The 221,216-nt window shown below is 37.9% G+C and overlaps 2 protein-coding genes and 3 long non-coding RNA genes across 20 annotated transcripts; 2 read left to right on the plus strand and 3 right to left on the minus strand.

The window, feature by feature from the left end:
- Window positions 1-39,899: 39,899 nt before the first annotated feature.
- LOC146440186 (uncharacterized) lies at window positions 39,900-42,387 on the minus strand. The gene is made up of 2 exons (XR_014851071.1): window positions 42,107-42,387; window positions 39,900-41,340 (listed from the first exon to the last, which is right to left on the minus strand). It is a non-coding gene; the product is annotated as an uncharacterized LOC146440186 (long non-coding RNA).
- Window positions 42,388-65,805: 23,418 nt separating this feature from the next.
- Window positions 65,806-105,285, minus strand: TINAG (tubulointerstitial nephritis antigen). The gene is made up of 11 exons (XM_085056628.1): window positions 104,797-105,285; window positions 100,494-100,557; window positions 99,356-99,445; window positions 98,336-98,450; window positions 91,289-91,412; window positions 88,930-89,080; window positions 83,323-83,503; window positions 82,815-82,860; window positions 79,217-79,322; window positions 69,211-69,256; window positions 65,806-68,104 (listed from the first exon to the last, which is right to left on the minus strand). The coding sequence occupies exons 1-11, from the start codon at window positions 105,164-105,166 to the stop codon at window positions 67,988-67,990; spliced, it is 1,410 nt and encodes a 469-aa protein (XP_084912754.1). The 5' UTR covers window positions 105,167-105,285; the 3' UTR covers window positions 65,806-67,987.
- Window positions 68,911-70,702, plus strand: LOC146440188 (uncharacterized). The gene is made up of 3 exons (XR_014851072.1): window positions 68,911-69,013; window positions 69,495-69,639; window positions 69,904-70,702. It is a non-coding gene; the product is annotated as an uncharacterized LOC146440188 (long non-coding RNA).
- Window positions 105,286-112,849: 7,564 nt separating the features above from the next.
- MLIP (muscular LMNA interacting protein) lies at window positions 112,850-214,688 on the minus strand. Of its 16 annotated transcripts, XM_085056635.1 has the most exons (14): window positions 214,513-214,685; window positions 173,158-173,316; window positions 170,783-171,151; window positions 163,256-164,884; window positions 157,845-157,916; window positions 149,239-149,304; window positions 149,073-149,156; window positions 148,876-148,977; window positions 147,167-147,211; window positions 144,323-144,367; window positions 138,450-138,575; window positions 123,087-123,140; window positions 115,286-115,320; window positions 112,850-113,173 (listed from the first exon to the last, which is right to left on the minus strand). In XM_085056635.1, exons 1-13 carry the CDS (start codon window positions 214,573-214,575, stop codon window positions 115,294-115,296), a joined length of 2,841 nt encoding a protein of 946 aa, XP_084912761.1. In that variant the 5' UTR covers window positions 214,576-214,685; the 3' UTR covers window positions 112,850-113,173; window positions 115,286-115,293. The 16 variants fall into 16 exon arrangements, with proteins under 16 accessions (XP_084912761.1, XP_084912767.1, XP_084912768.1 ...); XM_085056641.1 differs by lacking the exon at window positions 138,450-138,575 and having other exon boundaries at window positions 214,513-214,687; XM_085056642.1 differs by lacking the exon at window positions 138,450-138,575 and having other exon boundaries at window positions 148,918-148,977; window positions 214,513-214,686.
- Window positions 115,816-126,006, plus strand: LOC146440190 (uncharacterized). The gene is made up of 6 exons (XR_014851074.1): window positions 115,816-115,941; window positions 119,066-119,154; window positions 121,334-121,393; window positions 122,827-122,853; window positions 125,130-125,191; window positions 125,936-126,006. It is a non-coding gene; the product is annotated as an uncharacterized LOC146440190 (long non-coding RNA).
- Window positions 214,689-221,216: the final 6,528 nt, after the last annotated feature.

The following is a 221,216-nucleotide window of genomic DNA, read 5'->3' on the forward strand; positions in this document are numbered from 1 at the left end:
GTGACATGTTCCCTCTATTACTTAAAATAGTTAGGTCACACATTATCACAGTTTAATATTCAAAAAAATGCCAAGAGACTGCATCTGAAAATGCTCTACCAAATAAAAGATCCTGGCCATGAGTCCAACTGTGCAGAGACAGTGAGCTGACAAGTTCCCACTGAGGATGCTGATATACAAGTATTCACTTGTATCTTGAGCCAATAAATCTTTAGCCAATAATTTTTTTAATAACCTGGTGAAACATAATGAAGTTTTCCCTTAAAACTACAATTTGAACAAGCAAGATATCTAATCAACACATATCCTCTCAGCTTCAAGTGGTTTTACCTATTCATTAAAAGGCCATGCAATGAAATGAAGGTGGTTTTATGTATGCCCAAGTGAACTAAGCCAGCACTCCTGCACTAACATTTAGTTCTTTGAGACAGCATGCTTTCAATACAGAGATGCTTAGTATTAGATGATTTGTATTAACTGTATTTTCATCCTCTAGTTTTCTATTGATACAGATTCAGATCCAATTATTTTGTTATTTTATTCACCATTAATAACTAATTTTCATGCCTGATGTTCTCTGGTGACATAAGTCAGTCTTTCAAATACTGTAGGCATTATTTTTTATTTTATTTTTACAGTCCCTTGATCAATATCTAAAGGTTTATTTTGATTTAAAAGAGCTTGCTGCCATGCTATATCACCTCCAATTGAAGGTTGTGACTCAAAATAAACTCATCATCTCAATAACTATTCAATAAATATTTATTTTCACTTGTATGATTACCAAAACCTTTCCACAGAAATGAAATTCAGTAATTGTGATAAAATGTACCGTTTTCACTGTCAAGCCTGCAATGATCAATATCAGTGGAGATTTTCTAATGACAACTTCTTGATTTCTCTTTCTCATTCTCTTAACAAAATATAAGAGGTTAGCTGCAAATCAGAGTTCCTTTGTTCAGAGTTAATTTTTTGCAGGAAAAATATGTTAACAAGAGCTGAACATATACGCAGGTTTCTGACTTAGGTGGGGCTTCATTCCACAAGCTCTGATTAAAATTCAAGCTGCAGAAATATATGTATGTTACACAGCAGGAGTCTGAATATGATCTGCTTAAATATCAGGAGATCACCTCGTAAGGGGGCAGTGGCAAATTAAATTTGAAATTTTGGTCGGCTGGTTGGTTGGTTTTCTGGAGGAGGGGTTTGTTGTGGTTTTTTGGTTGGTTTTTGGTATTTGGGGTTTTTTGTTTGTTTTTTTTTTTTTGTTTGGTTTGGGTTTTTTGTTCTGCTTGGTTTGGTTTTTATCTTTTAATTTATAGCCACTGTTTTCAATATTTCCATGTGGCCAGAACTATGTGAAGTCGTTCCAGAGAGCCATGCTCTGAAGGTTATGGTGAATCCAAGCTGCTTGGTATTTTTTTGTCTTTTCTGCAACTAGGCTGCTGCTCTCAAGGGTGCTAGATGCTGGATCAATCTGTTTCTGAAGATGAGAGTATGGTATTTCTGACTTATTATCTCCTTTCGTGATAGAAAAAAACGTAATGCTTTACTCATCTGGAAGAGCTAGAGGATTTAGTTCTCTCTCACAGACAATATCCCAGCCCATCGAAGGAAACAGGAATTATGCTCTATTTTACTGAAGCTAGAAATTTATTCTAACCTGAAAGAACACATCAAAGTGAGAAAAAAGCTCAAGCCCTTATGCTTAGCTACTTATTTCCAAATGACAAAGTAATTAAATTTCTTATAGAAAGATTTTTTATTTAATTATTTTAATAGAAAATATACAGTTTAAATAGAATATGAAATATTTTATATTTATACTTAGTCTGGGGTTTTTGCTTACAACTCATTAGTTTCCATTCATCTCAGCATATCTTGCAGAACTGCAAACATGCTTTTCTGCTACTATTGCAAAAAGTCAGATATAAAATCCATCCATGATTTCAGATTGCTTTACATTTGGAGCTTGATTTTGAGTGCTCAGTGACCTGAAATTTGCAAAGGACTCAGAACTGTCAGGTAGGACACTGACATTAGAAAGAGGACTTGTAGGCCAGTTGATTCCTGAATGTTTTCACAACTGTGTTACAGAATAGGCTGTGTGATTGCAGTTTGCAAAGACATCTGCTGTTAAAAAGTAATATTTTTATTCATCGATAGACATTCAAGACAAAATAGATTATAACTAAACAGCACTATATGCAAAAAACCTGCAAGATGTCTAAATGCAATTAGCTGAGCCTGGCCATTTACATGAGTGGACCAGAATCATCCACTTCTCCTTTACAAGCTAAGCTAATAAAGCTGCCCAAATAGATTAAAATAATTTGACTAACAGCACTGCTAGTCATTATTAGTGTTAAAAGTCATCAAGTTTTTGGTCTGGAAAAATGTACCAAATATAATATAATTCATACTATCAGCCCAACTGGTTTTTGGTTTTTTTTTTTAAGGAAGTTTCAGAGAATGGTTATTTTCCATTTCCATAGAAACTGTTGCCTCACTTAACAATTGCCTTTCTCCACTCCTGGGGCTCCTTCAGGGACACACAGTTAATTAGAGTGGGCTCCATGGGGATTTTTCTCACATTTTGTGATTTCCCCTGTTCATTTTGCATCTCACAAGGCAGAATTCCATAGGTAACTTGAAAAGTCAGTAGGTTCTGAGTCCTGGAGGAAAAATATGCCTGTTTTAAAAAATGTCAAAGGCAAGGAAAAGAGATGAAAGAAAAAAAAATAGTTACATCCCTCTGATGCATGTTATTATTTCATTGACAACTACGTCAGATAGGAGATTCGATTATAATTAGTTAAACTGAATTTAAGTTTCACTCTTGGTTCAACACAAAAATAATATAACACTAACTACAGTTTTTCAGCTGTAAGAGTGTTTCTTTGCATGTATCTCTCAATTTATATCCAAATTTTTTCCTCTTTTTAGTCCCTTTACATTTTTATGAGGCTTTTTCTGAATGGAGTACAAAAATAATGTCTATGACAGTATTTACAAAACAAAACAAAAATGTAAATATTGTTTAAAATTTATTTGTAAATAGTATGAAGGATGGTTATAGTTAAATGCTGCATGTATATCCTACAATGTAATTTCCTAGTATGAAAATGGCTCAATCTCCAATTGTTACTAATTTGTATAGAGAAGGTAGCAGAACTGGAGGAAGGAGGGACACTGAAAGGACCACACTCGTATGTGAGTGGTCAAAGAGAGGGCTGGGAGAGAGAAGACTTGAGCAGTTTTGGGTGACGAGAGGGAGAACTGGCACAGCAGATCACTCTTAAAAGCAGGATAGCAGAGGAGATTCCGCATGGGATGCTGAGCAAGAGACAAGAGTTGGAAAGGTCCAGGCACCTCCAAACATCTGGGTAGAAGAGAAGAGCCTGTACAGTTTCAGAGAGAGATTTCTGTGAAAGCTATGGTTATGTGTGGGGGAGAGGCAAAGGCTGTGAATGCCTTCTTCCCTCTTTTACTCATCAGCTTTCTCCTTTTGGGCTCTTCTAGGCAGCAGTGCTGTTCCTTTCTGTCTTCCTAGTAGCTCCCATTAAGAACAGACCCAAGCCATATTCTTGGGCCTCTGGGACCTCTTGGCAAGGTCAGGGCTGTTTCCTTTGAGACCTAAAACGCAGTAGGATACTCCGAGAGCATTGGGAAGAGTGGCACCAGAGGATCTGGTCTGGTCCAAGGAAGACAGGAGGATGTTTCAGACAGGGCCACCAGAGCCATACTTCCCTGGACCCCAAAGCCACTGCTGCTCACCTTTCCTCAGGTGCCTGCCAAGCCTGCGCTCCAGCAAAAGTTCTCAAATGCAAATACCCTATATATAATCAGCCTACAGTCTGATTCCCTGGCTTCCAAATTCTTTCTGCATTTCTAGCCCTTCCCCTCAGAGCCTCTCCCTACAGGGAGAAGTGGCAGGGCTTCAGTGGGAAGCCTTGTCCAGTGCAACTGACAGTTCACAGCAACAGTTGTAACTGGGGAGTGGAAAATGTGGGTGTGGATAGTTTTGGACCAAGAAGAGAATTCTCATTTCTGAATGATAATTTTAAGGGCATTTATGCATTACTAGGGCAGAGGGTAAGTCGTGCTGATATACGTTTTGGAAAAAAACCCATTAACAATATGGTTTAGATTTTTATGGAAGAAAAGTTATTTATAGCACTAAAAATCCAGACTGCAGTAGGTACCTTCTATCAGCAGGTGACTGGCCAGAAATATTGTAGACCAACTGTCATTGAAATTTCCTGTCTTGGCTACTTCCAGACTTCTCCACATACCAGCTTCTGAACACTGCTGCAGCACTAGGCTGGAGGCACAAACAGGTGGCTTTTGATCCTGCTACAACAATCACATAAATAAGTCCCTTTGGGGAACTTGGAATGAGGAAGACTGGAAATTGGTACTCATGCATACAGTGTTCATATATATATATATATGCAAAATCTTTCTGTTGGGGCTTATCTAAAGTTTTTTTCAAAAGTGATTCCTGCAGTTTATAAATTCTAACAAGATTGCAGGTATCGCATACAAAGATTCTGAACAGGACCAGAAGCAAGCAAGATAATTTTATCTACATAGTTTCATTGTTGATGACAATAAAATTTTATTAAAGGACATAGAGCATGCTGGTCTCAGCACCACTTAGATACTGAGAAAACAATTTCTTGTTGTGAACTTCATCCAGTGGAAGCTGTTACCAGTAAAGACAGCATTTAGCCAGAAAGAGAAAGAGACATAGGTGCCCAGTCTTGCAAAGCCTCAGAATTAATCCCAAGTTATTTCAGACTCAGAGTCACAAATGCTTACAAGCAAGCTAGGTCCAATTTCCAGCAGACAGCTATTGTTGAGGAACACTTAGGAACATTAAATTGTAACACTCTTTGATTTGAAGAGGTAATCTAGCAGAAAGGGCTCCACTTAGCCATCCCTCTCAGAGCTACTGCTGTTCACAGGTCCCCATTTTCTCTGTGTTCCTCTTCTTTCTTTAAGAGCATGGTCGGGACAACAGTGCTTTTCTCATTATCCCTCCTTGCAGCAGGACCTTCCTGTACTGGGAAAGGTTAAGTGATTTCAATTCATTCACAATTCAAACGAATGATTACTTGATCTGAGTTTGGAAGTGATGGGCATTAGGAAGGCTTTCACATCCCTCAAGGGGGTCAATTATGTGAGCAGAGAAGACCTAAGGTAGACCCTTCAAAAGCTCCTCACCCTCTTGGTTTAGAGCATGAATTGATGACTTACACTTGGAATCAGCAAATCTTCGTCTTTCTTATGATATGGACACAAATTTTGTTTCTTACCACTTTGACATCACCGAGACTATATCCAAAACAATCCACCTCCTTATCTTTCCAGCCATACAGGATGTAAGTCTTGGAAATTAAAACCAAAGTTTTAATATAGGCAGATCAGGTGTAAATATAGGCAGATCAGGTTTGAGCATCAGCATGTTTGGGTTGACCTGGGACATCTATCTTCACAATTTAGTTCCTGCCATCCTGCTCTCATCTGAACCATTGCTGTGGCAAACCAAGCTATCCTGGTGTGCTGCACCTGCTGGAGGTTATGAATACAGCATTCAGCTCTTGCAGTGCTCAAAAGTAAAAAACTGAACCACAAACATCCAAATTCATCACAAATTCATAATTATCAATTGTGACATATATCATATACACATCAACAGAGTTTATAAAAATGAAGAAAATATACAGCTAGATTTAAGAATAATTGTTAACAAAATATGTCTGGTAAACATAATGCACAGGGACATTGGACATTGAATAGTTCTTTGCAAATTTGTGGGAGGCAAAAGCAAGCCACCCAAAAGATTTGCTTCAGGCATTTCTTTCTTCTGTATCCATAGTTGCAGCTCTTGGCAAGAAGTCAGATATTTGCATACCTAGTGAAAGAAAAAGAGTTACAATTTAATACATTCAAATAAGAAAGGGAGAGATGAGAGCTGCTAAAAAAAATTTAAAAAGGAAAATTAGTGCATGTTAGGTTTCAGTCTTTAATATGGTAGATTGATGCTACAAGAAAATAGATGCAGCTCTCTTTGAAAATCATTTCATTGGTCCACTTGAGGATTTAAAGAGATAGTAAAGTCACATAACTAAACCATGTCAAATAATGTTCAAATATTTTTTTTCCCAGAATTGTTGTATCTAGGCAGTGAAATCTGAATTCTGTTCTTTACTGAACAGAGTCCCTCAGGACATGCTGTGACTATTTCTCCAAGTACTACAATAAACACAGCCTCTCTAGAAACACCAAATACTATCAGCTGCAAGAAGCATCCGAGGAAGTGATGACTAAAGATCCCAATAGAGATTAAAAAAAAAAAATCAAAGTAGAACATAATTTCATAACTCCCATGTAAAAAAAATACAGAATATAAATAAATAGAAAGTGATTGTATGCTGCAGGTCAAGTGGAAGAAGGTCAAGTCCTCAATAAATATCAAAACCAGTTAAGCTGATTTTCAGCTTAACTGAGAGCAAAACAGAAATGTCATTATTTTCAGTCAGTTTTTGAAGGTTCCCACACATTTTAAAGATTCAGTACAATCCTGACCATCTATATTAACAATATAAATCAAAAGGGTAACAATAATATCTGAAGATGTGATAGACCTTGAAGAGTTACTAAAAACATTGAAATTCAATGGCAGAAGGCAACAAGAATATTGTGATAAAGATCCAGAAAATCACAAACAGCAGAGATTTGGAGGAAGTGAGTATGGATGAATAGCTCACTATTTGTCACAATGTCTTGTGATCAGCAAATGAATCTTAGTTTGTGAGAAACAACAGGACTAAACTAAACAGCTTAGAAGATAAATAGGAAGAAGAAAAAAAGAACATTAGAGTTTTAAAATAATACAATCACAGATACATCTCCTCTGCACATATCCTTTCACTAAGACATTGAAGCACCTGATACTATGGGCCAGTCTGGAGGCAAAAGACAGCAAAGGACATGCAGGAGATTCAAAGGCATGTGAAAACTGCTAAAAATAACAGATGTCTGGGACATCTCAGCACTATTCCTATCATCCATATCAATTCATTTCCAGCAGTCCTCCAGACAAGGCAGGGCTGGTTTTCAGGCTATAGCAACTATCAGACAATGCCCAGGAACAGAATGAACCAAATATTTCCATTATAAAATCTGGACCGATCTGTGCTGTTTGGATCAGAGAAGTGAGTTTAGCTGTGGCAAGCTGTGCTGCACTGCTTTCCCTAAGGACCACATCAGACCCTATGTTTTTGTATGGATCTGTGGGGTTTCCATTGAGCTTTTTGGTAGAGCAGAAGGTCTGCTTGCTTTTTACCAAATTGTAGGAAGATGGACAAGGGATTCCCAAGACTACAAAATCATTAAGGATATCAGATGAAAAGCAGAGAAGAATGTAGTCAGGACCTCAGCAGTTATAATGGCCTGAAAGACAGGTTGCCCTTTTACTTCCCCTTGAAGCTGTGTGCAAATGTCTTGTCACTGCAGCAAAGAGAACTAGAGGATAGAGGAATTTTATTTTCACTCAAAGAGACCATCAGTACTCTTTGAGTGGAAATAAAACTCACACTGCTGCTCTTAAGGCAGATGTAAGTAGGATGGGTATGAATTGAAAAATCCCACATTGTCATGGCTGATGGCATCTAGCAAGTGGGTTATTCTGTCCCTCCAAAAAAAAGGTTGTGGGTGTTTTTCTGTCTTAGGCTGCACTTGGTCCTGCAAGTGTCTTAACCATCCCCCTGGAGGAGGAAGTCAAAAGCCTTGGCTGCTTCCACACTTTCTCTCCTCCTATTTAAGACAATGCAAAGACATAATTGTTACTGGAGTTGTACAGAATATGTGACGTTTTGCCTCATTTATCAACATAGCCTTAACACTGTCAGCATATCAGCCAGTTACACCCCCTTCAGCCATTATATCTCTAAGTATTTCATAAATCCAAGGTGCAACCAAGATGATGGGTATTTTTTACAATATATATGTTCCTATAGGAATGAAAAAAATAATATAAATAATCATTTCTGTATCAGTATTCTGGTCCTATTTAAAATTCACAGCAAAAAGAAAGGAAAATGTAAGCTTTTCTTGGACCCTCCACACACAGATTGATGATCAGCAGAAGAAAAACCTGTTTATAATGAATACATAACAAAAATTTAGTAACTTAGACATTCATCTTAGTGTAAAGAATGAAATATTTCTATATAGCCTGACAGCCACCCAGACTGGTACTATCCTTTTTATCTTTATAGCTTGGATCAAAACTACACACATGACAATCAGATCACTGATAATCAGACCACTGAGAATAGACATTGGGCCTGTGCTTTTCATAAAATTTCTTTTTGAGGAAGAATAGTAACAGTACCACCTCTATTCCATTTCTTATATCAGAATAAGGTCACTAAGTCAATTATGACATGACTTCTCCTTCCTTGTTCAAAGAGCAAAGATGTTTAATGGCTGTCAAATTTTAAATGGTCAACACTACTCACCATTGGGAATGGGTTGAAGTGAAGCACTCAGAGCTGTTTCACTATGCAGCCCCATGACCAATTAAGAAGAAAGTTCTCATCAGAATGGTTACAACTGAATAAAGCAGAATTACAGCTGAGGTTGTGGAAATTCAAGGAACAGCATCAGAGTTATATATAAGCCAGCAGGTATCAACCAGCCATTTCCAGAGAAATAGGAAGAGATGCCATTTATGCATGTAACTGACCTGATTTTTTAAACTAAGATATCGTTTGCCCTCGTGGGTATGATGGTAGAAGTGGACAATAGCAATTTAAATGGCTAATCCTTGCAGTATTGTTAAAGAGAGTGATCTAAACTTATGAAGAGATCCTTTGACCCATTCATTCACCTTTCATAGTTCCAAAACATGTATAAAGCGGGCAAGAAAGTTGCATTTGCAATTACCTATACTTGAAATGGATAAATATTGTTGGATTTTATTGAATTTATTAAGGATATTAAGAGACATGAAGAGTGTTATAAATGGAGATTGTGTATCCCAAAACTGAAGGATCTTTCTCATGTGTCCACCAATTTCAGTAGGTTGTCTCTATGAAAAACAAAGACCTAACCTGAGAAGTAACTGCTTAAACTAGCTCAAATTGCATAATTTTAACTACTTTGGACAGCTAAAAAAATAAAGGAAGCTACTTTGCAGTATGTTTAATGGTCATTTCTACCAATAAGTGTGGAAGAAGTAATGCTCTGAGTACTTTTTATTCTGTGGTGACACAAAATAACAAGTGCCAAGTAACAAGCATACAAACCTTTTGATGAAAGAAGTCAGCAGAGTCCCATGCTACTGAAGGAGAGGAGGTGTTAATTACAGAATTCATGGTTAATGACCTGCCAAGATATTTCTTGGTATAATGAGTATAAGTATAATATTCAAATTCAGATGCATTATTTCCTGATCCTTACACATTTAGATATTTAGGATAAGGTCAACACTTCATGTTAAATTCTGTTTTATCTGCAAATACAGGGGAGAATGTAAGGCATAAAAAAATTCAATTCAGTCTTATCAGAATTAGAACTTATTTAGTTCTTATTAGAACCTGTTTATTATTAGAATAGCCACAGATCTAAAGACATAGATCTAAAAGCAAGCTTGAAGCAAGTGTAGCATGTGCAGCAGCAAGTCCAGCCCTGGTTCAGGTGGAAAGTGCTGGTCCCAGTGGCCAGCTGTTGCCCCAGGGATCTAAGGCCCAGGTTAGCATTCTGCTCTGCACTGGCGGGATTTAAGTACATTCTTTCACTATTTTAGACAAATGCCACTTCATTACCACAGCAGTTGAATGATGTGTTTGAGTCCCTGGGCACTGCTAGTGAGTCCCTTCAGTAGTGTTTCCTTGTTGGATGCACTTTGCACAGGTGAAGGGTTACTCTACCCAGACCTGTTTGGCATTCAGGTGAGGCTCCTGTGTGCTCAAGTCTCTTTGAGACATCAGTCCTGACTTTGAACATCTCTTACACTAATTATTACAGCCATGTGAAATTTTGTCTGTATTTGAGTAGGCTGAGACCGAGTCTTGTCACTGAAATTCCAGGCTGTGTAGCCTGTTTAGTAGTGTAGGATTAATTTGAACTCATTGCAGCCATCTAATAGTAAAACTTCCATTCTAAGGAACATTACTGCAAAGGCACTTCCAGAAGATGATTAATTTCACATACTATGTGCACCTCTCAGATCCTCTTTTCTCTTTCCTGATCATGGAAGGAGCATAGGTGCCTCACATAGCCTATAGTCAAGGAAAAAAAGAATTTAATGTTAACTTTACGCTTTGGTTTCTTGTAATTTGTTATGTTTTGTGTATTAATCAGATTCTTTATTGGAAGTGTTTGTTGTTTTGTTACCCATGGTTATTAATATTCTTGGCCAAGCTGTCATAATGTCAACAGTAAGAATGCCTTTGCATTTGGAAACAAACCTGTAGTGTCTTACTGTCCTGGTTTCAAATGTTGCATCTGGCTAGAAGTACACTATTTTACAGCACAGGTTTTACAAAGAGCAGAGGAAAGCAGCAGGTCAAACCACATGAGGGAATACAGTGAGTAGCAAGGACACAGCTTTATGTTGATAATTTTATTCCTGCAGTTTTGAGTGACTGGCATTATTCTTTCTGCAGCTAAACTTCCATTGTGTTTATGTTAGTTAATCAAACAATACAAGGCAGTTATTTTCCCCAGAGTCAAAGGACTTTTTGTGAAAGCCTTAAAGCTGCGTACTAAAATCAAGATGCATTCAGTTAGCTGTTGATTTTTCTTATATATCTAAGCACACATGCAAATTAGCTCAGAAGCTTTTCTATCAGAAAATGGTCACATAAAGTAATTAAAAATTAGTTATCAGAGATTCTTTTTGCCAGTAATTTATTCTGTATTCATTAATAATAATATAGTGGGAGAATTTCATTAGTACATTAGTACATTAATTTTATTAAATAAATATTGCATATTTCATGTAATTGAAGTTTGAGCTTAGTTCAGATTTGAAGAGGTACTTCAATTCTATTTTTCTACCATTTCTTGTGTCCTTATGCTGTTCTTCAGTGTAAAGTTTTAACATACTCTTATGTATACACCAAAAAAAAGGGAAGATTCAAAATATTTAGATAGGAAGAAGGAGAATTATTGCCATTGATTTTTAATAAATATAAATAAATAATTGTTATTTATGTCTATAAAGTAATTTCTGAAGTAATTTAAATCAAACAAAAGCTAGAATGTTCAAACCCTAGTGAATACAAGCATATTTGGTGCCTGCAGGTCAGGATTTTAAACCTGCATGCTATTATGGTATTTTTATAGTCTGCTTGTATATCATATCCAAGCTTTTAATGGTAGATATGCCCTTCTGTCCTCACAAAAGAAAAAAACCTTAGGTTAGTAATTTTTGGTTTTCCTGCTCCAACTCCAAAGTGCATGGGAAAACACATGCTGAATTTTTGGTTATCCTTATTTCACAGTGAGTACCTAGCACCAGAGAGGGCTGTGCTCCACTGCCTTGTAAAACTACTGTTCAAGACCTCCCGGCTAAGTGAGGGCTGGGTGATAACCAGCAGTGGAGATTCACAGGCAACTGGGGCCAGTTTCTATAGCAAGTTTGACACTGGAATGAATTGAGGAGAAATACAATTTTTGCTAAAAGACACATCTTACCCAGTCAGTAAGGCAAGGTCAGTGAACTGCTGCTTTTATCTAACAACTGGAGCAGAGACTCTGTTGCTCTGTCACAATATCAGAAGCACTGCTGTAGTCCAGTTTGACCTCACACATACATGAATCTCTGGCTAGATTTCTGTTGTCAGATGGGAGGTCTGGGGTTGCATGGATATAATATATTAGCAAGGAGAGCTTGAGGAATTAGGGCTACAGACTAACAAAATACAGTTAGGTGCCATTGTTGGGAAATACGAGAGCAAAACTTGCTCTCGTCTTACATCTTGTTATTTTTTGCTGCTAGTATCTCCTTCAATCTGACTACATGTAGCTGCTAGACCCTGGCTGGACACCAGGCCTCTCTATCACTTCCCTCTGCAGCTGGACAAGGGTGTGAAAATATAATGAAGGATTCCTGGGTTCATAAAAAGGAAAGATCACTCTCCAAATACTGTCATGGGCAAAAGAGACTTGAAATAGAGACATTAATTGAATTTATTACTAACAAAATCAGAGCAGGATAATGAGAAGTAAAATAAGACCTCAAAAACACTTTTCCCCACCCTTCCTTTCTTCCCAGCTGTACCTCCTCCCCAGCAGCACAGGGAGACAAGGCATGGGGGTTACAATCAGTTCATCACATTTTTCCTGCTGCTTCTCAGGGAGAAAAGTCCTTCCGCCGTTCTAGAGCGGGGTCCCTCCCATGGGAATTAGCTCTCCGTGAACTTCTCCAATGTGAATCCCTCCCATGGGCTACACTTCTCCATGTACTGCTCCAACATGGGTCACTCCTCCACAGGGTGGAGTCATTCAGGCACAGCCAGCTCCAGTGTGGTTCCTCTATGGGGTCACAAATACTGCCAGGAAGTCCTGCTCCAGCATGGACTCCTCTCTCCACAGGTCTGCAGGTCCCTGCCAGAAGACTCCTTCAGCACAGGTTTCCCACAGGTTTCCCAGCCTCCTCTCAGGCATCCACCTGCTCTGGTGTGAGTCTCCTCCCAGGGCTGCCGTTGGATCTCTGCATCCCTGTGGATCTCCATGGGCTGCAGGGGCACAGCTGCCTCACCATGGGCTGCAGGGGAATCTCAGCTCTGGTGCCTGCAGCACCTCCTGCCCCTCCTTCAGCTCTGACCTTGGTGTCTGCAGATCTGTTCCTCTCATATGCTCTCACCTCACTCTTCTCTGGCCACAATTGCAACTGCACAATTGTTTTTTTTTTCTCTTCTTAACTATGTTATCACAGAGGCATTACCACAATTTCTGATTGGCCCAACCTTGGCCAGCAGCACATCTGTCTTGGAGCTGGCTGGGATTGGCTCTGCTGGATGTGGAGGAAGCTCCTGGCAGTGTCTCACAGAAGCCACCCCTGTAGCCCACTCACTACCCAAACCTGGCTGCACAAGCCCCCTACACTACCATATGGATTGAGGTATTTTTTTCTTTCTCCAGATGTCATCCCATGCTGAAGTGTCATGAGAGTTTGGCTGTTATGATTTCAGTGCACTTACTTGAGGTCCTGCTAAAACTAGATAAATCATACCCAAACTGCCAAAGATCTTCTGAAAGGGCTCAAGTAATATGAGAGATAAAATATACTTTTATAGTTCTTTGTGGAAGAGGTTTTGGAAACCAGTGCAACATCAGCCCCTAACAGCCTCGATTTTGCTTGAAAGTACTTGAGAGAGCTCCCATGTGCCTCAGCACTCAGAAAGATTCCTGGTTATTAGCAGTTCATAGTCAACAGGATATGCCATGGTGTCTCCCCTAGTCTATTCTGGGGTGCTAAGTTTCAGACAGAAGAGTTTAGGATGTTAGCAGCTGGCAGAGGCAAAATAATTTTTGATGACTTACATATATTCTAATACATTGATTATTTTCATTCTTTAGGATTCATTGTGGAATTTGCCATCCAAATTAAAGCTGATAGATCTGAACCAGCAACATCTCTTTTTTCAGGTACCTTATATTTCACTAACTACTAAAACCTAGTAAAATCTAGTTGGTGTCAATCTATTGGTAATTTTAAGTGTAAAGCCAACCCACTCTGGGGTCAAGACATCTGAAATGGTAAGAGAAAAAGAAGGGAAAGATGAAGAAAAATGGGTTTCTACAGTCCTCAGTAACAAAGAGATTTGTAACAAAAGTTCACAGCGTATGTTTCAGGAGAGAATGTAAAACATCATACCACATTTCAAAGAAAGCCAGAGATGTACAAAATGCATTATCAGAAGAAACATGATAAAGGTTAATCAATTGATCATTTTTCTTTCTGATGTTTTTTATATCAGACATTTCTAACAGAAAGTCAGATATTTTATTCTGTATAGCCACATTTCCATTCCCAAAAACCCACCCATGCCCAAGTGGGCATTCAGAGCACTCCTCTCCTCTAGACCTGAGTCATTGTTGAAATTCCTCGTGTGGTATGTAACAAATTCCTTATTTCTTGCAGACACTGCTTTGTCATATCTATTTATCATGAATTAATTTCCTGATTTATGTGACTCACTTTATGAAAATTTCTTATTAAATAATTTCTACCAAAAATGAAGTCAATCATCATACAATTAATTTTCTCCCAAGTCTGTGGTTTTGATTACACAATGTTTAATCAAATAAGGACTGATATTTCACAGGTAGCATTATTTGAAGCCGAGCAGATGAGCAGAGCAACTGGAGGAATCAGAAAATACAGAAATAATAGGAAAGATTTTTGTGATAAGTAATGCAATGAAGTAAAGGCTGTGATTAAAACTGAGGCAGCTACCTAAAAATTTAAATCTGCAAGTTAACACTGAGTAGGTATAAACTAGTCACACAAGAGCTACCACCTGACATGTCTTCAATTTCCATGTGGTCTGAAAAGTAGGGATAGACCTGGAGAAAAATGGGTATTTGAAGGAAAAGCAGATAAAAGACAAAGTTTCAGGTGCAACTGAGCCTTTGCAGATACTCACTGAAAACAATGCCTGGAAAACAGATTTGTGCTCAAGAACAAATGATTTATGAGCAAAGGCAAGGACTGCGGTGGCTGGTGGAGAAAAGAGTTGTTGACTGTCAGATTGGATAAAAAGATTAATCCATGTTTTTTCTGCTTTGATTCAAAAACAAATATTCTGAAACACAACAAATTTTATTGCCTATTGTTCTACCATATCTGAGAGGATGGACAGAGAAGAAAACACTCAATGAATAAGCATGAAACTGCCCCTTAAGGATACTCTTATTATCTGTGGTATTAGACTCCTCTGTGTATCTCCCAAATACATTTGAGGCATTTTATTTTTCTGGATAAACTTCCTCCATTGTCTTTAAATCTGCTGTATTTTTGATACAACAGTAAGAGTTTTGTGTTCCTTATTAAAAGACTTCACAAAGTATCCTGTCAAAATACATGACATCAAGATATCCCAGTCTCATATGTATTTTGTAAGAATCCTAGAACTAGCTCTTAAACAGCTTTTAATTTAAGAAACCAAACACACCAAGTTAAATTTGTTGACACAATATAGATATCTTGCATCAAACCAGGTAATTTATTTTTATTTCCATTAACTAGCCACTGAGATTCCCAGTTACATCTGTCGAGAGATCAGTTTCTTTCTTTTTTTTACTTCCCTAGTAATTAACAACACAAAAGAGAAAATAACAGAGAAAGTTAGAAGATAGCAAAGGTTTCAGATCAGAAGTGAAGGTGCTTCTCTTTAAGATCTGCAGGGGAAAAGCAAACTTTAAGGGAGAAAATAAGTTATACACAATAGTACGGCCTTTGAAACCGATTTGTGCCAAGAGAATTCAACAGAAGCTTCAAAGGGTGATTTCAATGATGACCCACTGTTCTGTGAAATAGTAATATTGTTACCTGGTTGGTGTTGCAGAAGTTATTAATGGAATGTGACTTGAAAGAATCTAGGATTTTTCAGATAAAATATATTTGCTGGTTACAGATTCACTGACTGATAGCAAAGAAGTGAAGCACACACCAAAGACATCAACAGACAATTTAGTTTCCTTATGAAACAGAAACATATAACAGAGAAATAATGGAAGAATAAAATAGGTTCCTTTTTTTCTAATATAATGAAAGAAAGGAAGGAAATGTTGTTTCTGAATAAAATCATGCTGGCTGTGGTGTTCAAGAAATCTGGTTTTCACATGCTTTGTTGAACTTCATTGCCCAAAAGCCTTGGAGGACAGCTAAGAGTGTTGGTGGAGTACAGGCTTTTTACACAAACACTTGTGTTTTAACTTGCAATAAAGCTGCAGATAATTAAATTACTTTAAAAGCTTAATAGCTCATTTTTTTTGGCTATGAGCATGGATCTGCAAGGAATTTATTTCACTGGACCCTTTTTGCATAATACATTTGGGTTGAATATGACCTTGTTATTGTTAACTGGCATCCCTTACCTGCTTAGAACATCACCAAGGACTTTGCAGGAGCTTCTCAATTCCCTCCTTGTACAAGCTTCTTGCCATCTCCTGCATATCCTTAGATGTTTTCTTTGTTTATATGTGGATTCTCATTCATTTTCTGTCAAAAAACATCATGGATTTCTCTGTCCTAAACAGTCTATTCTGCTATCAGGTACTTTGTCAGTGTTTTTAAAGTAGCACCTTACTTCTATTTGAAGCAATGCCAATAGCACTGAATATTGGCAAATTCCCAGAGATCTTATCTCCCAGAGATATTATTCCCAGTTTTCAAGTGACAGCAAAAGTCTCAATTTTAGGAATACGCAGCAAGAGAAAAAATTATCAAACTAAGTTGATCTCAAAGGTGCAGCAGCATTGACAGCTTGTTTTCTTCAAAAGAAGTAAAATATTTGTTTTTCCATTGCTGTTCTTTTGAAAACATCATTGTTCTAAAAATGGTTGTTACAATTTGGAAGGAGTTATGACACAACGTATGGAGTTTTTACATGTTAATATTAAAACTTGGTGCAGACACTTTGTGCTACAATGCAGACTTTGGCTTCTGTGGGAATTTTGCCTGACTGAGTGTTAGAGTTCCATTTCTTTCACCCAAGTTTCCTAATGATTTCCTCTATTTCCAGTTTTCAAACTTCTTCTGCATCTGTCCCTGACCAATACTAATTAGGGTACTCTCTTTGAACTCTCATCTGCTCCACCAAGTGTTTTAAAGGATGCCAAGCACACAATCCAAATTTTGTGTGCTGCTTCTGCCATCTCCTGTATATCTGTTTAATCTCTGGCAGGTTTGCAAAAAGAAGGAGAGGAGGAATAAATTACTGTTTATCCGCAAAACCAGTTAGAAAATAGTAATGTTACAATCTATTGATTCATTCTTTAGGAAAAAAATCAAATCAAACTAAAACAGAAAACTCCTGTTCATTAGAAACTAATTGTATAGATTAGATATTTAGATGAAGAAGAAGCATTTGTTTTTACACTGTCTTATTTTTTGCAAATGGCAGGTATTTAACAAAAAATGCAAGTTGAGAAATGTTTGAAGAATATTCTGTTTTGGGAGATGACTATTTCATTTGCTTTGTGCAGGGCATTATGGTAGAGAGATTTCATAAAATTAGGTCAACAATGACAAATTTCTTGGTTGCACACCCTTTGAAATGAGTATTTACAGTTACTGCGGAGATCTTTGCAGAATATAGTTATGATTGGCTTTATGAGATCTTTCCAAACCTATTAAATGACCTAAATACAGACTAGGGACTAAGCCAAACCCCATTTATCTACTCAGACAAGAAATCCAATCTCTCTTTCCCGCACAGATTTCAGGTCACCTATAAATGAGCTTTCTATTTCTTGTTTAGAGGAGTTCTCCTGAGCTTACTTAGCAAAAGGTTTCACTCTCAGAGAAGACAACCTTCCCTTCCATAAATCATCTTCTCTCTGTGTTGGCCAAAAGCTCAAGTGCAGCTTCCTTCTAAGATCCCCAAAGAGCCAAGAAAAATTACATGAAAAGGAAAAAAGGAAGGAGGAATTTGCAGATGCATGAAAGGCATAGTAAACAAATGTTGGCTGCGGTCTCCTTTTCTGCTGCTGCTTTCTGCAGACAGGCCATGTTGATTGGCATTGGACCACAGACTGTCCTGCTGCTCAGAGAAAAAGTATCTAAGCAGTAATTCTAGAAAAAAAAATACCACTATTTTTAGGTAATAAGAAAAGACAGTTTCAAATGGTTCAGGAGGGCTATATGAATACTTACATTGTACGTTTCAAAGATACCAGAGGAAACAAAATTTTCATACGTGAGACCCACAATCTGCAGTAAATTAATCTTTTAAAAACCAGCTTTTTCAAAAAAGCTATATCTAGAACTGTGACTCACCACCCCCTAAGTAGTTTGAGAGAAGGTGAAAGTAAAAAGCAAAGAAACAAAGCCAAGCCCAGTGTCTAGCCTCTCCCTCACATTTCTGCCTAGCTTCCCATCTTCCCAGGAAAGATTCAGAAGGGTTTTTAATGGTGTAGAATCACATCCCTATTAAACTTCAAAGAGGAAAATAGAAAAAGCTACTCTGAATGTCTCCATAGCCCCCTTAAGGTCTTAATTACTAGTTAAAAGTTCACCAAGCAGACTAATTGAAAATGAAGTGTAGGAGAATTGAAATCTAGTCTTATTGAATTTAGTGGGAGTCTCCTTATCAATACTGACAGCAGCACAATGCCACACAGCATGTTTACTCTTGCCATCCTGGTAAATAGCTCAGCACCTTTTTTTAACACTGACTGGGAGACTTTGCAGCAGCCCAGCACACCAAATCTCACAGCCTGATCTTTGCTGTGTCCTGTAGTCACAGTAAATGTGAGCACATCTGTATAGACAGAGGGGACAGTAGCCACATGTTTGTAAGACTGTTTAGACTTTTGCAAATGGGAAGTATTAAGAGACTTAATAGCATCACACATTATTACTTATGCCTTGCATATAGGTAACCCATAAATTCTATGCAGATTCAGTCCTATGAGAATTTAAAATTATATTATGAGCTGTTCCTTTTTTACAGCCATTATCCTTTTGACTGCACAAACATCCCTTTAAAGCAAGAAATGCAGTGCAGAAAATTTTGTTTCTTGCTTATATCTACTTACTTTAATTTTCATTCAAATAATATTGAAAGAAAATTAACAATCCATCTTGATTTGTCAGTTTGATGTTTACAGCTTTCAAAAGAGAAAAAAAGCTGGAAAGGATTAAGATTCAAGAGCACAAAGAAACTGTGACAAAACATTTTGATTAGGAAGTAGATACTGTCAGGTATCAAAATTTGACACCTCTTTATTAAATAGAAAATGTGCTATCTGAATGAAAATTAACTATTTTCCTTTCTTATACAGCTATGCATGAACGTGCTTAAAATCTTCCCCCCTAAACTTGACTAAGGACCAGTAACACTATCAGAACCAGTGTTTCTGATAAAGAAAACACAGAAATACTGGAGATCAGAAGCAACAACTTCCTTCCAAAGGAAGGAGGAGGGGCAGGCACTGATCTCTTCTCTGTGGTGAACAGTGACAGGACCTGAGGGAATGGCTTGAAGTTGTGCCTGGGGAGGTTTAGGTTGGATATAAGAAAAATGTTCCTCACCCAGAGGGTGGTTGGGCACTGGAACAACTCCCCGGGGAAGTGGTCACATCACCAAGCCTGAGAGAATTCAAGAAGCGTTTGGAAAACACTCTCAGGCACATGGGGTGCCTGGATTCTTGGGGTGTCTGGAGGAGGGCCAGGAGTCAGACTTGATGACTGTTGTGAGTCCCTTCAACTCAGGATATTCTAAGTACACAAGGGCATTATTCATACATATCTTTGTGTCACTTAAAATTGACAAAAGCTGGGACACAGCCATCAATGTCATGGTTTTGATTAAGATTATTTTTGTTATTGCCATAACCAACCTATACTTTTTATTTGCTAAAGTGAAATTCTGTCAATACTTATATTTTTGTAAGTTTTTCTAAATAAACATTTCTAGTGACTCCAGAAGAGCATTCTTGCAACAGGAATGTACTCTGTAATTGATACAGAAAAACAAAGAACAAGCCAGGCATAAGAGAATTCTGTGTTTATAGGTTCTGCAGATTGCATTTTCCTCTATATTTCTTTCTCTCTCTCTCTGTCTCTCTCTCTCTCTCTCTTTTCCTACTCTGTTTTTCCATTTAATTTCTTCACCCACCTTTCCAGACAAATTCTTTATTGAAAAGAAGCTGAACTATGCTGTTTAGATTCTCACCATATGGCAACAGCAGACACATCCTTGCCCCTCTGAGGTTAGTAACTAAAAGGCATCTGTTCATTTCAGAATGAGTCATGATTCGAGATATTAATTCAATCTATTAAAAAAGGCAGGATATTTTGTTAAGGGAATGTCCCTGTGCAGCCCTCCAGGAGCCACTCAGTCAGTCACACTCACACACCTGAGCTGGGACTGAGGCCCCAAAACAGCTACACCCCACACTCACACAGTCACTCCAGGTTTCCAAGCTGGCTTAGCCCCAGATTTCCCACAGCAGAGTCACAGATGAACCCATCTTTAAAGTAATTTAACATTGATGCAATAACTAAGTAACAGAAAACCAGCTCCAGCTGGTGACTCTGAGGAGAGACCCCAAAAAAAGGAAATCCTGGGCATTTATTCCCTCACAGTCCCCATGGACATGGGAAAGTCCTTGGCTCCTGCCATGTATCTGAGTGTCTCTGAGTGTCCCCTGGCCAGGCCACAGGTCCCCAGGCCCTTTGCTGTGCAAAGGGTCAGCAATTCTCAGGTTCCCAGAGCTCAACCTGCAGTTCCCACTGCAGGTGCTCAATGAGACACCAGCACTGAAGGGATTCCTCAGCAATTTTGCTAGGGGTTTTATTGCTTTGTTTTTCCTTTTTTGCAATGATAAATATTTTAATTTTTTGCAGCATTGTTGTATTTAATGAGATTTATTTAAAGATGTAAATCTAAGTGATATTTTCTTCAAAACCTAATTAGTTTCTCACTAATGACCATATCAAGTTTTAGGAAAAAAGAACTTTTAATCTCAGTTTCTCAAAAGCCTTGAAAGCAAGTATTACTGATATACTTAAAGGTATTCTGTTTTCTGTCAAAACAGACCCCAACATTTTCAGAAAAACAAATGACAGATGGATTAATCAATTTTTATTTATTAAATGAGAAGTCTATCAGATTTAAGAAACAAGGGAATCTGTACACTATGTGTGTATGGATGACACTAAATTGTGTTTTATCATGCTTAACACTGTTTGAACAACACCATAGTGTTCAGCTAGGGTGAATTCATTTAGTCTACTGGGTTCTGCATTTTAAATCCTGTATAAAAGAAAGCTTCAAGGAAAATGGTATTTTCACTTAAATGAATCTTCTCCCTGTGCAGACAGTGAAATATATTTACTGTATAGAACATAGCACTTATGTGTTGCAAGGCTTCTGAAAATGAGAATAAAATAAACAACAGTTTCCTGAGAGGCAATTTACAAATAAATATAATATTTCTTAATGGGCATTATATTAATATATCTTAATATCTAAAACCCACGGTTATATGTTACCCCTTTATTTATTGTTCTATGGTAACAACTATTATAAACCAGAATCGACACCTGAGAAAATGAATATTTAGCCAGTTGTTTATCTTGTAGCAAAATCCAAAACATGTTTCAGGGTACAGTGAGGGTATCCTGAAAGGAGCCATCACTAAGATGGACAAGCAGTGGACAAGGAGACTCTAGAGGAGTCATTGTCTTTGAAAGATCAGGGCTTGTGGCAACTTTTACAATGGATCACCAAGATGAGAAAATTCTGCAAGTAATTTTTGTGTTGTATAATTATATAGGCTCAGCTTGTCCCATCGTATTTTTGTTCCATAATGCACTACAAAACCAGATGCTCTTTGAAATCTTCTACATTAATGTGAGAATTTAGACAAAGTAGTCCTTCTTCAATTCAATTTCTAAATTTTATGGGACAATAGAAAGGTGAATACAGATATTGTCTTCCAATGAGTCTTCCCATGATGAGGTTAAAGCAATAAAGAAAGCAACTTTAGATACTATCCCACTCCCTTAATGACAAACAATTAAAACACAAAACACCCCTGACTGAGTTGTCCTGCTGTGTTAAAATTAACACATAGGTAAGAAAGTTGAGAGAGCACTTTAGTTAAATAAAACAGAACCACAGAAATCTAGGAATTTTATCATAGTGCTAGGAAACAAAGCTAATAATATGCAAATGATAATCTTTCTAGATACATATGAAGGTGTTAGACTGCTGAAATGTGAAAATTCTCCCTCAATTTTAAAACCCAGCATTGTTTTGGAACCTCCCCCTTCCGCTGTAGCATTCCCTTCCAGGGTCTTCCATCAAAATTATTTTGACAAGGCAGGTCTCATTAACATCAATGGTATGAATCATTATATGACAGCTTACAGACAGAATGCATGCAAACAGATAATTGCTTTTATGTGAATGAAAGACCACAACAGGCTTCCAGTTAACACTGTCGGCAGTTACTTATGAGATGATTGCTATGACTACAAGAACTGACATAGACATTGGTTCTGTTATGATGTTCACTAAAATTCCATTTAGTTTAGCACTTATGTTCCACCTGGAACATAAATCAGACATCAGATGCTTCAGAAGTAAAGATGATAATGAGGCAGATGTGACAGAAATATTTCTGTTGAGTCTCTTTGAATGCATGTTCTATTCTACCCTCTCACCTACGTCACTCCAAGGATTATCTATCAGCAGCAGCTAAAAGCAAATAAAAAGTAATAAAGCAAATTCTAAAGTTTGTGAAGTACCTGGGAAAACCTGGCTGCATTATTTTTGAATCATAACCTCCATCAAATCTTTGCCCCAGTAATTTCCTAAGGTAATGCAGTGACAATTAGTGAGTCACTAAAAGTTCCTGCTTAGTGTGTTTCTCAGAAAGCTCTTAAATCTTGAGTACAAATGACAACACTTTTCAGCTTACAATCATTGCTCTGCACAGAGATACAAATTTTAATACTCATTGCTACTTTTAAAAACATAAATATCTCTCAAATTAGATGAAAAAATAGAATAGAATAGAATAGATTAGAATAGAATAGAATAGAATAGAATGGAATGGAATGGAATAGAATAGAATAGAATACAATGCTTCCTCTTATCTTTTATGAAGGCCTTTGCTTTCATTCCCCAAATCCCTTTTAAAAGGCTAATTAATCAGCTATCAGTTCAGTTTTCAGCTAAAGGACGTTGCAAGCCTGCCTCTGAATCCTCTTTCCATTTCACAGGCAGTGCTATGAGGTGAGGAGACAGGGTGTCAGTGGTTCTATTTATTTGCTGTACTGCAGTTTGTGAATGGCTGAGGAAACTGAAGAAAGTTATGATGCAAACAGTACTGTATAGAGAAAAGCATGTCTCTCTTCATTTCATGTGTTTGTACTGCATTGCTTCCAACTGGTCTCAATTCACAAGTCTTTTCTGTAAGTTGTATTTGTCAAGGTCAGCTTCTACTGCATTTTGGAGAGAGAAAACAGAATGCCACTTTTTGTTTTCAAAAAATCTTCCAAATGATATGAGGTGGATTTTAGCTTTTGGTTTAATGTTCTTGTAAGGCCACCTTTAAGGGCATTTTGTGCAAGGCAGTATGTTTACTGACCAGTGCTGAGAGGAATGAGAAAGGTGAAAAAGCTAGAGAAAGGGTTTTTTCTGTATTGTAAAATCATGAAAATCTATGACATTTCATGTTAATTGGCACAGCTTGTTTAGTATGTAAATAACTCAATGTTCAGTGTGGGCTATTAATGACCTGTTGGCACAATTCTTGTACAAAATGTAGTTTTGCTTGGTGTTGCTCTTTGTTTGCTTGTTTGTTTAACCTGACCCATTTCTAATGTGATTTAATGGTGGGGACTTGGCATTGAGTCAGAAGCTTCTCAAGGTCTGTCATACATTAGGATGTGCTGTTCTTACTAAGTGGGTCTGTCCTTTCCAGCTGAGTTTAAAACCACTCTGTTTTGTTAAATCCTACAAAATGAAATGTTACAGCAGCTACAGGACTAACAACAACAACAACAACAATAATGATAATAATAATAATAATAATAATAATATTAAAAGCATTGTGCTGGGAGGGAAGGAGACATTCTGTGAGTGTGCTGGAGGAATTTGGTCCCTTGAGAATTTAGGTGAATGAAGTTTATAGAGTCTAATGAGACTATATCCTTAAGCTGGACTTGGTCTGAGCATGTATACATCTATGAACACAGGACAATTTCATTCCCTTTGGTGTAAAAAAACTTAGATTCTAAATTAAGTAGATCATGAGTTATACAGCAACACAGTTTTAAACATGGATTCCTATATAATTTTTAAATTTTTCTTTAATTACTGAAAGTCTTTCTTTGGATCTGGCCTCTCATTTCCTTAAAATTTCCATCAAGAATTGTGGCATATTAAATTAACATTTTCTCAGTAGGAAATAAACCTTGTAAAAAATTTTAATCAATACTCTGATCATCAGTATTCAAGACTCCTGTGCTTATTGCATATTCAAATATTGACTGAAATTCTTCCTTACAAGGAAGGCTCTGCTTTCAGTGTAACACTATACATGCGTTTTGATAAAAGATTCTAATCTGTATTCTGATCACCATATTTAATATGTATCAATTATTTGTAGTGAAGTCTGGTGGTTAATTGATTGTTTTGAAGACAAGGGGCAGATAATGTTCTGATTAATTTGAGATTGAGAAAGCTTGCACATGTATTGTTTTGTATTTTCCGATGAAAATTATCTCAGTATTTCCCCAAAGAAGGTGAAATTTTAACGTTATGAGCTTTTATATTCTAAGATTATTTATATATTAAGTTTATTGTTAAAACTAAACTATAAACATAACCTTTTTTTTTCTAATACATTTCAGTGAAACTAGAATCATTAGAATTACAGAAGAAATTGGCATACCTCACAAATTCATGAAGTGGGATGGTGTAATTTAATGTTTTATGCTGCCCCAAAATAAAATCTATTGTGCATTTTTAAGTATAGCTCTTCAGTTTTTTGGATGTGGTAGTTGATACAAGAGATTATGCTTTCATCTTAATACATTGCTGTCAAGTAATGATACAGAAATTAAATACAGGGCAAAGACAAACTAGCAGTTGTCTGGCGTTTTTGTTGAAAATGAGGCAGCAAACTCTATCTTGCAGAAAAACAGAGCAATATTCAACTGGTCTTTTATCCTTTAGGCAGACTTGTGCCTTTGGAAGGGTGTTAAAAATGATTGCATGGGTAATATATACAACCAAATTGGATAAGTTTTCAGTTAAATTTGAACTGTCTCTATGGTATTTGCATGTACATTGTCTACATGAAGAATGAAGGAAATTATCTATTGTGCTTGATACCAGTCTGGTCTCTTTTCAAACGGGCATTTTACAATCTGAGCATTTTCCAGCTACATGACATAGCAGGCAGTAGGTGAAATAAAATGTGTTGTCCTTCTCCACAAGGTGTAAAACCATCCCCTATAAACTTAATCAACTCCCATATAGACTTTGCTCTCCTGGATTTATTTTTTGCAATACACCCTACTGCTAGAGCAATGCTAGTGTTCAGTACAACTTTTTCCACACTGCTGACAACACTGAGCAGAAAAATTGGGAGAAAAATTGAGCTATTATATTTACATCATATACATGCATTTTATATATATATATGTGTATATGTATATATGTGTATATATATATACACACACATACATATATACAGACATATATATGTATGTGTATATATATGTAAGTATGTGTATATGTCTACATGTATGTATGTGTGTGTGTGTATACGTCGGTCCTGCCAAAAATTTGTATTACCACTGATTGGTGCCTCATATCATCTTCCAGATCTTTTCTGGACCCCTGTCTGTCTCAAAGTCTAAGAGCTCTTTTCCTGAAGGTTTTTCATTGCAGTCTCTGCAAGAAGATTTGCAGAGTCCTGGCAAGCTCAGCTGCTCCCACTCAGGAAAGCAAAACTGGACAGCAGTGAAGGGAAAAAAAATACAAAACAAAATGAAATTAGTTACTACGCCCCTCTGCTTTGTGCAGCTTTAACAAAAGGAGCATTTGTAGGCATAAAAGCAGTAGAGAACTATTGATAGTTAAAAAGAGAACCTCTTGAGCTTAACAAGTTCTGTGGAGACATGTAATCTTGAGCACAGAAAAAGGAAGAGGGACTTGAAAATTAAAAATGTAATCAATTATTTTTGAACCAGAAGCACTAAAGACTAGACAGAATACTTAATTACTAATCTTTCAGTAGTGCTTAGAGACTCCCATCACTCTTAAGTGCTTGTTGAGGCATTCCTTATGTGGTCTGGCACTAAAAAATATTTCCTTTTTCACTCCCAAAGACTGTGCAGAGTATCTAAGAAGGGATCTGGCAGGCATCTGAAACAAGCAAAGTAGTGGGACAGAGCAGTGGGGAAGAAGATGTGCTGCAAACTCTATTTGCAAGTATCTTGGAGAATGTGATGTTAGATACTGAATTATTAAGCTTGCACCCACACTACTCATTTTCTTTTGAAGACTGCTTTTGTGCAATTGCCTTTCTTCTTCAAAATAGCATGTAGTTGTTCTGGGTTTAATTTTGTAGTGTTTCTCTATATAGCTTATAGCTTGGAGAAACAATTCTAATATAGTTTCCAGATCAGGAGATTAATTTTCTTTTCTGCTCCAGAAAAATAACCTTAAATTAAACTTAGCAGGAGGGCCTTTCTATACCCAAACTCAATGCTCTTGTCGTTGATCTTGTTGTTAAATCAGGAGGGGCCTGTTGTGTTTTGGGCTGCCTTGCAGGTACACTGAGCTCAGGGGCTGCCTCCTGGGTTGGTACCTGCCATGTGCTGAGGGCATCAGGAGTCAGCCCAGCTGCTCTCTGCTGTCCCTCCTGGCCCTGCAGTGCTCCATTCATCACAGGAGTCACTGCAGCTGTTTCTTTCAAGGCTTCCTTCACACTTTTAAAGTTGATAAACAGCTGAGTAATATCAGCAAAATAACCTCAACAAGTAATACTTTGTGACATCTGTGCAGAGTAGGATGAAGGTGTGGCTTGAGCCACTCTGGTCTAAGTATATACAGTGAGAAGTAACATCTCCCACTCTCCCACTGCTGGACTTTTCTGTGAGGATTTATTCAATTTTTTTTTTTTTTTTTTTTTTTTTTTTTTTTTTTTTTTTTTTATCTATGCTATCAGTATCCATGTTCTTCTCATTCAACCACTTTGGAAAATTCACTCATCTCCTGTCTTGGGGCTGTCGAGAAACAGTCTGGTGTATCTAAAACTTGAGCCTTTCAAAGGTACAGTGACTATTGCTGTGTTACAAGTACATAACTGGTTCCTATATTTGAAAATTATCTCTAGCACTTTTGGAATGCTTATCAATTATTGAATACTAACAATGAGGTTTTATCTAGGAAGCTTTCTGCATGATCAGCTACAGCAGAGCAAATCACTGCCCTGTAAACAAACCACAAAATGGAGGTGGAATGCAGCTTCCACTGAACTAGACAGACAATACCAAGCAAGATTTGAAAATTAAGAATTGTAACTGCTTTGTGTGACTCTCTGAAGAAAATATTGAAGATGGAAATCTCAAAAGATTTTTTTTAAAATATTCCCATAATTTTAGTTGCCTCTGCTGTGCAATCACTGGCACCACTATGCTGTGAAGTTTAATTTCTACAGGACACATACCTATCCGAACAAGAAAACAATCAAATCTTGCAAAAGTATTTAGGACAGTATTTAGGATTGGATTGTGCCTTTAGGTATGGCAATGCTACACAGTTAGATACTAGTTTATTTATATTGCATCCTTTAACCCTGTGAATTTTTATAGGAGTAATTTCCAGTCAAAATTATGGAAACCTAACCTGAATTATAATAAAATTAACTACTTTTAAACAGCTAGATTTCTAGGCAGTTACTGGAAAATCCTGGAATCTTTCCCTCCAAGGATGGGGCATTATCTGCTTTGTGGTTTAAAGGAGTGAACTGCAGTGTAAGAGAGCTGCACCTAAGTAATCTCAGACATTGCTAACAACTAGCAAAGGAAATAAGGAAAGAGAGATGAGATAAAGGAAGGAGAGATGGGGATATTCGAACCTCATCCAAATTCCTTTTTCATTTTAAGCAACGGTATCATTTGTCACTTTTTAAAAGAAATATATTGGCTAGGGAAGTTCATCTATATGTTCATACTTGTCAGACTTTATCCTGAACATGTTTCTTGATCAGCCAGACTGAGCCCAAATTTGGTGGTTCATGAGAGATTGCTCCCAATCTGAGCAGGTGGTGCTGTTTCACAGGAGAGGTGGTAGGAGGTAAAATCAGGAAATGCAAAGCAAGTAAATTACTACGAATAGTCAAAACACCAAAAAAAAAAAGAGCTCTTGACAGCTGTCAGACTGCAGAATAGAGGAGGTTGAATACAAGGTGACATGAGCCAATTCAGAACTAAATATAGAGTGACAAGTTTGTTCTTGTAATGATACAGAGGCAAAAAAAGCCCTAAAACAAAACTCAATTAATGTATCAGAATTCTGGAGAAAGATTTATGAAGAATGCAAAATTATAACATTTAAATAAATTGAGAAAAGTCTGCTAAAAAGGGGACGTTTTTTGTTTGTGCTTCAAATTCAGAGTACTGAAGATTACTGAGAAATCATGGCAGGAATCACAACAGGGTGTTAGTGCTGAACAGAGGGAAAGGATCATCCTGTGGACCTGCTGGTGTAGCCCCCAGTGCTGTTGGGCATATCTGCTGCCAAGGCTCACTGCTGGCTCAGGCTTTCCTTGCAAACCACCAGGGCCTCCAGCCCTTTCCCAGAGCTGCTTCCCAGCCTTCTGTGCTGGAGAGGATTATCCCTATCTGGCCACAGGACATGGGCTCCTGTCTGCCCATGTCTCCAGCCTCCACTTATTGGCTATTCCCTCCAACTTGGTGTTGGCCACAATCCTGCCAAGAGGGCAACCCTTCCATTCACCTAGGCTGTTAATTAAGACATTATGCAAGGACTGATACCAGTATTGTGTTTGTTTCTGAACTAGAATAAATCATCTTATCCTCTTTTCCCTTTCTTTTGCAATCTAACAGCCATGTTAGTCTTTTTCCAGTGCCTTGACTGTATATAGTAAATATTTCCTTTTTTATTTCCTGATTTCATCTCACACCTCTCCCAGAAACTACCACCATCTGCTCAAATTGGGATTCAGAGATATTATTCACAGCCTGACTTTAACTGTCAATTTTGCTGTTCAGAAAAGACATAACTATGATTGCAAATATACATGGCCAGGCATCACTGCAGAAAGTGTACATTAGCCAGCAACCACTGTGTCCTCAATAGGATGTCAGATGTGGAAGAAAATATTAGTGAATATGACTCCTAAGAAATATTTATGCCAATGGACATGCCAGTGTACCCTTAAAAGCACTAAGAATTTTTGTGGCAATCATTTTCAGAGTTATTAAGGTTTACAAAATACAATGCTTTACAAATGGATGTGTTGAGTATACAGAAGAATTAAAAGATACCATCAAGATTATTCTGTGAAGCTATGATGGGATGAAACACATTTGAAAGCATTTAATTCCAATAGGTATTGGTCAAAACACTTTTCTACACAATAGCAACCATTTAATGTAATAATACTATATTGTGTGGTTTCTATTTTTTAAACATGTTAAAAAGAGATGCCTTTTCATATTACACTTTACAAGGCACATATTTCAGGTGCTTGACAAGGAGTAAATCTTTTCCTACATTAAAAATCAATACATATCAGTCTTGTGATATAAAGAACAGCATGTTATAAAGGTAATTAAATTATTTTCTTTATTCTTAAGCATGAAAAGCACACACCTCTTGAATCATTGTTAGCTCCATTAAATAATTAGAAAGACTTTATTATTTCCTGACAAAACATTAACGGAGCCTGTCAAAAATTCTTCCAAACATTGTGCTACATTAAGAAGAAATAAATACTTCCACATATTTTTAAAAGTGCTCCCATCTTTTCATATAAAAGACCATGATTCAAGAACACATCTACTGAGTAACAGCTAGCAGGGAAATCCAGTGGGTACAGGTGAAAATTATAATGTTGTGAAAAGATTGTGTTCATGACACTCGAGCATAACTAGGGTGTGAGCTGGTTTGACATCCTCTCTCTGACAACTCACACTGTTTACATTGGCACATCAAACTGGAAGAGCAGAACCACTCACTCAAAAGTATATAAAAATTTTAAACATTAAATCAGTTCTCTTTGAAACAGATACATTGGTGGCTACTTCTACTCTGAAAGAGCATGTGTTGCCTTTGCCTGGCAAAGCACTGTCAGTGGTCTACTGTGTCTGGCAGTGCATTTGGATCTGTATTGTGACTGTGAAACATTAAGGCCACAATACAGTTTAAAAGCAGATATTTGTGCAGCTGAAGGTGTTTAAAAAAGCTGCACCAGCTGATTTGAATTTTTGATTTTATTGATATTTTCTGATCAGCAGTACCAATTGTTTAATTGTGATGTTTCTAAACAGCAACATGAAATTAGTCTACCCCAGGACTCCACTGCACTGTCCCTATATAAAACACCTCCTTGCATGTAATGGATGTTATGGAAAAGAATTCTGAATCCTGCTTGGGCTGTCTGTGGTTGAGTGACAAAGTGTCACATGAGTGACAAAGTGTCCTTTTTAATATCATTGTTCTGAGCAATATAGCCCAATTTATCTTTATATCTCAAAAATATACCGTGGCATATTAAAATTATTCTTTTTCTTTTATGATTTTTAAAGTATTTTGTTTAAGTATAATTTAAGTGTTTTGTTTGGATGAAGAGGGTATTTACTCTCCCTACATTCAGCGTTTCCATTTAGATCTCTAAATTGTCAGCCTGTTTATCCTAAATTCTCTTTTCAGTGAGTAGTGAGCTAGGAGCATTTTAGAGAATTTCAAGCTTCTCTCCTTACTGACTGAAGTTAAGCATGGCTGTCTATAAACTATATTGACAGAAAGAGAGATTAGACTTACAACTCAGGGGCTTAATGGCACATGGCATGAGTACTCCACTTACCTCAAAGGAAGTGAAATAAATGCTAACTGATTTCACTCTAAAAAAAGTCCTCCCCCCAAAAAAGGCTTTGAAAATTGCTGGTCATGTAATTAGTATATATTGAGTTTATCTTCTTTTGTGTTTGAAAAGCTTAAGTGTTTTATTACAAGAACACAAGACACATTAACTTCTAGAAAATCAGCAGTTTCAACAAGTTGTAAGTAGCAGCTTCCCATTAAAATTTGAGATGTGATAAAGTCCAACAATATTTTTATATTATTGTGAATTACTACGGATTGATGCACTATTCCATACTGTGATGAGGAAACAGAAAGATAAAATAACAGAACAGGAATAAATAAAGTGATTTTGAAAGATTAGTCCCACTTAAAAATGTCATTTTTTAAAATAAAACAATAAATATTTTTATCTCAATGCATCTCTCTAAAAACAATTTCATTTACAGAAGAAGAATTAAATCAATATAGCTTTCTGAAGAATGATTGAATTGATAATAAAAGGTTTAATGAAAATTTTGCTACAAGGTTTTGTGCAGATCATCAGTCAGGTTGACAACCCAAATAAATAATCCAGTTATTTTTAAGAATGTGAAATCCAAGTCTTTGGAATGACTTACAGTTTTTACCCAGTATCATGACATTTTAAAAGCATGACATGTTTTTTATGCTTCCATATAATTTATTTATTGATAAAATAAATTTGCTAAATGTCAATTCTGTGCAAATTTGTCCTTTGAATGCTCTTAAAAAACACACACAAAAAAACTCCCAAACAAACAAACAACAACAAAAAAACCCCAAAAAACGAACCCACAAACCAAACCAAACCAAACCAAAACCCAACCTGTTTATCTTTCCATGTTTGTCAGGTTTTATAAATAAACAATTGAAAAAAATCAACTCACACACCTGCTTTGGTTTGACACATTATGGAACAACCAGATATACTTAAGAATCTGGAGTTTCTTTTATACATTACTGTAAAATGCAGTGGCTCATTGCAGAGCTAGGAGCACAAAGGGGAGCAATACAGAGAAGTTCCATTAGGACACAGATATTGGCTTTCCACTACTGTGTGTCTGAACCAATGGAGCTAAAATAGGCTATGGGATTTCCAGGTTACTAGTCATCAAAGAATATTTGACAGGTCCTGGTCTATTTAAGAATCTGATATAACTGGTTTTTTCTGCTTGCAACATTTTTTAATTGGTTTTATTGTTATTAATCTCCAACAAAATGTGCTTATTGTATGAAACCTTTTTATAATCCTTCCTGGGTTTTATTATCTTTTTCTAATAATTTTCTCTTTTCACCTCCAAGTTGTTTCTTAATTTTTAAAAAGTGTGATATGTGGAACTGATCATTAAAATAATAATATTCTCACTTTCCTTATAGGATTTACTATTATTTGACTGCTCCATAAACTACAGCATCTGTTTTTATTCTTGGTTTTTCTTTTCTTTTCTTCTTTTACTTTTGTCCTCTTCTCATTCTGTCCAGTACTGATATATAAAAGAAAATAGAAATCCAAAACATGTGTAGCCAAATGATTAGTAAATCATGTTTAGATCATAAACCATGTTCATTGATCTTGAACACCAACTGCAACTTTTACAGCCACAGACTATTATTCTTCTTTGTAAGTAATGCGTACAGTGGGAAATCAAACTTACAAGGTAGCAGCTGTTTCCCTAAAAAATTGAATTATCTTGGTTTCCCATCTTTTCATTATTAGCTTATTTTTTCGAGGCTTACCTTTTCTCTTCTCTAGGGTTGCCAAAGAGGGTACAAAGCAGTGGTTACAATACTGAGATACGTGATGGCAGACACATGCTTGATGGAAAACAAAGGGACTAGATGTTTGTCACTGTAATATAATCCTTGAAGTGTGTTCTATAGTCATAAAGTGCAAAAATGTAAATGAAATATCTTTAATTTTAATCAGTTTTAGTCAAATGGAAAATCTTGATTTATAAAAAATATTTGAAGCAAAAACATAGAAAGGGATACTATTGAGAAGAGTGAAGAAACTTTGAAAAGTGATCATAGCATTCCTAGTTGCACATTAACACTAAAACATTTAAATTGAAAGTCTTAATGAGACATCAGTCTTGACTGAGGAGCAGAATGCAGGTAAGGATGACTTTCAAGCATATGGTGGTTCTTCATTTTGTCCAGAAATCGTAGGAAAGTTTTCCATAAACGAGTACGGTATTTCAGAGAAAACCATACAAATTTCCCTGTTGTATATGATTTTGTTAGCCTGTGCTGTTAAGCATAAGAACACAAAGACATTTCAATCTTTAATACTCTCAATAAGTAGAAAATGTGCCCTGTTTGCAAAGCACAGGCATTTGTCTCTGAAGCATGTTCAGGGAGTGTGACCGGCAGCCAGTGCCTAGTGTGCTATTCGAGAGTGTTATTCATGCCCCCGTTTGTGCCTTTCCATCTCTCCTTCATGTGCTGTGCTCACAGATGCTCTGGCAGACAGGAATAATTCCCACCAGGTGCCTGGCCATGCCCAGCTCAGTTCCAAATGGAAGGCTGGCACTCACAGCCCTTTTTTTACTGCTCAAGCCCCTGTTTAGTGTTTTGATATTTCATTATGTTTACCTGTCTGCCAGGGGAATTTCAGAAAATATCTCATCTTGAACTTCAAATCTGAATTTAAAAGCATAGATTATTTTGACCTCCCTTCTGCTTCTGCCACTGGAAGTGGATTTTAGTGCTGGTGTATATTCTTTTTTCAGGGGAGGTTGCCTCTGCTTCACATGGTTCTATGCCCTTTGGCAGAGACAGACAGTCAGCACTGCTGCTTTTCAGCTGAATGCTCTCTGATGGGTGACCAAATGCCAGTGGCAAATTGTCTGCACATTGTAAGGTTTGGGGGTTTTTTAACACAAGATTTCACCTTAAAATAGTGACTCTTCGTCATCATTCTTTAGCGAGTGAGGCAAACAGTTGTAAATGTGTCATAATGTACTATCTCACAGGTCAGGGCTGTACAAGCTGTGTGTCAAGGCACAATTTGGCCTTTAAATGTATAAACATCTGAAATGCAATGCACATGAGGAAAAGGGCAACTGTAAGGGAAAGAGATAAAATATTCATTTTGTTAAGGCAGCGATAACTGGCGGATCCTTAGAAAACAGCAATTTGCCCATGCTCATTGCCTTGCTTAAATCTCTACAAGATTACATAACAATGTACTCACTGACAAGGATAGGGAGCCTTGGAAGTCCAGTTCCAGGAAGAAAGATATTTTTACAGAACTGGACTTGCTTTCAACATATGCCTAATAAAAGAGATGCACTAAAACAGTCTTGAAAAGAAGGAAAAGGGAAAAAGAATATAGAGAATTTGGATTATCAGTAGCCAAGCCAAAAAATTCAGGGTTCTGATCATGAAAATATTTACATTTTGAATCACTATTCAAATTCTGAACACTGTGTGAAGGTGTTCACATATACCTGTGAAGGTTGCAGAACTTTATGCTCAGATTTCACATGTAATATATTTACACAGTTTACAGATATCTGACATGGGTCGTTTACAGACCAGGCTTCAATTCTTGCATTAACAGTATTCAATTCTTGCCTTAACCCATTCCTATGGGTTAAAAGATCAAACCTCTAAGACATAATATATTCTGCCTCAAAATCCTAGGTGTCAGAAAGATACAGGAAAGTAAGAGTCTGGATGAAGCTTCCAGCTAATTCCAGAGCCTGAATTAGTATTTGATTCAGTTCTACTGTTCAACATGGACAAAAGTTGAAGATGGCATTTATCATTTTAGGTGGATTCAGACCTTTCACAAAGGCTTTGATATAGGCAACTTTTCACCTCAAATGTAAAAACAGTAACTTGCATGAAAAATTCATCCAATTATTATAACAGAGGAAAAAATTAAACTGACACTGTTACATATTTAGTAGCATCAGTTTACAGTGTGGTTGCCAGCATGTCATAAACATTAGAAGAGGACTGTGCAGAAATTTTAATCTAGAAAATTCAAAAGGTACTAAACACTCTGCCCAAGCTTCAAGGGTATTTGGACTCTCTCAGTGAGTGATAATTGCACCTGCATTTATATATTACATATGAAAACATACAAAGCCACTAATATTTGCCCAAAATTTGGGTCACTTTTTTCTGTGAAAATGTCTAAAATAACAAACAAACAAAAACCCCACCAGAACATCAAAGAGGCCTGATGCTAGTTCTGAGGCTATAGTTACTTAGAGGGCAAAGTTTCATTTTTTACAGAGAAAGATAAAATAATTCATTAAAAAAATATTAAATTATTAGTTTTCTATTCATTTTAGTCCTCGTGGCAATACAATCTTACATAAATTTTATCTTTATAATTGCTTTCTCAATTAATAAGTTTTATGTTTTTTAAAGAATATACCAAATGCATGCAGTTATATCAGAAATGTGTTCAATAGCTGTAGTTTTAGTTGATGTAAGTATCTGACCTTGTTTAGTGCTGCAAAACTGAAAGGCAATTCATAAAGAGCTATAAAAAGTCATTAAAGCAAGATAGAAGTGACCAGGTTTCAGTGGAAATAATACATAGAAAAAGGATTTAAAGAAAAAAAATTAAATAATAAAAAGCAGGTTACAACTACCAACACACTAAGATTCTTGGTTTTTTGCTGTGTCTGGGACCATTCAGTTTCCTATTAGAAAGCATGAGTAGACAAAATGTGGTTACACTGGAAGGAAATAAATGTTAATAGGAATACTGATGGAAAGATGTGTTTTTTTCATTTCATACCATATTTAACGAAGCATCCAAATAGAAATTTAGATATGCTAATGTACACGTAGCTTCTTTCAGAGACAAATAATGTAAATGGTAATATAAATGGTAAATTTCTTGCTTTTGCAAACCTACTGCTGCGTGAATGTCAAAGAACTTTTAATATCTTGATTCAACACTGCTGAGTATATTTTGGTAATGCTATTAGTATCTTTAGTTAATTTCATGATAAATGATCTAAAAGATGTCAGATGCAAAAATAATTTCAAGGTGTCCTTTCTCTCCTAAAAGAAATGTGCCTTTTTAGAAACAAAAAGAAAGAAACAAAAGAGACCACTGGCATTTGTGTGTCTGTTGAATACATCCATAGCTTGTGAATGCTACAGAAATTTTGCAGAAAGCAAACATAAAGGCCTAGGTAAAATGGTGAAGAGAAAGCTTGGCTTTGTTCTGTCTTTGCTTGCAGTTTGTATTGGTTTAAAACTTGCATATACTGAGCTTTACACATTTCAACCACAGTAGAATAATATTTAAAAAGTGGGAAATAGCACAGTAAGTTTTGTTTCAGTCAGTTCAGGCATGGTCTAAGACTGCATGAAGAGAGAAAAGGGAGCATCGTCCTTGCTACATCAGGCAGGGGGGGTATGAGTGTCTGATCCTTAACTCCCAAAAAGCCATTTCCACCTTTTGTTTATCAGAGGAGAGATCCAACATCGTTTGCATCTGAATTGGATAGCTGCAACCAGCAAGGGAATTATAAATAGTTATTTTTTTCAATGTTAATATTTAATCTGATAAAATTAGGTTATTATAATTAGCATGTTCCTATACTGAACTTCAGATGTTTGTATTTTTGATGCTAATAAGTATTCTGGGAGAGACTAGATGGCAATGATATTACTTGTATTTTATTTATTCATTTTATGAGATTAAATGGAACAATTATATTGTCTGGCTTATGAAATGTCTTATTCCAACTTAAAGTTTTAAAGGAGTTAATACTCTTGGCCATAAATACTTGCAAATACATTTATAAAAACTTAAGAAATAACATTTTGTTGTTCTCATTTTGCCCTACTTTTTCCTCTACTCTTTGAGAGTATTTAGCAGGTTATTCAAATTACTATGTCTTGCGGTGCATTGCAAATGGTTACTTGTACAGTTTGGTCTATGGGGTTACTTAGATTATTTGGTCAGTCATGAACTGTCAGCAAGGATATCTCCCTAGAGAGAAAGAGGATGCCACAGTGGACATATGTGAGATCTCTAGCTCAAGACATGGTGAGGAGATAAGGTTGTAATGCTGCGCAAAATGATGAAATGAACTTTTTTTTTCTTTACAGAGAGATGTTAATGAATTATTCAGGAGTTTTAAGGTTAGGGTTTGGGTTTCTTCTTTTGTGAGGGCATGAGATGTCAAAATGATAAATTTGAGTCATATATTAAGTGATAACAAGTAAAATTTGTAAAAAACGTGGCCCATCTGACATTATTTTACAGCTGCAAAATATTCTGGAATAAAAATATTCTTATCAATTTTAGCTTAAGGTGCTAAATCAAGTTTCCTTTCAATGGTTTACTTTAGGAAAGCATACAAAACCTGCTTTTTGGTTCTGTGAAAGAGAAGAAATTTATCAGATTTTAATTTATTGATATAGATGTCTTACCTATTACTGAACAGTCTCAATAATGGAGTTTTTTTAAATAATGTCTCTTTAACACTTATTTTTATGTCTTAGGCTCAGGCCATATCACTATACTTCTTCCTTTTACAAATTCTTTTAAGTCATCTATAGACATTCCAAGCAAAATTTACCAATCCTTGCATGAAACTATTTCCCTATCCATAACAGAGTAAGAGAACGGTCACCATTAACTTAAGAAATAAAAACTATTTCAATCATACTGCAGGAGGAAGCCATCTAAAGGGAATATTCTCCATCAATGTTCTTAGAGCAGAAATACCAAAATGAGACTGAACCCAAATGAGCTTTTTTTTCTATGTACTCTTTTGGGTTGGCTCTTCATTTGGATTTTCTTTCTTACGCAGTAAAGTAACCATGGTTGTTAGCTTCAATTACTGAATTTATCTGCAGAGGAGACATTGTCTGTAACTTGATAAGGTTGTCCCAGGTTAAATGAGCGGGACTTACTTTGGCAAGAGGATTATATCAATCCACATTTGCAAATGTTAATTTCATGGGGAAAAGACCTACAAAAATTATTTCTATCTAAGCCTTTAGATGAGTTACAATGATTCTTTTCCCTTCCCTCCTGGCTTATGGATTTTTTTGCAATTAGAAGCCAGACTCTCTGAACTAAATCAAAGCTGAATCAGTTCTATAATAAGTCTATAATAATCCCAGAGGCTCTGCACTCTGGGATCTGGTCTCAAGTCTTTAGGTAAAATCCTAGTGCTGGTACTTTTTATGTAGAATGTTACACAGTAGGAATAAACATTAGAGTGTCCAATATGGAAAAAATCAGTTTCTAAGTGCAGGCAAAACAGAGGTTAAATCTTCATCTCTTCTTCCTCCTCTGGCGGAATGAAACAAATCCAGCAGGAATGGAAAAAGAAGATTGTGAGCTGCTACTCAGTAGAAGCAATCACTGATTAGGGTAACTGACACCTTAATGTGGCCTCACCTTACTGTAACACACACCTCATCACGTAGACTCATCAATAATTTTTGAAAAATGATGTAATTTACAAGGTTTTTTTAAGTGGGAAATTTTTAATGAAAATGTTTTTATATTGTTGTTGTTGGGATTTTTCTTTTGTCTGTTTGTTTGTTTTGTCCAAACACCAAATATCTGGCTTTTAACAGCCTGAATTTATTACCCTATTACTGATCTGGAGACCAATAATATATTGACAAGGTGCCTTTGAAGAACATATGCATTCACTTGCCATTAATGGTCTCTGTAAAAGCCAGCAGACAGGAAGATCTCTATGAAGAACACACCTCTCAGATACATAATTTTTAAAATATTGCAACTGCAGATTTGTAGCTTCAACTCAGTTGATTTCCTAGGATAAAAAGGTTTATATGGATAGAGGAATTAGCATTAAGAAAAGGGGAATCTCAGTGATTTTCAGATAACCTGAAGAGCAGCCATTAAATGTTTCCCAAGTGCCAGGTAACTGAACAAAAGCAACAGTACCAGCTAGCAGATGAATAAGGATGCTCTGCAGATAGGATGTAAGGAGCAGGATGATCAAATTGGGTACTTGCAGCCAGTAAATGCATCAGAGAAATTGCTTCCTGCAATGAAAACAGGTTGACATCTTGTGCATTTGTAGATTCTTGTGTTTTCATAGGATCAAAAGATAATTCAGGCCAGAAGGGACCTCTGATCACCTACTCCACCCCCTACTCCTGTCTAGCTCATTCTTTTAAAGATTCTTTCTAAGTTATCAGATAAGGACTTGGCTTTTTGTTTGCCTCAGGTAAATTTGGTTTTTTCTCTAAGCTCCTGCCACTCTGAAAAGATGGCAGAGTATGTGGGAGGGCACAGAGTGCAGTTCCTGTCCACGCTGGGAGACATGAAGTTACTCAGTGTTAAACCCTTATATCTATTGCTGGGGCATATAATGCACAGACTAATTTCACAGAATCATCTCTTCTCTCAACGTCAGTTATTTTCAACAGAACTTATGGAATCTCTTCTGTATGGTGTATCCTTCAGTTAAGATGGCAAATAGGAATATTTTATGAGAAAGTATTGCAATAACTGTCACTTCCCTGGCTTTCAGGAGTGGGTGATTGCAACTAAATGTTTGCCAAAGCTCATCTGTTGTTGTTTTTATCTTCTTTTATTTACCAGACATTTCTAATGCTTATTTTTTACTACATAGTCCCTTTTAATTTAAGCCAAATTTTATTCAGTGGCTAATGTTGACTCTAAGCACCTCACTCAGAAATGAGAAAGTTGTGTCACGGTGTTCCAAAAGTGACCATGCATGTGACAAAAATACTTTGCTTCTATCAGCTTTAGATTTCCAACTCTTATTTTCCTAGGATGACCTATTTCTTGTGTTATAAAGGCTTAGCTCTTACAGTGCATGATTCATACTGTGTGATTTGTGACGGTTTCATATACCCATATCCCACGTCCTCTTACTCATCAGCTTTACAAAACCAAGCAGTGAAATCCTGACCTCGTTGAACTCAGTGGGAGTTTTGACATTGTCTTCAATAAGACTGGGATTTCACCTAGGATCTTTGTGGCCTTTAAATGAAAGAGCATTTGGTCTTTTCTTTTTGGAGGAGGAGGAAGAGCACTGAGACACAGAGTGATAGTATTTATTATTTAATTAGATGTATCTCTTCCATTTGTGAGACAAAGCAGTCAACAGGATCAGACAGGACATAAAGGTGAAGTAATCAGAATTTACTAGGTTGGGAATATGTTGGCTGGAATCTGCATAAACATTTCTTTTCCAGTATATGTAAAGATCTGGACTTAAGAAACCATATTGACTCATTTGGCTTGCCAGCTTATTTATAAGCATAAATTAGTTACAAAGAAAATATAATTTTAGTCTCTAATAAAAAAAAGCCAGGCCTGGTTAATCAAAGTTTTAAATTAATCAGAGGTGAAACAATGTTATCCAGAGCTTTAATTTAAGCTTGAAATTATTATAGTTTCCATTCCCCATTCATTCCTTTATGTCCCATGACTGATGCATCACTTTCTTTCCTCCTCGGGAGTGTGAACACAAGGAGTGAGAGCCCCTTTCCTGCTGGGTTGCTGCTGGAGAGCTTTCAAAAACTCCTCACAGTATTTTGTATACTGGACTGCAATGCAGAGGCAGTGAAATGTATATAGGGTTTCAAAGATGGGGAAAAAAAAAGTACAGGTTCATACTTCAAAAGTAGGAAGTACAAATCTAAGAAGAGCCAACAGTGCTGGCTGCATGCTCAGCACACAAGAGTTGGCCAGTGCAGCCATATTTCTAAAACTGATGTCATCACCAGGACCACACTCTAAAACACCCTGCTGGAGCATGCTAGCAGGAGGACTGCTCCACTGTCTGCATGCTGATGGCAAATTGCTGCTTGGCCAGTCCTATGACTGATTCCATATTTTCAGTCCCTTTTCTGTTTGTAAGTCTGTTCTTCAGAAACTGAACCTGAATAGCAGTGCTCTGTTGTTGAGCTAACACATAGAAGTCACATCTGACAGTAGTAAAGAAGTGTCAAAATTGAGCCTTAGAATTAATACAGCAAAATATGCTTTCAATATTTCCCTCAATTCCCCAAACACAGTCAGAGGAGTTTTATCTTGCATGATTAAACAATGAGCAGCATTCAGCATGAGGTAAGCAAGCTGCCAGCAGCTCCCTGAGCTGAGTAGGTTGGTTTCTATTCCTTCATCTGTTTTGCAAAATTACATTGCTCTGTGACTCTATCACTCTTCCCATGCTCTCACCCTTCTCTATTCCATTCCATTCACACAAATTTTGACAATTATCTTCCCTCAACCACACACATATGCATAGTATGTATATAAGTACCTCTAGGGCTTTATTAAGTTTAGTTACGTACTAAGCCTCTGAAATGCTAAGGTTTATCTTATGTTACAGATAGAAATGGAATTTCACAGATAACAGATTTTGTTTGCCTCCCTTGAGAGCCAGGACAATAATGTGCTGTACAAAGCCTCCTCTCATTGTGCCTTACAGAACCCAGGAAACCCTGGAGTGGTAGCAAGATTGGTCTTCCTCTCTCACAAAAGCTGAATGAAAAAAGAGAAAGTAAAAGTCCAAAAGAAGTACTGAAAAAGCCCAAAAGAAATGTTAAAGAAAATAAAAAACTTATTTAAGACCAATAAGGAAGATATTTTCCTGTACTTTAGTGAAGAATTCTTATGTTAACATAAATGCTGCACTTAAAAAAAGAAAGAGACCTGCTCTTATAACATACTTACTTAGACTCAATATACTCGGAATTTATGCAGGAAGGTTATAATCTACATAATAAAGGGGAAACCTGCCACTATTTTACATCTCTTTTGTCATGAGGCTTTAGCAAAAGATGGATGCTATATTCCTCTTCTCCTCTGGAAACTATCCCACTGGCCAGTGACTGAAAATGTCACCAGATAACATATGTTGATTTGATGGAATGGTGTTTGGATTTTGGGGCTGCTTCTTCTTAAATGACTGTTCAAACTGTTCTGGCCTTTCTCTTACAGTCAGGTCAACTTTCCCTGCTCCAGTGCAGATACTACTCAGTTGATTCTGAGTGCCAATCCTACAAATGTGTGTGACGTGTAGTGCTCTGCCAGCAGCTGGGACTGGTGACCTGGTGGGCCATGGTGAAGAGCCCCTTCTCACACTGCAGAGCACGATGAGGGGTGGGATCCAGGCACCCAATCCCTCACTCCTGTTACCAAAGGCAATACCCAAGGGACCAGAAACAGACCTTTGGTGTTTGTAGGTTAAAAAGCTCAGCAGTTTGATTTGACCAAAGAAGTCAGAGTGTTTGTCTTATCTAGGTACCTTCAGTGTCAAGCAGCAGCTGAATAAGAGAGACAGGATCAGGTTTGGAGCTTAACTCCAAATTCAGCTGAAATTCTATACTCATCTTGATTGCTGGCTCCACTGATTCTCCATGATGTGGAGAAAAGTCTTCACTCTGTCTTTACAGTTTGGGGAGAAAAAGATATTGCCATATCTTGTAACCATTGTAAGGGCTTGTGTCAAAGCCCTAGAGTCAGTTAGAAGTCTTTTTATTGATTTGACTAAACTAAATTCAATTACATATGCTTCAGTGACTTTTAATAAAAATTCAGCTCTTTCCCCTAACAGTTTCCTGATTAATATTGCTTGTAAGATTGAGATCTTGCCTTTTAAGGTTATAACAAACCAAAGCTTTTCAACTCTCTGCAGTGCTTTGACAGCTTCTATTCCCAGATTGTCCTGTTAGACTCAGGATTCAGACACTAACACTCCACAATATCTTGTTACCTGACTTTCCTGGACTGGAAGCATGCAGTGTTTTTATAGGAAGATGTGCATATTTCATCCTTCTTTTTGGGGCCCTGGATAAAGAAGAAAAGAACATTCAGTGGCCTACAGCAAGCCTCAAGAAGTTTCTGGAGTCAGACATCCTTGCTCCCAACTGCAGATACTCTCTGGAGAGTGTGTGGCAATGATAACAGGGAGAGGAAGCAGGAAACAAGCCCAGATCCTCTCCTAGGGATACATTTCACATTAGCAGTGGATGAGAAAAAAGGAGTAATGACTTTGGGAGCTTGACCTGTATGCAAGACTCAGCCTTATCATCTAAGAGATTTAACCACTAATTCACTGATTCATATTCCTCGCTTGTTTATCCTCTAAGTCCTAAGTGTGCTTTTGATTCTGGCACTTAGACATATAAGACATACTTAGTAACATAACAGCTATCTGAGGGGCTCAAAATGATAATTGTTTTGACCTATCCCACAGTGATGGTGGTAGTTATTCAGAAATCACTCCAGTAATTTGTACTTTTGATGTATGCCTGCTGAGCATAGCCCTTATCTTTGACCTTGGCACCAATGAAAGCATGGCAGATCCCACAGGTTTTAAGACATAGATTAGTTTACTTGAAATTATTACACCAGTGACCTCTATTTCCAATAATGGAGCATATTTTCTCTATGCTATAACATCAATGGATGTTTGTATTCATCAGTTGCAAGCAGCTCTTGTAAATTCTACTATGCATTTTCCTTGGTTGCAATCAATTGCTGTCTTATTTTATGTCTTTGTTCTTATTTTGCAACGAGGGGTTGTATATGATCAGACCACAGGTTTTGTTCCATTTTGTTTACATCATTTTGCTCTCAAAACCAAAATTTACTGCACTTACATTAAAGCAGTAATTCCTACTACTGTAATGAAGAAATACTAATCATCCCTCCAACATCAGATTTTATTATTTGTACAATTTAAAATTACAGAGAAGTCCTACAGGTATTTTCCATAAGTTTAGAGACTAAAACATCCCTCAGAAAACAATATAAATTGTATTTGTTATAGGTACTTTCCTTGGGGAGTTTATCTCAATCAGATGTTTTACTGTCAGAAAAGCAGAGTAATTATATTCTTTGTAAAGAGGTGGTGTCTCTTATGCCATGAGTTACCTCTGATACAACTGATATGAAAGCGCAGTTTTCTAGCTGATAGTAAGTCATGTTAATGGCTATCCATTTCAGGTATAAAACATTTGTTGGTTGTTCTTGTAATTTGATTTTCTATGTTTTCAGAAATTAAATCTTTTGTATAGGGATTTGAACTGTTGCCTAGATTGTTGTTTCTAACATTATTTGGTTTAAAAAGTAATTTAATACTGTCTGAGCATCTGGATTCATAGATTCCCAAGAAAAAGTTATTCTCCCCCTCCAGTCCCACATACAATACAGACTTTCACTAAAACACTTCAGTGTGGTTCATGTTACACATTAGTTCTTACTAGGCTGCCCTCAATTCCTTTACCATACTTTTGAGGACATGCATTTAATTTTTTCTATGTATTGAGCCTGAAACAATAATGTGTGAAGCAAACATTCAAGTTTGAAAAGACTCCAGGAGGAAGAAGGATATTGGCTGAGAGCTGCTGTATTGTCAAAATGCCTTCTGTCTGACAAAGGAGAATCCTCAGACTGTGTCCTGGCCCACATTTCACACAATTTGTCTTCCTTTTTCCTTCCAGGAAAAAATGTTGGGAAGACCATCTGGTGTGATAGATGCCTCCTATTAGACTGATTGAGTGAGAGAATTTGAATGATTGAATTAGGTTAATGAGTTTCAAGGAAGACCAGGAGATTATCAACATAATGAACATACAAATCTTTAGTGAAGTGGGAACTGGTTACATAGGAAAAGATGCAATCATCAAGATTTTACCTGCACCTACACTGAAAAGAGAACTATAGCAAAATAACAACAAAAATGCGTCTTTGTAACACACTTAAGAATGTAAGTAACATTATTTCAGCACCAAAACTATCACTCAGTGGATCATATCCATAAATGAATGCTGATAAATAATGCCACCTATTAAGGAACAGAAAGAAGAGATGGAATTTTGTATATCAAGGTTATATGCACTTTCCCTGAATCCAAAGTATAATGACAATTAGATTTGTTAGATCCCTACACAATAATACAAAGAAAAAAACCGAAGAATATTGTTGTCAGGTATGGTCTATTGCTGGTTTCTAAATTAACAAGATCAATCAGAAGAAGCCTTTAGAAAAGAACAAAAAGTATAAAGTTTTAACACAATCATCTGAGAGATAGTCTTTGATGTTAATGGCAGGTTTCTAACTCTTGATTCACTGAAGAGAGAGAATAATTCTAAAGAAGTGGCAGGCAAGACATATTATCTTTAGATCCAAGAAGTTAAAACTGCACTCAAGGAATAAAGTCTTCAGTTCTGAAGAATTTTGGAAAACTGGCAATATGGCAGACATTAATCATAACATCATGCAGTGTTTTGTTCCTAGAGGAAAAGGGAGACCAAACAACAGGAGAGGCATAAAAGCTTCTGAAATAATTGTAACTTCAATTTTCAAAGAAATGTGAGAAACAAACAACTTGAAAAAGTTATCATCTAGAAGACACGAAACTGTTAATAATAATCAATATGGGTTTGTCAATAAGAAATCCTGATGAATCAATTAAATTTTTATGACATGGCAACAAACCTGAGAGTTGGGTGAAAGCAGTTTTTTTTGTAATTGAATAGGACTTTTGACCCTGTCCAACAGGATATTCACTTGGCTTCCTCCAAAAGTAGACTCCTGATTAGCTTCCCACAAAATTGATCAGTAACAGGCTAAAAAAAAATCAATAGGTTAAAGTTAAATGATATAAGTACTGTGGGGGGTTTTATGGGTTCCATAATCTCAAATATTTTCATTAGGAACCTGAACAAAATACTATGTATTAAATGTACAAGCCATGTGTGGTTGTGAGCTTACTGGCTTACTGTAAGTGGAATATTATTATGAAAGATCTTGACAAAAGAAATAAAAGCAAACAACAACAATCAAAACAAAACCAAAACAAACCAACCAAACAAAGAAAAATACTGAGACAAACTAACAATAGAAAAGAAAACCTACAAACCCCCCAAAGTCTCAGACAGGAAATAGTGACAATCAAAATCAAGTACACATAGCAGTGAATGGCATGTAGTATCAGTGCAAATTAGAATTTAAATATTTATTTTTTACAAAAAAAATCAATCATAATTAAATAATGTTACTGAAATACTTGAAGATAGAAGAGAACTGTTTAAAACAAAACACAGGAAGTAATCATTCTGCTCTTTTCAGCAATGATATGACCTCCCTGGGACTACCATTTCCAATTTAGATGTTACATAATCAAAAAGATGAGCCCATAAGAATTCTTAGACAGTAAATGTGGAAACATAAAAATATGACTTGATTTCTCAGGAGGTATCTGTAGGGAACGATGATGGCAAGCTTAAAAAGCTGCTGAGAGAAAAGGAAGGGAAAAACTTTTTTCATGTGTGCTGAGAATGAAACAATTATTATGGACTAGAATTGCAGCAGTGGAAGTGTACATCAGGCAGATGGAAAAATATCTAATGGGAAAGACAGGTAAGTACTGGAGTAAATTGCTTAGCAGTAATGTGCTACATCTTCTTCTGCAGGCTTTAAGAATTTATCAGGCATCTGTCAGGAACAGTTTAGATACAGCCAGTCTTGCCTCAAACTGAGGAGTAAAAGTGAGATGGACTTTCTGATTCCCAGCTTATTTCCTGTGATTCTAAGAAAAAATTTAAAAAAACCAAAAAAACCCAGAGGTTAAAACCAGTAGACTACACCTGATAACTTGTGTCAGTGTCAATAGAGGAAATACTTGTTTCCTGCATTACTTTTCCACTAAAATGTGTCTGCTTTACTGACATCTTATATATATTTTAAAATTCAGAATTTATTTCTTGGTCTACAGCATATATTCCAAACTGCTCAGTTCTGTCCTTTTAGCACAACCCAGTATGTGGTCCTGAAAGCTTGATAACATTTCTCATGTGGTAAAGTATAGGACTTGCACTGTCCTCCCAAATGTTCTCAAAAAGACTTTTTAGTGAATTAAATATCCCTGAGGTCTAAAGCGATATTCTCTATTACTGTCAATCCCATTTGGGATTCTTCCTGTGCTGGGTTAAGGCCATCTGTGACTTCCTGGGTTTGACATCATATTTTGCTTTTTTCACTGGAAGTGCATGTAGGCCAGAATGAGCTGCAAATTCTGCTTGCCTAATGGATCTATATTCTACAAAGTATGGTCACTCAGCTGGAAACATTGTTTTGTTATCTTAATAGCATGCAGGCAGCTACTGCTTTTTGACTGTGAATTCTGTTTCTGTACCTCTAATGTGTTTGTCCTCATGGCAATTTCATTACAGAAACAAAGAGCTTCACATTGTTGGTTTTTGGGGTTTTTTTAATTAGGAAGAATAGTGTACCATGTTTGTTCAAAACCTTTAGACTATTATTCATTAACATAATTTGACTCATGTTTCATGCTGCAGAAAATGGCATAATCCAAGCCAATGAAATTTTCCCTCTCACATTTTATTCAAAAGAATAATCCATCTTTCATAGGTAGAAAAAGAAAACCATGCTCAGGATGAATATATGTGCTTCTCTTAGCCACAGGAAATGCATAATGGAAGATCACTTATCAATCCCATATGCTGTTTTTTAATGTTCTTAATGGACCCAGCAGATTGCCTAATGCAGTATGTTGTCCTGCAAGATTTGGCACAGGTGCATTAGGAAAAAGAATAAGAAACAGTGTATACCCAGTGATTCTTCTTAGCATACTTTCTTCTCTTATTAATTTTATTAGTTACAGTCATATTCAGAAATACTCTTTTTTATATAATTGATTGTCAAATACATTCTTTCTAAAGAAATAATATAATTTTTACTAAGCTGCAGCATGTGGGGGAGGGGATGCCACATGAAAAGACTTATCTTTTGTATTACTCATTTTTGGAAAAGAGAGGAATATTATCTGCATTAAAGCAAAATTTCCCAGCATAGGAAGAGAGAGAAAAAGTTTCCTCTTTTGTGGTTTTAATACACTTAGTGGTGTTCAGCCCCCAGCCCTATGGTCAAAATCCAATGCGGAAGCATTTGATAATGTTTCTGGCTGGCTGGGCACCTCTCCCAGGGCAGCCCTTGGCTCTTTGTGGAGGTGGGCAGGGGCATACAGAGCCTTCTGAGCATGCAGCAGCTCACCTCCTCCCTGCCCCATGAACAGGAGAGAACAGCTGAACAAAGGAAGTGCTGCCATCTCCCACCCAGACAGATGCCCATATTTAGTTTTTCAACTACATCCTTTATACTTACCATAAACTGACTTGCAGGACACTGACATTGAGATAACCGAAAGGGAAAGGTTCTGGCATTACCCAGTAGTACTTTTCAGAGCAGCCAAGGTGTGCCAGGATACTCAGGCAAGCTTAGGAGCTCTTTAGATGGGTGCTGTGTAAAAGAGGAGTCTTCTGCTTACTGTCACTACCCTGGGGAGTTCCTTGGGATAGAACAGATAGAATTTGGATATTTGGGATCCTTAGGGAACTTTCAACAGATGCAACAGGACAAGTCAGACAACAATGAATAGGAAAGAAGGAAATGTAGTGACTACTAATGTCACTTGGTCATGTCTGTGAGAAAAAACAAACATTTCTGAAACACCCTTAAATCTCCTTCTAGGTACAGTCTGGAAGAGAGACATCTGTACTTTCACACTTGTGTGATTCAGATCTAACTAATGTTCAGATGCCAGAAAAACTACAAAGAGCTAAATCCAAACTATTTTCAGACCTGAGGCAACTGTTTAGGGAGAAGCAGCAGCATTGTTGATGCACACTAGCAAGTGCACCAGCTACACTGACCTGTGCCCACGCAGAAACACAGATCAGCCTTACACAATTGGGAAACCTCACACCTACACATCTGAACAGGCGTTAAGAACCCCTTCTCTTAGGAAGGAAGGTGGGAAAAACAGCTCAGAACAGTGCCTGGTGTTAGTCTTCTAGAAACTGCCTTACCAGATTAATGGTTTTAACACAGGAATGAACCCTAATAAGTAGTGTTGCTCACAAGTGCAATCAGCGGTTCAATTCACAGATGCACTTTTTTCCTGCACAACTGGACTTTCTGAGCAGAGAGTGATCAACAGGTATGAGTGAATTTGGAAGTAAGGAAGGCTGGGGGTAAAATGCAGTAAGAAGGGTAACTATATGGAAATGGATTAACAGAGCTTGCAAAAGGGACACTGCAACTGAAGCTGTGCATGGCTGGAAAAAGAAAATTACATTTGAGAGAACTCTACTGAACATAACTTTGCCCAGATATCTAAAACAATTCTGGAATTTTTCTGCAAATGCCTGACTGGTAGTTTGGGAAGTGATTGAAACAGTACAAGAGGGAGGAAGGCAGCTGATTGGGCTTCACCCAGCAATAGGCTTCTCTCCATAGAATTACTCTGCCATAATTTATTATTTACATGCAAATTCTAACATTCCAGGTAGCACCTCAGTGAGCTGTGTCTTGGCGACATGGTCTTTCATCAGAAACTCACAAAAATATATGTGCAGGTGGACTCAGTGTGAGCATTGGAATAAGTAAATTTAATTTTTTCTTTGCATTGCTTTTTTTGGGGGGGGGGGTGGGTCTTAAATAGTTACTAAAGTATGTGTGAGGTCTGGCAAATACTCAATGAGTATGTTTAATACTTTCCCTCCAGTGTGACTTATCACTGTGCAATAATGGGTGCTTCAACCCCAACAGGAAAAAAAATAAGGTCTGCCTCTGCTTGTATCATTAGATTAAGTTACTACATATTTAAGGAATATCTCGGTGGGTCTTCTACCATTGAAATAGGTTACAGCTGGCAATAAGTTATTAAGGAAGTATTCAAACTCCTTCCTTAGGAAACCAAAGTAAAATCTGCAACAGGAGAATGGTATTTTAGAGAAGTAAGGACTATCTAAGAAAACACTACCCTAATAAAAGCAAGCATTAAAGATTCATGATAAGAACTGACTATTTTTCTTGTAATTGCCAGATGAATTACAGGAGTGTGCTTCTGACAGAGTACTTGCCCATTTTGATACCACAGAATCATCTGTTCTCTACCAAACTTCTGTGTGACAGTACATGAGTTACTTTTCTACACTTTTTCATCCATTTTGAAATAACATTCATGTTGCTGCACCCTATGAAGGCTTACTTATCAAAACTTTTAATATCTTCAAGACATTCTGAAGATCATATATGTGGCACTTGGCAATTTGATACATTGAATTAATCAGAATTAAGAAATTCTCTAGAGATTATTGAATATTTAGACAGCCAGATCTACATTGAAAAATATCAATAAATTCGCAATAAATCCTCAAGAATATATACCTAAAATATATATATATAGTTATATATCCCTCCAAAGTGCATAGTATTGCCTTTATGAGACACAAAATCCATTTAAACCAATACAGATGTTCTCATGAAACATGTTCTCATGTTTCAGGACTTTCTATTTAGGTTTCCAACTAAGAATTTTGACTGGTAAAGGAAATAGATCTTAATGAGTCACTTAGTGTCTTTTGGAAATCCCATTTCATTCATTCTGACAAATATTTCATAATTGTAAGACCTTGATGTAAGATGAAACAGAAGTGTCAAATGTTTAATGTTAAAATACATATTAAACAAGAAACACTTCTCTTTCCTATCTGTCAGAGCTCTTGGATTTATGTTATAACATTTTCTTCTATTTAGTCAAAGTGAGAATAATGATAAAAATTATAATCAGTTGGACAATAGTGGAATCATTCAGACTTATATGACCTCTCTCAAATAAACCAGGACTACTACGAGCAAGGATAATAACCTGGGACATATCTGTACACTATGAGGTAGAAGAAAGTATAGGTATATAGGTATATATATATACACATATATACACATATACACATATACACATATACACATATACACATATACACATATACACATATACACATATACACATATACACATATACACATATACACATATACACATATACACATATACACATATACATATATATATATATACATGAAGTAGTAGAAAGAACAGGTAATTCTTTCTATACATTGGAAACCAAAGTGCAGAAAAATGCAGAACTTTCTGCAGGATGACACAAAAAGCACTGGCAGAAGTGAATTCCAAGGTTTTCAGGGTGATAACAGGACTATATATTTAGATTCTAAATTGTAATATAACTCATCTTGCTGCCTAAAACCGGCTGTCACAGGATCATTTTATTAAAGTGAGTTGGAAATGAAGCTCCCAACTCTAATTGATTATTATGTTATTATAGGAAAGTTTTATAATATTTTTATAGGGAAGACATATTCATGATGATTAAAAAAGATCATTTCTATTCCAATAAGAAGACTTTCTCTAGGTGCAAGCATATAAGAATTCCTAATAGCAGTGCCTTGCCTTTAATTAATCTTGAAGAAAGAGTGATGTGATACCACTCAAAATAGGCAAAAACATAAAAAATAAATTCCTATTTATTCAACCTTTTAATAGTAGAAAGACTGGAAATGCCAGTAACTATTGACAGAAGTCGATTTAAAATTGCCACTGCCTACTACAATATTTCCTAATGAGCATACCAAATTCACTAACGCTCAGAATACTATCTTTATTGAACCTAAGGAATAAATAGGTATGTAGTAAATACCCATGTCATTATTAGATATGGAGTGATACATGGTTTTACATTTTATATTTCACATCCTGGAGACTTAACAAGAGTTTTATACTACTGAAGTCAAGTGTCTATAGGAGAATTTCAGATAATTTTTTCCATTTTTAAAGGTATTTCAAAGCTCACATATCTAGAGAGAAAGTGTTTGAAGTACATGGTCTGTATGTGAACCAAAAGTCTTTGAAACTGAAAAAAAACCTCCAACTTTTTAAATTAATGAATTATTTACATTAATCTCATGGTTCTTTGAGATCTGACTTAAAAATATTTAGCTGTAGGATTTTGCAAGACACATCTGTTAAAGAATGCAATGGGTGAATGTTGCTTTTACTTTGAAACGTTGCATTCATTCTTGTCTTTCCATTGCAGCTATATTGAGTCTAAGCTGCAGTCAAGCTAAATAAAACCCAACAAACCAGCACCATCTTAAATTACAAACATGCCGAGAAACTGATGAGTGGGACGACTTCATTGATTCAAGTCCATTCAGTTCGGACAGAATGACAGCCAGCCTGAAGAAATTGCTAATGAAAAGTACTGCCATTCTAAAAATAGAAACCCCAGCTTGAAATGTAATGTCTGTGCTTCTGTGGAGCCTAAAGGAAATGGATTGTAGCTACAAGTGCTTTTTGGAAAGACAATATTGTATTACAATGTTTGCTGGTATTCAAAAAGTTCTATATTAGCCATTTTGAAGGACTGTCTATACCTCTTTGAGGTAAGGAGCTTTATCTATTGGAAAAAAAATAAAAGGAAGTTAAATGCCTGTGGGATTTGCACATGTGGAATTTAACGTGAGAAATTGCAAAGGGAATGAAGTGCTACTCTAGGCTCAGAAAATAGTTCTCTTTTTTTTATAACTTATTCCATACAATTCATTTTGTGTAGTCTCATTTCTCCTGGAAACCTAAATCCTGTATGAGATTTTTTTTTTCTGAATGGTTATAATCTTTAATAATTTATTTTTGTCAGGCTCATATAATAAACAATTCCAACTTCTTAGACCACACTCAGGACCCTGCAAATCACTATGGATTCTGCATGCTTGTCCATCTTCTCTCTCAGCCTCACAAAGCTTAGGTGAATGTGCACTGCATGTGTGTTGAAATCAACCTCACTCCTCAGGAAAATAATTTCTAAAATACAGAATCATGATTTCCAGAAGTATGCACCTGGCAAGTGAAGACCACAAGTAAAGAGGTGAAAGAATCTAAGACATACAGATTTACTTTGCCTAGAAAAGTCAAAGAAGGAACAAAGAAAAAGTGTGCGCCCCATGTACACCTGGTAAACAAGGGTGATACACAATCCACAAGGAGTTATATATGCACAATAATGTTCACATTCCTTAGTCAAATTTCCACCACTAATACAAGAATGTGTATGTAAATTCATGCACAAAATTGTGTACCTCTAAGTTTAATTCAGATGCTTAATTATGAGCTGAAAATTGTTTATCAATTTACTGATATCAAAAGGAAGCAGAGTGTAAAATGCAAAGTAAAGAAAATGAGTGGTATCATGGGATAATTCTAGTGGAGGAAAGATTGCATGATCTTATCAGGCAGGACCTCTTGCTTCCTTATTCTAGACACTATTTTTTGTGCCTTTTGGAAAGCAAAGGCTCTCTTTAAGATAAATGAAATATTGATTTTGGGTTCTAGCTAGACTCCATTATGATGCTCTTTTAAGTTACATTATGTCTGCAAAGAGTGGAGTTTTATGAACATAAATCAGTTTTCTAATACCCACAAGTGAGCTTTTCATAAGCAGCCATAAATAATTCACCCAACTTTCCTGTGCATCAACAGAACTTGACTTGAAGCTTTCTTAAGCACTTTCAAAAAGCCTCAGCTGCATGTCTGGTATTGAATATATCAATGATGACTGAATTATACAATAGACAGACTGTTTCTGATTACAGGAGCAAGAAACAGTATTTTGGGAGGGTAAAAACGAGACAATCAATGACTCTCAAAGCCTTTCTCTGTGTGTTGAAAGCAAATGATTTGAAAGTGTATTTGAATAAAGAAAGAATATCTTACCAGCGTGATGCCTCTGGGTCTGTTAGCTCTGTCTATACTGCCAGAAGCACCACTCCCCAACTTACAGAAGGTATTTTAACAGACCTGGAGCCTAGGTCAGTGCAAAACACAGGAAATGGGTGGTCAGTCCTTACAACTCAAAGGGGTACTACACCCAGGGTCAAGTCGTCCTGGCTCAGGCTCTGAGCAAAGGCAATGCTTCATCCTATTTGGAATCAATATCAGCCCTGGAAATCAAATTAACAGAAAGAGATGGTGCTTCCTTCCTTACCTCACTCTTGGAATGGTCCAAAGTTTTACTGCATGTCTAAAAATTCTGTTCAATTACCTAACCCTGAGAGGGGTGGAGTGCATTACAGGAGAGCAGGACAGCCCAAGGAAGGCATACTGACATCCAGAGAAGCCTACTTGCTCAGTGAAGGGTCAGGAACAGTTTCATTTTTCAGCAATTACAATGTGACATGACTTGTGCCATACAGTTCTAGCATGTCCTGGTTTCAGCTGGGACATTTTCTTCCTGGTAGCTGGTGTAGTACTGTGTTTTGGATTTATCATGAGAATAATGTTGGTAAGACACAAATGCTTTAATTGTTGCTGAGCAGAGATGGTAAAAAGTCAAGGACTTTTCAGTGTGTCATGCTATGCCAGTGAGGAACTGCATGAAAAGCTGACAGCCACAATATCTGATCCAAACTGGTCAAAGGTTTATTTCACACCATGGAATATCACATTCAGTTTATAAGCTGAGGAGAGTTGTCCAGGAGGTGCCAATCACTGTGTGGGGACTGAATAGGCATCAGTCAGTGGGTAGAAAATAGTTGCAATGTGAATCATTTCTCTTTATTGGATTTTATTCCTCTCTCTCCCTTTTTGTCATCTACCCTATCATTACTTTTATTATTGTTATTATTGTTGTTGTTATTATTAGTTCAGTAATTAAACTGTTCTTATCTCAACACACAGGTTTTACCTTTTTCCTATTCTCCTCTCCACCCCATTGAGGTGGTGGAGTGGGAGGGGCAGGGTGAGCAAATGGCTACATGGTACTATATTTCTGTCTGGGATTAAACCATGACACAATGGAGCTGTTTTCTTAGGAGTTGCACCATATTTCAAAGATGCTATATACATATGGAAAGTCGGTAAATTCTGCTCTAATGGATGTAAAATGAAGTGATTAAGAATTTTTTTTCAATAGACGAAGATATTAACTTCATTGATTAGATAATCACACAAATATTTAAATAATTCCCCCCGAGATAGCTTTCACATTTGTAGATGTACACTAATTTTAGAGGTTGTTACAGCTTTTTCTGATACAGAGCTTGACCCCTCTGAATAAAGGCAAATACTATTGCCCAAACTGCTCTAAGGTCATATCTTGACAGCATCCTGAATGCTTCCACAAGCAATATAATATCATTCTTTCAGGACAACGTGAGTACTGAGCAGCACTAACAAAAGTTTCAAGGGCCTGAAGAAAAAGAAGTTAAAAGGAAAAAGAAAAAGCAATATTTTTTTCCCAGTTCAGCTAGGTCTGCAGTCCCACCATCAGTTTCACTGAAATCTAATCAGAGAATAATTTTCGTGCATGCTCAGTATGCTGACACTGTTTCTTTAGGTTTGTGCATCCTTTCTGGAGAGCAAAGGAAGCTGGTGAATAAATGATGACACCACAAGAGTTCAGTACTTTGCATTTAAGAAGGCATATGAAAAAAAGAGTGCTTCTTGCCCTGTTTTTTTATATAAATTCACAAGTTGCACATTCATACCAAGCACTCTGCTCTGTTTTAGAAATAAACAATCTCAAGGCATTTCTTACTCCTCAGCAGACTTTGCAGGTCGGGGTGGGGGTTATCCTCCCCCTCTGCTTAGTGCCCATGTGGCCACACTTGGAGTACTCTGGCCAGTGCTGGGCTCCCCAACACAAGGAGAGATGGACATACTGGAGAGTGTCCAGCAAAGGTCCACAAAGACAATGAAGGGACTAGAGCAGCTCATCTAGTCTGCCTCCAGGCTGCTCAGCCTGGAAAAGACTCCATAGGGGATCTTTTCGAATATGTATCAATAGCTAAAGTGAAGGTGCAGAGACTAAGTAAGCCAGCCTCTTTTTACGGGTGCCCAGTGACAATGGGCACAAACTGAAACGTGGGAACTTCCTTCTGAAGATCAGGACATGCTTTTTTAGTGTGACCAGGCACTGACAGAGATTGTCCAGAGCACTTGTGGAGTCTCTGTCCTTGGAAAGAATACTCAGAAGTGTGTGGCTGTGGTCCTGGGCCACCACCTCACAGTGGCCTTGCTTGAGCAGGGGAAGTTGGACCAGATGACCTCTGGAGGTACTTTCCCACCTTGCTTGTTTTGTGGTTCTATGACACAAAATACACACATGCAAGCGAAGAAAACACCTCCAGGTTGCCTGATATGGAAAAGCTTGAATGTTTCTACATACTCATAAAGAGTCGAGTTTGCCTCATGGAAGTTGATCATCCATGAGGTCTCCACATCCTAATTTTTTTCCCCTTCAGAGGATTTGTCAATGACTGCACATAAAACCTACATGCTAAACGAAAGCATGAGGACTGCAATAACTGAAAAATCTCTCTAAAATCATTGGCTCTGTTATCATAGAATGATGACCATAGTTGTCCCAGTTGGTTGGCAGGTCACAATTTATAATTAAAGCAACTCACTGCATATCAGTGCTGTGAGCTAGCAAGTTGGCAGCTTGATCTTCATCTGAATTCCTTCCCAGCAGTGTCTTAAAACTTCTGTTGTGTGGTGGTCATAGCCATGTACTGACAGGAGGACTCTACACAGTACAGGCCAACTGTTAAATACAAAAATGGAATAGATGGGGTTTTTTTTCCAGTAATTAATATATTGTAACACCTCTGTCTTTTGAGAAGACTCCTCTCTTTGAGCCAGTCTTACTTGAAAGTAACAGTTCTACGTACACAATTGTTTTTTGATCACTTTGGTAGTCTTTGGCCATGGTCTGAAGAGCCTGTAGCCTCTACTGCCACTCTGGGCATTAAACCTGAGGTTTTGTACAGGGAATACCACGGGGCAAATTTCTCTGTGAAGGCTTTGGGGGTTATTTTTAAAGTCTCTAAACAAGAAGAAGGAAAAGCTTTTCAGACGCTTACTACCAGGCATTAGATTTAGATTGGCACTATATGTAGCGGCTTTGAGAGAAAGTACTTTTAAATTGACTTCACTTTTCACTGCCACCTTGTTAGATGAATGGTAAATAACAGGAAAAATTATCCTGGGTGATATTTGGAGTAAAGAGAAAACAGATGTGGAAGGACAAGAGGTTTTTCTAATAAGCCACTGGTGTTGTTGATGCCAGGGCAGAAGGGAGAAAAAGTGGTAACATCTTCAGTTGATCACACCGTGGAAGTGCAATATAGGGAACAAAGGCATCTCTATACAATACGTTCAGTACCACATTTTATAGGAGTGTAAAATAGAACATGATGACAAAACCAGCACTCAGGTTTCATGCTTGTTATCTTCGTAACTTAAAAAGGCCTTGCAAGGGTGTCTTTAGATTTTCAGATGCATTTTGTAGTGAAGAATAGATCCTTGGCCCCAAGCCTGAGGATTGGATTTGACTTTATTTTGCAATTGTTGCTAGGAACTGGTTTTGTCTATAGTATAATTCCTGACACTGGTAACAGGGCATACAGTAGTTCCCTTGTTGGAAGGGTGAGCTAACAGGCTTGTGCCCAGCAGGGTGTGGGACCTCCATGAGGATCATTTGCTTGCCGCCTGTGGTTCAGAGAAAGAAATCCGGCGTCCCCGGTGATGGCGCTCGTTCCACCCTGAGGAGCTTGGGATGTCCCGGTCGAGTCTTAGAGCTCGTCCCTCTTCACGTTCCATCCTCCTTAGCTTTTCCCGAAGTTCTTCATGCCAGGGGCTGCTGGGTCTCCGTGGAGATCGGCTCCTTGACGTCTGCGGTTCAGTGAAAGAAACCCGACGTCCTTGCTGACGGCGTTCTCTCCTCCCTGAGGCTGTGACATCCTGTTCAGACCTTAGAGCTTCAACCACATTGTGATCCATCCTCTTTAGCTTCTCCTGTAGTATTTGGTGCCAGGTGCTGTGGCACCTCCCCCAGGTTCAGCTCCTTGTCCCTTGCAGTTCGATGAAACAAATGCAGCGGTCCTGCTGATGATGTTCACTCCTCCCCAAAGAGGCACAGACATGCCCCAGGCTCTGCCAGTGTCTTTGCCCAGCAAATCCTCTCCGTGCCCTCAGAAAGCACCCAATGGGAGGTCTGTCCCTGATGGAGGAGGCAAGGCACTGTGCCCCTTCAGGTCTTCCCCAAGCATCCAAAGACCTTGTTGTCACTGGTGTCACAATGACTCCCTGGTGACATCAGGGGAGTTTCAGGGACCACACCCAGAAGGCATAAGCTCTAGCCTCAGGAACAAAACCTTCCCAGATAGCTCATCTCACATGATGCCCTGCTGTTGAGCAGAACTCGGTTACCATGTTTTTAATATAAATTCACGGTCTTCAACTTTCACACCCAATGCTCTGTTCTGTTTTAGAAATAGAGAATTCAAGGCCTGTCTTACTCCTCAGCTGACTTTTCTAGGAGCAGTTTTGGTGTGAAGTAGTACCAATTCTGACACTAATACTCTTTTTGGTAGGGTGTATTACCAGGCTATGGGACCTGCACCAGCACTGCCTCCTTGTTGTCTATCCTGGTTTTTGTCCTGATACTGAAGGATTTGATGTTTCTGCAGAGATTTCTGTGTGATAAAGAAGTTAAAGATCTTGCCCTTTGATTACAAATTAATTGTTTTATAAAGAGTAAAAAGAAAAATTACAGGAAAAAGTGATTATACAGACCTATCTTGTCAATTGGTGTCGTCAGCAAAGCATCTACCCTGTACAGACACCTTCATGATCTTCAGACTAAGTGAGCAACCTGCCTTTAGAAAGAAAACTTTGTTCTCTTCCCTGAGATTTGTGCAGTTCTGAACACCTTGAGTACCTGAATTACCTGTCATTGTGATTTGAAGTTCTCCTTCAGAAGAGCTCTAGGCCCAAAACAGTGCTGTGGAGAAAAAAAATGTCTCTGCATGTGGAGGTTTTACCTCCGAGTTGCCAGCTAGAGGGCCGGCCGTGGGGGCAGGGACAGCCTGTGCTGTCTCAGTCATGGTGACAGTGAGATCAGCCCATGAGCCCCTGTGGCAATGTATGCACCAGCTAAGAAGATCATTGGCCCAGACGCCTCCCCCGCCCCTTTCCCATATATGGCTTAGTTTCCAAACTGTTCTTCTTTGTTCCCCTCCTAAGTTGTACCCCATTGGTTGGTTTGGATTATGTATCCTCCCCTCCCTTGTAATGATTGGTTGTTACCCCTGTCCCTCTTCCCTATGGCTTTCCCGGTTGGCCTGCGTGCCAAACCACTCCCTCTCTCCTTCCCCTTAAGACCCTATTCCACTGTGTGCTCAACGGCCATTTTGTCCTGCTCACCGGGACACCTTGCTGCCCGACACCAACTGCCGCTGACAGCTTGCAGCCTCCGGAGCTCCAGACCCCACGCCCGTCCCTGCTTCTCCGCCCCGTCTCTCCTTCCCCGGACCTTCCCTACTGCACCGCATAATAAACCACTGGAGAACCGCAGACTGCCTGCTGTGCGTCCTTCTGCCGCGCGCCCCCAGCCTACCCGCCTGCTTTCTTTTTATTTTCTACAACATCTGCATTTATCCAAACACACAGATCCATGCCTCCAGAGATACATGCATGTGCTGCAGCTATTGTCATGCCCATTAGTGTGATTCCAGTTTGTTTTCTGCAGTGCTCACTTCTCTAACATCCTTTAGCTCTCCCTGGAGTTGTATTTACCCATATCAAAATTCAGAGTAACTCACACAGAAGTTGTAAGTAAAAAGCCACACATGCATGATAATGTTCTTGACCAGCAACTTCAACTCTTCACCAACATCAGCATGTACTTTCAGGCTTAAACCAAAGGCTTTTCTTATCATCCTTTCCTGCATACTCAGTTTCTCAAATTTTATCTTCCAATTTTATCTACCTCATTTTAGGGTGAGACTGTGGCAGAAATGCCTCTGCTGTTGGAGCTATGCACTGAGTGAGCAGAGTACCCCAGGGAGGATTGAACATCACTGCCATGCATAGAAGGGAAGATGGCACACACATTCAGGCTGAAAGTCTATGGTCCCTGACAGGATCCCTCTCAGAGTAATGAGTAAACTGGTGAAAGAACTTGCCAAACCCCTCTCAATAGTCTACCAACAGTCATGGTTAACTGGATAAGTTCCAGTTTTCTGGAAATTAGCAAATGTAATGCCCATCCACAAGAAGAGTTGGAAGGATAATCAGGAGAACTACAGACCTGTAAGATTGACCTCTGTTCTGGGCAAAGTTATGGAAGAGATCATCCTGAGTGCCATCACAGAGGGGATCAAGCAGAGAGGATCAAGCCCAGCCAACACAGATTTACAAAAGGCAGGTCCTGTTTGACCACCCTGATCTCCTTCTATGAAAAAGTGGCCCATTTAGTAAATGAGGGAAAAGTCTAGAAAACATGTCTTATGAGGAGTGACTGAGGGAGCTGGGTTTTTTGGTCTTGAGAAGAGGAGGCTAATGGGGGACCTCATTGCTCTCTACAACTACCTGAAAGGAGTTTGTGGTAATGTGGGGGATGGTCCCTTCTACTGTGCCTGCAGTGAGAGGACGAGGGGAAATGGCTTTAAGCTGAGACAGGGGAGATTCAGGTTAGATATTTGAAAAAATTTTTGCTCTTATGTTGCCCAGGGAAGCAGTAGAGTCACCATCCCTGGAGGTGTTTAAGTGGTATCTGGATCTTGCTCTGGGTGATGTGGTTTAGTCATTTAGGGGTTAAAGTGGTGGTGCTGAGTTGACAGTTGGACTAGATGATCTTAAAGGTCTCTTCCAACCTTGGTAATTCTATGATCCTATGATTCTATAAAAGAAGAGTGGAACAGAATCAGACTGAAATCAAAGTTGCCATTTTGCCCATTTATATTCTTTCCCTTTCTGCTATTACCACTTGGGTGGTCTGTCCATTAAGAAAATTCAGTACACAGAAATTACATTAAATTTCTTGTTCTTCTGCTTTCCTGAAGTAAATTCCAGCAGCCTTTCCAAAATACCATGGAAACTTATGGGAACCCAAGTTCTCAAGTGTACACAGATGGCTTGCCTGCAACCTTATTTAAATATCACCTTCAATGTCCCAAACATTAGTATGTCAGTAATGACAAAGGTAACACAAGAAATGCAAACACATTAAAAGGCAGAACACCATGAGGGACAGAGAGGCATCAGAATAGTGAATGAAAATCCACATTAAAAATAGCCAATTAGTGAAATGCCATCTGTTCATCCAAACTTTACTCAAAGCAGAAAGCTTTCCTGTTTAATGGAACAATAAATTCTTCAGGGTTTGGAAAAAATAAGTAGTTGGCTGTATTTTTTCCCCTCTATCTGTCTTTTTTTATTGGAAAGTCATTATGGAAGTATTTACCTTGAAAATGTAACGAGGGCAGCCACCACTGTGGTGCTCTAGTATTTTTTGTTTGTAGCAGTGTTGTAGGAATTTTTTCAGGATCTATATTTGCTAGACATCAAAGATAGCTTTTGGGTTTTTTTAATTCTGGTGCATGCCTTCAGTGCAGCTGAGATAATGTCCTGTTACAGTCTGTTCTGATTTTGGATAGTTTTCCAAGAAGGAAATCAGAGTGAAACAGTGGTAAGTTTCATGCCACATGGGGTGGAATGGAATTATTACAAGATGATAATTCTAGTTGAAACATATTCTTGCTTTAGACTTTGTCAAAGCTTGGCCCAGACTTGCTGAAAAATCTGTAAGTATGGCCTTATTTTTTGCTTTAAACTGAGCTGAAGCCCAGAAAATCTTGCTGAATTTTGTTTTCAAGACAAAAGCACAATTAGTTTTTGCGTCCACACCTGGTGGAAACCAAAAAGAATTATTAAACCACTTCTCCTCTTCCCTCTTTTTCTACCCTTTTTGCCTTTCTTCTAATGTCAAGACTTTTACAAACTTCTGCAATTTGGGTTCTATTGATGTCACACATTTAATACAGTTTTTCACATGTTGTGGATCCTGCTAGCTAGTAGTACACAGTGCTCTTAAAAAACTTCTTGAGTAGAATGAATAAGAAGATGTGCAGCTTCTAAAACCTTGACTGTCAAGTTTGGCTGCTTCCAAGTATGTTGGTGAAGGGAAGCCCTTTGGGTGAAGCGCAAGTCTTACAAGGCTGAGGAAACTGGAGTTATTTAGCCTGAAGGAAAAGAGGCTCAAGGGGCACCTTATTGCAAAGTGAGAGAATTAGTCTGTTCTGCCAAGTGACAGGACAAGAGAAAATGACCTCAAGTTGTGCCAGGAGAGGTTTAGATTGGCTATTAGGAATAATTTCTTCACAGAAGGGGTTTTCAAGAATTTGAACAGGCTGCCCAAGGAAACGGTTGAGTCACTATCCCTGGAAGAATTTCAATGACCTGTAGATGTGCCACTTATGTGTGCATGTTAGGAATTTGGCAGTGTTAGGTTAATGACTGGACTTGATGAGCTTAAAGGTCTTTTCCAATTCTATGATTCTGAGTGAGAACAGTATTACTATTACATGCATTAGCAATATTGCTGATAATTTGGACCAAGAGCTCAGTCCTTCACAGTATGACAGTACAGCACACTTGGGCTAAATATTTGTCTTCTACACTTAAGTTTTCTAGAAATTTTTCTTCAATAAAACCTTGTGCTGTGTATCATGATTCAATAGATGTAATGAACTATATTTGTGCTTTCACACCGGTTTTGCTGCAGTGAGAAATAAAATACTATAGTCTTCAGAGTTTTGCAAGGAAATTGCAATTGCACTTACATTAAGGAAGTAGTTTAATGAGTTCCTATCTATGTGTTTGTGTGGCTGTCACTGTTGGTACAGATGAGTGAAACATCCAGATAAGCCTATAATATTTCACACAGAGCCTGAGGCAGTCCACGGCTTCAAGAATACCAAAAACTTTAAAGCACAGAGGATTTCAGTGGTGAGAAGAGTCTGACCTTCTGCCTCAGGCTTTTCCCTCAGCTGCCTCCTCCAGGAACATCTTTGTGCAGTGCTGCTCCATGATGAAGATTTCCAGACACAACAATAAATTGTTACAGATGAAGTAATAAACATTCACTGTATTATGGGGTGTGTATTTGACAGCTAGACTTGCAAAGAAAAGAGAAAATTTATTCCTTTCATTACATTCATTCTGTCTCTAATATGCCCTAACTAAAATTATTTGAAACAGAGGTGCTTGCTCTGCAGCCCTCACTCAATGACCTCTGCCATCCTCCTTGGCTTGCGCTGACTGCTGAACAGCACATGGCACCAAGAAAATTTCAGGAGCTGGTAGTCTCTTCGATGTCTGGAAATAAACACAATAACTGGATAGGGGTATATCTTGACTTCAGGGATGTAGGAGAACTTTAGAATAAAGCAATATTACAATTTGCTGCTAACTCAGGCAAAGACACAGCCTCCATCCTGATAAAGACTTGGTCCTTGCAGTGAGTAATGGGTGCAAAGATGTAAGTTCACACAAGAAACAGTTTCCAAATGGTAGATACACCATTAAGTGCCCAGGTGCAAACTCCTGTCATATTTCTAGTAAAACATTAAATTGAAAATACTTAAAAGCATCTATTTCTCTAACTCAGATTCCTAGAAGTGTAGCTCCTTTCTTCAGGCTTGCTCTTAGTCTGGTTACTTTCCATGATCTCCAGAACTACAGGAAAACAGCACCCTTGTTGTTCTCAGGGCTTGTCTCATCCCTGCTCTAGTTCCTTATGTCCCTGGGAGTTCTCTTTCCTCTTGTTTCAGGTTGCATTCCTATAAAACATGTTGTACTTAACTACACAAAATGCTTTGCAGCTTTGAGTTCCAGGGCTGGTTTCCAGCTTGAAGCCATGAAGCCCCCCTAACTTCAACATGCCCAGGGGAAGCTCTCATTGAGGAATCTCACCCTGGGCATCCAGGACAAAGCAACCATCCTAAATAAAATCATTTTTTCTAATCACAGGCTCCTCATGACAGGCACAGGCAATAAAAAGCAGACAGGCAAAATCCAAGCCACATATTACATCCCCCAGCTAAAGGTAGGTAGAAACAGCACTGTGCCGGTGACAACTAGTCCTTCAAGATTTAAACCAAACTTAGTGATTGTTTTTGCTGTTAATTAGTAGCTATAGCTAAGTTATCATAAAGGAAATGTATTGTAAAACTTGTGGGCTTAAATAAGTCTTTGTTTCAAGAAAAGGGGAGCACAATCCCAAAATGAACGTGCTGTCTGCACAATAGCCACCAGGAGTGAAGTCAGCAGGACCGAGAAAAAACTGGGGGAATGGTAAGTTGAGCAGGACAGATCATGGCAACCAACCCACTGACCACCTACTCAAATGGAGGGAAGAGCTGCACATGAGGACTAATAACCATGAGAAGCAAGGAACATAGCGAGCAAATAAGGGATTGAGTACTAATTAACAAAAAAGATATGTAATTTGAAAGCAGTGAAAGGGGATACCTTTTTTGTTAAAATGTATAAATAGTATAAAGTTTTGATGATTGGGGAGCTAGACTTCTGTACGTTACCAGCTAGCTCCCTACCTTGGCAAACTAGAATAGACAGAAATACCTTGCCTTCATGCACTTGTGATGGATGTGTAAAATAATTGTCAACTTGCATAGTTCTGAAATAGTAAAATTAAATGAAAATCCCTATTTGGCAGGTGTCACCAATTTTTCAGACTCTAATGATGATGAGAAAACTTGAATAGTTGGGAAAAGCTAGTCTTGCTAAGTTGTGTGCAGTGATTTTTACTAAGATGGAAAGGAGTCTTCTGTGCCTTTCAGCACTCTCAAAATCTCTGACTGGGGCCAGGTGAAGAGGCAGCTGCCCATGACTCAGTCCCCTCAAAAGGGCAATTGCCTTCAGTAATTTAATACTTACCAGGCACTCCAATATAAACAAATATCACTGAATATTACCAGGTATTGATAGTGCTTTCCATGGAAATCTTTGGGGTGTGATTTGTTATCATTTAGCAAATAGATGAAGTTTCCATAATAATAGGATGGCACAAATGTAAAAATAGTGTGAAAATAACTGGGTTCCTTTATTGTCTGGTAACTCATTTTAATTTTAAATTAATTTCACTTAAAACCATCTTAACTGTCTTCATCTATTAGATACAATTGATTATATTTAGGATATGATTGTGGGAAAGCCTTGAAGGATGATCAGTATAAATGGCAAATGGAGCCTGCTCTGCTCAGTTAATATTAAGAAGATTCAAACTCTCCCAAGTTCATAGCTATTTCTATTTAGAATTCTATCTGAAACAGTTTCTAAATATTTGGGTACTTAACTTTGTATACTCTCATGTCCCAGGTACCAAGACATACATTCCTCCAGCTACACCCAGATTTAACATTTCTCCATTAGAGTAACAACTGTTCAAAATTTCATATAGCATGTTGTTAAGAGGATATATTGTAAGATGTAATCTAAGTGGAGACTTATGTTTTTTTGCTTGCTATAAAAATGTCATGTTCCTATTTTATGGAGAAGGAAATTTCCCCCATGTCACAAACATAAATGCTGTTCCTGCATTGCTTTCCTTTCCTGGTATAATCGCTTTCTACATTTCCCACAGGCCATCAGTAATATGAGTGTTTTGAAACTGGTGAGCTCTCTATTGAACTAACCTGAGCCACATATTGTTCCTTTATCTTCATTCAGGAAAAAGCTCCAGGCTAGATGACACGTTTAGTCCAAGCTAGCAGGCGTAGCTGGGTATTAGTGATGGAGATATCAAAGCAAGACAAGAGAAATGAGAGAGGTAGGATCTTAATGAAGAATAAGTTTCCTCACACTTCAACCAAATAGTGAACTAGAGGAAATCAAAGCCCTGATATTTAAAAGTCTGTGTTCAGGTAGGCTGCATGAGGAAGAGCCATTGGTGGCTCCCAGGCCCCACTGTCTCTTCACACTGTGAGAAGACCTGCACTAGTAGAAGATCCTTTACTTGTGCTCTGAACAGCATCAGAATAGCTGCCAAAACATCGAGGTTGTTTTCAAAGAGCAAATTTGATTCCAGATGCAAATACATTTGTCTGCCTGTTAAATTCCAAGTACTGTTACATATGCACAGATAGCAGCTTTATGATACTGAAGGAGTATGAAGAGGGTGCTGACCATATACATCACTCAGATTATTGTCCCAAACATGGACTCTTTCAACCTGTGTGGAAGAAGCTGATCTGCACACAGAGTCAAGATTCTTGTTTACTTCATATCTTCACAGAGATGGGTGCTTGGTGGTGGGTGAACCCACAAAGCCGGCTCACCTTCAGTATGCCAGACACTAATTTTTATATACTGGGAACAATAAAAAAATAGCATTTCCCATATGCATTACAACCAAAAGATATAGTCACAAAAGGTAAATTCTGGAAGGTGGGTAAAGCAGTACCACTTTTCAAACCATTCAATTGCTTTAATACGGTTGGATTTCTTTCACTTGCTTTGTTCAAGCCATGACCACCATTTGATCAGGTAAAGATCCAGGAAAGTAATTTTAAGTTTTCTCATCGCTGAAGAAGCTTAACATTACAGCCCATATATTAGGAAGATCTCGCAAACAAGTCAGGAGCAGCAGCAACCACTGACCAAAGTAAAAACCACAGCAGTGCAAACCATTTGAAGTGAATTAAATAATCCCCCTCCAGAGTTCACTGGACATGTTTTTACAGTGTCACTCTCTCCAAAGTTAAATCCTACTCTTTTGAAATCTTGACATTTATGGAATCAATACAAACCAAGAGGTTGGGAAATAGCTGTACAGATGATTCAGTACACTTTCCTCTCAAATACTGGCTTAGCTCACTAAAACTAGAAGAGTTATTTATCTCAGAGCATTTAGAGCTTCTAAAATTGCCTGTGCTGCAATTTGCTACAAATTTCAAGCAATAAATGGTTTTAGTGTCTAAGTTCAGTTTACTGCATGACACTAGATGCCGCAGAAGTCTTCTTGTGCTGCCGTAAGGTACTGACATTTTAACAGTTCCATTAGTAGTGATGCAACACAAACTGTCACCCAACTTTAGTTTAAGAGATGTTATTTCAGAGGCAAGGGCATCTGTTGTAATACCACCACCATGAAAGGTTCTTGAAGGAATTTGCTGATGACATTAGAAATCAGGTTCTAATTCTATGAAAAATGAACATATTCTATTAAATACTCTGAAGGTGACCCTGGAAATTCTTTGTTTACTGAAATTTCATGGCAGATTTTCCCCCTCACACTTATTTAAAATGCCATGTTTTCTTTCATGTATAATTTTATTCCTGTTGGCATTTGGCCTTTGGATTAATTGAAACTGAAAGGAGTAGAAAGTATTTATTTATCCTTATGTCAATAATTGCAATATCTATATTTTAATTAACAAATAAGCAAAACAGTCCTCAAACCTGTCAAGATCTGCAGCAATTATAGGAGGATATGTAGGTAAAAAAGCAGCTTCTTCAGACAGAAATAGCTAGGCAAGCATTAGGAGTTCTGGGTGTCTCATTTGTACTAATGATTCTGATGATCAGCACCAAGAACTGTGCCTGGATTACAGATCTGTCAGTGGAGACAAACAACAGAATGTCTTTTCCATATGTTTCTATTTGAAACAGGCTTTTGGGAATGTTGACACATGCCTGTTCTCAGGTTAAACAGAGAGTGGAAGACAAGCAGTTCAGGAATTGGTCTCATCTAGACTGAATTGAGGAGAAATTACATTTTCTTCTCCATTTTATTTTAAAAGAAATTATTAAAATAGCACAGTTTTGGTTGTGGTTGCAGGAATAAGAATTCACTGTTTCACTGCAAGTTATTTCTGTATTATACTGAATGCATCAACTTTGTGGGATCTACTAGAAAAAAATTAATTTCCTGGATATTGATACATAGATACAACTAAGCTATTTAGTTGTAAGTAAGGTGGATAGGAAATAATTCTTCAGCTACAGAGTCAGAGCTCTGCCTAGATTTCTTTGGGATTTATTATCCAGTATTACCATGAGCAGTCTGAGCCAATTTTGTTTGGAAGAGCACGTAATATCTTTGAAGTAATTTCTGATTGGAGCATGTATTGCAAAGAGGTTAGTGCTAACAGTATAATCCCATTTATTTCAGGCATTGTTCAATCAGGAGGGAACTTCCTGCTCAGTAAGACATCAAGGCTTCCAGTAGTCCTGGATACAACATGCTTTTATTCTAAAGGGGTGTTTGTACCAGAGATCCAAGAGTGTTGTGATACCTGCAGTATGTTCAAGTCAGAGAGACCTGAGGAGAGCTAATAGAAAGGTAACTTAAAGAGGAGATATTATTATTTCCCTATAGAGGCTCAATATGCAACAAGGGAAAGAAAAGATACATCAAGCAGAGTATGGTACAGATAAGCTATGGCTGTCCCAAAGTAGCTAAAATCAGCTTCTCAATATCACATTCATTTTGTCCACGTAGAATCCTAAAATAACCATTTTCTCCCCAGTATTTTCCCCAGGAATTTGCAGCAATCTAAAAGTAAACAAAGCAGAAAGAAAACATCAGTTTTAATTTTGAAATATTATTAAAAAATGTAAGGTGTAAAATGCCAAATGAATCTTTTGTGTTAGTTTCCTTTTTAAGAACAGTTTCTCAGATTGGGTGCACTGAGAATTAGTATGCACCTTTTTCTGATTTCTAATAATTAGTTCCTTTTTTGGTTTGATCAAAATTTCAATTCCAAAATCAGAAGTAATAAAAATGGAATAGTGTTTCTACAAGAGAGTTTGATAAATTGAAGCAGAAATCATTAAACGAAAATTTAACTCTTGGCTGGTGAAAGTGGTCATTGAAAAAACAATTATCAAAATTCCAATTACAGCTAACCTGTTAAAGACATACCAAAGATATATTTTTTTAAAAAACCTTGACTTTTAAAAAGTGATTATTCATTCAGGTAGCTATTGACATATTGAGCAATTAATTTTCTGATGAAGTCTCAGTAGGCTCAGTAGTTTTTTATCTTCTATATCAGTGAAAGTACAAACAATAAGCTGCCTTCAGCTATGTAAACACCAGATTACCTTCTGATGAATGTAGGAATAATGACATGAGCTGTTACTCATAATCAAAGTCATAAAGTTTGACTTACTCTAAATGGCTTAAAGGAAATGTTCTTTGATTGATTTTAGTTTTTTGGGAGATTTTTTGATGGCTGGCTAACAATTGCCAACACAGCTTAAATAGAAAATCTGTCTTTTCCAAATATCTTAACAAATACTATTGACTAATTTTATTGAGTTTCATTTGCAGGCATCAAAAAGAACTCACTCCTCATACAAAGTTTTAATAACATTTGAAAATATGAAAAATATTTGGGATAGAAAAGAGTGTAGGAAAAAACACAGATATAGGTGGGATAAAACAGGCTTTGAAATTGAGGTAAGTGATGCTGTAGTTCAAGGGTCAGCATGATAAAAGTTGCTAGAGAGGGTATAGAATTATGCAGGACATTTAAAGGTGAAGAAAAAAAATAGATGCAGACAGAGTGAATGAAAGTAAAAAAGTAGCTTTTAGATGATCTGTGTTGTAGAAATTTTTTCTTCTGCTTCAAAACACTGCCCTAAGGATTCACTTACCCAGAACTTCTGTTTCTGTCCATTCTTGTCACGTATTGCTCCCCACCTATTAGAAAAGAATGGTACTTTGATGAAACAAGCAAACATAAAATAAAAGCTTGTTTTAGTTAGGTGTCCTAATTGCCAGAATCAGAACAAAGTATGAACAACAAACTCTGATGATGATTCAAATGAGATGTCCTGCTGACCTGCTAACCACAAGTCAAATCGCCATTAGTGATTACAAAAACTTGACACAGCTGTAGTTTTTGTTTTTCATTGGAAAAATCTGTTTTCATTGACAGAATCTCTCCTCTGGAGAGCTTCCCAGCCGAACTGAACCATGTAGGAGTACTGAAATTAATTTGAACACATTTCTTCAACTCAGCTGAAGATCCCTGGGAACATTTTTGTTAAATGCCTCATCCACCACCTTTACAGAAGGAGCTGGTGAGCTGGGACTGAAAATATCCCCAGGTTTTCTCAGATCGAATTGAACTGCTGACAGCCTGATCTGTTTTATTGCATGGTGTGGGGGGTGACCTCTAATCTTACTTGCTGATTTTTGCCATCTTTGAGGAAATGCTAACTTTTGCGGAAATATCTCTGAAATCATGCAAGAAATTTTCCCCACCCACCATCCCCACCTGCCAAATGATAGGATTTTCATAGTTGTGAAGTTGTAGCTGAACTGCATAGTATTCTGATTTTTAGGATTCATTTTATACACAAGGCAGAAGAAGTTCCAACCCAATCACCTGGATGTACTTCAGTGAGCAAGAGTTGCACTGCACACCTTGGGTAGTTAAGTATACATGGCATGTCTGCTGGAGATTAAAGAGCTCTGTCTTGTTTTGAATTTATACAATGGATGCTTGTCTAGTTAGTATTCATAGCTCATGATGCTTGGGTGCCTGGAAAAGGGCACAAATAAACAGAAAACCTAAGATGTGAACTTTTACATGGTTTTCCCCAGAGTAAAGTTAATCCTAGGATAAATCAAATGTCATTGACAGGGTATTTACTGGTGTATATTCCACCAACACCACATGTTTGAGCTGTATTTGCAGTGCCCCATTCATTTTCAAAGGCAACCAACAAAAATATGATGAGAAATCCCACACTGTGAATGGGAAAATTGGGATTTTTCTGTCACCCTTGTGTTTGAACAGCAACAGTGGCATCAACTCTCCTTGGTTAACAGTGAACCATCATTTACATGGAATACCTGGGCTTTCAGACAAATGGAAAAAGGAAGACATTGGTGACTAGCAGAGAAGTGAAGTGTGGATTGCAGTTGCAAGTACAGATTGTAGCTACTGATCATTAAATTCAAGGAATCATAAAAAACATGTTTGCCATAATGACCATGGAATGTAATTATTGTTTTTTTAAAGAGCCTTCATGACATTTTTTCTTTTAATTACCACATGAAATTTCAGGGATTACCAATAATTGCTATTTCTTTGCCAAATATATTTCAGATATAATCTGTCATGGTCCTAATTTTCTTTTAAAAAGATATATCACAGGCTTTTGAATTTTGCTAATGACAATTTTACTAAAAAAAATACAGCACCTGTAATGTGAAAGTCCAATATTTAAATCAGTCTCAAAGGCAGAGAAAAATTGCCTTGAATTCATATTCATGTATTCCTGCATTTTACACTACATATAATTTCTCCTGCTTGCTGGAGCACAAGGATGACCAGTTCCCACAGGCTCACATTTCTGTGATTAAATTTTTTTTCTAACATTTGTTATTTTCTAAAAGAGTCAACTTCTAGTTTCATACATTGATAGGAATTTATTGATTCTCAGAAATGTTTCTAAATGGAATAAAACTTAGAAGCCAAGACAGAAAAATAACCTTTTTTATCCTTCACTATAACATATACATACATCTAATTTCCTAGGGTTTGTGTCATCATAGTGAGATACACAGGCACTCAACATATGCATTTGTTTTACAGTTTAGAAAGGAGACCTGTTTTCTCAGTAATCAATGCCTATGGGCATTCATTAAATACTCTAAATTAAAGTATATTAAAATATACAGGAGTGCAGACAACAGGTCAAGAGAAGTGACTGATCTCTGTTTCTGAGGCTGCTGTTCTGTGTCCATTGCCCAGTCTTGGGCTACCCCACACAGGAAAGGCATTAACAGGCTGGAACATGACCAACAGGAGTCCACCAAGGTGTTTGGGATTTGGAGCACATGGTGAATGAAGAGAGGCTGAGGGAGCTGGCTTTGTTCAGCCCTCAGGAGAGAAGGCTCTGGGCATGTATATTTGTTGTCTCGTTCTTTGCAAAGCATGGGTAAATATAAGATAGAACTCTATCCTGATACACCGTGGTGGTCTCCCCACTGCTCTCCTTCCACATCCCCTACTTGAACCTTAACCACCAGTGGTGGTAGTGATGGCTGCACCCAGCTTACTCTAGATAGCATTCCAGATCATTTTCCCTGAAAAGCAGCAGCTCAGAGAAAGTGTTGACTGGTCCATTAAAATTTTCAAAACCAAAATTACTGAAAAATAAAAAAATGTGTAATAATGAAGGAGTTAAATGATGTAACTAAACTCCCAGTGGAATTAGTTCCCAAGTGGAATTGACAGAGACTTATAAGTGAGTTGACACATTCTTGGAAAACATCCATTAGAGAACAATATTGCACTTTCTGGAAGATGACCAAAATAATCTAATTACACTCTTTTGTTTGCTTTTATGATTATTCCAGCTTGATATTTTGTTCAAATGAATGCCATGTTAAAAGCAAAGAGATGCTGGATCTCATTACTAGGAGAGACAGGGAATTTATTAGGGTTATTTTGCAAAGATTTAGATCACTAATATCCCTACCTTTGGTATTCTTAGGAAAAACTTTCAATCATATGTCCTGGTTTCAGTTAGGATAGAGTTAATATCTTCTCAATAGGTCTTACAGTGCTGTGATTTGGGTTTGGAATTAGAGTGATGTTGATAACACACTGATGTCTCGGGTTTTGCTAAGTAAGGACGTTTTTTCTTTTGTCTCATGCTCTGCCTGTGAAGAGGAATGCAAAATAAACTAGGAGAGATCCTAACTGGGACAGGTGATTGGAACTGACCAAAAGGATACACCACAGAACTCATGCTCAGTACATGAACTCAGGGGAGTTACCCAGAAGTGTGGTGGATCTGGGTTCGGGAAGGGGGTTCTTACATTGGTCAGCTGGTGGTGAGCAATTGCATTGTACAGTGCTTCTTTTTCCCTTTTTATTATCACTTGTCATTATTATTGTATTTTACATTATTTTTCATTATTAAACTATTCATATCTCAATCTACAAATTTTACTTTGATTTTTCCCCCAGTTCCACTGGGGTGCATGGCAGGAGATTCAGAGGTGACAGACTGACTGCCTAATTTTCAGCTGGGCTTAAACCATAACACCATTTCATATGCAGACTCTCCCTTTTTATTAAGAAGAAAAAGAAGAGATTTTAAGAAATCATTAAGAAGACCTGTATATAAATTACTGAAAATTACTTTTAAAAGTGAGTTTTCTTCTCTCTGACAAAAACATTTCATTAGAAATACTCCACTTAGTTTTTCCCAAAAAAACTATCACGACCTTCAACCAAAAATAACCTTGAATAAAAAAAGGTAATTTAATCCCTTTCAGGAGAAAAACTAAGCAATGTATTTCCATTTGCTCAAAGGAAACCTGCTCCAAATGACTCTGTAAAAAGAATTCTGTTGCTCTTTTAGATAAAAGGACAAGTACTTGTGGTCCTATATAAAATAATTTTCATAATTTTGTGTCCAATTTTTTATAGTAGAGGCACCTTAGCTGTCCTTTTCAGTAATAACTTCCCCTTGATATTAGCTCTGTAGGAGCAGTAACTGAACACACGACTCTGCTCTACAGTTAAAAAACTGGAATACAGAGACTGTTTCAGTACTGTTACATAGAATAGAAATTGGTTTTATTTGAACATTTCTTGTTTTTTTTGTTAATAAACTGTACCACGAAAATGAAGGTGGACTTCACAAAAAAGCATAAAGAAAATTATCAGGAAAACAGTAAGCTGATAATTAATCCTTGAATAAAATAATAAAAAACTATAAATATAACCTAACATGATAAAAAAGGTTATCATCTGTGGCTTCAAAACTAAGGTGTTTTGGCAGATAACAGAATCTAGACTCGAATGTGCTTACTTTTGTAGGTAAAATGCTCTTAACAGAAAATACAGAAAGACTTCTGAAGAGTGTGGTAAATAATATTAAACAAACTGGCTCCTTAAGACTGAAGACATGAACTGAAAACAAATAAGGCCTTAAAAATAAAGAGGAATAACAGGTCTTAGATCTCGAGCTAATTTTTGCAGATTAGTTGATATTAGTAGAAGTCAATGCTTTGCATTAACCAAGGATTTAAACTGCTTAATGGACAGAAATATATGCAGCCTAAAACTTCTCATATCAGTTTCTTCCCTGGCCTTGTTTGTATAACTGTCATAGTGCCACCAGACAAAAAAAACTAGTGTGGGTCATGTCCTATTCTTAGTTCTGTATCACAAAAACCTAGTACCTTTCGAAAACTAGGAATTTTATCTACTTAATTAGACAAAAGTTTAGTTCCTAATCTTGTATTAATAAGAAAGTTAGGGGTCACTAATGTTCACCAAAAGATAAAGCTTCTTAGAAAATGGTTGCAGTAATTTGAAATTATAGTTTTGCTTATATTTTTCAACATGAGAGGTGACTCAAACTGTCAGGGAGCCAATCGTTCAATCACTCCCACAGATCCCACAGTACTGTAATGAATTGTATGGAGGACAGTCTCATGGATTTAATACCATGGATCACCAGACACTGTATCTTTTCCCCACAATCTCCTCATGTATTTTGCTTTGCTGTAAAATATGTTTGAGTGTTGCTGTTTAACTTTGAACTACAATGCCTGATGTTGATTGTCTGACAATGATAAAGTAGTTTATTTTTTCCCCATGAAAGAAAAATGGAACTCAAGCCAAGGTTTGCTTATTCAGGAACAAAACAGTTTGGGTTATGACTTTTGGTGGTTTAAGATGTTACTTGTTTATAGTTATTCTGAGTATAAGCTCAAGTGATGGCAAGTAAAGGGAAAAATATAGGGAAAAACAGAGTCTTCAAAGTCAAAACCCCAGATATCACTAACAGTTGTCAAGGCTTTAGATGTTGCACAGGTGAATAATTTAATTGTGTGTTAAAACTTAGAATGCTGTTGCTCTGTCTGGTTGTCCCCCCAACACTAAACCACAAGCGTTTTGCCTCACATATCAATTTTATGTCCATTAGTATGGCTTTTTGTGTTAAACATTTAACCAATCTTTTTTTCAGGGCATAGACGTTTCAGTTTAGTAGTTGGTTAAGCCATTTAATCTGCTGCATTATTCCATTCAAATCTTTCAGTGAACTGTTGATCAAAATAGAGGGGAAATGTGTTTTTAACATCTCAGTGTCCTGTTATTAAAGCATTTTCTCATTTTGAGCACCTTCCAAGCATCTGAAAATCTATCTTGTTCATGAAAGGTTATCAAGGCTTTTAATATTCTTCTTGTTCCCTCCAAGCCTTAAGGTGATAGTCCATAGATTTAATAGTAGCCAAAGGCATGGGGTTTTGAGACCCTCCTGGATTTTTCAATGTCAGGGCTTCAGCAGATGCAGATTTTTAGTGAAGTATAGATCATATATTGTAGCTTGGAAGTGATACTAAAGTGACGCAGAAATAAAAGTTGGATTTGTCTGAACAAGCTGCAAACATTCATGATGGATACTTTACTTCACTAACTTTGAAAAGAGATTTGTTTAAACAAGAACCACAGCTACTTCATCCAAGGTATGTCCTTGACTGAACTGTACTTTCCTTACTAAACAGACTATGGCATCTTTATACCGTCAACAAATCTGCCCCAGGTTTCCTTTTCCTATGAACATCACATTTCTTTTCCCAGTTGGAACTAAGAATGCCAGAAAACTAGAAGGAAGAGAAAATAAAATTTAAAAAACTCAACCAACCAATCAACAAATAACAAAAAAAAAAGAAAACCACCAAATTTGCAGAGAATTTGGTATAGAATAGATATGACAGGTTTGTTTAGAAATTCTAGCTTAAATGTACAGATCTGAAAGAAATCTACCACCAAGTTTATTTTTGATGTGAATTTAGTCTATTTTTATTAAGAGACCTTGAGATAAAAATGACAGTTTCATATGTCATTTTCAGCCACCAGTCTTCTTAAAATAACAGAGTGCAGATGAAAAAAATAAAAATTACCAAACTAATAGTTTGTCCTCCCTAGTCCCATTGCCATTTGCAGTTTCATTGTGCCTCTTTAACTTGTTTTCATTCTGGTCTCATTAAGAGTTGTAATTCTATGTGTATGGAGCCATGAGTGTATGCACATAAACACAAACATGCATGTGTACATGCAAGACATTCTGAAAATACTGTCTTACTATGTATATTATGCACCAGGTATTTCAGTTTTAAGCAAATTTAAGATGCCATTGCATGCAGTATTTCTCCAATCTAATCTAGAATTTTGCATTTTAGCTATTTAAGTGTGATGTTATCCCATAGATTCTTTTATAGTCAACAAGGAGAAATCAGATCCAATAAAGCAATTCAGCTCACCTTTAGACACTTAAGCTACAGCAGATGAATAGCTATAAAAGATAAAGGGAAACATGCAGAGGCACAGGAATTTAAGTTTTGTACATCAAAACTTAGTTCCTATGTCTCCCAATCTCCATTACTCACTTTATCTGCTTACCTCCCTGTCTCTGGAATACTGACACAGAAACTACCTGAGAGATTCTGCTCTCTCTAAGTATCAGTGGGTCAGTCCATCTTGCCCATATTTCACTGTCTAGAGAGACTGTGACCAAACCCAAACAGTCTGCTACCCACAACAGTCTCAGCCAAGCTGTTCCATATTTACCTCTCCTCCTTCCATGATGTTCTGTCTTTTCATGTTCTCTTCCTCAGCCTGAGGTCACACAGTACCTTATTGGAGATAGACTCCCAGTCCTGTCATAGCTGATTTTATAAATAGGTCTTTAAATGATAGAAAATAACTTGCAATTTCAAGTTGCAGAACAAGAGAAGCCAATCTAAACATTTAGAATCCTTGTGGTCCAATGATCAGTTAGGCAGTTTATACGCGCAGTTCTGGATTTGTACAAATGGCTTTTGAAAGCTTCACTAAAATGTATTTTCCTTTTATCACTCCATCACCTTCTATGTTGTAAAATTCATGAGCAGTTTAAGGCGTTTTCAAAAATATTTCTGAGATATTACAAATATCAACTTAATAGGGTCATTCATTATTATGGCTGCCTTTTACAAATATTGAATCTCTTTTATGGAAGGGGTCATAAATGAAAAATGAGCCTACAATAAGCATTAACCCACACAACACTGCATTTTTTACCCTATCTATCAGCATGTCTCTGCTCTTTTTTGTCTCCCCAGGAGCCATCTCAGCTAAGTAAAATGCAAATATTTTTATTTGAAATACAACTATGATAAGATTCCCATGAGTTTTTTATTTAGGTCAAGGAGTCAAAATTATCCTTTACTCCCTAACTATATGTGAGTGACAAAGAACTTACACTCACAATATGTATTTTGCAATCAAATTGGTTGAAACTAATGAAAGATATTAAAAAGTGACGGCTTAATCCTGAAGACATTAAAATCTATTTTAAAAAGTGGTTTAGAGTTCATGATACAGAATTACATTTTATGGCTGGATTTATCATTGTTAGAAACACCTAGCCTAGGGCTCCAACAGCCTCCCACTTGTCAAGATCTAATTCAATTTTTACAGTTAAACAGCTCTGCAAATATTTTTATATGGCACAATTTTGGAGGCCAGTGCATTTATGCATTAGACAATTCAAGGATTGGTAATTTTTTATATTGTTAGATCCACTAGATACTTCAGCAATATTCAAATTAAGTAAATGTGTTAGTAAGTAAATGCATTCCCCACATATTTGCTCTGAACAAGTCTGAGGTTTCCTATATAACATCATCTTCAGTTTTCTTCTTTTTCCTTCACTTTTCATGTCCTTCTTCAGTACATCAGACCACTTGTCTTCCCTCCTACTCTGTGTTTAGCAGTGACCATTCAACACAGTCCTCTGCAGGAAGTGCCTGTCTCAGTCGAGGAGCTCAGATTTTGCTCAGAGTGCCTCCTTGCCTAAGGGCTGGTATCTTTTCTTTGCACAGCCTGTCAGTTCCCATTTAAATCAGCATCCACTTCATCATGGAAACACAGAATCACAGAACATGCTGATTTGCAAGGGACCCACAAGGATCACTGAGTCCAAATCCTAGCCCTCCTCTGGACATCCCAAGAGTCACATCATGTGCCCAAGAGTTCAAATGCTTGTCGAACTCTGTCAGGCTTGGTGCTGTGACCACTTCCCTGGGGAGCCTGTTCCAGTGACTGACCACTTTCTGGGTGAAAAACCTTTTCCTGATATCCAACCTAAACCTCCCTGGGACAACTTCAGGCCATTCCCTCGGGTCCTGCCATTGTTCACCACAGAGAAGAGATCAGTGTCTGCCCCTCCTCTTCCCCTCATGAGGAAGCTGTAACTGCAATGAGTTCTCTCCTCAGTCTCCTCTTCTCCAGGCTGAACAGACCAAGTGACCTCAGCTGCTCCTCATACGGCTTCTTCTCTTTCCCTTCCTTCACCATCTTTGTTGCACTCCTTTGGATGCTCTCTAATGGTTTATAACTTTCTTATATTGCAGAGCCCAAAACTGCCCACAGGACTCAAGATGAGGCTTCCTCAGTGCAGAGCAGAGCGGGATAATCCCTTCCCTTGCCGGGCCATTGATGCTGTGCCTGATGCCCCCAGGACACAGGTGGCCCTTCTGGCAGCCAGGGCACTGCTGACTCATATTCAACCTTCCATCAGCCAGGATCTCCAGGTCCCTTTCCATGGCACTGCTTTCCAGCATCTCATTCCCCAGTCTGACTGTACATTCAGGGTTGCCCCATCTCAGGCGTAGAATCTGGCACTTTTCCTTGTTGAACTTCCTATGGCTGGTTCATATGGTTGGTACATATGCTTGGCACACTATTTACCTCCTCCTCTCTCCTTCCTCAGCCATCACTTTTCCCCCTAGTGCTATTCTTGCATAATCACTCATATGGGTAGGTTATTCTGCACAAATTTGGAGCAGCTTGTCTTAGAGGATAGTTGTCATCACCCTGTGCTTGCACCAAGTATGTTTCACAGCTCTCCCAACACCGGAACTCACAGCCTCACAGCAGCTCATCCCTGAGCTAAAGTATTCAAATTTCACTGCAAATTTTACTGTCTAATGTTATTGGTTTCTCATGGCTGTTCAAATATACCTTAAATACACACATAGAAACAAACACATACCGTCTGTCCTCCATAAACACCTTTTCCTAATTCTGCCCTCCATTTTTCTACACTACATTTGGTTTCCCAAATACAAGCAGCAGCATCTCAGCAGCATCTCAGCAGCTCTCTGTGTCCTGAATGGATATCATCTCAGCATAATGATATCCATTCAGGACACAGAGAGCCCAGACTTCTGTGCCAGTAAACTATGCCATTTAATTGGAAGGCCACCATCAATTTTTATGTTTCTTTTTGCATTCTTCTTGGCGGCGTGTTTGAAGAAAATTATATCAGCTTTGTTCACAACTTAATATGTACTTGGAATACTTGTTAATACCCAACAAAGTATTTATGACTTATTCTATAAACATTGTATTTGAAGTTTTAGAGCAAATACTAGAGTAGATCAAAAGATGATGGGTCTACACCTCTTCCCAATACTCTCTAATATTCTCAGACAAGGCAAAAACAAAACAGTCTTATGCTGGGAGCTAGCAGTGCTCCATCTGTGACAGCCAAATCTTTGGGTTCCAAACCAGTTGCTGACATTTTATTGCACTCATGACTGGCAGAGAAAATGGGTAAAAGAATCTGTTCTACTCACCCAAGGAGTTTGACTGAATGAGTTTTCCATTTAGATCCTGCTGTATGGGAGTGTCGATATACTCCCTCTTTGTAAAGGAAAAAATCTTCATACACTTTCATTATTGCTGAAAAACAATTGGGAAAATCATCATCACAGTCAGCCAACATTACTTCTGTTCTTTGCTGCTTGCATTTCATCAATGAAATTCTTGTTGTGTGTTTGACTGCATTAAGTGTATTTTGTAATTACACTAAGAGCATCAATTTCTCTGGAGTGCCCCGCTGTGAATGAACCAACAGAAATACTTTTTCAGACTTTTCTCAAGGGTTTCTTATCAAGTCTGTTGGTTTTCCCTCTCATCAAAACTCCCTCTTATGGACTTCTTCCAATACCGTAAGAAGAAACATTGCCTCGTGAAGGTTTTATTTCATGTATTTTCATGAAGGTTTTTTACATAAATTTTGAAATCAAATTCAACAAAATTAATCTTTGCAAGGTTCATGTATTAATTACTCAGTTCTGAGTAGCATCTGCATATTCAAGAAAAGTATTTAAAAGACAATGGATATCCTGTGAAATATGGTGGAGTGACATGGCTTTTTCTGAAACTCAAAGTTCGTTGAGTAGACAATAATGTCTTTAAGGAAAACTAGATTGTCTGTGTATGTATAAATCCTTAATTTTAGTTAAAAGTGTGGGGAAAAATAAACCCTTTTTTCATAAAAATATAAGGTGAAAGAGCTGATAAACTGGAAATTTTTTGCAAGAGAATGAAGATTACAATTTGCATTTTATGCCTATTTATTATTTCTTAGGAGTCTCATTCATCTGCTTTTTAAGAAAATAGTTCTGGGTTTCTTTCCACATATGTTCTGACACCTTAGTACCATTTGATTTATGGTGGGCTATGTATACGTATATACCTTGCAATCAGGAGCTAAATAATGGTACAGTCTTTGGAGTCAGAGTGGCCTGGAAGCATGAAGCACAGGATGGGCAAAGATGGTGATAATTCTAGATCTAGCACCGAGATATTTTTATTTATTCAGTGACTTTGTCCTGATATGGACTGTGACTTGGACAGGATGAGATGATCACAGTCCACCACCTAATTTTGCTCCCTCTTGCAAAGGAGAGACTTTGCAAATCCCAAAATGTATGGATTAATTATTAGTGAACCAGAAAAGGCAGTGATTTTCATAAGGTTGACTAGTTCATGAATGTGCTACTTCAGTCATGCTGAGCTTGTCAGATCTATGCGTATAGATGCAGCAGATTATAATATTGATTCCACTATGGATTCCCCTGCATAAAATTCTTAAATAGGAATTTTTGTGTCTTTTTAATCATAAAAAGATAGAAGAAATTAAAACTAGTTGGTACAAAAGAAAACCAAGTTTAACACTGTACATTAATATAGTCAAGTGCTTTCTACTGATCATTTTCTTGTGTTAGCAAATACAAAATTTTTTCCCAAGGTCACGATGGCTGAAATTGTAAGTATTGTGGGGTCAAAACTCTGATGTATTGCCAACAGTGTATGAGCCTTTCCTTTAACTGAGACAGACTAATGTGTCAGAGAGGATAATTTTCCTACATCAGTATTATATTATCATTATTTTCTAAAGTCCACTAAAAATAAATAATGGGCAGTATTAGATTGTCCTTTTGAATGGTTTTCAAAGGATTGGTGAAATTTCACTATGTTTACTCAAAAATGGATTTCTTTAAAAAGTGGTATTTCATCATTTGAATCCGAAAATGCTAATGTCTCGGTTCCTGTAGTATGTAAGACAATTATGTAGGTCAGAGAGAAATTGGCATCCAAACTTGAAAACTGTATAACATAAAATTTTCCGTTACATTCCTACACCTCCTGATTCACAGTTGTTAAAAAAGCATACTTTTTTTATTAACCTTGAATACATCCAAAAATCAAAGTCCTTTCATCATCATGATCTTGAAAGAATCTTGAATGTTTTCCAGCTATTAAACATTACTTAGTACATTAGATAAAATTGTCCCTAAGCACTTTGTAAGTTCTTCAGGAATGACAAGTGAATGAATAATGGAAAATCTCCTTCAGTATTTGAAGATCATTTGCAGAAAAAAGAATGATAAGGTTTTAAAACTAGACTTTTGCCCTGGTTGCATTTGTAATATGGGAAGATGGAAGAGAGAATCGATGACAAATTATAGGGTCATAGCTGTGACTCATTTAAAATTCACTTTGTAGCCTAAAGAAAAACAGAAAGTGATTTCACTCAGTGACGCACACTCCCAATTAAATGACCTTACGTAGATCTTGATTTTTCTATATACAGCATTGCCTTAACTTGATACACAAAAAGCATTAAATTTTTTTTAAAATATATTCATTTTTGAGTGGCTAAATCTTCACAAATGGCTGAATATTTATTACTTTATGTGTAAAATTTAGTACTAACAGATTAATCCAGCAAAATATGTGTATACACAGATTATGAATGCAATATTTGAGGTCTGAAACTCTATCTAGATTCTAATTTTTATCATTTTCTAAAACTAGCAGAAATTACTGTCTTTGCATCTAGATCAAATGCAGTCTGGAAAATAATATTTCCCTTGAGCAAACAAACTTGGACAGAACAAAAAAAGAGACTGATGATTGTTGATCTTGTTAAGTCTGAGTTTCAGATTAATTGCAGCTGCCCGCATAAGCAGCTTTAAGAAGTAATTTCAACTCCACCCAAATGAATTCTATCTAATAATCAAAACCATTTGAATAATAAATTGGAGATTGTGATAATTCCTTACATAATTAAAGGCAGTAGAAAGGCAGACGTACAATTCTTTGGTTTTGCATCAGCTAGCCATCCAAGAAAGGCTGACATCCTGCACTATGACCTTTCTCCATCACTCCAAGCCCTGCATCCATCAACGTCTCTAGTTACACTGGCCTGGGCTGTGAGCAGGAGCCTTCATTTTCAGCTGTTGCCAGCACCATTCCTGGCCACAAGTGGACAGTATCCAGGGTAAAAACTTTCTTTTGCAGTCCTTCACTCAATGCTGAAGTCTCTTTATTTTTGACCTCCAAGAGGTCAGGGATCTTTATTGCAGAGTTCAGCAGAAAAATTTCAAAACAGATAGGCTTGATTTGGGCTGTGAAATGAGAAAATCTGGGGGGGTATTTCAGCACTGAATGATTTGCTGAAAGGCCCATCTAGTTCAGCATTACCTTCAGAGGAGAGCAGGCTTGGTAGACTGGCCCTGGGCAGTGGGGGAATCAACCCCAGCCCTAGAGATCAGAGCTTGGCTAACATTTAATTCCATCTGCACAGCCACAGATTGCTATTTCACCAATGACCTAAGAACTGTCATGAAAAAGGTACACAGATTTCCTGCACACAAATTTGCACATATTTTCAATGTATCCAGCTCAAGGTCATTTTACTCTTTACAGACTGATGCAGTCATGCTGCCTTTAGGGCCTCTACTTGCCCACCAAATGTCCCTGGATGAACCACAGCGCATATGACCAGTTTCTTCACTGTGGCATATAATTTGCATTTTCTAATGTTTTGATACAAGGTCATTGCACAGTCAATAATGTTATTATCTTTCAAACTTACCGTACCTTGCACTGGTCCTTTGTCCATGATTTCTTTCATTATGTCAGTTTCCTGAGAGAAGGTGAGAGCAGCAACAGAGAGGGCAAAGGAAGATAACATATTCTATTAAATAAGATTAAAACTCACTCTAATTTATCATTGTGTACACATATATATAGTATAAATAAATATAGTATACCATTGTACTTGTATTTCTGCAGGAGAATACTTGGTTTATGAAATTAACAAAACCTTCAGAGACATGTTTAGAAAGCACAAATGCACTGTTATGACTGCATACTTTCTCTTCTATCTCTAATTTCTATGGGACCACAAAGTATCAGCTCTAAAGAGATGATGTACAACTGAGAAAATACAAAGAATTTCAACTCTTAGGAAAATTCAAAGGCAATATAAAGGAAAATTGACAGCTCTAGTCTTGAAGTTAAGTGAACATATTTTAATATTCCAGATAACATTAAAGCCCTAAAGGAGCAGAACTGATGAGACAACAGGTGAATGTCATGTACTTACTTTTGAAGACACCCTGTAGTGAGAGGCACAGCGGTATAACCGATTGGATTCTTCAAGAGCATTGGGACATGGCCCATTTGTATAGTTTTTTCCAGGTTCTGTTGACACATAACAGTGATTTTCAGCTGATGGCCCCAGGTGTTTGTTCCAAAATGATGGATAACAAGCATAGGATACAACCCTGTTCAGATATTTTTCAAAAAAGAGTTGATAAGAAGCCTGTTTAAACATTTTTCCCATTTTATTTCAAGTTTTTAACTATTTTGCAACTGTCATGTTTCAAGTAATAATCTTCAAAAGTGTGAATGACTCATATCTTCAACTGGATGGCATTTGCTTCAATTGATATACATGATATTTATTATTAAGTTTCCATTACAGTAGTCCTCTCTCCACCCTTCTCCAAAGAGAGAGAGGGTAAAAAGTGAATTTAGCACTTGTCACCTGTCACATTCATCTCATTAACAATGCATGAAAATTCACGCTGAAAAAGACCAATAAATTACCAATGTTGTCAATGGGCTTCATTTAGCAAAAATGGCTTGTGAAATGGAATGGAACTCTGCTTGACATTTCCAAAACAATAAACACATTTCTGTGTTAATGCCATGGAGGTTAATGAGAGGGTTTCTTTTGAAGAGTATAATTAAATGTTTTGTGGAAGCAGAATACTTTAAAATAGACAGTGCTATAAAAAGCATTTGTACAGCATTTGTTCAGGTAGCTCGTCAATAATACTGAGCTTTCTGAATAGGAAGAACTGAAAACTAGTTCTACACAATGTGGAGTATAACTATGTTTGCCTGTATATACTTAGGTGTCAGGAGTTTTACAAGATGAACCCATATATGCTTCATGCTTCAGCTATTCCTCAGGTGTACTTAGGAACACCTCAGAGGGAGACAATAGAGAAAAAATTCACTTCTAGGATTGGGATTTATTTTCCTCTTCTCTCAACTGGACTGTCTCAATGGAGTTGTCACAGGTTCTGCATGGATGGGTCTTATTTATATGTCAACAGAAGTGAAGCACTAAAAGTTGCAGTAGCAGATTGGAGCTGTGTGGTAATCCAGATATGATCACTCACTACAAACTAAGAGTCACATTTGAATCTTTTCTCCAACCACAGTTTCTGCAGCCATGTTTAACATTATTGAACAGCTTTTTGCTGAAGCACGACTTTGTAGGTGCTGAAGCACCAGCACAACAGTAAACAGTCAAAACACTTCAAGGAGACCACATTGCCAAAAGCGGTGTAAAAGAAAAACAGATGTGAATAGAAGAAATAGATGTGAATATGTTTATATGCACCAATATAGATACACATACACAAAAATAATATTAGAAACAAACAGGATCCAGCAAGAAACAGGAAAACTCTGTAGTGTGTTCATACATTCTTGACAGAGTTTACTTCAAATCATGTTTATGTGTTCAATCTTATGAAAATTTTAGTGGGTTTATTGCATTTATATGTTTGATTTGTAAGATAAGAAAATAATCCTAAATGTTAGGCTATGTTATTAGCAAGTTGGCCAGTAATAATAACATCTTTCTCATACCCTGCAACTGCTAAGAGCCCAAGGTATAAATCAGATTAAGCTCTTTTGTGGCTAGAAGCACAATTTGCATTCAAGTGTATAATTTTTATTCTACCTGGAAATTAAATGTTTCTTCCTCATTCTTGATGAATATAACCTTTTCATTTTCCTTAGTACTTAAAAGAGATGCTTTCAAAGAATATTTATTTCTCCCAAATTATGGCTTGTAACTGAAATGCCTAAAGTTAATAATAATTAGTAATAGAATACATATTTATTATTTAATTAATGGAGGAAGACAAAGAAAAAGAGTGAGATTTAAACTGTGTTTCAGCTCCACTTATAGCAGATTTCATTGTTAATTGTGTGTTCAGTGATTCTGAAAAGTCAGGTCTCAGCACTGGCCTAGCTTCATTGAGCTTTATGGAAATTTTTTCTGGCTTCACTGGGGATAGTTTAGGTAAGCACTTGATTTTTCTGAACATCTGTCAAAAACCTGAGCTAAGCACACTTCAGAAATCAATACACCAGAAATTTTTAACAGCATTGAACACCTGCTGTGATAATTTACAAGGCCCCACAGAAAATCAATGTGTTTTCTCCCTATTGCAGGGTATGGAGATAATGAAAAAATGATTGCAATATAATGATTCCTAAAAATAAGTCACCTGAAAGTGTGAGGAAGCAAGCACTACTTGACAGGGCTCATTCAAAAGACACGTCTGACTTGTCTGCCATAAATTTCCAATTTTTTTTCATTGTCACAGATAAAAGGTTATGAATTATGGGGTTTAGCTACAAAAATGATTAAATTATCAGTCCAGTGAATCAAAAAAGGGGTTTTTTTTTAATTGTTGTTGATATTACTTGCTATTGGCTACTGTGAGGGACATAACTTTGGGCTGGATGGACCCTTGCTCAGACCCAGAATAACTGTTCTTGTGTTCTTCCAGTATCTGTTCTAAATATATTTGGATATTTCCCTTAATGTGTTTATTTGTGTCTGGGAATGTTGGAATAGTCTTTGAAATACCATTTGAACTTGAGAAAAGAAAATAAGAATGTAGAAATGTTTATAAAACGAGGTAAGTAGAGATACTTTCATGTGTGGTACTTTGAAAGCAAATCAATGATCAGGGATGAAAATGGGTATCAGGCAAAGGTCTGTCATAGCACAGTGATGCTGTACATGTTGGAGCTAGCTCCATGGGAACAAAAAAGCTTAATAAATGGCTAAGAAAATAATCTTGGATTGATGAGATTTGTCGGAGATCTAGATAGCTTCCAAAGATTCATGATGGTTTTCACAACTGCTCTTCAAATTCTTTACTCAGATAATCATCTGCAGGAGGCTGGTTGAACACCATGAGGATGAGCAACAAGCAGGTACTTGGGAGTGTGGAGGTGAAAAGACACTTCACAGGTGTGCTATGTGAGCTGAGATGCTGTGGCTCTATGTTTCCAGGTTTACGTCACTCAGAAAGGCTGCTCAGCACACCACTGTCACACTGCTAGTCAGTCAGGTCAAACAATGTTATTGCATTCACACCAGAACAAGCTCCTGTGAGGGTACTGCAAGGTTGATAATGAAGTGCCTTGTAGAGCTTCAAGCCTGTCTTGCTTCTCTTTTAAAAATAAGCTAACACTTTCATACTTAAACTGCTTCTGCATAACAGGCTATGTCACTTACCACACTCCTACGGTCAAAATACTACTTCATTTTGACATAGGAAGAATCTTATTATTATGCCTGTACAGGGATAACAGTCAGAGGGAATAGAAGACTAGGAGATTGTCCTATTGCTGCATTCTTTACAGCTTTTCCTCTAAAAATAACTTGCTCCAGCTGTTGTGAACATAATGCTCATAAAAATTTATTCTCACTTCTTCTCTTATCTACACTAGCAATTCTTGTGCTACTGTTCTTAACAGGCAAGAAAACAGGCCAGAGAGAAAGAGTTACAATTACTCTCCCAAAACCACGAGCTACTAAGTAAAATGAGATGGTTCTTTTAGTTACAGAAAATATTGCAGTTAAAAAGTGCTTGCAATTAAAATGTCAAGTTACAACTTTCATTTCTCCCTGAATGAAGCCTTTTCCCTTGCCCCCTGAGGTGCTCACAAGTAGAATCACTCAGCTAAAGCATCTCCTGCTCAAAACCTAAATGAAAGCTGGTTTACTGTTGAAACCCTGAGAGAGTTTAAACCCTGAGAGGGTGTAAACTCTCCCCGTAAAGTTATAAAATCCTTGTCAGATCAGAAATAGTTTGATACACTTGCAGGAAGCAGAATGATCACTTGTACAGTGTGACAGGTCTTCTCCTGGATCCCCAGGCTGCCATGTCAACTATGACACATCATGTCTGACATTCTTTTGCTCTTGCCATGGTTTTTTTGTTTGTTTGTTTTATAAATAAAAATAAAAGTTTACAGAGAGAACACCTGAGATCTCTCTCTCTGTCAGTTTCAGCTATATCAGAGTAAGGGATGAGACTGTATGAAAGTAAGACAAGAAATAGATTTTGGTATGGAACAAAAAGGACCAAAAAATTCTGGTAATATGAAAAACAGCAGACTTTAATTATACGGTATCTGAAATGTGGCTATTGAAATTATCCTAGAAGCCATTTCCTCGTATACAAACTTCAAGGAGCTGACTGAAAACAGGCAGTGCAGATTTACCACAGTGGATGATGAGGATACGATGAGACAGTCTGACCATGATGAAATGACTTGCTCCATAGAGAATAAGAAAAGCAGTAGATATCATTTACCTTGTCTTTAGTGACATTTTCAGCACAGTGAAAATGTGGTGTTCCTCTAGTTTATTGGATTAGGTAAATTGTTTACAAACTCAGTTGTGGACTGGCATGCTGAAAGGTTGACAGGTCCAAGCGACTGGTGTCTGTTTATTAATGGCATTCCCCAGGAGACAAAACAAAAGCAGTACTTCTGCATCTTTATTAACAATCTGGACAGCTAGATGTAACGCACACTTAGTAAGTTTGTTCAGAATGCAAAACGGATGGGGAGTGATTAGCATGCATGGCTATCATTCAGAGCAGTGTTAATAGGCTGAAGAAACGAGCTGACAGAAATACCCCGAAGTTCAACAAAGACAGATGGTAAATCCTGCCTCTGAACCAGAACTGCCCAGGTACTGGCAGGGCACTGCCTGTGTAGAAAGTCATTTCACAAAGACATTAGGTCCTGAGAAATAGGAAGCTGAACATAGGTGAGACCTCTTGACAAATGTGGACAGTCAATACTGGGCTGTATTATCAAGAACATTGCCAAGACATTGTGAAAAATTGCGCACTTAGGGGACTAGATCGGAGGCAGCTGGAGTTGTTCAGTCTGGAGAAGAGAAAGCCTAAAGAGTATATAAATCCTGTGTTCAACTACATAAGGAGAAGTATAGAGGAGACAGAACAAAGCTCTTGGAAATGCACAGTAAAAAGCTGGAAGGTGTCAGTCACAAGTCCTACCAAGGAAAATGTTTATATAAGAAAAAAGTGTTTGACCATAAAAGAGGTCAAACAAACTGACCTGCTGCAAATAATGTTGTGGAACATCCATCCTTGAAGATACTCAAAATGTGTCCAGGGACATGGCCTAAACAGCCTGATCTAATTTCAGAGTAAGTCATGCTCTGAGCTGAATGTTGGATGAGATGACCTCCAAAGTTCCAATCAAAATAATTTTGTGATTCCATAAATGATTATATCCCATTTAAAAAAGTTTCTAGCTGTTCATGTGGAATTTAACAGCTGTTAACTCTGCTTAGTCTGAGTTGGAGGGAGGAGGATCTAAGTACATTCCTCAATAGAGTGATTGCACTCTGTAACAACCTTGGGATGAGATTACAATTTGGTTTATAGAGAAAAGATGTTTGATTCTTTTGAATATTCACAATGCTGTCTCATGCAACTGGCTGCTTACTCAGCTTGAAGAGCCTGTATCCCAAGAAACACAAAATTTTGAGTCAATTTGCACTATTGTCTTACTGTAACTTAAGCAACTGTTTCCAGTTTAAATAATCTAAACAGATAGATAAAATATTTACCCATGTGTTTTCAGATATCTCCAAGCACCATCAATACTTCCACCATTACACCCATGTTGATTCCTGGTATCACAAGAGATCAAGTTCTGAGCGGAAAGGTTGTCTGTGATCTGACCCTTTGACTGAATTGCTATTCTATCGGCTGCAACACCTGTTTGGAAATAAATTTTCTGTTACCAAAACCAAATAATTACTCACAACTTTGCATTTGTTATTGTGAAAGAGGGACTGAAATACAAGCTCAATATTTTATGCCTGTGCAGATATCTTCACTAAACAATACTGATATAACCTGTCCAGACTTTTGTGAGAGAGGATTGTGAAACTGCAAAGCATCATGAGCAACTTCGCTGTGATATGACAAAACCATTGATTTACTGGCTATTCTAAACTCCCACATATCTAAATATCAGATGAGACATTTGCATAATTGTGTCTACCATGTTTGTAAATGCATATTCATAGCTGGTTGTCTTCAGCAGAAGATGCAAATACTTGCACTCTTTCTGCAGCTGAATCTCCAAATCTCTTTGCTTTCTTTTCTACCTTTCTTTCCTACATGGGAGGGAAAAAAGAAAAAGAAAAAAGAATAGCCCTACAAAGAAGATAATTCAAGACAAAATATGCTTTGGTTTTATTGCATAGAATATTTGGAGATGTTCATATTAAAGTGTAAATATAGGACTCTTTGTACCTCCTTCCCTTATTACAAAAAATGTTCTTCTGAGATAGATAACTTATCTGAATTCAATCAGATAATCATGATTCTTAGTACTTATATATTTATGAATTGATGTAAAGGCAGACTAGGTTAACTAAATTTTGGGTGAAACTAAGGTACTTCTAATTTATTTATTGAAAGACAATTAAACAATCATTAATCCTCACTTCCAGTCATTACTGTGATTAAATTTTATTTGTATTACTTTCAGACCCACATTTTTGAATTTGAAAATAAATTTTAAAACAATCTCTTGAAATCTAAATCTCCATCAAAATCAACATTAACTTTGGTGTGCTTTGGGGAAAATTTCTGTGTTGGTTTTGCTTGATCCAGTTTTTGTCATTAGTGCCTGCAAATTCAGAAAAGAAAGTTTTCTGATGGCCAATGACAACTGTATTTTGTGCTTTTGTGAGGTGTCCCATGATAATGAATTAATTTTCATAAGTATAAAAGCCTTTTACGGTAAAGTTTTGGAATATGCATAGAAATTACTCATAAGAAAAAAAAATATAGCAGTACTCGTCTGTTCATCCAGCAAAAATTAATATTGAAAATTCAGATTTAAAATGTTGATGCATGTAAAACAACATGAGAAGGCATCTCATACTATATAGCTTTGAAGAGAATTATGTGGATTAGAATAAAAAGATTTGCTTATGAAAAGGAAAATTTAGACATAATATCTGAAAAGTCTTTCCTTCAGTGATGTCTGTTCATTTCTGCAGTAATCTGTCATGAGTGCTGTTAAAAGCCTTCTTGGTTTTCTCTTCTTAAAACTACAGTGGATAAGACATGCTGAAAAAAGATCATGTTCAGTCTGGCTTTTTCAGGGAGCTGGGTTTACCTGGACTAAATGCTCCTTTCCTTTTCTTACTGCTGTGATTTAAAGAAGCAGTCACAGAAATCTGCACCAGTGAGGACACACTGGCCAAATTAAGTCATAAAGCTTGATTGCATGGGATTTTTTCGCTATATTTATATATCCAAATATGCACTGAAATTCATTGCAAGAAAGATGAACATAACTGATTTTTACAGTTCCTTTGGAGAAAGTGACCATTGTGCCCATTTTTCATAAAACAAGGACTTGTAGCACATAAGATAGAATTGCATTATTGACATTGCTTACAGAGTTTGAAAGATTGTTTCTTTCACAAGTATCTGAGCAGTTTTAGGTTTTTCTTTTCATGCAATTTGAAAGGCTTTTACCCAATTTACTTGAGTAGCAAGGGTTGGACACTGTAAAATGCAGAAATATATAAATACACACAAAGAAATTAAAATCTACTTGTTTTAAGCTTTTAAGTCAAGCATGTAGTTGCACAGAAGGGAGGGGCATTTTTAAAAGTTACTATACTAGTTATGAGAAAATGCATGAGTCAATCGATTTTCTGCCTTCTTCACAAAAAATCTCCTTATGTTACACAATTTTATGAAAAACAAAGTGCTGCAGCTTAGATTGACATTTTAGGACTTTGGGGCAACATAGAGGGAAAGTTATAGCAATTATAAATGTTCCTATTTGCTAATAAACAGTGAAAAGCAAGCTGAAATTATTTTGCTACTAACCACTAGAAATTTTCATTACACATCTAACATCACTGATACTTTTAATGGGAGAAAAAAAAATATTACTTGCAGTTGAAAAAGCCCAGGATGCTCCACAGTTTCGTTGATCCAAAGGATCATGAATCCACTCAGGCCACTCATAAGTGGCTGAAAAAATTGCAGGAAACTTTTCTTCTGGAAGTGACTTTCCCTAAAACAAAATATAGAAGATCTGTATATGCATAATTTCCTATTTTTATTGTAAATTTTACCACTATTTTCTTTGTAAAATTTTTAATTTTTAAACTGAGGAAACCTAAATTAGTGGCCCCTGTGACCTCCCAAGCAACTCTGCGGTGGTTTCCCCACGGCTGGATGCTATAGACCCATGAGAGCAGGAGGGCTCTGGCACTCCATTAGCTGAGCTGAGCTACATGACTGCCCAGCTGAATAACCTGTCCAGTTTCTCTCTGATTTTTATCTCAAACAACAGTTCCCTAAGAAATCTGCTAAGTATGACCAAGCTGGCATTTTTGGTAAGAAAAGTCCTCTGGCACAAATAGCAGAAAAGTTAGATACCTGTTACCCTGTTCTCCTAGATACATGGCTGTAGGTAGGAATTTTAGTCATTGTGGGAGAGGAATCAGACATTGATTTGTCTTTCACATAGAGGTTTTTCTATCTCAAGCACTTATTCTCGTTCCAGAATAAAAATCAGTGATTTTTATTCTGCTTTTCAATCTGATAGCGAATTGATGAAAATTCAAGGTCTGCTTACTAAAGCACTTTGGCCAGCCACTTCTGGCACCTTCATCTTTCAGCTTTAATTTTTGTCCTCCTCCAAAGTCCTCCAAGCTTTGAACAAATGTTTGCATATGCAAGAGCCATCTGGTACAACTGCTAATAATCTGCTCTGTGTTCAACATATCAAAACCATTGACCCATTTTTTTACTGCTGAACTTCATGGAATGATGTATTATGCTGCGCAAGGAAATAGGTATGGCCCCAGAGAATTGCAATATTAGTCCATCCAAACAGTTTGTTTCAAAAAATTGTTGATAACTTCGATTCCACAAAGAAATGCAACATACAAAATAAGATCAGCTGTTCCTAAGCAAAACACTCACTGATGCTTCTTTCTCATAAGCGGGTTGAAACCCTGAAGCACAGTGGCTTCTATTCTGTTTAAATTCCTTTATTTTACTTCAATTTATTTACCTTCGATTTCTGGGTAGCCTTGCTAAAACATCTTTCTAGGTTGTGTATTTGATTTTTAATCATAAAACGTAACTTTTGGTAAGATGATTTAAACATTTGAGGCCAGTTCTTTCAAACTATTTCAGGACTCTTTAGGGAACCAAATTTTACCCCTTTGCTGTATCAAGATTTCTTTGCTGTGTACAGCGTGAAACAGCAGTACCTCCATCCAGCTTGTACACCTGGATTTGCCACAGAAAATTCCCAGCTGAGAAAAAGTGGGTAAGGAAAATGAAGCTTGTACCTCAAGTCTATATCTGACATTAGATTGTCATTATCTGACATTAGACAAGAGGCAAATTGATAGAGTCTGTGTGTATTCCCAGACCCAGCAGTTCTTGTTTCACAAGAATGCTGTGAGTCCTGAATCTATTAAAGAATACTGCAAGCCTTTAGGTCACTGCAGCGACTTTGAAAGTCTCACCTCCACCAATAAAAGGCCAGTAATTTTTTAAACCTTGCTAAAATGTTAATCTCATAATATTTTGATTAATCAGTTTCAAATGTCTGCTTTATCAAAGAGATTTATTTACATGGGACTTGCAACCTTAAGTGACACTCAGGAAGCAGCAAATAATTTAAAGAATAACTTGACAAATTGTCGTTATGTTCATGATTAGCGAGTAAGCACAAGCTCAAGATTTACTTTGAAGACAAAACGTACTGGAGAAATCCCAGACAAATAGAATTTCTTTCTTATAATGAGACTGTTCACTACTAACCAGTAAAAAAGCAAAATTTGGCAAATGTTTAGCACAATTATGTGGGTAATGTATGCTTGCAATGCTCATTACAATGTCTCTTTACAAATGTGGCAGTTCAGAAGAGCAAAATCCTAAATAGATCTCCAGTCTGTGACAGTGTATTACTTTATGTATTCATAACCTACTGCCAATGTATTTATTAGCCTCATGTTGTAAATCCCAGAGCAAATACCTCATTAAACCTCAGCATTGTCAGTTAGAAATGCAAGACTGACCTGCAGCCAGACATATTGACTTTTCTTCTGAAAAAGTTACTACCCTAATATTGAGAAGTGCTGCTGCTCTGCGACAAATATTAAGTCTAGACAGCTGTTTCTCAATGTATGCTCCATGGACCAGCAGCAGACAGCACAAGGCAATCAGCAAAATGACTGGTGACCTATTTTTAAACCTTTATATGTACTCAATGCAGTGAAGTTAGCAGTCTGGCCAAAGCAGGAAAGTAAGAGGATATAAAAGAGCACTCAAATTTCAACTATGACTTCTTCAGAAAAGTTAGATGGCCAGTAACAGAAAAAAAGGCCAAAGATAACTGAATTTGAAAATGTGGAAATAGCTTTCCTGAGGGAAAGCCATTTTTTTTCTTTTTTAATGTAGGAAAAATGTCCTAGACATCACTTGCTTTGTGAGGACAAAATGGCATGAACAACATTCAATTTGTAAGAACTACAACTGCCGAGGGTTTTTACTGTAAAAAGCCATATATCAGGGGAACAGCTGGTGTACTTTGTCTGCTTTCACATTGTCTTTACGAGTTCCTTGATACTTAGCAGAAAATGGTGCCTTATTACTGAATTACGTATTTCAATTTCTTGTAGGATGGCACTCAGGTGTGCACCTTGTTGCTGGGGGGTGCAGACACTAACATTGCAGAGTACCTCTTGACAGCACTTGTGCTGACAGAATACCACCAAAAGTGCATCATAATGGTTTTAAAGCTGTGGCGGTTGTTCTTGTGCTACATGTAACTTCAAGAATGATTACAGTGTCTCCTGCCCTGAAAATGCTTTCTCAGATTGAGGAGCTTCAGCTTTGTCAGGAGTCAGTTTTAGCAGTGCATTTAGCTGTTGGTCTAAGCTCAGGTCTAGACATACTGTGCAACAGAGGATCCTCCGTTCAGATTTAGCTCTTGCTCTGTATCTTTGTCTTTTAGGTATTCTAATGTACCATCATGTTAAACTTCCCTTCCAGAAAAAAGCATCACCTTATTAAGCCAGTATAGTGTTTTATTAATACCAGAACTTTTAAAAGCTGTATCAGCAACTTCAGGAAGTGTGTGAACTTTTACAAGATCTATAAGCAACTTCAGGAAGTTTGTGATTTCCCCACAATGAAATGTAGCTCTGTCACACTGTTGAATTTGAATTAATCGTATGAAGTTTTATGTGTAGTTGAACAAAGAAACAACTAAAAAAATCTCTGTTCCAGAAGTAAACTTTTTGACACTGCTGACAACTGACTGTGTTGTTCATGCAAAATTACTGGCACAGAAAAGCTTAACGCTTTCAAATATTTTTTCCCATGCCTTTGAGAGGGGAGCCCCTTCCACCCAAAAATTTTTTTCCCAAGTATCCACAAAAGAAAATAGAAAATAATTGGAACATCAGGCTCTTACATAGCAGAAGCTATAATTATTTTTTTCTTGATAATAGATCAGAAGCATAGTGAAAAAAATGTTTTTATTTGAGAAAAAAAAAATAGTTGTATTTAATGAATGGTAGGTGTAGAAATAGCATATCTACCAGGTTTTAACCAGGTCAGTACAAGCCCAAAACTCCTGAACCCTAATTGTAGCATTTTTATCCATTAAATATGTGATTTTCGGCAAATGACTTGCAGTTTTTTCACTTGCAAATGGGAAAGCCAGTAATAATCCCATAGAATGCATGACTATTTAATTAGTACCAGTTTATCCACAATAGGTAATTAGTTCATTGGCCTGCAAAAGAATTAGTACTCAACAAAGTCACTTAAAGGTTAAGCCATTAAGGTTTTGAGAGCGTCTCTGAAAAATATTAAAAAGTCATTATTTCTGAATTTCGTTGTTCATCTCTCTTTTGCTCTATTCTGAGTTGTCACCTAGTTATAGGTGAAGCTTAATGAAAACACTGTAGTGAAAACTCACTAGTTTTTAACCACTTGGGACTTTGTAAATGAGTTAGGATGCTTTGCTGTATGTCAGTGACAGAAAATTATTCACAGAAGGTGAAACAGGGGCAAGAGTCTCTGAAAGCCTGGTGAGATATTTCTCTTAAGAAAGTTCTGGGTGCATAGAAGTTAACTCCATGGCTACTGGTGTTTTGCCAATTGGAAGAATCAATTGGTGTACCCCATGATGAGCCCCATACATGCTGGGAAATTGCTGGACGGTGCAATGATAGTACATATGGATCTATGAGTGAAGAAAACTGCAATTTTTAAATGTTGTGAAGTATTAAAATGTGGCAAATGGCAGTTAATTTCCTGAAGCAGCACGAGGACACTAAAGAGATTATATCCTTCTAGAAAACTACAGAAGGGGACAAAATCAGGGAAATTTGGAACTTCATAGGAAACTTCAGAGCAAGACTATCTAAGGCAGAAACTATGGGGCTCAGAGCAAGGAAGTTCTAATAATTCTGAGGAGAAGCCATAGGTAGGAGATGGGTTCAGGTACAACTGAGAGCCATTTTTTGCAAGCTTGAAAGAATTTTCCAGAAGCTAAGAAACTCATAGAGAAATTATTATTTTATATTTTTAGCTTTTGTAAGTGGAAAGATTTATTAGAATCCTGTGGAAGGTATGGGGTTCCATCAGCATGTAAGACTTCCTGATGGCTAAATGCATGAATGTGCAAAGCTGGATTTATGGAGAAAAATGCATTGAATCTCCTTGGGTATCTGGCAGTGCCAAAGGCAGTCGAGTTGTGGCTCACAGATTTCATAAAACAGCAGATAGAGAAAATATGACTGAGAAATGTATCAATGTAACAAAAGTTGTAAGAAGCGTAGCAGTGAAAGTAACTGCAGGAAGCTTAGTAACAACGATTCAACAGGCTTGACATAACACAGGACTGCTGAGTAAACAGCTACTCCAAACTGAATGGAAGAAAGGAAGCATTGTAAAGAATTTCTTAAAACCTTCCCTTTCCCATTTTCCTAAGTGGGATTAGTCTCACCTAGCTAAATACCTGTTAATGTAGATGTCAATCTCTGGGCTGGGTACATGACATCCTTTTTTTGCCTGTGCCCTATGAGCACCAAATTGTATTCTTCTAGGAAAAAAAGCCAACAACAACAAATCAATCAGACTCTTTTGAGCCTCAGTGCAGTTCACTGGTAACTTAAGGCAGACACCTACTAAATATTGGATTAAATTCTTTTATGCTATTGTCTTATTTTGACCTGCAATCTTCAGGTGAAATGATCCTTCTTTGGCTGCAAAGAGTAGTCCGGAAAATCCTACCAGGCAAAACTCCAAAGCCTAATTCCTGTCCATTTCTTGCTCTGGCAGAAATGTAATTTTCACAGTGTAATTTTGATTGAACTGGCCAATCTGGGCCCCAGCCTAATGCCTCACCATGTTGCTGCAGGGAGCTGACATTGTGTGCAACAAAGAATGAGTCTGAATCAAGCAAAAGGGTTGGGACAGCTAAAGTTATTGCAGAGGCCATCCCCTTCTTTTCCCAAAAGCCATTCAAGTGGCAGCTCTGCACCACTGTTACCACCAGGGCCTCCCATCATGTGAAAACCCTCCTGCCACTGATGCTTAAAGATTTTTAGCTTTTTATATATTTTTTTTTATATTTGCAGCTTTGTAGATTTTTAATATATAGCTGTATCATTTTTAACACTTTCTCACACTTTAGTAGATTACTCTTCCTCACACATTTATGCCACCTTCTTAAAACTCTGCTTAGTCTTATTTTCAAGAAAAGAATTTCTAGCACGAACACACTGTTTTGCACCAGCACTCAGAAGACATAACAAAATATAGGGTGAAGAACCCTTTGGAGGGACTCTGTGGGGCAGGCCCAAGGGTGGGTTACCAGGGCAACCAGTCTCCTATTGGATGTACTTGCTAGATACACTAATTAATTAAATTTATAAAATTTGCAGAAATCTCATATCGGGCATGTACATAGATATGTTGTGCACCTGAAAGCTTTCATTAGAGAACTGCTCTTTATATCACCACCTTTAATATTGTTTGGAAAGTTTTCTCTCTATTCTAGGCAACACCACAACATATAAACAAGCCTCAACAATTGATTTCTAATAGGTAATCAAATGGCATCATTTGCCTTAACTATATAGAAGCCAAAGAAAAATACCAGTTAAAATTAATGCTTTTGCAAACCTTGGATCTCTCTATTTATACTTGCAATTCTTCTAATTTCACTATGGTGAGCTAGTTAGATGGGGGGTTTTTTGGTCTGTGATTTCCATAAATTATGTCCTCTAAGAAAGAAACTAAGTAACTGCTCCAAAGCATTGGAAAAATCACTCTGGATTCAATAACTTGTAATTTTCCTTAAACTGTTAAACCTATCTACGTAACTTAAAGTATATTTGCTTTGCTGAAGAAGTAATTTCAGCATAAATGAATGATAGGGAATTTAATTTAGCTGTCATGAAAATTGCCGTGGCAAAGAGATTTAAAAAGCTGGTAGTAGAGAATTATTTCATTTTGCCATGATTCCCATACTTTTGCTGTCCATTTGTTCAAAACCCAAAACTGGCTTTCACAGCTTCAGTCAAAGATTGCTGTTTAGTCTCAGCTGTTAGCCTTTATGAACTGTGCCCAGATTTAATTTTCTATGGTCACAGCTATGTGTGCAATGATTAGCAAACACAGAGCTTAGTATGGACCCCCCTTAAAGAAGTGAACTACAATAATTTAATATTGGTGCAAAGCTTCACAATGATTAGGATTTTGATTTGTTCTTCCTTGTTTGATTTCTGTCAATAGGGCCAGACATTTTATGACTTGTAGAACTGCTCCAGAAGCATCATATTCAACATGGAAATATTTCGTGTCAAAAGCCTGAGTCATAGTCTTATAATTTTCCACATTTATTTTTCTATATGATAAAGTTATTAAAAAAAATTAACAAGTGTACATGACACTTACTGGAGCTTCTCTCATATTCAGCAAAGAATGTGATGGAGGGAAGGTGCCCAGGCGCTTTTTGAAACCTTCTTCCACTGTCATTCCCCAGAATTGACTGTAGTTGTCAGCTTTCCATCTTCCTCACAGACAAAAAACAACCAAACAAAACCCAGGTTAGAGATAACACATTAACACATTGCTCATTTAAGAGTACAACCAGCAAAAACATCCAGAAATAAATTTTTGAAATTACATTTCAAAACTGTGCATTCATTATGCGTGAGGAAAAAATTACTACAGGCTCTTCCCCTGCAAATAAGTGCAGGAGGAAGCAACACAGCAGTATATGAAAAATGGTGATCTGGGGTCAGCATCACATCAGCCTGCAGGACAGGAGTGTGCAATACTTCAGAGCAGTACTGGAAAACAAGATGCCCAGTCAAAACATTACCACTCTCTTGAAGTTATACTCAAATTGTGCTCCAGCCCAGATTCCCACAGAGAATTAACATCCTCATGTAGTGACTTACAGTGCACCAGAAGAGAAATACTGTTGAACCCTGCAGAAAGCCCACCTGACACCTTCTACCCAAGATTTACACCCATAGTACTGTGAGAGAAAGGGCTCCCCATGGTTCTCTAAGTATTCCTTTGCAACTCCCAGGTGGACTCAACTCAGATCGCAGTGTTAACATGCAAGCTATATGCATAACAAAAAAAACCACCCTTGCAGCCATAAACATTTGAAACACACTGAAATTTATTGCTGGATAAGGGCTGAGTGAGAGGGGAGAGAATGGAAGTTTACCCATTCCTTTCTTGCTTGTATATGAAGAACAAGGAGGGGGATTCATGCATTTAAAACTCTATAATCTGCCAGTGATTTAGGAAAGTTTCACAAATGTACACTTACTGTCAAATTGCTGTAATGTATTTGGAGAAGGAAGGGATGGGGAGAACTTCACACCTCGTAATTTGCACATGCACACAATGATCAATACTGTGATGCATAACAAAACCTTAAAATAAAAGGCTTCTCACCCATAATCTCCAGAATTGATGTGCTGAATTAAGTCTTGGCGAACAAGGCATACGTCTGTTGTACATTTCCAGAGACTGTTGAAACACTTGCTGAAAGGACAAGAATATCATTGAGCAAAAAAAACAAATTGTCAAAGGAAAAATAAACAGCAGTATATAATAAAGAATTGTCAAAGGAAAAATATACAGCAGTAGAAGGCAGATGGAGGGGAAAAAAATTTTGAACAATATAATTGTAACATAGTGTTTATGAAAACATAATGTCATTTCTTCCTCCTTCACCACCTAATGAATTGGAAAAAGGTGGGAAGCTTTACAGCTTGCAGGAAAGGTCATATTTGAAAAGTTTTGCTTCCATCTTTTTGAGATCAAGTCTGGGGATATAAGGTTGATGCCGAATTCCTTTAAAAAAGCAAGATTTTAAGGAAGTTTTACTCTGGAAACCCAGGAAAGGGTTTTGTGGCCAAAGACACCTTGCTCCAAGGACTCTGTGCCAAAGTCAGCTGAGTGGGACCTCCAGCCCTCTTTGGCGCTGCTGGAGCCCTGGGACTCTAGTCCCTCCCGTGTAGGGCTGGTTTTTGGAGAGGCAAAGAGGGATGCAGCTCAGGCAGCCAACTGTCAGGGCTGAGAGTAAAGCTCTCCTACCTGCTCTTTCTGCTCCTGACCCAAGGCAGAAAAAGGAGTGCTTAAACAATTCACCCCTTTCCATATATATACATCTCCTTCCCTTAAAAAATAATGTAAGATTTCATTATTCACGCCAAAAAAAAACCAAAAAATGCAAGGATCCCATAAATTTTAATGATATTTGTTTGGTCTGCGTTCAGGTCAATGCCCAGATCTAGACTGAACCAATTTCAATTCAGGTTTGACTGAGTGGGAAGAGAATTAGGCCAGTGAAGAGATTTTAATAATCGAATATTCATATCTTGATTAGAAAGTCTAGTTTCCCTCTTGCAATTCTTCTAAGTTGACTATAATCTACTTCCACAAAACCTTAATACTTAGCACTACTTTTCCAGCCACTTTGATTTGATGTTTACATGTTTAACATGAATTTAAAGATGTTCTCTACCTTAATTCCTGTTTAGTGACATATGCTAGATAAAATTAAATTTGCTGTTCTCTGAAACATTACCAGGAATTGCAGTTGTCTTTAATTATTGCTCCTTCTCCGTAATATCGGCCATCTTTATAACAACCTGCCAACATAACATATAGATGTGTGAAAAAAAATTCTTCAAGTGAATTACTGAAAACTCTTGCTACTGTTGTACTAATTGGTTGTATTCAGTATACTTGAATTATTTAGTGGAAAGTCAGCAATATGTTTTCAGTTTCTTCAAAGTAATGCAGGCAGTTTAATATATTTTATTTTATAAACAAGTATGTTATTATTAATAGTAAATAAAATCAGCATCAGATTCAAAACACCCATGGAAAAATTACTATCTTACATGTAAATAAAAAAATATTCAAATAAAGTTGATTTCCAGTCATAAAAAGAAAATGTTTCTAATAAAAATTATTCTCTAATTGGCAATTAAAATAGATGCAAGTTTTTATAGGTATAGAACTAAAAAAATTAGTAAATATTCCAAACCTATTGTAATAATTTTTTTTCCTTGCCAGGTCAAATCCTCTTTGTAAAACAGACAGATTGATTACATTTCAAGGCATATGTATGTTTCACAAGCTCTCCAAAACCCAGTATAAAGCCTAAATTGAGTGATGATTTTTCCAAACAAATACATCCCTCCTATTTTTTAAAATTTTATAACACTTCATCGAGAAAAGATTCTGTATGTGTTTTAAGATCTTGCATATAAATTGTTTCATCAGTGCATTTGATTGTCAAAGCTCCAATAAAAGAACGATCCAGAACACCTGCACAGGGGGTTGGATTCAGTCAATAACATTGTACATTTATCACATGGGCCTGTGTTTTCCAGCCTGTTCTCACAGGTGGGCCTACAAAGATCATGTTCCTTCCCCTGCTGAGAGGCCTTGGCCTCCTTTTCCCTCCATTTTCAAGAAGCTTTAACATAGTGTTGACCTGCCAATTTGCACGATATCACGCTTTCTTCCCCACCACGAGTGTGAGGAAGGCCATTCCCCTCTCACAGCCAGGGCTGCAGTTTGTCTGCCCAGACACACACACACAGCTAGGCCTCAGTTGTCTGCACCTCCTTCATTTCCAGGACAGAAATATGCACTCTAAGCCCTACAAAAATTCACAAGGTGCAGAAATGAAGTAGAGGTGACGTATTAACTACAAGTGCCCTTCTTTCCCTGTTGCTCGTTCGGCAGGCTATGGGACATAGCACAGGTCAAATAAATCTCATCGAGGCAGTCTGAGGCCCAAAGGTCTGCTCTAATCCAGCTACAGCTAAAATCTGAGGTATTTTTCAGAGACTATCAAAGCAAATTACCAAAGTGCCACAGTTTGTCGCAATATGTCACAGACAGTAGCTGGAAGGAGGATTAAGCAATATATTTCAAAAATACCAAGGGAAGGAAGCATTGATGCAGAATTTGAGCAATGGGATGGAGCTTCACAGAAGCTCTGCTGGCAGGGCTCACTGCCTGTGCCCAACATAAAATGCAAACCCAGACTGACACAGAACCAGCTTTTTAATGATGTATGCTTAGGGAATTGAAGATTAACACTACAGTTTGTTTAGCCTAGCCAAATAAATATTTAGAGGTCCAAGAGTACTGCCTTAGACATCAGAGAGACAACACAGATATGTAAGCTAAAAGACACATGAGAACACAGCGAGGTTGTCTGTCTCTGAATGTATTAGGTTGGAATATTAAGACATTAGATGGGAAATTAATTAATTTCAAGATGGCTTGATGACTTTGTGAATGGGATTTTAGGATGTGAAAATCATCACTGGAATGAAGAGCATTGGACACATGGAGACTTCCTTCTCTGTCCCATATTCTTATACCCTAAATGGGTCTTATTTCATCTGCCTCCAGCATTGGTGTGAGTACTTCTGTCAGTGAAATGTCTTCAGGTTTACTCCCTTTTAGGTCAGATCATGACTGTCATGTAAAAGCAATTAGCAAACTCACTGGATGTCACTTTTACACCACCAACAGGGTGAGACCCAGTGTGTGGATTTTGACCGCGCTTTTTGTACCATCAGAATAATTGAAACAAAGAGATAAAATAAACAATAAATACAGTCCAGAGATTAAACCCAAAAAGTTCTCCTAATGACAAAAATTAAAATTTTTACTACTAATAAAAAGATCCCAAACTTCAATTTGGTATCTAAGGCAGTTTCTTCTGAAACTAAACATGAAAGTCATTGAAACATACTGAATATTGGGTTTATAAAGGCAAACTCAAAGCAGTTCCACATAGTTAAATCAATACTGACCCCTAGCATGGTGCACACCTATGGAAGAAGCTACAGTGTATCTTGTTGCTGCCGTATGCCAAGATAGTGAGTATGTGGGGATCCAGGAATAAACCACTGAGAAGTTTTATTGATGTACATTCCAGCATATGTAAAACACTTCAGTTTATTGGTTTATTTAAAGAAATATGACTCAGGAAGCTCTGACAGCAAAACCTCTGGCAACCAAAGATCAAGATCTTCCTGGTAAAAAGTACTTTGGCATATGAGATCTTCAAGTGCTTAAATAATTCTTAGCCTAAGGCAGAAGTGTAGTCTCAGCTGCTAAAAGTCAACTAACATATTTATGTCATTTCTAAATATGCTTCCTAGTTTGCTTAATCTTCAGGCATTCAGTCCTATTTTTTTTCTTCTTTTTTTCATTCCAATTCCTCAGGCACATCTGTTCTAGAAAAATTCTTTATCATTAGTTTTGTTTATTGCTTCCCCCCACCCCACACACACACTTTATTTTGGCTTTATTATACTTCTTTTACCCTCTAAATTACTTACATAATGAATATCCAATAAAGAGATTTTTAAAAATTGTGGACTTCCCATCACTTTAAATTCAGTATTTTTTATGAGATTACATAGTAAAAAATAGTATAAGATCATCTATAAGACAAGTAAAAGTACTTGAATGGAGTAAATATCATTTCTAACTCTGGCAAGTATGTTAGGAGTTACAAAACAGTGAACACAAATGCAAAAAATTGGATTAAGAAAGCAGTAAAAATATTACCCTTCACCTATTGCCTTATCTAAACTTTCTGTTACACTTCTACCTTTTAGAGGTAGACTTGTGACAGTGTCCACGTGGCAAACTGCTGCAGGTTTGTCATGATTCAATTCCATGAGACCATTTGCCAAAGTAGACTCACAAGCTGTCAGCAATGGAGCAGAAATGCAACTACATATTTTAGTGGAGCTTGCCACAAAAACCCCATGTTGACCCCATGTTGAAATTAATTTACACCACTGCACCAAATAAATGAGATAAATGTCTATTTACATAGAATCCTAGAACACTTTTTTAGATGGTTAGAAACACTTTGGAAAATCAAATTTGTTTTGCAGCATTTCTGTCACTCCCACTTATCAGATTTTGGCTACATGCCTAAGAGCACAACCTCCCAAAGAGCTAGTGTTCTGAGTGCTGAAATGCAGGCAGCAAGGTTATTGCAAAAAGACAGGTTATTTTAAAAAGGCTGATTCTAGGCTTTTGAAACTTTGGTATATTCTCTACATTTTCAGCCAGATTTGGTCTACTGACAGAAGCTACATAGTCTTAAAATCCGCAATAACAAATTTTGCTCACCAGCAGAGATTTGGCCTATCCATGAGCTGAGAGAGGCCCAGCTGTTTGCAGAATTTTTTTTTGAATCTCTAGTACTAAAAATAATTAAGACTTAGTTTAGAGTAGTCATGGAGGGACTTTGACTGCAAACTAGCTAGTAAGAAACTAAAATATGCCAGAAATCCTTGTTCTAAATGCATGCCTTCACCTACTCCCTGTTGTAAGCATATCCCTTCGTTTAGTCCCGCACCTGAGCTGTCACCAGAAAAATAGTGTCCCACAGGAAAGCTATGATGCATCAAAACCATTGGCAGAAGACCTCAGGACAGTATCATTCAGGATAACTCTCAGTTTTGTTGATGATTTGTTTGTACTGATGGATACAAATATTAAGAGTTTGCTATTCATGTCATGTTAATCTGTGAAACCCTATCGAAATTGTTGAGATTACACTAATTTTGATGCAATGAGGTTATTCTCTGAGAAGTTTTAAGTAAACCAGAGGTTCTGTCCAAGAGAAGTACAATCAAATCAATGATAATACCCTGGTGACAAAGAAATAAAAAGTGTAATTCTTTCTCCAGTTTCATACTCAGCATCTCTGTCCACTATGTCTTTAGTCACATTTTCAGAATATATACACTCTAAAGATTAATCAATAGTTCTTCTTGTATGCATATTTTCATCGTGACATGCTAAAGCAAATAGAGCATTTTCTCTCTACTTACCCCATGCTGGAGGTGGCCAAGGCTCCTCTGACCTGGTGGGCTCGGCAGGGTGGTTGCAGACATCCCAGTAGTCAGCACAGCAGTCCACAGGCCCAGGAGAACCTGAGGTACAGTACTGGTCACAGTAACATATAGCTGCTCTGGAGGCAATGTTGAAACTGCAGTCATCATCTCTTCCTGTGCAACAGCCTCTTATCCCGCAGGACCTTCCCTGATACAGACTCCTTTTAATCCTGTTCCACTTAGCAGAACCACTGTCTTCTACGGAGAAAAGTCCTCGGGGGAAATTTCTTCTAGAATCAAGCTGCTTTACCACTGAAACTTCACTTGCAAGGCAATATAAGAGCAATATGTGAATTTTGTGCCACATTCTTGTGCCTCTAGAAGCCTTTTTTGAGGCTTGTTTTCCTTCACTTTATCAGCAAATACTCATTTATTCTAGATGTAGTACCTCCAGTTAGCAATCAGAAAGAAATCTGAACAGAAAGCTGGAGACTACCGTTTTCTAGGAAGCCTCTGTATGTGTTAATTATTAGTCAGATATGTTGTAAACTGATTTATTTGCCCACAATACAGAGGTACTGGAAACAGATCCACAGTTATGCATTTACCATTATGAAACTTTGGGTGCATTCTCTTACAAATGAGAAAGTTTACAGTAAAGTTTCAGAATATACAAAATATATGTGATCCAATATTTTTGTTCAATACTTCAAACTTCTAAAATTAAAATTATGTGAGGAATGAGTACATGATGTCGAAGGAAGCTCTCTTTCTTTTCAGGTACCTATAACCAACATGTTCTCTATAGGATTAGAAAACCTTTAACATTTAGATTGTATTTCATCTACATTTTCCTTTCTGATAAGCAGGGTTACATCATTGCAATAAATTTATCCTATATCCCCCATTTCAATTTCATTTCCAGTGATCTAGCTTAGCCTTATAAAGTTCCCTTTTTTCACTTGTTTTTCTATGGGCAAATTCAGAAAAAAATCAAATGGTGTTCAGTATAAACTATTACCCAAAGGTGTTCTTTTAAGGTTTGCATTTCTGTAGTAAAAATTAACTTGGCAATCATTCTAAATAACATAATAAATTCCCACTAATAAGTGCTCATTCTTATTTTAAAAGGAAATGGCTGTATTAATAAAACCACAAAGAAAACCAGAGCAGATGTGAAGGATAAGTCTAACAGCCCTTGCTACCTGATCTCTAATCTCCAGGCTTTTGAAGAGCGGGCCTAAAAAAATATATGTGGTACTGTTGCCACAACTTAAAAGATTCAGAAAAAAGTACCAAAGAACTTTGAAGTTCCTACAGAGATAGCACATAAGGCTAAATTGGAAAAAAGAAACCAAAAACAACCCACCCACAGTTTCAAATCTGAATAAGACAATTTAAGTCTCCAAAGCTGAACAAGCACAGGTAAAAAACACTCATTCTTCTGTCTCCATTTCTTGGTAAGTGAAAGGAACCTGGAGAAGTTGATGGTGGGCTGTTTTCTAGGGAATGAAGGGGATTTTTCCCTTTGTGACTTCAGCTGGGTTACTTGAGAAGGCATAGCATCAAAGGGCAGCTACTTTTGAAAGCACAGCTGGTGTGGATGCATTGCCATGAATGGCAGAGACATTAAGAAGAAATGTGTGTGTATGTTTGTATCTATGGGCTCATAATCTAAAAGTTGAAGTCTTCAATACAATTTCTTGCCATCAGTGCTTTTACTGAACCTGCCTCCCACACTGTCCTTGTCACAACTAAGGAGCTGCAGAGGAGGGAAAATTACATCTGACCACACAATTTTTATTTTGCTTTCTTGCAGGCAATCTTCTGTGTGCAAAATAACAGAAAGGCCAAGGTCAGCAACAGGAAATCACTGCCCATCACGTTCATAGAACATAAATCTTAGCCTTCAAATTTGCTCTGCTTTTTTTTTTATTATTGTTTTGTTCATAACAAAGAAATCTGGACAACCTTAATTCTGTCAATGACTGCTATAAAGCAACAAATATAACATAAGGGAAATGAGGAAGGACATGTTCGTGGAAACAGTGAAGTGCTCTCTGGAAATTATAATTCATTTATTTTTCTTATGTCTGTGCAACTCTGTCAGCTCCAAGAGAAGGACTTGCACTGACATTAGCAACATCCAAATCTCCTTTGTATTACAAATCTTCAGAAATACTTTTACTGAGTTATCTCCTTGCTCTGGAAGCATAAGAAAAAATAAAAGCTATCATATTTGGTAAATGTCTGCCAGTCAGATCAAGTGAACAGGCATACCTCTTTTCAACTTTAAAGACTTGATGATAAACCAGAGACAAGAAATTTGTTTGGAAATCACTTCAGCTCATTTACACAGGAGAGAGATTTCTTTTAAAGGAGCACAAAAATCAACTTGTGCTTCTAAGCACCTTTGTTTTGCAACAAACTTGATATAACCCATTTTCCCACTTGATGGCTTGTGTTCAAACCTTAAAAAGCCCACAAAACTATTCCATTGTGATTCAGCAAATACATTTTTTTAAGTATTTTCCTCTGTAAGACAAGCAACTCTGTCTTCACTGTGTGAAAGCGTGCACTGACTTATATGTAACAATTTAGAAAAAGCTGGACGTGATCCTTTTTCTCTACTGAAGATTAGCCTATTCTAAGCATAACAGCTCTCCCAAGATTTTGAGCTAGGGTCCTAGTTATATAGGCAACACAGCTAAGTGAAAAAGTATCTGTCTAGTCCCTCTTTCAGCAGTCCTTGATGTCTACCCTCAGGCTTCAGAAAATATCACACATTTGACATAATTTCACATATTAATACCACCAAATGATTGCTGGAGTAACAAATTAAAAAAAAAAAAAGACATTAAAATGTCCAAGAATCTCTTTAAAGCTGGAATAGAGTTATTCCACAACCTTTCTTTAAAAAGTCATCCTAATTTGTCTGACTGAGGCTACTGAGCATCATAAAAATCTCATCACCTCCAGTGAAGCATAGATAGCAGTGGCTGGCAAGACTCTGGGTGCTGAAGGTTACTCCCAGGATGGACAGCAGAGCCCACCCATCAGACAAGTGTGACTCCTTTTCTTCTGGCTGCTGCAAGCAGACTGGAGTCAAGCCTTGAGCAGGGGCAATCACAGTACTACTACCTTATGCCAGGAAAGTGAAGGGACACTCAGCCAGTTCAGGAAGAAACCACAGTGCCAGACCCCAAATCAGTCATTTGCCAGGAGGCACAACCCAATGCATCAGAGAATCCAAGTAATTGCTAATCTCCAGTTTAAACTCTGTAATGGTATAGTCCATCCCTTTCACTGAATTCAAATGGTAATTTAACTGGTGACTCCTGGCATAGAATGCATCATTGATTTATAATGGCCACAATACTTTATACTTACTACTCTTTATTATTCATGGTTGCAATGCAGTAGAAGTTTTCAAAGCAACACTACTTCAACAAAAGTATTATCCCACAATGTACTCTCTCCCCTGTACTAACAGCAGAATAGGATTCATCCTCCCAAATTGTGAATGAGTAGCTCCTAGATGTGTTTATGTAGAGACAAGCTGTGTGTTAAAATGATTTTCTCACTGTCAATTTGCTGTTTGTATGTCTGAAGCAGGCATAGGAATGGGGGTGCCTTCACCCTGTTTGGCAAGAGCTTGGCAGCTCACTGCTGTGGGCTGTGGTAGCAAGAAGTGCCACTTTTAATTCAAAATTTCAGGGCTCAACTATCAACTTCTCAACTCTTATGAAGCTAAGCCAAGTTATATGTAACTCAGAATAATGGTCTCTTGTGTGACAATTTTTGTCAGATGTCAGAGTCCTGTCACAGTGTGACACAGTCTCTGGGACCAGTTTTCCCAATTCATCTGATATTTGAACCAACAGATTTAGGGCTGGAGGTAGAGGAAGAGCAACTGACCCAATTTGCACATGCCAAAGAAATCCCTTTCCTCACACACAGAGATTCACACACACAAATGCCCAAGAATTCAGAGTCAACAACAGCAAGTGAAAGGAAATTACTTTATAGGTGTTACATATATATTACATAGTATATTATTATTATTATTTGGTTGCTAGAGCCTCACAGCCTTTTCATTCAACCCGCCACAGTAATTGATCATGCATGTTTCCCACCCCAGCTGCATCACTTGGTCAATCTCAAGGAAGCAGGTGACATCTCATTCTTCTTGCCAGCCATGCTCCTTGCACTGTGCCAAGATCAGCCCACTCTGGGCTCAGCCCCATGAAGCCTGTGAAGAGTGGGAGTTGCTGTGCATGAACCAGCACAGTGCCCATGCAATCATACAGTTGCAAGTGCTCTCCTGAATGGGGTTTCACTAGGACTTACAGAGCAGGTAGCAGCAGCCATTGTGGCTCATACCTGAACAGGTAACCTCTCAAGAAACACAATCAGGCATGGAAATTTTGGCAGTGACCCCAGTATAGGATGGACCACATGCCAGGTTTGTTATGTTGTCAGTGCTGACTATTGTGAAATTTAACCTGAGCATGGCCATGTTTACTGTGAGCTTGCCAATCCCAAACCTCATCGACCAGTTAGAGGTGAAGGAGACAAGGATTATACTGTATTTCATTGTCAGTATGAGCTCTCAGAATGTATTGTGCTGGTATGCAAGGAAGTTATGCACATACTGGTGTTCATCTCAATTGTGTCCTTTCTGATTTCACAAGTGAATCTTAGAATCATGGAATCATTAATGTTGGAAAAGACTGTAGCAATGTGATTTTCAGATTTCCATGGGGCTTTCCTTTGTTCCTCTGCTCTGTATGTTATTGGTTCATTTTGAAATATGCATCCTGCTGTATCCGAAATCTATTGGTGTGTTCCCTTGTCTGTCTTGCCTTAAGACCTCCCGGGACTGGCTCTGGGAGAGCCAGCCCTGCCCCCTTCCTTTCCCTTAGAAGCCGATGCCTGTGTCAGCTCGTAGTCTCCATCTTCAAGCTGTCAGCCCCTCTGATCTACCCCCACTTTCCTTCTCCACTTTCCTCCCCCGCAACCCTCACCTAAGGACCCCAAATAAACCTCCCTGGCAGAATGGAGATGGCTCCAGTTCGTTCTTTTGTCTTACTTTGTTTCCTGCTGAATTTCTGTGACCGGAGACCCACGCCACGCTGAGCGCACCCCGGGAGCCGCCCGCCCTGGACTCGGTGGAGATACGCGCCCCAGGGACCTGGTTTTGGGGGGCTTCCAGCTCCTGCCGTCCCCCCGCAGGGAGTAACATCAAAAGACATTTAAGATCACCAAGTCTGCCACTGTTCTCCAGTAACCTACATCCCTGAGTGCCACATCCACACACCTATTGAACAGCTCCAAGGATGGTGAATCCACTTACCTCAGCAGCCTATTTCAATGCCTGACCATCTTTTCAGTGAACAAATGTTTTCCTAATATCCAGTCCAAACCTCCCCTGATGCAACTTGAGGCCATTCCTCCTCATCCTATCACTACTTAGAAGGGCAGACTGCTCCCCACTTGGCTACAACCTCCTTTCATGTATTTGTAGAGAGTGATAAAGTCTCCCCTGAGCCTCCTTTTCTCCAGACTAAACAACCCCAGCTCCCTCACCTGCTCCTTGTAAGTCTGTATCTTAATCCTCTTAACAGGTTGATCCTCAGTGTTGCTGAGTTGCCACTTTCTGATTCTCTGCTTTCAAGGATTTTTTATAACTTAAGGTACAGATTTTTTTTCATTTTCTATCCCTGAATTGCTACTTTTACCATCGTAATAAAATTGTTCGCTCTGTGCTTTCACTTTTCTCATTTTGCATAGCTTTAGCTTGTGAACTTCCTGAAATTTAAGCAATTTTCTCCTTAAAACAGAGTCAAGACCACACAGCTATGGCATACAAAACCAGGCTTTGGATGCCAGCCAGTTCAACCCTGGAGCCAAGGGCTGTCTTTATGCTGATTCAGCACCCAGATTTTCTCAAGTATGTCACTGTCCAAATACATCCCTTGGACTGGACACCTTTCCCTTCTGCCCAAGTGGTCAGAAGGGAACTTTAACAAGTCATTTTCTTGATAGTTTGAGTTGTAGCACATAGCAACAAGAGAAATATCACAAGCATGCACAGGGTGGGATGAACATGACCTATCAGACTGCAAGAGAAGTTGAGGCAAAAAGAGGATAAGTCCTCACTAAACATAGGCAGTCATTGTGGTCTCGATGAGAATGTGTATTTTACCAGAAAATAATTACTAAAATCAGAGTAAAGGCATCAGAACCTGGACTAAATATATTACACTACTGAAGAAGCAGCATCCATTAATTTTCTAGTATTACAGAGAAAACAATATCTTTCACGTTGTTCTGCTCTTTATAATCTCTCCTTAAAGACATTTTTTTTCTCTTAATACTTTTTCCATTGGTTTCCCAGGATAAACTTTCTAGACTGTAATTGCCAATATAATCTCATTTTTCATTCATAGACGGAAGGTGTTTGAACAGAGAGGGAAACTGTTTTTAAAGTATGCACTGATCAACAAACTCACAAACCCAGAGGTCAACAAAAGGATTTCTCCTTTGTCATTCTTCTAACCCCAGAAGCTTTTTCTCTTGCTGCTGTTCCTTTCACCTTTGGGCTTCAGTTTATCTCATGGGTTAATTTAAACCTAAACCTAAACCACGTGAACAATTCTCCTGGCTAGAAATGTTAGAATGGATTTGGGCTCTACAAAAATGAAATTCTGGAGGAAAAATATTTGGGATTGGAACAAATTCAGAACAAAACAAATGCCTTTAAAAAAATGGGCAGGAAACCAGACTAAGACTTTTGAGGATCACGCAGATGACACATGGCTTTAAATACGAATTTTGCCCACTTCAGTGCTTTACTGAAAACAGGAAATACTATTAGGTCCTTGGTGGATAGATCTATTAGAGCTTCTACAGTATTTTTAACACATTTATAGATGTGTTTATATGTATGAATTTTTATCTATATTTTAAAGTTTTCTAAATTTTTTTGTTCTGTTTATGTGTGTTGATTTCTCTCCCCACAAACTCTCTCTTGAACTCAAATGATTTTCTTTTCCATCACCTGGCTAATAGGTATGCCATTCACAGGGTCTATACAGTTAACTTCTGTTATTTTTCCATTGAGAAAGAAACTAATACAAAAACCCCCACCCTTAAAAGTGTATCAAACTTTTCACAATATTCTGAAAAATTAATATATTATCTATAGAGAGAGACTCGCTGGTTGCTGACCTTTTCTTCTGTTTTTACAGCTCCAGAGTCCAGCTTAAAAGCAGGCTGAGTTGAAGTACATCAGGTCCAATAGGGCAAGCGGCTGAGTAGCCTATGGACTATTCCATTTAAGCTGGTTTTAATTTTAATGTTTTAACTTACAATAATATTTCATAAAATAGTTCATCACATTAATTTTAATTAAAACAGCAGGGAGTCTCATTAAAATATCAGTCTTAATCAAAACGTATCAGGAGAGAAAATGCTCTTGCACTCTAGGACAGGGCTGCAATGCAAAGGTCCTGAGCATGTTGTCGGAGTCACATGTGGGATGCCTTGCGGTTCAAAGGACCAAGAGATTGGTGAGAACTCAATTAACTCATGCAAGCATGGACAATCAGCTTCCTTAGACTTTCATAATATGTTTATGTGTTTTTGGAAGCAAAATATTTAAGATCCAGGCTTGGACAACATCACGTGGAAGCAGCAGAAGATCAAAAACGTAGCAGCATAAACTGGAAAGTGGCGTTTCTTCCCAGTGTGCCAAGAGTGAAGACAGTAATTCTGCCTGCATTCAGCACCTGGCACAGTCAAAAGGGCCATGAATCTTGCATGGCAGGGAAAATCTCTGTGCCTTCTCCCTGCTGACTGCTGTGGGTGCTGACGCAATCATGAATAATCTCTGGACTAATTCACAAAATACAATTGTCTGTGTGATGGCAAAATGTGACCATGATTAAGCTCTCAAGAGCCTAAGTAATGCTGGCATTTGTTCTCAGCTATTTGAAACCCGTGGAGACAGATTTACAGGAGTAAAAACAAGAATCACAAAAAAACCTTCGCAACAAAAATACAGCTTTATTTAATTTCAACATTTATATTATTTCTAAAGAAAATACGCCGTGTTATATTGGGCATCTCTTAAACCAGTAAGCACTTGAAGAAATGGCATATTCATGTGTGTATCTCTGGGGTTAATTATGCTAGTACATAAGATTATCTCTTGAAAGAATATTTGATTGTTATTACTGCCTTGCAACTAGCATTCTGGAAGCAATTCTTTTTTTTTAAATGGTGCTTTAAATAACACTGGTGTTGTAGATTCCTTCTCAGTATAGATACAGGCTTCAAAACAGTTTTTGCTCTTGATCCTAATTTGGGGCTGCAAAAGAAGGATTTTTGCATGAACACAATTTATCAAAAATACAGATTAGTAAAATGCATTACACACTCTGAAGTCACTTAGCTTTCCTAATTTATACAACTTAATGATCTGGCTAACAAATAGAATTCATAGTCTCACAGAAAAAAACCCAACCTTAATGATATTTTCAGTCACCACCTTTGTGCTATAGCTGTGGGAGAAGTTGAGAGCTGGCAGACCAGATTTATCATGTGAGAAGCTTGCCCGTCTATGCAGCAGCCTGAGGCAAACTGCTTTCAGGACTTAAATCTTCACAGAGCTGTAAATGTTCAAACTCAAACTAAATCTCTCTCCCTGAAATTTAGGCCCATTTATTTTCCTCCTACTCTCAGGAAAGATGGAAAAGTGACTAATATCCCTTTATAATAGTCCATTATGAAGAGACAGAAACTGCTGTGCCTCTACTCTGTCCTTATTTCTTATCTTCTGTGTTAAGACACTGAAGTCTTTACATCTTTTCTCAATCTTCCTTTTGTTAGCCGCATCCTATGCCACTGATTTTGCACTGATACTGAAAAGAAATGAGTAATTATCTTCACCATATTACAAGCATTCCTTTCAACATCTCCCTGAAATGCCATTTTGCATAAGAGCATCACCTCTTCTACTCAGACTCAGTTTGTTCTCCCCAATAATCCTCACTTTCTTATCTGGAGTATTATTGTCATCCCTTTTCTGTCTGTACCCTTCATATTTCTTTGTATTTTTCTTCAATTAATTGTATCATATTTGTTTCAAGCCATTCTTTTAATGTAAGTGAATTTTTCAATTAAAATCTTGGCTTCCATGCTGCTTGCAAGTCTTCCCAAATGGGCATTACCTGTAAATTAGGTAAGTCTATTGTCCATGTCATTGAGAAAGTAATTAATGGCAAAGTTTTATAGTGCTAGAGCTAGGAGACAGCATTCTGGAAGTCTGTGAGATGTTCTTCCACTTTGGCAGCAAATAACTGTTCTCAGTGTCCTGCTTTCCAATCAGCTACGTATCTACCACATGTGAATTTAATTTAGTCCGTATCTGCTTTGCTTGCTTATGGATGTTGTGTGGGACTGTGTGAAGATACTTTGTATAAAACACATCCTTATATCTGCTTTGCTGTCACAGAAGGAAATGAGATCAACTTGATAGGATTTGTTTCTGACGTGTCCCTGTGCAAATAATCTTATCTTCTTACCATTCTCCAGATGACTACAAATGTGTTGTTTAATACTTTGTTCCAGTGTCTTGGAAATGCTGTTAGGATTGAATTTTCTGTAATTCTTTAGATTTTCCTTTTCTCTTTACTTAGATGGAACATTGTGTTTGCCTTTCTCCAGTTTTCTGGGAATTTACTCATCCTGCTAATCACTAGTGTTTGAGAAATTGCTTAGATTAAGTACTTTAAGGGTAAATTTCATTAGGCTTTTCCATTCTGAATACTCCAATTTACCTTAGTATTCCCTCGGGTGTTGTTTTCCCTTTCTCTCCATGAACCTACTCTCAAATTCTTAATAATTATTGAAATAAACTTTTAGTCATAATTAATCTCTTTTCTTGTGAAGGCTGAAACAAGGAAAGGAATAAAAAAGTCCTTGAACTTTGCAGCCTTTTCAGGATCACCTGTTTTCTGACCTCTCTTACTAAGTACTACATTAAATCAGCTCTCAAGCATAGCACATTATTTGCAATTTGGTATTGTTTAACTCTAGCAAACCATTCATTTTAATGGCACTATGTAGTTATGTGCACAAGTATTAAAAAAATCATCTTATTTCCCTGACATCCCTTCACAGTCTCATTCCAGACTAAACCTCAATTTCTTCCAACTGTTTGATTGCATCCCTCTTAAAATTAATTCTATGGTGACTTTATTCTGTCATGCTAAGAATTGGAATTATTCTGCGTTGGTAATTATTCATAGAAAATCATTCGCTTAATGTAGCCATCTTATTATCCATACACTGAATTGTGTGCTTAAAGTATTCTATCGCCTTTTTAAATAAAAGGTTAAAAATTTGATGAAGTAACACCAAAGTAGTTACATATTGAAATTGTGACTGTAATCAAGTTAGAAAAAATAGTGATACTCACCGTCATGTCTAAACAGAACCTTTTTCATTGGAAACCTATAGAAAAATGAAAATAAAAGGTGAAAACAAAGTAAAGAGAAAAATAAAAACTGCAATATGTTATGCAGAAACAGTCGTAAAAACTGGTGGACAACTTCATATAGCACTTTGTCTTTTTTTTTAATCACTGGTTTGCTGCACTGTTAATTTACAACCCTGCTTACTGAACAAGGAATGATTTTTCATGCATTGGCATGTTTGAGGAAGTCTTCTGCACACAGCAAATTCCAACAGACAAGCATCACCTTGTCTAAGTGCACATCAGAGGACATTTCAGACTAATTGGTTTTTCACTTTCCACTTCTTTTTCAAACTTCGTGCTGGGAGGACAGAGCATGTGGCCACCCTTATATTCACACGACATAGGTGTTGCTTTCCTCCACCTTAGCAAGGTTTTTGCCACAGTGTCCTAGAATAGACTGTCACCCAAACCAAGGAGTAGGATAGGCTACAAGGTGGACAAATAGCTGGCTGGGATATTGGTCTAAAAATATAGTATTCAACAGTTCAAAATCTCTGTTCCAGGTGGTATTTCAGAGGATGCTAGGATGACGTTTCCATCAGAGACCTAAAGATCTTATATGTTCAGGAAATCTGTGGATGTTCCTAATTTGGAGGGTAAGAGAGACTGATATGCAAAGGGTATGACTCCCACTGTGAAGGACTTTGCCAGACTGGAGCAATGGGCTATCAGAAGAGTCATGAAAAAAAGCAAATACAAAATCCTGCATGGGGACAAGGAGGGATGGAAGAACTGAATCACCCATGCAATGGTACAGACCAGTGACTGAGAGGTTGGGTAGCAGCTCTGCCAAGAAGGACATGAGGTCTAGTTGACACCAAATTGAATGTGCATCAGTCCAGCCTTGTTGAGATGAATTCATTTACAGTTGGATTAATTAGAGCATAGCCAGCAGGCTGAAGGAAGTTGTTCCCCTCTGCTGGGCACTAGTGAGGCTGCATCTGGAATATATTCCAGTTCCAGTTTCCATTTTTGAGCCCTCACAACAAAAATAGTTTTTGCTTTGTCAAGCAAGCAGAGGAAAACAATAGAGGACTATCAGGATGCTTGCAAGTTTTGGTTGATTTCTGGGAAAGACGTGTGACAGGTGGGGGTGGCTACAGCACTTGTTTAACCTAAAGAGTAGGCTAAGGGGTATCTATTTTCCCTTTCTGGCTGTTTGTGAAGGATTTACGGACAGCTCAGGTTTGGATGGTGAAAGAAAACAAGGCAAAAAGTGGAAAAATTTTAACTAGCCATAAGGAAAAATATTTTTTATCACAAGAGTGGTCAAACACTATAGCAGATTTTAATCTGATTCTACAATTCTAATCACTTATGCATTACTTAAGTATTGAATAATTTAAAAAGTCTTCTTCAGCCTACAACTGTGTTCTAACTACCTATTCAGGGCAAGCTCTTTTCCTTTAAAACTATTACTCAGTACTCCTGCCATTCTTTAAGGGGACCAAATACAACAGTTGTTTCTTAACACCAAGTAGAATTAGATTAAGTGACATATTGATATCTCAAACTTTCTCTTTATTACTCTTATATTACTACCCTTTCAGACTTTTTAATGTTAACTTACAAAACTAATATATTCACATTAATTCTTTTCATGCAATCACATTACAAATAAAAACCTATAAATGTGTATGATGCTTTTTCTTTGTTAAAATATGATGATCTAATATGCTCCTTCAAGTTAGTAGGCTATAACTGAAGATTTTTACTTAAAACAAGGAGATATAATTGAAGCTGACCAAAAGTATTGCCCAAATACCCACTGCAATATAAATTTCCTGTTGTACATATAAGGTCATAAAAAATTTTAAAATTTTAAAGTATTGTTTAGGTATAAAGTAAGTAGAAAGTTTGTCTGCTAATATTTAAAGTTTTTATTTGATAATTTAGAAGTGTGCATTGTTTGGACCTGCCTTTCTACTTTTAAGTATCAGAAGGCTACAGCTTACTGTTCCCTTTCAATGGACCATGCAGTTCGGAGGTTAAAGAATTTGTTAAAGCTAACACCTGAAAATCGTACTCCTTTAGTAAAAACAGTAGTTATTCCTACTTTTAATGTTCATTTTCAGGGTCATTAAATTTTCAGCTAAATGAACTGTTGTAATGATATGGAGAGAGCTTAGGGTTGCAGTCCTTAGCTTGGTCAAAATAAACTATGTGGCTAGCACAGGTTTTTCCCACGAGAATTCTTCTTGTGTTTTATAAATAAAGATAAAGTTTGGATGTTATTGGAACAGTGTCCCAGAACTTGGACAGTGCAGGTCTGGCCAATCAGGCCTGGGGGAAGGCTTCTGACCGACCAATCTGGGTGACTTTTGAAAACTCTATATATATGATGAAATCAAAACAATAAAGGTCATTCCTTCTTGCCACTGAGAATTGGTGCTTTCATTACTCTGCTAGCTGCTCAACAGTGACAAAACTAAAGGTGGTGAAACTAGTACTTCATGGAGGAATGGCAGCAATGTTCTCCCATACCACTCTACACCAGTTCTCCACTATCTGGGGAACAAGGCTCCAAATTTGTGCAAGACTGAAAGCAAAAAGTGAATAGTACATCCATGATGTGACTGGTGAAGAGCCCATGTTTCTGACTTCTAGGAAAGCACAAGGAACAATGCAGTTTTTTTCCCCAATACATCTAGAAAGACCTGTCCCAACACCAAATGGAAAAAGGTGCCTTCATAGAGCTGACATTTGAATGGGAGTGTTTCCAATAGAGAGCTCTCTACTTTCACTAGGTATCTACCACCTCCCTGTCCTTGCTTTGATGAGTTGGAATCTTTCTTACAAGTTCAAAAGGTATTGAGCAGTATGCAAGAGATGAATCATTACAGAATAATGCAGGATTCAGTTAGTGGGGGTTTAACTGGAAGAACATCACTTTGCTGTGATAATGCCATTTAGGTTGGAGCTTTTGTTTAAAGCCCTTTTTGTTAAACCCCTTACATAAACTCTTTAGTACAAGGACACCTTCATAAAATGGGTACATTTTCCCCCTTTATGTAGAATCTATCAATGATTAATACTATTGTTGACTTCTGAGCAGGAACACTCCTTAAGTAAATAAAGACTAAGAGCAATGTATAACAGAACTTTGGACCTTATTGACATTTTCATAGAATTTCAAATTTCAAGAACTTTTCCTACTTCGCACAAAAGACAGTCAGTGAAATACTGTCACCACTGAAGTCAATGGAATCAGCTTTTTCTCATGGGGTCTTTTTATGAATGTTTACTTCAGAGATGCTATTGATTTCTCAAGTAAATATTGCAGATCTTTCATGAATAACAAACAGATAAAACTGAGTCATTACTCAAAGGCAGCAAAAGATTAAATGGACCCAAAGTAATTGTATTAGTAACTGTAATTAGTCATTTACTAGTAATTGTAATTGTAGACTTGGAATTTTGCAAATCATAAGTGCATTAGGGTAATGAGGACATACTTTTAGCCCCTGCACACAAAGTTTTTTTCAGACTATACATCATATACACACATTCACACATCATATAGATCATTCACATGTCATAGCCTGGGCAAACAGTAGCTTTACTTGAAAGGAAGACACTGGGTATCAGAAATTATTGGCATATTGCTTGGTTAGGTTTCAAAGAGTATCCTTCAGACCTCCTCCATTTAAAATGCACTGTTTGTAGAGGAGGATTTCACAAGGAGGATATCATTGCTTATTTGTTTTCTTGCTTTCACAGGGAAGTCACAAGTTTTACTTGGTACATGCTGTTACAGAATGAAGCAAAAATTACATGAAGAATAGAATGGTATTCTTCTGAATACAAAGGTAACTCGCTTTCTTTTTATTTTTTTCATGGGTTATTTTAAATTTATTTCAAAAAAAGTGAATACTTTGAGTACTTTGAGGAAAACAATACAGATTACTAAGGAGAAACTAACAGCACATTTGCCTTGTTCCCCCTCTCACTCCTTCCTAGAGGTCAGGGATGTGTTTACATTTCACAGAGCATCTGCGCATCCATTTGCTTTTTTAGAATTGCATAAACCACACCAACTTTCTCACTCTGAGGCAGGAACATTGCAGGAGAAATATGAGCCTATATGTAACTTTAGATAAAAAGGGCAGGTAATAATTTAGATAATATAGGACAGTGATCTAAGGGTCTTATGACAGCAGTAAGAGCAATATTTGGCTTATGACTTGGCAGATTCCTTCCTAGTCAGTTTATTATCCAAACAGAACTCACTGATAAAAAAAGACATTTTAAATTAGGTGGGGACCTGAGGGTTATGCAAACTCATAAGGTTTAAATTCGGTATAAACTGTTCTTAGAGCCATGATAGGTTCCTAAATAAAAAGGAACAATGCAGGTGCCTGAAAGATGATGTGATTTTAAAAATCATCAACCAAGACCTGTCTTGCTTGTTTTAATGCACTGGAAAGAGAAAGCATTATAACATACAATTCTGAAAACCTAATCACATAAAAGCAAAAATGGTGAAAATGTGTTTGTTTTTCAGAGACAGCTCAACAAGAACTTATCTCCAAGAAACCACCACCCTCAGGGCAGCTAAGAAGACTGTCCCAAATATCTTGAGCTTCTCCTAGTTCTGTGTTGCTTTCCTGTCTGCCTCCAAGACAGCATAAATGCTAATCTCTTTCTGGGTGTCAGTGCTGTATACTTCCATTTCCAGCAATAGATCTCAAGGGAAACAGATGCCTTTGTTCTGTCCTTCTTGACTGAGAATGAGCAATGGGGGTCATCTCTAGATGCATTTGTTTCTTCAGTAAACACACAAAGACATTGCTTGGCCTTCATGTTGCCAGCATGGTATGCCCTAGTCCCCTCCTCCTGCTAAAAATGAGATTAAAAACTAGGAAAAATATTAGATCATTTGCTCTGTACAAGTGTATTGAATAGTTCCATGAAGAATATTTTCTTCAATTTGTAACAGAGGAAAGAGTAAATGTGTCATCTCTTCATGTTACTTCCTGAGCAGCTTGTGGTGAACCTGACACAATTCTTCCTGACATATCTACGTGGACCAGAGTCCACCTGCACAGTCATAGCTGCAGAATACACATTAGTGGCAGGCCCCAGGGAGCCAGCACAAATAGTCAGCTTGTTCATCTGTACAAAATGGTATCTGACACTTTTCCTCTGACTATAAAGCTAATTATTTGCCTCTAGCTAACATTATTATAAGTAGTGAATGACTGTCATCCAATAAGACATTAATCAAAGGAAATAAAAATCATGCCAATAACAGCACTTACACATCTTCTTCTTTGCCATTGATTGACTTTGGTCTAATAAATGCAACACAATTTCATCAGATATATTTGTTCTAAAGGTCATGATACTAATTCTCCCACTGTTGTAGTACATTTAAGCTTTTTAATAAATTGGTTGATAGAAATTCTGTTCAAAGTGCTTGTTTAAAATATAAGGGAACTTTTAGAGGACAGTTCTATATATTTTACCTGCCTTGGAACAGACCAAGTTGGTGTCTAACCAAAGGAATTTTGCACTTTTGTTGTCATTGTTAATTTGGAACATGCTACAAACTCCTTTCAAGAATATCACAGCCACAGTAGTCTGACTTTACTATGTTGGTACAAGATGCTGCACTTTCTGAACTGACCTCAATAATGCATCAGTTAAATTATGTGTCTTGTCTCCTAGAGAATTCTCTTTGGAAATATCTGTCTTTCCATTAGATCTGCAAAATTCTCTTTCAATGGGCAAATTGTAAAGAAGGATAAGAGAAAAGGATCTAGCTGTTTGTTTCCTTCTATCTTATTTTCAAATATAGGAAGATCATCTGCATTATCAGAGGCTGCAAATATATACACACACATTTACACAAATACACATATGTACATATATGTGCATATACATACATTTTAGAGCTCCTGGTGTAGTGCAGTCTGCTTAATCTCAAAAAAAATGTTATCCTCAGAACTCACAGTGCCTTCTAATGATATACCTTTACTTCAGCAGTATATCAGAAACTTTACAGCTGAGATGGAAAAAAACAATATATCTGAGAAGTTCTACAAGGTACTCATGGTCTAACTTCACTTTGTGAGGGCACTTTGGGTCTTTCTTTGAGTAGTTCCATAGCAGACACTGTACCAACTGCTTTTGAGAGAATCAAGAAGGGGCTCCTGGGAGGCAGAAGGAAGGGGATTGATGGTGTAGAAATAAGCAGAAATGTCAAAGGCAAGGAACAAAGGAAGAGGTTTGGAAGGTTGTGATGAAGATTCAAACAAAAAGAGATATAAAATAGCTCTAAGTCCCTGGCACCCTGCACAGAGAGGCCAGGGATGCACATGGGAATAAGAGGCTACAGTCATGCTCCTATACTCCTGGTGCACAACAGCACTCTTGATCTACCCAACAAGTGAGATTTAAACCTCTTTTTGTTTTAATCTATTTTTGCCCTTTTTTCAGTGGAAATTGAGATAAACTGTGAGAATATGTTGATATGTTGTTAACAAACTCAGAATTCAGGCAAATCCTCTGCTTTTAAAATGTGAAGGGCTTGACTCCAAAACTCCCACAACATCTTTCAAAACTAAAAGAAAGTTACACATTTGGCAGAAATTATTGGCAAGCATCCATTTCATTTATTTAAATTATCATGTTTCTGCTTTTATACAAACTGGATTCTAATTTTAAAATAATAAATGAAAAATAAATTTTTATAAATATATAATTATCTTTCCTATCTGCATTTTTAAATTAATTAAAAAACTAGTCAAATAATTGTGACCATGCACCTGGTAAAAGAGGTTTCAGTAGTAAAAAATTCATTCTTGTGTCATAAACATACACATACTGCCATTATTGGTATTAAGTTATGCCTTCATAGGTGAATTTCTAAAATAGTATTGAAAATGTCCTATAATGAAAGATGTTCTATTACATTCTAAAGCCAGAGTAAAGATTATGATAGTTCATTGAATGACATATGTTTATTTCAAAACTGAAGCTATAATTCAACTTCATGCTCATGACCTTGTTGGATAAAAGGACTTGCCTGTGACAGCCAAACCTTTTTAGTTTTCTATACTCTCTGTCTCAAGAGAAAATTGATAATGACTAATAGATTGTTTCTGCTGTCACTGAATGAATTATCTAGGATCATAACCACTATGGTCCTCGAGTTTAGATATCTAAAAGTAGTAGGGAATTAGCCACTGAATTTAGACTTCAAGAAAATTTGTGTTCTTCTTCAAAGTCAAATAAAACTGGCACTGAATTTTGACACTGGGCAAACTTGTACTAGGTTTTATGTTTTCTTGACTGTCTTTTATGAAATTCTCAATAACTAATTATCCTAAGTGCTTCCAGTAGCCGTTGTAATATCTGGTATTTAAAACAGAAGCTGTATCAGTGACTGAAAATTGTGGAATGTGTTATTTAAATATAGCTGCGTAATTTAACAAATGGCATAATTTAACCATTCCCACTTGCTTACATCCCAACAGCACATATCAGGAACCTGAAGCATAAAGGTTAGTGTTATTTCAAATTCACATAAGCAACACAGGTGGCAAAACAACTCTGGTTCTTTTCTTCACTGTTCACTGATCATTAAGAACAATTAATATTTATGTAGTCTCTGCACTGGACAAAAGCAGGTTTGGAAGCTCAGCACATTTTTACAGATCAACTCTAGATGAGCTGTGCAAATAAAAGATAAAGCTAGCATGCAAATGCTTAAACCCTTTAAATGTCAAGTGATTACCTCCTTAGAGATGAGTGTCTCATTTTCTGGAATAGGCACCATTGGATGACTGGGCTGCCAAGACAAGATGTCACAAGTTGGAAAAAGCATAAGGTTAAAAACAGGAAAAATACATCCATTATCAGTTCAATTTCTATATAAAATATTGTTAAAAATTAATATTAAAGCAAATACCCTCAGACATACAAAGGATAGCAAGGCAATGAGATCTCATTTGTGTTCAGCAGACTCTTACTATTCCTTGTCTGTATGAAAATCTATTTCAAGGTACGGTCTGTTTTCTGTTATTTTATATTCCCATAATTAAAAGGGTGGGGAACGGAGTAATCCCTTTTGAATTTCAAAGAGGCATCTCAAGAAAAATCACAGTAAGAGCAACTGCTTTATGATATATTTAGATACATATATCTTTCATCTGAGTGATGAAGTTTGATGGCTGTGATTCAAGTGAAGAACCATACAAACCTCAATGAGATTTTAATTAGAATGCAGGTAAATACATCATCTGGAGTTTATAAAGGCAATAATAAGATCATAAGCTTGTGACATTTTCATATAGAGTGACATGGAGACATCATCTTCAAAGAAAAGGTTGCTGAAAGTTTTGGGATTTGAATATTTTAGAATTCTACAAAAACAAGATTGGAAGAAGCCTGCTATTTTAAATGTATCAAAGGCATTATTTTGTTTTGGCATTTAGATCAAATAGTAAATCAGAAAATTCTGTGTTGCTTAAAAATTTTGCTCTTCTAAGAAAATTGATTTTCACACTGTGCTTTCTGAGAAGCAAAACTGATCTGCTAAACTCACCCTGTACACAAAGAAAGATACTGAAATGGAATATACTCTAATTTTCTGCAATTACTTTATGGATGTGCTATGTATTGCTCTCTTCCTTTGTAAATTTGCCCTGATTCCTTTCCAGGGAAGAAGTAATTTACCTTAGCAACAACAGAAGCTTTGAACCATTTAACTTCTTTTTTTCTTTATTATTATTATTATTATTATTCCCAAACCCAACAAGGCAAGTGAATAATTTTAGGCAATGAGTTTATTTATTTATTTATTTATTTATTCAATAATATTTTACAAAGGAATACATTTAGACAAAAGAAGGCTAAGGAAGTGGTAAGGTGCCTAGATCCTCTCAGTGGCAACATCCCTCCCTCTGATGCTCATGTGGCTCCCAATGCCAATCAGGCAGCTGCCAAGGCATCCCCCAGACCTCCCACCACCCCCCTGCTGCATCACACACAGGAGGGGTTTGATGGTCTGCATTGGAGACAAAAGTCCTGTTTCCAAACCCAGCATCCTGGGATCACCCTGGTTGGACAATCCTTGATGGTACACAGGTACAAAGTTCTAGCAACACCTGTGGTATCTTGGTATATTTCATTGAATTATCCCTAGAATTGAGATACTCATTTCCTCATCAGAATATGGTACTTCTGCATCCCAGGCAAAGCAGGAAGGGTCAACCACAAAGAGAAAAAAAGTCTGGCCCATATTCTGTTCACTTTCTGATGTGTGGCTAAACCTTCTGAGAAGAAATGTCCACTGCTCACAAGAAAGAAAAGCTCTCTGTCAGACAGTGATCTGACAATGCAACAGCTTTTTCTCAAATTGCACAGAGAGCAAATCAATGAAAAATGCACTTCTATTATATTATCTCATCCTGGCCTTTCTTGCTGATATTCATTGCCTGCCCTGTTAACCTGAAGTGCCCCTCTGAGTCATGATTCTGCCTTACCTTTTTCCTTGAATATGAGGTCTCAAGTCCCTCCTAAGACGTGACAAAAGTAATTATATTTTTTGTCCAAGAAATTTATTTGCTTCCTTTTTTTGATAGTATCTTCTTTTCAAACTAAAGAGCCAACATATCTGACAGTCTCCATGGAGAGGAAAATTATTTCTATTCTCTGGACAAAAACTCTTGGTAGTGATTATTTTGGAGGAGCTTAATTGAAAGACAGCAAGGAGTTCACTACATAATAATGAAGAAAAAAATTAGTTAACAATATACAGTTCTCTCTGTTTCCACAGGGCTTCTCTGACTTAAAACCCTTGAAGTTATCATAGAAGAGTCTGTATGTTCTACTTGTCAGGTGGGTCTAGTCTTAAGGAAGTCACACATGGCTCATTTATAAAGAACTTTAAGTAGTAATTTCGTGAATATGGGACACGTAAGTAATGTGCTGCACCCATTTTCTGCTGAAATAACATTTAGTCTTGCAGGTCTAAAAGGAAGGTGTTGGGTTTTTCCCTGGAATCATACAATTCTGTCTCTGCCAGCTGCAAAGGAAATTAATGTCTTGGCCTGGGTGACTTAATCCTAAAGAACTGGAGGCCAATTATCTGTGTTATTTCCATTAAGTGTCAATGCAAATTGAAATGTGTCTGCCTTGCTGTAGAAAATGTCCCATACCTATCCTTTCTGAGTTTAACCAAGAGGATACAGAAACTTATTCTGATTTTTCCTTAAAAATATGATTTTTTGGTGTACCTCAGTGCACCACACAGTCAACTTAAAAGTACCCGAATGTGAAGTAGGCAGAATGAGGTTGGATCAGGCTTTTCATACTAGACATTGTGTGACTATCACCCCTCAGAGTCATATAGGAATGTGCTTTTGTCCACCAGATCTGTGTGAATGCAACTCGAACTTTGTATTTTTCATGGGTGTGTGTCAGTGAGACCTCATCAAACTCTGTCACTGGCATTCTTTCATCTTCAGGTCAAACCAGCTGGCAAGAAACCCCATCTCCTATGCAAATGTGAAAAGATAGTGTCTGTTGATGGTGGGAGATTATTATTGCTTTTATAATTTCTACTCTTCTTTCCTTTGACAGTTACAAGATTCTGCATTACTCTTACAAGGTTAATCAATAATATTTAACTTTTCCAGACATTACTCAGATTTCTGGTAATGTGACATTTTTTCTGTATTATTTCTAAGAACAGTGAAAGAGCAAACTAGACAAATCTGCATTTGTGCCTGCAAAACTGTGCTGAGGAGAGGACAGTATCTTTACAGTATAAGTACTAGCAGCATGTAACTCCAAAGAGAAATTATATACCTGCCCAAACTAACCTCTTACACACTTAGACATGGCCTAGAAAGAGGTGGTTGTATAACATCTTCATTAGACCTTTGCTCATTTAGTTCTGTAATTAACAAGACATATTTGCCTTCAAAAGGTCAGTTGATGTTTATTGTGCTATGAATCACAGCTGCCTCTGAACTAATATAAAGCTTTCTGAAGTGCTCTCAGTGTAAGATATTTTTCATAAATCTAAGTCGCTCTCTAGAGGGTCTGCAGCCTTTGATAATTGAGGCACTGGTTTAAAACTGGAACTAGTGAGAGATAGCATATGTAAGAAATACGAATATTTCAACTATAGTAACTAGAGAACATTTACACTACTCTGTCAAGTCTTTAATCCCTTTTGAAAATAAATTAGGTACTCTAGACCCTTATTAAACATAGATACATTCCTTCATAATACGAAAAATTACTTCTTTCTCAAAGACTAAAAACATTTGTTTAAACATGCACAAAAAGCCAACACTTTCATAAAACAGTTTTCGTGTCTCCACTTATATCTGAGTGATAAGGAGCATGAAATACTTGGTACCAATAAATGGTAAAACATCTACAGAAGCAGAGCAAGGAGTACTTTCAACTAAGGGGAAAGAAAATAATATAATGTAGAGGGTCAATTTATGATTATAATGTCTCTAGTCTCTTTGAAATGATACAGTATAAAATCTATTTCACAGATTCAGTCAGTTAAGCACTGAATTCTTTTGCATCTTTTACCTCTATTTAAAAGGCAAAGTAGAAACAGTGATCACAATATAGATTTACAATGTGCCTTCAGACTAATGCAGTAGAATATCCTGACAGACTTGCAAATGTTTTTTATACACTACTGTAGCTGTGCATTTTTGTTTTGAAGATTTCAAAACTCTTTCCACGTACTGATGAGTACCTGCAAAAAAGAAACAACTCTCACACAACCAGTTTCCTGGCCAGTTCTTACCAAGCACAGGCCCAGAGGACACCAGAGTGTGGTGAGACTGAGAGATTTGAATCTAGATACAATGAATCATAGAACCATAGAAAGGTATTTCAGTACTTTCAAAATTTAATCTGTATTGGAAAGAAAATGTCAGAAATTACAACAACACAAGTATTTGAAATTTCCCTCAGCATATTGACTCTGAACTATTTGTGGACTCATGGAATTTGAATCATTGCTAAAATTGATGATGCTTCCTGGTCCAAGGAAGGGGTTAATTTCTCATTGAATGAGAACATCCACACAATTTTAACTGCTTTCCAGGTCAGTGTGAAATGAATTTGATTTAATTTTCAGAGCTGGCTTCCCCCACATATTTTCCTACCAGATTAGCTGCAAAATTGGATAGGCCCTCTTTTCTGAGCAAGCTTCTGATGGAAGAGCAATCTTTGACCTTAGCTACATTAAATCCAAACCAGAAATTCTGAATGAATCTTGAAGAGTGTACATCTGAAATTGTCATCTATTATATAAAAATTTGCATTATCATATTCTGTCCATAATATGACAACCAAAATTATAGCTAGTGTTTAACTGAGAAAAGAGATAGCTAGTTCACAACATCTCTGCAAATCAGTAAATACTGACTTATGCAATTCAAGCTCTGAATGCATCTGGGATTTCACCAGAACTAGTTATATTTTATGCTTTTATCTAACATAACTGAAAGTGGAGTGAATTAAGACCATATTTCAGAGTACACATTATACAATACTTGCACTAAAAGTTAAGTGAACTCTAATTTTCCCTTTAAAATATAAAGTTTCCAAAGGTCTATCAGCTATCTGTTTATTTTTCCTAGATACCTGAGTAGTTTTTTTTTACAATCTAAAAAAACAGTAAGAAATTGCATAGAAAAATCTGTGTGTTGTGAGGTCTAAGATATAAATTTATATATAGCTCTGGGTGTTTCAGGATATTTTCTGTAAATTATGATTTTATTTTTCCTTCAGCCTTTGCTTTTTCACTGTCTTCAATAAAAATTGTACAAGTATAATTTTTGTTTCTCATACAGGTTTCACGCATGCCAAATCTTGTTTGATATTCTTTACTCAATTACATATTTCTGCTAATGCTGTTAATAACAGCCTTTACCTCTGCGTTGCTTCTGTTCTCAGAAATTAGTTGTTAGCTAGGGCTGGAATTTCTATAATATTTGGGAATGTTTATTGTATATAAAATGCCTGACTGAAATCCACTATGCAGAAGACTACATACCATCACCCTAGAAAGCCAGATATAAGGATGAACTGAAATTTTATTATATAGAGACTTCTAAGAATGAAGACAAAGCATTTTATAGCACTGTTTGGTGCTTAAGACTGGTTTAATCTGTCCCAGCAGAGACAGCCTGTATAAACGAGAAGGCAGAAAGAAACAGAAGTGGCTGTAACTATGTTTCAAGAGGAAACTTGAACATTCCTGGGTGTGTTCAGTGGGAAGCACATTTTGGTTTCTAAGCACAGAAAGTGCCTGCTGGGGCTTGATCCCATTGCGTTGTGTGCATGTTTTTTAGATTAACAGAGGTGCACCAAAGAAATGCCAGGTCCTGTCATCAACAGCTTCTCCTTCTGGAAGTACGACAGAAAAGCTCTCAAACTTGTCTAACTACCCAGGCCAAAAGGAGTGGCAAGGTAATCAATTCCTTTTGTTTTTCTTTGGAAGAGCTATCTCCAGAAAAATGCGTAGCAGAGTTCATTCCAGGTGGTGCCAGACTTAGGACACCTCCACAGTCCTTGTGTGTTCCTGGGTCTCCTGTTGAGTCTAAACTATCTTCAAGTTCTTTTGCTAAATCAATGGCTTTGAAAAAAGCTATTGATTACCAAGTTATGATCTTTCTAAAAAGTGCTTCAAGAGAAATGCCTTTCTGTAAAGATGAGCTGAGCAGGAACTCCATACACATTTTCTGAAGGCATTATCAAACAAAGTCAAAAGTGGTAGAAATTTCATGTAAATATGGTATCATTAAAATAAATCATTAAACCCAAGAAATGCCATAATATACAAAGAAGACACAGCAATATTAAGCATTAATATTTTCCCAACAAGGAGGTCCAATTTGTAGCACCGCACTAATGAACTTGTTTACCTCTGATATCTTTTTCTACACCAAGACAATTTTTCTGGATCACTGATTGTAGAAGATTGATCAACCACAATACACCTACATAAGTGAAACATTTAAATATCAAAGTTCAAAACAGAGAAAGAAACTGTCTTCTAGAAAATAAAAGCTGCTGGGATGGTGTCTGGGAGAAAAGTGCTTTTCCATGGCAACCTTGAAAGGCTGCTGTATTCACAGAATATCAATTCCCACTATGCTACTATTAATCTAACACAAACTCCAACGAGTAGGAGATTGGATGACGAAGTAAACACCACTGATTTCTTTTTAAAAATAATAAAGATTCACTTTAAATATTCTGCTTACCTATGAGCCTGGAGACCAGCAAATGACTATGGCAAGTTGACACTTTCAGCATGACTACATTTAGTGATTTGAAGAAAGCTCCATTCCCACTCATTTCTTGCCTCTTCACTTGGCAAGTCATTCCTTTCTCCTTCAAAATGACAGCTGGTTCTCTAAAATCTAGTGGTCTCTGCCCTGACAGATATTTCAATCGATTGTTCCTCCTATAAATCATAGAACCTTAGAATAGCACAGATTGGAAGGGTCCAGCCTTTTGTGGGTAAGACAGCATAGATGAGATCACCTAGCACCCTGTCCAAACACATCTTGAAAACCACCTCTGGTGGAGACTCTACCACATCCCTAGGGAGGTTGTTCCAGTGATTGTCCCTCTCATTATAGAAAAAAAAAAAATCTTTTGTATAAGATGAAACCTCTCCTACTGCAAGTTGTACCTATTGTCCCATGTCTTCTCCATGCAGGTCCCTGTGAAGAGAAAGCTTCCACCCTCTCTGTAACTACATTTTAAGTACTGGGATTGTGTGATGAGGTCCTCTCTGAGCCTTCTCTTCTCCAGGAAGAAAAGACCTTACTACTTCAGTCTTTCCTCATAGGGCAGGCTCTCCTTCCCAGACCTTTGATCATATTTGTGGCCCTTCTTTGGACTCTCACCAGTCTGTCTGCATCTTTTTTGAATTGTGGAGACCAGAACTGGACACATTATTCCAGGTGCAGGGTTGTGTTCTTCTACCTGACACAGTCCTCCCTTAAAGGCTGGAGGGATTCCCATCAGAAGCATGCTTTGCAGTTAACAACAGAGCTACACATTTCCTCAGGCTCTCCATCACTGCAGTACTTGTATATAAGTCCTTTTACCTGAGCTGTTTTGTTGCAATCAAAAGGAAAAGGAGCTTTCTTAATAATAAAAATTTTAACTCATTAATAATTAAAGTCTAAAGAGTTTAAATAAGAGCAGGAGCACCTAGTGGCTGGGCAATAGAGTGGGGAAGGGAAGGAAAGGAAAAGAGAGAAAACAAAGCAAGTAGGAACAGAAGCAGGTCACTGAAATGGGCAACATTTTTATTTCAGAAGCAGCCTGTGCACAGATGAAAGGAGAGAGACACAATACCTTGATTCCCACTGCCTCCTCCAATGAAATCTTAAAACCACATTGGGAAATTATTTGGGACACAGCTTCTGGATTTCATCATTTTGAACAGTTATAATCTACAAAACCTGCCAGGTCTATCTTTCAGCTTCATCTGTGTAATTTCATCATCTACAGAGATTCAGGTACTTCAAAAAAAACCAATTTGGCACTGAGCAAGACTGCCTAAACAACACCACAGTGCCCTTTCAATAAGCATTTCAGATCAAGACAGCTGATATTATCTCACACCCTGAGCCAACAAATGAAATAATCAGGGTTTTAGGAGCTCACCATATCCAGTCTCCCTAAGACAGGTGATCATTTTTGTTGTTCCCATTTCCCATTCCTAAGGGAACACTTGTTTAAGTGTTAAGTGCAGGTGAAGAATAACAACTTTATTCACTGTGACTTCCTGTCCCTTTTCAATACTGTATTTATAACATTCAGAATGGTTATAAGAATTTGTAGCAGCAGGTTTTTTCCCTCTAGTGGAAGGTGAAGCAAAACACAACCTATAAATAGAAACATAACATGCATAAATTGACTGTGTGGACGCTGACCACGTGCTTATTGGGTGGCTGGAGAGACAGTAAGTGAGTCACTGTGTATTATTCCTTACCTTAAGGGATGAGAAATGGAGAGGGGAAACTCCAGGGAATTTACAGAAATAGCATTCTGAGTTTAGTAGAGAACGGAAAGAAATTCCCATGCTGTCAGGGTGTTGTTCACAGAACAGTTTTAATTGTTTGAAATTTCAACACCTTATACTGTGTGTATTGTGCTGTGTTTTCTGCTACTGCAAGTATTTATGACAATAAATTAAATAGATTCTTTTCAAAAACATTAATAGCTCAGCTTTTAGTTGGGTGGTGCAGTAAATAATAGGCAAATATTGTCAGGAATTTTATCAGCATATACTGATTCAAATGTTAAATATTGATCATGTGAACAAAATCAAAATTAATCTTCATTTGGTTATTGAAGAATGTTAGTATTGTAGAGCAAAACAGAAGCACTAGAAATTCTAACTGCTGCATATTTGCTTTTGGGGTGAAAAAACTTCTGTTTGTATTAAAATAACCTGACTGATATCTGATTCTTCTGTTTCCCAAAGAACAGCTAACAAGACATACCAAAAAATGACACTATTTTAGTTATTTTCAGACACTTTTTTCCTGACTTATTCACTTTTCCATTCAAATTTCTGAGGTTTTAACATTGTTTTCATTAGCAACAGCAAATATCCATTTTCATTATAAAAAAATTGCTTTAGTGGTCATATGAACCGTTTGTTGGTTCATGTGAATGCCTTCAATGAACCAGGAAACTTTTTGAAAATATTTGATTGTAACAACTTTTTTGCCCAAGTAAACATGGCAGCCCAGGTCAGTAAAAATTTAAACAGGACTTTTGTTCTGTTTAAACCAGTCTCTCAGATGTGAAAAAGTGTTTTTATTCAGGATGTCTCAAAGACAGAATGGAAAGTTGATTTTAGTTCTAGTTCATCCTCATAAGTGGGTAAAATGGTGAATTCTTTAAATCCCACAGCATGGAGGGGCCAACATCACACACAATTGACATTGCCTATTAATCTAAGTTATGCTTCTAGTCAATGGGGAGAGAAAGTAATTTCCAGGTATTTCTTCAGAGTCTGACAGCTGATCAACATTCATTCTCTGCAGAGATGATATGTCTTTCCAAAGCAGTCTTGACTCCCTGTCAAGCGTGCCTGAAACCAGTGACACATATTTCCCCCTTGTACTTCCCCAGAAAAGGAAACCATGACATAGCCCAAAGAAACAGCACCTAATGCCTAAGTCTTAACCTCTTGCATCCCAAACAACATACGCTGTAAATCTCAGGGCGGGACAATCTCTCCTGGCATCAAGGTGTCATCATTTGCAGCCAGATTCTGTGTTAGAAAAAGAGGACAAGGAAGGGATGCATCTGAGAGCTTCCAAACAACATTTTTATGGATTTCCACAATTGACACTTTTCTAACACCAGGCAGGGACTCTCTTGAGGTACTATGAATACTTTGTTCCAGCTGCTCTTCAAAAAGACTTCAGTTAAGTTGTAGGACAAAATTTTCAGTTCATTAGACAGCCCTGTTACCCACACACCTTGGACTACAGAATTTTTTGTCTAACTACTCCAATGCTGTTTCAAAAATGACAAAAATATCAGCAATAACAGGATTCACTTTGTAGTGGCAAGACATAACTGCTTGCTAGGATGACAGATAGAACCACTGGAAAATTCTGTATTTCTCTCAGGTAAACCTCCCTTCATCCAATCACCAAGGAAAAAACAAATACTCTATTACTTTAGTGTGGGAAAATGTTAAAACTAATCTGAGCATGAGGAATGACATAGATTATTCCTTCTTTAGAGAGGAAATAGTTTGAATGAAGAGTGGAGGGAGCCTGCCCTTACTGATCTAGAGGAAGCAAGAGCCAACATGAGCTGTGTCAAGGGAAAAACTATAATATCTCCAGGGAAGCTGAACACACAGGCTCATCTGAGATGCTTCTCCCATACCACTTGCCAGCACTGAATATTAATAATTCAGCTGAATTCTGCCTAGAATTAAAAGGATAAAAGGCTACAAAGCTCTTGAATCACACCACACTTGATGCTCACCTTATTGTACAAAGGGTTATGTCTGTAAGGGCTATAAGGATTCCCATGAACATCACACATGATGGAAGACAAGTGGCTGAAAAGTCAAGGGTTTGCACAGTCAGTGAGGGAGATGGATGGAGGACACAAAAGGGACCTAGTTGAAGGGAAAAGTTTAGTTGGATACAGAGAGTGTAGGAGAGCAGTCCTCTATGAAAAAAAAAAAATAAACAGAAACAGATTAATGGGTGCAAAAAAGAAGTTTGGGCAGAAAACAAAGTCTTGCACCATGTTTCATGGGTCTTGATGGTTAACAGGAAAGGTACTCAACTTTCAAGCCAATACAATGGATCTACACTAAGCATTTTCATTGGCATGAAAGTGCACACACAAAAACCTGCAGTAGATGCCCCATTAAACCAGTTATAGTTATACTTTGACTGGGGTCCAGTTCATCTCCCTCCTGCAGCTCAACTGGTGCTCAAGGGACAGAGAAGGAAATCCCTGAAGGATCGTGTTCTAGGATAAAATGGTCATGTTTGGGAGATTTAACAAGACAGTGGGCTGAGAACAAAACTAATGTGAAAACAGTGTCTGAGAAGTACAAAAGAAGGCCATATGTGTGCATGAGCAGGAGCACTCCAGGCTTTATAACAAGATTCCAAGAAGCCTTTTCAGATATTTAAGAGTTAAACCAGTGAACAATATTTTTTGCTGCTCTAAGTTGTTAGTAGTTAATAGTGTTTCTGGTTAAGAGAACCCAAAACTTATGCTCTTTTTGCATCTAAAGGATAAAACCTTTTTTTAAAAAAGATTTTCAAAAGATATGGGAAAGAGTCAAGGAGGCATACCCAGGTTTTGGCACGCATCTCGCACTTGGATTTTGTCAAGACTGTTGACACAATACATCTTGGATTCTCACCCAGTTGGCTGCCTGTCTAGACTAGAAACTCCCCCGTGCCGTGCCTTTGAGCTCAAGAACCAGGAAATTTGTGACAAGAGCTGTGATTAGTTCCGGCAGAAGCTAATGCATTGCCCACCAAAAGAGAGAGCATGAGCAAACAGCAGATCAGAGCTCAGCAGCAGCGCAGCCACTTCACACCAGCCTTGCCTCCTGCCGTGCCTCGTCAAAGGCACCAGTCCTGCTTCTGTTAATGATAAACCTTGGCAAACTGGTCTCACAAGTTCACACCAAGTGTAGCTAATATCCCTTTAGTTCATCCTTATCTCTCTTCCTCCATTGCCCAAGGTAATTTATTTTTTGAATGACAAAGGAGTCTGCATACATCCTTGCTAATAAATATTTGCAAGTACATGAATTCTCTAACATTCGTTATGAGTCATTTCATATAATTATGAACAAAATACTTAATTTTCCTTAAAAAATATTCTTTTTCCCCAATTTCAAATTAAAATCTTCATAAAGCTATCATGTCAGCACTGCTCAGGAGTTATATGCACTTCCAATTTATTTTATGGTGTTTTTTTGAATGAAGTGGAGCACACTTACAAAATTCCTGAAATGTTACTGAAATGTATTATGAGAAAAAAATTCTTTCTCATGATGGGAAAAATAGAATCTCCAGTAAAGGCATCTAAAAATGTGGGAAGCTTAATACTGCTGCATTGAAATCTCAGAAATATTACATTCTGTCTGTTTGAGGGGTGGATATCCACTAAATAACAGTAATACCAGTTGTACATGCCCTCAGGGGAAAAAGAAAAAAAAAGTGGCAGCATATGCTAACATGAAAAAAACAAAAAAAGCCAAAAGAAAATGCTATTTTCCTTGGTTTATAAATTTTATTTCCACATGAGTGTAAATCTGTACACACTGTACCCAGAACACAGATGAAGAGAGCTATCTGTAAGCTGAGCTACATCCTTTGCAGATGGTCTTTACTAATTTATATATATTTTTCTCTGTTAATTACTTTGGATTATCTGCATGAAAACATCTACCTGTTAAAGGAAAAAATACTGTTTATTTATAAGGGAAATGGACTTTTCTACATAGGGACATTTTTTAATGAAACGAAAAGCAAACAAGCTACTCTCTGGTGTGCAAAAAACCCAGTGTGTTCTACAGAGGGATGGGAAGCTGAAGTTCAGCAGTTACAGCTGGCTGCATCATTTTGTCTCAAACTGAATGTCACCCACATAGTCACCAGTGCTCAGTGTCACACTGAGAGGTTTGGCAGGGCAGGGAGGTACTACTGAGGTCTAAGAGAAATCAAAAGAGATACATTAATAAAGCTGATGCCATCTGGAATCTCATCTAATCTCTACCCTCCTTGAAGATTCAGTCTGAAAGGGTCTATCCTTTCACAATGGGCTACGTGAAGGAGAGGCAGTAACATTACCTAGAGAGGTTGCTGTTGGCAGCAGAATTAGAAAGAAAGGAAAAGAAAACTCAGAGAGAGGGAGACAATAGAAATGTAAGAGCTGAACTTGCCAGCATGACTGGAATGATCTTCAAAGGAAAACAGGGAAAATCAGTAACAGTATGAGCACTTTTGCCCACAGCCACAGTCAATGCCTGCTAAGTTTTTATCTGAGGACAAATGGATTAGCACTGGCTCTTCCACAGAGGGCAGAATGCCTAACTCCCAGTCTCCTAGTTTTAATTCCCAGCTCTTATATCCCATGAAAGCAGGAAATTTACCTGATTTGTGGGGAAAATTGGTAGGAACAACTCCCCCTCTTTGGAAGTCAGCCACTGTGCAGCCAAAAATGCTCTTACTTACAGCAGATAAAGAGGGAGAATGAGTCTTCAGTCATTACAGGCTAAAAACCCCATGGTTAGAGACAACCAGTGCAATTTTCAAGCTGTTGCCTTGGCACCGAGCCCAGCTGCACAGTCAGTGCTGCAGCCTTCCTACTACAGGCACTAAAACCCCTCAGGAAAGTTTCACAGATGCTGTAAGATTGTGAGCATCCTCACTTGGGCATCCAAGACTCCTCCACCCACAAGGGACTTACATCAGCACCATGAACCTACTCTGGGAGGCAAGAGCTGAAATTCAGAGCATATGCTGTCCTGCTCAGCACTTTAGTGTTTTCCCTAGATCCCCATATTGTTCTATTAATGAGACCACCGCTGGAATCATACAGCCATTTCTCACACAAACAAAAATTTCTCACACAAACAAAACAAACACAAACTAGCTTCTGTTAAGTGAATCCATCTCAATACAAGTCACAGTACTTCTTTTTTTCAGAATAAAGATGTCATAATGGAGATCTTCCAAAATAACAAATATTTTACCACAACTTCTAATATTACTTAGCTTAGGACAAAAATACTAATTTATCAGTACTATAAAGCATACAATATAATTCTTTTAAATAAAGGAAGCAGAACTGAACCTATTAATTGTGAAATTAACTTTTCCATCTATTAGGGTCATTGCAATATTTGTTTCATTCATTTTAAAGTGTATCTTTTATATAAAATAATTTCAGCCTTTGTTGTAACAAACACATTGGACTTATGCTGTCAGTATTTCAGCAATACGTGCCCAAGTAATTTATAAAGTGTAAGTTGTTTGGTTCCCACAATTAGCTTCAAATGTAACGGTGTTTCAAGCTCTGGCAATAACCCCAGGTTTGTATTTGCCTGAAAAGATGAAGTTTGGTGATTACATAGTTCTTTCATCAGTAAAATTACAGCCAGCAAAACCAGTGTCCAGCCCTGATGAAAGGGACGTATGAGTGGCCCCTGCCTTTGCAGGAAGGCTCTAACAAGGTGGCCTAGGGCAGAAGCTTCTAGCAAGAGCTCCAGATAACTCTCCTGTTCTTTCATCCCAGGCAAATGGTGGCACAGTACCCTGGCATCAGAAGGTTAAAGCATGAATAACTCACTATCAACTTGCCTGCAGTCACTGAACTCAAGTATTCACTCTCAACCTCAAAAGTTCAAAGTCACTATTTTCATTCATTTTTTCTTATATCTTATATAAACTCCACATTCTATAGAAACCTTCTGATGCCACCCATATGTGTTGCTGGAACCCACACATACTGCAATTATTTCCCTCTCTACTGCTACCATACTCTTAAGAAATTATTGGATTTTTCTACATCAAGTCAGATCTATGGAAAGGAATTGGAAAAGCTAAAATTAAAAGCTTTATTAAACTCTGTTTTAAAAGGAAGAAGAAAGGGCTTCCATTGCTAAAATTTCTAATGTGTCTAGAGAGGCATGGGAGTAAGAGAATTCAATTAGTAAGGTATTTTACTCCCATAGTGTCTGACAAGAGGACTATTCATTTTACTTCCCTCCAGATGGAAGATTCAAAACATACAGATAAGTTAATAACTCCTACAGGGACATTCAGATTATGTATCATATCCAAGGTTTATTTCCCAATAATGCACACAAACGCAAATGCATGAGAAAAGGCTGTCACAGCCATTTATCTGGAATTTCTCTGAGGTAATGCCTCATACAGTAGGTCAACAAAATTCAAGATATGTTTTGAAAAGTGATCCTTTGGCTTCATGCAGAGGGCTGTGAGAGGAGATGGCACCTTTGATGCCTACAGGCTGCCCTGTAATGCCCATCACATGTGGTAGAGCTGTACTCTCAGTCTGTGGAGGGACATGGGAGAGGTATGGACCTGGAGGAGCTATGCCCTGGCGAGTGAAACAGAAACACAGAGGGGCTTCTCTGCAGCCCCCCTTGGAGAGGAAGGTGTGAACCTTGCCCAGTCCTTGCTGTCATTTCTCTTCAGAAAGGATTCAGGTCTGGGCCCCAAACGAAGGAAACACTTTCTAGAAGTATGATCTAGACATCTGTTCGACAGGGAAGCCCAGGATTTCAACCCTCTTTTTTACTATGTTTCTTACAGACATCATAAAGAGGTCCTCTCCTCAACACACAGGTTTTTACATCACCAGAAAAAAATGACCCTGCAGAAAGCCTGGCTGCCCATCTCACCTTGAAGACTTTTCTTTAGGAGACAGGTGCCCCTTGGAGAATCATCTAACTTTGTAAAAAGAAGAGACCAGGACAAAATAAGGATCTGTGTTTATCCCTTCATCTCTAAGAAAACTAGCTGAGGCTACAAAATCCTTCAGAGTGAGAGCTACTCACCTGCTCAATATTTTGATCACTGATTTCTTCAAGGTACTTTTTAAAAGGATTGGGTTGATAGGGCTCCTCTTTTTGCTGTGCACTCTTTCCTTTCACCAGCACAGGCCGAATGACACCAGGTTTTGTCTTGACCCATGGCACATCCAGAAAAAAAGAGATGGAAGAAAAATAACATAAAATAATTTATAATTTGCCGAATATTTGTTAGACAAGTCAATTCCAGTGGGCCTGTACTGACTAGGTTTTTAAAAATTTTAATAATGACATAATTCACCACCAAAATTATTTAGGTGTCATGCTGTCTGGACTACTTCTAATAAAGATTGTGGACAAAACTGGCAAGAGCTGCTTTTAGGCACAGAACTTCATCACTGGCATGTGGTTATTACTGACAAAAAATAGCCACTGAGCTGTCAGACCATGATTTGTGGGTTTTGCTGGCTATTTTTTTCTGGCTGTTCAGCTGCAACTTGATAAATTCAAGTCACTCTTTATGCACAGTCACACATCTGCTTTCACACTGGGCTCCTCAAAACTGTAAGTGTGAAACAAGGAAGGACAACGTGATGCTGCTAACTTACACCCAGGCAGAAACATGCTAGGGGAAACTCTTTCTGGGGAATAAATCAGCGATTGCATGCTGGATTTTATAGAGTCATAGAATCACGTAGGTTGGAAAAGGTCCTTAATCGTTGAGTCCAGCCATAAACCTAACACTGCCAAGTCCACAACTAAACCATGTCCCTAAGCACTCCATCTACATATTTTTTAAACACCTGAAGAATATTATGTCCAGTAAGTGGAAATTTTAAGACATAGTACCAGAAGTGGAGACATGCCATTGATTTCAGCTACTGTAAATGATACAAATGTAGAATCATAGAATTGTTTAGGTTGGAAAAGGCCTCTAAGATAATTGAGAACCACCATTGACCTACCACTGCCAAGTCCACCAGTAAACAATATCCCTAGGAGGGACATCTACACATCTTTTAAATACCTCCAGGGATGGTGATTCAACCAGTTCCCTGGGCAGCCTGAAGAAATTTTCCTTCATGTCCAATAAAAACCTTCCCTGACACAACTGGAGGCCATTTCCTCTTGTCCTATCCCTACCTTGTTAAAACCTCCTTTCAGGGAGTTGTAGAGAGTGATAAGGTCTCCCCTGAGCCTCCTTTTTCCCAGGCTAACACCCCCAGCTCCCTCAGCCACTCCACATATGACTTGCGGTCCAGCCTTCACCAGCCTCACTGCCCTTCTCTGGACTCACTCCAGCACCTCAATGTCCTTCCTGAACTGAGTGGCCCAGAATTGAACACAGGATTTGAGGTGTGGCCTCACCAGTGCTGAGTACAGGCAAACAATCACCGCCCTGGTCCTGCTGACCACACTGCTGCTGATTCAGGCCTGGATGCCATTGGCCTTCTTGGCCACCTGGGCACACTCTGGCTCATGTTCAACTGCTGTTGACCAGCACTCCCAGGTTCTTTTCCATTGGGCAGCTTTCCAGCCACTCTGCCCCCAGCCTGCAGCTCTGCATGGGGTTGTTGTGACCCAAGTGCAGGATCCGGCACTTGACTTTGTTGAACTTCATACAATTGGCCTCAGACCATCAATCCAGCCTGTCCAGATCCCTCCATGGAACCTTCCTACTCAGAAGATCAACACTCAGCTTGCAAACTGGCTGAGGGTGCATTAAATTCTCTCATAGAGATCAACAAAGATACTAAGCAGAACAGGCTTCAATACTTAACGTTGGGGATCACCCCTTGTGACCAGCCACCAGCTGGATTTACCTTCATTCACCAGAATTCTCTGAGCCTGGCTATCCAGCCAGTTTTTTGCTACAACTCCCTCTGAGGTTCCCCTGGCTCGGGAAGGCCCTCTGTGCACCCAACAAGAACACTCCACTGCTGCTCATGGCAGCACCAGAGCCACTCACCTCATTGACAGAGTGACACTGCCTTTAAGAGTTCAGTCGGAAAAGTACAATTTTAGAGAATCTGATAAACATGGATATGTGATACCTATAATTTCAGACAAATTGGGTTATTTAACAAGAAAAAATTCCTTGGTTAACAACCAATCAACCAAAAAATTTGACTATTAACTTCTCAGTTTAGTGTATCTGTGATTTTTCTTAATTCTTGCAGTAAAAGCTGAAAAGATGGATTGTGGCATAAACTCTAAACAGAGGCTAAGGGATAATTTTAAAATAGACTTGTTCATTAGGCCAAAAAAAGGAAGAAAAACTATACTTTCTCATGGGAATTTCGTACATAGTGAAGTGCTGAAAGGTCTGTGATTGAACTTAAACTTTTAAATGAGTCAGTTGTATTCTCCTCTGTTATGACTAATCCATAGAAAATGAGTGGTCTCTGTCACAACTTTTACAGGTAACAACAGGACTGCTGCTGGGCTCCGAATGTGGTTGCAGCACAGAGGAGTAGCTTGCCCAGCTGGAACTGAGAAATAGGTGTTGTCACAGCTCCTGGTCCTCAGTATCCAGCCAGGTATAAAAATGCAGAGAAGAAACTTGATTCACTATTAGATTTATTTATAAAAAAATTGTGTATACTTAATAACACAATGCTGTCTATTTATAAGAGCAATACACTTCAGCAGTCAGTCTGGAAAAAAGAGAAGCTTACTATGAAAGTAAGCTTAAAATGGTGCAGCTGAGATTGCTGGACATAGCATGCAAACCGAGCCATGGATCACCTTAGAACAAGATCTGCAGGCATCCAGCAAGGACAAGGCAACAGGGGTGTCCATTGGAGGGGAGGGTGCAGAGGGTCTTTTGTGCTCTGTTTTTGCCCTGGGAAAGGACAGAGCAGTGCCCAGGGTCTGAGGTGAAGGCAGCAGAGCCAGGAAAGAGCACAATGCACCTGAGAAGAACAAGGCCCAGGGAGAAAAATATCTTCCCTTAGATTTGTGTTTTATCCCCTTCCTCCTCTCCACAGATTGGGACCCTTTCATTTGTCTTATCAAATAAGAAAATATTAAACTGAAAGCAAAAAATCAGCCGTGCAGTGATATTAATTTTTTTAAAGAGTAGTAACTGCCAAGTTGCATCAAAAACGTTTTCATTACAAAGATCAACTTATTGAAAGATGCAGAGCTCACTTAATGAATTTATAGTTCATAGTTCATAGTTCATGACTATATATTTGTAGCATTCACCAAAAAAAACCTTATTTTCTATCAACATTTCTGATAAGTGTCTGTCAAACATCTGGCTTTCAACAGAAAGGTAAATATGAAATTAAAAAGAAATGTACAGTTGTTATCAAGTCATCATTATGCAGACAAAGGACCTGTGGCCTTCTAGCACTCCTCCACACCCTGTAACCGTGCAATTAAAAGCCCAGGTATTGCAGCGCCTGAAACCATCAAGGATAAGCTACTCTCCTTTTGTAAGAGAGAAAGCATCCTGTAGAAATGCTTTTAAGAAAGCATTTTCTAAACAACATTGTGCACTCAAGTGCTGACTGAGTCGTATGTTTATGTCTGACTCTGCTAACAGAGTAACAGATATCAACCAGCAAGCAGAATTCTAAACATTTTATTAGCACCCTGACAAGCTACATAAAATCTTTGATCCAAAACTAAGAACTTGAACTCTTCCTTTGATGGCAGATGTCACAACTGACATGCTGAGAAACAAGCTAAAACTAAGTTTTGCCAAGGAAACTGTTGGTCTTCCTACAACAACTTCAAAAAATGGCAAAGGGTGTTATGATAGCACTGGGCTGCCATCATATGTGCAGAAAACTTCCAGTAAATTTCGCAGGGCCAAGGCACAAGTTCCAGAGCCAGCCCATAATCAGTGATACTGATTCAATGCCAGGGCGTTCTCTGGTGTGGTTTTGGCCTAGGTCAGCAAGTGCACACTTAGAAATAAGCTACAGGCTGGGCTAGGGTGCCTCTCTATAGGCAGTATGGACATGGCCTCCCTCTTTCAGGAACAGAAGGTATTTCTTATGAAAATGAGCTTTGCATGATATCTGTCTCAAAAGTCAGAAGGTGGAACATTGGCAGATGTATGGGCATATTCACCTCTAATTTTCTCTCGTTACTATGACACTGGTTGCCCCTGAGATCTTGCTGAAACTGGTGGGTCAGGTCCCAGTTGCAACCACATTTCATCAGTGACAGAACAAGAGGGATTTGCTTGAAACTGAAAGAGGGTAGGTTTAGATTAGATATTAGGAAGAAATTATTTACTGTGTGAGTGGTGAGGCACTTGGACAGGTTGCCCAGAGAAGTTGTGGGTGCCCCAACCCTGGTCAGGTTGGATGGAGCTCTGAGCAACCTGGTCTAGTGAAAGGTGCCCCTGCCCATGGCAGTGGGGTTGGAACTAGTCACAAACAGAATTTCGAAGGTATCTGGTCAGGAATCTGGGCTTTGAATTATGGTTGCAGATCAGCTAGAAGGGAGTGTCTGGTAAGGTGACAAAGTTTGCTGGTAATACTAATTAGGAGAGTTAAACAAAATATGAATACAAAGAGTTACAGAGAGATGTTACAATACTGAGTGAATGAATGATAAAAGGCAGGTGAAAACATTACTGAATTCAGCATTTATACATTTCACAGGGAAAAACTAAACTACCACCTCAATTTGCTCATACTCATGCACCAATGAACTAATTAGCTCAGGAAGTAGCTCTCACTACTCAGGAAATATATCTTGGCTTTATTGTATACAGTCCTGTGCAAACATTGGCTTACTACTCAATACAAGTAAGAAGAACTAAATGAAATACTATAAATTGTTAAGGAATAGAAATAGCAATAAAGGACCTTATCAGAGTACAGAAAGTGCTGTATTCAGAGCTATACAGGAACAGTTTATGGTTTTAGTCTCCCAATCTCAAAAACAAAAACCTGAAAAAGATACAGAAAAGGGCAAGAAGGACCATCAGTGATATGGAACAGTGTCCATACATCTCAAAGAGTGACCAAGAAATCCTTAATTTTCTACACAAAACAGAGGTGACTAGAAGTGTATTATTGTTAGTACCAAGAAAATAATTCATGTTATTTAGAAAGTGAAGGAAGAAAAATTATTTGCTGTTTCCATACAAGAACTGAGGTCAAGTCATAGGTTTAAAACAAAGAAATAAAGTTCTATTTTGTACCATGAATAATTAAAAAGTAAAGCCTATTGCTAAAGAATGTTATAGAGACCAAAATTGAACAAAATTCAACAAGTAACAGGAAAAAATCAGGAAACATGGCATATTCAAAGATTGTTAGCCAGAAGAGATTGATTCAGGAAGTCCCTAGGATTTCACTAGTTGACATACAACAAGAAAAATTCTCACCCACATCTCCTTTTATCCCTAAGCATTTATTAGTGCTCACTGTCACTTCTCTTTTAACTCTTTTTTCAGAACGTTTTGCTCCAACAAGACTAAACTGTGATCAGAGCTAAAATGAATATCTGATACATAATCTCCTTTTCTTACTTGATCTTACCCTTGCTTTACACTAATTAAAGCAGCTTTGATGTAAAACAGAGTGTAAGAAGAAAGTAGAATCTTGTTGCATTTAAACAAATTCGTAGATTGGAATATTAAAAGAGTCCAAGATGGAGCAGTAGGCTCTCCCGCTGTCATAAACCTCAAGATTCAGCATGACTCTGTAGTTTGGCATTTGGCCCAGGGGTTAACAAGTAGTGTCAGGATTTATAGCTACTTAAAACAGGTGTGCACTCAGCTCAGGAAAAAAAAAATACAGTTCTGTAGAAACAATGCAGCTATAAAAACGCAGTTTTTTCAAAGAATGAAGAAAGCAAATAATATTTAATAAGATTTTGTGCTTGCGCAAATTTTGAAAAACAGTGTATCACAGCTGTGCTATACATACCAGCTGACTCTCAGCTACTATAGGCACTGATTTGTAAAGGTTGGCCTGCAAAAAAGATGAAAATATACAGTATTACATGCAATATCTTTGTAATTATAATGATGACAGAAAAAAATCCAGGTACAGCACCAGGCACAGCTTAGCTACAGAAGCTTTTCCGTCTGGTGCAGTGATATGAGAGAATATAAAATATACTCATTTCCAGTTTATTTTAATATATAATCAAATATAAATGCACATCGTTAAGATTTTAGGGATTCTTTTCTCAAAGTGCAACAAAATTTCCTTTTTTCATCTTGATCCAATCTTTAAATTTAAATCCTTATTTTTCTGAGCCTGCTATAGTCTGCTAATTTGCAGCATCAATATTATTATCAATAGTACTGGGAGCTCAGTCAAACCTTCTCAACCTTTTCTGACTTTACAGTAGGAGAACCAGATCAATCCTACTTAAGCATACATGTCAATAATATGGACATTCATTTTTCCAGTTAATAATGAGAAATTACTACCTAGAGAATCATTATATTATTGCTAAAAATCAGTAGTATCATCCCTAAAGCAAAGAGAGATGTATTATTAAATACTGAATGGCATCAAATCAAAGACCATACAGTTTTAAAAGCTGTTTAATCACAACTGTAGTACTTAGTTGTCAGCTGGTGTGAACTGAAGTTAGTTTTCACACTTCTTATACACTCCCTTGCTATTTGTACTATCATTTACATCCTTAAAAGGTTCTGAAGTGCATGAGAAGATAAAAGGTAAAGGCCAAGGCAAATCTGTAACATTTTAATTGTTAAATGGCAGGCTATTTCAACGTAATTGTATAATCTACTACTCTATATAACCTATTGAAGTGATTAGCAATATTATCATGTGCAGATACATATACCTTTATATATGGTGGTTAAAATAATACTTTGGCATTACTCATAAAAAAATTTAAGCTCCTCTTTCAACCAAAAAATCTCTCAAAGCAACATTTTGACAAGCATCTCAACATTAAATATCATAAATACAAAAAAAAAATTATTTCTAAATTAACATTTTAATTGCCGCCAGTAAAATTAATTCAGTTGCATAAACTAAAAGCCTACTTCTAAAAAGGCAAAACAAAAAAAATTGATGGTGGAAAAAAATACGGATGAGAAGCATTATTCCAAGACAGCTCAAAGAGACACCACAGACCCCCTAGGGTTACTCACATCTTGATATTATGATAAGAAGTTTCTGTAAAATACTCAGTTCCTGATTTCTGCTGGAGACATTTCAAAGAAGGCACCTGCTTTCAGAACAAATGTGTTGTACCTAATGTGAAGAAATATTGTCCTCTGGACTATCCCTCCTCTAGTGAACACTAGGCAGCACACAGAGGAGCTCCCTCACAAACAGGTCCTTTCCAGGTAACAGCTGGCACAGCCTTGCATGCCTTGAGCCACACCAAATCCCACTCTGCCAGACAGATCTCCATCATAGCTGCTCTTGCTGAGATGAAGGGATGAGGCTTCCCTGGGGCTTGTGCTGGGCTGAGAGCCTCACTTTGAGGGGAGGGTAGTGGGAGGGGAAGAGAATACAACTCTATGGAAAACCACCTCATTGTGCCCTTTCCCTAAGGGCCAGAGGACAAACTACCACCTGGATTATTAACTGGGACAGAAATAGCCTTTTTATATCATACTAAGGAAGCAGGGCAAGAGAGGGGGAAAGAGTTGTGATGTACCTATGCTATTATAGACACCTGGAACTGAGTATTGTACACCTAAGAAGGTGTTTGTAAGTGTGATTTTCCATACCAGTGAAGAGAGAAACTGACTATATTCCTAGGCATCCCTAAGCTGGATGCCCAAATCTGTGGTCAGTCCCAGTTTTGGAAGCTGGAGATCTGCACTGGAGTGTTATTAAATACACTCTGTTCTCAAAGACTACCTCTGAAGTACACTCTTTTATTTCATTAAAAAGCTCTCTTCTGCTATTCTCCTTAATTAGTAGGAGCCAGCACAATCTGTCAAGTAAAAATCACAGTATGCAATAAAATATGCATACTGCTATATTCAGGAAGCAAAATTGAATTGATCAGTCAAGCATTGTGCTGGCATAAAACTGGGAGACCTCTATTGCTCTGCCAGCAATGCTTTGATTTGAGGTTCAATAGAAATGCTGAATGATGAATAGTAAGTTGAGATTTTTCACCACGACTTGATGAGTTGCAAGTAAAATATGGAACCTGCAGTAACTGTGTATGCTAGAGAGAATTAAAATGTTAATTGGGTTTAATATTTCAATAATTGAACAAATGACTCAATATAGATATATTCATCATATGTTGGAATGTCTGTGTATCTCATAAAACAGCTTGTATTCACCTAAACTGTGGGTTTTCAGCCAGCTCTTTACCTTGGAAAGAAAAGTTTGGATCAACCCCAAAATTCTGGTGGATAAGCAAGAACTAAAGTACTTCTACCAAAGTAAGTGCCCTAGAGTGCAGACTGAGTCTGAAGAAATGCACCCTTCAGCACCCATAACATTCTGTTTACCAAACAGCTGAGCTCTTACCCCATGCTTGAAACATCAAGAGTGTGAGGAAATTAATTTTAACATCATATTCATACAGGTAAAATTATCAACAGACACAGCACTGAAGAGACTCCAGCCATGATGGATTTACCGCACTGGGAACACATCTTAAGCCTCAAATGGCACTGTAATATATTTGTTTCTCTATGTTAATCAACACCTGATATCACAAGTAGATGTTTGTCCAGACTAACACAGTCTTATTTACGAGCAGACAAAATAAGCATTTCTGAATGCAAAATATAGAGTAATTGTAAATGAACTTACATATCTCGTTTCGCGCCCAGCTGCTCTCTGCAGTGTTGTTGACACCTTGTAAAAAAAAAAAAAAATAGATATATAATCAATATGTTGAGTTACTCTGAACAGTAACTCCAAGAGATTTTCAACATTCTGAGAAGGTATTAATAGCTCAAGTTCAGGAAAACTTAAGTTTTCCAGAAATATTCACACCATACATGAGACTAAAGCATATTTAAGTTTTGCTTGTACATTTATTGTAGAAAATACTACTTCATTTTACTGCTCAAAAACATTATTCCTGCTCTATGGAGGATACCATTTAATATGAGAATTCTCATAACAAAATGCTTATTATTAGCCATAAGTGGGGCTGCCCCATGAAATTTAAGTAACATTTGCTCACAAAATAACCTGAAATGTTGCCTCTCTGTGCTTTCATTTCAAGAACTTGCTTTAATTTGACTAATTCATAACAATTCCAAGGCATTTACTTACAAACTCTTTTTTCCTTTCATGTTTATGACCTTCTTTTACCCTTTGTTAAGCACTTCTTTATCTCATTCTGATATCTTCACCACATTTATCTTGGTCCCTATGCTACATCCTGTTAAGCTCACCTTTTTCCCCCCTATATTTGATTTCACAAGTGCTAAAAGATGCCTTCCATTCTCAATTGCCCAAAGAAGTGGTTTTTGGATACCATAGCTCAGCTTTGTAGCAGCATTTTAACTACTCCAGATTCTTCAGGTTTTTGAAAACACTCTCAGTAACAGTGTCTGCCTACCCTTCAGCTGCTATCAGGTTTCTGTTTTTCAGCCTCTTGACGTCCAATTCACCACTGCGTTCTGATTGACAGAAGTAATTTCAAACATGAAAATTAAATTTGAATTGTATATTGAATATAGCCACTCAGAAATGCTGGACCTCTGCCCTATTTTTGCATGGTGGACTGGACATTCAGCAGGGTATTTTCAATGGATTAGCTTTTTGATGTATTCAAATGCCAGAAATTCCTTTCGTCCCATTTTTAGTTGGATTTCTGCCATTTTCACTTTCCTGTAGCTACCACAGGCAACTTAAATTTACCTGGACCAAACTGAATACAGGACCTTCTTTGCTTGGTTAGCCATCCTTCTGAACCCGGAAGGCACATCACAATTTAATGAAACCAGAAGTTTAGAAATCAACCCTAGGTCTCACTACCTATTCCTTAGTTATCCAGGAGAAAGAGATGCAGACATCCTCCTTCTGGGGGTGATGAGACTTAAAATGAAATAAGAACTTCAGAGCAAGTCTATTTATTAATAAATTACCTTATTATTTGAAAATAAAATATGAACTTGAAAATAAAAACTATGTTCTGAAAGATGCTACCAGTCATTGAAGCTAGAAATGCTGGTTGCTTTGTGGCAAGGACACAAGGACGGGATGAAATCTGAGAGAAGGCCAGTGACCTTCCCATATGGCAGGCAAGGTATGAGAGATTTTTAGCCTCTGAAGCCTTAATACACTGTTTCGCTTGCATAATATAATAATATCTCCTTCTGACTTCAGGAAAGCATCCTGTAGCAAAGACTGCACTGACTCCAGGGCTACAGTTCCGTCCTTCCACGCTTTTTTAACCATCAAGCAATTCTGATGTTGCATTTCTCAGCTGCAGCTTTGTGTTGCCATCGGTTTTACTGCTGGAGCAGGCTCTACTGCCTACTGATTTTGCCTGCCTTCATATCTACCTGCGAAGAGCTCTTGGTGTGGAGATGGGCTTGTTCACCTACCTTGCCAACATCTGACTCCGTGCTCATCTGCAGAAAACTTGGAGAAGACTCACACCGGCGCTGGAAAATTATTTTCAACAGAGAATGGACTTATTAATGGCAAGTGACAAAAGGACAGGAAGAGAATAAGTCCATCCCATATATTGATGGGTTACCATAGTCAGCGGGTCCTGCAGGACTTGATCAATGACGGCACACAGCTCTTCTGTTTGTTGTCTGAGCTGGGCAGGGGAGCACATCTGAAAAGGGAGGATGGATCACTCAGTTAACCTTTGATTTTTGCTTTCAAATATAGATCTGAAAGATAAATAACAGCACTACCTCTGAATGAGTGTCCAAAGCAGTGCCTTCAGTCACACTAACAGGCTTGGTCGGCTCTTCTAATGCCTGCAATTCAAGAGGTATTGGTGTGATACTGAGCTGAAAATTTTACAAACCAAGCAAATATACACTTTTTGCAATATTTTCACTTTTGTCATGGAAAGATGGACAAAAAAGAAATTACAGGCCTAGTAATTTTCTTCAGGTCTCCAGCACCTAAGTCAGAATGTAAATACAGGTTTACACAGAAAAGATTGTTCAAGCAGGGTGAATCATCTCAACGTTTGGAATTCAGAAACTACCAGTTTAAATTGTCATCTCCTCCAACAATGCTCCCTCCTTCACAGTAAATGTGACACAGTGAGTGTGCACTGTGTGTGCCACAGAGGTGTTGGGGGCTGCCTGCTGCATACCAGCAGAGAGACACCAGCTGTGAGCAGGTGGACAAGGCAGGGACCCAAACACACAGAAGGCCTTTTTTTTGCGTCAGTAGATGTTTTCTGCAAAAGGTGCCTCCTGAATAAAGAGGATGGTGATTTCACCTTGCAACAAAAATGGTTTTTGACATTCTGGGGTTTTAGCCTGAAATCAGAAATGTATGAAGCAAAATATGTTCTATAATATATATGTGATCTGACACTAAGGAGGTATGCAATCTCTCCAAAACAAAACACAAGCTTCTTCTGTTTGGATATACCTCTCACTTTCTTACTTGGAGCAGGTTTGAGAACAGTAGAAATCAGTTTGCTGATCCCTTCACTTTATAAGGGTCACAAAACATCCTCAAAAGCCAAAATCCACTGCTCAGTTCCCTTTTCATCTTCATCCAGCATCTGTGAAGCACATTCTCCCTGCCCTCACCCATTTTTGCTTTGAAGTGATTTTCAAATAGACACCATGCTGAGACCAAAAATTACTCTGGAAGCCTGCTGGTGTGTGAAGCTGGACTACAGGGAAGGGAACTGCAGGGTTTGTGGAGATTTTTTGTTTAACACATTATGTTTTTTTAAGGTTTCACTTTTTTAGTTATTAGAAAAAAGTATAAGAGAAGAAAAGAGCATTCCAGTAAAGCCCTTTTTCATGCATGTGGGATTCTGTGGGAACGGACTGGTCCCAGTGAGGTGGATATGAGGGCTGCCAAATACAGAAGACATATGTTCAGATGTGAGGGAATTGTCAGAATCTTTAAAAAATAAAAAATAAAAAACACATCCTTATTTCTGAGTTTTATTTTGCTGAGTACATTTGATTTCTTTCCTTGTCCAGCTACTGGCAGCACATATTTGTGCTAAGTGAAAATTTACTTTTAGTATTATTTATTACTATTTCTAACACCATCCAAAAATGATCTTGCACAAAAGCACATTTATGGAACACCATGTCTTCTACTAGAATAAAAGTAGTTGCTTTCCAAACACTTCTTCCTTCCTCTCCATCTCATGACAATTGTGTTACCTTACAGTAGTTGCAGTTCAAAAGGTAAAAAAGTAAATGTGATTCACTTTGACATGCAGAAATTAATGTAATCTTATCTCAAGACAGAGCATGAAAAGATAGATACTCTTTCTCATCTCTGCAGTCTCATCATTGTTACCCAGCTAAAGTTTCCAAAAGCCCAACAGACAGTCCTGTCAAAGAGGAGGACTCAACTAAGGAGAGCTCAGCATTGCACTCAAGAACAGCGGCCCTGGTTCGACTTCGGCCAAGATTGCATCCTTCTGGTAAACTTGAAATGAAGCAGTGAAATTTAGTAGAAGAGTCATTTCAGTACTTATTAGGGTCAGGATTGACAAAGCAGCCTGTTGTGGAGGGATGATGAGTCTTAACGTGAGTTAGGAAAAAGGAAAAATTTTAATCAATCATGGGTTTGGAACAGGGAAATACACAAGCTTTTCCAAACCCCCAAGAAATCAGTAAGATAATGAACATAATAAAGGAATTGTTAAGAAAAAAACTATGTTTCTGTTTCATATTCACTTCACCAGAATAGTGGGTGAACACAAGCAAGGGTCAGAAACAACCACCCTGAAAATTTGGGGGAATCTTCCTAGAGGCATTACAGCTACATCCAAAAGTCTCTCTCCAGAACCAAGACTGGTTAACTTAAGAACCAAACATCTATCTGTTTCAGTAAAAACTGAGTTCCCAAATATATTTCCATTTCGGAGGCTTCAGTGACTAAGGAATTCAGGTTAGCACAGCACCAAAGTCTGTGTCCTCCACAGTCCCACTGAGATACAACCATCATGCAGGAGCCACACTGGATAAAGCTGCGGTGTTCTCCCTTTCTCCCTTTCTGGATCTTTGGGAAAAGCAAATTTTAATCTTCAAACTGATGAATCTAATTTCTTTAATTGTTTCATCCCTTTAATTCTTTTTTCTTTTCCTTATTTTTCATATTTTCTTATTTGAATGGCTGGGTCCTCCAAAGAACGAGAAGAAACAGGAAACTATATTTTCTATAACTATCCTTATCACCTCTACAAAGATAAATGGTCCTGTTTAATCTGCTAGCTGTTCAAAACACATCTCAATTTTTTTTCCAGCGTGCCTTCCTTTTTTTTTCATGTTTCCACATAGAAAATATTTGAGATTAAAATGTACAACTAGTTTTTTTTTCAAAATTACTGGTGTTATCATGCAACAATGTTATGATTAATTTGAAGCAGTAGTGCTATCCACATACTGCTGATTAGCGCTATCAACAGCATTCAAGATTCACTTCCTGTGCTGATGGTCTAACGATATTCGAAGTGGAACATTCTTATTTAGACATTCAAATTTCTGATTATATATGAAACAACAGTGGTACCACAATTTAAAAGAAAATTGTAATTTAGATGATGAAAATGTCAAGTAATTTAAATGAAATAACCAGTTCCTGAATCACTAATTTTTTTTCTTGAAAAAGGCACCTTTGGGTGTGTGATGCATATATGCCATTGACATCACTGATGACTAGAACCCTTCCCTCCTCTTTCTTCCTTTTTTATTGCTAAAACTGTATCAAAGCTGAAAGGGTAAATGGTAAATGATCCAAACACAATCTCCTGCACTTTTTAGAAAAATAAAAGGTCTTGGCAGCATATAGGAAATATAGAACATTATTTCATTCATCAGTGGACTGCATCAATAGAAAGAGAAAAAATGAATTTTGTGACCTAGATCTGACATAGCTTTCTTCTTACTGTATTGTGAAAACCCTGGACTGAGCATATTTTTCCCATCACTATCTTTTCCTAAGACCTCAGCACACGCAAAATAATCCCACTGTATAATGGAGCTTCACATACCATTGATTCCTTTAACTTATTTCTTGAAGACTCTTGGGATTGTACTGAAAATTTTACTTAGATTATAAAACAGATTGTTTTCTGTCTTATAAAATAATTAATACTGAAAACTGCAAGGCCCATGAACAAAAGAGGGAGCTCATAGGCTGCTCCTACATTGGCACATTTGATTATTATTACAGACAAACTAGGTATTTTATTTAGTCCTACAAACTGCACAAATTATTGACTCTCTTTCTTAACATGAGGTATTTATTTCTAGCCTTGAGAAACACTTTGATGTGAACATATAATCTGGATGCAATAAATTCAGCTAGTAAGTGCACACCAGAAATATTTGGGAAAAACTAAAATACATTTTAATCAAAATATTCTCAACAAAGTCTTGTCAAAAATGCTTTCCAGGTCCAGAAAGTCCTGACATGCCTGATAATAGCCAATTGTCCAGAAATTAGGTCAATCATTTGAGAGTGAGAAAAATTGGCTTCCAGCTTCCTGCAGTATGATTTCAAGTGACCTGGATCTGCATTTGCCATGATCAATTCCTATAGCAATGGATTTTTGATAGTACAATAAGTAAGAGTTTCCTAAAGGCAAAAACTTAAAGTTGGGTCTTCAATGTAGCTGAACACTGCCATATTTCCTCAGTTGCATTTCTCTATTTTCATTAAAAAAAATATATATATATATAAAAACAAGCCAACCAAACCCAAAACCCAATATACCCTCTTTTTCCTTCTGTATGCAGAGGAAAATATCTTCTTTTTTTTCCTTCCAAAAGGAGAAGATGCTGCTCTGCCTAACTTCTGTTTTTATAGGTAATGGGATGCTATTACCTGGTCTTTGGAGTTTTCCAAGAAGTGTAGCAAAATATGGAAAGACTTATTTTACTTTTTCTACACTTATTTAGAATTGAAATGATTGTTGTCTACTTGTAACCAGTTGATAACCACAATCCAGACAAGTCAACATTTGCACCTCTGCTATCCATAGCCAGTTACAGCTAGTGTTTTTCAGAAGACTTGGTAAGTGTGGGATGTCTCATCTGTGTAGCAGGTGTTTTTAATGACATATTTCCCATCCTGGGTTGTAAAATGTGTGCCATACTTCATCCCCAGTTCAGGTTGAGGGTAGTCTGAGCAGAACAATTGCAGCACCAAGTCTGTATGCCTGTTTCCTTCCCATAAGCAATACCCAGATGAGGGAAATTCACCCCAACCCGCATGTAGAGGGGATGTGTTGCTGGACAAATACAGCAAACACAGACTCCCCTGCATAGACCTTGCTGTAGACCAAAGACCACTGAATTGTTAAGGGAAGATTTTTTTGGTCTGTAAATCCAAGGCCTACAACAGTTTTTGGGTTACATCTCAAATTTTACATAATCCTGAAGGTGAAGTTGGAGCTGTTTTATAAGACTGTCTACTTTCAAGGCCCGTGAAAGAGGGAGCTTGTAGGGTGCTCCTACATTGGCACATTTGGTTTTTATTCCAGACAAACAAGCTCTTTTATTACTCTACAACTGCACAAGTTATTGCCTTTCTTTCTTAACATGAGGTATTTAAAATTATGAATTTTTCTGTAGCTCCTGGAAATAAGCTCTTCATCTATCTATTTTGACTGAAAGACATTCTAGTAGATATTTGATAAATACAACCTCTAAATAGTAGACACATTTCTTTTTAAATAATACCCAAGTAGCAATGGAATTTTGAAGTAGACTGTGATCACATCCATTTAATTGTAGAACCTACACAAGAGTGAGTGTCTGCAGAGGGGTGATTCACCATCTCAACATTAATAAGGCCAGAAGGAATGACAGTGCTCACCTAGTCTGACTCCTTTAAACCACAAGACTACCTGGAATTACTATATGAGGGGCCAGAAAAGTGTCCTGTCTTGATTTTTCAGTTTCTGTGACAAAGACCATATTTCAGCCTCCAGCAATTTTTTCTAATGGTTAATTAATTCTTTCTGTCAAATTTTTTCCTTATGCCTGCATTAAATTTGTTCAGCTTCCTCTTCTGGCCAGAGGATCCTATCATCAGCTGGGCTGGCAAGTTCAGTATCACAGTCTGTGAATCTACCTCATAGCTCTGAATTGGTGTGGCTGTGATGGCACTGCTGACTGACCCTGGTTACCACCAACTCATTGTTAGCATTTCTGCCATCCTTGCTCAGGCACTGTGGAGCTGTGCTCTTACTGATGAGAACATTGCCCTGCCATCTTTGCTGCCATCTCAGCTCCTGACTCACCTTCCCTGTGGGGCAACCCACTCTCACTTCTCCCTGACAGAGCCTGACCATACTGAGGATAAGTCCCTTAAGAACAAGTTTGGTCTTCTGGCTGTGAAGGAAGTTACAGTCCAGTCTTCAAAAAGATATCCTGGATAAGGCTTTTTCTGAGCAGAGAGCAGGTGATGTAGAAACATCAGGTTCATACAAACTCAAACTGCTGAGGAGTACGCCAGTGAGGAGATTTGATGAGATTAAGATGCTTCTGGGTCACTCAAAGTATACACATACATTGTCAATAAACCTTTTCTTATCTACCAGTGGGCACATATTTGAACAACTCTCTTTGAGTAAGAGTACTGGAGGATAAGAAGAACATGTTCTAGAAAAAACATAAGGATGATGACAGCCTGATTGTTTCATAAGCAGAAGCTGAAAAATGCTGGTTTAAATTAAAGCATCTACATAAACACAAAAGAACATGAAAAAGAATTGAGAAAGAATATTAGACACGAGGAGACAATTGAGAGGCAGACAAATCATTGCACCCTACATAGCACATCAGTGGCAGTTTTCTGTCATGGGTTCTAATTAATACTGCACATGAATTGTTACTAAGATAACCCACAACATAATTCTGAATGATTTTATTTTTTCATGACCACTTAAATTAAGTAATATAATTCACACAGTTGGAAAAAGTTGACTTCTGACAATGTGCATTTCTAATTAATTCACATAGCAAAACAGTTTTTTATTACTTTCGGCTAAAAAATGTATCCTAAAAAAATATTGTATTCCTAACCACATAACCATTATTTTAATGTTAATAAAACATCATTTATGCAGTTAAAATCTTATTGTCTTAAATTTTCTTTTTAATGCTGTTCATAACATGCTTTGCATAAAATGGGAAGAAAGTAATTATTGTCATTGAGCTAGAATGTATCATGGGTTCCCCACCCAACATTTTTTAGGGGAATACTTGGATATTAAGGCTTAGTACAACGGGGCCCAAGTGTGCCATGTGACTACTTCATGCATTCTCACAAGAACGGTTCTCTAAACTCTTATCAGCTAACACAACAGGACTAGCTTAGGAGCACTACAATTAGCTGCTGCTGCAGATCAATAGGAGATTGTTAGCCATAATTCCCAAGATGGGAGAAAGCATGTACTCAAGCAATGCTGAAACATACACTTTACAAAGTTAATTAGTCAAGAGTCTCTCCTGAAGGCAAATCCTATAGCAGAGAATTGATTTCTTATTAGTACTACATGACTGCTTTCACTACTGAAGGATAGATACACCAACGCTAAGATTTTCAATAAATCAGAGGATAACCAAAAGTCTATCTAAACACAGATATCTTTTGAGTCATTACTTTTTCCAGATGTTGGCATTAGATTGCACGATTCAGTTTTATGTACTGGGGATAAGTAACATGCAGGTTGTGAGTCAGTGCCCCAGAGAGCACCAGCAAGACCATCAAAATAAACTCATTTTCTTCTGAAAAAGTGTGATCAGACAGCTGACATTAGCCCACTAGTTCACATAAGGAGTGTGATCTTAGAGTGAATCCCCTGCTCAGTCACCTACCTGGCTTGCTTTGCAGAGTGGTGCAGTCTGAGTGCACAAACAGTGCCTTTCAGCTGAAGTCAACCATGAAGTGGCACTTCAGGAGTCCACCACATTCTTCCACCCGCTAACAGGCTCTCTCAAACAAAACCCTCCCAAAACACATTCTGTAGGGGTGTAGAATCTCCTGCATCTGCTATTTTCCTTTACAGAGCCATTTCTATTGCACCACATTGCAAGCTAAAGCAAACATAACCTTTATTAGTTCATTCAAGATTAAAGTAAGGGAAGGATCAGGTTTTATGCAAATTATTTAAAAAATCATTCCAGATTAAAAGAACATTGGAAAAGAAAGGAATGTCTCTTCTTTTTCCAAAAAAAATCCTGATTTATAGCAGTTAACTGATAATTACTAGACCACAATCATTATTATTTCAAGGAAAAAATTATCAACTTTACATTTTATACACAGCTAAGTTCAATCTCTCCAGTAATTTTAGGCTTGCCAACCACTACTGAAATCAACTGAGCTGTATATGTGAATAAATATTTAGATGTGTAGTCAGGAATGCTTTATCTTAAGGAAATTAATCAGAGGCTAAGTTCCTCAACTAGGTCCTGAACAGAAAGCTTCTTCTGATAAATCTACAAACTGGATGTTAGCATGATTAAGCATTTATTTAAACATGTAAGACACTTAGGTCATTGATCATCAGATAAAATTTTTGTTAAACCTAGCTATTTTTTGAGCAAAACTAATTTGGGAAAAATAATTTAAAAATAAACATCCATGGGTATTTTGAACCCATCACGCAAAACTTAAATTTTCAAATGACTTTCAAAGTTGCCTTATCCCAATAATGACTATAAAGCCCAGATTTTGTTGGCTGTGACTTTGGTAGTAAATCAGTGCACTGAAGTCTGGAGTTTGGATCTATCTGCCTGTCCTGCAGAAAATCTTACCTCAAACTACATACTGGGAATGGCCCACTGGCTAGCTATTAAAGTGCTCAGGAAGAATGGAAGTTAACAGAGGTCACAACAATGGCCTGGATGGTTCTCACAGTTTAACAATACAGCTAGTCAAATTTGCATATTTTGGGATGTTACATTTACGGGTATAAAGCACAGGTGTCCAATAATCATTAACTGACCAAGATCTACTGATTATCAGGTCCCAGAACAGCAGTGCCCCAGACACTGTCCAATAACAAACCAGATTTTGCGATGTTGCCATAAAACACACTTCCTTTAGGATATTGGGATTTTTTTTCCTTTTTATAGTAAATTGATTTTCAGAAATTCAGATTAGCAAAGTTCTTTGATCATCAGTGGAAAGTGGTTGACCCTGAAAAATGGCTGGAATTATAGCCCTGAGTACTTAGTTCCCAGAATTTACATTCTGCAGTATCCCCCAACAGAAATGTCAGAATTTGTAGGTAACGTGGAATGGTCCAAAATATACAATGCAATGCCCATGTCTCTGAGCAAACACTAACCTTCTGTTCCATAAGCAATGTGTTTGTAGGGATTGCTGCAAATGCCTTGTAGCTTGTCTTGATCTTGTACTGCTAAAAGGGTAAACCAGAAAGCAGGAAGAGAAGTAAAACAAGGTAGAAGAGGGGGAGAGAGAGAGGGAGGAGAGGGGAAAGGTATGACAGAATGAAAGACAATTCCAATCATCTTGCAGACACGTTGCAACAAAACAATGCCTATGTATTTCCTAGAAAAGCTATTTCTTAAAGAAAATCTAGTGTTTCTGTCAAGATTTTAAAGTCCTGTAATGTACATGGGTTTTTTTCTTAGGAATTAAGTAGGACAAAGCAAATTCCCTCTACCTTATAGTAGTAAGTTTACCTTGCAGCTTCCAAAGAAAGTTTAACCACTTTCTGCTGACTACCACCCTTAAATGAATATCAGGAGAGACTTTATGTTTTTCCCAAGTTTTCTTGTGATTTGATGTGAAAAATGCTCAGCTACTTCTATCAGTACATCCACCTCAACAACTGTTGCTGAGTGGTGTGATCCTGAACCACGAATCTGATGGATTTCTGTGATTGGCTCTCATGAGACTGATTATGATTCTTAAATGCTAAATTGCTTGTGTGATTGGATAGATCATTTAAATCTTGATGCAGCTTTTCATCTTCTGAATAAAAAACTCTACTACCCAAACAAAATAAGTATAGAAACTTTTACATTCTAACAAAGCTTACAGAACTGGCAATCTAAACCATACAAAATGCATGGGTTTGAGTACAAAAATTCTAAGATCAACCTTAAAAATTATTATTTTCAAATAATTTATATTTTAGACTATATTAATTTGCCCAGTTATTTTTAACTCTTTGCAAACCATATTGTTCACATTTTCTTTGCAAATACAGAGGCTGAATTCAGTAATTTTTAAAAGATTGACAAGATGCTTCTATAGTTACATGAGTTCAAGAGCTAGGATTCTCAATCACATGTCTGCTGATTATTATTATTTTTATTATTATTATTAAATAGATACTTGCCACATTGTTCACTTTTAGGCAACAATCTAACAAAAAAACCCCAAAAATTCATACAAGAATAGATTTTTAAGTTAGTGATTAATTATTTCTGTGATAGTCAGCCAGAAAAAAACTGTTAATCAGGTCAGGTTTTTTAATGTACCATTACCTACAACAGTAAATACTGGTGATTATGAGATAACAGTCTGAAACAGCATGTTGTACTTAGGGTCTTTTTTTGTTATCTCTTTATTTTCTTTACATCTACTAAAAGTCTTGATGACAGCAGAGTGGGAAAAAATTTAACTCAGATAAGAAACTTATCTGCACACCTATCTTGAAATAACCTAGGACACAACCTTTTAATTCTTCTATACATAATATTGTTTATTTTTGACTGCACTCAGTCAGAAGCTGGAGAATGAGTCATTGAAGAAGTCACTAAGCACAGCAATCATGTTGAATGTTTTTGGTGGGAAGGACAATGGAGCATGGATAGTAATTCATATCAGATTTAGTGATTCCAATTTGGATGTCTACCATTCAGGTTCTTCAGTCAAAACTTATATTTTTTATAACCATAGGCATTTCTACAGAACTAATCTCATCCCAAAGCAGGCAACTAGAAAGGTAAAATAAAATCTCTTCCAAACACCCCATATTCTCTCCATTAGCTGTAATAGAATCCCCTAAGTTGTGCTTGGATATGTAACTTTCAAATGTCAGAAGTCATGTGAGTTGAATCCTGCCCTTTGAACATTTAGACAGCGACACTGCATAGCTTCACAGATATAGTTATGTATATACAAAATCTATATGCATAAGACATAAAAGTACTGCTCACTGAGATGGAAGACCAAATTCCAAATATTAAAATAGCCATATTCACAAAATGCATCCTTGTTTGATTATAGCTAATATTCAACTAAAAAAATTGTGGTATTGAACATGTGAAATACATGAAGTACATCTTCACTAGCCCATAAGCTTTTACACACAATGAAATGAGCATTATATATGAAAAGAATACTATGATCACTTTAAACTAAAAAAAAACAAAACATATTAACTAAACAAAGACTGTTAAAATGTAAAAGTTTCTATACTGCTTTCATGTCATTCATGACTGCCAGATCCTGTAGGACCTCTGAGCAACAGGCTATTTTGCAGGTCTGAGATGAGTGGAAAGTCTTTAATTCAGTTTCTCATCTAAATAAATGTTTCTTTATGCATTATTTTACATCACTTAAAATTATTTTTTCATTTAATAATCTGCTTCCTAAGAATCTAGCAGTAATTTTAAACAGCCATGGACAGTTAGGTCTGCAGACAATTCTACAGACAAAAGCAAACCAACTCCAACATCAGAGCTTGGGCAAATGTTAGTCTGGGGAGTTTGGGGGAAAATGTCCTAATTTTCTTGTTCAAATGATCACCTAAGACACCCACAGTGCATTGTAAAATGTGCTAGACACATGCTTTGAAGGCTTGAAATCAGTGACCAACCATGGTAACACAGAACTCCTCATAAATATCTCTCCTGCTTTATGGTAGGGTTTGCAGCTGAGCTGGGTTCCATGTTGCTAAAGTCAGTTTGTTCCCCAACTGTTTTGGGTAGACCTATATGCATTCCTGAGCTACATTCAAACAGGGAAAATCAAAAAAAAAATCTAAAAATGATAGTGCATGAAACCACTACAAAGTTTTTTCAATCCAGAAAGTGAGAAGTTGTTATTCTAACAACTGTTCCCTCCAGAACCAGAAATTTATCAGTCCCTACTCCATTTTACTGTCCATTTTCCTCTATTAGGTCCATGAGGACACTATCAAAGTATCTACAAAGGCCAGGGAGAAGGCTTTTACTTCCTGTGGTCACCCACAGCTCACACTTCACACTGATCTGTGGATTTATGTTTATATTCACTTTGCAAAAAATTCCTATTTTTAAATCATTAACAAATATAAACTATGGCAAAGCACATGCTTATATATACATACACAAACAGTTAATCAAACTGACAGGTTGTACTTTGATTTGCATTAATTGGTGCATGTCCGAATTCTGGTTTAATAGATATTGGTTTAATACGTGTCCTAATGTTGCTGCAACAACTGTTGAAGCAATATTAAGGTTGAAAAATTACACATGCCATATTACACAGGCTAAAGACAAGCACTTCTAGATCCTGTGGCTTTCCTTTGATGTTCACTCAGCGTATTCATACATGAAAAGATTTTGTCATGCATCAACAGTTGTCAGATGAAGCAATCTGCTTTTTGTCGAGTTCTAAAGTTGAGCTGATTAGTACTAAAGAAACTTAAATGCTGCTTAGGATGTTAAAGTTGTCTCTCCTCAAAACTTTTCTTTTCTCTGGAAATATACTGAGATTTGAGGCTGGAGTGTTATTGGACAGCCTGCTACCATTAACACATCAGCAATGTTCACTGAGCTATGCCATAATCTAGGGATGGAAATAAGTGAGAGCAGGAGGTGTTGAATGCATGGTATAATTAACTGAAGATGAAGTCTCAGACTCACATTTTAAAGCCATGACAGATCTTTCCTGCACTGAACACCCAGCTGTGTTATGTTTTATTTTAGGTAATTAGATATTTTAGGTCTTCCAAATATCCAGCTGAGTCAGCTTTGTCTACTTGATCAAAAATTACACCAGATGAGTGGTCCAAGTCCATCACACTGATGGACACTCTCCTGGTCTCCATGAGATGGTGGGGCAATTTCACACATGCCACCATATTGCATGATAAAGCCTAATTAGTAGGAAAAGGGACAGTAGGAAAGACAGAAAGAGCATAATAACCTCTGCAAATATAAATGCAGGCAATAGCTCTGTGTCACAAGCAGACAATTTCCTTACTGCCAGAGACCTCGCAATGCTCAATATACAAACTAGCAGGAGCTGCAACTGTTTTGCAATCTGCATGCTCAGTCATGCCTTCCAGTTTTGTCTCAGGCGCTTTTTCTTGGAATCTCTACAATTTCATATCTCTTTTTGTTTCACTAAAGAGTACTGACAAGGTGTAACAACACTGCACAGCTCTGCTAGACACAATGGTTCCCCTTGGCTTGTTTGGTTTTTAAAAGAACCATTCATGACAATTGCTACTTTGTGCTGATTTTAAACTCTCATTTTCAATCAACATTTTCAAGTCACCCCTGCCATGGCCAAGCTGTTAGGAACGCATCTGACACAACTTGATCTAGCTGGCAAGACTGTAATTTTGTGCTGTGAGCAAATCAATAAACTATGATAGACTGTCTGTGATGGGCAGAGCTCAGATATGGACAGCGCTCAGCACAAGGGAAGCACAGAGTGCAAAAAATAAGGTGAAAGAGGTTTGAAAGCCTCCTGCAGGTCTGATGCCTTCTGCAACTTACTCTTCCTTTTTGCATAGCAGTTCCTCTTGTTTTCACCTATGTGCTGCATGTTTTTGGATATCCTTCCCTTATTTGCCCATTCTTGAGAAACAACTTTAAATCTAAAGTGTGACTGGTTCCCAAGCCCTCCTGCAGCAATTGCCATCATTGCTCATTCTCACTCTGCAATGCCTCTCCTGCCTTTGGGGAGATGACAAACAGCAGGAGCATGGCTAATCTGCCAAGTGTGAGACTTTTGTATTTGCAGTAGATCATGTTGTAGGAAGCCTGGCTTTTTTTTCCCTCTCATCTTCTGTCTAGCACAACAAGATCAGGGAAGTACCAAAGATCAGAGGAGTACAAAAGAAAGGGAAGAAGCAGGAGACTGTCCTTGTCTTCCCTTGCTGGCCCTTGGCCACAGAGTCTCTGCTCACGCTGAGCTAAGCTGTGCCCCTGGGCTGGTCCCAGGGTAGCTGGGGTGAGGAAAGCCTCCTGGGAAGTGAGGAGGATGGGCAGGATGAGGTACTTGGGAATCACATCACTGGAACAGCCACTTCACATCAATCAAATTAAACTGCTTCTGGCTCAGCCCCACACCTAAGATCACCATACTTCTATTACTTTCCCTGGGAACATGTGGATTTGCTTTAGAATGGGATGAATACAACATGCTTCATGGTTGATTTTTGACACACCAGGGTTTTAGGTGAGCTTCCGAAATAAATGTACCAAATGTATATGAGAGCCACTTTACACGAATCCATTTTTAGTAATAAATCTTCCCACTCATGAATAAAGTATCTTCTTTTTTATGCTAAAGGATTCATACAGCATCTTCTCCATAACACAGAACACATTGTTAGCAATTTGAAGGGTAGGAAATCAGTATCACTTCACTATCAATACAAAACCTGTTCCTTTTCCACATTTTTTCCACATCCCATTTATTTTACTAGTATTCTCCAATATGGGTGTTATTTTTTTTCCTACAGGGACAAAGAACTACTATAAAATAAGCATGCACCAAGAGTACCTTGGGTTTGATGTTTTCATGGTCAGGAGGCAGGGAAAAAGACTGTGGTGAAGCCAGCTCTCTGGGTCTTGATGGCAGTGTGCCTGGTGACTTGTCTGAGATGGAAGATCTGCACTTTAACACCGATGAGGTGGCAGATTGCTCAGGTCTTGGAGAGGAGGAATTAGACCTATAATTTGCTTGCACCAATGGAGAATTAAATTGCGGTGGATGGGAATTAATATTACCAGTCTGTGGAACCAGTGGGGCAGAGTGAGGCTGCGGGAGAGACCACTGCTTTGAGACACTAGAAGGGGTAGGAGAGGAGGCACTGATCTCCTGAAGAGATGTTTGGGATGAATTTGTTTTAGATCTAGAAGGTGAGTGCAAAAGACTTGGGGAAGGAGATGGGTGTTTTTCTAGGGCAGGAGAAAATGCACCACTAAGACTGGTAGAAGAAAGCAAAGGATATGAACGGCAAGTAAAGATGGGTGAGTAAGTGTGTACTCTCTGAGATTTCTGAGGTGCTTGGGACCTGGAGGCAGCATGGCCCAGCCCTTCTGGAGAAGGAGAGCTGGGGTATGCTAAGGAAGAGGGAGCTTGGGTACAAGGAGGAGGCACTGCAGACTGCAAATCTGGAGAGGCAACTGATCTTCTGTGGGAGGACACAGGGGATGACAAAGAACTTCGGGAGTCAGGAGAAAGTGTTCGAACTGGAAGGTGCTCTCTAGGAGAAAGGGACCTCGCTTGAGGGGTGGGATGAGGCTTGGAAGTTAAAGGCAGATGCTGAGCCCATCCTGAAAGCCAATAATCCTCTTTGCTGGGAGAATCTGGCCTTATAGGAGGGCTTGAAACAGATTTCTTTGGGGTTGGGGGAGTTGTTTTGAACTTCTGATCTATTGCGAGTGTTGAGGAACTAAGGGAGCTAGGGGAAAATGTGGGACAAGAAGCAGGAGAAAGTGGTCTCTGCCGAGAGGAGCCTGATCTCAAAACAGCAGTTAAGAGAGTCAGCCTGGTTGGCAGAGGGGATTTGACTCCTGACTTAGCTGAGTTTACTCTAAATAATGTTTGTGTGCAAGGCTCATTTATACTACATAGGGTCAAAGAGGACCCGTAAAGAGAGGGTGGAGACAAAGGTTTAGGGCTAGGAGATAATGAATGTGTTGTTATATTTACAGGGAGAGGAGACAGAGCATTCAATCTTTTGGAAGAACTGGGCAATACAGACTGAGCTAAAGATCCTTGAATTTCAGTTGAACATGGAGGATTGGGGGAAAGACTTGGACTCCTTGCTGGAACAGAGGATGTGGTGAAGACTCCCATTTTGCAAACACAGCCAGGAGTATAGAGACTTGGTGTTTGTAGGTTATCAGACAATTGAGGAGTGGAGTACCAACTCTTTGATGCAGAAGCAGATAGTTTAGACATTGAGGGAGGTGAACTATGGGAAGCAGACTGAAAGTAGAGAGATGAGTCTTGCTTAGAAAACCTGGTTGCTGACTGCCAGTTGTTACAGGAATCTTCCAGCGAAGAGGCTTGATTCATGTTAACCATGGCATCACAAGCTATTTTCTGATTAATTGGAGAAATTAAGTGGAGAGCAGGTGGTTTAGAGGAAAGATGATCAGAGGTGGAAAGAGTAGAAATTAACTGGAGGGAAAAAAAAAACAAAACAACAGAATGGTTAATATAGGTGGAACCTGTGGAACTGTTAAACACCCCACATTTCAGTCCTGTGGTCATGCATATAGAGTTTCCATTAGTGCTGCTGTGTGGATTAAAAGCATAGGGCTGTTTTAAACTTGGACGTACAGCCTGATGGATAAGGTTCTCGTGGGGAGGTGACTGAGACAGATAAGCTATGTGTTACTTTGGATTTATGACACCTCAGTTTTGTTGATATAAACAAGGTTCAAGGCTACAGTATTTTTCATTTTACGTAAAACCCAAGACAGTTGTGCCTTGCGTGTCTGGAATCATGTGATGCCATCATCCACATTACCCAAACACAATGGAAGGTAAGAAAATTGCAATAGTGTCCCATCTCACTTTACCAGTTCAGTGGAAAGCAGCCTTTCTGCAAATAAGATTCAAGTCAAGTGCTCTTTCTCTCATTCAGTAAACAGCCCCTTCTGCAGCACTGTGATATCAGAATGAGAAATTTGCTTGGAACTACTTAAATCAGACATCCAGTTTGCTTTTCACTTTTCCTGTCATTTACAGAGCAGTGCATTTGACAGTTTGCCGGCATGTAAGAGTCCTTATCTCCTTCTCCACAGTCTTTCGATACACTAATAAAACAGTAATGAGCTCTTTCATGACTGTCTTTTTTCTTGGGTCTCTTCTAATTAGGATTTGTCAAAACTAATTAGAGCATACAAGTACATTATCAACCTTTTATACAGTTTCATGCTTCTAAAGAAAGAAATTCTCTCAAAATCTTCCAAGTTATTATAATGCTGAAATTAAAAATTGAGGTATACACAATATGAATAAAACATATCAATAAGAAATAGTAAGTTAAGTCAACTGTAAAACCAAAATGATACAAGTTGTCACCTAACATTTGACTGAGCAATTTAAAAGCAGGGAAATTGACTCTAATTTCATTAAACTTGATAGAAATATAGGAATACCTATTTAACTACTGTTGGATACCCTGAAAAGATTATGTAGCTCTATAAAAGACAATTACATCCTTAATTTTCCACACATGACTTGTGTGTGGCTGTGGCTCAGTCTATGAATTATATTTTTATAACAAATGTCTTACCCATAATAGAGAGGAATTATGATGATTTATTATTATGTATTAGAGTATTGATACATCACAAAACAAAAATAAGAACAAATTGAGTAATTTCATGTGAGACCACATGCTGGAAGAAGCTGTAGGAGAAGAGCAAGACTTAGAGGCTTTCAAGGTGTAAACTGTGCTTAAATATGGGCTAAACAAAAACTTCAAAACCCTAGTAGCCCTTATAACTTTAAATCAGTGAGTTCTTCCTGTTAATGGTACCATGCAAATAGCAAGCCTTTTAGACCAAAGACTGTTTCTGTATAAGGTAACTTCAGGAAAGCCAGGTCAATGCTTTGATTTATAAGAGTAAACACAAAACATCTGAATGCCTTCATAACCACACCAACTCCCCCTCATTTTATAGATGTGTTAAGGTGTCACATTTCAAAGTGGAAAGTCAATGGATCCATACAGGGCAAATCCTGGAAAATAAAAATTATTACTTTTAATATCATTGTATATATATTTTATTGGATTGAGAAATTATGACTTGCTGGAAAAGCTGCTAATTAAGAAGAAGCAAAAATACTGGAAACTGAGAATAATTTACCAGTATGTATTAATTATGAAAAATTGTTATTAAATATGTCATGAAAGATAAAATTATTTAAGAGGTTAAAAACCAGAATGGTAATAAATCTGATAATTTGGAGCAGCCTCCTGAATTTAATAATTAATTCTGGAAGTTGATCAACTACCAAAACAGAGCTGGGGTCTGAAACCCTGGTATTTCAAAATAGAATCAATACATTTGCCTTACAAAGATAACAGATTAAAAGAAAATGAGGAGCAAATATGAAACTTCATAATAAAAGCACAGGATATGAAGTGACTTCTAATTAGTTAAAATTTAATAAGAAATATTTATAAGCAGCTAGGAAAATGGTCATGGTAGCAGACAACAAATATGCTCCTGCAACTATGATAACGACATTTTACAGTACTCTTCCAGTTTAAATGCCACTGAACATTTACATGCTGAGTTAATTGAGCCATTAATCAAGTCTTCAGAAATGATTTTGCTATTGTAACACAGCATTAACCACATCTATAGATGATCAACCTCTTATTTGCAGGATCAGGAAATCATAGTCAAAGTGGGCTGAAGTGGTCACGTAGTCCAGCCTCCTGGGCTCTCAGTCCAGAGCAGGGCTCTCACCAACACCAGTGGGTCAGGTCAGCTTGGCCATGTCTCACCCACTCTCTAGAGCCCTAATGGAACTCCAGCACACTCAGGCAGCCTGTGGCAATGCTGCACCACCTCCCACTGAGGAAGCTCCTTCTGATCCCAGCTGGGATCTCCCACACTGGGATTTGCAGCCATTGCTGTCTCATCTGCCACTGCAGAGAAGAGTTTGGCTCTGTCATGTCTGTAACTGCCCTGCAAGTGGTTTTGGGCAGCTCCTAGATGCCTCCTTGGCAGTCAACAAAACTAGCTCCTTCAGTCTCAGCTCACATGTGCCCCAGACATATTAACACCTTTGTGCTGGACCCCATTCCCTTCCTTACATCTCTCTTGAATGTGAGGCTTGCTGGCCTCCAAACTGAGCATGGTTTTATAGTTGCCAGTAGGCGAGATATAATAACCTCCCTTCAATCAGTGGACTTTTTCTGTTCAGTTTCTCTACTAGTTTAAAAGCCTCCTGTAGGTGAATTGGATTAGTGCAGAAAAAGTGAATGACCAAAGTAGATTGGTGTTGCTTTGGTCTGTGATTCAACAGCAAGCCTTTTCTCTTCCCAGAATCACCTCAGATATACATTTCCCAAAAATGTATGAAGAAATTTGAAATAGGTGGCAAGGTTACATTAGTACAAAGGGATAAAGGCACTTGAAAAAGATCTTGATGCCTGGAGGATAATCATTCCAGAATTATCAAAGTGGACATAATATTAGTATTGAGCCTTTCCCAGGAGACCTTCAGCACATTTGAAATGGCAGAACTGAGCTGGACACAATGGTCTTTCTGGTGTGGTCACAATGTTTTGGAAGGGCACAAAAGATGTGTTTACTTTTACCAGCAAAACCCTGAAAGATGTTCTGGTCAAACAGGAAAAGGTAAAGAATGTGCAAACTGAGAGCCCAAAATGCAAAAATCATGTCTGAAAGAAGATGTCTTCAATGTAGACCTGATCCTGGGGCCAGCTAACCATGCTTTGATCTCAGTAGAATCTGATTACAGATAGGAAACAATTTTAAAAAATTACCTACAAAGACTGCAACCTGGAAACCAGAAAGTCAGAAGAAAGCACTAGAGATTGTGGAAAACTTGACCAAATCCCTGGAGACAACAGAGCAAATCACACTGTGAGCTGAGACTCAACTAATATAAATGCCATTTAGAGCAGTCCAGTTTCTCCCAACAAGGAAGGTGCATTGTCCAAGCAATGGCAGGAGTTTATAGGGACTCCTGACTTATTTGTCTGGAAAAGCTAAACCAGATGGCACTCATGCAACAGAGGAATGTCAAGTGACTGAGTAACTACAAATCCTTCTAGTTACTGATAGCTTACAGTGAGTCAAGGAATTTCTCCAAGTTGAGCTCATGCACAGGCATTCAGGGGAGCAGACATACTGCTCAACACAAAGAGTAAACTCCCAAGGGCAGGAGTCAGTCTGACCTCTCTTGCATGGCTAGACTCTTTAACATAAAAATAAAAAAAGCAAAAAAAAAAAAAAAAACCCCAAACACAATACACACACATTAAACTATCACCAAAATCTTCCAAATGGAACAGAGTAACAGATTTTTTTCAGACTTTGAATATAGCGTGGCATTTTCCAACATCAGTCAGGACCTTATGTCTCATAGAACAACAGAAACTTCCATTTTTTTTTATGCTTTCCTTTTTTTCTTTTGTTTAAACAAAGTCAGAAATTAATAAAGCTGAATGAGCCTCCAGATCAGTTAGAGTGATCCCTGCTGCAGCACAATGGTCCCCAATACTTGTCCTTGCTTTTTTCACATCTGAGAGGAAACTCATTGTCTAATTACGCTTTTAAATTAACGTAACATTATATGAAATAACTCTTAAGAGGGACATGATGCTGCTCTTATAATCCAAGAACTGAAAAGACAGCCCATAAATGGAGTTCTTTTTATAAAAGGAAATGTACCAACAGATAAACAATGCATCTATTTAATCTTTTCATAGTTTTCCTTCATTTCAGAACAGACATTCCTTCATTAGATAGCAAGCCAGAAAGAGTGATGCCAAAGAAAACACCTTAGAATCAGAACAACAGTGAAAACAACAGCTTAGTGAAAACAAATTTTTATGGAGTGATAGAGATGGCTAAAGATAGCAAGATAATGAAGACTGAGAAAGTACAGTCTTGAAAACTTGTGACTTAAGAATAATGACAAGGTATGCAATTACCCATACATATACTACCTCTCTTCACATTAACATGAATAGTTAGCAAAGTTAGGCTTAACTTCTTGTTCTGTGCAATCTCTGTCTTCTGTTACCCCACCAGACAAAACCCTGTTTACTTGCCAAGTCACTAGAAGCATAAGAAAGATTCAGCATAGGAATTTTATGCATGGTATTCCAAAATTCACCCAGTTTCTGTAAAAGCTTTCAAAAAAAAACACCCAAGTAGGCCTGACATGATCTGCATACTGAACATTGCTAAAGTAAATCTGTATTTCCTTGGGACAAGTATTCTCTTACAGGCTGCTTCCTCTATGTATGCTTAACACTTTTACACCTTCCTCATGGAAAACTCTCACTGACCTCATTGGGAGTTTCTCAGAAGAAATGAACATTTCATAATGCTGTGAATCCCAAACCAGAGTGGATTTCTTATTCACAGTTTCCTCAATCAAAAATTGACACTGAATTTGATGAAAAATTGAGTGGCAAAAGTATTTCAACAGAAGATAGAAAATCCTATTAATTTTCAGAAATAAAGTAGCCATGCTTAACTTTTGTTTTCAAATTATCAGTGGAGACCTGCATTTTCAACTGATGGTAACCTTGTCAAGGTCAAAAGAAATGCCTAAATTTATTTCATGTGAGAAGGATGTTGCTATTTTGCTAAAGGTGGAATTTTCCATTGCATATACATCCTTCAAAATATATCATTGCTCTTTCCAAGATGGGAGACATTAAATTTTCATGCAGCAGTTTGGACTGATGCATTTTGTAAATGAAACATTTCAAAGACCCTTTCTTGAAATGCCCCAGGGAGAATTTAAAATTTAATAAATCAATAAATGCATCTATAAAGAGCCACATAAAATGGAACTTTCACCTTCATTAGTTTTTTACACCTGTGCAAAGTCAGTGCTAACCAACAATCAGAATAATAGGATTTTTTACAGCCTCTTTCTCTAGCATAAAGGGCGGCAGGAGGTGCTGAGAAAAAAAGGAATCTAGCTCTGGGAAGTCTGATGCTAATAGTTCAAATGATCTCGAGGCTCCATTGATTTCAATGATCTTAGCCAATTTATACTAGCTAAGAATCTAATATCTCCTGATTAATTTGCTGTCATGATGAGCTGCTCTCAAAGGAAAGAATAGATCTGCATTACCTGTTCTACACACACACCAGAATCATATGGAGAGGCAGCAAGTTAGATGGGTTGGGCCAGCTCCTTAAGTTAGAAATGTTACAGAAATGGCTAATGCAAATAGTAATTAGAGAACAAATTGACCAAGCCGCTGTACAAACTGGCTCCATATCCACATCCTGCAAGCTTTAGAAAGAAAAGGTTATCTCTACAGTCTAAAGAGCACGTTACCTGATGTTTTTGTCGATCCGTAGTGCTGTGGGAAAGCACAGCACCTGGCAGGTGCCCATCGCCAGGAGGTTTCCCTGCCCCGCTGCCAGGGGAAACATGGGACGTGGTGAGCAGCTGAGCACTGATGGGACTGTAGCCATTGGAAGGCTGATGAACATTGTTTGAGGCTGCTGCTACTTCATCTTCATCACCAGAGTCCGTAATCAGGATAAACTCAGCCTTGAAAAGGTCATTCTCCTGCATTTCTCCTTTGCTTGAATTACACCCCAGGGACTGGAAAGCCGTTCGGGGGCTGTCTGTACAGACAGTGGACACAGAGGCTTGTCTGGCCCCACTCTTTAAGAGCAGCTCATCACAGACTTCGTCAGACTGCAAAAAATACAAGGAAAAAGACCCCAATTAACCACATTTTATTGGTGCTCCCCAAAATGTGAAGTAATTTTGGCTTTCAGAAGTGGCTGTCTCTGCACTACCAGAAGTGCAGTAGGCACATGAGCAATTTAGGCATGAGCACACAGCAGAAGCCACTTCCCCAGAGAATCCCAGCTTCCCAGCCAATGCCATGGGGGCTGCTGGCCCAGAAACTCCCCAAGCAACAGGGGACTCTGAGCACAGTGATGACCCAGGACAGGGCCAGTGCAGGAACCAAAAAAGGAGAGTGCAGTCAAGCCGAATGAGCTGTCAGACCAGACTACACCAGACACGATGGGAAGGCATCCCGACTGCGGGATCCACGGAGCAGACAATGCTCCTCAGAGGAGTCTGACAGACAAATCTGGGACAAAACCTATACATATTAATGAAGAAACAAAGGCCCTTAAGACAAAGAATTCTCCAAAGAGAGCAAACAGACTCAGAGGTCAGAGAGCTTTACTGTATGTTCAAGCTTCTCAGCACAGACCACAATTGTTCTTCGTATTTTCTGCAATTTCAACATCCAGTATGTCACTTCACAAGCATGCTTTGGATGAAAGCAGGAATAGTGTAAACTGTACATATGATAAAATCACTAAATCATTTATTATCAAAACTGCTATTTTAAATCATATTTCTTCTCAGAGTAAGAATCAGGTAAACAAATAGACATATTGTGTACTCTGAGAGGAAGCTTCCAGATGGGGCTCATATTTGAATGCTGCATGAGGAATGTGGTAATTGCAAATTTCCACTTCACTTGCAGCTCCAGGAGTTCCTGGAGCTCAGTTCTTTGAAAAAAAATTGGACCACAAAGGAGGAGATCACCATTATGAGTTTGACAGTGTTATTTGGGTTATGTGATGTTGGTTAGTTTCTTAAAATACTGTTCAGGTTCTAGACATTTTAGAAGAGGGACTAATCTGTGCTATGGAGGCTTCACAACTGCATCAACTGTCAGAAAAGTTTCTTCTGTCTACAGAAAAACACACGGGGATGGATGATAGGAAGGCCTGATTCCACTTTACCCCAGGCTTTACTTATAACAAAACCAATACTGAGCAACTGTAAATGTAACTAATGAGTTAAACAGCCTGAGGATAATATTCCAGTGACTGTCTCTTCAAATACGTCCATCCTTTGCCCAGATCTAACCTCTTTTTAGACAGATAGGACACTGAAATGTAGGAATATGTTCAGGTCAGAGGGCTGTGAACTCCTGTGAAAAGTTTATTACATGGAAGAATACCCAGGACTGCAGCCCCAGCAATGACCCAGGGAAGGAGCTCTTATACAAAAGCAGAATTGCCATATGCATTAATATTAAAAAGAGATTGCAGTAGCCTTTCAAGCATCATGGAATAAAATAAGAGGGCATTAAGTGTTCTGAGGCAGGAAAGGAATTATTATTATAACACTGTGGGTTGACTATAGGAAGGAGAACCAGGAATGTTGTGCTGCTGGCTTCACCATTGCAGGAAGTCACAGGGACAAGTTTTCAAAAATCAAAAGCTCGCTTCCACTTTGATGCATTACTATGCAGCTTTGAAAGGGATTGGCACCTTTTCTGGAAGCTACAGCACTGGCATTTGCTGAAACCAGGATCCAGTGAGCAAATCCTGGTCAATTTCCATGTGATAACACTCCTTGCACACCACCCTTGTTGCCATGAAGATAAAGAAGAAATCCCCTTCATCTGCCAAGGATATACCTTTGCATGACTGACACAGGACAGAATTGAGATGGAAGGGTTTCCTTCCAGTATAAGCTCTGCCAAAGGAAAAACAAGCTATTGAGCAGACACCAGCCTTCTCTTGCACAGTGATTCTACATCTTGGTAATTAAACCAAGCACAAGCCGAGAAACCATTCAAGGGAAAGAACTTCAGTTCAGTGATGCTCAGAATAAAATTTTCTTTATCTTTTGAAAGAGTGGAAAAACTAATGCAAACAAAAATCTACCTTATTTACAATTTTTTGGTTGCTCAGATCCTTTGGTTCCTCTGGAATTGTCACAAGGAAGTTGGAGATATCCACAATCTCAAAACGAGTTGGAAGTTTTCCAATGGATGGTACGAATGTGAAGGTCAATGGTTTGGTTCCAGATTCTTGAGAAGTGACCTACAAAAGAGAAAATTAGTTTAACTTCTTTATCCACATGAAGATGGTTTTTATTAGATTTTAAATAACATGAATAACATTAAATAATTTACTTAATTTACATGTTTGTTACTAAGTATACTGGTCATTGTTTCAGTGGAGTTTTTTTAATGAGGTAATTGTGTATTAAAGTCTTATTTAACAGACAAAATACTGCCTTGATTATCACCATCAACATTGTACATATTCTAGTGGTGTGGCACCACAGACAGGAGAACTTTTTTTTGACACCTTGCTATTCTTTCAGTTTTCCATAACAAAATCAGAAAACCATATTCAATCCATTTCAAGGGTGTTTTTATATTTCTTAAACTCCACTTTAGTAGGACAATTCAATTATACCAGCATATCTGAGCATATTATAACCCCTAGAGTATTTGCTTAACAACTTAAACCAAATCGGAAAAACCTTTGCTCTGGAAAAAAAAGAAAAAGAAAAAGAAAAAAAAAAAAACAAACAAAAAACCCCACCCCATGTTCCCATTTTCTAATGCAAATGCAGCTAATTCTGAACAATAACTGAAATTAATTGTGATATAAGGATCTTCTGTATTTTCTTTGGGCTATTCAGCCACATACACCAACTAATTACTTGTCTGATTTCTTATTTCTCCCTGCTCCTGTTGCCCTCTCAGTAGGACTGTGTACACAGGGCTTGAATGCACCAAAGAGAAGAGAGACTAAAAGAAGGCAATTTCACCCAAATGTTCAATTTTATCACAGTGTTCTCCAATCACTTGTGTCTTCTTCACAGGAGATGGAACAGGGAGAAGAAGTCCACACCATGGTAAAATTCTCAGTTGCTTTGCTGGATATCAGGAAGAGGAACTGCAAATGCCTTCACAAAGTAAATAGAGGGAACCACACCCCAAACCACTGAACCTGACATTCTGACTTTCCCACTATATTTTGGTGTAAAAAATTATTTTTTCTGATTCAAAACCATGGAGTATATTGATTTTCCTTTGTCATATCATCTAATGTAAGCCTTATGGCTGTTAATTGTCTTTTCGATGAACTCTAATATGCAGAGGCTTGAATTGTATTGAATCATACAGGAAAACAGGATTATTGCTTTGGGTCCTTTTTTTTTTTCCTGTTTGTTTAAACTGAAATGAATTGAAGAGCTATGAGTCTCATTATGCTTCTTTGTAATTTGCATCCATAAGTAAATAGCAATTACACAACAGAGTGGAATTATGGTTTACATTACTTGATCATCTTGTGGCTGGAACATTAAAAATTAGAGACACAGATTGCCAGCTTTAAAAAACTCCAAGCAAATATCAGTTACTTCCACTAACAGCTGCCTCCTGGAGTGCTTGGGCAAAACTGAGGCATGTTATTTGTACAAATGCTGTCAATTGCTCTTTCCTCTACAATTTGGAAGAACTCTGCTCTCTCAGACACATCCTGGTGTGTAGGTACAAGGTGCTCTCCTACTTTTACTTCCCCCTCCACTTCACACAAGTGACCAAGCACTGGAATATATAATGCATGGCCTGAATCAACAGCAAAAGAGTGACAGCTAAATGTTCCACCATGCCAGGAGCTTGGGTTGTTATTTTATGTGAAGGAGAAACAACAGCTTTGTCCTTCTCTCAGTGGCTAAGGCATCTGAGTTTGATCATTGCTTTTCATAAAACAGCAACACAATTTTTAAATATTATTAGCCATCACATTAAACTCTTAGTCCTTGCTCCTGATAAAAGTCAGCAGAGTACCATCAGTACCCAAGGACATACTCACTAGTGAGCAGCTGCCAGGGATGCAGCCTCCACCTGAGCACCTGCTGCACCCAAAGGTGCCTTCAAGGTGCAGCATTACCTGCACACAGGGAGGAGCACCCATCCCATTGGCGTTAGTGATTGCTGTACAGCTGACACAATTCACTGCAGTCTTACACAATGCCTGTGTCTACACTAACATCAGCTAGAGATGGCCTTTGCTTTCCTGCAGATCTGTAGTTTTGCTTTCATTTTCTGTCTCTTATTAGGAAGTGCAGCTGATGACTTTGGCTACCTTGGTTGTCTTTAATAGTATTTTCCCCCTCTACCTTAACCTCTACTCATGCTCTTGTTTTGACACCTGACAGCAGCTGTTCTGTATCACTGGCCATTCTTGAGTCAGAGCACAAAATATTCCTTATAAAAGAAAAAGGAAGAGAGGGAATAAGTGTGCAAATAGCAAGCCCAAATACAAACAGATTTATGGCAAATTCCAATAACATGTGGTAGCACTGCTAAAGTCTCACTATTTTATCTGCATATTTGTAACGAGGAAATAAAAACCAAGAAATCAACCTAGAGCCTCCAGGCTGTTGCATAGTAATGGAGAGATCTTGCTCTCACCTAATTTTGTATTGTGTCTTAACCTGCACTTGCAATTTTATTGCTTTGGTGGAAAAATTACAGAACATACGAAGAAAACCTTGCTGTATTTGACCTGAAGACATTGTAGAAATAATCACCAAAACTGATTGCAACCTAAAGCTAAGATTGGAAAATACATAAAAATGGGCAAACAAGAATATTTTCTTCAGGTGGGAGATGCCATTAAATCATGGCATTATTTATATTCCCCTAGTGTATATTTTTAGAGTTTAGTGTATATTCTCTGAGTTTAGAAAGCATATACAAGCAAATACAATTACTGCAGTTCAGACACTGCGTGAAGCAGTAACAGCACTGTGCTCCTCTTAGTTTCACTCAGAGCAATTGAGAAACAGGAGCTTCCAGCTGGTAAAACTGGTCATGCAATCTAAGCTGCATCACAGAAACCTAGACAACAAGCAAATATCACATGACTAGACAGAACACACAAACACTCCCATTGGGGTAAACAAAAGAGAAATATTTCTTGCTTAGAAATATTTTTAAGTGGTTATTTTCCATTTATAGGTTAAAAAAATAAGTAAAAATACTTTAACATTTTAAAATTTGAATTTTAATTAAACAATGTGAAGCAGAAGGAACTGTTACATACTACTTCCTTTTCTAAGGTGGAGAAATATTTTTGCACCTTTTTTCATATACTCATCTCATTTACCATCTCTCTCTCTGACTGAGGTTTCTAACCTTGAAGAACTGAAAGAAATGAAAAGGCTGGACTTCCAGCATTTCATTACATCTATTAATAGGCACTCTGATATGTAAACAATAAAGAAACAAGCTTAAAATACAAATATAGAAAAAGGCATATATGAACCTTCTTATCGTCTTTTCTCCATAATCAGTAGCAACAGCAGAAGTAATTCAATGCTGCACATTCCCTGCTGCTGGAATTCACTTGAATTGACACAGTTACAGTGGCAGAAAAATACCAAATGTGACATCTATTAAATTCAATACTAAGGAATTCTGGTTTATATTATATAATCAACCTTATGCACATGAAATAACTGATTAAGTTTAATTGCAGCCTTCACATTAGTTAGTTCTTTGAAGAATACAAATCATAGAGTTTAATATAACTAACCTTTGAATATCCATTGGTGGCTACTGGTGACTGCATAATATATTGCCAAAAAGCTTCAAAAAATTATTCTAGATTACTTCCATGAGCTCCTATGTCATCAATTTACAAACAAGTTTGTTGCATAATTAATACCATCAATTTACAGCTGCCCTGGGGATGGTAACTTATATTAACTATTGTTTTCATTACCATAGCTTCTGCAGTTCTTACTTGTAAAGCACATTTTTAATGTCATGGTTACCTTATGAACACAAACAAACACTTCCATTTAATCTCCCATACGCTCTATATGCATTCAGCACACTGCCCATTTTGTAATTTAAATTGAGGTCCCATTGTCAATGATTGCTTCTCAGGATTTCCTTCCGGAATACAGATTGCTAAAGTGAAATTCAATATGCTGGTTCACGTTGCCACTTATTCCACTGATTTGCTAATGTAAGTCATTTCATTAATAAAACAACACCCTGAGAGAACCTCATTCTTGAAACATCAAGTTCTTCCTTTGAAGATATTTGTTTAAAGGACAGAAAAGGAAATCATGGGTAAATAACAGTAAAACAACAAGTGTGTACATCATGACATAGAAACATGTTGACTGAAGCACTGTTTTGGTCAGAGCACAAATTCACATGCCCACAATTCCTGAGTGGTAAATATAGTTCTGACACTCAGAGAGAGCACAGCTTACACCATTCACCCAGCCAGGGAGAGAGGCCATCCAAAAACACAGCCCAAGTTCTGTAATCTCTCCTCAAACTCCTTTTCTATGTTCAGACTGAAGTCAAACCACAAAGAGACATTGCGTCCTCCTCAAGATACAGAAAAATCTAGTCAGATGGAATTATCAGTTAATGAGATGTAAGAATCATCAGCCTACATTCATATCCTGACTTATTATAGAGATCACAGAAACCTAATGTGGATTAGCTGTTTATTGTGTAATATGAGCTCCGGCTTTCCTAAAACCTTTTACAAACAGCAGCAGATGATCATCTGAACACCAACTTTCTATCTGTGAAACTTCAGAGGAAAAAGCTAAATCCATTCCAAAAGTCCAGGATGAAAATTACAGCCAAAATGAAGATGCCAAAATTCCCAAGGACAGCTGTGGTCCAGAAGCTTCCCCAAGCCCTATGATGTGCCCATTTTATTACCTTCAGCAAATCACTTCTTTCAATACATCAACACACACTCAAACGCAGACAAGTATCTTTTGAAAATGAATGTGCGATGAGAGTAAAGCACTAGAAAGAGCAAATGAATAATAGTAAAAAATTGTAATCTATTATTCAAAATGCCAGAGCTCATTCAGATGAAGTGGATTTTTTCAAACATTTTTTTAATTAGCTCTTCAGCCCAGCAGACTTTATACAACTGAAATTGCTCTTTCATTCTCTTTATGCATATGCAGTTCAGTTTAATTAAAAGTAAGCAAAGAAAAACTTTCATTTCCTCCTTTTGCTAAGGGCAGGTAAAACACCTTGCCTGTTTTGTTACCTAACTTAATTAAATGCAGTGTGACTAAATGGTCATAAAATATAGGCCCTAAGATGACCCAGGTCTTTAAACCATATTTTAGTATCACTGACACCCTTAAACCCCTTATTTGCTTCCAGTGTCCTAAACCTCCTAAGAAGAAACATCTTCCAAGTTAAAACACCTCTGTTGTAACACCCCAAGCTGCTCTAGTCCATCATCCATGCACAAAATGGCAGGTAAGCAGTCCCATACCCAGACTGCCTCCAGCTTCTCCCTCAGCAGGTAATCACCACTTCCTTCTGGCTGTCCTCTGTTCATTTTTCTGTGTGGATCAACCAGAAATTAAGCTGAAATATTGTTGCTGATTTTGCACTAGTGTGGTCAGGCTTGCCATCTGGTCTTCCACAGAAGGCAGTCAAGGACTGACACAAGTAGACTGAAAAAGTTTGAAGGCCGATTGCAAAAGAAAATAAACAAAACAAACAACAAAAAAAAAGGTGGTGCTTTCTAACATGCACATGGATTGCTTATCAAACATTATTACATTATTGATGGTCAGAAGATTTCTTGGGAAATGGGAGACCAAATGGGAGATCAAATCCTTGGGAAACGGGAGGAATGAGAGATCAAATCCAGTGCCTGTAGATACAGAAAAATATCTGCATCAAAACTGGAGTCCTTACAAGGTCATAGGACTTCTGCCTTCATATGTAGAAAATCCATACTAGCACAATACCACATACATTTATAAACTGATATACATGATAAATGTTTCTACAATGTCATGATACTTCTGCTTAACAAAAAGACTGCAAACTCCTTAGTCACGTGAGTGTAGCAGTGAGGCACAACAGATCCCAATTTTCCAGTCCATTTTTTAACAACTCCATCTTGAACTGAAGGTTAGAATATATTCCTTTCCTGTAAGAGTTTCCTGCAATTTCAGCCCTGCAAGAGAGTCCCAAAATGCTGCTGTCACCCTCACAGCAACCTTGAAGCACATTCTCATTATCTATATGACATAATTCCCTTCACTGTCTTTTCCCAAAAGCTGCACCTATCAATAAGCAGGTGTAGTTTCCAAATCAAGCACTGGGAGGATAAATAAATCCCTACTTGCATCTGTCAGAGCTGAGACATCAGTCTTGCGGGATGATGTTAGCAAGGAACTTCCATTTTATAGTATCCCACATCAGCCATTTGCTCTTTGGTGTCCTGAGATGTCTGAGGGGTTGAGGGCCAGAGGGATTTCACCCAGAGCAGCTCTCTCCCTGCAGAGCTGAGGCTCTCATGCGGTGAGGTTCAGCCAGCACACACCAAGCACTGCCAGTCCTGCCTGCAACGCCACAGGAGAATGAAGCCCACGTGGTGTTGCCACCACAGGTGAGCGTCTCCACAGCTCTCCTTCCAAAAACACATTGCAGAGCAAGTTTGGTAACACACCAGTGACATTGATGCAAGCAATACATTGTGGAAGCAGGTGGTGCCCAGCATCACAGCTGTGCCTACACATATCCCTGCGTGTGTCACAGAATGACAGAATATTCTGAGCTGGAAGACAGACACAAGGATCAACAAGTCCAACCCTTAAGTGAGTAGCCCATCCAAGGATTGAACCCACAACTTTGGAATTATTAGCACTATGCTTTAACCAATTGAGGTAATTTCAGTGTCTCCTAACAGACCATTAATTTTGTAAAATGAACTAACTACAGAGTCACTCCAGATAAAGGATATGTGCTAATACTATATGTCATGTTATCATAGCTAGGAGGTTTTCAAAGAAAAACAAGGGATTTTAAAAGATACTTCCAAAAGTACAAGCACATGATAATAGCAGAAACCTTGAAAACGCAAGTATGGAATAGGAGCCCTAGGGCTACAAGCACAAATCATTAATAATAAGTTGTTACTCACTACAGGAATGCAACCTTGCTTGCTGGTATTAAGGATAACAGAGGAAGCAAAGAACCAATATCTGGCATACATAAAACGTCAAACAACACCAAATTTAAATATAAAATTTGTTGGCCGATGAAGCAGGAACAAGTACACTGTTAGCAAAGATAGAAAAGTAGCTTCAAGGGGGCCCAGATTTCAGGGTAAGTAAGCCCCACCATTAACATCATGCACCTACCTCCCTGCAAACAACTGGAGATACTGGCAGCCTCCATAACAATGCATAGAAAATAAAAGTGGCAGAAATGAGAAAGTTTTTCTATGTTGCTTTCAATTGTGCGATCATTGGGAATGAGCTGCAGTAATAGGACCATTTGGACTCTAAGTGTGAGTGTGTCTGTACTGGAACTACATCATAATAGAAGCCCCTTGTACGTGAGAGTTTGTGTGCACTTGGGTGAAGAGTACAATGAGGAGGTGCCAAGAGAAAACAGATTGAACAGAGGGTAAGTGTGAGAGGTAGTGCATTAAAGTCTTTCCCAAGTGCATGCACTCAGGAGATTAGTGGTCCAGCTGAATGCACAAGGAATGATAAATTCTGAATACCCACCATCAGCCCAAGACCACTAGGACACACTGGAATCAGTAATGAACAAGGTGAACCCCTTGCAAGAAGGCTGTACCTGCTGTGCACAGACAAAGACTGCAGGGTTACCCATGCAAGTAGAAACCAGAGGCACAAAGGGCTGTCCTGACAACTGTGGCTCCAGCTGGGTATCAGTGCATGAGAGTATGAGAAACCTGCTTGAGTAACCAGACGCACCCTGTGAAAAATTATCTGCTTTAATAAGAACAGCCTCAATCTCCTAATGATAGTATCTTGAATACTAAAAAGATTCAGATAAATTTTGTTTGTGACAACTGTTTCCTTTGACTTTTCCCGTCAGGGAAAAGTGAATTAACAATATTGTAACTCTGTGATTTGATTGCTAATTTTTCAATTAGAGTAATTACAAAATTTTGCATCTCTATATGTGTTTCTCTAGCTTGCATAAGTTGCACGAGGTGTCTGGTCTTTCACCACACCCTTGGGGTTTGGCAGGGATTTGGATGCAGCAAATGAGATTGAGCATTTCCCATCTGTGCAAGGTTTCTGCTCAGTTGTGAAGAACTACCTTGCTGCTTGGTTTAGATGCAACTGAAGGAGGACTGGTACAGCCTCACTTTAGCAGTTAAGTTACATTTCAAACTTCTCCAGTTTAACAGTTGTGTGTGAAATCCCTCATGGACTCCCATGAGGATATGCTGGATATCAGGGCTCTCAGTGCTTCAGAGCAAACCTGCAGTTAGCAAGAGCGCGTTAGCAATATTTTGGCAAACACAACAGCATTTGTTTCACAACAGCATTTCCTCTGTGTTTCCCCAGGTATACATCTATTCAAAACACTTCAACACAGAGTGTGAACATCCCAGTCATGCAAGTCTGACAGGAAGAAATGAACAACCATGGCCCTTTGTACCATGGCAACCTGCTAACTGTAGCATTTACTCTAAGAAAAATAGTACTCTAACTCAAATAGCCCTCAGACTGCTTCTTCAGGCTCAAATTCATTCTTGCTCCCAGCACATTCAACAAATAAAACTCTTTCCAGGAGAGGATACAAGACACTTTCCAACACTCCCAACACAGAGACTGCACATACCTCTGTGAGACTCAAATGTGCTAATTCCCATGCCCCAGGCTAACAGCTCCTGCCATTATCTCCTGCCCCTGATACAGCCAACCAGCTCCACCTGCCCTCATTGAACACCAAAATGCAGTGAGATGCTCACACATCCTGCAGCTATTACATGCATGTCTCCACTGACAGCTCTCTCCTCATTTTGATTTCCTGATTTCCTAAAAGTTTCCGTTTCCTCTAATTTTTCTTTTTTATTTCTTCTGTCTGTTCTCAGCTAAACAATGTTGAAAGTACATTGAATTTTTTATGGCTCTTTCATTTTAGTTTATTAAATTTTTTTTGAAAACTATATAAAGCAAGGGGGTTTGAGAGTTAAAATGTTTTGGACAAGTTTTGCTTAGTTGGAAAGTAACTTTTCATTTAAAAATAATTGATCTTGCAGGAGGACAGTAAAGGCTGATGTTATTTGCTTTTCAGCATAGATTCTAATAAAGTTCTCTCCTTTGTTTGGACTCTTCTATTACTTTTATTTTAAAATAAGAATGACATTTTCAACAGCTATCTCCTTTCCCAAACTGCTACAGTTGTGTCTGGGCACTACTATTGCTGAGGAACTATATTTTTGGAGCAGGGATCCAAAGAATATAAAGAAAGAGTTGTGTTAAATTTTCAAAAGGCCATACAGCTGCCACCCACATACCAATGACAGATAATAGTACATCTTTCATGTTTTGGAGTTATCTCACTAAATGATCATGACATCTCAAATATGATTTTCAAGATTCAAAAAGCCATCTGGTCTCTGGATTTAACAAGTTCTTTTATCAATCAGGAAAGAGTATTTTGAAAAAAAGAAATGCAATGCTGTCATAGATTTCAACACAGGCAAAGTAAAACCTTAGTCTTTATCTACTCATATATGAACAGACTTCTAGATAATCTGTTATCATTTTTTTTCCTGCTGTCATTCCAGCACACAGCAGTGAATGTCTTGTAATGCCAGCTAGCCCATATTCCTCAGCTCCTTTTCATAAAGAAAAGACCAGAGTTCTCATTGATAGTACATCAGGGATACACAGATTTTGGAAATATCAGCTGCTAAAATTTTCAGCTTTTAAAAAAAACCCACATAGGGGAAGGAAGTTAGAATTTTAATCTCTAAGAAATTGATTCTTTCATCCTGTATTATCAGCAATAGGCTTCCCATCAGAACCTGTACCCTTTACAGTCATCTATGCCAGGCATTAAATGAATAATCAATACTAGCCCATCTAGAAGCATTCTTACCTGTCCCCTACCAATAAAACTCAGTGGACTGATAATTCAGATGAGTCCTTCTGCAGAATGCTGCCTGTAGTATGGAGAGTACAGTTGGAAGATAAATAAAAAATGAACATTAAAAAAGCAGCAACAAAATGTCTGTGATAAAACTGAAGAAGAGGTCATATTTTCCCCTCCTCAGCAAGGATTTTCAGAGGTCCTTTTAATGAGCTATTTTCTGAGTAGGTCTGCGTGGGCCCAGAAGAATGCTGGCTACAAAGAGTAATTATTCTGGCACTCAGATACTAACAAACAATAAGGTAAAGCTGAAAGGCTGTTGGCTTCTTCTGCACATTCACAGGAGGCCACATTAATAAACTTAGAATCTTGTTTTCCTCTCTGTGCTAATCATTAAAAAGTAGCTGTCTTTAAATATTTAGCTTGAGCTTTCCCAGATATCAAGAATACTGCATGTTTAACAGTGCCAGGATCATTTTCATATGACTTTATCTGTTGGAAAGAATAGCTACACTTGTTCCAATTAAGTAATTTTATTTTCATTTATTAAATAATTTTACATCATATATATATATATAACTTGACTTTGTCTCATTAAAAAAAAACAAAAACCTTAGTTTTCCACTTTAGCACAATAATCCACTAAATACAGTCATGTACCATTCTTCAGATATTTTAGAGTGTAGGAGAAAGAATAGAAGAACTGTAGGAGAACAGCAGACTGTACATTTTGCACCAAGAACCAGCATAATTTCTTTAGCCAACAAATCTGGGTAGTGAGAAAATACTTCATGGCCAAGTATGCTACTAATGTCAAGCTTCTAATGAAGAGTCTTCCAAATTTAATCAAAACCTCCTCAATATTATAAGGAATACTTTAAATTTTCATCTGAAAATGTGTAAATAACACTCTCTCTATAGGTACTATGAATTAACCAGAAAGATCAGGGAATCAAAGGATTATTAAAAAGGGGAGGGGATTTAATTGAAATTAGAAAAAGTCTACATGCTTTCCTTTACTTCCTACTGAGATTTTCTTCAGAAGCTCCTAACATAAGAATACAAGTGACATTGCAATGGAAAACACTTTTGTATGTAGTAAGAAAGAATGTAGATTTAGAAGTTGATTCCTATGTATTTGTACTTTGATGTTGCATCTTCATTCTAAGAAATTGGAGGAAGGCATAGATGTAATAATCATAGCTTTAGATTAAAGAAGCAATTGACTTAATTTACTGACAGAACTACAATATCAGATATTCTATAAATATTTTTATCACCTGAAAGAGTTCAAAGCCTGTGTTTCCTATAATACCCAAAATAAACTCAGTACAATCAAGGTTGATCCTGGCAGTAATTCCAGTAGATTCAATATAGATTCTTAAACCACCCTCGTTACTGTGAGAGCTCAATTACCCTCAAGTTGTGCATTAGTGACATTACTGACATCCATTACATGGATGGATTCTTTCTCTCCTCCTCTTTAGGAGGTTTAGCATTTTGATGTTGTTATGAGTGCTCATAAGGTTCTCTCGGGCTGCTTTTTCTGTTAGCTAAAGACACATGCCTTCTTCTTCAAACTATAGGTTTTAGAGTCCAAAATTCTGAAGCCATTCAAAGAGACCTTTTCTCCTTTTGCCTTAGTGGTAGATGACTCTGCAGTCTCCTAAGAGCAGAGCTGACAGATTCAGGGAAAACATTGCTTGCTTACTGCAGCACTCTAAAATGCCTGGATTAAGGAGAAGAAATTTGGAAGAAATTATATTTTTATCACTTTGGACCATTATATTCTTGAAATTCCTTGAAATAAGTCAATTACCCAAGAACTGAGTGAAAATGAACATGATTCTGAGTTTCTAATCTTCCCTTGAAAAGGGAAGAAACATATCTTGGATGTCAATTAAACTTTATTTCTGTCATAACTAGTAATAGAGCAGTACCATTTACCACCACACTCCCAGTTGTAACAATGTACATCGTTTCAAAATGAGATTCAATTCTGAGTTAGAGTCAACTTCAAAACTCTGTAAAATAATATTGTAAATGTGTAAGTTGACAACAGCAGAAAATGCTTTTTATTTTCCATTCATGTCCTGAAAAACAAGTTTCAGGTAGAAATAAAGATTGCAATCTAAATTATGTGAATTAGGAGGTTAATATAAAGTTTAAAAACTGAAAGCATTTCAGTTATCCATTTGTTAGTTTGAGATATCAATCATTTTAATTCTCAAGAGCAGGGATCATTAAACTAGACATCAAATATATATCCTTCATTTAAATTCAACAGGAAAGACCCTATAACATATGCATTACTTTTTCACCCAATGTTTTGACAAGTTAGAAGACTCACAGATAAAAACAGATTTTGACTTAATAAAAGCCCTTGTTCTGCATCAGCAAGTTACTCTTGCAAGTATTCTTTATCCCAGAGATTATATGTCCTGTGAACAATATTAAGAAATGACAAGCATTTTTAATAAAGCTCCTCTATCTGCCTGCACAAGGCATCATGCAACCTGTGAAAGGTTCATAATCAACGTTTTCTGAGTGGCTTAATTGGTTTACATAACACAGAAGAATATCTAGTCTCAAATTAAAAAAAAAATTAAAATTAAAAACCCCAGAACTCCAGGTCTTGAATCATGAACATCCTAACAGCAATCTATTGGCAATTCAATAAAATTTTAATTATGCACACTTTTCACTAAAACTTTCGGTCATTTCAAAATATTCTTAACGCCTTTTTTACAAAAAAGGCACTGCTGTACTATTTATGTCAAAATCTTTTTCATAGTGTTAGACTTCACGTTCCCATTAACTATAGCTGTTTCTTTGGGAAAAATGTGATGAGGAACTCAGTCTTGCCATGGCTATCCAGCTGAGGTTTTGATTACAGCAGAGACTACAGGTCAACGGGAGAGCTCAGGCACTCAAGAAAAGCAAAAGGCAGAAGTGCCCACAGGACCAGTCCTGATCCCTGAAACATCCATTCTCTGACTCTTAAAGCAAGTGTAATCAGTGGCATTTATTCTCCCAGAAAGTAGTTCCCTCATGCACTATTTGTCTCAGAGCTCCAGTCTCTCACTTTGCATCTGCCCTGCCTGTTAGGTCTTGTTTGTTAACTAGCCAGAAATTGGCATGGAGAAAAGAGTCTGAAATTAATGATGCTCTTTCTGGAAGTAACTCCAAAGCCCTCTTCTACCAATAAATAACTTTTTTTCTGCTTCTCAAAAAAAATTCTAGAAGAAAATTGCAAAGTATACTAGTAGTTGATAAAATTCAATTAATTTTAAAGGTTGCCTTTAATTTCAGTAGAAGAAGTCAGATGTGTTTTATTGCATGTTGCCTCAACAGACTCTATATTGCCATTGTACATAGGAAATCTCATCTCCTTTGAAGTTCTGAAGTGGACCAGGAATTTTTCATTAAAGTATTTTCTTCCACATTAAAAAAGTCACTTTACTTGAACAAAACCTTTTAACACAACATATTTGTTTTTATTCACTTTTTATCTGGAAGGTGCCTTGAATCCAGGATGGAATGATTGGTGAAAGCTCCAGAATGAAGAGACAGAACTGCTTTTGAATAAGTCTCTCTTTGACAAGATGGAAGCTCACTCCAAGTTTCTTATAGTGATGATGAATAACACAGAAATCAGACTATTTTCTCTTTCTCAGATGTGTTTTTCAGCATAAACTTTGAGAGAGGTCTTCCTCCATTAGCACTAGAAAACAGATTGCCAAAGGTTGACACCCTCCTTCAGATAAAGTCTTTTCCTAGTCAGAAGTGTCATACCAAATTATTGAATGTTATAATGGTGATACAACCTTCCAGAGTCAAGAAAGCATTTGACACAAGATTCCTGATGCTAAGGCCTGGGAAGAAGGGTTTGAGGAGGAAGCAAGGAGCTTTAGGTAACTCTCAGATGACAGATTTTGTTCTGCAGCACTCACTGGAATCTGCCTGTTTCCAGTGAGCAGCCAAGAGCCACTGCAGCACCTGCTGGTCACAAACAAGCCAGAAGGCTGCAGGTGAAGGGTCTGCACAGAAGGGTTGTCATCAGCCTTTACTCTTCTTCCAAAACAATGCATTTGAGGAATACACATGGTCGCAGATTTGAAGCAATTGGCAGGCATTTCTGTTTGGCTTCTCACTAATGCTACATAAACACAAGATTTAAGGCTGTACTTGGCAAAATTCAACAGCAAAAAAGGCTTGTAAAGAGGATTTGTGCTACAAAAACAAAATCAGGTCTGCTTAAGAGCTCCTCGTCGGCTACAAAGGACACAAACCATCTCTTAGTCATTACATTTTCACTCCGATTTACTAGAACCTCAAACATTCAATAGAGCATTCAGGATTAAGAGGCTTTGGCATGCTTTCTGTAGAAGCTGCATGTCTTTGTGTGTGCGTGTGTTTGTAAAATGAAAGACAGGAGAATGCTATGTGGGTGGAGGTGAAGTGTCAAGAATTTGGGATTTGCTTTTGTGAATAGCTAGGTCAGCAGACTATATACTTGTCCTGTTACGATGCACTAGGCCTTGCTCACATGAAAATCTGCAGTTTTCTATGGAAAACTTTTTTAATGGGAAAATTTAGATTTGAGGAAGATTTTATGATGTTTTTGAGATCACATTAGAATAAAAATGCAATAGGCTGTCATACATTTGCCCCTACTACTTAAAAATGCTCTTAATTCCATGAACACTAATGAACGGCACAGTTCCATAAGAATTATGCTGCATCACATCAGAAGACCAAATTCTAAATTATCAGCTTGTTTCAGCTCTAATTACCCATGTGGCACACTTCACAAGTTGTTTCCTCAACTTTTCCTCAACTAAACATTCCTAGTTTATCTCTCCTTGCATATCTCTCATATGCACCCTATTGCAATACTATTTTAAAAGGTTATTATCTTTAAAAGGTTATTATCTTTTAAAAGGAGAGGCACAGATAGTGAACCAACCATCTATGGGTTGCTCGGCAGCCACTACTTCAAAATAAAAAAAATTACTGTGGTGAAAATGGATTTATTTAAATAGCCTACCATTGCTTCGACCCTGGGTAGCATTAGAATGTATCTCTGCTAACAGAGGATAACTCATTTGAATGTGTTAGCTGAGCATTTGCAAACATGTGGCCTTTCATACCTGGTAAAACAAGCCTGAAACATAATGAAAAATTCTTCTGCAGGATTTCTTAGTCAGCGAGATTGAAATCTACATCTTTTTTTTTGATCTTTTTTTACTTTTTTTTACTTTTTTTTCTTTGCTGTTTGTCACCATTTGAAAACAGCTAATATACAAATACACACTTAGAAAGTATATTCTGGGAAAGAATTTTTATACCCCATATCCATCATTGCAACAGATCAGTAAGATAGACCCTCTGGTAGGGCTTCATGCTTCTTCTCTCTTCAGATCAAGTGCACACTTTTCCAGGAATCATAAAAATTTACTAACTAAATTATCAAACACAACTTCCGAGAGCCTAATGAGAGATAGTTCAATGAAAAAGCTTTTTTATTATTATTAATGCTATAAAATTAAAATATAATTATTGAAAAATGAAATCTAAAAATAAAATAGAGGCACAATATCTTTGAAGAATATGCAAATAATGTAATTTATGCATGTAGCAGCAAAGGAAGTTGCACAAAAAAGCCACCAAGATTGGCTGTTAGATTTTGACTTCAAATGTAAAAGATTTTCAAACACTCAATTAAATTATGTTCAGAAAGCAAAGAACCATTAAAAGCTTTTTGAAATTTCCTGAGGAAAATTGAATACTAGGGAGAACAAAAGAGCCCATAATAAGAATATTTGAGTGGGAAAAAAAGTTAAAATACTCCGTGAGTGTAAAGTAACAAAGAGGGATTCATTTAACAAATACATAGAAAATCCACAAAAACATCCATATAAATAACTAAAATTTAGGGCAATGCAGAAGCAGCTGAGGATTAGCTGTTGATCAGGACATGGGAATGAAAAGGACAATTTAGGTCCCCCACTCTGGCCCAGTGAATATTCAATTAGTTTAACAACATGAAAGACTTTCGAAACTCACTGACATATTCCGTGCCTAATGATGAAGTATTGTAATTGCCCTGCAAACGGAGAGATGTGAGCTCAGTTCATAATGCTGGCCCCTTTCTCACACTGCTCCTTAGGTGTCAGCTCAGACACAGCCTGAGATGGGACACTGGACAAGCCATGACTCTGGCTGATCTAGTGTGGCAGTTTTTATAGCCTCATTCTCGTAAGAAACTGATATCTAGTTTACAGGCCTAAATCTGGAAAGGGTCGCAGCTGAGAATGCCAAGCGAGGCGAGCTGCTCCGCTGTGGCTCCGTGTCAGATCCTTACCGCGCTCACCGCTTGGGCTCTTTTCTACAGTCGGCTTTTCCTCGCGGCTCCCCGAGGCTGCTTCACCACTCTGGGGTCGTAACTTTCTTGGGTGATTACTACAGATAGATCCAAATTATCCCTTCCTAAGCTCCAGAGCTCGGGAGCCAGTCTGGGTCACCAGCCGTGCAAATGCAGGCTAATTGTGTAACACGTCACCTAATTTAATAAGCAGAGCGCAGCTCTGTGCTAGCCAAGTGACTCATCCTCCACACCGCAGTGGCTCCCATCCAGATGGTCACAGCATGGCGTTGCCTCCTTTCCTTTAGACGTGGCCTTCCCAGATTTAGAGGGGGTGTGCATGAACAAGGGACAGCACCTGCAGATTAGTGCTGCAAAGGCAATGCTGGAGTGAGAGCCACTGTGGTCCCACCTCAAATGACTCACACGGCCCAGCAAGCACCTCTCAGGTCTCACAAAAGACCTTTTCTGTTCAAATGTCCTGCACTGCTGAGCTGTTTGTGCTCTAGAGAAAACCCCACGCTCACTGTATCCTTCCATAGTACCTACATGGTGAAAATAAAAGTCTGTGGCCAAATCAACTCCAGCGAGACCTAGAGTGCTAAGTAATCACAAACTTGTGCAAGTGAATGCCTCAGAGCTCAGGTTCTCACCAGCCATTCAGAGTCCATGCCAGTTACACTACCCTGAAATTCCTGTGCTTTGGAAGGTTATGCAATTTGCAGCATGTTGTTTTCCAGACTACCTCTGATAGATCAGCCTAGTATTTTGATACCAGTAATTCAAATTCAGAAGTTAGCAACCTCTAATCAGCTTTAAATTGCAATCAAATGATTGGCACATTTTGAAGATACATCAGTCATTGCATAAGTACTAGTACAATTCCATTTTTAACAGAAAAAATATGCTGTTCCAGACATCTAATTTTGATGGAATCAACCAAAATGGATTTGTAAACTGAAAAAAAAGAAAAAAATCCTTGAATGACATTGAATCTGTTCACTTCTTGAATTGCTAGCAATGAAATTAATTGTATGACAGCCTCTCACAAGAAAATGTTACCTATAAGCATTTCATACGCAAACCAATGAATGCTATCTCTGTCACTAGGGGAAACAGAAGGCACAAAAATAAATAGCGCCTTCTGAAGGAGATATTAAGGGCAATGCTAACAAGTAAACTGAAGCAATATACAATAATCTTACTCCTGCCAAGGAATGTCATGACAAAATCGATGATATGTATGTCAATACATGCCAAAGTTATTTTAATATCAAATCAGAGTCCTAGGTCAATGTTTTGCGTAGCTGATGATAAAATGACACTGGTAATAGCAGTATTACTTATCAAGATGTGTTATGTCAGCTTGCTTCTGTCACTGTCAACACTGAGAACGTATAGTGATAATGACTACATATGCTACCCACCTCTCTCTGCCAGCATCAACCTACCTTGTGCCAAATCTCTCTAGAAACACTAATCAACGCTCCCTGCTACAGAGAGTTGAGATACTGAGGCTGTCTAGCTTAAGATGCTGATGAATAAATAATAAACCTTCAAGCATTACAAGCAAACTAAGGTTCTGCCACTACAGATATCATAAAAGACTGACAGTGATTGCAGTTGGACATTCTAACAGCTTTTATATTATGAAAATACCTAATGTTTTTTAGTACCCCCTATGCCATCTAGTTGTACAATAATGGCAGTGTAACAGAAACATTTGTTACCTACAGAAGACCTTGAAATAATTTTACAGGTTTAGTCCCAGTGAAGATTTTATTAAAGACCCCAGCAGACATGTATGCAAGAGATGTGTTGCATTTTCCACTGTCACTAAAGGAGACAAAAAACCTTTTGCACCATCATTTCAGCCTAACTACTGTTTTCCAGCTGTGACAGTCTTCACAAAACAAAAATACCACTTAGAAACACTCATATGCATGACAGCAGCTTTTCTGTGCCCAAGCATCACCTTCAGGAAAGACTAACCCCTAAATCTCTAGCAACTTGGAAGTGGTCCTTTGTACATCATTCCTTGCAGAGGCTCAGGTGAGCACTGCCTACTGTGGTGGCAGCAGGTGCTCAGGTCACAGTCACTGACCAGGATGTCCATGGGTCACTGAGACCAAAAAGGGCCAATCTGCCAAAAACAATGCATAAGTTCTGAGGTGGGGAGAGGTGGAATGGAAATTCTGGGACCAGAGGGGCATCTGAAGTTTTCACTATTGATTTCAGTGAAGAAATGCCCTCAAATTTTGTCTTGACTGCTTCAATGAAAATGTTTATGTGAGGTCAAATGTGTTGTTCTTACTTTCTCTAATTAGAAAAGAAAGCACAGGGTGGACTTGGTTTATATTCTGTCATGGAAACCTAGTCAAGTTTCCACGTGTAGATCCTGTGCTAGATCCTCCCAAAACATGAGACAGAAGACTACTCTATTAACAAGGCTGGATAGCAGTACTGTGCAAAATTCAGAACTAAATGTAAAATATACATTATAGCTTACTCTTTGTATGAGTCTCCAGAATAACAATCTTTTCGTTACTATTCTTCTTTGCTTGAATATCCATCTCATTAAGCAAGGCACATGACAAGGACTGAAATATTTGAAGAATTACTTATAAAAATGTTAATAATAATATTACTTCACAAAGTTTCTGCTTTAAAGAGTTTAAATGCTGTCAACTTGCAAGATGTTTCCTCTTTGCTGACCAAATTCAGGAGCAGTATACTTTGTATGACTGGAAGTGCACCATAAATATTATAGATGGTCAGAAGTAATGTATTCATTTTTCAGATTTTAAAATGGCTTCTAAGCAACTAAAAAATTCCTATTGTTTGTATCAATAAATTACATCAGTAATCTTTGTAGTAAGCACCATCTAAGACAGAAGGTTTTATGTTTACAGTGATTAGCATAAGGTTAATCTCCATCATTCAACTGCAACTGCAATAAAATACACTGAGAGCCCTTGAGCTTACTGTGTGCAATTCTACCAAAGCAATTACATTTCTCTGCCTGTTATGAAAGTGAAGTTTTTTTATGACAGCCAGCCAAGTTCATTTCTAGTGACAGAGAAAAACAATGGTATAAAGGCAATAGCCTCAGGGCGCTGTCTACTCGTTATCTCCAAAAAGAATCAATTTCATGCTTAAATGTACATAAATATGCATAAATATTACTGCATCTTTTTGAACCTTAATTCTCTAAAAGCATTCCCAAAAACATACTTGATCCATGCAGTAAGTACCTCAATGAAACTCAATTTTAAATTAAACCAAATAGCCTTAAAATTGACAAAGACATGACACTAAGAAAAGGGAAAGCTAATGATATCATATCCTTTAATACAGTCCCCACAACTCATAGAGAAATCCTAAACTATACATCAAACATGGCAAACAAAGTTGCAAATACCTTTCTAACCACAAAATCACCATAATATTTGCTCCTTTGGGGTGGGGAATCTCTTAAGGAAAACAAAGCTGTGTTCATTAACACAGGTCTGGGTTAAACCAGAGATGACCTACTGGTCAACTTCAGAACTTCAGACTTTTTATCATCTAGACAGTCTGTTGATGCATAATTAAATATAAAACACTGCATACCATATTGCACCATTCCTGTAGAACACTCTGCTGCAAAGCAGCACTTCAGCATCATATAAACCGTTGCAGATCTCTTCTTTTTTCTTTAAAGCTGTCTAGATATGTTGGTAATAGTAAGCAAAACAAAAGAATCTGACACCACTTTGCATATGAGAAAGCATTATAATAATGATGGACAAAGCTTACAAGGTGCTACAAATGTGCAGTACTAAAGAATGGATCCTGTGGCTTCAGGAAAGCATAAAAATCTGAACTATCTGAGGAGGAATTCATTAAAAGAAGTAAAACTCATCTGAACATGTATTAAGGGTCTGTGGGTTTCTTCGTCAGCTGACAAGAACTGTCACCACACCTTGTATCTCCCTGTGGCTTTGCTGGTTCACACCACAGAACCAGTGGGGAAGAAATACAGAGCAGGAAAAATATTTCAGCTGGGGATCAGGAAACATTTTCCAGTGCCATCTAGCACTCTGACATAACCCATCAGGACAGTAATGCAAATTCTGTGCAAAACTTCAGGGATCAGGTTTTTAGTAGCACAGAAAAGTAGGTAAGCCTCAAAAAAGTATTTCCTATGTAAAATATTCATGTACCTATAATAAGGACTATTATTCATTTGTTACAATGTTTTCCATTAGCATATAATCCATTTCTAGATACCTTCCTAAATATTGTTTAGCATCCAATTAGTATGCTCCATAAGCTATTTATAGGTTGTTTGATTTAGTAAATATTTGAAATTATCAAACATTCTTTCTATTACACTAGGGAGATACTGGCAGTATAGAGATAGTTACAGAGCTAAACAGGTGCAGGTATGTAATATAGGCAGTTGTTTTTCCTTTTCAAGCAGGCTTTCTGGATAAAGTCTGCCTGAAGAAGCTTAAACCATGTATTCCCACACCACCACCAGGCAGGAGACCTTTCCTGCAAGAGGTAATGCTCATTTCCTCTTCTATTACACTGCTTTATATTCAGAAAATATTCAGCATTTATGATTGCTTATTGTCCACAAATAGTTAAGGGACACTATTAATAGAGGGTGATATTTGGGGTTTGGGATGCATCTTAAAGTTGGTTTAAACAAATTATTCCCAGACTGGGTTCTCCAGGATGCTGGAGGCATCCACATTACCAGCACCACCACCACCCACTCCAGCAGGATGTTTTTTAAAAGGCAGCAATGATTTTTCCTTTCCCTTTGTATTGAACAGAAATGACCACCCTGTGGCTCTCTGTTCTGTGAGGGGAGCTCAAATCAAATTCATAGGATCAAAGGACTTATCAAAACTATTTCTGCTTTCTGCATTTATGATGGGCTATCGTTTCAGACAGGCACCAAAATACTCAGAGTATACTGTAAAATGAAATAATTGACGCTGAAATGGATGTGCTTGGGAAATTTTCATATTAAAAAGCCTTGAAAGCCCATGACTTGAAGGGAACTAAAAATCGCTTTTTCAGAATTTTGACTGAGATGCTTGAATTAAGTCTGAATCTTACTCTGGATGGGAAAAGCTTTTCATCTCAGGTCCCAGAAAAGGAGACTTCCTTGCCCTACTCTGTAGTAAGCTAGCTGGCAACTGTGGTCGGTAAGAGCTATTTAATTTTTTGTCTTCTGTCACCTCTAGTTCACGAACTGCAGTATAAATCTGGAAAATAAATAGGAAGAGACAAGATTTGTCTTAGACTAAATGGACTGAAAATAATCTACACACTGTAATACTGCACTGTGTCTTGGTCTAACCTACATGCCATAATTTTGGACTGCTCTGTCTCAGTGATGATGTTACCTTCACTCTTAAGATTTATGGTATCTATAGAACAGCAGGCTTGGTGATGGGAAGGCAGACAAAATTTAAGGTGTCCTTCCAAAGACGTCTCTTTGGGTCTGTTAATTAAGCAAATGTGGATATCTTTTTACAAAAGCAGGGTGAGGGCCCACAGCAAAAAGAAGGCAGACAGCTCCATGGTCTCATGCATGTTTGGGGTCAAGCAGAGGTACCGAATCTTCTAGAGAGTCAGGAATAACCCCACATCAGCTTCAGTAAAACTGACTGATTATTTTTTTTTGTGAATTCTGACCAAAGCAGACTGAGGCTAACAGTTTTATACATACTTATTTCCACTTCATCCTACTTAACTTCAGGCAATGTTCAGCTGAGCCAGCTAGATTTGCAAAGACTGTAATCCAGTGAGCAATGTGACTGAGCAAAAGAGCAGCTCCCTTTCCAGCTCTCCTCCAGCCATACTCCTTGTCTGCAAGTGATGTTGTCTCCTCAGAGCAAATGTTCAGATTTTTGCTTTACCTTAGGCAACGTAGAATTTTCCCTGAAGAATTTTCTCTGTACAAAAAGCCCAACGAAAAAAACCACCAAAAAAAAAAAACCCTCCCAAAAAAAACCCCTGCCAATGACTTCTTATTTCATCCCAGTAAGTGCAAGCACAAAGGAAATTAGATTAATCCAACACCAGGTGCAATGAGGCAGAGTATCTGGTTCAGTTATAGAGGTACTAAGTTCACCTGCCATGGGTACCATGGTCAATATCTTTGACAAAATCATGATTTCATTCCTGTCTGTGTCACTATGAGTCTGTAGGTGCATATGTATCACACTTCAGCTTACCCTTGTATATAACATGTTTGATTTTTTTGGTTGTTCTTATTGAGTATGTCTCTCTTGGTGATGCAGCACAGTTTGGCTATCTATTTTAATAAGGTTTATCAGGTGAGATATAACCCTTTCTCTTCCTACAAATGTCCTTCTTTATTTGTAGACAGTGTCCTTTGTAAATTTACTCTTGTTTAAATGAGAAGAAGTGGTTTTTTCTGTAAAGATTTTATATTGTAAGGCACTTTCTTTTCCTATAAATGAATTTTTCTGCACTATGATTTTCTAACAGAAATGGAAAACTACATGAGAACAATCAAGTGGCTCATCTGTTGCTATAATTCCAGGAAATTCTTGCAAGAAATTTTGTAGAGTTCCTCCATAATTTTACTGCTTTAATACATACTCAACAGAGTATATACACGCTGAAATTAAGAAAAATTCAAGTAATGGAAGTGGAATATTTCCAAATATTTCTGTCCTGCATTTTCATGACAAAGATGTAGAAAAGTTCTCTGCATTCCAAGTGAAGCTTTCATTGATTATATGAAGGCAGATACACTGACTGATTTGATCAGTGAATGCATACTAGTTAAATAATTTCCACCCCCTTTTGTTACATTAATATTACGTGAAAAGCAGTGAATAAGTGTGGCTAGCACAGGCTTTTCCCATGAGAATTTTTCTTGTGTTTTATAAATAAAGATAAAGTTTGGATGTTATTGGAACAGTGTCCCAGAACTTGGACAGTGCAGGCCTGGCCAATCAGGCCTGGGGGAAGGCTTCTGACTGACCAATCTGGGTAACTTTTGAAAACTCTATATATATGATGAAATCAAAACAATAAAGGTCATTCCTTCTTACCACTGAGAACTAGTACCTTCATTACTCTGCTAGCTGCTCAACAGCGACAAATAAGTATATGTAAATCATCCTATGAGTAGAGTTTTTTTTTCCCTAAATTTCTTAATTCTATTTTCCCAAAACACAACAGAGATGCCAAGGAAAATATAGATAATTACATTTATCACACGGCCAATGTTTTTCTACAGGTGTGATTTCCCTTTCTCAGGGCATGTGATGTCCCTTCATAGTTTTTTCTTTCCAGTCTAGTAAATACTAAATCACAGAGACCATCCTGAATTCCCAAATACATCAAGGAGAATAAACTTCCAGGACTATTCTCTTTGACAATTCAATAAAGGAATCTACAAGCTGTGTGGGTCAATCCCACTGCAGTGGTGTGTCGCTGTTGAGCAGCTAGCAGAGTAAAGAAAGCACCAGTTCTCAGTGGCAAGAAGGAATGACCTTTATTGTTTTGATTTCATCATATATATAGAGTTTTCAAAAGTCACCCAGATTGGTCAGTCAGAAGCCTTCCCCCAGGCCTGATTGGCCAGGCCTGCACCGTCCAAGTTCTGGGACACTGTTCCAATAACATCCAAACTTTATCTTTATTTATAAAACACAAGAAGAATTCTCATGGGAAAAGCCTGTGCTAGCCACAGTGGTGATGTCTAAGTGGCAACACTACCTAAAAGGAAGGAGTTATGGTTATTACAACCTGGAAACTGCTGTACATAAATTCACATAATTCACATAATTAGCAATTAAATTGCATACTCTCCTAACCATTTCATCCTTTATTGTTCAAGTGAGAAATGCAAGCAGAGCCTTGTTAGCTTGGCCAATGTACCAGAAAGAATATATAGGATGTAGTACAATATTAAAACAATCTGTAGGAAAAAATAGCTTCAGAAAACATAAAAAAAGACAAAAGTGTGTAAGATAATAAATGCCTGACATACTTAACATGCTGAAAGTACTCTATCAGACTGGAATCCCCTCTGCTATCAATCAAAAACAGTGGTTCTTAAAATAGCCTAACACTTTCCACAAGAGAAGGAATGTCAATGGCTGTTTCTTGGGACTGTGCCCAGATTTCAGTCTACATTTTCTCTGCATTTTCACTTGTGTATATCTTGAACTTCACATCTAAAATTTTGGTGTGCCTGCTGATACCTCTGTTCCACATCAAATACAACTCCAAGCAATTAATTAAATAAATTGAAGAGCAATAAAATAGCATTGCAATAATATGAAAAGCCAAAGTTTCTGCAAAGTTAAATGGACGTTTCCTGTACAGACAATTAAGAAAACATAAGTATTTAGCAAATCTACATGTGAGCTTGTTCAAGGCTCCATTATGGTCAAAGGAGAGAGAATAGGCCCTTCTTAGACAACAATATATTTCACCATAAAATAGGCATTTAAACTACATCAGAGAATGATGGCCAAGAAATCCCTGCTTCCTCCTGCTGACTACAACAGGAGCCTAGACAACCTCTTCAGATGTAAATGCAGCTGTCTAAATTCAGGAGAGATGAAACACAGCCTGCTGATTAGCCCTGTTAACTAAAATAAGAATTTCTAAATTTCTGATTTTAGGGGATGAAAATCAGGTAATTGAAGCAAGATCAGGCTCTACATTAGTAGGAAAAAAATTACTGTAACCTGGGGTCTACCCACTCTCACCTCTTCAATTATTCCTGAAGACTAGCGAGTAAAATATTGAAATCTTCTGTAGGTCTCAAACAGAGAGCCTGCAGTACTCTGATATTTTCTTTACCATTTCTGTATTGAAATGTCATGCTGGCACCTGAAATTTTTGTGGGAATGAATGCCAGAATGCCAGAACAATCAAGAAATAGGTCTGAAGGATTTTTTTTGTTCTTTTTTTGAAGAAAGCATGGTGCCAGAATGCCAAAAAGAACAACTAGGAACTAAATGCCATTTGCTGCTCGTTACAGAAACTGCAAAACCAGGGTAAGTCAAATGCTACAGGTTCTTGAAGCTTACTTATTGGCTCAGTCTAGGATTGTTTACATCTTTGAATAAATTTTTCTCTCAAATTTTCCTATGGGAAAATGGTTAAAATCAAAATATAATTTCCAATTACCTAGTGGAATCACACTATGGATTTGGCATCAGGATCAGGAAAGACCTGACATCAAAAGGGCAACATCAATTGCAAGGCAGCATGTTTGTGCCAATGTTCGGTATGGCAGCAACAGATTCCTCAGCCAGCACAGAGATCAAATTTTTGGAAAGGATTAAAGATGGCAATTTCTCAACTAAAAGCACACCACCAAGGCACTCGCAAGCTGAGCCTCACTATCTCCCAGGTGCAGAAACCAGCTCTCCTCTTCCCTTGGCCCTGGGATCATCTCTTATTCTTCTACCCACTGCACACCATGTGCTTGTGAGGATAACATTTACCTGCCACCTTGCTTTCATTAAAGGAGCAAAGTGGTTTTTTCACCTTGCCTCACTTTTTTTGTGTGTTCTCTTTTCCTCCCTTTTGCTAGCTGCCAACCAGAAACAAGATAGCATTAATCAAAATGGTCTGGGTGACCTTTGAAGAGACACTGTGCTGGGAGCCCTCTTTACAGTCCAAATGAAACACATCATCCAAGGAATGGGCTCTCTTGAGGTTATAGACAATTTCACCAAAAAAAACCATGTGCACACCACGATGTCAGGCCTTAAGAAAAAATCCTGCTTTAGGAGTATTCATTGGATAAAATTTCCTTGCAATTTCTTTCTGTGCTGCAAAAGCACCTTAGCTAGTGCCCAAAAGGTCTAGCTACCACCTGCCCGAAGGGTGTGAGAGGAAGGACAGCAAGTAAAACACATTTTACCAGCCTATTATGTGGTGAATGATTTCATAAAGCGCAGCTGTTTCCCAGGATTATGTATATTCCTTCTTCCATAGTGAATGACTCCCCAAAAGCAATATTTGTCTGACCAAATGCAAAGGTGTCCAGAATAGAAACATATATTTTATTCATTTTCTCTTTACATGCAATAGACAGAAATCAGCACTTCTGATATGCAGTCCACCCTACTCAAAGTTAAATGTTTAATATGGATCAGATTAATCATAGTCTTGGTTTTTTAATTGATTTTTTTAAAAAAATCAGATTAGCTTCTCAGTCAGTTGCATATTATAGACATATCAAAGAGGGGATAGGATTCCTGTCTAAGCAATATTACTTGGACCATTCATGCACAAGATTCACAGTAAATATGAGCCAGTGGGTACCTAAAGCAAGACTATGCCTATTATAATATTGTATAGAAAAAGAGATACGTATAAAGCTTAGTTTCTACTACAATGTTATGGATTCTTGATATAAGAACAAATTTACCATGAGGTACCACATGAAGTTATCATAGAAACAAAAGTGGCAGTGTTTCATATAACACATAATTATTATGAAACTTGCTGCATCAGGAAGTTCCAGACACCAGAAAGAAAACCAGATCAAAAGCCAAGAAAATAGATACACAGTGAACTGATCCATTTATTTACACTAAGTCTAGGAGGAACAGGAAAGCACAGGAATACCTGTCCTTTTCACTATGCCTTTTTTTTCCATAATCATGAGCTACAGGTAGCAGTCAAGGACAGGACACTGAGCTAGACAGAGTGAGCCTCCAATTCAGTCATCCATTCTTGTTTTCTGGCTTCATATTGCCAACACTGTTCTCACAGCAGTGAGCCAAGCAAGGAATATTATAATCCTTCATCACACATTCCTTATTCTTTTTTTTTTTTTTTTGTGAGGATTTACAAATGCAGGTTAGGCTTCAGTTTTACACCAGGAAGCACCCAAAGCACAGACAAAGAATGCAAGCCATCACCTAACCAGCTTTTACAAAACTACTTCAAAACATTTGTGCTTGGTCCAATCCAATCCCAATACAAACACCTACTTGATATTATCCATTTTGTTTGTCATCAATGTGATTCATCAACAGTGGTCTCATCTTCCATCATATTGGGCAAAGTTGAAAAATTGCTAAAAATAGCAACAGAATGTGACAGCAGAGTGTTTTTCTGGGGAGCTCAAATCTTAGACTGTGACTAATGCTGCTAATTGAATTTTTACCTCCATCCTTTTAGGGGAGAACACAAATAGTAAGACATAAGGTTGTTTTTTATAATATTTCTTTCTACTACATTGTCCCTGTCCCTTTGTTTCATGGCAGTGAAACACCAAATCACTGCTCAAAACCCTCTTCTTCAACACCTGTAACTATTTTCTGAAGAATAAGACACATAGGGTTTTCCTAATAATAATCTGAAGCTCAGTGGTGAGCCATCATTGCAATACAAAATAAGCTCTGACCTGTCTGTGATAAGAAGTACTTCACATATGACATTCTTTTTCTTCCTGTCCAAACATCACATTTTCCTTTTAAATTAGCCATCAGGCTAACTACTGTATTTCAGCAGACAGTGCTGCTAGGCATTACCAAATATGAATTCTTATGCCAAGCTGAAGTGACACATGTCCTTTATATTAAATACATCTCCTAGATGACTGAAAGAAGTACGTTAGGGAAGAAAAACTGTCATATTATGCTTAAATCAATCTCTTCCAGGCACTTTTAAATCAACCCTACAGAAAAAAAAAAGTGACAAATCCAAATAAACACAAGAATAATACATATTTTTTGCACTAAATAACTACCATTCACCCCATTTTTCTCCAGAGAGCAATGAATTACTGTTCTCTTCAAGTACAATCAGTGTAAATTAGTTACTTCAAAACTGGGTAGAAATAGAAATAGACACACACACACATTCCCTAACAGGAATATTAAAATGCTCCTAAAACCAGGCAATAGTTACAAGAGTTTTCAAGAAAATCCTAAAAAAAAAAAAAAATTTAAAAAAAAAGTTCTGCATGTGTATTTGAGGGGGGTTGCCCAGATTTTACCTGTGTTTATTGCAGCCAAGCCTGTATTGACAGCCTATAATAACACAGGAATAGGGACTATTTCAGTATGCAAGCCAGCTGGCTTGGATAAACCTGTGTTCTGTGATGGTAAGCTTTAAAAAAACATTTGAATTTGTAGTGTTCTGGGCCTTGTTGCTGTTCTTTTCAATCAAAACAGAATGGCTCAGAATCAAAACTGGCTGCATTGGTAGAAAAGGAGCCATATGAAGCTGAGCACCAGCAACTAACTGTGTGTTTTTCCTAAAGGGAAATACAGCCTGTGCTTATATTCATCTCTGTGTTAGCAGCCAGTCACACAGCACTTACAACAATCATTTTCATGGAGTTGTCAAATTTTTTAACTGCAGCTCTGGTCCCTATGGATATTAGATTACAGGAGCAATCCAAACAGAATCAGCAGAGGAGTGCTGCTAATGAAGTGTCTGCACAGATCCACACAAAGTCGTAGCCCTAAATATTTAACAGAGAGGAACAGGTTGACAACCAGATGCCAAAAAAACAAATAATATGTCAGAAATTAAAGACTAATAGCAGCCAGTCTGTTGTTCCTGTAAGTGAAAGAAGACAACCAAAATGAAAATAAAGGAACCAAAATACAAGCTTGTAAGATTCCACTAACAAACCAGGGAAACTGCACCACCTAATTTATGTTATCTGATATTACTTCAGGCTTTTTAATGCCGAAAAAATCCAAGGTTATCTCTACACTCAAATAAAGAACTAGCCATGGGACTGTAGAGCACTGCAAAGCTGTGAAAGGACAATTCTTGTTATAATGCCCAAAGCTCCTGCCAGGCTGGAGAACAGCAACTGCCTCACGTGCCTGGAGTGCAGCGAGCAGGAGTGCCACAAATCCTGTAAACACTTCAGAAAACACAGGAGAATAAGACGTCAACCAAAAATGTGACACATTGCCTAGTGCCGTCGAGTGAGAAGGCAACCATGTCACTGAAAAAGGAGCTGCAAAGGATTGTCTGCAATGCTGGAGAGATATTAACCATAGAAATAGTATCAGCAAAATAAATCAAGCAAAGAGCTGAAGCATTCTCACTTGAAGATATGATGCAAAGTATCACTCCCAGCTTTCTGAGTAGAAATATCTTCTAGTTATACAGCAGACCTGGAATATAAAAGTCTTCTGTATACCCATCTACATCTATTCCTATAGATCAACACAAAAACAATTGGTTAAGACTGACTTACAAGTACAGTCAAGTGCTTTATATAAAATGCCGGAGGGAAAGGAGGGAAATCTTGTTTATGGTTCAGCTAGGCTCAGGTACGGAAATCAAAGGCAAAACTCGTTTGTACAGAAGGAAAAGTTTGCCCTAGTATCAGAATCAACCCATGTGGAAGGCTGTGCTGAAGAAGCCAGGAAGAAAAATGCAAAAGCAACAAGGTTTTGGTGTCCTTACTGAAATCCCTTATCCTGAAATATGTGAAAAGTAACAACTAACCTTTTTCATGGTGCACTGAACTCAGAAACTTCCAATAGTGCTTTAAAATACCTTTGCATTCTGCTTCAAAAGTGAAAGCTGATTTTTCATAACAGCTTATCAACTCCCTTCATGCTTTATGCTGCAAATTCTGTCCCTTACCTTCATGTCCCACACCTGCAAATACAAAAATACTGTTCTTTGTTGTTTGGCATCTGCTCTGCGGTAGGGCAGTGTTTCTGACATGCCACACAGATCATCACTTTACATATAATATAGTCCGTTTGCAAGAAGACATACACATGTAAGTAAAAACAGATTTACTGGAAAATCATCATCTGCTCACTCAGGCATTGATTGAAAGCGGCTATCTGCTTTTGAAGGGACATAAATATAGGTTATGTCAGTGACTAGCCCTCTAAGTCATTTACCTGCTATGAATATTTGATCAGTTCTTGGACTACACGTGTCAGCTGCTGGATATCCATTTGGAATGGTACCCTCTCACAGACATCAAAAACAAGATAGCTACAATAGAAGACAATCTCTCTACTTACAAATGAAGACAAACAACATCAAACCAAATCACTGATACCCTGACATAGGTCAATGAGATAACTATTGTAACTATTCATGTTTTATCCAAAAGTGATTATTTCAAATATAATTCCATTATTGGAACAAATAATTATTTTTAAGGAGTTGGAAAGAAGGCAACTTTCTCCTATATCATCAGTGAAGTAACATCTAAACCGGTAAGATTTTGTATGAGAAATAGAAATAAAAATAGAACTCAGGGACATTAATTAGAGCTAATTTATATAGAGCTAATAACTAATATATAATTTCATAGACAAATAATGTTTTACCAGATATCTAAAATACACAATAAACATAAGATCATACAAGTAATGCTGTTCTTAATAGCCTATCAAGAAAGTCCAATATAGAAACAGAATTCTGACCTTCAGAATACTGGGGTCAACATTTCAAATAAGTTCTAAATTTTGAGGAATATATAATATTGGTACACCAGAGCGTATTCTGAAAACCTACATCAGAGTGTCGAAGTACATCCTAATTCTGCAATGCTCAATCTCACACCCCTGCCAAGCCTTAAACTGCCCAGACCATCATGAAAATTATTTCCATATTTTTACATGACACTCACATCTGAAGTACTTGAGCACTTCACAGAGGCAGTGCTCCTAGAAGTCAAGTGGTCTGTTATTTTCTACTTCTTAAAAATTACTAATATCTACAAATGTAGCTGTTTTTAAGAAACTGGTTTGATTTTTCCCTAGTAATTTTGAGAGTGTTATCCACACATCTTGCTCCTGGGGGTAATTCTGGGAGCACTTTGCAGTACGCAGAACCATTTTCTGGACTCGTCCCTTTGGCTGCTATTGTGTGGAAGGGTGAAAATGTCAACTTTCCCTTTTTCTGGACAGCAAAATCACCACTGGAGAACAAAAATTAGCCTGTAATCCTGTTATTGACACTTTTATCATAACACTCATGAATAAAACAAAGCAAATAAAGTGGAAATTAAATTTGCTCTGATAATCCTGTTTCCCAATCTTTAAAGTATGCTGAAAACCCCAGGCAATCCATCACACGATGCAGCACTGCGTCACCACAAGTCATTGGCAAGGTTGGAGGCTCACAGCCCTGACTTCTAAGCCTTAGAAACTGGGGAGGAACTGAAAGTCATTACAGGAATCATTTATCACTATAATCCTTCAGGACATACACTTTCTTTCTCAGAAGAAGACACTATAAACTAGAATGAATTGCTATTTAAAATAAAAGAAAACTAAAAAAAAATCTTCCTTGTTGGATTTAGTTACTTCTCTCCTGACAAATAAATCACTGACAGTTTATTGGGATTTTTTTTAATATGTAAATATCAGTGTCAGTTCACCTAATAGATTGTAAATAACATAGCTGTAAGGAAAGATGCTGTATTTTCAACAGAGAACAGCTCTATCACATTAGTGAAAATATTATCTGCTAAAGAAAAGCAGAGAGAAAGATGAATCAAGTCCTGTCTGTGCTGGAGTGTCAAATACAAAGACTTCGCATTTTGCTTTTGTTGTCTCGGACTGAAAGAGCTGAGTTTTGGCTCAGGAGCTTTGCAAAGAATTACTCTTTGTCTGATTATCACTTAACTCAGTTGATGTTTGGTTTTTGATCTGGATATATTTCAAAGTTCATTTACTAAAGAAGAATATTAAACCACTTAGTTCTTGCTTGAGGGTAAAAATCTAATGATTTTTTCTATCATTCTTGTTATATAAAATCATCACCAAAAGCTGTATTTTTAAGAAGCAGTAAAATGGTGATAAATGTACTGTCAGTTACTTTTTATGAGATGCATGGAATTTCTATGAAAACAATTTGAAATCTATTCAACAGGGGAAAATTTTTTGATGGCTCTTCCCTGAATCTTCAGTTTTGAATGGTTAAAGCCAATCCTAATGATTCATTTCACATCATTTATAAACATAACATTTAAGAAGCATTATAATTTTCCTGTGATTGATTTCCAGATGTTCTTCAATATCAAGAAACATGATACAGAAAAGAGAGAATGGCAATGATTCCATTTCTGTCTCATAGAGCAAAATGTGAAATTGCTTTGGGGATTTCTGTAATAATACCAGTTCTGCAGTATGAATACATTCATTTGTGTACAATTCACTATATGAAAAGCTTCAACCCATTACTTCCTACTTTTCAGAATCCTGAGCAAATTAAAGGTGGTTGAGCAAAATTAATTTTTCACCTATGTTCAGTAAATCTGCTTTTGTTTCTTTTCCTCAAGAATGGATCTTTGTTACCAGGAAGGTATTAATACAGTAAAACTGCCATCAGAAAGTTTTTTTTGCAGTACATACTACAAGTCACCATCAGTCCTTTCAAAATAGGTAACACTTAACTCTCAACGATGGAGTATTGAATGCAGAAGGTTTTCCTGCACAACCTTCATGTTCAATCAAGAGTTGAAGCTCTGCTCCCTTGATACACAGAACTTAGGGATAAGGGTAGTGCTTCCCTCCAAAGGAAAAGTAATAGGAAGCAAAGGTTTCAGATGGTCCTAACAATGAAGGACCACCAGGCATTGCTCCATTTTCCATCCTGTTAGGAAGTGGCAGGTACTCCCCAGTCCCTCATCATTTATCAGCAGCACAAACTCATTCCACACATAATTTGTGTTTCTTCAGCCTGCCTTTGCTAACATCAGTGCAGCAAACTATATACTTAAAAAGTGAAATATAAGCTATCCTACTCCTGCTTCTCCTCATCCAGTGGAATCTTCTTCTCAAGGAGAGATGAAAATAAGCAACCATCACTCGAGGGAGGCTTGATGCCTCACTTGATGCGACTGGAGAAGCAGCCCATACCAAGGCAGGGCAGCACTTTTCTGGGATAAACATACGTGTTCCGATTTCTGGAAATAAGCACAATGCAGCACAAGTGCAAGAATGAGGTCAAGAAGCAGGCATGGGCTGCCAACAACAGGCTGACCCAGCAGAGGGGGATCAAGGCCACCAAAGACCCCCAGTGCTCTCCAACCCATTTCCAGATGGGTCTAGAAGAATGACCTTCATATGGCAACTAATGTGCATAGAAAGTGAGAAACTTATCTCCAGAACAGGCAAAAATTATCAATAAAAATGTACCCCCACAAAACACATGATCCAGGACCCTGGACATCCTATCAGCAGGATTAATGCTGGAACCAGGACTACTGGTGATAGATACATCTTTCCTTTCTTTTCCTTTCCTTTCCTTTCCTTCTTTCCTTTCCTTTCCTTTCCTTTCCTTTCCTTTCCTTTCCTTTCCTTTCCTTTCCTTTCCTTTCCTTTCTTTTTCCTTTCCTTTCCTTTCTCTCTCCCTCCCTCTCTTTAATCTCCCTGTCCTCTTCCACCCTACTCCTTACTCAAAATCCACTGCAATGTGTTTATGCTATAAGGGACTAACATTCCAATTTCCATGTACATGTGCATAACTTACCAATAAAACTTTGCAAGTTTTTGTGGACCCTCTGACTTTTGTCATTCCTTTTCAACCACAGGCATCTATGAATCTTGGGCGCTCCTTTCCCCTCAAGGGTGGGACATCTCACGCCTACTGTCCTCCAAGTCCAGCTTTGTTAACATCCACCTTCTTTATCCCTTTCATAAAACACTTCTCTCTTTTTATTCTATTCACTGCCAAGTAGTTTGTCCTGGTTTCACCTGGGATACAGTTCTTCTTAGTAACACGCTCATGTTTTAGTTTTTCCTAACTAGTCTTTACTCTAAATCAAGGACCTTTAAGTTTCCCTTGCTTTGCCAGTGAGCAGGTATACAAGAAGCTGGGAGTGAGCATGGTCAGAAGAGCTGAACTGGCCAAAGTTATGAGCCATATCACAGAATGCCATGCTCAGTATATAAACGGGGAGGAGTTGGTCGGGAGGAGACGATTGCTGTTCAGGTACAGTCTGGGCGTTGGTCAGCAGCTGATGAGCAGTTGTATTGTGCATCATGTGTTTCTATTAGCTTTTATTACTCTCTCTTTCTCCTTTTCATTATTATCATTATAATTACTATTATTGTTTTGTTTCAATTATTAAACTGTTCTCATCTCAACCCACAAGTTTTACTTTTTTTTTCAATACTCCTTCACAATGGGGAGTGGGGAAGGGGAAGGAAGATGCAACTGTGAGGTACTTAGTTCCTGTCTGGGGTTAAGCCACAAGATCTATTTTCAGGAATTGGTATAAAAGCAAAGGATTTAATGCTGCCACTCTATTATTGAGCACTTTCGGAATTCAAAGAATAGTGAATTGAAGACATTAGGCTTAAAATGGTGGAATAAGGATGTCTTAATGATAAGCCAAGTCTCACTGTGTACCTATATTAAATGTGTTAAAGGAGATTTGCAGATGGAAAAAGCTCTTAGCATATTTCATGACAAATGTTGTAGTGTAGCTTCAAAATTAAATGAAAGAAAGGTTTGGAAGGGACCTCCAAAAATCATCCACTCCAGCATATGGGTTCAAGTTAAAACTACTGCCTAAGCAAGGCCATGGTTTCATATGGTTAAGTCCTGAAAATTTCCAAGAGGGGATAGTCCACAAACTCCCTGGTTGTTTTAGTGCTGCCCTGTACTTCTAATGAAAGAGCTCTTCCTAATGTTCATTCTGAATTTCAGTGTTAGCAGCAGCAGTGGACAGTGAACATCTTCACAAATATCACCCATAACTCATTTATTCCTGAGGAATATCTTTTGAAACAACAAGGTTTTTATAAATAATAGTCTCCATAGCCAAACTTATTTCCGGAAACAGTCTCTCACTCGTATCTCTCAAGTTATGCCTGGGTATCATTCAGGCAAGTATCAAACCAATAACATGCCACAGAACAATCTTCAACTGAATTCTAGAGAGTTCCATGCCTAGAACTATTTCCCAAGAACTGCTTTCATTCATCAACAGGGGCTGTCTCTCCATACCAACACTCTTTCTTGATGCCTCACCCAGAATTCAATCACTTGAATTGCCCTCCATGTCTTTGTGGCAGCAATTGATCCAACTGTTACAGGAGCTCTTCTCTTTCCTCACCCCAAAACATTAAAATACGCAATTGCTACTTTTCATGAAAAGCCTCTTTTACCACAACATTCAAAACCCTACAGGAATCTGCAGCACTCATCTTCTAAACCCTTGTGTGAGATTGTATTGTAATGTTTCCCACAACCTCCAACCAAAAATGCACTGATAACACTTCTCCAAAAGAGCTCTTTTCCCACTGATGCAGCCAAAGCCTACCTCAAATGTTCCAGCAGTACCTCTGTAAGACTGGTGTTACCTTAAAGAAAAGGCAGCTCTTGCCTCATTGCAGTAATATTAAGTTACAGGATTAAAAAGAAAGGCAGACCAGGATTCAGTGCTTCCCACTTTCTTTTGTCCTGTTTAATGTCACATCAACAGTGCTAAAAATATGCTGCTACGTGCAGGCTCCAAGTTTATTCCCTCCTCCTCCTCGGTGATTGCTTGCTGAAGCAATCCATGCTTCCACACAGTTAGGCAGGAATGGAACTTTAGGTATGCAGGAGGAATTTCTGATCTTCTGGTTGAAGCTCTGCATTGGTCACTTTCCTATACCTGGACAGCAAGATGCAATTGCCTCTGTCCAGATCTTATCAGTTTCTTGCTGCAGCAACTACAAAGCCTCAGTCCTGACCTACAGAGCTCAGGGTTATTCAAAAGTGTCTCTTGTGAAGCAACCCTTTTTCCAAAGCTGCTGTAATTTGGGACAAAGTAGCACAAAATACCCTAAGTGTGCCAACTCACCCACCTGAACTCAGCTACATGACAAACGCTCCCATAGGTCACACACATCCTCCACAGCAACGACTAAAACTTTCCTCTTAGATAAACAGAAATCATTGAAATAAAAACACACATAAAACCTTCTCTGACTCTATAGTTTTGTGTTTATTTAATTTCATATGCCATGAGATGAGCATGATAATCAAACTCAACACTGAATAATCAAACTGAGGAAAGGATTCAGGCAGGCGACGTATTTTTAGGAGTTTCTTTTGTGAGTAGATGTGTTCTTACAGGAGACAGAAGTAGAAAAGTCAGGGTGCAAAGTAAACCAGTGATGAAAGAGGACTTTTAAATGAAAACACACTTCACCTCTAACCTGAATGTAAATTGGCAGCCTAGCAACCACCAGCCTGTCCTTTGTTAGGGGAGAGAACAGGCAGAGAGGAGGGGGAGTTGAGTCAGGCAGCTCCCCCATGTATGTTCCACTGGCTTCTGCATAGCCCATAACCTGCTGCAGCACCTGCACTCTGCACTGTATCACTGTGTTTCTCCCCCTCTGAATCCCTGCCATCCTCACACACAATGTTCATCACCTCCTCTCTCCCAGGATGAAGATGTGCCCTCAGCAGAGCTGTTCTATGACCCTACACCACCGTCCTGGCTGGATGCATACAACTGTGGAGACTCCGAGCTCTGCACGGACACCAGATCCCTGAGCACAGGGAACCCATGGACCTGCCCCTCTCACAGGCTCCAATTCAAGTTGCTTCCCTGGACAGCAGCTGTATCTCTCCCACCTCAACCTCTTCAGATTCCCTTCACCAGCAGGAGCGGTTCAGGGGCTGGTGTGTCACACAGGCATAAGCCTGGTTCATCCCCAAGGCCACGGGCAGATGCAGCTATGCTGTTGTTACTCAGCCATAGAGATTTCTGCTGTTGTCAATGATCCTGGCCCAGGCATTTGATTCCCTGTATCTATGCAAAGAAACACTCACTCTTCCCTGGGCTCCTCTTCCTTCCCTGTGGCATTCCACTGAGGCTTTACCCCACCTCTCTGTCTGCAGCCACAGCCAGCAGGACCTGCCTGGTGCATGCCCAGAGGGAGCATGTTGGAGTGCTGGCCATGGGATCCTGCTCCCGGCAAAGAGGCGACAGCCTAAGCCCAGAGGGGCTGCTGCTGTCTCTACCTCTCTGACAGCAACCCTCACAGCACAAGAGCAAGGGTGACCTGGCAGAAGAAGTCTCCGTGGAAGCATGGCTGCACCCAGTGCCTCCTGTCCTGCCCACTTCCACCAGCCTCCAGCCAGCTCTCTTATCTTCTGCTCTTCAAACAACCCTTCCCCTCTCATACTCACTTCTCACCTGGTTTGCATGTTGTTAAATCAACAAAACCTGCAAGCAGGACCAGCCATCACCCCATTAGTCACTGTCCTCCACTCTGTCTGGGCTCCCTTAGGTGGCAAACTTCAGGAAACAGGCTGCCTTCTTCAAGGAGTCTGTACTTCCCACAGAGAAGACCTGATATTGACAGGACTCTTGCTGCCACCACCAGATTTGAACTGCCTTGCTCTGTATGAGCTGTATCCACATATTGTTTGTGAAAAGCAAATGTTAATTCTCCGAATGAAGTCCTGCAACTCTCTCATGCAAAACCTAACCTTTATTCCATTTGAAGGTATGGCGTTCTTTCTGATATATCCACTTGGTTTATTTATTTTCTCTATGGAACTGTTCTTTATTGCTACTCCATGTAAGAAGAAAGTAAAAAAAAAAAAAAACCTTTTAATGCAAACTAAAGTATGAAGATTAAATGTTCCCTGTTAAACACACCAATGTAAACATTATTTTAAATTCAATGCTTTATGTGCTGTTTTTCATAGGGAGTGAATAGATCAAATAGGAAACAGAAGTGTGAAATATAATTAAAATAAATTCAAATAAGGCAATCTGCATTAAGGGATGAGGACTTCACAAGGAAAACTGACTATTTTGAGGTGAGTCGTCATTTCAATAGGAAACTAGAGTACTCGGTCCTTCTGACCTATCAAAGCTATGAAAAGGAACATTGAGTCCACCTACTTAGTCCAATCTATTTTATAGTGAGTCATTCTATTTTCCCTTCACAAAATGGGCTCTCCATTATCTTTTATTGCCACCGTCAGCTCCACACAAAGACTCTCTTCAGGATTCTGGCTGCTGAGGACTCTTCCTTTAGGAAGCAAGGACAAGAATTCTTTAACAATAAATTTCACAAATATTATGTGAAATAGGCTGAAGTGGTAGAGAATTTTATATTATTTATCTCATCTACGGTGAGCAGTGAATGTAAAGGTACAATACCACTTCATAAAACTGAGGTTGTCTTCTGTGTTAGGCTCTAAGCATGAACTGGTCTCTACTTGACTGACATGCTACAATCAGAATATTTTCAGGATGACATAGACTTTGTTCTTTTGAAAATAGCTAGAAAATATTTACAACAAGGCATACAAATTCAAGATCTGTCCTACCCATACAAATACATATAGGTCATGGAACTACAACTTTGCAGAAATAACTGAGATGTGGTGGGATAGCTCACAGGGCTATAGTGCTGTGAGAGACACAACCTCTTCAGAAAGGCAGGAAAAGAAGTCAGAATCTTAGTGTGAAGCAGCAACTAAAGTGTGGAAAACTTTTGTACAGGATGAACAACAGGACTGGGTGAGAGTTTGTGGGTCAGGATTTGAGGAGAGATCAGTGAGGGTGACATCACAGTGGGACTGGGCTACAGACAGCGTGGAAGGGTTGAGCAAGTGGGCAGTGCTCCTTACAACAACTTCTTTGAACAACTCCAGGAAGTATCTGGATTGCACATCCTGTTAGTGGTGTTGTTTTGGGTTTTTTTTTCACATAAGACTTTAGCTTCTGTGACATTTGCAGAGAACAAGGCACAAGCAATGCAGAAAATTTCTGCAGGGTGTCCCTGATTGCTTCTTGATTCAGGCACAGGACAGGCGAACCAGTGTCATACAAAACTGGATCTGTTATTCATAAACAAGGAATGTTATAGTCAGTGGCAGGCTTGGCTGTAGTGACTGTGAAATAGTGAGGCCTAAGACCTTGTGGGAAACTGAGGAAGACAAGTACCAAAACACACACCCTGGGCTTTAGGAAAACTGACTTTAGCCTATCCAGGAGCTGGTAAGTAGGATACTGTAGAAAGCAGCTTGGAAACACAGGGGGCTTGGGAAAGCCATCCTGTCCTTGGAAAACAACCTCTTACACATGCAAGACTGTCCATGATTCAGGAATACAAGCAGACTTATCTGGACACCAGTGGTGCTAAACACAGAGTTTGTAATTGAACTGAAGTGAAAAAAGGCAGCACCAGGAAGTGGAAGCAGAATATTAAATAGTTTATGTATTTGCTCTACTGAAGTTAAATATGTGAACAGACATCAACAATAACATGTACAAATAGTATTGGTACCACAGACTGACACTGCTCCCATGCAGTCAGTTGACCTGACCTGCATGGAACAAAGAGAAAAGGGCAGAATTAATACAAGTCCAGAAGATACAAAACTAGGGGAAAAAGGTGGAGGCAAAGGGAAATCAATCTAGCAAACAGAAGGAAAGGCATTAAGACTAAATAGGCAAAGACAGTTTGAGGTAGGACATAGAAGAGACTGGAGCTCAGTGGGAAGGGGACAGGGAAAGGGCTGGGAGGACTGGCACAGAGCCGAGGCATGCCTCCACTGTCAAGAGTTCTGTGAAACCCACTAAGCCAAGGCATCTCCATTCCCCTCACTGAGCACCCACAGGAATGTGATCTGCCACTGCTAAGGGACACTCTCAGCTCAACGTGTTGGGAGGATTTAGTTTTGAAACTACTGAACAGTGTGTGATCTGACATGAGCCTTAGAGTGGCTCCCTTCAGTGGGGTCCCTGTTTGCTACAGTTTGCTATTCTTAAAATTAGTAAATGATGCACACAGAGAATGTCATCGGCAGATCATTAGGGTTCCAAATGAAGCACGTTGCATTTTGGAAAAGCCTTACTTAAGGTTGGCTGCTCAGTTCTTTGTGCATGAGGATATAGTCTGCAATTAGATTACATTGCTATATATTTTCTTTATGCATGAGCTAGAACAACATGTGAAAGGTTTCCTTTTAAACCATTCCTGAAGATTAAGTGGATTTTACCCTTTTTTTTTAATTTTTAAGCGTCTTCCTCATATTTTATATATCAACCACAAACTGAAAATGAGGTCACTGTCTAAAGAATTAATTAATTAATGAGAAAATGAACAATTAAAACAATATATAATATTTCCATTAGAACTTAATGCTGAAGCTTTATCAGTGCTCTTTCAGATATTACTCTTTAGATAAATACTGCTTTTTTAAGAAAAGAAAAAGTAGTGTAAGACCAGGTCATTACTTTCAGTTCCAGCGCATTCCCTATTTCCTACCCAACACACCTCGCCTTGGTGAAGTTGTATTTAAAGCTCTTAACTAACACACAAGCTTGCCAAAACTCACTTAACTGAGGCTAGTAGAGGCAAACAGGAGTTTTTACAGGAGTGTTTAAACAGGAGTAAAATTTGGCCCACTACAAGGCCAAATCAACACAACACCACCACTATTTAAGATAAGTGCTAAAAAATTCAGCGCTGATTTGTGTCTTAGCAAGAGGGATGGCCACTTTTCTTCACACTTTTGCAAAGTCAAGATTAAACTGTCATTTTTGTGATAACAAGAAAATAACCTCGTTAATGCAAGGCAAATTATAAATTGCATTGCAAGCCTCAGCTAATTAGGAATTAAGATGTGTTTTCACTGTTTTCACTTTCTCATAATAACTTGTTTTGGTCTAGTCCCATGAAAGAAAATGCTCAAAAACCACAGACATTAGCTATCAGTTTGAGTTATGATAACAAATCAATGTTTAGCTAGATTTCAGTTTTTGCATTTAACATGCACACAAAATGCATTCACAAATTACCATAATTTTCACACAAATGTACTGAAATAATTAATTTAACCCACATGAATGAAGTTTTATTCTTCAAGTTCAGTGGTTAAAGGAAGCCAGAAAATACTCCCAAAAAGTACCATGGATTGTTTTCTTTTCCTGCTTATAATTATATTTTTAAAAGTTATAACTATTAGCATTTCTCAACGTTATCTTACCGTTTGCTTTTCCTCTAAAGCTTCTCTTCCTGAGGCTTTGCTTTCATGTTTTCCTAACTCCATTTCCCAGGGGAATAAAAATCACCTAATATCCTGAGCAGAAGTGATTCAACCTGACTACATGTTAGATATCTCTGTACTTTTGGAGGCAGGAGAGAAAAGTATCAGGAGCGCTGTGGTGATTTCTGGTCAGCATGTGTTTCCATTTATAGCCATCGAAAATCCACAAATAGAAGCGTGGAGAGAGGGCAGACAGCTGCCTCTGATAACAATAAACATTGGTTTGGTATCACAGCAAATTCTTCAGGATGTATTTTGGTCATCAGCCCCATTCACTTTCTTCTTGCCCCCTCTATCCCAAAAGCTCACACTGAATAAGTCCATGAAAATTAATAGCTATGTGTCAGTAGCACTAACTTGAGCTCACAGAGATTGTTAAACAAGTAAAATGGCAAATATAATCCACTGGCACCACATGTTGCTATGTAGAGATGAAAGTGTACAGAAAAACAGTTTAAAACGGTGCTTTACCATAGTTATTGGTCTTTCCCTGTTGAGTGTTTGGGACTGAGCTATCCTCATATTCCCTCATGCAGAGTGTACTCTCCTTTCCTAATATCAGAATATGACATCTTGCACTTTCAAAGTGCAGAAGGAATTGCTAAACTTTCAGCAGGCACTGTGAAGAAATGACCACTGAACAACTAAAATGGAGCTGACAGCCATATGAGGGTGGTTGTGGAGTCTGTTAGTTGGCTGTAGAAGAATAACCTGGCTCTGGTTCACAACGATAAAGTCAGGAGGCCAATATTAGAAACTGCAGTGCTGGAGGAACCTCTCAGCAGCTCTGCCGAGGATGCCAAGGGTTACAACACACCCTTCTGTTGCCACATCAACTAGGCTCATGTCTGAGGTGTGATTCACACACAGGGCTGGCTCTGCGTGTACCAGCAAGGAAAAGGGAAGCATCAAGACACAGAATAACACAGAAAATGTTTGCTACTGTTAAAAAATGTTTGCTACTGTGCTTTCTGGTAATATGTTTTTCATTAGACATGCAGCAAAGCTGGCTGTTTAAGTATCTCAGTAAATCCCTGGTAAACACACATCCTTTTCACCTCTTCCTGTCAACACATTGGTAAAAGAAGACTCTGATAAAATAAATAAATAAATAGATGTGATGAATGAATAAATAAATGTAAAATCCTTTTTCATCTATCATTTTTCAACAGCTCTAACTAGGCACACTCCTTTCTGTGTGTTTCTTGATAGATGCTGTACTCACATGACCTTTAGAGCCTTGGGTAGGAAGAAAAGGTAGCCAGTCATTCCCCAACACTTTATATACCTTATATATGAAAAGTTGATAAAAAAGCCCAAACCTTAGATTGTTCCTGTTCTGAAATATTCTTCACTACAAAGGAAAAGTTACTTCAGTGACTATTGTTTTTCTCTATTCTTTCTTTTACCTCTGTTTTTTAGAAGTGTAAGACAGCCATCAGAGGAGTAAATATGGCAAGGCAAATGCAAAGAACCAGTCAAATCTGCAAGGGCTGCTGTAGCAGAGGGAATAAATATGAGCTTGATGTCATGAAGTAAAAATACACCCCACTGTGTCTCCTGGAAATGCTGGGATAAAAGGAGCAAGAGTAAGCGACATGGTGCCCACAGGAAAGATGCAGTTCTCCACTCCTCAGTGTGAAGGCAAACAGTAATAAGAAGTTCATATCTCCATAACCTTTTCTGTGAGGCTGTAACTTATCCCTGTGGCAAGGGACTTCATAATGTCTTTGCACCACTTAACGACCTCAATGAGGTCTTCAGTGGGATCCCAATAGCAGCTTACACTACTCTGCTGCTCACATCACTGACCATTCCTGCGGCGCAGGTGTAGAACCTGAATCCCCTCCACACCCATTAATCTGTCCATCTGCAATGGTTTTAAAGGACACACAAGGACAGGAGCACCTCAGGTGGGCACTTTCAGCTGTGCCTGCTCAGTGCCCTCCCAGCCCTGTTCCACTGGTAGCTGGGAGACCCTGGATGTCAGCAGGCTTCCAAAGAGAAGCTCCCAGGGGAGTCACTTCCTCCTTGGGCTGGGGAACAGATATGCATGTCTGTAAAAGAGCAGGCTCTCAGTGGTGCAATAAACCAGCAATGCAGAACTCAAGACATATGTAAGCGAACAATGGCAGATTTTTATCTGGTGTTTATGCTGTGTGTAACTTAACACTCATCCTAACTACCCTAAAACTTAATCTTCAATCATGTTTATAGTCTTTACTTGCAGAGTCTTACACTGTTTTCATGTGTCAGGTCACCATTTGATGTCACAGACAATCCCTACAGAAAAACACATGGCACTAACTATGGAGTGAACTGTACTCAATAATTTTAACATAAGATAGTGATGAGAGTATGCAGTTTCACAAGTGGGCTTTCCATTAAAACTCTTGTAAAAGCATCTAAGAGCATTCATTTGAGAAACTTCACTTCTCATAAATGGGAATTTATATTCTGGATGCATCATGCTACTGACTGTGCAACCGCAAGGGAGTTGGAGCAAACTGCATTGGAGATGGGAACATGAAAAAAAGGCTATGAATGCAAGAGAGTATGACACCAAACTTCATGCCGTCATGCTAAAATCAGGGAACCCAGGAAATACCGGATGCAGGACTCTTCTGTAGCCCCAGTGCTATTATAAAAGGACCCTGGAGACAGCATACAAAAGCTGACATCACCTTATTACCTACCACACCTTGCTTAGCATGACATTTCATCACTAAACCTGAGGAAAGACCATGATCTTAACCATCTGAGAATTGGGTTTTATATAATCATGAGAGTACATTTCTTATTCCTACAGAGACATAATGGTTATTCTACTCCAAGGACTTTCTGAGACACTGTTAGCAACTCTATATTTCCTGTTTTACTTTGCAAGGGAAAACATAGCAAACAGGTGCTAAGTAAAAAGCATGTTTTAGACATTGCCTAAATTACTGTGCTGTTTCCAATTGCTTCTTTTTATTACAGTCATTCGTGTCTTGACACCTGTTTCTCTTCTCAGAGCAGGATGGAACAAGGGGCCAAGAGAAGAAGCTGATGAAGGGGAGGGCTGTGGGCTTTCTTGTAAAATGCAAGTGCTGAATATCCCAAATAACAGTATTGTGTAAATAAGCAGATATATTTTCTGTGCTCATTTGATCTGCTGTTCTTGGAGAAGGAATCAAGTGAGTATCATGAAGTTTGTGTGTCACTCTCAGCTGTGTTTTCACTCTTGTGGCTCCTGCAATTCTTTAAGTTTGCACACTTTCATTTTTAGCCTGGCTCAGCAGTAGTCCAGGGCTGCCAGCCAGTGGCTGCACCATACATCACACATCTGCACTGCTCTCCCAAGCCTGTAGCTTTTATTTGCTCAGCATCAGACACATCTACTGTCCTCCAGGAGTACATTTGATCAGACACGGGATGAGAATTCAAGAGCTGGAAGTATAAATTCTGCCCCTGATATGGCCAATTATACTATACTCCATTGAAAACCATCTACCTAAGTCACATATACCAGTAAAAAAACCTAAGACTAATACAGAAATTGCTCTCACCCTGGTTTTTAAAGCTCTAATGTGGAGCCCCACACCTAAATAAAAAAGTTGAAAGGAACAAGCACAAAACTCAGTAGGCTGCCCCACTACTTGTAAGTGCCAGTCCAGCAGATGGCACAAGTTGAGCTTTCCAGGTTATTTCTGGCGCTCACCATCTCAGCCCCATCGTGCCCTGCCAGCAAGCATCCCCTGTCACCCCAGGTCACATGCACCCAAAGTCACATGCACACTCCTGGAAACGACAGCATGCCAGCAGCATTCCTAGCTGGGATTTCATGGCAGGATCCCTGCAGAAATGAAGAGCATGACAGAGCTACCGAGGCAGTATTTGAAGTAGGCTTACCTTCCAGGCAGCCAGGAGCCAAGGGTGGGAAGCTGATCCTTAGGAGAGGTGGGTCCACATTCCTGCCGCAGCACCCGACAGCTGCTGCTGTCACTCCCTGGTCCACCCTGCTGGCTCTGCAAACACTCAGCAGGAGATTGCAGGCGTGGAAAAAGGAAAACAGCACAGGCACCACAAGCCTCTGCTTTGCATGTGAGGAAGCAGAGTCCTACATGTCATGTACGGGGAGCAGGAGTCTCCTTGACAAATATTCTTCGAAGGGAGAAGTTAGTATATGTTTGAGGATGACAACAATGAAGGTTATTTCAACATTACAATAAATTGATTCCAAGAGCTCAGAGCCTTTTCTACCATGGCAGTCCATGGAAGCTGTATGTGTGTTCTTCTCTTCGCAGGTCTTTTAAGTCAAGTGTTTTAAAGTGGACTATCCTTGTGCTGGCAAGGTCCTACATCTACTGTCCCCCAGGAGTACAGATAGGAGTGGAACAACAGACCTCTTTTCTTGCAGATATCCATAGTTTTAGCTATATATACAATGTCCCTGAATATTCCTGCTATGTCCCAGCAGACTAAATTATCCTGGGCTGTAAAATATACTTCAACAGATTAGTTACACAAAAAGAAATCTTCCCACCCATATTAATTGGTACGGTTTGCCATGCCTTCCTCCACAATGATGGATGTAACAATGGTGAGATGTGTCTAATGAAATATATTAGGAAAGCGTTATATACCTTCATAGCTATCCTTTAAATAATGTGGCAGCTGAGAATGAGGAGAAGTCCATTCCCTACATAAAACAAGTGACTGCTTCCTAACCAGGCAGAGGCTTTTTCTAGTCACCTCCCAGGTCAGCAGGAAACGAGAGCACAGGATATGAGGTGTCATTAACAGACCAACTCCCACTGAGCCTCTCCACCTTCTCTCTCTGCCCATTCTTATCAAATAGCCAAACCTCAAAAGAGACATTACTCAGTACTGATAAGGACACCAGCATCTGGCCTTTACCTCTGCTCCTCTTTTGCAGAACAAAAGCAAAACATAATAACTGCCACTATTTTTTTTTCTTTATCGAAGCTTGAATAAGCATAGGCTTTGATTGATATATTTTGTAGAGCTGCATGTCCATAGAAAGTGTTACCACCATAAGCTTATACTCACAGCAAAACTCTCAACACTGCAATGTGAAATTTGCCTTGAAAACAAATTCAGTCGAAAAGGACAGATAAAGACGTAAGTGTTTAAAAGTTATCTGAATGGTGACAGCATTTGGTTAAAAGCTTGTAATTTTGATAGCAAATGTTTTGATTTCCAAGATCTAATGGAGAATCTAAAACAAACACTTGTGCACAGGAAGGAAAAAGAAAGAAAATACCGAGTTCTCAAACGAACTCTTACTTTTATTTAACTAGCTTTCAACCACAATTTATTCTGCAGCCTAGGGCTGGTTTATAATAGCTGAATGAGTTGGGGCTTTTTTTGCAGTCTAGTAAGACACAATAAAGCAGTAGTAAACCATACATTACTAGCTGGAGTGCATTTGTGGGTTCTGAGATTGACACTTTTGTAACATGCATTGATCAAACATTAAGTCATGGTGGAAGAACTCTGTTTATTCTGGAAGAAGAAAAGGGATGGGAAGCAAAAATTTCAAATATTATTTCATTTATCGATATAATTTAAGTCTATGCTTATGCACATTATACAGTCATATTAAAGTCATAGCAGATACTAAGATGTTAATTTTGCAAATGAATGAAGTTAGCTTAACACTCCTATTGCTATCTTCAATTAAGATGCAATTGACTTGATATCATAGTGTTAGTGCAAACTCATCTTTTCAAAATAAAATATCTCTTTTGTCAGTAGGAGATATTGTTCTCTCTGTGACAGCCATACCCTCCTGGGAACTTTCTAATTCTGTAAAAGCCAGCTACCAGCATTCATTGAAGTTATATATGAATGTTTACCTGAGAAAACTTTCAGAATGGGAATAAAAGATGAGGACTTAGCAGGTCAATGGGTTGTGCTATATTACATTTACAGGAAAATAAACTGTATAAACATCAATGCACACTTCATGAACATGAAAAGAAAGCCATGGCATCAAGTCTAGCAGGGCCAGACCCCACTTCTGACTTAAGGCAGCACCATGGAACCCCAAATAAAGAACAGTCCCAAAAGGTTCTTCTTAAACAGCAAAAAATGCATTAGAAACCTGAATAGCAGTGAAAAGAATTATAGGATTGAAAACTGTTGTACAGGACAATTTGCTCTTAAATGCTTCCCTCACATATATACACACACACATATACATGAAACAGTGGCATACTGCAGTAAGGCAAATTCAAAGTGTTCTGCTTATATGCAAGTCAGGAAAAAAATAGTTTCAGACAGTTCCTCAAGCATAAGAAATTGCTTCTCAGTTCACTTTCAGGTACATAGTTGCATAAGGTGACTCCTGCATCTGGATCTAATAAAATACAACTTACAGATCCTATTCAAATCTGATATACATTCACATTACTGATACACCTGGAGAAACTATTCTTTATTACATTAGAATGAGATACAGAATTCCAACAGAAAAAACATTTCTCAGTGGGTAAAAAAACCCAGCACTATTTAAAGACAGAAACTTTTTCTTTAATTCTCATAGAAAACAACATGAAAAGGAGCAAATCAAAGGAACCTGGGAGAAGATAGAAGGACAAGCTGTATAGACAAAACATAGACACAAGATTTAAAAAGTC

This window comes from Lichenostomus cassidix, chromosome 3 (genome assembly GCF_008360975.1).
Source record: "Lichenostomus cassidix isolate B80296 chromosome 3, HeHo_3.0, whole genome shotgun sequence".
Classification (NCBI taxonomy): domain Eukaryota; kingdom Metazoa; phylum Chordata; class Aves; order Passeriformes; family Meliphagidae; genus Lichenostomus; species Lichenostomus cassidix.

Bases quoted from the DNA above. Each gene is read 5' to 3' on its own strand.
- TINAG (XM_085056628.1), bottom strand. From the start codon at position 105,166: ATGTGGCACAAAATTCACATATTGCTCTTATATTGCCTTGCAAGTGAA. The intron at 98,451-99,355 runs GTGAGAAGCCTT...TCTGTGAGGAAG, and splicing joins ATCAATTCTGGAGATTATGG to ATGGAAAGCTGACAACTACA. The intron at 83,504-88,929 runs GTAAATATTTTA...ATATCTGAACAG, and splicing joins AGATATCTGAAAACACATGG to GGTTGTATCCTATGCTTGTT.
- MLIP (XM_085056630.1), bottom strand. From the start codon at position 214,575: ATGGAGTTAGGAAAACATGAAAGCAAAGCCTCAGGAAGAGAAGCTTTA. The intron at 173,317-214,512 runs GTAAGATAACGT...TCTCTTTTGTAG, and splicing joins CTTTAGAGGAAAAGCAAACG to GTCACTTCTCAAGAATCTGG. The intron at 149,305-157,844 runs GTTAGTGTTTGC...CTTGAATTGCAG, and splicing joins CATTGCTTATGGAACAGAAG to GCATTAGAAGAGCCGACCAA.